At 43.2% G+C, this 279,516-nt stretch overlaps 8 protein-coding genes, 1 non-coding gene and 3 pseudogenes across 20 annotated transcripts in view; 7 read left to right on the forward strand and 5 right to left on the reverse strand.

Annotated features, from left to right (window-relative positions):
* Positions 1-55,631, forward strand: part of C2CD3 (C2 calcium dependent domain containing 3) — a 130,666-nt gene extending 75,035 nt beyond the window's left edge. For 3 of the 6 annotated variants that reach the window (XM_029209643.1, XM_029209647.1, XM_029209649.1), the window contains 12 exons: positions 520-1,122; positions 3,173-3,511; positions 15,444-15,582; positions 17,916-17,980; positions 18,063-18,110; positions 19,050-19,255; positions 20,698-20,831; positions 26,071-26,232; positions 29,673-29,893; positions 31,841-32,759; positions 37,249-37,360; positions 51,942-55,631. In XM_029209643.1, the coding sequence (XP_029065476.1) occupies positions 520-1,122; positions 3,173-3,511; positions 15,444-15,582; positions 17,916-17,980; positions 18,063-18,110; positions 19,050-19,255; positions 20,698-20,831; positions 26,071-26,232; positions 29,673-29,893; positions 31,841-32,759; positions 37,249-37,360; positions 51,942-52,082 (3,089 nt within the window). In that variant the 3' untranslated portion in view covers positions 52,083-55,631. Of the gene's footprint in view, positions 1-519; positions 1,123-3,172; positions 3,512-15,443; positions 15,583-17,915; positions 17,981-18,062; positions 18,111-19,049; positions 19,256-20,697; positions 20,832-26,070; positions 26,233-29,672; positions 29,894-31,500; positions 31,796-31,840; positions 32,760-37,248; positions 37,361-51,941 lie in introns of those variants that run through there. The other 3 variants (XM_029209645.1, XM_029209644.1, XM_029209648.1) reach the window with 3 other exon arrangements.
* Positions 55,632-60,841: 5,210 nt separating this feature from the next.
* Positions 60,842-67,639, forward strand: UCP3 (uncoupling protein 3). Of its 2 annotated transcripts, XM_029209651.1 has the most exons (6): positions 60,842-61,767; positions 62,291-62,492; positions 62,754-62,954; positions 64,099-64,200; positions 64,697-64,877; positions 67,289-67,639. In XM_029209651.1, the coding sequence occupies exons 1-6, from the start codon at positions 61,642-61,644 to the stop codon at positions 67,401-67,403; spliced, it is 927 nt and encodes a 308-aa protein (XP_029065484.1). In that variant the 5' UTR covers positions 60,842-61,641; the 3' UTR covers positions 67,404-67,639. The 2 variants fall into 2 exon arrangements, with proteins under 2 accessions (XP_029065484.1, XP_029065483.1); XM_029209650.1 differs by having other exon boundaries at positions 61,717-62,492; positions 67,289-67,584.
* Positions 67,640-71,264: 3,625 nt separating this feature from the next.
* Positions 71,265-80,502, forward strand: LOC114887554 (annotated as a pseudogene).
* On the reverse strand, positions 74,092-74,164 carry TRNAR-UCU. The gene has a single exon. It is a non-coding gene; the product is annotated as a tRNA-Arg (tRNA).
* Positions 80,503-90,059: 9,557 nt separating the features above from the next.
* Positions 90,060-98,708, forward strand: UCP2 (uncoupling protein 2). Its single transcript, XM_029209593.1, has 8 exons — positions 90,060-90,473; positions 91,292-91,448; positions 93,844-94,063; positions 94,221-94,431; positions 95,422-95,620; positions 95,699-95,799; positions 96,138-96,318; positions 96,667-98,708. The coding sequence occupies exons 3-8, from the start codon at positions 93,938-93,940 to the stop codon at positions 96,779-96,781; spliced, it is 933 nt and encodes a 310-aa protein (XP_029065426.1). The 5' UTR covers positions 90,060-90,473; positions 91,292-91,448; positions 93,844-93,937; the 3' UTR covers positions 96,782-98,708.
* A 1,460-nt stretch (positions 98,709-100,168) lies between these two features.
* DNAJB13 (DnaJ heat shock protein family (Hsp40) member B13) lies at positions 100,169-114,344 on the reverse strand. Its single transcript, XM_029208663.1, has 8 exons — positions 114,262-114,344; positions 109,138-109,241; positions 107,896-108,057; positions 104,516-104,673; positions 103,365-103,478; positions 102,154-102,267; positions 101,091-101,167; positions 100,169-100,497 (listed from the first exon to the last, which is right to left on the reverse strand). Exons 1-8 carry the CDS (start codon positions 114,327-114,329, stop codon positions 100,344-100,346), a joined length of 951 nt encoding a protein of 316 aa, XP_029064496.1. The 5' UTR covers positions 114,330-114,344; the 3' UTR covers positions 100,169-100,343.
* PAAF1 (proteasomal ATPase associated factor 1) lies at positions 104,647-171,479 on the reverse strand. Of its 3 annotated transcripts, XR_003791500.1 has the most exons (16): positions 171,386-171,451; positions 169,942-169,982; positions 166,914-167,017; positions 162,498-162,587; positions 154,466-154,564; positions 153,690-153,840; positions 146,244-146,438; positions 141,272-141,363; positions 139,819-139,934; positions 138,199-138,281; positions 132,355-132,437; positions 130,682-130,948; positions 122,755-122,853; positions 109,138-109,241; positions 107,896-108,074; positions 104,647-104,673 (listed from the first exon to the last, which is right to left on the reverse strand). XR_003791500.1 is itself a non-coding variant. In XM_029208662.1 (12 exons), exons 1-12 carry the CDS (start codon positions 171,430-171,432, stop codon positions 130,871-130,873), a joined length of 1,179 nt encoding a protein of 392 aa, XP_029064495.1. In that variant the 5' UTR covers positions 171,433-171,479; the 3' UTR covers positions 130,491-130,870. The 3 variants fall into 3 exon arrangements, 1 of the variants encoding a protein (XP_029064495.1); XR_003791499.1 differs by lacking the exon at positions 104,647-104,673 and having other exon boundaries at positions 108,000-108,116; XM_029208662.1 differs by lacking the exons at positions 104,647-104,673; positions 107,896-108,074; positions 109,138-109,241; positions 122,755-122,853 and having other exon boundaries at positions 130,491-130,948; positions 171,386-171,479.
* Positions 171,480-171,631: 152 nt separating this feature from the next.
* Positions 171,632-175,719, forward strand: LOC114887109 (cytochrome c oxidase assembly factor 4 homolog, mitochondrial). Its single transcript, XM_029208504.1, has 2 exons — positions 171,632-171,706; positions 173,930-175,719. Exon 2 carries the CDS (start codon positions 173,940-173,942, stop codon positions 174,192-174,194), a length of 255 nt encoding a protein of 84 aa, XP_029064337.1. The 5' UTR covers positions 171,632-171,706; positions 173,930-173,939; the 3' UTR covers positions 174,195-175,719.
* A 7,071-nt stretch (positions 175,720-182,790) lies between these two features.
* Positions 182,791-232,143, reverse strand: MRPL48 (mitochondrial ribosomal protein L48). 2 transcript variants are annotated; one of them, XM_029209652.1, is made up of 8 exons: positions 232,024-232,143; positions 221,941-221,993; positions 220,899-220,936; positions 208,594-208,682; positions 194,766-194,935; positions 185,235-185,337; positions 183,656-183,745; positions 182,791-183,109 (listed from the first exon to the last, which is right to left on the reverse strand). In XM_029209652.1, the coding sequence occupies exons 1-8, from the start codon at positions 232,042-232,044 to the stop codon at positions 183,035-183,037; spliced, it is 639 nt and encodes a 212-aa protein (XP_029065485.1). In that variant the 5' UTR covers positions 232,045-232,143; the 3' UTR covers positions 182,791-183,034. The 2 variants fall into 2 exon arrangements, with proteins under 2 accessions (XP_029065485.1, XP_029065486.1); XM_029209653.1 differs by lacking the exon at positions 221,941-221,993 and having other exon boundaries at positions 232,024-232,113.
* LOC114887787 lies at positions 219,229-219,582 on the forward strand (annotated as a pseudogene).
* A 16,206-nt stretch (positions 232,144-248,349) lies between the features above and the next one.
* LOC114886541 lies at positions 248,350-248,543 on the reverse strand (annotated as a pseudogene).
* Positions 248,544-265,984: 17,441 nt separating this feature from the next.
* Positions 265,985-279,516, forward strand: part of RAB6A (RAB6A, member RAS oncogene family) — a 76,791-nt gene continuing 63,259 nt past the window's right edge. Inside the window, exon 1 of one of the 3 annotated variants that reach the window (XM_029207447.1) lies at positions 265,985-266,543. In XM_029207447.1, the coding sequence (XP_029063280.1) occupies positions 266,474-266,543 (70 nt within the window). In that variant the 5' untranslated portion in view covers positions 265,985-266,473. The remainder of the gene's footprint in view (positions 266,544-279,516) is intronic. The other 2 variants (XM_029207446.1, XM_029207445.1) reach the window with 2 other exon arrangements.

The raw sequence follows: 279,516 nt of genomic DNA on the forward strand, positions 1-279,516 counted from the left end.
AGTGCCTGGTCCTTGGTATGTGTTCACTAAGTGGCAGTTCCCTTGGTGAAAGACCCGGGGCTAGACCCCAGATCTCCTGACCTTGTCCCATGCCTTCTCCATTGTACTCATAGTACCATAATAATATTTCACATTTTTTATTTTCTTTCAAAGCTCTTCCAAAATCATTATCTCATTTGACAATTATAATAAGGTTGTCTGGTAGGCAAGATCAGCACTATTTTTCCCATTTGTCAGGTAAGGAAATAGGACTGAGAGAAATTAATGGCTTACCCAGACTGAACCACTAGTTTTGGGCTGAGCCAAGAAGAAAAATGCAGGTCTTCCAGCTCCAAGCCTTTGTTCTTCCACCTGATCTCATTGTCTTTCAGTGGTCATATGAAACAAACTTCAGTGCACTGTGGGTATATGTTTTCTCTTCTGTCTTGGGCCAGGGTGATAGTGGCTATGGGGTGGAAAGTGGCTAAGTCTTTTTATTTTTAAAACAATAATTGAAGAATCTTCCTTTTCTTTCATAAGGGATCACAGGATGGTATCCTATCATTTTACCAGAAGAGGGGGCCCTGCCTCATGGCTTGGAGCTCATGCAGAAGATTGTGGGTGGTCTGGAGCTTTCCATTTCCTTCACCCATCCTGGAGACAGAGAGCGGGTGTTGGAAGCTGCTGAGCTATTGGGCTGGAGCTTTGAGAATAATCTGAAGGATTTTGTCAAGATCGATGAAGAGGAGCCAGCCACTGTTACCATCTCCACCCCGAGGCTCTGGCTGCCTATCCATTGCGTGCTGCTTGCTGGCCAGAAGCACATTCATAAGAATACATATTGCTACCTCCGCTACAAACTGTACGATCATGAAGGCTTTTGGACCCCTCTCAAGAAGCCTAAGGAATCTGCAAACAAAAAGCAGGTCATGGTTACTTTCAAGGCATCCAAAAGAGCAGAAGTCTCTAGGAGCCCATCACTGCTTTGGTACTTCAGAGAGGAGAGGTTAGAGATCCAAGTTTGGCGGGCTTATGGCAATGATAGTGTGGAGAGGCCCCATCAGACAGACAGCTGGATTGGCTCAGCCTATGTGGACCTGGCCAGACTTGGGGAGAGGTCAGCAAGGACACTAACTGTCAGTGGTAAGTGAGGAACCAGCCTTAGCACTTGTGGTTTGAGCAACTGCTGCTCCATGACAAGCACTGTGTGAGACACCCTCTCAGACATTATTTTATTTGATCCTCCCAGCAATCCTGTGAGGTAGGTATGAAACCTGTTTTTCAGTCATGAAAATGGAGGCTCAGGTAGTTTGGGTAACTGCCCAGGGTCACATGTTAGTAAGTGTTCTTTCCATTATTGCATGTTGAAAGATTAATAGTAATTTAGTGATACTTCTTAAAACTACAGAGATTTCAGAAAGAGGTTTGCTGGATGCTTTAAGAAGGGCATTATCTAGTGACAGTATACCTTAGTGGAGTCTAAGGTATACTGTCTGAGATCTAAGAACTGGTGCTGAACTTTGTAGCCTTAGACTACATCCAAATTCATAAGGTGTTGCACCTAACATAGTGTCTAGAACATTGTAAGCCCTCAGTTAATACATGTAAAATAAAAATGAGTGAATTTAGGAGACTACCTTTAACCACCTGTATAAGAGCCTATATTATAATCTAGAATGTTGGTTTTAAAATACACTGAAAAGCATACCTGCTAATGAGATTAGGATATCCTCTCTCTGGTCAGCACATCTTGGAATCATAAAATCTACATGGTAATAAACTGGTTTGAAAGGAGGAAGGTAACATTTTGCAAGTGGCACTATGGGTGCTTTTCTTTCAAACGTTTGTTCAGTATTTGCTACATGTACTTGGCCCTGGGAATTCAAAGATGAGTCAGAAATAGTTAATGAGCTTATAGTCTAATGGGAGAGTAGAGTAGTAAACAATTACAGCGAAGTATAAGAACTGTGAAAAAGGTATTCTCAGTGGCACTGTGGGAGCACAGGGACACAACATCTCTTTGGTTCAAGGACAGCATCCCAGTGGAAGTGATGATGCTTGACCTGAGTTACAGAGGATTTAGGAGTAAGTCACGAAAAGGAGGAAAGAAGGGTTTTCTAAACGAAACAGCGTGGGTGGAGGCACAGAGGCAGGAAGCAGTTTGATACGTTTTAGGTGCCATGAGTAATTTGGTACTGCTGGATCACAGGATATATAGGTTGGGAAATGATGGGAGATGAAGCTAGACAGCTGGGCAGGAGTACTATGTTGAAGGCCTCTTCTAAGCAGGAAAGTTTAGACTTTTTTGTGAGAGCTATGGAAAGCTATTTTAACGGCTTCTGAAGAGAAGAGTGACACAGCTTTGCTTTCTAGATAGATAAGGCTGGCAACTATAGTACAGATTGGATTGGAGACGGCCAGACTAGACTCTTTACAAACGTCATATTTATTCATCTTAACATTCCTGTAAGGTTAGTTATTTCCCCCACTATACGGTTGAAGAAACTGAGTCACAACCCTATTTTAGCTCTGTTAGCCTTGTGTTCTGACCCTGTTGTTGAGCAGGTGGTCCAAGCTAAAGAAGGAGAACTGAGCAGCTGGGTGATCATCCCAGATTCTCTGGTTCTCTCTGGACCCAGCAGGTATAATTCTGGCTCTGTTGAGCACCTCATCAAATGCTGTGTGCCCTGTTTTATCTGGGCTGGCCTAGAGTCACTTCAAAGAGACTACAGAAAAAGTCCCCGAAGTGTGGAAGGCTCACTTGAACTAAAGTTCTTAAAGACAGGCTTTTAACTTCACTCTGCTGGAGCAAGTAGGTTTGGGAAACTGAATATAGATTTAGGGATCAGAACTCAAACACAAATACCTCTTTTTATTGAGGGATACCAAAGGCAGTATTCAACTTTTCAGATTGTCCATTCCCTCTTACTTTTCCACTCCCACCAGCTTTTTATCCTCTTGCCTTGAAATCAGACCTCTCACCACTTTCCATTGTTGCAGGTAGTGATGGGGTGGGGGGAGGCAGTAAAAACTCTCACAGTGTGTGTTAACTTCACAGTTTCTTTGCAAATTGGTATATTAGGGCCTGTAGCCCTGCCAAAGGAGAGAGGGCCACAAGCACCCTCAGAGAGCATCTCCAGGTTTAGAGAGTGTCCCTGCTTGCCTAGGCTTATCCTCCTTCATCCTCTTGCAGGTGTGTATCCTCTATTTGGACGAAATGCTTCCAACCTCTCAGGAGCTGCCTTGAGAGTTCATGTGGTTCTCTCCTCTCTTTCTTCACACCCTGGGCCCACTAATGAGCTGGACTCCATGGACTGCAGCAGCCCCAGTGAGTCTGAGCAGCTCCCCAGAGGAAATGATGAGCTCCAGCTCTCTCCACCACATGACCACCAGAAGTCTCCGGCCTCCACCCAGGTCCCCTGCAGCAGCACCACAGCTGAAGTCTGCCTGGCCCAGGAGGGCCCTACTGCACTGGATGGAACTTTTGCAGTCAGTATCCTGGTAGAAAGAGCAATGCACTTGAGCTTGAAAGGTATGTTCTGCTCACTTATCCATAAACAGGTATCTGACTCCACAGGCTATGGTCCTGTCTTCACAAACCTTTCTAATCATGACAGGGTCTGGAAGAATTGTTAATCATCTTAATCATAATTATATATCTCAAGCCTAAAGGTTTAAGCCAAGTGAAAGCCTTTCTGAGGTCCTAAGTGGGCCTTGTCAGTTATCCTAATTTTGCATATCATAAATTCCCCAGTCCAGAAACCTGAGTATCAGCTTAGATACTTCTCTTTTCCTTCTCCACCATCAAATCATCAGATCCATTAAAATTGCTGTATCTCTTAAATTTCTCTTAGATCTCTACCTTCTTCTCCATTCCTTCCAACTCAGGCCCTCTTCATTATGTACCTAGGGCCAAGGGTTCTTAGCATTGGATCCATAAGCCCACAGGGATCCAAGGATTAAAGTCAAGGTAGGTGAACTTGGATAGGAAAATAATTACATCTTTTTTTTTTTTTTTTTTGCGGTACGCGGGCCTCTCACTGTTGTGGTCTCTCCCGTTGTGGAGCACAGGCTCCGGATGCGCAGGCTCATCGGCCATGGCTCACGGGCCCAGCCGCTCCACGACATGTGGGATCTTCCCGGACCGGGGCACGAACCCGTGTCCCCTGCATCGGCAGGCGGACTCTCAATCACTGCGCCACCAGGGAATCCCATACATCTTTATTTTTATTAATCTCTAACTAAAACTGAACATTTCCTCCAGTTGTGAGTGTAGGCAATAGACCCTAGTAATATTAACAGTACCTGTGATGTTGTCAACAATAGAAATCACAGGTATTTTCATATCACATTTTAGTTACTGCAGATATCTTGGAATATCATCTATACCTGTCATTACTTCAAAATTACAGTAGTTATTAAACCTACAGTTAGATCTTGTTATGCATTAATAAAACTATAGTGATTACTATGTCACTTTTTTAATGTCTTGATAACTTACGCCAATATAATTTCATTTCTTTGTAATCTTATGTATTTTACAATTAGCATTAAAAAAATATATATGGGCTTTCCCTAGTGGCGCAGTGGTTGAGAGTCTGCCTGCCGATGCAGGGGACATGGGTTCGTGCCCCAGTCCGGGAAGATCCCACATGCCGCGGAGTGGCTGGGCCTGTGAGCCATGGCTGCTGAGCCTGTGCGTCTGGAGCCTGTGCTCCGCGATGGGAGAGGCCACAACAGTGAGAGGCCCGCGTACAGCGGAAAAAAAAAAAAAAAAAAAAATATATATATATATATATATATATATTAGAAGAGGCCCATAGACTTCACCAGACAGCCAAAGTAGTCCATGGCACAAGGAACCCCTGCCCTACTTTTTATTCAGCCTTGTAATCTCTCCTAAAATTTTCCCTTTTGCCATCACCCTTCTCTTTTGCCTGCTTAATTCCCACTCCTCTCTCAAGACTCAGCTCAAACATCACCATTTACCAGAGTTTCTCTGACATAAAGGCTGCCTCCTGTTTGCTCTCCTAGCCCTTTTGCCCTTTTTATCATAACATATATCACATGTACTAACATTGTTTGCATGATTTTCTTCTCCACTAGGTAGGGGCTGTTTAAGAACAAAGACCTTATCTCATTCATTTATTCATTTATTATTCATTCATTCAGCAACAAAACTTATGTCATATTTGCTATATGTGAGCACTGTCCATGGTGCTGGGGATAAAGCAATGAACAAAACAGACAAAATAGTGCCCTTGTGGAGCTTACATTCTAGTAGGAATGTATTCAGCCCTGTATTTCCAGTAAGTTGTGTGTGTTTGTGACTTTGAGCAAGTTACTGTCTCTCTGTGTCTTGAATTTCTCATCTGTAAACGGCTGTGATTAACAGTTCTGAGGTGTGTGATGGTTCTGAGAGCCAGAAAACCATAGCCTTATGAGTCCAGAAGGTTTAAATATACATCTTCTGGTTTGGCCTCCCTACTCGGTTCCTGTCAATTCTGTGTTGCTTCAGTTTTTCTGTGTATCCTTATTGCTTTGGAACAGAAACAGAATTCATGCTCCTAGTAACTGTTGTCTGTCTTTCATTTCTATTTCTCCATATACACACTACAAACAGACATTACTTCCAGGATTATAAGCTTCTACAAAGACTCTGAGGTTCTCATCCTTCTCATAACCTTTGTGTGTCAGAGACCCTGAAACATTCTATCTCAGGACAAAGTCTTCTCCACATAGCCTTGCTGTGCTGTATTAGAGATACTGAGGTCCATACTGTATGAGTCACAAAGTTGGGAAACAGTTTTTGCTTTTTTACTGCCCTACCAAAGCAGCCCATTTGTGACAAGTCTGATTTGTAAAAACTGAATTTTTTAAAAAGAGAAAAATCAATACATGAATGAATTTAAGGAAAGCACAAAAAAAGCTTTGAGTTTTTGCAAGAACTGTTTTGGTTTTTTGTTTTTGCATTGAAAATAAAATTTAACGTGCAAAAATATGGTTATGTTCCATTTTAGGGGTTGCCCCCATATTGCAAAAAGCAAATATACTTGTAACTTCTCAATTAGACAGAGTTACATTCTTTAAATACAGCTTGACAATTGACAGTAGTTCATTGAGCATCTCCTTTTGCCAAATTTTATTCTCTTTTTTGTACATTAATTATCTCATTTAATCCTTACCACAGTGGGGTTATTTTATGAACAGATTACAGTACATACCCATTTTATGAATGAGGAAACTGAAGCTCAGAAAGGTAAAATGACTTGAGTTACACAGTTAATAAGCTCTACAGAGCTGCAATTTGAATCCAGCTATGTCTGGACCTAAAACCTGTGCTCTTCCCTCTATACCATCCTGACTCTTAGGTATGAGATAAACCGTGTTTACCAGTTGGTCTTGTTTACTCTCTGTATTTAAAAGGGTGCTTATGTACTATACACCCAGTCCTGTGCTTATATTGCAAGAATGGTGGTTCAGTTCATCAAGTAGTAAATCTGTGCCAGGCCAGTGCCAGGTACAGAAAGTGCAGAGCAAATGACACATGGTTTCAGTCCTCCAAGAGCTGATAACCCAGATAAGGGGATTAGCAGCTACATGATTATTGATGTATAAAGGAGAATGCTCTAAGGACCAGAAGGATAGGTAATACAATATCTAGTGTCTAGACATGCAGATGGCCAAGAAGCACATGAAAAGCTGCTGAACATCACTAATTATTAGAGAAATGCAAGTCAAAACTACAATGAGGTATCATCTCACACCAGTTAGAATGGGCATCATCAGAAAATCTACAAACAAGAAATGCTGGAGAGGGTGTGGAGAAAAGGGAACCCTCTTGCACTGTTGGTGGGAATGTAAATTGATACAGCCACTATGGAGAACAGTATGGAGGTTCCTTAAAAAGCTAAAAATAGAATTACCATATGACCCAGCAATCCCACTACTGGGCATATACCCAGAGAAAACCATAATTCAAAAAGACACATGCACCCCAGTGTTCATTGCAGCTCTATTTACAATAGCCAGGTCATGGAAGCAACCTAAATGCCCATCGACAGATGAATGGATAAAGAAGATGTGGTACATATATACCATGGAATATTACTTAGCCATGAAAAGGAATGAAATTGGGTAATTTGTAGAGACATGGATGGACCTAGAGACTGTCATACAGAGTGAAGTAAGTCAGAAGGAGAAAAACAAATATCGTATATTAGCGCATGTATATGGAACCTGGAAAAATGGTACAGATGAACCGGTTTGCAGGGCAGAAATAGAGACACAGATGTAGAGAACAAACATATGGACACCAAGCGGGGAAAGTGGTGGAGGGATGGTGGTGGTGGGATGAATTGGGCGATTGGGATTGACATATATACACTAATATGTATAAAATAGATAACTAATAAGAACCTGCTGTATAAAAAATAAAGTTCAAAAAAAAGCACAAAAATTATATATCTAGTGTCTAGAGAGTTTAGAAACAGAGAAATCAGACATGTCTAAGAAATCAGAACTTTTTAGAATGAATATGATTTCAGAAAGGTGGGAATGAAATTCTAGGTGGTTATCTCAACTTGAACGAAGATACTGAAGTGGGAAAGTGTGTGTTCTAGGCCTACTTGGAGCAAACATGGGGAATTGTGGTGGCAGTTGATCTTCTTTGGCTGAAGTTCTTGGTCATTACAAGGGATCTATAGAGAATCATGAAGATATAAATAAGAAAATTGCTGAACTGCAGCAAGGGCTCAACTAAGACTAATTGACATGATTTTAGAGTGGCAGTGGACATACTGGTGGCACAATGCTGACTTTTTCCAGCAGTGCTTGGCTTCCTTTCCCTTCCAATTGTAACATATGGCAAGCCATTCCCTGGGCCTTTGCTCATGCACCTTTCTTAGCCAGGATTCCTTTCTCCCTTCCCCAGTTACCAAATTCTCCCCAACATCCTGCTCTTCCTCTTAGGCACCCTGTTCCAGCCACACTGGCCTCTTTGCTTTTTCTTAAATGTATAGGCAGACTCCTGCTTGGGGCCTTTGAATCTGGTGTTCTCTCTGTGCCTGGAATATTCTTCACTCCTGGCCTGTCTTTACTGAAATCACTGGCTCAGCACGACCTTCCTTGGTCACCCATCTAAAATTACAGCCTTTCCCCAACAATACCTGTCCCTCTTTCCTGCTTTATTTTTTCCTATGGCCTTTAAATAGTGTATATTGTTTATTTTCTGTCTTTCTAGAAAAAGAAAAGTCCTACAGAGACAGAAAGGCTTTGTTTTATTTACTGCTAAATCCCCAACACCTAGAACTGTGTCTGACACATAATAAGCAGTAAATATCTGTTAAATGAGGAAGCAGATGAATATGAGACCTTGCTCAAATGCCCTTTTTCTCCTTTTAATACGTTCTCTGATTTTATGCTTTGCCTTTACTGCAGGAAAGTTGCTTATGTGGAAATTTAGCAGAGGAGAAGTTACAGGGATTAATGGATTCATTCAACAAATAGTTATTAAGCTTCCACTGTGTCTAATACAGGGTATAGGATCATGTCCTCTTACACAGAAGGTTTTTGTCACCTTTTCTCTATTCTCACTGCTTCCTTGCTTGTTCAGCCTTCAGAAACTGGATTAATGGGGTAGCCCTTTCAATGATTGCTGTGAATGATATTCTCTTTCAATATCTTTTTCATTATACTACTGAGGTTATACTTATTACTTTGTACTGAAAATGTTTCTTAATGTGTCTCTCCACTAGGCTGCCTGTTCCTTGGGGACAGGGACTGTGAGTTTATTTCTGTATCTCAACACCTGGGTCTTCCTGATGCAACTAAGCAAGCATAATGTCTTCTTATTTGTGAATATGATGCTCAACACCTCTCATATTTCTGGTATGAGTTACAAATCTGTAAATCACTTGTTATTTGGCCTCTTTCCATTTAGCCAGGGTAGATCAAGCTTCAGAGTGGACACTTTCAGAGGTCTCTTGTCTCCCAAGTCCTACCCTCGCAGTGATAGGCCCATATAGTCCTTCGCCCTGCAAATATTTATGCTTTAGTCAGACCCTGTGCTGGGCCCTGAGTGTACAGACCTGCCCATCATCTCTCTGAAATTGCCTTCCAAATGATGATATAATAGAAAGACTTCTGGAATGGGAGTCAGAAGACTGACTTCTGGCCCTAGCTAAGCCATTAACTTGCTTAGTGACTTTGGGCAAACCCAGTTCTCTTTTCTCAGCTGTGAAATGTGATGGTCATACAAGATCATCTCTAAGATTCTCTTCACCTCTCATCTTCTAAGAATATGGAGCTGAGGGCAGCATATCCCACACTCTGTGAGCCAGCTATAAATGGCCAAACTTCTGTGAAAACCATGTAGATGCTTCCTTAATATCCATGTTGGCTGTCCTCCTGCCTTCAACAGTGTTCTCTGTGTGTCTGTCCCTCTCATACCTTAGAAGCTTCTTGCTTGAGGAAGGAAACGAATGATTCCTAGTGCAAAGCTGCATGCAGAGGATTCACTAACAGCCCTGAATTATGCCTTAAACCTGAGGCAGCATAGTCCCCACTGTGGTCCTGGTTCTGAAATACAAGAGTTTCTTAGATACTTTTGTTAGAAAAAGCTCTAAGGAACCTTCAAGAACCAGCTTCAGTACTTATAAGACTTGTGTACTTATACTCAACATGACCGGTATCTCTAGCCCTGTCTTACAGATGAGGCAATCAAGGAACAGAAAGGTAAAGTGATTTGAGGTAATCTAAATTACACTCAGTGAAAATCAAAACCATCTTCAGTATCATCATCCTTTAGAGGCTCTCTTTCAACTACCCAGGCAGGGTTATGGGTCCTTCTCTGTTCCCACAGTCCCCTGTGCTTTTGGCATAGTCTTTATCTTATTGTATTATAATTATCTGTGTGTCTGCCTGCAGGTCAAGAATCAGATCTGACTCATCTGTGCAGGTGTGCCACAGAGCAGCTGTCAGTTAATGTTAGCTTAACAAAACTGAACTAGGTTTTTATTAACATAAAAATTTGGGCATTGCTTGAGGGAAAGTTTCCATATGTTCACTCCAGGCCAGAGGGAGAGCTTTTCTCTTAACCAGGTAGAATTAATTAGAAGTATTGCAGTGGAATATCCCTGGAATAGGAGTTAGGAAACCTGGCTGGATCTTCCAAATGCTAGTTTACCAGATGTGTGACGAGCAAGCCACTTTACCCCTCTGTTCCTTGGTTGCCTTATTTGTAAAATAGAGATAGATACACCCATCTTGTGTGATTATCAGGGATGTCATCAGCACAAGTTTAGTACTGATAAGAAACTGTAAGCTGTAAAGTGTTAAAAATAAGGGGTTGTTATTTTAATCTCATTGAAGCAATTGTACCATTTTTTGATGCATAAAACTACTACTTTTCATACTTATGTAAAACATAGGAAATCCAGTGAAAACTCTTAAAATGGTAAAGCTGGTTCATCTCAAGTCCTCTTAACTGCTCTCAATGTGCGTCCCAACCCAGTAGGAAGTATAGCAGTTTTCATCTCGGCTGCCTCCAAAAGTATATCAGAACTTGACCTTTTCCAGGAAGGTAAACAGGCCCAGCTAAATTTCCAACCACAAGGGGAGAGCCAGGGAAACCTGATAGACCCAAGCAGATTTCTTTATCACCTGCCTCTTTGGCTGAAAGGAGTATTTCTGTTCAAGACTGAATAAGGACACTTTTTTTCCAAAGTAAAAATAGTACTTCTCTTTCAGGGACTTTAGCAAATAGCAGCCTCAAAAATAACGAACCTTAAAAGGGGGGTTGAGGTATGAGAGAGAGATCTGAGCAGTATTGGTGTATATCTAGAATCATAGAATTTTATCGCAGGAAGTAATGTGAGAGCACATGTTTCTGATGAAGAAACTTGATGCCCAGAGAGCCAGAATGAAGTACCCAATATGTCACAGTAAATCAGTGGCAGGGTACACCAGAACCGAGGGGTCCTATCTCAGAACTACAGTTGGTCCTCTCTGCTGATTTCTCTCAGAGCTTTCCTGAGCAGATGCTGTTGTCCTCTGCTGGCGCATACGGCACGCACACAAGGCAGCTTCTCTCTCTTCTCCAACCCTGGCAGTCGTCTGTAGACAAAGGGCAGCAGGGAGTCTGCAAACCTTTAATAAGGGCCGTGGGCCTACTTTGTGCATTAGTTTAGTGAGGGAAACACAGACACACACAGATTATTGTAGAATACTATGGAAGCTGTCAGTATAGAGGCAGATTATCTCTCCCTAGCTGTGAGGATTTATGACGTTCTGTTGGAAGAAATCAGTTGAGAAGCTTGAGACCTATTAATACTAAGGAAAATGGGAGACAGAGAGAGAGAGGTGAGGTTGAGAGAGAGATGGAAGCTGTGTCAGGGAGAGTACAGTTACAGGAAACAACTCCCTCCAGCCATTTTATTTACCTATTTTTATTTATTTATTTATTTATTTATTTATTTTTGGCTGTGTTCGGTCTTCATTGCTGCGCGCAGGCTTTCTCTCATTGCGGCAAGCAGGGGCTATTCTTCGTTGGCGGTGTGCGGGCTTCTCATTGCAGTGGCTTCTTTTGTTGTGGAGCACGGGCTCTAGGCGCGCGGGCTTCAGTAGTTGTGGCACATGGGCTCAGTAGTTGGGGCTCACGGGCTCTAGAGCGCAGGCTCAGTAGTTGTGGTGCACGGGCTTAGTTGCTCTGCGGCATGTGGGATCCTCCCAGACCAGGGCTTGAGCGCATGTCCCCTGCATTGGCAGTCAGATTCTTAACTACTGCGCCACCAGGGAAGTCCCACTCCAGCCATTTTAAACAGAGAGCAGTTTAATATAGATTATTAAGGTACTTCAAGTTATTGGAAGGGCTCAGGGAGTGGGCTCTAGGCTAAGCTTTCAGGAGAGAACCAGTAGATCTTTTAAATTTGAAATACAGTGCCAACACTGCAGCCCAGTGATCGGAAACTCTCATCAGCACTATTGACATCAGGCCTCTGGGGCCTCAGGGACCAAACCCTGGAGCAGAAAACTCAGTGTCATCCTTGCTAGTAGTAAAAGCAAAAGGGAAAGGAACATGTCCTCTGCCTCACGTCTGCCTTCCAGATCTGTTGTAATGGCATATAACAGATAGAGACCAATTTGTATCCATACTCTAGCACAAAAGAGTCTGTGACCCTTTCAATCTCTACAATAAAGGAATACAATACAGTAAAAGTTAGTGGGGGTGGATGCTGAGCAAGTCAGTCCATGTAATACTGTTGAGTTTCACAAAAATAAAACTTTTTTAAGAAGATAGCTCACTAGATAAAGGTACCATTAGTGCTATTCTGTACATTTTACATTAGTAACCACGGGTGCTATATTATTGATTTCCATTAACTATTCTTTGCTTACTACCATTTTATTAGAATCATTTTTTCCTGCTCTTTCAAGAATATGCTTGTAAACTGGTTTTGCCAGGTTGTAGCCAGTGGTTTTTTGTTTTATTTTGTTCCTCCTGTAGTTCTTCTGTGTATCTTAGTGTTTCTCTGCCTGCTGGTTAAGCCTTTCTCCGGGTCCTGCTTTGTTGGCAGCTCTTGCACACACCTCAGCTCCCTCCTGCCTCGAAGCCACTACCAGCTCTCACTTCTAAGGCTAGCATTCCTCTTCCTCCTCTTCAGTTCTCTTTCCCAAGGCCTCCTTGCAAAATCTCCACTCCTTTGTCTCTGTTCATCACCCATTTTCTTTCTTTATTAATTATCCCCAGTAAGAGGGACTTAAAAAGTAATGCCATCTGGTCTGGTTGTTAGAAGTCACGATATTAAATAACATGACGTAAATTTTTTACCAAGATTTGGGGGGAAAATATCATTTTTAGTTTAAACAAATAGGGCTATAGTAAGGAAGATAATGTAAAATCCTCATGAAATTTTAGATAAAATACAAGCCTGTTAATAGATGTCATGTGTGTTGTTGCTCTTTCAAGGCAACAAGAACCCCAATGCTCCAGATTTTAGTATTTACTTGTCTCTAAAAGTTGTTACTTTGGTGGGAAAATTTGAAAAGAATTGGTCTACTCTAATGCAAATTAGAGAACAGACTTGTGGCTGCCAAGGGGAAGGGGGGTGGGGGAGGGAAGGACTAGGAATGTGGGATTAGCAGATGTAAACTATTATATGTAGGATGGATAAACAAAGTTCTACTGTAGAGCACAGGGGACCATATTCAATATCCTGTGATAAACCATCATGGAAAAAATATTTTTTAAAATGTCTGTGTGTGTATAACTGAGTCACTTTGCTATACAGCAGAGATTCCCACAACATTGTAAATCAGCTATACTTTAATAAAAAATAAAATAAATTTTTTTTAAAAAAAGCACTTAATACTACAAAAAAAAATTGTTCTACTCTAATGGAAATTCTTTTGGTTGAGGAAAACATAGCAAAGCAAAATTGCAGGCACTTCTGTTTCCCTAAAGAATGTTGAAGTTGGAGAGATCTAATGATGGGGGTATAACGTTCAGAGATTCTGCCTAGAGAGTCAAGAGAGGCTTCTCAGAGTAGAAGGTACTAGAGTCTGTCTTGCGTTACGCGGGCCTGTCACTGTTGTGGCCCCTCTCCTGTTGCGGAGCACAGGCTCCGGACGCGCAGGCTCAGCAGCCATGGCTCACGGGCCTAGCCGCTCCGCGGCATGTGGGATCTTCCCGGACCGGGGCACGAACCCGTGTCCCCTGCATCGGCAGGCGGACTCTCAACCACTGCGCCACCAGGGAAGCCCTAGAGTCTGTCTTTTAAAGGCTACTTATTAAATGTTACACTGCTTGTGGAGGGGAGTAAAATCAGCATTCCTGAGTATAAATGTGTTCATCAGATTTTCTGTCCACAGGGACAGCCTGGGGTCTTTGGAAGAGTAGTTACTGAAAGGAGCAATCAGAGAAGGAGCAGGGTGGAGCCTCAAAGATTAACTTTATCAGGCTTCCCTGGTGGCGCAGTGGTTGGGAGTCCGCCTGCCGATGCAGGGGACACGGGTTCGTGCCCCGGTCTGGGAAGATCCCACATGCCGCGGAGCAGCTGGGCACGTGAGCCATGGCCGCTGAGCCTGCGCATCCCGAGCCTGTGCTCCGCAATGGGGGAGGCCACAACAGTGAGAGGACCGCGTACTGCAAAAAAAAAAAAGATTAACTTCACCTACAAAGTAAAGTGGGAGTATGCATTTGGGGAAGCCTTGAGCTAGTCAGGTAGAAAGGAGACAAACCATTTAGAGTCCACATACAGAATTTGTTCCTCTGGATCACATAAATAATATTTAAGACATACTTATTTTCTTCTTTTCTCTTTCCTTCGTCTGTAATCCTGAGTCATATCATTTTAGAGCTGAAAGGGATCTTATGGAATGTATAGAGTCTACTACATTATGTAGAGTCTGTGTTATTCATCACTGTCAAAAAGAACTTTGTACTATGATGGAAATGTTCTATATTTTTACTGTCCAGTATGGTAGCCACTAGCCACATGTAGCTATTCAGTGCTTGAAATATAGCTAGTGTAACTAAGAAACAGAATTTTTAATCTTATTTAATTTTCACTAATTTAAAGTAAAATAGCCACCTGTGGTTAGTGGTTATCTTGTTGGACAGCTGAGTTAGACTATCTAGTATTGTCATCCGTCTTCATTTTACATTGTTTTAAGAGAAAATAAATGACTGAGTCTCCCACATTGGAAACCTGATCTTGTAAAATTAGCATCAGCACAGTACTCAGTGTTTTATGTTCATTTAACTCTTGTGGAGGCAATACAGGCAATGGCTGACAGCTTGGACTCTAGAGCCAGAATGCTTGAATTTGACTCTCAGTTTACCGTTTAGTAAATGTGTGACCACTTAATAAGTGTTTGATCTCTCTGTACCCCAGTTTTTTCATCTATATAATGGGAATAATAATAATATCTTCCTCATAGGTTTGTTGTAATGATTAAATGAGTTAATACATGTATAGTTCTTAGAATAGTGCCTGGCACATAGTAAGTGTTATATAAGTGTTACCTACTATTATTATTTATTTTTAATCTACAACATCTGAGGAGGTGTATCATATGCCCCATTTGAGGAAGTGGTGGCCTAGATAGGCCTTGCCCAAGGTTACACAGAATGTGTATGGCAGAGCTAATCATTGATCATCTGACTTGTAAGTCCAGGCTCTTTGCAGTTCTGTCTTTTGCCTCTTAATCCAATATTTTCCATCATCCCACAGAGTACAAGGAGATGGAAGAAGTTGTTTCTTGCTGGGTAGTATTTATGAACTGAACCTTGAAATGACAGTTTCAGTAGCAGAAACATTTCAGACACAGGGAATAGCTCAAAGAAAGACCCAAAGGTAGGAGAGAGCTAAGAATGGTTCTTCTTGTACTTGTATAATGAGAGGCTTCCAACACATTCTTTTTGGTACCCTAAAGTATAGTCACTCCACTCTTTTCTATTTCAGGGAGCCCCTTGACACAGAGGAAAGTATCAATACCCAGTTGTTGTGTATCCTTCACAACAGCTGATGAGCCATCTCCTATCTACACCCCAGTGGTTGAAAACACAGATTCCCCCATCTGGAATTTTCAACAGCAATCAAGGTTTGTATTTTATGATGTTCCATCAGCCTTCCAAAATCTGCTTTTTGTTCCAAGAGACAAATTCAGAGTGAGGAATGTAAAAGACACAACAATATTGAGCAGAGTTGGAGAATGCTTTCCTTATCAAACAGTTATTTAATCCTAGTGCTTATGAATTCACAGCTAGTGGTGGTTTAAAGGTTTTGTTGTGGTGGTTTTTAACTCTGCTCAGTACAACTCAAAAATTATTCAGTGAAGACCTCTTATATGCCCTGCTCTGTTCTGGGCAGTGGGAATTAAAGGTAATCGATTAAGACAGTCCCTGAAGACCCCTCAGCTAAGTGTGGAAGAATGTATGCAAGCTATCTAGGTGAAGAAGGCAGAGAGGACTGACCTCAGGAAAGGCTGTGGCTTATACATTCTTGGGAAAGATTTCTGGTGCAGTGGAAAGAACCAGGGCTTGGAACTAGAGAGACTTGGCCTCATACCCCATCTCTGTCATTTACTAGCTGTGTGAACAAGTTACATAACATCTCTGAGCCTCAGATTCCTCATCTGTAAAGTGGAGGTAATTTTGACAGGGTTATTAGGAGGTCCAAATTACATGACATTTAGGGAAATTACCTCCTGGTACGTGGTAGGTACATAACAAATGACAGATCTCCTTTGGAAGCTCAAAAAAAGGGGGAGATGGAGTCCTGTCAACCATGTGGCAGTGCAGCTCGGAGGTCAGGGGCTGGTACAGAGGCCCACTGCTGTGGTACCAGGCTCTCCTCCCTTTTCTTCTGTTACCTGTTGCATTATCATTAAAAGTGGGATTCTATTACTAATTATTGTTACTATTATCTTTACACTGAATCACCTTTTGCAAAGTTTAATTCTTGTCCACCAACACCAGCCATGCCACATGGTATCTGATCTGCTGTTTTCTCACAGTGTTTATGTACCTAATCGAGTCTCAGCAGTTGCTCACATGTTCAGTGTTGTGAAATCTGAGTGGTTGACTTGAGTCAGGAGCTATAACTGCAGTGACAGCTCAGTACTGTCTATGGTGAGCTACTGGAAATTATAGATATTCTGGCCATAGTGGCCAGTACTGAAATATCAAATCTGCCTCAAAAGATAGGTGACCAGAGGGCTGAGCTTCTAAGTGAGGGTGATTTGTTCATTCAGAACCTAACTTTACTAACTTGTTAAAGCAACATGAACAATCACCTCATTTCATCCCCTTACTATACAGTTGAGGAGACTGTGGCCCAAGGAGGTTACATAGTCTGTTGGTAACAGAGACAAGATTAGAAGAAAAATGAATGATGGTGCTGTTGGCAATTTCTTTATCACAAAATTGTTTCATTTGATCCTCCTAGAAACCTTGTAGGTAGATAATAATATCCCGTTTAACAGGTAGGAAAATCAGGGCTCAAAGAGACTGAGTGCTCAGGGTCACTCAGGTGATACTAGGAGAGCTAGAATTCAGAGGTGGATATTTTGACCCCCGGCTAGAATTCAAATCTCTGACACAGTATTTGTTCCAAGTTAGCACAGTGCCTCTCACTGGTCTTGAAGTCGGCTCTCTTCAGTTCCCCAGTGGAGTTTGGAGAAGGAAATAAAGTCTCTTAGTTTTCTCTGGTTCTCCATCTTGCTCACCTGGAGCAAGGGTACCTGCTTTGTAGTTTAAAACTATACATTTCACTTCATATAAAATATATTAGAGGTGCTTAGTGAATTCCACATTGACTTCTTTAACCTGGTAAGAAAGTTGGGTACTTTCTTATTTTGGTGCCTTGCCTCTGCACAGTGTGGCTCTGGAGTCAGGCAAACTGGGGTTCAAATCACAGCTCTGCCACTTACTGACTCTTATGTGACCTTGAAAAACTGACTTCACATCTCTGAGCCCAGCTTCATCATCTGTAAAACAAGGATAATAATGTCCATGTCATAGGTTTTTGTGCAGATTACATGTATAAGAAACACTTGGCACCATGGCTGGCCCAAGGTAGGTACTCAATAAACACTCTTTTTCCTCTCTTCTCACCATCTCCATGCACCACCACAAGGCATAAGAAGAATCCTTACCTGCTCCAATAAAACGGGGTAGGGGGGTAGGGGGAAGAATACTACATCACGGTGGCTTGTTTTTAGGTCTTGACAAGTTCCTAGTTACTTCACCTCTCTGAGCTTCTATTCCCTCCTTTTAACTGTGAAGATAAAAATATATCCTAGAAGATGATCATAAGCATGAAATGAAAATGTTAGAAAAGTGTTTTGCAACTATAAGGTGTTCTTCAAGTCTAAGTTTCATACTAGAGGAGCTACCTACACAATTAATCTGTGGTGGTTGTTTTTCTTAATAGGCTATCAAAGGAACTTCTTTTGGACCCACAACAAACTCTGGTCTTCAGAGTTTGGCATAAAGGAGGTATGAACTCTGTCTTACTTGGTTGTAAAAATAAGTTCACATCATGTTGACAATTTGCCAATCCTTTTCTTTTTCTAACCAGGTAAAACCATGGCACTGATGGTTCTGGGAACACACATGTATGTTAGAGGTAATCCCACAGATTACCCGCTCTCTGTCATTAAGAGCGGCCTGAGGGAATTCCCTCACGGTCCAGTGGTTAGGACTCGTAGCTTTCACTGCTGTGGCCCAGGTTCAATTGCTGGTCAGGGAACTAAGATCCCACAAGCCGTGCAATGTGGCCAAAAAAAAAAAAAAAAAAAAATGAGCGGCCGGGCTTCCCTGGTGGCTCAGTGGTTGAGAGTCCGCCTGCCGATGCAGGGGACACGGGGTCGTGCCCCGGTCCAGGAAGATCCCACATGCCGCAGAGCGGCTGGGCCCGTGAGCCATGGCCCGCAGAGCCTGCGGGTCCAGAGCCTATGCTCCGCAACGGGAGAGGCCACAACAGTGAGAGGCCCGCGTACCGCAAAAAAAAAAAAAAAAAAAAATGAGCGGCCATAGCCCAAGCTCATTTTGCACACTGTACTGGTTTTCTAGGGGGTTATTTGTCCTTTTTTTTGTGAATTATGTCTTTTGTTCTTAATTAAATATAATACATATGTATGTTATAGAAAATTTGGAAAATGCAGACAAGTAAAAATAAAATGCAAATCCCTCATAATTCCAAGGGTGATGGTCTTTCAAATGATTTCTTTCAAGAGCCACTGCCCTAAGGAAAATCAGTGAGACGTGATAACATAGGGAAAAGAACAAGTGTTTCTTATGTTTAAGGGGTGTTTTCTAGTTGCCTATATCAAGAGGACAGAACTCAACCCTGCCAGCTTTTCCCTACCATACAAAAAGAGAACTTACAGTAGTTAGAAAGCAGGCTGTGGTTGCCAGTCTCTCATCCTCATTATCTGTCTTTTCTGTTGATTGTGGAATCACTGAACCTTTCCATCCTCTAAATCAGTTTCTCTGTGTGCCACCTCGAATCTCAGTGGCAGGACATGCCCAGCCACATTGCCCAGCTCTTCTCTTTCCCCCACAGATGAGGAGAGGGTGATTGGCTTTGCCTCAGTGGACCTCTCCCCGCTTCTCTCTGGCTTCCAGTTTGTCTGTGGCTGGTACAACATCACAGACTTCAGTGGAGAGTGCCAAGGGCAGATAAAAGTTGCCATCTCCCCTTTGGAGAGTTTGATGCACTTCAGAGAAGAAAGGCAAGCAAGACGTGGGATGGAGACCTCAGGATCACTGGTATGTATCCTGATTCACTTCCTTAACCAGTAAGGGTTCTACTGGTTTGCTCTTATAGAGCAAAACCTATAAGAAGATAATTTACATGTGTTTGGTACTTTCCAGCATACAGAATACATTTGTGTCTCATAATGACCTCATGACCTTTTTGGGGTGAAAATGTTCTGGAATTACATGGTGGTGATGGATGCACAATTCTGAATATACTGAAAACCACTGAATTGAACACTTTCAAAGGGTGAATTTTATAATACGTGAATTAAATCTCAATTTTTAAATAAAGTAAGATTAGTTGCAGTGTGGAATCTGAAATCACATTGGATGAACTTTTTAAAAAAAAACTGTTACATTAAAATCATTGGTCTATTAAAAAAAATTAAAAGAGAATGGGATTCAAGATTAATTATAAAAAAAAAAAGAGAGAGAATGGGAGGAGGGGAATTGATGATAGTAAGTACAGACAACTCTTTCAGGGAGTTTAACTGTAAAGGAAAGGAGACTTTTCCAGGCTGTCCCAGATAGGAGAGCTCTATCAAGGCAAAGACTGTGTTTTACTCATCTGTCTGTCACGCATGCCTGGCCCAGGGTTTGGTAAAGTGGGCATCAGTAAATATCAAATGAATGAATGAGTGAATAAATGCATGCGTGAGAAAAATGACAAAGAGTTTAAATAGTCCCTATATAGGAGGGTCTTTTCTTTACATCAACGCTGGTAATCATGAGACAAGAAATATCACAGCCAGATTATCCTCACATGTAAGGAAAATGTAAGATGTCCAGCCAGGAGTTCACAAACTAGTGGAGGAAACAAGAGCATAAATAAAAATAAAGCAGCCTTTAAAAAGCAGTCTGAGGGCTTCCTCGTGGCACAGCAGTTGGGAATCCGCCTGCCAATGCAGGGGACACGGGTTTGATCCCTAGTCCGGGAAGATCCCACATGCCATGGAGCAGCTAAGCCTGTGCACCACAACTACTGAGCATGAGCTGTAGAGCCCACGAGCCACAACTACTGAGCCCACGAGCCACAGCTACTGAGGCCTGCGTGCCTAGATCCCGCGCTCGGCAACAAGAGAAGCCACGACGATGAGAAGTCCACGCACTGAAACGAAGAGTAGCCCCCGCTCGCCGCAACTGGAGAAAGCCCACACGCAGCAACGAAAACCCAATGCAGGCAAAAATTAATTAATTAATTAAATGTTTTTTTAAAATTAAAAAAAGCAGTCTGATAATGTAGTCTGTAAAATGGGGATAATAATAGTACCTACCTCATAAGATTGTGATGTTTAAATGAGAAAATGCATGTACCTTGCTTAGTACAGTGTTCAATACATAGAAAATAATAAATTATATGCATACAATAAATTTTACAAATTTATTTATACTGCTTTTTTCCAAAAGGATTTGTGGCAACAAGTGTGCTATTTTTCTCTTTGCTTCTACAGATCCCAATATATAGTACCTTTTCCTTCCCTGCCTCTGATATGTATGGTGCATTCCCTGGCTGCATTGCAGGACAGACTCCAGAACAACTTGTTCACACCTCATCAAAGGAGGTTGATTTCTCCTCTCCTGGGAGGTGAGTGATTTCTTTATGATAGAAGGAAATGGGGTCAAGAGTGGAAGTGTGCAAATTAGCTTGTCATTTCTCTCTCCTTTATTAGAGGAAGAAATGAGAGACAGGGAAAGACAATTGACCTTCTTTCATAACCCCTGGGAACCCCAAGATCCTATGAAAAGAGTTTTTATAAGATAGAAACTAGGGACTTCCCTGATGGTCCAGTGGTTAAGAATCTGCCTTCCAATGCAGGGGACACAGGCTCGATCCGTGGTCGGGGAACTAAGATCCCACGTGCTGCAGAGCAACTGAGCCCGCACGCCACAACTAGAGAGCCTGCGTGCCTCAATGAAAGATCCCGCATGCTGCAAATAAGACCCATTGCAGCCAAAAATAAATTTTTTTTTTTTTTAAAAAAAGGGAAGTTTTACTGCTATCAAAAGGGTAGCTTCGGGCTTCCCTGGTGGCACAGTGGTTGAGAGTCCGCCTGCCGATGCAGGGAACACGGGTTCGTGCCCCGGTCCGGGAAGATCCCACATGCCGCAGAGCGGCTGGACCTGTGAGCCATGGCCACTGAGCCTGTGCATCCGGAGCCTGTGCTCTGCAACGGGAGAGGCCACAGCAGTGAGACGCCCGCGTACCGCAAAAAAAAAAAAAAAGTGTAGCTTCAGTGCAAGGGACTCTTTTCTCTTTTCCTCAGAGACCTTTAACCTTCATCCCTAAAATCAGTCATCAGCTGTGTGAGAAGCATATCATGACCTTTCCCCTCCCAAACCTACATGCCAGGTTATTTTGTGAAAAGCAGTTGGCCCACCCTTTTCACCTAGCCAACTGCGGATATGCATATGGATATCAGGACTAGAGCATATTCCATCCTGTCAAAGGGTAGAATCTAAGACTAAGATTGCTTCTTTCCACCCCATTCCCCTCAGGCCCTAGTGTCATTTGGCATCCCCCTGCCTCCATCAGTCTTTTCCTTGTCTCTCTCTCCACCTCAGGGAGAAGGCAAGGGATCTTATACGAGCCACTCCTACAGCAGCAGTTACTGAGTAGACCCTTTATTCCAAGAAAGATACTCTAATACTGCTTAGCCACTCAAAGACCCATTTCAGTGCTATGTAGCTTTCCTACCACTTGAAGAGAGCCTCTGCCCTCTGCATGAAGGGAGCCCATGTGTATGTGAAATCCTAGATCCCAATATCTATTTTATTGACCATAGCCAATCAGTGAGACAATCAAAGGAATCTCAGAATAATTATGCTGAGAGAGAGAATAATTATGCTGAGAGAGACAAGCTAGACAAAGAGTACATTGTATATGATTCCATTTATATAAAATTCTAGAAAATGTGTACTAATCTATAGTGACAGAAAGAAAATCAGTGGTTGCCTAGGGATAAGGCAGGATGAATGGAGCGGGAAAGAGGGAGGAATTACAAAGGACAGGAGGAAACTTTTAGGGGTGATGGATATGTTCATTATCTTAATGTGTGTGGTAATGGTTTCCTTAGAGGTACATATATGTCAAAATACATATTGTACACTTTAAATATGTGAAGTTTATTATATACCGGTTATACTTTAATAAAGCAGTGGTTCTCAAACATTTCCACTTCAGAACCACCTTATACTCCTAAAAATTATTGATGACCTCAAAGAGGTTTGTTTCTGTAGGTTATAGCTATCAGTTTTTACCATATTAGAAATTTAAGTGGTGACACTTTTTAATTTCTTACAATTTTTTTTAATTTTTATTTTTATTGAAGTATAGTTGATTTACAGTATCATGTTAGTTTCAGGTGTACAGCACAGTAATTCAGTGATTTTATATATATATATATATATATATATATTACTTTTCAGATTCTTTTCCCTTATAGGTTATTACAAAATATTGAGTATAGTTCCCTGTGCTATACAGTAGGTCCTTGTTGGTTATCTTTTTTTTTTTAATTTTTTAATTTTTTTGGCTGTGCTGTGCAGCATGCAAGATCTTAGTCTCCCAACCAGGGATCAAACCTGTACCCCCTGCATTGGAAGCACAGAGTCCTAGTCCAGAGTCCTAACTGCTGGACCACCAGGGAATTCCCGGTTATCTGTTTTATATATAGTAGTGTGTATATGTTAATCCCAACCTTCTAACTTATCCCTCCCTGCAACCCCCCCCCAAACTGAGAAACTTTTAAAATATAATATACAAAATCAGTTGTGTTTCTGTACATCAGCAATGAATAATCCAAAAAGAAATTGAAAAGATGATTCCACTTACAATAGCATCAAAAAGAATAAAATACTTAAGAATAAATTTAACCAAAAAAGTACAGAACTTGTTCTCTGAAAACTATAAACCATTGTTGAAATAAATTAAAGAAGTTATAAATAAGTGGAAAGATATCCCATGTTCATGGATTTGGAAGACTTAATATTGTTATCAGTTCCCCAAATTGATCTGTAGATTCAACATACTCCCTATATCACAGTCCCTGCTGGATTCCTTATGGAAATGGGCAAGCTAGTCCTAAAATTCATATGGAAATTTAAGGGACACAGAATAGGCAAAACAATCTTGAAAAGGAAGAAAAACATTCCCAACTTCAAAACTTACTACAAAGCTACAGTAAACAATACAGTACTGGTATAAGGATAGAAATAAAGATCAATAGAATAGAATTGAGAGTCCAGAAATAAACCCATGTGCCAAGGATGCCAAGATGTCAAAGGTGCCAAGATGGTTTAATAATAAGTATAGTCTTTTTTCAAGAAATGTGTTGGAATAACTGGATATCCACAAGCAGAAGACTGAAGTGGGACCCCTTTCCTCAGACCATATACAAAACTAACTCCAAATGGGTCATATATCTAAATATAAGAGCTAAAACTGTAAAAACTCTTAGAAGAAAACATATTAAATTTTTCTAACCTTCGATTAGGCAATGATTCCTTAGATATGACACCAGAAGTAGAAGCAACAAAGGAAAAAATAAATTGGATTCATCAAAATTTAAAACTTTCCTTCTACAAACGATACCAAGAAAGTGAAAAGACAACCCACAGAATGTGAGAAAATATTTGCAAATCATAGATCTGATAAGAGACTTGTATCCAGAATATATAAAGAGTTCTTACAACTTAATAATATAAAGCAAATAACTCAATTAAAAATAAGCAAACGGGCTTCCCTGGTGGCGCAGTGGTTGAGAGTCCACCTGCCGATGCAGGGGACACGGGTTCGTGCCCCGTTCCGGGAAGATCCCACATGCTGTAGAGCCGCTAGGCCTGTGAGCCATGGCCGCTGAGCCTGCGCGTCCGGAGCCTGTGCTCCGCAACGGGAGAGGCCACAGCGGGGAGAGGCCCGCGTACCACACACACAAAAAAAAGCAAATGGGGCTTCCCTGGTGGCACAGTGGTTGAGAGTCCGCCTGCCGATGCAGGGGACGCGGGTTTGTGCCCCAGTCCGGGAAGATCCACATGCCGCAGAGTGGCTGGACCCGTGAGCCATAGCCACGGAGCCTGCGCGTCCAGAGCCTGTGCTCCACAACGGGTGAGGCCACAACAGTGAGAGGCCCGTGTACCGCAAAAAAAATAAATAAATAAATAAAATAAAATAATCTGAATAGATATATCTCTAAAGAAGATATACAAATGGCCAATAAGCACATGAAAGGTGTTTGATGTCATTAGCCATCAGGGAAATATAAATGAAAACTATAATGATATACCACTTCACATCCACTAGGACGGCTGTAATCAAAAAGACAAATATCACAGGTGTTGGGGAGGATATGGAGAAATTGGAATCCTCATACGTGGCTTGTGGGAATGTAGAATGGTGCAGCTGTTTTGGAAAACAGTCTGGCAGTTCCTTAAAAGGTTATACATAGGGTAACCATATGATCCAGTACTTTCACTCCTATGTATATACCCAAGAGAAATGAAAACATATGTCCACACAAAAACTTGTACATGATTGTTTGTAGCAGCATTATTCCTAATAACCAAAAAATAGAAACAACCCAAATGTCTATCAACTGATAAGTAGATAAACAAAATGTGATATATCTATACAATAGAAAATTATTCAGCCATGAAAAGGAATGAAGTACTGATATATGCTACCACATAGATTAAGCTTGAAAACATTATGCTAAATGGAAGAAGCTAGTCACAAAACATCACATATGTATGATTCCATTAATATAAAATATCTGGATTAGGCAAATCTATAGAGACAGGAAGTGGATTAGCAGTTGCGTAGGGCTGGGAGGTTTGGGTGGAGGGTCAGGGGAGAGGAGGAAGTATGGAGTAATGGCTGTTAGGTGTAGGATTTCTTTTTAGAGTGATGAAAATATTCTAAAATTGATTGTGCTGATGGTTGCACAGCTCTGAATATATTAAAATCCATTGAATTGTACACTTTAAATGGGTGAATTCTTTGGTATGTGAATTATATCTCAATGAAGCTGTTATTTAAAAAGAAGAAGGGACTTTCCTGGTGGTCCAGTGGTTAAGAATCTGCCTTGCAATGCAGGGGACGCAGGTTTGATCCCTGGTTGGAGAACTAAGATCCCACATGCTGCGGGACAATTGAGCCCACGCACCACAACTAGAGAACCCATGTGCCACAACTACAGAGCCCATGCACTCTGGAGCCCACACGTGCCACAGCTAGAGAGAAGCCTGTGCACCGCAATGAAGAGCCCATGTGCCACAACGAAAGATCCCACGTGCCACAACTAAGACCCAACTAAGCCAAAAATAAATTAATTTTTAAATAAATAAATAATAATTAATAAATTAATTAATTAAAAAACAAAAAGAAGATGATTATTGCTGGGATCAAGTTCTTGAATACCATGCCAAGGAACTTGAAATTTGTTCTAAAGATAAAAAAAGAGAAGCCAAAGCTAGAAAGGAATGATAGTAATTGAATAGGTTAGTATATGTTGAATGCTTAGAACAGTGCTTGGCACATAATAAGGACTCCATAAATGTTGTTGTTATTGTTATTTCAGTTCTGTGTTTTTAAAAAATTACTGAGGCTATAATGTAGAGAATTTATAAAAGGGGAATGAGTAAGACTGAAGACAGAATTTTCAGGAGATGATTATAATCCAAGCAATTGAGTCGATGAAGCCAAAACTGTGGTAGTGGGGATGGATTTGTAGTACCATGTCAGGAGGGTGATTTGTTTGTTGTCACAAATTTATTGTTTGTTTTCTCATTGGTTGAGAATTTATTTTGCCCCCATTTATTCCTGATAGAAGCAGTACCACAAGAAGCAAGGCATCACGCCATGAAGAGCATGTGCAGAACATCCGCCGATTCCATGAATCCCTGCAGCAGGGAGAGGCAATCTTGCCAAGTGATGACAAACTGACCACATCACCCTTGTCCTCCCATACTTCCATTCTGACTTCTCTCAGGTGAGGCTCTCTGCTGAGTAAAGACACAGGGAACCATAGTGGAGCACAAGGTGAAGGGGCAAAGGCAACCTGCAGTACTGCTTTCTATCAGCTACCACCGCTCCGGGATGTTTAGCAAGGACTTTCGTGTATGTTAGCTTCGAAGTGGACCCGGAGCCTCACAGGATTCCTCACAGATGAATCTGTCTCAGTTTGGGGCCTTCCAGTCCTTCAGGGGGCTATATTTCTAGTCCACCTATAAATATAGAAACTTTAGATTGGTCATCAAACTTAATAATAACCACCCTCACATCTACTGTACAATTTACAAAGCCTGATCCTGCCTGCTGTCTCACTGTCTTTATCCTCACAACCACTGGATTCTTCCAGACCAGCATCTGTCCTGTTAATGCTTCCCTATCTCTTTCTTAGTGTAGTCATCATCTGAGCCAGAAAAGCACTGTGAGAATTGAAAGGACCATTAGAGATCATTTGGATCAGCCCCTGGATTACCTAGTAAGAAGTGTGGTGCAGTGGAAAGGACTTGGCTCCAGAGTCAGATAGACTTGATTTCCAATCCTGGCTCTGCCATTCCCAGCAGAGGAGACAGCCATGTTGCCATTATAATTATAACCATGTATGATAAGAGTTCCAGGTTTCCTGGCCAAGGGTACATGGAGGAATGAGTAAGATAAGGTACATGGAAAGATATAAAGAAGTCACATTTGAACTGGTCTTTAAAGGAACAAGTCAACAAATATGAAGGGTATTCTGTGCAGAAAAAAAATGTGCTAAGGCCCAGGAGCATGAAACAATAAGCCCAGTTTGGGGAGATACCAGCACTGCAGTTAGGGTGAGGCTGAGCATAAGATGTAGGGAGCAGGGCAAGCTGTGTGGGAGTCAGTTCTTGAAGGGCCTTGGATGTCAGGCCAAGAGTTTGCACTTTTACAACAGTGATTCTCAAATGGAAAGTGATGGGGTCGGGAGGAAGAGAATGTGTAAAGTTGGAGGAAACAAATATAAAAAAGGATTTTATTTTTTGAAAAAGCTAATCTATTATTTGATTTCATAAAACAAGCTCAGAATGAAAGATTGGCAAAATCTTTTTTGGTGGGACATGGGTTAGAAAGGACTGAGCAGTCATGCTATAGACTGGGAAATTGCTCAAACTTATAAGGAAGTAATATGTTCAGATTCTCATTCTAGGAAGATGCTGGAGATTGGAGGCTAAGTAAAACCATCAACAGTGTGGCTGCATTTTATTGGTCCATTCAATTGACATACTTTAGCACCCACTGAGGAAGGAGAGAAAGAAACTCTCCTTCACCCTAGAGCAGTTTCTCTCAACCTCAGCACTGTTGACATTTGGGCCAGATATTTTGCCTGTGGGGGCCTGTCCTGTGCATCGTAGGATATTTAGCAGCATCCCTGGTCTCTATCCACTAAATATTAGTAGCACCCCTCTCCCAGCTGTGACAGCCAAAAATGTCTCCATACATTGCCGAATATCCCCTTGGAGCTAAAACCATCAGGCTAAAAACCACTGCCCTGGAGGAGTGGTTCTCAAAATTTAGTGTCAGAATCACATGAAGAGCTTATTAAAACAGTTATTGCTGGGACCCACCCATACAGTTCTTGATTCAGTAGGTCTAGGATAGGTCCTGAGAATTTGCATTTCTGACAACTCAGGTGATGCTGATGCTGCCAGTCCTAGAGCCAGGTTTTGAGAACAACTGTCGTAGACAAATTCTCTACGAAACAGAGATGAAACAAGATACTGTCAATTTTGCATTACTTCCTTGGGTTCATAGAGCCCTAAAGCAGTGTTTCATTTGAGTCACAGCAATCCTGTGAGGCCTGCAGGGCAAGTATTACCAAACTTTTCCCACAAATGAGGAATTTGCAGCTAGGTGTTTATAGGTTCTATACCCAGAACCTCTGACAAGGCCAGTTGGGTTTGCATATTTTCTAAAGTTTCACCAAGTTGACATTTGTCTGCACGTTCCTGCTACAGGTATTTATCTATGTGGCATAAACCCAGATATAGACACCTAAGTAAATCCACTACGATTTGATAGAGTTGTGGCTTCTAGTGATAGAATAAGGATCAGCTTTGTCCTGTCATTTAATTTACGTTTGGCTCTAAGATATGCAGACTGTTCTTAACAAAAGGATAGAAAGACTTTCTGTTTACTTCACAGTTATTTAGTGTCTGCATTGTGCAAGTTGTGCCAGGCACACTGAGTATACTAGAGAAATAGAGAAGTTTGAGATGTTATCTTCTATTACCAGACACGCATGGCCTAGTTAGGGAAACTAAACTAACACATAATGAGAAAACTAAGGGAAAATCTAAGGCAGAAGGTTAGATGCCAAGAGTGAAGAAGTTTAAGGGAGAGGTGGCCTAATGACTTGGGGCAATGGACTTTGAAAAGGAGAAATACGAGCTGCACCTTAAAAAGTGAATAGGACAGGGACAGAGCAGGGAGCAGCTTGAACTCTGGTTCTGGCCTGCAGGGGTGTGAGGCAGAAATGAACCCAGTTGGGACAGAGCCCATCTACTATAATGGAAAAAGCATAAGTCTTGGAGTTCCAATTTCTGAGTAGCTGCATGCTACTACTTACCCTAGACAAATCACTTAAATTCTCTGACCCTCACATTCCTTATTTGCAAAACAGTAATTACTGATCTCATCTGGTTGGATGAGAATTAAACAAGGTAATGTGTTTGAAAGCATAAAACATAAAATCCTATGCAAGTGAAGGTGGTAATAGTTGGTGTGATTTATCCTCGGAGTAGTAAGAATGAATGGGCCCCAATTAAAGGTTTTTGCATAGAAGATTTTTTTAAAGCTCATTTATTCATGTCTATTTATCCATTCAGCATTCATTTATTTTGTGCCAAGCACTGTGCTGGGTGCAGTAGATATAAAGGAATCAGCACAGAGTGCACATCACATCAGGGGAAATAGATGTGAAACAAACAAATGATATGGTTGAAGAGTACAGAAAGACTAGAGCACAGAGGAGCAGCCCTTAAACCAACTTAGAGTCAGGGAAGGCTTGCTGGAAGAGGTCACTTGCTTGAAGGTCACTTGCTTGAACCATTCCATCAGGAATGGTTAAAAGGTAGCAGAGGTCAGTGCTAGCCCAGAGTAAGGGGAAGTGAGGACTGGAATGATGATAAGAATGGTTCCCTATAAGGAGGTAGAATACTTGCTGGACATCAGAAGAGGAATCCCATTAGCCAGATAGAGGGGGAAAATGTTGTCCCCGGCAGTGGGATTGTAGTCAGAGAGGTGAAGGATGAATTGGTGGATTGGAGAGAGAGGGGCCCTGCTGTTAATAGACCAAGTGAGAGATGCTAAGGTCCTAGCTCAAGCAATGGAAGGTCAGGGGAACATAAAAGATGCTCATAATCCCAGTGAATGACCCTTTTTTCTTCTCCCCTTCTTTTGCAGGAGGAATCTGAGTGAGCTAGATCAGATCCAGCAGTACTTTAGCCAGAAGCTCACCAAGCCTTTATTTCCCCTCAGTCCTCAGACCCATACTGCCATCTCGCAGTGCCAAGAGAGTCAGAGGGACCATCTTCGGCCAGGAGCCAGCAGCCTAGACCCCGAAAGCCATTGCATCCTGGAGAAATCCAATAACCTGGTGTTGCAAGTCAGCTCCTTAATCACAGGTATGGCTCAGGGCCGCTCTTGTTGAGGAGTTATGGTCATGGGTGCTTATTCAAAACGCATTTGAATGTGTGCCTTTAGACAAGTCTTTATGGCTAATAGAGACCAACAGCTTTCACCATCTTTCTTACTTACTTATTTACTGCCTTCTTTTTGAAAGGAGAGACGTAGTAGCGTGGCACTGGGACATGTGCAATGGAAAGAACATGGGACTGAGAGGCAGGGGACCCAAGTCGAATCCTTGGTGGGTTTGTGGCACAGACTTAACTGTTTGACTCTGAGCATACCCTTTCCCTTCTTGAGCTTCAGTTTCCCCAACCAGAAAAAGAGGGAAATGGATTAGATGAGTTCTTCAGTGGCAGTTCGTGAACTCCTGCCGCTCTATTTTCAGAAAAACTCAGCTATAAACATATTTCAGATTTTAATTCTCAGAGGCCAGAAGACTGCATTTTTAGCAAGCACCCCAGATGATTCTAGGTGTTGGTGGTCCATAGTCTACCCTTTGAAAAGCCCCCTTAAGTGGTGGTTCTCACTTTGACTGTATTGATATCATTCAGGGAGATTTTTTTTTTTCTTGGCCACACCGCGATCTTAGCTCCCCGACCAGGGATTGAACCCGGGCCCTCAGCCGTGAAAGCACAGAGTCCTAACCACTGGACTGCCAGGGAATTCCCGGGATCATTTTTCTCAAGCAGAATGTGTAGATTCTACACAGGGATGAATAAGTTCAGTTTTTTCTCTTTAAAGGGAAAGCAAGCCACCATGGTTGATATTAGACACAAACCTTCCTGCCCTCTTCTCCCAGATACCTAACCTTTTGGTAGCCAGGACCACAGAAGTGTACTCTGTGTTTGGCTTCCACTTACTGTTTATTGAGCACCAACTGTGCCAGGCATTATTGTGTCACTAGTTCTGGCAGGATACAGTGGTGGACAAGACAGGCATTGTCTGTGCTTTCATCAAGCATGCATTCTATAGTCAACCAAAGAAGCTGCCCCCCAGAAAGAAAGCATAAGAGCAAAACAGAGGGAGGCTTGTTTGGGGTGGAGGTGAGAGTGGATAAGGAGAATCCCTTTAAAGGTCATATTAAAAGAGGAGAGTGAGGAGAATCAAAGGCTTGAAGCCGAAGGGCCTTGAAGGCAAGCTTAGTAGTTTAATCTTTATCCTGGAAGAAAAAGGGGAGTTGTAAGCAAGGGGATGACGGAAGGAGAACTGATTTTCACAAGGAGAGGATGAATTTTGAAAGGAGTTACTGAATGCCTATATATGTGCTACACAATGTATGCCCGTTTATCTCATATATTTTTCACCATAACGCTGTGAAAAAGGTGGTGTTTTATCACATTTTAAAGATAAACAGACTCAGGATAGTTTGCTCATAACCACAAAATTGACAAGTGACAGTAGAGATTTGAATCCAAGCCTGACTGGCTCCAAAGCCTGTGCTCTTTCCAGCACACCATGCCGCCTCCATTTTCTTCACAAATCTCCACAGCCTTATCATTTGGGTGATGGGTATTTCTTTGCTCTTATTTTCCAAATAAAATAGTTCTAATAGCTGTCATCAAATAGGTAAATAAGTGGATTCTCATTTTGGTTTTTAATATAGGTAATTACTGAAGTAAATGGAAGCATGAACATTCCTACCAGGACTCCCAGCTCCCAAGAATTCCTGAGCGTGAGCAGATAGTCTCTGAAAGTGTTTCCACAGACGTAACCACAGCTATAAATGGATTAGATTTTGGTCCTCTGATATTAGAATAAAATGCTAGAAATTGTACCGCCTTGAATATAGTTTCACTCACTCTTGGGGGCAAATTAACTATTATCTTTAAGGTTTGTTCAAAGGTCTGATTGCAAGACTACATCTGAAACTAGAAGCTAATGTGGGAAAGTTGAGTGGTCTGGGGCCCTACCTTGTAGTAAGAGTGATATCTGTTACTGTTTAGATCTGCAGACTATCACCCGGAACTCCCAAGGATCTTTGCGTTCTCACCAAGCGAAGAGTAGAAGCAGAGAAGTCACCACCTTCCCAGATGCTCAGGACATAGCCACGCAAGAACGAAGCACAACTCCAGACCTGCCATTGGCAAGAGCTCCAGATGAGGGCAGAAACTCCCCACCTCCCTCTACTCTTGAAGAGACTTCAGGTGGAAGAGGAATGCTTCACGAGGCCCTGGGGCACACGGTACCCACCACAAGAATGCAGAGCAGTGAGGACACCAGGGCAGGCCTGGCCTACAGTGATGAGGACTATGAAGAAGACATCATTGAGCCCAGGGCCCTCAATGAGGTCACCACCGTGACAGACAAAACTAGCCCTTGGTCCAGTTTCATGTCAGATGCAAGTGAGATCATCAGCCCTCAGCCTGATGAGGGGCAGGGGGAAGGCCCCTCTTGTCCTTCAGAGCCTTTCCCCAGAGAGGAGCTCAAGGTCAGAAGTAGCTTTCTGTCCAGCCTGGAAAGGACTGTTAACCCCCACTTGCATAGGCAGGGCTCTCCTAGCCAAAGTATTGTTCCTTGTGAGGGCATGGCATGTAAGGCCAGGATTGGAGAGCCTGCCTCAGCAGGCCCTCAGCTAAGCTCCCATGTGACACTCTCAGGAGCCCAACAGAGCAAAACCTGTGTTGGGTGGCACTCACCAAAGGCAGGCCAGGACCAGGAGCCCAAGCCAGAGGCCCAGGCTGAGAAGGAAGTGGCCTCCGATGAGCTAAGTGACTCTGCTGATAGCTCTGAGAAGCTCCCTCTACACCCAGCCTCCCAGAGCAGAAGGGAAAACCATAAGCAGCCACCCATCAACTGCCCTGACATCAGGCAGAAGCAGCAGACATCTGGGTCAGAGGTGTCCACGAAGCAGAGCATCCTTCTGTATCCTTTGGTGTTTCCCCCAGGTAGCCCCTTAAGCCATCTCTAGGCATTTTGGGTGCCGGTGCTTAGGCCAGCCGCATGAGCGTGAGCAGTGTCCCCCCTTATAGAATGCACTCAGGGGCATGGGGAGCCCCTTCCTGCTGAAGACTCACCTGTACTGATCAGGTGCTACGATTCTACCATTATCATCAGGCCTCTGAAGTATAATGCTTCGTACTGGGTTTAGATGTTGGTAGTACATTCATTAGCCTATCCTAGCCTGATTTATCTGATTAATCTCTGGGTATTTTACACCTGAAGGCAAAGTTCTGCATCTAAGGAATGAGACCATTAATCTCAGTTGAAATTTCAGGGGAGGGTATAGAGAAAGAAGAGTCCTACCACGGATTGAGCATTTACCGTGTGCCAGGCACTTTATGTACATTTTGCATTCGGCCACACAAGTCTTTAAAGTTGGTATCATTTCTATTTTGCATGTAATGAAATGGAGACTCAGAGTTTTAGTGACTTGCCTAATTAACTTTTTTTAAAGGCAAGTGATGGGTCCAAGGGGAGGGGAAAGTGGGCACTGTTGAAATGGTCTTACCCAAGCCCCCCCAGGATGGCAGTGTTGATGGGGAGAGGGGCATCTGACATTCCCCCTCTTCCTCCTTTGAAATGCAGATGGGCATGTTATGGGGAAAGGAAACCACTTGGGACCATCAGTAGCCCTCACATCTGTAGCCTAACCAGCTGATCACATCAGCTCACCTGATATCCCAACAATAAGCAGGGGCTGTTGCAGGGCTGGTGGGTGAAGCAGCTGCCTTTGTAGTGCTTTGCAGTCCTTTCTCCACTAGAAATCAGGGGGCCTGACTTCGACCATTCGGACCCAGCTCTTACTACTTGTGTAACATCAAGTGTATAGTTTAACCTTTCTGAGCCTCGATTTCTTCACCTATAAGATGGAGGTAATAATCCCTTACCCACCAGACTGTACATTCCCAAGTAGGTCAAGGACCTTGTCTTTCTCCATGTCCCCAGACATGACACACAGAAAGGATCAGTAAATATAGATTGAGATGAGCTATCAGTTTCACAGGATTCTTGAAAAAATCAAATGAGTGGGAACATTTGTATGTACCACACAGATGTGATTCTTGATGCAAGGCAGAGAGAAACCTGAGGGTAGAGGGTATGGGCTCAGGAGAGGCTTAAAGCGTGAAATGGCTAGAGGCTGAGCGCTGAAAGCAGAGTGCCTCGGTGTTCTTTCCTGGCCTCATTCTTCCTGGCTTCTGATGTTTCTGCCTCTGCAGTCAATTTAGTGGTGCTCAGAATTTATGGTCAGTGGAGGAGCAGTCACATGTGCTAGGTCCTAAGGGCACTGCTTTAATTCGGGCCTTCCCGACCGCTCATTCTTTCAAAAAGTGAGTATTGCCAGGCCCGGTGCTGTGTAATGACGACAGAGATTTGAATCAGACCTTACCTTGAGAAGTTCCCGTTATGAGGTAGGAGACAGGTAATGACAGTAACAGTAAATAGGCAGTGATAAATAGCCTTTATTGTTCTAAGGCATGGACAAAATGCTAGGGAACAAGAGGTGGAAGCTGCCATAACTCTGTTTGGAGGTACCCCAGAAAGAGAGACAGTAGAGCTGGACCTCAAAGATGAATAGCCATTCTGTAGGCAGGGACAAGAACATTCTAGTCACAGCGAACTGTGTGCGCAGAGGCGTAGCCACTTGAAGGAGCCTAGCCTGTGGGCAGAAGTCACTGCGGTTAGAGCCCCCAGATAAGAGGGATGGTGAGGGGTGAAGCTGGGCTGGATCTGAAGGGGCCTTTTATATCTGGCTAAGGTACTTGGACTCTGTCTTGTTAGCAAATTAAACTTCAGTTTCCTTATCTTTAAATAAATAGGTAATAACAGTAGTTTTCTCGTGGGGTCGTTGTGAAAATTGAATTAACAATGTAAACTACCTAGCATAGTGCCTGGTGCGTAAATAGTGTTCAGTAAATGTTAAGCAAGCGTATGATTGGTCAGATTTACATATTAGAAAATTCTCCCAGTGCCTTGTAGAGGGTGGATTAGGTCAGTGGAGACCAGAAGCAAGGAGACCAGGTAGGAAACTTGCAGTAATAATGAAAGATGAAGAAAGTCTGACCTAAAGCATAGACTGTTTTATGATGAGGAAAAGGAGGAGGGATCTGAGAGGATTAGATAGGGGCAGGGTGAGAAAGAGGAAAATAGAAGTATGACTGAGAGATTTCTGTCACAAGTTAGGTCATTTACGAGGTAGGAAATAGCAAATAAAGGCAGACAGTTTGGAGTGAAGAGGCAGATTTCTATTTTGCACATGTGCCTGTGAGACGTCCAGGAGGAAATGCAGGCCCGGAGTTCAGGATGAGATCAGCTATAAAGGTAGATATCTCTGGAAACAGACAAGAACAGCAAGGAGACAGGGAAAGGGAGAGCCACACAAGACAGAGCCCTGAGGATCACCAGTACACGAGGGCAGGGGGAGCAGACGCGCCCATGGCGGAAGTGGAGGAGGGCCGGCGAGAGAGATGGGAGCGGCAGGGTTTCGGGGAGTGGTGGTCAGCACCCTGATGCTTAAGACAAGTCCAGCACAATGTGGACTGACATGTGTTCGCTGGCTTTAGCATTAGGAGGACAGTGCAGAGGTGGGGATGGAAAGCAGATTTCAGTAGGTGTGAGGGAACCAGTGGTGACATTTCCCCCTCAACTGGGGAGACAGGAAGGGCTGACATTTACTGAGTACATGCTATGTGTCAGGCACCATTCTAAGCACTTCGTATATATAATGTCATTTAATTCTCAAAACAAAAGGTACAATGATTATATCCATCTTACAGGTGAAGGAACAGGCACAAAGTGTGAACTTTTGTGAAGGTACCATCTAATAAGTGACAGAGGTTACTGTTGGAGCAAGACCCTTAGAAAGACAGGTGGTGCTGGGCTGAGCAGGGGAGCTTGGTGTTTCAGCACACCCTGGGCACCTCACAGCCAAGCTGACTGTCAGGCTGAGTCCTCAGCAGTCAGAGCGTGACAGCAAATAGGTCCTACCTCACCGGGGCCTCTGAGGAAGGCTGAGGTCAAAGGGCTCTTTCCCTTCAGGATCTCCAACTCTGTCCCCACCTCTCTGTAGAAAAATCAGGGACTTGAGCCAAAGCAGGAAATGATGTATTTCATTCATTCAGTAGATATTTATTGAACATTTATTGTGTCTCGGGTACTATGCTAGGTGACAGGAATATAGTATGAAAGAGAGCTCATCTTTGCCCTCCTCGAGTTCGAAGTCTAGCATGGAAGAACAGTGATAGACCAATTTGCATCAGAACCATACTTAGCTTATTGAACAGAAACAAATAGACCATCAAAATAGTCCCCTCCTGCCCCTCCTAAACTGAATCATTGCTTTGACTGAACAAATTTGTGGAACACTGTGTTCTCAACACAGTACTGGGTACCTCCAGAGGATATGGAGAAGTGCAAGATACAGCACCCGACTTCTAGGGCTCATGTCCAGGTGGTGGATCAGCTGTGCCTACTTATACAGAGCCCTCATTTCTGGATGTGAGCACAGAACACCCAGGAGGACAGGCCCTCCTTCAATGCCAGGCAGCACCTTCCAGCCTAAGATGCTGCCCTGGAGCCACCTTCCCACCCCTACCCTGTCAGGTTTTGGCCAGCAGGCCCTCGGCAAGTATCACCCAGTGCTTGCTACCTGCCAGCCTCATGGGGCTCTAGGGAAGTAGTGAGGTGACTGAAGGAAATACACCACCTCTGCCTTTGAGAAGCTTAGGGAATATTGGGGGAAACAAATTGAGAGTCATATCAGACTAAATAAGCATTAGCCGGGCTTCCCTGTGGTTAAGAATCAGTGGTTAAGAATCCACCTGCCAATGCAGGGGACACAGGTTCGAGCCCTGGTCCGGGAAGATCCCACATGCTGCGGAGCAACTAAGCTGGTGCACCACAACTACTGAGCCTGCGCTCTAGAGCCCGTGAGCCACAACTACTGAGCCTGCCTACCACAACTACTGAAGCCCGTGTGCCTAGAGCCTGTGCTCCACGCCAGAGAAGCCACCACAATGAGAAGCCCGCTCACCGCAATGAAGAGTAGCTCTCGCTCTCCGCAACTAGAGAAAGCCCATGCGCAGCAACGAAAACCCAACGTAGCCAAAAAAAAAAATTAAAAAAAAAAAAGCATTAGCCTGTGTTTCAGACTGGGCACTAGACTAGGAAAGGAGGGGTCACTGTGGCTGAGATTTAGAGGAGGGTTCCGGGAGGAGGCGGGATCTGAAGTGACCCATAAAGTATAGACCAATTTGTTAGGAGTTGCAGAGCCTTCCAGGCAGAGGGAACCACTTGAGCAAAGGATTCATGGGCAGGAATAAGTTGGAGGGAAACAAAGGGGTGGTAGAGGTCAGAGGAGATGCTTGTCTGGGGAAGATTTCTAGGTATTTGTGTCCCTTAACTACCTTTATAGCCCAGAGCCCATTGTGGTGCCCAACTTCTTTTTACCTCCCCAGCAGTTGGAGGCCTCCCTGCGGATGCTCTCTCTCTCTACAGCTTTGCCACCACCAGCCACAGCAGATCAGGTAAGAGGACACCTGGCCGACCTCCTGTTTCCTATAGAGTCATCATCTCTTTCATGAAAGCATACAGAATGCAGAGTGGCCCCGGCCATGCTCATGGAAAGGCAGCAGCAGTGGTCACTCTCCAAGCTTGTGCTGAGCTTATCCTGTGGGCCCAGCAGTGGGAGGAGCTCGGGAAAAGTGAGGAAGAGCCAATGTGTTAAGAGCAAGGGCATCATCAGCTGAGATGACAGGTAGAAGAAATAGCACAGAAGTGTAAAAACAGGACTCAGCTAAGAAACACATACTGAGTGCTGTGGGAGCTCCAACTAAGCAAAGATGGGTTTGAATGGAGGAAGCTTCAAACAGGAGATCCCACCTCGGGAGACCGTGGCAGATGAGTAAGGTCTGGATGAAGAGAGTAACAGAGTGTTAGACCTATTTGTTGTTTACAGAATACCTCATAACTATTCGTCACGCAGCTGAGTTAGGTGGTTGGAACCTTGGTGCAAATCCTAGCTGTGCTCTCTTCTGCCTTGACACAGCACCGGACCTTTCTCGCAGGTGGCACGGAAGTAATATCTGCTTCTCTAATCATTCAGCATATATTTACTGAGTACCTGTGCTGTATCAGGCATTGTGCTAGGTGCTGAGCATGCAGTAGTAAATAAGGCAAATTCCCTGTCTTAACGGAGTACAAACAGTAAACAAAAAATATTTACAAATTGTGATGAGTCCTAGATGCTCTGAGAAAGAACAGGCTTTCCCTGAGGAGGCAGTGTTTAAGCTGAAAACGATGATCATGGTGGTGCTTGCCAGGTACCCAGCACTGTTTGAAGCACTTTAGGTTAACTCCTTTAATTCAGCAACCTGATGAAGTACATACTTTTATCCCTATTTTAAGATGAGAAACCTGAGGCACAAAGCGATTAAGTAACTTGCCTCACACAGGTAGTTAAGTGGTAGAACCAGAATTAGAACCCAAGCAGTCTGGTTTCAAAATCTGTGTTTCTAACTACTGTGCTGTACTGAGGAGGAGACACAAAGCCCCTGCCTCATGGAGCTTTTATTTTATTTTTAATTCTCCTTTTTATTATTTGGGCACGCAGTTTATAAGAGTAAATGAAATCTTGGAGTAAATTTCTATTGGTTGTACAGTTGCGATGGTTAGGCTCATCTCATCTCACCAACAGTCCAATGAAGACTTTTTTCTTTTTATTTAATTTTTATCTTATATTGAAGTATTATTGATTTAAAATGTTAGTTTCAGGTGTACAGCAAACTGATTCAGTAATACATATACACATATCCATATTTTTTCAGATTCTTTTCCCGTATAGGTTATTATAGAATATTGAGTAGGGTTCCCTGTGCTATACAGTAGATCCTTATTGATTATCCATTTTGGGTTTTTTTTTTAATATTTATTTATTTGGCTGTGCCTGGTCTTAGTTGCAGCACACAGGATCTTCGTTGCTGCGTGCAGGATCTTTTAGTTGAGGCATGTGGGATCTTTAGTTGCGGCACGTGAGATCTTTAGTTGCGGCATGTGAACTCTTAGTTGTGGCACGTGGGATCTAGTTCCCTGACCAGGGATTGAATCTGGGACCCCTGCATTGGGAGCACAGAGTCTTAGCCACTGGATCACCAGGGAAGTCCCGATTATCCATTTTATATATAGTAGTGTGTGTATGTTAATCCCAAACTCCTAATTTACCCCTCCACCTGCCACCTTTCCTCTTTGGGAACCATAAATTTGTTTTTGAAGTCTGTGAATCTAATTCTGTTTTATAAATAACTTCATTTGTATTGGGTTTTTTTAGATTCCACATGTAAGTGAAATCATATGATATTTGTCTTTGTCTGAGTTACTTCACTCAGTATGATAATCTCTAGGTCCATCCATGTTGCTGCAAATGGCATTATTTCACTCTTCTTTATGGCTGAGTAATATTCCATTGTATATATGTGCCACATCTTTATCCATTCATCTGTCAGTGGACACTTAGGTTGCTTCCATGTCCTGGCTGTTGTAAATAGAGCTGCAGTGAACACTGTGGTACATGACTCTTTTTGAATTATGGTTTTCTCAGGGTATATGCCCAGTAGTGGGATTACTGGATCATATGGTAGTTCTATTTTTACTTTTTTAAGGAGCCTCCATACTGTTCTCCATAGTGGTTATACCAATTTACATTCCCACCAAGATACATTCCCACCAACAGTGTAGGAGTGTTCCCTTTTCTCTACACCCTCGCCAGCATTTGTTGTTTGTAGTCTTTTTGATGATGGCCATCCTGACTGCTGTAAGGCTGATATCTCATTGTGGCTTTGATTTGCATTTCTCTAATAATTAGCCATGTTGAGCATCTTTTCATGTGCTTTTTGGCCATCTGTATGTGTTCTTTGGAGAAATGTCTATTTAGATCTTCTGCCCATTTTTTGATTGGGTTGTTTGGTTTTTTTGATGTTGAGCTGCATGAGCTGTTTGTATATTTTGGATATTAATCCCTTGTCGGTCACTTCATTTGCAAATATTTTCTCCCATTTTGTGGGTTGTCTTTTTGTTTTGTTTATGGTTTCCTTTGCTGTGCAAAAGCTTTTAAGTTTAATTAGGTCCCATTTGTTTATTTTTGTTTTTATTTTCATTACTCTAGGAGGTGGATTGTGGAGCTTTGAAAAAAACAATTTCAGAGAATAATACATGCTATGAGCAAAATGTATTAGCTTATTTGTTAATTATAATAGCCAACCCCTATGTAACGCTTACCGTGCACTAGACATTATTCTAAGCATTTTACATGTGTAAACTGATTTAATTCTCCCAAGAACCCAATAAGAGGGGTACTATTGTCATCCCCATTTAATAGATGAGAAAACTGAGGTTCCCATACAGACTTACAAGGTATTATAGTTTCTATTCTGTAGAAACTGAGACACATAAAGGTTAAGTAGGTTGTCACCTACCCAGGGTCTCCCAACCAGTATGACTCCAAACTCTGTGCTTTCCGTTGCACCACTTTAAAATCATGACACTTGGCTTACGGTATATTTTTCTAGCTAATTTGCCTTCTTTATATAGGTTTCATTTTGCAGTTAACGTTTCAACATTTTTTAATGCTCTTCCAGGGCCTACTTTGATTACAGATGGGGTCAGCCCAGAAGTATCCTGGGAGCCTAGGGATATAGTCCTGAAGAGAAGCCATAAGATGTCTAGTTCTTTTACTGGTTTCCTTCCCCACTTCTCCCCCAGCTTCCCCAGCATCATTTTGAGGACACCTCATTTCTTTGGCACATTGATAAGTGTAAATTCCCACACATCTCAGTTTTTATCACATTTGTATTCCTGTCCTAGAGGAGGAGAGGTGCCAGTCCCCATCAGAAGCTCTGCATTTCCGTGGCCTTATTTCTACTCTGGTTCAGGTCACCAGTTCATCTCCTTCTACTCTGCATCTTCCCTTGCATGCCCCATGTATTCACGTCAGCACTTATGCTAGGGTAGCAGGGCTGTGTCCAGCACCAAGCACAAGCTTTTGAACAAGACATCTATGATATGAAATACTGAATCTGCGACGTGGCTAAGTGATCTTGGGCAAGTGACTTGACCTTTCTGAGTCTTGGTTTTTTTTAAAGTAACATCAGGCTAAGAGAATTCTTACCTAGTAAGAGGATGACAAGAATTACCCTAGAGGAAAAACGCAGACACTGTTAGTTTCCTTTCCCTCTTCCCCTCCCAGCCAAGTGGGTGAAATGTGAGTGAGATGTGCCTTGTAGGAAGGGAGGTCTGTGAGTCACTGTGTCTGAGCTGTCAGCTCTCAACTGCCAAATGGAACTGCTGTTCCTGCTTTTGTGCTGTTCCTGCTTTTGTGTTTCTGCCTTCATGATGTGCCAGCTCCTGGGGGGACTTATTATCTTTGATCTATTAAACATAAGACACAAAGGGTGGGAGAGGGATGTAATAATGTTTACTTCAGTTAAAGGGCAAGTCTAGTTTTGAGAAGATAAAGTCTCATACACTTTGTATCCTTTTCTCTTTCTTGCCCACAGCAAAACTCCATTGTTTGTCTGCTGCTCTCAGGAACCTTATTCGGGGTCCTAGTTAGGGTAGCCAGTCATCACAGTTCACCGGAGCTGTCTCATTTTCAGCATTGAAAGTCCCACGATCCAGGAAACATCAGGGTGTTCGTCGTCCTCACTGTTGATGAGCCTTTCTCACTACTTGATGTGTTTGTAGCAGCACGTTTTCTGCAACTTATGCTCTTGGCTTCATTCCTTCTTCACACCCTGGTCTCAGTTTATTACCATTTCCCTTCAGCATGAAGAACTTCCTTTAGAATTTCATGTAGTGCAGACCTACTGGGAACTGATGCTCTCAGCTTCAATTGGCTGAAATGTATTTTGCCTTCATTTTTCAAAGATACTTTTTAATTGGATATAGAATTCTAACTTGAATTGTGTTTGTTTTAGCATTTTATTTATTCATTCATTCATTCATTTTTAATTTTGGGCACGCCATGGAGCTTGTGGGATCTTAGTTCCCCAACCAGGGATTGAACCCTGGCCCTCAGCCGTGAAAGCTCCACATCCTAACTACTGGACGGCCAGGGTATTACCTGTTTTAGCATTTTAGAACTATCACTTCACATTCTACTGACCTCCATTGTTTCTGATGAGAAGCAGCTATCATCCTTATTGTTGTTGCCCGGAATGTTATGTGACCTTTGTTCTTTGGCTACTTTTAAGATTATTTTCTTTGGTTTTCAACAGTTTGACTGCGATGTTCACAGTTGCAGAGGCTGGGAATAGGATGGGGGAGGAAGAGCACATAGGTCTATTCAACAGTATTAACAATGCTTTAGTTCTTAGGTTGGGTTGTGGGTTTATTGATGTTCATTTTTATCATGCTTCATAATTTAAATATGTTAGTATTTTTTGGTATATTACACCATGAAATCACAAAATCGTATGTAATTTAAATTGTAAGAATGATTGAATGGTGACAAAATGGAGACACCAAGCCCTTCCATAGATTTGGCTGTGAATATGGATCAGAAGTATAGGATAGCGGGTGGGGTAGCATCTGAGATAAGGTTAAGTTTTTTGGTTTTTTGTTTTGTTTTTTTTTATTTGGGAAAGGCTTCAGCTTTTTCTGTACAGCAGTGCAGTGACCAGTAGAGAAAAGAAGAAGGGGAAGATGCAGGAGAGGGAGAGAATAGAAAGACTAGTCCCTGGATCCAGAGCACATGTGGAGATATTAGCCTGTTGAGAAGAAAAAGAAAACTCACCCTATAGCACACAAGCATACAGGCAGACAGAGAAGATGGGTGCTAAAGCAGATAGGATTAGATTTGGTGATAGAGTTTCCCATTTGATGGAAGCTTCTATTTTCTCTTATGTCCATTTATTTTGGCCATGCCATTTGGCATTCGATATCCTAGTTGCCCGACCAGGGATCGAACCCACACCCCTGGCATTGGAAGCACAGAGTCCTAACCACTGGACTGCCAGGGAAGTCCCTGTTTTCTCTTCTTTCTTCTATTTGTGGTTATGTTTCAGGCACAGTTAACAGCTCAAAGTGAGAGGTGGGCAGGGGAGGGCAGGAGCCTTGTCCTGTACCCCCAACTTCAGAATTCCATCTATTTTGCCTCTTCCTAAGGCTCTGAAGGCTGAAGAGGAGCATTTTGAGAGGCTGACTCTTCTCACCCAGTGTCCTGGGACAGATATACTTAGCTCACCTGGCTCCACCACAAGATCTAAGGGAAGGCCTAATCCTTCAACCACACTGAAAAATGCACCTGAACCCAGGAACCTCCCAGACAGTCTCCATTTCTAGCATTTGTGAAACAGGTGTTTTCCCCTTTTCCCCACAGTACAGTGGATACAGTTCTCTGTGTGAACTTCGTCAAGTCTTCTGATTTTTCTGAGTTTGTGTCATCTGTCAGATGGGGTGATCAGGCCTCAAAGCATGGTTGCACTGAAGAGCACCAGGTGTCACACAGATAGGGTATAGAGGCCAGCTCTCAGCCCCCCTTCCTCATGACTGTTTCATCTTCTGGTTGTCACCTCTTCAAGAAGCAAAGGAGGGAGGAGGATGGCGCGTCTAGCAGGACCATCGAACAGCCATCCAGTGGCACCTTTGAAATTCCTTATGAATCAGTCAGGTTCTGCTGCCTCTGCTTTCTCTTTCCTCTTTGTGATAAAGTAACTCTTCAATGGGACAGCTCCCTGGTTTTATGTATGGTTACTTCTGATTCTGTTTGCTTAGCTGCCAGGGGCAAACTAGTTTTATCAACTTCTCTAAAAGGGGAGGTCGAGGATGAGATAGCACTAATGTACATGTTGTTTTCCCCAGACTTATGTCTTCTGCTCTTGTAGATGTTTCTTTGGGGAAATTTCAACCACTTCAGTTATTTCAGTTATTATTACAGTTCGATGACTCTCAAATCCTTATCTTCAGTCCAGACTTCTCTGCCATGCTGCAGACACACATGGATCCACCTACATCCTAGAAGTCTTTACTTGATGTTACAAACAATTCAGCACATCCAGACCTTGAGCTTGTCATCTTCCTTTGCACACCCCCTCTACCGCCGGCATTCCTTATCTCAGTAAACACGACCACGGTCATGTAGTTACCCCTGCCAGAGCATGTGTGTCGTCTTCCCCTCCTCCTACACCTTTATCCCCCACAACCCACCATCACCAAGGCCTGTGAATTCTGTCCCCTAAATATCTTTGAATCCACTCACTTCTCACCATTTCATTATCTAGCCCCAGTTGTTTCCCCCAGAGCTGTTTCTAACTACTCTTACTCACAGCCACACTTTCCCACCACCACGCGTCTCCATACTGAAGCCAGTGTGATTGGCCACTGTAATCTCTTACCCCACTCTACCACCGGAGGAGGGAGGGACTCTTCAAGGTTGTCAAAATCCAAAAAAAACCCCTCCATATTCCTAAACTAGTTATTAAATCTGAGTGCCCAGTTTCTTTGATCTCTCAGCGGCATGAGACACAGTTGATCTCTCTCCTGTAAACATTTTCTTCACTTGTTTCTAAGGCATCAGTGCTTCTTGGTTCTCTTCTTCCCTTGTTGGCAGCTCCTGCTCAGCCGCCTTTGCTGGTTCTCCTTCATTTCCCCTACTTGTTAATAGGGGTGACCAAGGTGTGGTCTTTAGACTTCTCTATTTACACTTACTTTCTAGATGATCCTGTATGATCTCAAGGCTTTAAATCCCCTCTATATGCCGAAGACTCATAATGATTATCTTAGCCCAGACCTCTCCTCTAACTCTAGGCCCCTATGTCCAGCTGCCTACTCAACACATCCAGACTCAACTCCAGATTTTATTCCTCAGCTCTGTTCCTTGGTCTTCCCCATCTCAGTTAATAGATATTCTATCCTTCTAGTTTAGTTGTTCCTGCCAAAACCCTTGGAATCCTCTCTGATGCCTTGATTTCCAATCCACCAGGAAATTCTGGCAGCTCTACCTCTAAATTCAGATCCATCCACTGCTCACCACTCCCACCACTACCTGGTCTAAACTGTCATCATCTCTCGCCTAGATTGTTGCAGGAGCCTCCTAACTTGCCTTTCTGCTTCTACCCTTGCCCCCATTCCCCATACAGTATCCTGTTAAGTTTTTAAGACGTTAAGTAAATCATCAAATAAATCATGTGACTTCTCCACTCAGAACCCTCCAGTAACTTACCATCGATGACTAGGAGAGCCTGAGGTGGGTCTGAGGACAGGCAGGCCAGAGAGTAGGAAAGTAGTTTGGGCCTCAAACTTGAAATGTACATCTTTCAGCAAATTACAAAGCCAATAGTCCTGAGCTAGGTGCAGAAGTAGACAGAGGAGCTGTGGTCCCTTCCCCCGCCAAAGCTTACGGCTCCCCTGGGGACTAAGCTTTATATGTAAGTTCCACCAACTCCACCAAGCGCCTGTAGTGCTTAAAGTGCTAGACGTGGTGCCATGGACCCTCTTCAGGGAGGTCACAGTTCTCAAATGACATTAGCCTATTATTAGTACTTAAGTAAAACAAAACAAAGAGAATGCGTACAGGGAAAGGAAGACAGAGCCATGTAGGGTGGCATGAGTAGAATTCAGCAAAGATGAAGGAAAGGCTTTGAAGGCTGTGGATTTGGAGAAAAGAAACCTCTCAGAGAATCAACAGAATGTGGTAACTGGGAAGTACAAACAGGATGTGCTAGAGGGGAGGTCAGAGCTGGGGAGAGATCAGCCTGGACCAAAGCAGTCAGGATAGGAATCAGAAGTAAAGAGCAAGAATCAACCTGTCATCTGAGCTCCTGGACTAACCACAGGCCTGGGGCCAGATGCTATTGTTCATGAGGAGTGTGTGTAGGAGGCAGGAGGTCGGCAACAAGGCCAGGCACGAGTGTCCCCTTGAAAGCCTTGAGTTGTCCAACTCCCACCCCTCCTTAGAGTTCTCACCTCCACTTGGCCAGACCACAGTGTTTCAGACATCATCGGGATCGAGGTGCTCCAGGCAGCTGGGGAGCTGAGTCAGCAAACCTGGTTTCTTTCTTTCTTTCTTTCTTTCTTTTTTTTTATGGCTGCGTTCGGTCTTCATTGCAGTGCGCGGGCTTTCTCTGGTTGCGGTGAGCGGGGGCCCTTCTCGTTGCGGTGCGCAGGCTTCTCATTGCAGTGGCTTCTCTCATTGCAGAGCACGGGATCTAGGCGCACGGGCTTCAGTAGTTGTGGCGCACAGGCTTAGTTGCTCCGTGGCATGTGGGATCTTCCCGGACCAGGGCTCGAACCTGTGTCCCCTGCATTGGCAGGCGGATTCTTAACCACTGCGCCACCAGGGAAGCCCAAACCTGGTTTCTTGCCCTGGCTCTGCTTCTGGCCTTCTGAGGTGCTGAACAAGGTCTGAGGAGGCAACACGGATGTAATTTGTGGCTATACGTCCCTCTTCTCTCCTACCAGGCAGTTTTGTATAGCGGTTAGGCACATGGCCTCTGAATCCAGACAGCCTAAGTTCAGAGCTCAGTTTTGCCACTTTCTAGCTGTGTAACCTGGTGCAAGTTACCTACCTTTTCTGTGCTTCAGTTCCTTTATCTGAAAAATGGGTGAAACAGTACCTGCCTACTAGAGTGTAGGGTTAACCGAGTAAGATGTTAAGTACTTAGAGCAGTTTTTAGCACATGACATAGTAGGAACTATATGAATGTTAACTATTGTTATTTTTATCATCATTATTATTGAGACAACTTCCCCTCTTGTGCTGTTACATTCTGGGGGGACTAGTAGGAAAAAAATGCTAAGGGATAGGGACATCATCAAAAGCTTAGCACCAGGTGCAGGGAGCTGCAGGGACCTGGGAAGTTAGACCCCACAGGGCAGCCCCAGAAGGATGGAGAGCATTGCTCAGGGCCCTAGCAGTTGATTGTGTGCTCAGTTCAGACCCTGAGTTAGAGGCCCAGGATGACCCACTGCCCCCACCTAAGGGTGGTAGAGCCCTAGCCTCAGAAGTCCGTGGCCTGCCTGCCTTTGAGTCCTGAGGCTGCTTCTTTTCTCCCAGGAGCCCAAAGAATTCTTCTGTCCCTTGGTTTCCCTTCCCCAAGCCCAGAGCCATCTAAGAGAAACACAGTCTTGGTAGAGGAGCCCAGTCCTCCATAAAATCACCAGACCAGATGGTTGGAGTCCAAGAGAAGTTCCTGAGCCTGGTGTCCTCTTCTCACCCTGTGGTCCAGGCCTGATGGCTGAGCTGCCCATCTTGGGGCAAGAAGCCCTGACCTGGCCTCACCTCTTTTAGCTACCAAGTCCCTAGCCCTCTGCAGAGACCCAGGAGGAGTCCCAAAGGTCAAAGAGCCTCTGATTCAGGCCACACAAAGCTTTGAGGAGGAGATGAGCTCTCTGGCCAAGGGTGTACAGAAGTCAGGGGAAGCAGCCAGAATTGGCTAGTGCCCACCTTGGCCCAGATGCAGTTTGGCCGGCACCGCGAGGGAAAGGGCCTACAGGTCTGCTGGGCAGGTGCTAGGCTCAAGTTGCCTGAGCACTGAGGCCAGAGTCTGGGAGGAGCCAGGAGTTCCAAGAGTGTCACTTTAACCCTTCCCTCTCACTGGCAGGGAGTGGGTTCAGAAGGTTGAAGAGTCTTGATCTAGTCTGGCGTCTTCATGGTGCAGGCTGGGAGACTGAGGCCCGGGCTGAGGGGTGACACAGGCCCTGCGGAATAGGCCGGTTGTCAGGGAAGCCTTCTCGGAGGAAGGCAAGGGAGGCATCGGGGGGTGGGGAGGAACAGAGGCAGCATGTAGGTAGTGAGAACCACATGACCAGAACTCTGAGGCAGGAATGGAGGGTGAGCTCAGAGCGTGGAGCCCAGCCACATTGCAGCTGGGCTAGGTGGTCAGATTTAGGATTGGCCTCTCAAGGCTGGGCACCTGGTCTGCGAGTATTATCCTCGCTTCCCCCCTGCTCTTAGTTGCAGCTGCTCAGTTTGCTACTCTCTTTAGCACAGGGAAGTCCTAGTCCCAGCCTTTGGAGAGGACTCTGGGAGCCACCACAGGGGAAGGCAGCCAGCCAAGTAGGTGAAAGTTGAACAAGGCAGGCGGCTCTACTGAGCCTCACTCACCTCTGAAGCAGCAATCTGTTGGCAGCCCTATCCTAGCCAGCCAGAACCAGCTGGCTGTTTACTTTCTGTTTTCAGCTCTTTGGAAAGTTTTGCTTCCAGCCCCTGAGGCAGTGTTTATGTCATTGTAAGGGATCTGCTCTGGGGAAGAAAACAAAACTTCAAACCTGATGCCAGGCCCAGGGGCTCAACGGGTGGGGGGCAATGGTAGGGGGAGAGTATGGCCAGTCCTGGCCTAGCCCTGGGCATCCCTTTGGGGGTGCTGTACCCCACTTCTGCTCCGGCTGAAGTGAGGTCTCAGAACAGTAGGGCTTCATTTTGCTCTCCACAGCTGGTGTCTCCAGCTTATTTAGCCCCTGTGCTTTTATATCTGGCCAGAGCCTTGGTCACATCTGAATTGTATTTCAGCTTCTCGGTAGACCTGGGGCAAAGAGGCAAACAAGTTCCCAGCTCCACTTGGTAATGAAGATACTGAGACCCAGAGAGACAAAGTGTCTTGGCCTCAAGCAAGTGGGGCAGTTGGGCTGGGCCACAGACCAGTGTTCCTTCCACTCCACCCCACTGCCTCCCCTCTGAGAAAGTCCTAGGGACACCCAGAAGCACGGGTAAATGGGGGTGCCTGCACCTCCCACCCTCCTGGAAACGTGTGGTCTATGTAGGGATATCCATCTGGGGACTAGATGGATGGAACCCAGAACACAGTGGCTTGAATCAGCTCACATTTCAAGGCCAAAGAAGAGGGCTGGAGCCTCCTGAGAGAGCGTTTGGAGGAGATGCTATCACAGGGAGCTGGCCAAAGAGGGAGCCACGGGCCGGGGTAAGTCCCTGGGTTACAGGGTGCCTTCTCCTGTATTACCTGCCCATCCTGATCTGTTTTCAGATGAGGAAACCAAGGCCCAGAGAGGAAGTGACTTGCCCAAAGCCACTTGGCTAAGAAGTGGTAGAGCCAGGACTAGAGCCACTCCCCCACCAGGGTTAGCCTCTTGGTGTGAGGAACCCCTGGAAGCCCCATATTTTCCTGCCACCACTGCTCCTTACTCCTCCCCTGATGCTTTATTTTCTCCGTGCTGGAGTTCTGCCTTTGACATTGAAGGCTCCTTTGAGACGTCTGTCTCAAACAATAGGCCGAGAAGCCTGGGTGTCCAGGTGCCCAGAAAAGAGCAGGCCCCCATATTTGGAAGTGGGAGAATAGGAGAGCTGGATGGATTTAATGGGACAATCAGAGCCCCTCATATACTGCCAGGCTTAACACCCAGACCACAGTAAAGCCTGTTCTGTCCTTCACCCCAGGACAGGGGTCAGCCCCGTGCCCCCTGATCATTGGAAAGTCCAAGAGGAATATGGTCAGTTCCTCCCCAGACATTCAGGAACTTGAGCCCCTCCCTTGCTGGGTTTGTCTTCTGCTCTCCATACCTGCAGTCAACCAGTCCCATCCCCCTGGCTTTCCCAGCAAATAAATTCCTTCTTCGCACCTTTGCTCAATCTAAGACTCTACCTGGAATATCCTCTCTCATACTCTTTGTTCAGATTCCACCTTCATGTTTCAAGTCCGTCTTCTTGAAAGTACCCTTCCAGGGACTTCACCCCACGTATGACACCCACTGTCCAGACTCCAAGGCCGCTGCAGCCCCTCAGTCTGATGGTCATGCTTCCATGTGGGCTCCTCCTGCCTCCCCAGGGAGGCTGAGGCTCCTCAAACCATAAGCTATGGTGACAGTTTGCTGGTGCCCCCAGAGCTCCAGCAGGAACATGGGAGTATTTTCAAAGGAGTGGTGGGTACGTGGAGGGGTGTCCCTGCGTGGGCAGCTACACCTCTGCCCAGCCCCGCCAAGGCTGTATGTCTCGGGATAGCAACCCTGACGAAGAAAGAGACTTTACTACTAGTCAAGATGTTTTTAGACCCTTTTGAGGTCAACAAAAGCCACATGCTGCTGGCCTTCCACAGCTCTGCCCTGCCCAGTACACAGAGCCAAACCCCGTCCTGTCCCCGGGCCTGGACCGTGCAGGTAAGGCCCCCTAGGTGGCTGGGCCCAGGTGTGGGTACTGCGAGGTTGGCTGTGGCTGGTTCACAGATGTCAGCCCAGCTAGCAGGTGCAGGCCTGTGCTCATGCTGCCCCTCCAGTGCAGTGACCTCACCCCACACACAGCTCTGCTGAAACCCTGCGCGTCTCAGATTCCACCTCTGCATGAAGCCACCCTGTCCTTCCCAGCTGTCATGAATTGCTCTTTCTCTGTGCTCCCGGGCTCTAAGCTTCCTCTTTGTGATTGCTGGGTAGGTCAGCATTCGTCTCCCCTCTAGCTTGAACAATCACTCGTTCTGGAATGAATGAAAGAATGACTGAATGAGATATTTGCTGCAAGAGGCAGTCTCCTCCCCAATTAATTTAAGCCTCTGGTCACCGTGGCTTGACCCATTCACTGGTCTATCAGCTACCAAGCTCCCATCTTGGACCTGTCTCAGTGGGAGTCACAAGCATCAGAGACAGGCCATGCCCTGCAGGAGCATCCAGTCTGGAGGGAGAGGGCCTCAGGCAGTGGCTGGGTGGCTTGCCTCCCCAGCCTGAGGCATTATGGGGTGCAGGTGCCTCCCGTGTTTTGAAAGGAAGAACTACAAACACCAGCACAGGGTGGGTTTCCTTTCTCCCCTTTTAGCCTAGGCCTGTCTGGAAGATGGGGAGCTGTATGTACTCACCTCTGCTGGGCATGTCCAGCCCCTAGCTCCGCTTTGCTCTTGGTTCTCCAGCAAAGAGAACCTGCCTGTGGGCTGTCCGTGCTGAGAGCTTGTCAGGTTGTATGCACTCCCTTGGCATTTAGAATTCCAGATTGACAGGGACCCTCAAGATTGCCTGACTTCCATTCCCCCTGTCACTTCCTGGCTGCTATTCTAATTCTTTGAATAGCTCTCTCTGTCTCCCCAGTTTAACTCTGAGCTATGGAGATCGAGAACTGTTCATCTCTATCTCCCTCTCACAGTAGGCAGTAAGAAGGTTAAAGAAGTGAAGGAAAGAAGGAATTACTGAATATTACTGATCCCACAAGCAACTCTACTCCCACAAGCAATGGGCCTCAGTTTCCCATTAGCAGAATTACTAAGGGGCAGGGAAGTAGTCTTAATCTCTAGGGTCTCCACCAAGCTGATTCTTGGGGCGTAGGGAGTGGTGCGTGTGCTTTCAGTATTTGGGGACAAGGCTGCACGCTGTGGGGTCAGCCACGTTTGCCTGTCGGGGCAACTCCCATGTCCTTTCAGCACTGCCTCTTCCTCTACCAGGCCTCCACCTCTTCCCTGGGGCCTTGCGGTCAGCCACCTGCCTGGGGTGGCTTTCCTGTATCCTTTGAGCTCCTTCAGGGCAGGAACCTGGCACAGAGTAAGCACAGAAACAAGCAAACAAAAGGGTTAGAGGAGCAAATGGGTGAGTCATAGAGGAGTCCAGAGGACCACGACGTCATAACCCAAATGCACGCACCTTAAAGGGGAAATTCGTGATACCCAGTCAGCCCAAGACAGGGAGATGTTTGGTAGCAGGGCTGTGGGTATGTGCTTCATGACACCTGGCAGCTCCAGGAACTCCCCAGGGCCATACAGATAGTGTATTTTTCACCAGCATCTTCTCCCTGGCAGGGTCACACTTGGGACAGTCACGCTTCGAGGACAAATGACTTGTCTAGACACATGCAGCAAGAGAAGGGATGTCCTGGAGGAGACTGCCCCTCCTTCTCTAGAGGCATAGAAGGAGTCTGAACAGGGGTTTACATCTTAGGTCTGCAACTCCGAGCTGTGGGACCTTGAGTTTATTTCACCTGAACTTTAGTTGCCTCATCCATGACATGGGAACCATGTACCAACCTGTGGGGTCGAGGTGAGGGTTAAACACACTCAGGTATGTAAAGTGCTTTGTAAATCAGTCAGCTCTATACCAGTATTAGCCAAAGGACCAAAAGACGAGAAGAGTCAAAGTCATCTTTAGGCAGTGCCATGTGCGCAGTGCTAACCTAGCTGACCTCCTCCTCTCCAGGGCAAGAGCGAGACCACCAGGGGAGCCCTGTCCCAAAGGCCTTGTCGTCCCAGACCTAACTCGCTGCCTCCCAGCCTGTCTGAGGAAGAAACTCGCAGGATTGCACGGATATTTTCTTCTCGATACTCCCAGAAAGACTAATGCAGCCCAAGAGACTGAGGGAAGGACCACCCACCCACTCACCCTCAGCCTTGTCTGGCCTCCCTCAGGGCTGTGAAAGCCCTGAAACCACCACCAGCCTTGTCCCTGGACACCAGTCAGCCCAGACTAGAGGAGCGTCACAGACCAGCCCAGTGTCCACCTGCCAGGACTTCAGCTTCCTCCCCGGATGGTGAGGCAAAGGCTAGAAATGGTGGATTCCAGTGCCCAAGTGGCCCACCCGTCTTTTGACCAGGGGACCCAAGCGGGCATCTTTCGGCTGGGAAACTCCTCCCAGTGTCCTTGACCAGAGCTTCCTGCTGACAGGAGCCTACCCTCTGCCTGAATATGATAGGCCATTTTGCCTTAAAGGGGTTGGGGAGGGTGGGTGGAGATTTTGTGCATCGTGCATAGCCAGGGAAATCCTGGGGCCGACCTCCAGTTCATTTGCTTGGGAATAAGGGTATTTTATAGATAAAATTATTTTTAATGCTGTGTTGAAATAATCAGTAGGAGAGGAGGGGGAAATTATCTCCTTCAAACTTTTTATCGGATTGTCTGAAACTCTAACCATGCTTTTAACTTACTGTTTTTACCAAGCTCTGAAGGTCATTGTTCCTGCCTGTGTTTGTTTGAATAAAATCATATTGGTATTTGTATTCTGTGCACAAGTGTTTCCCGGGTTGGCCACTGGACTGCAGTGTCAGAAATTTGCTTGTGCTCTGACAGCCAGAGAGAAAGCTTTGCAACCATGCAATCCCTTGGAGAAGCTCATCTGGAGCGGGGGGGTCCAGGGTCACCATGAGACTTCTGACTCCTCCAAAGATTAGGTTGATGCCGATTAGGGTGACGCCTAGTGTTTCCTTTGCTGGTACCTCAGATCTATCAGCACAGTAATGGGGCTCATGGCACAGGCCCGCTCAGAATGCCCCATCTCTCTGGGATGAGTACATAGCTCTGGCTTAGACTGTCAGACTCCAAACATTCGAGCAGCTACCATAGAAAGGGCCTGTGGGGAGCATTAGAAGGGGGCAGAAATGTGCAGAGTGGCTGGGAGGGAACTACCTGGAGGGCCCTGCTTTCCACCCCCAAGCATAGGTCATCTCAGTCCTCAGAACAACTCTATAACCCACTCTTACGATTCCCGTCTTATAGTTAAACAACTGAAGCCCAACGAAGTTAAGTGACTTGCCTCTGTTCATGTACTTAGGAAGCAGATCCCACAAGACACCTCCAGACATGTCACAAGGCTTCTGTGCCCAGGATACAGCCAGTTAAGTGCTTTGAATTCGGGGAGTTCATGGAGGAAACCATGTGGGCTGGAGCAGTCAGAGAAGGCTTCCTTGAAGAGCTAAGTCTGGGGGTGAGACCAGGGAGGAACCAGCAGGGCATGCGGGCCACGGTCCAGCTGGGAAGAGAGCAGAGACGGGTCCGGCTCTGCCACTTCCCGATAGGTCCCCTCCGGCTTGACTGCGCGAGCCTCTATCTGTCTGAGCCTCTGTTGCCTCATCTGTAAAGCAAGATAACAAGCCCAGCTTCACTGGGTTGTTGAGAAGATTAAATGAGATGACGTTAGTGAAAGTGCTTTGCCAGCAATTGGCACTTAATGGAAGCAGAGGAAATGTCAGCCCCACCCACCCCTCCCCCACTGACCCAGAGCAAGTCAGTAGATAGGCAGGCTCACCACTAACTGTGAGGCAGGACATGCCCCAGAGGGTACAGGGTGATGCAGGGTGCCCCCCTCATCGGTCAAGTGCACTCAGACCAGCATGTTCCCCTTCATCTGTTTGTCTCGGCCCCCTAACCTTCGGCCTGCCAGCTCACCTCCTCCCCAGTGTCTCCCTCTCAGCTCACCAGCCGCCTGTCTGCCAGGAGCTTTCAAGGCCCAGGTCTCCACCTCCCTTGAGGCCACAGAGAAGCTAGGGGCCCAGGCCTGAGGGGTTACGCCTCAGGTGAAGAATTTTTCTTCCCAGTCCTGCTCCAGCTCCTGTAAATAACTTGATGGGGTCGAGTTAGGATAAGGACATGCATGACTCCTACCCAGGCTGAGGGCGGCCTCTGATAACACAGAGGCACCCTGAGGGTCTGAAAACCTCCCCCTACACTTACAGAGTGTGTTATTTACCAGTGTCTTCTCCCCAGAAGTTGGATCTATTTTGCAGTAACAGCTCAGACGAGAAACGCCCTGCCAAGCATGCAGCACCCGCTAAGGGCATGAGGTACATGTTTGTTCCACCACCACCAACAGAACTAGCCAGCGTCTCCCTACTTCCCTTTCAGCACTCCCTCCACAGAGCCCTGAAAATGGGTGCTTCTGATCACCCAGAGGTTGGCTGATCTCAGCCCATGGCAGCCAGCTTTGGAACTTCTAGCACAGGCTGGATTCTGGGGACATGGAGCCAAAGCAGACAGACCTGGCCCTGCCCTCGAAGAGCTCCCAGGCCCACATGAGCTAAGCTGCCCTCCCTCTGGGTCTCTCCAGGGCCCACCGCCCCCTTGTTTGGGTTCCGACTATTTACCCCTCCCCACCTCCTGGCTGCAATTCACCCACCACCTCCAGACTGCCATTTTCAGCTGGAGCCAAGAACCTACTTCCAGAACGCTCCCCACCTCAGCAGCCCTAGCAGCCCCTTCCCTTCATAGGACTAACCCAACTGCCTGTTCTGCTGACACTGGGGCAGGGACTGCTCCAAGGAGGACCTTTGCACTTGAGTGTCTGGACTTGTGACCATGGCCATGCGCCCAAGTCTAGCAGTGGCCTCTGCCTGCTCCTCTGCCCCACCCAGTCACCTCCCTTCCCTTCCCACCTCTCTTCTCTCCTCCCCTGCCCCCTGCCCCTCCCTCCTCTCTACTCAGTCACCTGGATCCCAGGTTCAGATTCGCCCACCCCTTACCCTCCGTGCCTACCAACGGGGCCTCCGCGGCTGCTGCGAGGAACCCTTCCCGCCCCACCCCTCACACCCTCCCCAGAGCCCTTTGGCTTCAGGCGTGTCCATGCTGAAGCCCCCAAGTGTCATATCATAGAGAACAGTGTCATATCCTGGAGAACAGATGGATCCAAAGTACATTACAGTTTGCAGGCTGGAGGTCAGGCCCTGCCAAGTATTGCGACCTGGGTGAGTCACTGTCCCTCCCTAAGACTCTGTTTTCCCCTCTGCAACCTAAGCACTAAGATGCATGGATCCTCAGCCATAGAAAGGAATGAAGTGCTGACACATGCTCCAACATGGATGAACTTGGAAAACACTGCTAAGTCAGAGGCCAGTCACAAAAGGTCACATATTGTGTGGTTCTATTGATACAAAATGTTCAGAATCAGCAAATCTGTAGAGACAAAGTAGATTAGTGATTGCCTGGGGTTGTGGGGAGGGGAGAAACGAAGTGACACTGTTGATGTGTACGGGGATATTGGGGAGAGTAATGAAAGTGTTCTAAAACTGATGGTTGCATAACTGTGAATACGCTAAAAACCGTTGAATCGTACCAGTTATATAGGTAAATTGTATGGTATGGGAATTATATCTCAATAAAGCTATTTAAAAAAAAAAACAACTTAGACTCCTAATTGTACCTACCTCATAGTGTTGTGAGAGATAGAAATGATGTATGTAAAGTTTCTAGCACGTGGTAGGCACCAAGAAGTGAGTTATCATCGTTGTTACTATTAAGAGGAGGCCCAGGAGAGCCCTGCCCAGACTCTCATGGAAGCCTTGACCTTTGGACTCTCAAAAGTGACAAGTCCAAACCCCCCACCCCATATATACCCTCATCACCCGAGGAAGCACTTCTTTAATCAGCTGGAAAGGGCTAGTTTAAAGAACCCCAAGTCAAGGGAGCTGAAGCAGATCTGGAACTCCAAGCTTCCCCCTCACCTCCCTGCCCCTCACCAGCCGCCTCTGGTCAAGTGACCAGGCTGTCAACTAGCTTCTCCAGGATAAGGTTTCAGGTCAGCCAGAGTGTATAAAGACAGGTGCCAAGCCAGAGGCTGCAGGGACGACAGCAAATGACAGAGGGGTGATCAGGTCCCTGCTGCCACCTCCTGGGATGGAGCCCTGAGGAGCCTTCAAGAGACCCTATGCTTCCCCCACTTTGGCTGGACTCACAGGTAAGACCCCACTCTCTACCCCACCTTCCTCCTCCAAGCTCTCCCCTCGCAGCAGCCTACGGAGAGCAGCCAGGAGCTGTCAGGGGTCGCTAACCGTAGCAGGACAGAGCCGGGAGAGGTTGAGTCAAGATGAGGGAACGGCAGCCCTGATGAGGGCACTATGGCGGGGCTGGGACTCCACCCCAGCTCCTGTGTCACTCACCCAGGACCCACTTCCCCCTTGCCCTGCTGGCTGCCTCTGCTGTGATTTTGCAAATCCCCATAGATAAAGAGGTGGCTTTCTCCTTAGTCTGACCCAGAGTCCCCAGGATTCCCCCAGAGCATAAAGCCCTTTCCCCATGAGGCCCCCTCTCCTGAGTAGGGGGGCCACCCCAGCTCTGCTCAGACAGCTTCCTCAGTGGGGATGCAGTAGAGGCTTTGCCAGGAGGGTGGAGTCAGGCAGCGTATCTCAGAAAAGGGGCTTCTGATCCCTGCTTCAGAGCCACCACAGAGAACTTGTTTCTAATGCAGATTCCCAGACCCCAGCTCAGACCTGAATCTCCGGGGCTGAGGGCCAAGAATCCACTCTGTAAACAAGCAGCTCAGGGATCCTGAGCTCTCCCTGAAGTCTCAGACTGGGTGGTGGAACAGGAACAGGTGCTAGACAGACCTGGGCTCTAATTCCAGCTGCATCCCATTAGCCTTACGATTAGCTGAAGCCCTGGAAGCCCCAGGGCCCTTGTTTATGAGGACAATCATAGCAGCTACCTTGTATGCCGTATAAAGGGGTTGAACTAGTCAATGCCTGTAAAGCCCTTAGCACGGTGCCTGGTGCAGGAAGCACTCGGCAGATGTTAATGGGGCACCACGACTCTGCGCGTGCAGGCTGAAATGTCCCATCCCTCACGTGCCCCAGCAGAGCACAGGAAGGAGGGTCTGCTCTACGCTTCACCTTTGCCAGTGGGAAAGTTCTGCTGGCTGCTAGGGCTCCCTGGGTACCAATTCAGGAGGCTGGAGTAAAGGGGGAAGGAGGTTAAGGAGCACTGGCCTCAGGGCCCCTGCCTGTGCCCACCATTGTGGCCTCCCCCCTGCCCTGCCCCCACTTGACCAGTGAAAGTCTAGAGCCCACCGCACCTGAGTCCACTCCACCCTCCCGTGGGGGGCTTGGGACAGCCTCTGGAATAGGCTCCAGCTTCACCCTTGGCCGCTGCTCTTGACCAAGTTCAGGCTCCAACACCTCTTGCTGCACCATCCCTTCAGCCTCACTTGTCTCTGAGCCTCCAGTCCATCCTTGACACCTGCACCAGCCTGATCCAAACACAGGTCTGATGGTGTCATTTCTCACCTTGAAAACACCAACCAGTCCCCATTCTCGCTAAGTACAGCTGTGGCATTTGAGGCCCTCCACCAAAGAACACTGTGGACATCTCAGACCTTGTTGCCCATTTCCTCACCTCAGCAAGTGGGGTCCCTTGGTCAACTGGTCCTCCCTGGACCCCGCTGGCCCTGGGCCGTCCCTGTACCAGGCTGCACAGAGAACCAAGATAAGTAGCCCCAGTCCCTGCTTTGGGACACCCCCCCATCTAGGCAGGAAACCATTGCAGTTAATGAGTTAATTCTAGGGACTTCCCTGCGGTCCAGTGGTTAAGACTCCACGCTTCCACTGCAGGCGGCACAGGTTCGATCCCTGGTTGGGCAACTAAGATCCCGCATGCCGCGCAGCGTGGCCAAAAAAAACCAAAAAACCAGAGCTAATCCTAAAGAAGGTGTGGGACAGAGGCAGTTGAGGACAAAGGAGGTTCAGAAGGGAAGCCGTGCCTGATGGTTCAGCCCCTCTGGCCAGAGGACACAGGCGGCCCCTGGGAGACGGACCCAGCCCATGAGGCAAAGCCCACCAAGTGCTCCCTGCAGGGCCTGGCCCATCGCAAACACTCCACGCCAGGGGCCAATGGCAGGGAATGCACTGAGTCACACAGCCCTGGGCGGGATCCCACCTCTGCTCCTCAGTTCCTAACTCTGAAAGTGGAATTAAAATACCTAACTTGCAGGATTCTTCTATTAGAGCCTGGGTGGCCACCAAGGTTTTGAAAAAGGGACACTTGTACAACCAGCAGGAGACACTAGAGAACACACCTCCCAAGGGCCTCCCTGCCCTGAGAGTCGGGCCCTCACATTCCTGAAGCCGAGGTTCCCAGCAGCACAGCTTCTGTCAGAGGAGGGGAAAGGCCAGGGCTTTAGGGAAGAGAGGCTGACAGGATGCAGGCACTGGCAGCTGTTCCCACACACAACCAGGCACTTTCATTCCAACCCCAGACGGAGGAGCCAGAGCCTCCCTGCCGGGGACTGAGCCTGCCTGGCAGCTGCTGGGCTTCTGCAGGGCGAAGGGGAAGGAGGACAGTGTTCCCCCCGCACGCCTGCAGTGCTGTCCCCTCAGCCAGGCTCAGCTCCACGCCAGCCTCCCAAGGGGCCAGATCCTCCTTGGACCTTCTCAGGGAGGCAACACAGAAAGGCAGGCAGACGGGCTGTGGGAGGAGCACTGCAGGGGGAGCCTGAGGCCTGACTGCGTGCCGTGCGCTGGTCTCAGCCTCTCTGGGCACATTTTCTTCCTCTGCCAAACTGGACACCGATGCCCACCCACCCAGCCCTCCTCCCCAAGCTCTTGTTCTATGTGCTTAGCACTTGATTCCCCAGAGAGGTGTTTTGTATGCAATTTAAAGGGCTTTGAATGCCCTCAACAAAAAAGCAAGATGGTGGATATCCACACTACCATATCCACTGGGGCCCCTGAGTGGAATGAACGGTGAAGGGGGCCTTATTGCCACCACAAGAACCTGGTTGGAGCTCTGTGAATTTGAGGAAGTCTCTTTCCATCTTAAGCCTCTCTTTTCTCACCTGTAAAATGGATTTAAATGCTGTCCTGCCCTCTTTCCAGGGCTGTTTCAAGCCTAGTAGGCTCTGACACTGGTGGCTGGTAACACTGAGCAAGCCAACATCTCTGAGCCTCCATTTGCTCAAACGCAGGGAGAGGAAGGGGGAGGCTACCTCTCAGGAAAGTTGTGAGAATTCAGTGAAATTGTGTGTAAAGCTCCACCGCAAGAGCCTCATGCCCCATAGCCATTCCCTCCTCCTACCCTAAGCGGTGCCCTGGACTCTCGCACAAGCGCACGCCCTTCCCTGCACCTGGAACCCCCCTCCCACTTCTCCAGCTGCTGAAATTTTGCCCACCTTTCAAGGCCCTCCTCCCACCCCCCACCATGAAACTGTCCTAATTCTACCTCACAAACAAGAGAGAGGGTTTCTCCCTCCTTGGGGTCCCTTCTTGATGGTTCCTTCCTTCCAACATTGATCCAGCCCATCTTGCACTGCAGTTACGCCCCCACAAGACTCCTTGAGAGTTCCCCACGGGCAGGTCACACAGACTGTTTTTACTCATCTCCAGATTTCCTGGAGCGCCAAGCACAGAACTTAGCATGAGCTGGGTCTTAGGGAGGTCCATAGGCCACGACAAGGACTTTGGACTTTGTTCTGAATAACCAGGCGGGGCGGGGGCGGTTGGAGAGCTTTAAAACAGGGGAGTGACATGATCTGAATTATGCTTGGACACTAGGTTAGGTCCCCATCCAGAAAATCTCCTCCTGCATTTGCTGTCCAGGCCTAACATTCCAGAATCGGTGCACAATTCCCTTTATGACTCAGTAACTTCAAAATGCATACAATCCTTATATGTAAGCTATATCTCAATTTTTAAAGTTTTAAAAATAAAAGTAAAATGTTAAGTGCAACTTCATGCCGGGAGAGATCAAAATAAAAGCACCCCCTTCCCCGGGGCAGGATTCAAAAGTTGTCCCTCCACACTATGACCCAGGCTTCCAGACTGGGATCCAGTGGCTGGTGAGCTCCCATCTCAACCCATCCTCCATCTCACCTCCTTCGTTCCCTTTGGATAATTCTACACCTATCTGTGTTCCTGAATGTAAGCTCCTTGGGGGCAAGGGCCAAACATGATTCATTCCATATCTTTCCTCCCCTAGTACCTGCCATAGTGTTCAAGAAATAGCTGATCATTAAGATAGTCACTTACACCTTAGCATGAATTAGAAACATCAGCTCCTTCTTAAGAACAGAATTTTCTAGGGAAAGGCGACAGCAAGCATAAGAGTCTAGGGAGCCATGTGGGTTGAAGAGACAGGACAGGGAGAACCAGAGTTGTAGACCACAGTCCTGAAAAAAGCCTCAAGTGGTCACCCCTATCTTTTGGAATCCATTTCACCACTGGTGAATAGGTAATATATCATTCCCATTTACCCAAGAGAGGTTAAATAATGTATCTAATGTCCCTCACCCATTAGTAAGCCATGAAGACAGGGCAGGAACTCAGGTTTCCTCACCACAGGACCAGAGTTTTTCTATTACCATAGAGAAGGGGGCACACAGTCAGCCCACTTAACAGCTAACTCTATGGGACTGGCCCTGGCTCCAGGGGTGACAATGCTGAAGGGTCCAGGATCCCAGCACACTGGGGGGCGCCGAGTGTGTGAGTTGGGGTGCCCATGGGCATGAACTGCCAAGAGATGGCATCAGCACCAAAGGCCTGTGCCCGCTTCCCAAGGTAACCAAGGCTAAACCAGGACCCTCATGTACACATGCCCCTGGTCCACCAGCAGTAAGATGGGTGCAGGCACAAGTGCACCCCTGGGGGCAGGGAGGGGGCACAGTCCCCCTCAGAGCCCTGGGGAGGCCGAGCAGCAGAGGGGCCCAGGGTCAGTCACCGCCCCCCCACCCCGTCCCTCCACAGCAGAACACCAGCCCGGGAGTCCTGCAGTGTTGGGAGGAAACATCTCTAGTCACAGGCTAAATATCTTTGGTGACAGAGAAGCAATCACAGGCTGAGAAGGACTGTGTTTGTTTTAAGTAAAGAAGAGTACATTCAGGCAGGCTTGGAGGAAACAACAACTACAACCCCTCATCCAAGATGGCTAGCAGTTTAACTGAGCCATGAGGCACATTTATTTTGTTGATTTGGGATGGCAGGGCCTAAAGCGATGAGACTTGGCAGGCTCTCTCTCCATACACCTCAGGGAGCAGGCCTTTCGCAGGAAGCAGCCTGAGGCTGGGGAAGGAGAACGGGGTTGGGGGTTGCCTGTCCCTGCCTGAGCCTTTATACAGTGAAGACCCACCTCCAACCGGGAGGGGAGAGGGGTCAGGGTGAAGATGGCAAGACATAAGGGAGGAAAGCGACCTGTTCTTTTAAGTCAAATCCACACAGCTAAGCACAGCCATGCACAGGCTTTTCCCTTATAAACACCCTCCTGATGCTGAGGGGGGCCTGGGGACGGACCCAGAGGGCATGGGCTCTATCCCCTCCTCTGGCCTGTCTCCTGCAGCCTCCTGCATGCACTGAAGCCCAGGGCTGTGCAGCAGCCTCTCTCCTTGGACGTCCGCTGGGCCCTGGAGGGACCGGGCAGAGCCCCTGGGACCATGGTTGGACTGAAGCCTTCAGAGGTGCCTCCCACAACGGCTGTGAAGTTCCTGGGGGCGGGCACAGCAGCCTGCTTCGCTGACCTCCTCACCTTTCCACTGGACACGGCCAAGGTCCGCCTGCAGGTAGGCGCCCTTTGGCCGAGGGTCATTACTCCCATCAGCGGAGGGGCTGAGTTCTCCACCGGGGCACCTGCAGTGTCTGCCCGCTCGCTCTTCCTCACAGCGGACCCTGAGCAGGCCACTCACCCCACTGCCCACAACCCTGCCTCGCCACCTCCCCATCACCATCACCCAAGACCAAAAGATCTTAATTCCTTGGCAGGACATGCCAGGGCCCTTCATGGCCTTGCCCTACTTTGTAAGCCAAAAAGTGAGAAGTAGAAGTAAGGAATTACTGGGTGAGCTTGGGCAAGCCACTGACAATTTGTACCAAGAAAAACAATCCACGCTGTTCTCCCTGAGGATCCAACACCACACTGTGTACAACAGTTTGTGGGCTGGAAACTGCTACACAAAACTGTCATTTTTACCGGGATGTGATGCTGTGATCATGCTTTTCCAAGGTCCAGCCCCAAGCAGGCCCCCCTGCACACAGCCCCATCCACCCCCCACCCAGCCCCTCACACCGCTGTGGGGTGTCCCTCAGATCCAGGGGGAGAACCAGGCGGCCCGGAGCGCGCAGTACCGCGGGGTGCTGGGCACCATCCTGACCATGGTGCGCACCGAGGGCCCCCGCAGCCCCTACAAAGGGCTGGTCGCCGGCCTGCAGCGCCAGATGAGCTTCGCCTCCGTCCGCATCGGCCTCTATGACTCCGTCAAGCAGTTCTACACCCCCAAGGGATCGGACCGTGAGTGCTGAGGGGGTGGGCGGAAGCAGAATCTAGGCTGTGGGTCAGAAGACCAGGGCAGTGCAGACTCAGAGGCAGAGCTGGGGCGTGAGAAGTTGGTAACATGCTCATGAGAAGACTCTGAGCCTCCGTTAAGGAGGCTCTGGAACCTTGGCCCAAGAGAGGAAGGCATCGAGCAGGGGAAGCCCCCAGAGATCAGCATCAGGCCCAGAGAGGTGCTGGGTGGCAGAACACTGGCCCACTCACTCTCCTCCTCTCCAGACTGCAGCATCACTACCCGGATTTTGGCGGGCTGCACCACCGGGGCCATGGCAGTGACCTGTGCCCAGCCCACGGATGTGGTGAAGATCCGATTTCAGGCCAGCGTGCACGCTGGGCCCGGGAGCAATAGGAAGTACAGCGGGACAATGGATGCCTACAGGACCATCGCCAGGGAGGAAGGGGTTCGGGGCCTGTGGAAAGGTAGGTCTGGACTCCAGGTTCAGGGGGTCTTGGGCAGTGATTTCCCTACCCTAGGGCTGGAGCAGGGAACTGGGCAAGGGGGCAGCCCAGCAAGTGTATTTCAGCGACTCTAAAGAAACATCCCAACCATTGCAACATCCCAGCTGACCCGCCACCCTGCCCCAAATTCAGTTCAGTTTGCCAACTCTTCACCACGTGCAGGACTGTGAGGGAGAGAGAAATGAATAGAAGACATCCTCGTGGCTCTCACAGTCACACAGAGGAGAGGGGACATGTCAAGGAGCAGCTACTCCACAGGGCAGGATGTGCTGGGTTCACGCGCAGGGGCAGGGCCGGAGGCAGGAGAGGCCATGCGGGCTGGGGGTTGGGGGGGGGAGGTGACGCACAATCTAGGCCTCACAGGCTGAGCCGGCTCAGCAGAGAGTGAGGGAAGGGCCTCCGAAGCAGAGGCCGACGAGGACGACTGCAGGGCATGGAGAGGAAACAGAGGCCACTGGGGGAAGCAGCCATGAGGAGGGGGCTTCCTTGGGAACAAGGCTTTAGGGTTCCCTACGTGTCTGAGTGGTGGCCACCTTGACAAATGCTGTTGTCTCTCCCACGTGTGGCTGGGGCTCACGTGAATCTTGCAGAGGAAACAGTGACCCAGTGAAGGTTAAAGGCATGACACCTGGGTCACAGCCTCACTTGCTGTGTGCCTTCCTGGAGCCCAGCCCTCATCTGTGAAACCGGGGCGGTGGGGAGGGGGGGGGGGTCTTGACGCTCTCCAAGGGCCCTTCCAGGGCTACATCCTGTCACTGTTCCAAGAGCCTAGCCTCCCGCTTCCAAAGAAAGGCTTCCTTTTCTGCCTCTAGCCAGGTCTCAGGGAGGCATATTTTAATTTTGATAGATATTGCAGATTATCCTCTGAACTGTGGCCCAAACAAATACAAGAGGGCCTCTGTTTTTTGTCTCTAAGATGGACATGGATAATGTGAGAGTTTTTAAACATCAGAAAGGAAAGTATGGAATCTGCCCACCTGAGGTGGGCTCCTCTGAGACCCCTGGAATGGGGCACCATGTCCCCCCAACTGGGGCCTGTGGCCTTGCAGCCAGGGGTTCCATTTCTCCTCTTCCCCACTCATCAGCCCCACCCCCTCCCTGACAGGAACTCTGCCCAACATCACGAGGAATGCCATCATCAACTGTGCTGAGATGGTGACCTACGACATCATCAAGGAGAAGCTGCTAAACTACCACCTGCTCACCGGTGAGGCCCTGGGCTCCAGGCAGACGGCCCTCCCATAGCAGAGAGGGAACCCGGGACACCAGAGAGTGGGCACCACCCACAGGCAACTGGGCTTCAGAAGGAGTAGAGGGAGGCGCAGTGCCCAGCAAAAAGTGCCCAGCACATCATCATGATGAGTAGGAAAGAACCCTGGACAGGAGGCCCGAGACCTGGCTTCCAGCCCCGTGCCACCTCTCCCCGTGCACCTTTAAGCAAGGGTCACATTCTCTGACTACAGTTTCCTCCAACTAGGTGGTTGGACTGGATTACCTTCCAACCCTGGGACAGCCCAGTTCTGTTTTACGAGTCCTTACCAAGAGCTCCGCCCTGGGCACTGTGAGAGATTTGGAAAACACTATCCTTACACTCAGGGAGTTCACAGTTTCATGAGGGACAAACAGTGGACACATATGAAACAGAAAGCAAGGGCACACCTCGTCTCACAGCCCAACATTTGCTCTTCCCTAACCTGCGACAGACAACTTCCCCTGCCACTTCGTCTCTGCCTTTGGAGCTGGCTTCTGTGCCACAGTGGTGGCCTCCCCAGTGGATGTGGTGAAGACCCGGTATATGAACTCACCCCCAGGCCAGTACCGCAGCCCCTTCGACTGTATGCTGAAGATGGTGACCCAGGAGGGCCCCACAGCCTTCTATAAGGGGTGAGCCTCCCCTCCTGCTGCCAGTACTCCCTCCTAGAGAAGCAGGCCTCCCTCCCCAGCTCCCTTCCTTCCCGCCATGTGGATTGTGTCTACCATGGGTCCACCTGGAAACACACTGGTGAACAGCACAGGTGTAAATGCCACAAAGGACAAGTATAAAGACCTACGGAAATGATTTTTAGAAAGAGTGGACCAGGTCTGATTTGGAGAGTCAGGGAGGCTTATCTGAGAAAAAGGTTTCTAGGCATAGGTCAAAGTGCCATCCGCAAACGTCCTGGGCAGGGGAGGAGGAGGGAAAGGTGGTTGGTAATCCTGAGACTTTTCCCTGACCCACCGCCATCACTGTGGATCACCACAGTCGGCAGCCCTAGTGCCCAATGTGCTTCATGTTTTCTTGCTTCTCTGCCTTGGCATTTACTGTTCCCTCTGCGTGGAATGCCTTTCCTGAGCCATCCACATGCTCTACATCTTAGCTGTCCTTCAAGACTAGTTCAAATGCCACCTCCTCCCTAACACTCTCAGGTGTAAACTTTCCCCCTCTGTGAACTTCAGTGATACTTCCTCCACACCACTTTCATGGGATCTACCACTTCCTACTTTGTATCAATATTATAGTATTTGTAAGTTTAAATTATCCCCCATGCTAGAGTGCAGGCTCCTTGCAGCCAAGGACTGTGGCTTATACAGTTGACCCTTGAACAATGCAAGGGTTAGGGGCATGGACCCCATGCAGTTGAAAATACGTGGACAATTTATAGTCGGCCCTCCATACATGAGGTTCCTCCATTGCCATGGTTCCTCCAAATCCCTGGTTCCACATCCACAGATTCAACCAACCACGGATCCAACCAACCGCAGATCATACAGTACTGTAGTATTTAATATTGCAAAAAGATCTGTGTATAAGTGTACCCTCACGGTTCAAACCTGTGTTGTTCAAGGGTCAACTGTATACATCTTCCATATCCCAGAGTCCCCAGCACCAAGGCAGCACTCTATAGTCATTAACAATCATCATGACTGCTAAGTCCCTAAGTATGAGGCCTTTTGCTAAGCACTTCACAAATACTATCTCACCCCCCTGAACTGGGCCATGTTCTCCACATTTACTGGGGAAGAGACCGAGGCTCAGAAAGGTCATGGAACTTGTCCCAGCTCACAAAGTTTGAACGGCAGAGCCACGGCTCAAACACTGACCATCAGATACCACCCACATCGTCCATCCCACGCTAAGCTCTTTGCTTGGCCCTCTTACCTCCACCACTGAGGATAGTTTTCTGGCACCCAGCGTTAGATTGGGCCCAACAAGCAACCATGTTCTCGACCCTGGGATGACGTCACAAAACTGAGTTCCAGCTGACAGTTCTTTTCCTGTAAGTGCCGCCATCATTTCACTCTTCAGCTGTAGCCACTTGTCTCGGTTTGTACTTTCACTTGGCAAACATTCACTGAGCATCTTGCGGTTGCTGGGCCCTGTGCTATGCGCTGTACCTTAACTCATTTAATCCTTTCGACAACTCCGTGCGGTAGGTGTTGCTGTCCTCATGTTACAGATAAGTAAGCTGAGGCTGAGAAAGATTAAGTTCAAGAAGCTGTTCAAGCTAGGATGTGAATCCAGGTCTAACGCCAGAGTTCACATTCGTTGTCCCCGTGCTATACGCCCTGTGAGGGGCCCAGGCTGAGGGTTCAGGAGAGACCTTGGTGGGAGGTTCTGGTGCCCAAGCTGAGTCCCACGGAGCCAAGAGCGAACAGCCCGGCAAGGAGAGAAGGAGATATTCCAAGCAGAAGGAGCAACACGGGCAAAGGTGTGGGAGGAAGCGTCTGGCAGGAGCTGAGAGGACCAGGAGGGGATTAGCAGAGAGAGAGGCTGAAGAAGAGGCAGGGGCCGGGCCGCTCCCTGAGTCTGCGAAGCACAGCCGAGGGGGGCTATCGCCCAGCCGCGCTACCTACCGCAGGACTGGCAGGCTCTCCGGAGAGTAACTAAATTTGGTGTCACGTTGTTTTTGCCCCTCCAGCTGGAGGCCGAGGTCTCCGCAGGGGTGGCCACTCAGGTTGTAAATGAGCCCAGAAATACCCAGCAGCAGAATGGAGTCAGGTGGTTTTAACTGAGCTACTTAACCTCGGTTTCTGAAGAGAAAGAACTGGCAACAATCATAGCTACCTGATAGAACCGTGAGAATTAACTGCCTGACACAGTAACACGGCTCAAAATGTTAGTTTTCTTTCCTTTCCCAACTCCAGCTTCTGCCTAAATTCCTTCAGTAGAGAAGAAACTGACTGAACAATCTCAGAAAATGCTCGTGACTAACAGAAGGCTAGTCCTTTGGCACCAGCACCGAGTGGGGAGAGCACATAGATCCATGTGGGACTCCAGTCCACCCACCTGACCATGTGGTTGTTTCTCTCGTCAGATTTACACCCTCATTTTTGCGTTTGGGAGCCTGGAATGTGGTGATGTTCGTCACCTACGAGCAACTGAAACGGGCCTTGATGAAAGTCCAGATGCTACGGGAATCTCCATTTTGACTAAGACAAGGCCACTTGGTACTTAACTAGGACAAAACCAGTTAAGGGTGGAATAAAGCAGCGGGTCCACACACACAAGGACATAGACCCACACATGTTTACAGAACTGTTTACTTGCTGCTGACTCAAGAAACAGAAGAGGAGGAAGGACTGTGGTCTTCAGTGCTTTGTCTTAAGAACACCTTTGTTTTGCACTGACAACATGGAAAATAAATTACATTAATTTGTGAAACCCATCAGGTTGGATGCCTAACATTTAGGCAAGGAAAAACAAAACAGATCCATTTGGATAAAACGGAAGTTTGCAAACTTACATCCCCTGAAAAATCTGATTAGACGATGAATTATAAACAGGAAAGGGACAGGAGTGGCATGCGATTCACTTGGAAATCAGCCGAGTCTACAGGGGCACCGCCAAAGCAACACAAAGCTTTTGACTGCAGCCTTCGGTTAGCCAGGCATCATCAGCTATATTTGTAGCGTGCCTGCTGTGTAAAACCCACCGGGATTCCAGGAAACGTGAGAAGAAAAGAAAACCTAGAACCTGTGCCAAAGGAGCACTGCTGAGCCAGTGTGAGGCTTAGACCCATAAATGTTTGCTGATGACACTGGAGAATCAAGAGGGCAGCCTCAGTCTCTTTCCTGTAAAATGGAAGCAATAATCCCTTTCCTCCTACCTCACTTGGGGTGTTTATGAGGATCAAGTGAGAAGGTAGGCAAGAAAGCACATTATAAAAGCAAAAGCTCTGTAAAAATGTAAATAGAAGGACCATGCCTTGGGAAAGATTTTGTAGGTCAGTGAGGAAGTGCCAGGGAAGAAGTTTTTGAAGGACACAGTTGTCTAGAGGTGAGACCAAAGGAACCAGGGGTTTGGGGGCCAGGGGTGACAGAGAATGATGTGCAGCTGTGGGAGGCCCCCACTCCGTGCTGGACTGTGAGGCACCTTGAAGGGTGTGGAGTTTGGGGACAAAGAGATAAATACTGAGCTGAGAGCCTAAAGTACCAGGAATCAGAATTTTTGGAAAATTACTATGACTCAATAAAGGAATTCACACCTTGAGTGTGGGAATGAGAATAGCCACTTTTCTGCCTTCTCTTTCTTGGATGGAATCACCCTTTCTCGCTTCAGGCTTCCTGTGTGTCAGCGCTGGGCCACACCTGGCCCACACACATACACTGCCTTCTGCCCTTCTGCAGGCTGGCTGCTCTGTCGTTTAGGGGTTCGGCACCTCCATATGTAAAAGGCAGGCTTGAACCAGATAACCTCCTTCTGAACTTAACTGGCCGTATTTCACATTGATAATTGGGACCCAGAATGCCAGACTTTCTGCTTCTTAGCAGCCTGTGTGGCTCTGATGACAGAACTGGGTTCAAACCACAGACACACACACATACACACACACACAACTATTAGCAACCTAACCATGGGGAATCCTTGCACCTCAGAGTCCTACAGAGAAGTGGGAATGACAATCCTCACTTTGCAGGAGGTGTTCAGTGATGTCATCCTTCCTTCCCTACTCTGACTCCTCTGCACCCTGGGGAAAAACGAACATCCACTTTCCGAAATCAGCACTTTCCTAAATCTAAATCATAATTTTTGAGCATCTACATATACGAAGTGGAAAGTCCAAGCAAAAGCAAAAAAATAAAAATTATTTTGATTTAATGTCTGGTTCAGCTTTCAAATAAAAGCTATATTTAAAACTTTCTCTTTCTTTTGACTTGACGGCATGTGCAAATCATTTTTAAACACTTGGTCTTGATTTGTAAGTTCCTAGAGGCCAAGGACTATGCCTTCCATGAGTTTCTATGTAGCAATATTAACCCATCATCTATCCAGAGCATACTATTCAGATGATGCTGCTGAAAGAGAGGGGATAAATGCTTCTGAGAGATATTTTGATTGAGATCAGAAGCCTAGTGACCTCCAACTTCAGGCTTTTGGGAGAGGGAAAACAAGATTGGTGGGAGGTCTTCTGAGGTTTTTCTGGGCAAAATACTAGATCTCTTTCCCCACTTCTTAAAGGCAAAGGTTGAACCAAATGACCTAAGACTAAAGTTCTGTGATTCTAAGAACTAAGAGCTTCCTCCAAGCCACAGGCATTCCCTTCCTAGTCCTGCCTCCCACTTTCTGCCACCAGGAAGCCAGGGATGCAAACTCCTGAGGTCAGATCACCAGCTGAGGCCAATACTCATTCCCCCACTGCACCCTCACAGACACCTACCTCCATCAAGTCACTCAAAATGTTACTGAACCAGGCTTACCTGGTGGCGCAGTGGTTGAGAGTCCGCCTGCCAATGCAGGGGACGCAGGTTCGTGCCCCGGTCCGGGAAGATCCCACATGCCGTGGAGCGGCTGGGCCCGTGAGCCATGGCCGCTGAGCCTGCGCGTCCGGAGCCTGTGCTCCGCAACAGGAGAGGCCACAACAGTGAGAGGCCTGCGTACTGCAAAAAAAAAAAAAAAAAAAGTCATGTACCACAATGTTCACTGCAGCTCTATTTACAATAGCCAGGACATGGAAGCAACCTAAGTGTCCATCGACAGATAAATGGATAAAGAAGATGTGGCACATATACACAATGGAATATTACTCAGCCATAAAAAGAAACAAAATTGAGTTATTTGTAGTGAGGTGGATGGAACCAAACTTGAATCCTCTTGCCCACACATAGTAAAGCTGATCTACTGACACTGGGTTGTGGTGAAGGAAGGTACAGCACCTATTGCAGGGCACCAAGCAAGGAGTTCAGGAAAGCTAGTACTCAAAACATGTGAACTCCCTGTTTGTTTTGTTTTGTTTGTTTGTTTTTGGCTGGGTCGAGTCTTAGTTGCGAAACGCTGGATCTTTCGTCACAGCGCACAATCTTCTCTCTAGTTGTGGTGCACAGGCTTGTCTTTAGTTGTGGCACACAGGCTTAGTAGTTGCAGTGCATGGGCTCTCTAGATGCAGCGCGTGGGCTTAGTTTCCCTGTGGCATGTGGGATCTTAGTTCCCCGACCAAGGATCGAACCCGCATCCCCTGCATTAGAAGGCGGATTCTTAACCACCAGGGACCACTAGGGAAGTCCCCCACACACACCAGGGATTGAACCAGTGCCCCCTGCAGTGGAAGCACAGAGTCTTACTCACTAGACCACCAGGGAAGTCCCAGCAAAGCATTTTTAAAGGCAAAGTGAGGGAGGGGCATCCCAGGGTCTGTGAACAGCTTGTGCACAATTCTCTGATTGGTTGATGGTAAGGTAACAGGATGATGTCACAGGGGTAACATTATCAATCCTCAGGCGCCAGCAGGTCTGGGGGCTATGGGCTCATCATCATCAAGTAGTTAATTTCTTCCATTTGGTGGAAGTTTTAGCATCTGTAAAACTACTCAGGAAATGAGCATCAGATATGATTATCTAGGTAATTCACAGAGGAGCTAAAGCAGAGACTATAGGAGAGGGGTCTGTCCCAGGAAGGCCCCATCGGGCCCTGCTGGGTTATAGAAAGAAATCTGCTTTTTCACAAGCTCTTCTAGTATACCAGGAAAAATGAGATAGTTTGACCCCTGACTCAGTCACATTAGTGACATAGTGGATTATTGACTTCACAGAAATCTTGTTAGTAAAAGTAATATTTTTAAAGGAAAATTTTATTCAGGAGGAATGAATGTTAAGTAAGGAAATATAATTATACCTCTATAGATGAGTTAATTTGTGTCGGGACACTCTGAAAAGTACAGAGCGCCATACAAACCAAAGTATTCATTGTGCATACATCGTTAACCACACATTGTACTAGGCGCTGAGGTGAACGAGGCCCGTCCTGCCTTCAGGGAGTTCACTGGGGTGGTGGATGGTGGGGCAGGAGAGACGACGATGCAGTGTGATGAGAGCCACCGTAGGGAAATGCACAAGGCACTCAAGAGCAGAAACCCAGATGAAGGACACCTGACCTGGTTTGGGGCCCAGGAAGCTTCTTTGCAGAGGACACCTAAAGGACAGATAGGAGTTATCCTAGCAAAAGAGGGGAAAGTCATTCTAGGTAGAGGGAATGGCTTGTACAAAGGCCTAGAAAGAAGCAAGAACAAGGGGCATTCAAATATTGCCAGCAACTAAAGGGAAGCAGTGAGAGAGATGGGGATAAAGAGGAAAACAGGGGCCCTGAAAGGCTGGAGAAGCCACATATTATGGACTGAATATTTCTGCCCCCAAAATTCATATGTTGAAGCCCCAACACCCAATGTGATGGTATTTGGAGTTTGGGCCTTTGAGAGGTAATTAGGTTTAGATGAGGTCATGAGGGTAGCACCCCCATGGTGGGATTAGGGTCCTTATAAGAAGAGGAAGAAAGACCAAAGTGCTCTCTCTCCACCATGTGAGGACACAGTGAGAAGGCTGTCTGCAAGTCAGGAAGAGGGCCCCCACCAGGGAACCTAATGGATGGGCACCTTGATCTTACTTCCCAGCTTCCAGACCTTAATGAGAAATAAACTCCTGTTGCGAAAGCCACCAGGTCTGTGATATATTGTTATGGCAGCCTGAGCTAAGACACCACCCTAAGGAGTCTGGGGTATTCTGAGGGTAATGTGGAGCCACTGAAGTGTTTCAGGTAGGGATGACTGACTGCAGTGCAGAGAATGAATTAGTGGGGTGGACTCTGGTCACAGGAAGATGAAGCTGTTGTCATAACCCAGACAAGAGTATTGGAAGTGGGAGCTGAGTGAATAGAATAGTAATAAAATCAACAGAAGATTCCATCTGGAAGGAGTAGTGAGAAAAAAGGACAATGCTCACATGTTCTAAGTAACTTAGAAATACCCTCAGTAATATTCCCAGCAAATCATTTTTTGGCCTCTGAACCAAACCACTTGGGTAGTAGCAGACTCACCATCTCCAGCTCTGCCTAGTAGAGAGTTTTCTGATAATGAATCAAAGGCACAGATCTTGTAGCATTTATTGCTTTGCCGACTTCTGTTATTTGTTAAACATATGCTGGGTCTGACATACATAGGGGACTAAGATGCCCCTCTGACAGGCTCCCACAACCCTGGTCACACTGTGCCCACCTGTCTGATGGTCACACTAGCCTATAAGTTCCTTGCAGGCATGAACAGGGTATTGTTTACACTTGTATCCCTCGCCCTTAGTAGAGTGCCTGGAATATTGCAAACTTAATGAGTGAATGAATTAATGTTTTAATTTTTAAAAATTGTAATAAAAGTCACAACATAAAATTTACCATCTTAACTATTTTTGTGTTCAGTGACATCAAGTTCGTTTATAATGTTGTGCAGTCATCCATCCCGAGAACTTGTTTCATCTTGCAAAACCGAAATTCCATACCCATGAAACAATAACTCCCCATTTCCCTCTCCCAGGAAGCCCTGGCAACCACCATTATACATTCTGTCTCTCAATTTTACTGTTCTAGGTACCTCATATAAGTGGAATCATATAGAATTTATCTTTTTGTGACTGGCTTATTTCACTTAGCATAATGTCCTCAAGGTTCATCCTATAGCATGTGTCAGAATTTCCCTCTTTTAAAAGGATGAAAAATATTCCATTTTATATATATATATGTATGTATGCCACAATTCGCTTATCCATTCTTCCATCAATGGATATACTTAGGTTGCGTCTACCTTGTGGCTATTGTGAAAAATGCTGCTATGAACATCGGTGTACAAATATCTCTCCAAGACGCTGCTTTCCATTATTTTGGGTATATACCAAGAAGTGGAATTGCTGGATCAATTGCTGGATCATTCTGTTTTTCAGTTTTTGAGGGACTGCCATACTGTTTTCCATGGCAGCTGTACCACTCTGCATTCCCACCAAGAGTGCACAGTGTTCCAATTTCTCCACATCCTCACCAACACTTATTTTCCATTAAAAAAAATAATAACCATCCTAATGAGTGTGAAGTGGTATCTCGTGGTTTTGATTTGCATTTCCCTGATGATTAGTGATATTGAGCATCTTTTCATTTGCTTATTGGCCATCTGTGTATCTTCCTTGGAGAAATGTCAATTCGAGTCCTTTGCCCAACTTTGAATTGGGTTTTTGTTGTTGTTTTTGAGTTTTAGTAGTCCTCTATATATTCTGGATATTAACCTCTTATGAGATATGTGATTTGCAAATATTTTCTACCATTCTGTAGGTTGTCTTTTTACTCTGTCGATTGTATTCTTTGATGCACAAAAGTTTTTAATTTTCATGAGCTCCAATTTGTCTATGTTTTCTTTTTTTTTAATCAATTTATTTATTTATTTATTTTTGGCTGCGTTGGGTCTTCATTGCTGCGTACGGGTTTTCTCTAGTTGTGGCGAGTGGGGGCTACTCTTCGTTTTGGTGCACGGGCTTCTCACTGTGGTGGCTTCTCTTGTTGCAGAGCACAGGCTCTAGGCACACGGGCTTCAGTAGTTGTGGCGCACGGACTTAATTGCTCTGTGGCCTGTGGGATCTTCCTGGACCAGGGCTCGAACCCGTGTCCCCTGCATTGGCAGGTGGATTCTTAACCACCGCGCCACCAGGGAAGTCCCTGTCTATGTTTTCTTTTGTTGCCTGTGCCTTCGGTATCACATTTAAGAAATCATTGCCAAATATAATGGTATGAAGCTTTTATCCTGTGTTTTCTTCTAAGAGTTTTATAGGTTTTTTGGGTTTGTGGGGTTTTTTTTGGTCACGAGGCATGAGGAATTTCCCCAACCAGGGATCAAACCTGTGCCCCCTGCATTAGAAGTGCAGAGTCTTAACCACTGGACCACCAGGGAAGTCCATATAGTTCTCTAGATCTTATATTTAGGTCTTTGATCCATTTTGAGTTAATTTGTGTGTATGATGTTAGGTAAGGATCCAAGTTCTCTCTAAAATAAATAAATTTTTAAGAGCTAAAGAAAACCCCTTCCTAAAATAGAGCTTTGCCTTTGAGAGCAAAAAACAATGAATAATCTATTTTTGCAGAGGGGGTGGGGAATCTCTTGAGTATTCAAGTATACATCTCAATTCATGTCAATGGAATGAGTATGAACCTCGTAACAAAAACCAAAGTTAGAATCCCCGTTCTGATACTTATTAGCTATGTGACATGGGTCAGATTCTTGGTCTCCTTAAGCTTCAGTTTATTTACCTATAAAACATGGGTAATAATTTGACAGACAGCAAAAATCCACAGCTTTGTCAACTAAAAGTGGTAAACTTTGTAGGAAACAAACTGGATTCCTCATGCATTCTTGGTGGAAATGTAAGATGGTAGAGCCACTTTGGAAATTTTTGAATTTTTTAAAATATTAAATATATATTTACCATCTGATCCAGCCATCCTACTTTTAGGTATTTACCTAAGAGAAATGAAATCATATATCCACACAAAGATTTGTACATGAATGTCAATAACAGCATTATTCATAATAGCCCCAAACTGGAAATATGTAATCCAAATGCCCATCAACTGGTGAGTACACAAACAAAATGTTCTATGTCACTGTGATGGAACACTACTCAGCAATAAAAAAGGACCAGACTGCTGACTCATGCATCAACATGGATGGGCCTCAAAAAACATTATGTTCAGTGAAAGAAGCCAGACACCAAAGACTACATTGCACTTATATGAAAATTTTAGAAAATGCAAAGCTGTAGAGACAGAAAGTAGATCAGTGGTCATCCAGGGCTGAGGTGAGAGAAGGAAATGACTGCAAACAGACACAACACAACTTTTGGGGGTGATGGAAGTATTTTAAAACTGGATTGTGGTCATTATTGCACAACTGTATAAATTTACTAAGAATTAATTAAATCATACACTTAGCAATGAGTGAATTGTATGGTATTTAAGTTGTACCTCAATAAGGCTATTAAGAGTGCAAAAGGTTATGACAGTTCATGGCAGTACTACTGTAATAGACAAAAAGTGGACACAACTGAAATGTCCCATCAACAGTAGAGTGAATACGCTGGATATACTCATACAGTAGAGACTATACAGCAACGATAATTAAAGATCTACAACTTCATGTAACTTGGCTGAATCTCACAAATTTAATGTTGAGTGAAAGACAGAAAATAGTACAATTCCATGTATATGATGTTTAAGAACAGGCAAAACAAATATTTGATGTTAAAAATCAGTAGAGGGGGGCTTCCCTGGTGGCGCAGTGGTTGGGAGTCCACCTGCCGACGCAGGGGACGCGGGTTCGTGTCCCGGTCCGGGAGGATCCCGCGTGCCGCGGAGCGGCTGGGCCCGTGAGCCATGGCCGCTGAGCCTGTGCGTCCGGAGCCTGTGCTCCACAACGGGAGAGGTCACAACAGTGAGAGGCCCGCATACCGCAAAAAAAAAAAAAAAAAAAAGATCCTGCATGCCACAACTAAAATCTGATGCAGCCAAATAAATAAATAAATATATTTTTAAAAATCAGTACAGTAGTTATTCTCTGGGAAAATAGTGACTGAGAAGGGACATGAGAGGTTGTTTCTGCGGTGTTAATGTTTCTTTTTAAAATTTTTTAGCTTTATTGAAGAATAATTCACAAATAATATTAATGTTTCTTGATGAGTGCAAATTATATAGAGGCATTCACTATATGAAAGTTTATCAAGCTGTACACTTATGATTTGTGCACTGTTTAATATGTATGTTATACTTCTATAAAAATTTTACTTAAAAGTGCACTCAGGGCTTCCCTGGTGGCGCAGTGGTTAAGAATCCACTTGCCAATGCAGGGGACCGGGTTCGAGCCCTGGTCGGGGAAGATCCCACATGCCCGGAGCAACTAAGCCCGTGCGCCACAACTACTGAGCCTGTGCTCTAGAGCCCATGAGCCACAACTAATGAAGCCTGCACGCTTAGAGCCCGTGCTCTGCAACAAAGAGTAGCCCCCGCTCACTGCAACTAGAGAAAGCATGTGCGCAGTAACAAAGACACAACTCAGCCACAAATAAATAAAAGAAAATTGATAAATAAAAAAAAAGTGCACTCAACTTGAAGAAGGGACCACTGGTGATCTCCAAGAAGTGTGTGTGTGTGTGTGTCTGTAGGGATGATGAGAGGTGCTAGCCACGTAAAGATCTGAGGAAAAGTGTTCCAGGAAAAGGGAACAAGCAGTCCACAGGTCCTATGGGAAGGAGCTTGGCATGTTCAAAGAACAGAAAAAAAGACCTGTGTGGCTGGCGTAAAGTGAATGAAGAGATGAATGTGAGATCATTCATTTATTCATTCATCAGACATGTAAGAGTTGTGCCAGAAGCTGACATGTCAGAGGACAGCCAACTGTCCAGAAAGTTTGGCAGAGAAAGAAAGGAGAAAAAATAGCCACTGTAAAAGGAGTAGGAAAGTCCTGAGGTTATCTTTTAATTTATACACATACACACACACACACACACACACACACACACACACACACACACAGAGTAGAAGAAAGGAAAGATTGAAGATAGGAGGAAAGGTCCTAGAGAAAACAGAAGAGCATAGAATAATGCATGCAGGTAGGAGGGATCACTCTGGAAAGGATATGGTAAACCTAGAAATAAGAGTCACATAGGCAAGAATTTTGAAATGGAGAGAAGCAAAATGAAGGCATTCTCCAATCCTTTCATTGAAATTTGAGGAACAGTCACATATGAGAGTAGATGAGTGAACCTGCATAATTATTTACAAGAATGATGATTTTAATTTTAAAAGCTCTTTTTTCCTTAAAGTATAATTTAATGAAGAAACTGAGATTCTCTGATGCACCCCTGACACTGTTCTCTGCCGTGCTGAGCTGTATGGAGCCCTCACCGGGCAGCCGGGCATTCCAAAGTGTAAGGCACCAGGCCTCCTGCAGGCTCCCCACCAGCTGTCCCAGGGCCCTTGCACCATGGATAGGAAGTTCCACATCAGGCACAGCCACTCACGGAACAGGCTGCCCACCAACACGTGATAGGGTCTTGGAAATTCACAGAGGAAATATGCAAAGCAGATTGTCCTCTACATACCCACAGTCAGTTATGATACAGAAATATAACTTAAACACGTCAAGAAAGATTGAATGCAAATACTCTGAGGAACTATTACAGTCGAGATTATTTCACGCTGTATATTTACCATTTATTGGGTATTGTGGTAAAGGGTCTGAGGATAACACCATTATCATATTACACTGAGATTATAGAGGACATTATGAACAATGAAAAAAGTTATGCTTTAGGAGTTCCCTGATGGCCTAGTGGTTAGGATTGCGGGCTTTCACTGCCGTGGCCCAGGTTCAGTCCCTGGTCTGGGAACTAAAATCCCACAAGTCGCCTGGCGTGGCCAAAAAAAAGTTATGCTTCATTGCCCAATTTTATTAGGGCTGACTATCTAAGTTTTCTTGGCAATAAAAAGATAGCAGTACATTGATATTATGAATCAGTGTAGATCATCAAACTTTTTCTTTTTGAAATTTGAGGAATGGTCACATCTTCTACCAATAAAGCCAGTGGAAACTGCCAAAGAGGCATGGTGAGTGGTGTAGGCTGGTCAGAACTCAAAAATGACATAAAAAGATGTGCATTTTGCCTGAGAAATATACTCAACTCTCTGAATCCCTATATTACAATATGCTACATAGTTTATACAACAAAGGATTTATTTGAATTATTTATTATTTATCTGAATTTTATTCTCCTGAAGGTTTTGTAATGAATTGAGTTCAAGATGACTAGGTGATTACTTTGAAACTTTATATTTCTTTCAATAGATGAGCATACTAATGTTGCAGAGCTTGCAAATGTCCTTGAGATAGACATGTCACTGGCTAAGAATGTTTCCATGTATTGGTGCTTGGGCTCTGCCCCTAAGAAGAGGCATAAGTAATAAATGTGCAGCAAGTACATTCGTCAAGGTGCAATGTTCCATCTGCAAAAAGATTTAAAAGGACTTTCCATCCACAAAAGATACTCTTTTTATTCGATATAAGATGGCAATGAAAGGGACTCCCCTCGTGGTCCAGTGGTAAAGAATCCACCTTCCAATGCAGGGGATGTGGGTTCAATCCCTGGTCGGGGAACTAAGATCCCACGTGCTGCAAGGCAACTAAACCCGCGCACCGCAACTACTGAGCTCACGCGCTTCAACGAGAGAGCCCACGTGCCGCAAACTACAGAGCCCACGTGCCCTGGAGCCCGCGGGCCACAACTGGAGAGAGAAAACCTGCACGCCACAACTAGAGAGAAGCCTGTGCGCTGCAACGGAAGATCCCATGTGCCGCAACTAAGACCCGATGCAACCAAAATAAACCAAAATTAATTAATTAATTAAATTTAATTTAAAAAAAAAGATGGCAAGGAAAGTAGGAGTCCTGAAAAGAAGTTTTGTCAGCTCTGGTACTGATAGAAATAGTCAAGGTCCAGCTGACACAGCCAGTATAAGCAATTTGGATCTGTCTACAGGACTCACAAAGCATATTGCTTGCCTATTTGACTCAACACTTTACTTTGTAATGATGAGAAATCCTGTACCAAAAGTTGGCAGACTTTCACATAAGTCTCTGGACAGCTTCCTTACAGAACTAGAAAAGGTTCAAAACACTGATGAAGAAAAAGTGCAGACTGCAGAGATATTTTGATCAGGCACTCACTCTGAGAAACACCATACTGTCTCTGTATAATAATGATACAGTCACACAACTACATAGCCAGAACAATCAATTATGGTTTTCTTCTGGATCTTTTAAAATGTGTGAGAGCCTTCTTGATTCGGACCCTGTGACTTGCAGCAGAGTTCTAAACAAAATTACACATGGCTTGTTTCCATGGCTCCTCTCATTTATGAATACAGCCCATCAGCAATAGTACTCCTCAGAATATTAGACCAGTTATCCAGAAGCCACTGCTCAGAAGTCAGATCCCTGTTTCTTTTACTGGACAAAGGTAGAAGACTTCAAAAACCATCAGATATATTTCAGAGCTAATACTGAGTATTAATAATGTTTTGGAGTCATAATCCTGAAGTAATTCCTACTTCAGATTAGCTCAGATGTTAAATGATGGGATGAGAAAAACCTTTTCCATTTGATTAAAACAGAACTATAAGGAAAGTTTGCTGTATCAATATGGATGTTCATAAAACATTGCAAATATTAAGGAATAAAGTGGGCTTGCAGGGATTTCTGTGAATGTGTCACCTTATCTAAGCTTCTAGTCAACGTGTAAACAGAAAACCTGGTGATGCTTCTGATGAGAAAGGAGAACCTGATTTACCGTATTTAACTTCTGGCTCAGAGCAAATGAAGAATCCTGTGAAATGGTCATTGAGGAAGCAACAACGGACTCAACAACAAAACACAACTCTGATGTTGCCACAGCAGAAGTGACTGGCTTTCTCTTAAGCTGTGCTTTGAAATTCCACTATTTAGCTCTGAATTAAATGAGAAGTTTGTAGGGAAACTGCTACATACACCTTTTGCAGAGAAGAAAGCCATCAAAGACTCTGACATTGCAGCATAAAATTCTCTCTACATGTCCTTAACTTTGCTCACTCATTCAGGGAAGGTGCTTCAACACTGGATATACACACTGAGGCCAACTTTTTCAAGTCCACTTTACCATCTTATGCTGATACGGGAGTTCTGCTTCTTGTAAATTAGAGATGCCATCGTATCAGAATGGTTTAGAGTGTCACCTTCCTCACTTCTCACTGCTAATCTTCATTTGCAGTAATTTAGTTACACCATTTGTTATTCACACTTGGTGTCTTTTTTTCTTTCTTAAAGTTAGCTTTATAGTGCCAGTCAAAAAAACTATTCTGCTGGTGCAATATAACTTACACTTAATGATGTTAAAAGTGTGTTGTATTGATGTTTGGCAAACATTTAATTTTGTCTGGAGTCTTGCTCATTACAGCACATCCTAATGCAACAAAAAGCTCCTTTTTTTTTTTTTAATTGATCCCTAGGTTGTTTGTTTCTTTTTAACAAAGAACTTTTTAGCAATCAGCACTGTACTTTTATTTTAAGGCAAAATTTTTTGTTTTGTTTTCGTTTTTTAGGGGGTTTTTGGCCATAGCAAGCAGCATGCGGTATCTTAGTTCCCTGACCAGGGATTGAACCCAAGCTCCCAGCATTGGAAGCACAGTCTTTTTTTTTTTTTTAATTGGGGTATAATTGTTTTACAATGTTGTGTTAGTTTCTACTGTACAGCGAAATGGAGTTCCCTATGATATACAGCAGGTTCTCATTAGTTACTTATTTTATACATATTAGGTAGTGTATATAAGTCAATCCCAATCTCCCAATTCAGCCCACCTTCCCTTTCCCCCACTTGGTGTCCATATACTTGTTCTCTACATCTGTTGTCTCTATTTCTGCCTTGCAAACCGGTTCATCTGTACCATTTTTCTAGATTCCACATATATGCATTAATATACAACATTTGTTTTTCTCTTTCTGACTTACTTCACTCTGTATGACAGTCTCCAGGTCCATCCATGTCTCTACAAATGACCCAATTTTGTTCCTTTCTATGGCTGAGTAATATTCCATTATATATACGTACCACATCTTCTTTATCCGTTCGTCTGTCGATGGTCATTTAGGTTGCTTCCATGACCAGGCTATTGTAAATAGTGCTGCAATGAACATTGAGATGCATGTGTCTTTTTTTTCTTTAATTAATTAATTTTATTTATTATTTATCTTTGCCTGCATTGGGTCTTCATTGCTGCGCGCAGGCTTTCTCTAGTTGTGGCAAGTGGGAGCTACTCTTCCTTGTGGTGCGTGGGCTTCTCATTGCAGTGGCTTCTCTTGATGTGGAGCACGGGCTCTAGGCACGTGGGCTTCAGTAGTTGTGGCACTTGGGCTCAGTAGTTGTGGCTCACGGGCTCTAGAGCGCAGGCTCAGTAGTTGTGGCACACGGGCTTAGTTGCTCTGCAGCATGTGGGATCTTCCCAGACCAAGACTCGAACCTGTGTCCCCTGCACTGGCAGGTGGATTCTTAACCACTGCACCACCAGGGAAGTCCACATGTGTCTTTTTGAGTTATGGTTTTCTCTGGGTATATGCCCAGTAGTGGAATTGCCAGGTCATATGGTAATTCTATTTTTAGTTTTTTAAGGAACCTCCATACTGTTCTCCATAGTGGCTGTATCAATTTATATTCCCACCAACAGTGCAAGAGGGTTCCCTTTTCTCCACACCCTCTCCAGCATTTATTGTTTGTAGAGTTTTTAATGATGCCCATTCTGACCAGTGTGAGGTGATACCTCATTGTACTTTTGATTTGCACTTCTCTAATAATTAGTGATGTTGAGCATCTTTTCATGCATCTCTTGGCCATCTGTATGTCTTCTTTGGAGAAATGTCTATTTAGGTCTTCTGCCCTTTTTTTCCTTTTTTTCCATTTATTTATTTATTTTTAGCTGCATTGGGTCTTCGTTGCTGGGCATGGTCTTTCTCTAGTGGTGGCAAGCAGGGGCTACTGTTCATTGTGGCACACAGGCTTCTCATTGTGGTGGCTTCTCTTGTGGCAGAGCACAGGCTCTAGGTGCTTGGGCTTCAGTAGTTGTGGCACATGGGCTCAGCAGTTTTGGCTCACGGGCTCTAGAGTGCAGGCTCAGTAGTTGTGGCACACCAGCTTAGTTGCTCTGCAGCATGTGGGATCTTCCTGGGCCAGGGCTCGAACCCATGTCCCCTGCATTGGCAGGCGGATTCTTAACCACTGTGCCACCAGGGAAGTCTTCTTCTGCCCATTTTTTGATTGGGTTGTTTGTTTTTTTGATATTGCGCTGCATAAGCTGTTTGTATATTTTGGAGATTAATCCTTTGTCAGTTGCTTCATTTGCAATTATTTTCTCCCATTCTAAGGGCTGTCTTTTCATCTTGTTTATGGTTTCCTTTGCTGTGCAGAAGCTTTTAAGTTTCATTAGGTCCCATTTGTTTATCTTTGTTTTTATTTCCATTACTCTAGAAGGTGGGTCAAAAAAGACCTTGCTGTGATTTATGTCAAAGAGTGTTCTTCCTATGTTTTCCTCTAAGAGTTCTATAGTGTCCAGCCTTACATTTAGGTCTTTAATCCATTTTGAGTTTACTAGAAGTGCAGAGTCTTAACCACTGGACCGCCAGGGAAGTCCCTACATTTCTTTTTATTAATCTAAGGATAAACTTTATAGACTTTATGATAACTGGTAACATTTATAAGCAGTCACTGAATATTGTTATGGAGATTTTATGTTACTTTAACAAATCTTATTTAATTTTATATTTTGTTACCTACACTTTTGGGGATAATGGAAAGTGATTTAACTCTCCCTGTGAAAAGACTTCTTGGTATTTAGAATAAAAAGAGTATAAAACAATAAACAACAATTACTGAGAGAAGATATGATGGGACATTAAGAATTACTATGGAGGGAATTCCCTGGCAGTCCAGGGGTTAGGACTCCGTGCTTTCACTTCTCCCTGATCAGGGAACTAAGATCACACAAGCCGAGCAGCTGCACAGCATAGCCAAAAAAATAAATAAAGTTAAAAGAAAAAAAAAGAATTCCTGTAGATACCTATAAATTATGTATATCAGCTGAACCTTGTTGAAGGTATGCAAATCAGTACAATTTAACCTTGTTTTATATGTGGAAGATAATGCAAATCAGCAAAATTATGTACAATTTAACCTTGTTTTATAAGGTCTTAATTCAGACTATAAAGTTTCACTGACATTTCGCGAGAAATTTTGGAAAACATTCTTTTTTTTTTTTTAACCCATTTAGAATTTATTCAGAGTGCAAGAGCAGTCCTTGAAAGGATGTTAACATGGTCTGATTTGCATTTTGTTTTGTTTCTCTCTCTCTTGTTTTTTTTGGTAGCAGCATTATTGAAATATAATTCACATATCACACAATTCACCCATTTAAAGAGTAAAATTCAATGCTTTTTAGTAAATCAGAGTTGTGCAACTATCACCACAATCAATTTTAGAACATTTTCCTCATCCCCAAAACAACCACACCCCCTTACCTGTTATCTGTCATGCCCAAGTTCCCCCATCCTCCCTAGCTCTACTTTCTGTCTCTATAGATTTGCCTATATAAATGGGAACATACACTATGTGGTCTTCTGTGACTGGTTTCCTTCACTTAGCATAATGTTTTCAAGGCTTATCCATATTGTAGCATGTATCAGTACTTCATTCCTTTTTATTGCTTTTTATACTGTTGAATAGTATCCCATTATTTGGGTATACTACATTTTATTTATCCATTCAACAATTGGTGGACATTTGGATTATTTTCTATTTTTGGCAAATATCCTATTTTTAAACAATGTTTATGTGTAGACTTTGTCACTCACTGTGGGTTTTCTTTTCATAGAATCTCTAAGGAAAAATAGAATTTTTCCATTTTGGTAGCAATGGTTGCTGCATGCTATCACCTTGATTTAAGAATTTTTTGTTTCGTTTCTATATCAACTAACATAAAATTGAATTTGATGTTTGCAAACCGAGGATTATGATTTCAGGTTAAAGCTACACATCAGAAGCACTGAGGCTAGACTTCCCTAGTGGCGCAGTGGTTAATAATCCTCCTGCCAATGCAGGGGACACAGGTTCGTATCCCTGGTCCAGGAAGATCCCACATACCACAGAGCAACTAAGCCCATGCACCACAACTACTGAGCCTGCGTTCTAGAGCCCACGAGCCACAACTACTGAGCCCGTGCACTGCAACTACTGAGCCCGCATGCTACAACTACTGAGCCCACATGCTGTAACTACCGAAGCCTGCACACCTAGAGCCCGTGCTTCACAATAAGAGAAGCCACCACAGTGAGAAGCGGGAGCACCACAACGAAGAGTTGCCTCCACTCGCCACAACTAGAGAAAGCCTGCGCACAGCAACGAAGACCCAATGCAGCCAAAAAAAAAAAAAAGAAGCACTGAGGCTTTCAAGATCAAAATACTCTAGTGATAAATCTACTATGAAAACATTATTTTAGGCATTCTAGATATTAAATTATACCAGTATAACTTTAAAGATAATTGAATAATTTCAAAGGCTTTCTTAATTAATTTGCTCTTGTAGTATCTCAAATGTTACTTAGAAAAATTGGAATCACTTTTTATGTTTTTCAAGTTACCTTCCTTAGGAAGTTTATGTCATGTTATAGTTTAGTTCCTCTAAAGGGTAATTTTTTACAGTTTAAAATTGTGACCAAATTAACCAAACAAGAATGTGGAAAATAGACTCTGGGAATATTATAACCTAAATATTTTTACTGATGGTTTTTTGTTCTTTATAAAACTACATGTGCATTTAACTTACTTCTAGAAATATATGTCTTTCTTTGAACTGTTAACACAACCATGTGTTCAATACTATGGCCTATTTATAGGATTAAAAATTTTAGACCAAGTTACCTGTGGCTCAGTCAGTGCTGTAATTGGAGTAAATGTAATAATGTTTAGTTTTCTAATTTGTCTTACATGAACTGGAAACTAAATATATGCTATGCTTATCTATATAAGGAAAACTAATACATACTGTGATGGTTAATTTTGTGTCAACTTGGCTGGGTCACAGTGCCCAGAAACTTGGCCAAACATTCTGGATGTTTCTGTGAAGGTGTTTTTTGGATGAGGTTAACATTAAATCAGTGGACTTTGAGTAAAGCAGGTTACCCCCGCCCCCATACCTAAGTGGGCCTCATCCAATCAGTTGAAGGCTTGAACAGAACAGACTGACCTCCCCCAAACAAAAAGGAATTCTACCAGAGGACTGCATTTGGACTTGAACTGCAACTCTTCCTTGGGTCTCTAACTACATATGCAGGTCTATGCTATATATTTTGGGCTTGTCAATTCTCCATAATTGCACAAGCCAACTCCTTTTAAAAAAATCTCTCTTTATGGGGACTTCCCTGGCGATCCAATGGTTAGTACTTGGTGCTTTCACTGCCATGGCCAGGGGTCAATCCCTGGTCGGGGAACTAACATCCTGAAAGCCACGCAGCATGCCCCTCCCAACCACCCAAAAATCTCTCTTTACATATACACACATATCCTGTTGGCTCTGTTTCTCTGGAGAACCCCCTAATATACATAGTAATATGAAAATAATTTCTAATCACTGTGATTCTTTCACTTATTCCCTCAATAATTGTTACGAATTATTGTATATTCCTAGTGCTTTTCAATATATAATTTCTACAGTGTTTCAGTTGAAAGTTGTAAGTATTTCATTTGATCAAGGCTCTTTAATTTTCTTTTCATTTGCTTTGTTTTACTAGCTATAGTTATTTTGTTATCTATATATTAGCACTCTAAGCCTACTGTAATGTTATGTACCTTAATAAAGGACTGAATATTTGTAATGGTTGGCAGTGAATGAATTTGCTGCTATATTTCCTTTGAGAAATAATGGAGGAAAAAATAGAATCTATTAACAATCATGGATTTTAGGGAAGGCACTGAAAAACCATGTGATCAAGTTGTTTCTTATATAAAAATGGAAATGTTAGCCATCTGATCACCAGCTGAAGGCCTATCATCCTGTAAAAAAACTGGGGGAGGGCTTCCCTGGTGGCGCAGTGGTTGAGAGTCCGCCTGCCGATGCAGGGGACGCGGGTTCGTGCCCCGGTCCAGGAAGATCCCACATGCTGCGGAGCGGCTGGGCCTCTGAGCCTGCGCATCCGGAGCCTGTGCTCCGCAACGGGAGAGGACACAACAGTGAGAGGCCGGCGTACCAAAAAAAAAAAAAAGAAAGAAACTGGGGGAGAACTTGCATTTTCAGAGCTATGAGCAAAATGTGAACAACTGCTATGTTCGTGCTCTGCTTTATGAACTGAGCTTTATTTCAATCACACATTAATTCACACAAAGAAGCATCTTTTAACTCTTAACAGTGTTTTCCCAACATAATTTTGTTTTTTGTTTTTTTGTTTTGTTTTTGTTTGTTTTTTGCGGTACGCGGACACGCAGGCTCAGCGGCCATGGCTCACAGGCCCAGCCGCTCCGCAGCATGTGGGATCTTCCCGGACCGGGGCACGAACCCGCGTCCCCTGCATCAGCAGGCGGACTCTCAACCACTGCTCCACCAGGGAAGCCCCCAATTTAATACTTAAAATGCAGGGTTTCTTACTTGACAACAAAGATTCATTAAAGAATTTAATCCAGTTTTGTTGTTGCAAATGTTCAAAGTAATTCTACCTCCTTTTGGGTGGCCATTTCCCCCACCTTTTTTTTTTTTTTTTTTTAAGAAATCAAGAAAGAGAAGAACAAACAACAAAAAGACATGGACTGGGGTGGGGGGGGGGTCGGGGAGGTGCGGGTGGGTGTGGGGCTTCCCTGGTGGCGCAGTGGTTAAGAATCCGCCTGCCATTGCAGGGGACATAGGTTCCAGCCCTGGTCCGGGAAGAGCCACATACCGCGGAGCAACTAAGCCCGTGCGCCACAACTACTGAGCCTGGCTCTAGAGTCCGCGAGCCACAACTACTGAAGTCCCCGTGCCTAGAGCTTGTGCTCCGCAACAAGAGAAGCCACCAAATGAGAAGCCCAGGAACTGCAATGAAGAGTAGCCCCCACTCGCTACAACTAGAGAAAGCCTGCGCACAGCAACGAAGACCCAACACAGCCAAAAACAAAATAAATAAATTTACAAAAAAAAAATCAGTGTCTTTCTTGTGTCTTTTTCATTTTCAGTGTTTCAAACAACGTTTTTAAAATTTTAAAGTTCCAAAACTATAAGTACAGATATATATATATATTTTTTTTTTCAGTGAACTAGATGTGAAACAGGTTTGTAAAATGCACTTATCTGTACCCATTGTGGACAAAGAATGTCTGCCTGCCGTATCAGTAAACAAAGGATGTTGAGACTATCAGTCCATCAGCCACTGCAGCCATCACCAATGGTGCACCCTAAGGGGATTCATGATGGAGAAAAACAGGATATAATTTTATTTAGCCCAGACCCTTGCATCTTCCCATACATAGAAGAGTGCTAAATTCATTAACTTGAGATATCTGGTTTTTCTTTAATTAGCAGTAATCTTTTGATGGTCAGCTACCTGGTGTTTTTGCAGAAACTCCTATATACCCTGGCTCCTCCCCTACCTCTTCAGAACAGTCCTTCAGAGGTATCTGAGAGGCTGTATCCTGGGCTTAAGGCCTCAGTAATGCCCCAAATAAAATATAATTCTCAACTTTTAGGTTGTGTGGTTTTTTCAGTTGACACCAAACATTCTTCACTTTCTCCATAAGACATCTTATGATTTGGATGAGCTGTACCTCTAAAAATCCAGAGGTACAGTGTCTGTAGCAACACCCTGATCTGCCTGGCTCCATCCTAAGGAAAAGAGAATTTAACAGGACTTCTTAAGAAGTCCATGTTGAATCCTGGTGATATCTACTTCTCTTTTTAGTATCCACACATCATCCTTTTAACAGTCCCTTGAATTTTGCTAGGGACGAACAAACATCTCACAGGTATATAGTCTTTGAAATCCAGATTCTTCCCTGTTTTGGCAATCAGGGCAACACATTTATTTCCAAGCCTTTGTTTTACTCTATTTTTCATGTCTCCTCAAAGATCACCGACCAGTTCAGTAGTCTCACCACAAACTTGCTGAGTATCCTGGGAATCCGTTCATCACAGCCAAAGACAGAAGCTTATGTGCAAAAGATAGGCCAGCAGTGGATGGGAGACTCCACAGTGCCAGAAATAAATTTGTGGCTGGATTTCTCAGTTTCCACTTTGTTTCTGCCAGGATCATATGCTCAGTGTGTTTTTTCTTTTCTGCTATAATTATCCAGTCCCATTCCAGCTATAGTCTCCTGGCTGACAATTCCTTCTGCTTGTGGACAAAAAATACACACACTGAGCTGATTAACCAGGGCTTAAGTCATGGCGCACCATTCCTAACCGTGTGACATTAGGCAGATTATTTAACCTCTTTGGCACGCATCTGTAGATCAGAGGTTAATACCAGCCTCACAGGGTTATGCGAAGTATCCACACTGAACCTGAACATAGTAACTGCACTCACTAAATGTTCATCTTCCCAGATCCTCCCATTACACTTCCCAAGGGCACTTTCAACAGCAGCCCAAACAGCATGCATTGAGCCTCTACTATATGTCAACTGAAGAAAAACACACGACCTAAAAGTAGCGAGTTAAGTTTTATTTGGGGATCTTACTGAAGACAATAGCCCAGGAGACGGCCTCTCAGATAGCTTTGAGGAACTGCTCGGAAGAGGTAAGCGAGAAGCCAGGATAAATAGGAGTTTTTTGCTGGAAAAAAAATGTAGTTGAACATCAAAAGATTACTGTCAATCACAAAGAACAGACATCTCAAATTAATGATTTTAGTGCTTTTCTGTATATGGGAAGATGCAAGAATCTGGGTTCATTAAAATTATTCCTTAGGTATGCATCTTAACTACCTAGGGCCAATAGAATCCAAAGCACAGAATACTTCCTGTTTTTCCCATCCTGAATTCCTTTCAGGGCTCACCGTGGGTGGAAGGCTGCCGTGACTAATGGCCAGATCCTTATGGAACTAGAATGGTGGGCAACATTCTTTGTTTACCAGAATGGCAGGCAACGGTCCCTGTCCACATCTAAAGCGGGTCTTAGAGGATTGAGATACTAAAAATATAGGAAATAGCTTCCTGCTCTAGAAGAGCTTACAATGTAGTCAGCGATATGGCTTCCACGACCTCCACGAATTCTTACAACAGTCCCAGACAGCCGACAAGACTGAAAAGAGGTAGAGGGAGCCAGAAGGTACACAAAAGTAGGGACATAGAGTCCAAGGGCGAACACAGACTATCTGCTTCTACACTCCACGTGCACGTGTTTGTCCGGCCACAGGACACAATTACCGGTTGTTTACGTGTCTGTCACCCCCATAAGACCACCAACAACCTGAGGGCGACCCAGTCCCGGTTCACCTACCATCCCTTAGGCCGGGGCCTAGACACGCAGCAGGTCCACGCCCTGTTCGGCCTTCTCACTCGAGGGGCTCCTGACCATTGGCTCTTCTGTAAGTGGGGGCGGGAGCGTCACGCTCCGTGACCCCTCCCCGTCCTGAAGTCCCCGAGGAGCCCAGGACGGGACCCGGAGGCAGCGGGAAACCCAGCCGCACCCAACGGCTGTTGGCGGTGATCGGCCACCTGCTGCTGCAGCCCAGATTGGCTTCTTCCTCTGGCCCCACGGCTCCCTTAACCAATCGCCAGCGAGGCCGGTAGGGAGGCCCCGCCCCGCGGGGTCCCGCGCTGGCACCTGGGGAGAGCCGGCGGTCTGCGGAATCACGGGCGGCTGAGTTGGGACCAGCGGACTGCGTCCCTGAAAGGAGAGCGTGCTCTTCTACCCGAGCCTCTGGGCGCTGTTAAAAAGAGCCCTGGGCTTCCCTGGTGGCGCAGTGGTTGAGAATCTGCCTGCCAATGCAAGGGACACGGGTTCGAGCCCTGGTCTGGGGAGATCCCACATGCCGCGGAGCAACTGTGCCCGTGAGCCACAATTACTGAGCCTGCGCATCTGGAGCCTGTGCTCCGCAACAACAGAGGCCGCGATAGTGAGAGGCTTGCGCACCACGATGAAGAGTGACCCCCGCTTGCCACAACTAGAGAAAGCCCATGCACAGAAACGAAGACCCAACACAGCCATAAATAAATAAATACATTAAAAAAAAAAAAAAAGAGCCATGGCTAGGGGCCAGAGGCGTGTACGACCCTGGGCAGCCTCTGCTTCTTTCCGGGAGTCAGTCTTGCCATCTTCACGATGCAGTTGGCGCGGCGAGGGGTAACCCTATGGGGGAACGAAGGGGCAGACTCTGGGATCGGCTCCCGAAAATGGAAGTGGAGGAAGGCGCGGAGAAAACCCTGGGCGTGGCAGTCTCTGCGGAAATGCTGCAACTAAAGGGCCGCCTCCCAGCCCTCGGAGACCGCAGGTCCCGCCCCCGCCCAGCCGGCCGCTCCCCGTAGATCGAAGTCGCGCCGCACCCTCTGCCTACCTCTCTGCAAGCCCGGCCGGCTGCGCTTTTGGGTCGAGTACAGTCTGCTCTCCGTGGATGCGCGCTCCGCCCGCCGACTGACATATCTGCCAGCACTTGATTGTTCTCCCTGCGGCCCGGTGAGCCCGGCCCTGGCCCGCCCCAGCCCTGCGCCCGCTATATCTGCCCTACTCCCGCTACCCCGGCGGAAGGGACCCGCGCGCCACCTTTAATTTCACTCCTCACCTCCCACCCTATTTTGTATTTTACCTTTTGTTGTTTTTCTTTATCTCTCTTTTTTCACTCTTTTCATGTCTTGCTTTTGCTCTTTACCTCTCGCGTTCAAATGGCTGTAATATAAGCCTTCACCCTTCCACTTCCTCTCCTCGGCCGGGGTGGGGGACCTTCAGCGAAGACCAGAATGACCTCTGCCACTCCAGGCGGCCCCAGGCCATTCCTGGGGCTCTTTCTGCTGGCAGGAGGCTTTGAGCTGCTTGATGCAGCCTCAGCAGGGCCCGCTCCAGCCCCTCTAACCTCCTCGCAGCCCCACTCTGGTTCCTAGTTGACTCAGCGAGTCTCTGACCCATCATGACTCCCCCACCACCGCCCCACTCCTGCTCACCAGAGTCTGCTGTGTTGCGGGACGCTTCTCCAGAATACTGAGTTCCACTAAAGGAGAAATCTGCAACAGAGCAATGTGTGATACTAAGAGTAGACGAGGGAGGGAGGACTCCTGGGTTCATCCTCTCTTCCAGTGTGTTCCCCTCCTCCAGTGTGTGCACTTAATTAGTCCCCAGATGCTCTGTGGGAAATGGACCCTGTGCCCTACCCTCACACCCCCCTGATAAGGATTGAGTGGGCTTATGTGCCTTGAACAGATGGCCCTTTCCTTGCTGGGGTGTGGTCCTTTAAGGTCCATTTCCCTTTCTAAACTCTCCTCCTTTGCCCTCACCTGCAGGACACATAGTATGACCATTAGGTGTTTCATCTCCCAGCCATTTTCTATGGAAAACCAAAGGGATCAGGCCATGATAGCCACTGGCAGCTTTGAAGAATGGGATGCCTTTAGAGAAGCTTGATCTTGAAGGCCTCAGCGTGAGATCTAACAGAGCCAGGTAAGAGTCCATTCTAAGGGAGGGGTCTTCTACTGCCTCAGCCCTGTGGTCTGGGGGCAGGTTTAGCAGGACATTAACACAAATAACTAGCACCACCGTCCCAGTAAAGTCACTCTTAGCGTTCACAAAGCACTTAAGGGCCAGAGCCCTTAAGCTGACCTGACAATCCAAGGATGGTAATCCCCATTTTACAAAGGAGGCTATTGAGGCCCAGGTGGGACAGTGATTAGCCCCAGGTCACCTAGGAGTCAGCAGCAGAGTTAGGACAGGACCCTGTTGTTCTAACTACATATTGTTGACTCAAACTTTTGACTATCCTTAAGATTGCAGTTAGTAATCAGGTGAAACTGGTTATTTGCTGGGGATTGTAATATATTATTAACTCTTTCTCGTTAGGCCTGTGTTTAATCTTCTTAGTATGGTCTTTAGCACGGAGACCTTTGCCTTCATACCCATGCCTCTGAAGGACCTGACTTATGGCAACCCCAAGGCAACATTCAAAATGGCAACTTAGCCTTTGCACTTGTCTCTGAGGTGGGCAGGGCCTGGGCCTTATTCTTCTCTGGCCCTCACAACACGTTGCAACCCAGATCAAGGTCAGGACATGATTGACTCATGTCATCATGTCTCTGATGCCCAGAGAAGGGAATGCCGTTTGCCTGAACCTTCTCAGAACTGTCACATTGTCATGAGAGAACTTCGGTGTTGGACCTCCTCGTGAAAGGCCTGGGGCTGAGAAAACAGCAGGAAAGAAATGAGCTGGGCGCAGTGCAAAGCAAATAGCATAAGCTTTGGAGCCCGCAGACAGGACGCTTACTAAGTTCCCTGTTCTGAAACATGGAAGTAAGGGCAGCCACCTCACAGGGCTGCACTGACAAGTAAGTGAGCTAGTAGAATGTGCCAGGCAGAGGGGGGAGGAAAGGTGTGGAGCACTTCCTGGGGAACGAGGGTGTCAGGGCAGGGACGCTGGGGGTTCTGGAACACCTTCACCTACCCCTTCTGCTGCTTGAGTGCCAGTCTTCACTGAGCCTCATGTGGGCCAGGCTCCAGGGAAGCATGAGTAAGGCCAGGAACTGAGTGGTGAGTCGCCTTTAGACTTCCCTGTTGGCCCAGCCACCTGGGATGAGAAGCCCAGGAGGAAGAAGCCTGGTGAGCATCTTGTTTTCATGGGTCTGTGTGTTCACAACTGACTGCCACCACGTCATTCCTCTGCTGGCCAGCGCTTTCCTCCCGGCCCCAGCAATGGGGGCAGCCCATTAGGTGAGGCTCAGAGCAGCCACTCCTATGTAGTGAAAGAAAGAAACTCAGGGGAGAGAAGCAGGTCACCCTCCTCCACTGGGGTGCTGGGCTCACTTCCTCCCAAGGCAGGGGAGGAAGGTGTTGTTGCAATTCTGAGAACAAAATGGAGGTTTTGGTTTCCTTTGTCACTATAGCTCTGACCTGCACTTCCGCATCCCCACCTCTCATGAAGATGTGGATCCCTCTATGTTATAGGAGGAGAGGAAACTGGCCAGAGAGGGAATAGTTTTCCCACCCCCCGGGGTGGGGGTGGGGGTGGGGGTGGGTAGAGCACCTTATGCACTTACTCTCAGCCCTGAGAATTGCTCAGTATCCTTCAAGGCCCAGCTAAATGCTACCTTTTCTAAGTCTTTTCTGATTACCCACCCTTTCTTCTCTCCCAGTGGAGTTGGATGTTCCCTCCTTTGCACTTTGAGACTATGTTCTGCAAGCCCCAAATGCAGCTTGAATCACCTGTCCATCCCATGCCAGACAATAAGGCCCCCTCTAGGGTAGATATTGTCTCCTGCGCCTCAGTGAGCCAGTGCCCAGCAAAGCAGACTCCTTGAAAGAGTGCCTCTAGAGAGCCCAAGCTGTGTGCGGGCTGGTGGGGAAGAGAATTAGACTGAATTGAAGGAGCTGAATAGGTCTTGTTCACTCCTTTTCTTCTAGACTTAGTTCAAGACCCATAGGAACCTCTCCTGCTTAAGACATCCAGGGCATAAGCCTGTGGGTTTGTGCCTGTCAGGTCTTGGTCTAGCTGAAACCTTTTCCCCACTTCTGTCTGCCCTTTAAACAGATTTGCAGCATCAGGAATGTGGGCATCAGTGAAATTTCTGCACCCAGCAGACACAGGGCTGGGCCAGTGCCTGTGAGGTAGCACTAGGATAGCTGTGATCCAGACACTCCCTGTGGTGAAAGGGAGGACTTCTCAGGAATGAATTGCTTCTCCAGCCCCTGCTTGAGTGCCTGTGGAGCTCACTCCTATTTGCCCTCCAGGGGCAGCTCTGGGTCCTTGCTTAGGGAGGTGGTGCTATCAGGGAAAGTGAGGTGGGGTAGTGAGAAGGGGGGGTCTGGAGCTTCGGCTTCTGATGGACCTTCTCTCTCCTTGGCTTAGATTCCAGCAGAGTTCCTCTGTCTCATCTTGTTGCTGATTGAAGGTGCCCCCTTCTTTTTTCTTCATCTCCTGGGAGGTAGCAGGAATTGGCATTATGGTTGGGTTCAAGGCCACAGATGTGCCCCCTACTGCCACTGTGAAGTTCCTGGGGGCTGGCACAGCTACCTGCATTGCAGATCTCATCACCTTTCCCCTGGATACTGCTAAAGTCCGGCTACAGGTGAGGAGATGAAGCCTGGGGTTCTGATGGTGGCTAGTCTGCTCCCTCTCCAAGACACAGACTCCTCAAGGGCCAGTGGGGTTTTTCGGCGCTGTAAATTTTAGAGCATAGGGATGGAAGGAGATGGGGAGGGCAACCACCTGCCTTGGCCTTGCAGATCCAAGGAGAAAGGCAGGGGCCAGTGCAGGCTGTGGCCAGTGCCCAGTACCGCGGGGTGCTGGGCACCATCCTGACCATGGTGCGCACCGAGGGCCCCCGCAGCCTCTACAAAGGGCTGGTCGCCGGCCTGCAGCGCCAGATGAGCTTTGCCTCCATCCGCATCGGCCTCTACGACTCTGTCAAGCAGTTCTACACCAAGGGCTCTGAGCGTGAGTGTGGAGCTGGGCCATAGGCCTCTTGGCCTCTTCTCAGTGATGGTTGATCCTCGTTCTTTTAGCTGCACAGTTCCTTTAGGCCCCAAGACCTCTAGGAGGAATTTCAGATCAGAGGAACTGAGAACTAGAAGGGTCCCTGATTCTTCTAATGATTCCTGAACACCTGGGCTGTGCCAGGCTCCAAGTAGGGCATCGTCTCATAACAGTCCTCACAACCACCTCGGGAGCAGGTGGTATCATCCCCGTGTTACAGATGAAGAGGCTGAGGCTTGCTTGGGCGGGAGGGACTTGGCCAAGGGCACATAATGGGGAGCCAGAAAGAAAACACACTGAGGACTTGTGCCTCCAAGGCCAGCACTCTTCCATTTCACCTTCTCAGCATGCCATGCCCACCCTCCATTTTACATGTGAGGAAAATGAGAACCCAGATCAAAAGGTTGACTTTTCCCAAGATCACACGGCAGGGAGAAGTAGATCAGGGATGAGAACCCAAGTCCTATGAATCCCAGTCCTTGAGAAAAGCCACTTCTCTCGGAGCCTTTCATATTTGTCAAATGGAAATGATACTTGGGAATTCCCTGGCAGTCCAGTGGTTAGGACTTTCACTGCCAGGGCCCAGGTTTGATCCCTGGTCAGGAACTAAGATCCCAGAAGCCACACAGCGCTGCCAAAAAAAAAAGAAAAGTTTCTGATTTCTCGGGGCTGCTGAGTAGGTAAAATGAAGTGAATGAAAATGCTTTATGAAAGAAAGTATTAAGTCTCATTTTGTCCTGCTCCTCGCTCTGTCCCAGTGCCCAGCACGTAGTAGACACTCCCAGTGATATACTGTATGATGCAAAAAGTTCTTAGAGCAGAGCTAGTCTGTGTCTTATTACTGAAAGGTTACAGTGAAGACAGGAAATGACAGTGACGTGGTTTTGGTGAGGAGAGGTGGGAAATGAGTGTAAACCCAGCTGGCCACTGACCCCCATGGTTCTCCCACAGATGCCGGCATCGGGAGCCACCTCCTGGCAGGCAGCACCACAGGTGCCTTGGCTGTGGCCGTGGCCCAGCCAACGGATGTGGTAAAGGTCCGATTCCAAGCGCACGCCCAGGCTGGAGGTGGCCGGAGGTACCAAAGCACCATTGAGGCCTACAAGACCATTGCCCGAGAGGAAGGGTTTCGGGGACTCTGGAAAGGTGTGTACCAGGTGTTTTCCCTTCCGCATCCTCCTCTTCCCCTATTCCTTGGTCTCACATAGGCACCCTTTCTTTCTGCAAGGACCTCTCCCAATGTCGCTCGTAATGCTGTTGTCAACTGTGCTGAGCTTGTGACCTACGACCTCATCAAGGACACTCTCCTGAAGGCCAACCTAATGACAGGTGAGTTAGGGTAGATGATGCTGGGTCTCACCTTCCCCCAAACCAGGAGCCAGTGTGGGTCTGCCTGGAGACCACATCTTTTCATCCCATTTCCCCTTTGCTTATGGAATGAGTTTCTCTTTCACTGAACTGAAGCCAACTGGGGTGAAGTTTCCACTCTGCACGTTGAGGCGCTGAGGCTAGATTGGCAAAGTGACTCTCAGAGACACTGGGAGAGGTCCCAGCTGCAGCCTCTGTCTCTAAAACCACGAGACCTTAGCTACTTAAATCATCTCTTTCCTTCTGGAATTATGGGGTGAGGAGTCCTGACTGCTTCCCCTGCTCCTCCTTCTTGGCAGATGACCTCCCTTGCCACTTCACTTCCGCTTTCGCGGCGGGCTTCTGCACCACCATCATCGCCTCCCCTGTCGACGTGGTCAAGACGAGATACATGAACTCTGCCCTAGGCCAGTACCGCAGTGCTGGCCACTGCGCCCTCACCATGCTCCAGAAGGAGGGTCCCCAAGCCTTCTACAAAGGGTGAGCCTCTGATCCACCCCACCCAATTCTAGGCCTCCTGGCCACCTGTACCTATCACACATGTGGGAGAGAACCACCCAGAACTGAGTGGTTGCTGTGGCAACCACGTGTCAAACTATTTCTGATCCTGGTCCTGGCATTCTCGTGCTCTTAACTCCTTCCTCTCAGAGTTGCTATCATGCCTACTTTGTGGGTGTTAAAATGGAGACTCACAGGGGACTCTTGCTCACAGGCCACAGCTCCATTCCCTGGGCCCTCCCAGCTTCCTTTGGGACAGAGTATCTGGGTTGGATTGGATGCCGGGGCCCAGCAGGGTGAAAGAGATGACGTGTGTTTTCTCCCCTCTAGGTTCATGCCCTCCTTTCTCCGATTGGGTTCCTGGAACGTGGTGATGTTCGTCACCTATGAACAGCTAAAACGGGCCCTCGTGGCTGCCTGTGCTTCCCAGGATGCTCCCTTTTGAGCCTCCCCTGCTGATCACCTCTGGCTTTGGCTGCAGCCTGGACCTGCTTCCCTTTTCCTCCTCCCCTCATTCCCTTCCCTCTCTCCCCACCCCTTCCCTCTCTCCCCACCCCTTCCCTCTGCTCCCTTTCCCACCACCTCCCTTCCCTCTCCCCACATTTTCACCCCTCAGCTCCCCGTTGCCTCTCACAGTCCTGATGGAGTTGACCCCAGCTGACACTGTGGGAAGCCTGGGCAAGCCAGCATCTCAAGCCCTCAGTCCCTTGAGAAGTTCAGCCTGACTCTTCGTCCTGCCTCCTGCCCCTGAGCCCGACTAGCACGTCACCCATAAAACAAGCTCAACCTTGGCGTCTCCTCCCTCTCTGTTACCAGAGGTCTTGGTCTAATGGGCCCTTTTGGCACCTGGTAGGCAGGGGAGGAGCCACCTGACTTGGAAAGGGGCGTGTGACCCATCTTCCTCCAGCAATCTGGGTGGAGGTCATCCGGTCTGCTTCTCTTTCCAGACCAGGCCAGGGCTGAGGTGGCAAGTAAAGGAGCAGCCTGGAGTCAGCAGTGGCCTTGCTCTCTCGCCACACCACTTGAGCTTTCACTCACCAGTGTCTGGTACTCCAGTACCTGCCTTTCCAACCCCCCCAGCCGGCCCCGGGCCTGTTAATCTGCAGAATGAGTGTTCCTGTTTGCCCTGCTTCTCCTGTGCTGCTTGGGAGATTTAGAGGAACTTAGGGACCTTAGATGCTGTAGGCTTATTTTATTCCATTTTACAAATGGGAAATCCACCTCCCCCAAGTCCCAGGCTTAGTGAGGGCAAGTCAGGTTGCTTCCCATCCTCCAGTCATACCCTTAGGAGGCGGTATAACTGCATTGGGTGGGACAGGCTGTAGAGCAGACACCCAGCCTCAACCGGAGTCTTTCCATTTAGAGTCTCACCCTCACCCCAGGCTAGAGATCCCAGGGAGGTGGTGACAAACCAGGGGTGTCAGCCTCCCTGTCCCTGTTCCTACCATCTGTCTCCAGTCAGGAAATCAGGTGGGCAGGGCTACTTCTGTTTCAAGGGTTAGGGGACTCTGTGAGGTTCCAGAATCCCAAGGCATCTCGTGAAGGGCTGGGCCCTTAGAATTAAGCCATCCAGGCCCGTTTTATAGATGTCTGAAGAAGCTGAAGGCTGAGACAGGTCATGCAGGCAAGGACACATAGGAAATCAGCCGCTGAACTGGGACTAGGACTCAGATTCCGCCCTCCCCCTGTGCACTTTTCCCCTAGGGGCTGGGGTCCTTCAGGAATCCTGTTGGGCAGCTGTGGAGCCAAGCCCAGAGAACATGACCTTCCTGTTGAAGTCAGCTGGTGCTACTGTGCCTTCCCCACTGGTCAGAGCAGGAGGCTGGGCCCTTCAGTGCTTGGGCAAGGGGTCCAGGATATTAGGGTTGTAGAGAAGGAAAGAGGGTCCAGGATTCCTCACCTTACTTTTTATTTTTATTGAAGTATAGTTGATTTACAACCTCACCTTACTTTTGAGCTGAGGTCTCATAGTCCCCAAGAGGGACAGGGTTGGGTGCAGGAGTCAAGCCAGGGTGAAGGTGGCAGGGAGTTGGCATAAGTGGAGGACCCGGTCAGTGTACTTAATGCACCTTAATTCTCACGTTAATCCTCTGAGGCAGGATTTGTTTTGCACCAGAGGAAACTGAGGGGCAATTTGTTGCCTTAGGCATTGTCAGCTGGCTCATTCACCAGCCTTGTGTTTCAGACACTGGCATGGACATGAGGCCACCAGACTTCATCACGGTTCTAGGCATGACCCTGAGACAATGAGGGGCTGGGAAAGGTGAGAGGAACCACTGGACAGCATACCAGGAGGCCTCAGTAACTCCTCAACCCTTAATGCCTATAAAATACCTGACACAAGGTAGCACTGAAGGCCACACTGAGGTAATAACAACAATCTCATAAATGGCTTTCACAGGCCTGAGAGTCTCACCATGAGGGAAAGGTTAAGAGCAGGCCTTGCTGCTGCCCTAGAGGACAGCTGGAGCACCAGAGTTTCACAAGGCAGGCCCTCACCCACTTGCTTGCTCTCAGAACAGGGCACCTACCGCCACCTCTCCACCTGGGTCCTACCTCAGGGCAGAGTCTGCTTCACTCCTCTGGTTTCCACAGCCCTGCAAGATAGGGATTGTAAATAGCTCAGAGGTGAAGCGATTTGCCCAAGGGTACACAGCTGGTTAAGTAGAACACCTGAGGTGCATCTAACTCCAAAGCCCCCATTCTTTAGTGAACCCTGGGTCAGACTGTCTCAAGGTCTGCTGCTTTCTCCCTGATGGTTTAAAAGTGGCTGACTGGTGCTACTGAGCCCCCATTTAAGAAAAAAAACCTTAAGCTAATATGATGCTTTGAATGGTGGAATCCAAGCAATATGGATATTATGGGGCCCTTTTCTGGCACCTCTTTTTTTTTTCTTTTGAGGGCTGTTCCGCGCAGCTTGCAGGATCTTAGTTCCCTGACCAGAGATTGAATCCGGGCCCTCAGCAGGGAAAGTACGGAATCCTAACCAGTGGACCACCAGGGAAGTCCCTCTGGCACCTCTTAAGTCACTTCACAAAAGTGGCCACCCTCTCTGTCATAAGCTTGGATCTCTCCTAGCCCAAGTCCAGACTCAAGTGAAGGGCACCTCCCCTGGCACAGAAGAGGTGCATGCTGCACTGTCAATGGAAGGCAGGCTGGGGAAGCAGGTGTGGTCTGCAAAGGCCCAGCTGGGCTTGGAGGCAGGCACTCCCCCAGGCCACACTGGTAGCCATGCTGTAACCCTGATAATCTAAGCAGTGAGTTCACTAAGCACTTTCACACCAGTGAGCTGCCTGAGGAGGGTTATGGGTTCTGCTTCACTAACAAGATGGAGAGTAACATCCAAAGGGTGAGCGGCAGGACTGGGAGCAGAGCCCAGTTCTAACACCTGCCTAGAGGCAGCCCAGGCCAGGCAGAAACCAAAGCCATTTCTAGCACTTGTGTCCCTCGTGCTGCCTCTAATCGAAGCAGAGTGAGGCTGTGAGAAGTGGCCTTCAAGATTCTGATGACAGCTTTGCCACTGAGCCCTGTGTGACCTGCTTTGTGCTTTGCCTTCCTGAGTACAATGTGACTATATCACACTAGAGACTGCCCTTCCAAAGATCGTGTGTCATGAGAAATAGAGCTGGGGACCCTCAGAGACGATGCAGCTTGCCCCACGCTATCAAGGTGGGAGCACAGAGGCTCTGAACCCTCAGGGACCTGGCCAGGCTCACACAGCCAGGACAGGGTCCCAGGTCCTCAGCTTCTTGAGCCCTGCCCTTCCCTCTGCTCCACAAGAACGGCTGTATGAAGCTCTTCTCCCTCCAACACACACTCTCTTGGGTGTAGCTGGAGGATAGGAAATAACACTTTATTGTATCAGTTTAAAATCCCATGCCATCCGGTCCTCACGTCATGCCTGTGCAGTGGGCTGGCTCCCGTGCACACCCCGTGCTGGGGGTAGGGGTGGGGTCAGGCCCAGCTAGCCTTCTCTTCCCCCTGCTCCAGTCCCCAGCCCACCAGAGTTATGTCAGCAACGCCTGGCGCAGCATCTGCTTCTTCTGGGGTGTGAGGCAGGTGGGGAACTGGATGTCAAAGAAAATGAAGAGGTCCCCCTTCTTGGTGGGGTCCTCTGGCAACGGCATCCCCTCACCTGGCACCTTCTTGAAGTACCTGGGGCTGAGACGGGAAGATGAAAGAAGGGGGCTCAGAGGGCACCCCAGAGCAGCACACCCGCCCCTGCCCAGAAAACCTCAGGCGTGGGGCAGTCAGCAGCTTCTAGAACCAGTGGGAGGGGAGAGGAGACTGGCTTGTTCCAGACAACTTGCTCCCTGAAAACCGTTTACACTGAGGCTCTGATGGTGGATTCCAGGAATCCCATTTTAGATAGGAAACAGGACAAGCAGCAGACCCTGGGTTGGGGTGGGGGAGTGCTGGGCTGCTGAGCTTCCCATGCAGAGGGCCTTGCTTGGAAAAGGGCTTAGGAGATGCAACTCAGAACTCTAGAACTTCTAGAGGATGAAGACAACAAGGATTTCCCAACACAGGGGGCCTCTGGCCTCCACAATGGCTTCATGCAAGTTAGAAAAAGGCACTTCATTTGCCAAGTGAATGCGGCCCCCAGCTTGGCCAGAGAGGGGGCTGGATTTCAGTCTCTCTCACCCCTTTGTGCTGGATACAACCTGAACAACTATACCAGGCCAGCCTGTGAACACACCCTCTAAGGACCAGGCAGCCCTTCTGCGTATTGGGGCCCAAGCAGATGGACTCACTGGACGATGTCATTGATGGGGATGTTGAGCAGACGGTCATCTAGGGTCTTCACCTCCACGGTGCAGCAGGTCAGAGCCTAGGGGACATTAAGGCCAAAGGTGGGAGTGGGGGAGGTCCCCATGTCCATCCTCTTTAGAAGGCACTTTATGAGACTATTCAGTGCCAGGCCCTACACACTGGAGACAGAAGGATGTTCGAGGACTAATAGGTGAGTGAGCCGGGCTACCACCTGCCCTCAAGGAGTTCACAGTCTGGGAGATAAGAGTGATGTTGATACATGTTATGACAGAGGGAAGTAAAGGGGTCGGTGGGAGCCAAGGTGGCGGGTCCACTGAACCATTCTGGGCTGGGCAGGAGGGCTCCATAGTGGTGGTAGTGGCTGATGAGGGCCCTAAAGGGTGAGGAGGAGCCTGCCAGTCAGACAGGGTGGGCAGACAGCACTCCAGGCAGAGGGCCCAGCATAAGCAAGAGAATGAGGGTGTGAAAAAGAATGCACCCAGTGGGCAGGACCTCTAAGTGGCAGTGGCTGGAGTGCAGGGGATGAGATCAGCAGGGGCCAGACAGCAGAGGGCCTTGAATGCCATGCAAAGATGTTTAGACAGGAGTGTGGCAGGGTCAGATGACTTTGTGGAAAGACCCTGGTGGGGAAGTGCCTGAAGGAGATGAGAAGAAAGGCAGGAAGGCCACTGAGAGGGCTGCTACATACACCCAGGTGCACAGACCTGGACAGTGGGGCTGAACAGAAGTGGACCAAGTGGAAAGAGATTTGGAGGTGGAATTAACAGGACTTAGTGCCTGACCGCAGGTGGGGTCGGGGAGGGGCGGCAAAGTCTAGGCCGGTGCCCAATTTCTTGCTTGGGTTGTGAGGGCGCAGAGGGGCCACTCACACTCAGGAGTGAAGACAGCCACAAAGGTTTTGTGTGGCACTTATCACGTTCTGAAGGCCTGCGCCATGCACCAGGGGGAGAGGGGAGTGAAGCCTGCTTGCCTCGGGGCCTCCCAGGGGTGGGGGGGCCTTGCTCTGATCTGCCCACCCCTTGTTCCTCCACTTTGCCCACTCACCTTGCCCAAGGGGATGGAGTTCACAAAAAAGAGGTTGTCGTTCTCCCTGCGGAAGCGAGGGTGTAGCTTCTCCTTTATGATGAAGATGACATCGGCTGGGATGATGTTGGGACCCTGGGCAGGGTGAGCCAAGGGATGACAAGGCCTAATTGGCTGTGTGACTTTGGCCAAGTTTCTGCCTCTATTGTCCCCACGTCTTCCTCTGAACAATGAGGAGATTAGACCAGGTTTTCTGGAAGGGCCTTTCCAGTCTGGCTTCATAGCCCCTCCTCTGAGAAGCCTACCGCAAAGAATCCTGCTCTACCCACATTACTATCCTCTACTGAGCAGCCCAAGTAGATGCACGCAGCTGGAGGGCAGAACACTGTTCTGGGGACAGAGAACTGCCTGCAAGTCTATCCTGCCAAGCTTCATTAAGTTCCAGAACTCTGCTGGGTCTCTTCTGGGCACTGGGGACAAAGGGATCAGACTGGCCACCCCCCCCCCGCCAAGGGCTTCCAGTCTGGTAGAGGCAACAGGCACACAGTGAATCCTCAGCAGGCTCAAGAATGTGATAAAGGGAACACAGAGGCGGGAGCTCAGAGAGGCGCTGACCCAGAGGGGAGGTCAGGGGAGGATGCCCAGAGCATTGGAGCTGGGTCTTGAAGTGGGCTTTTCAAAAGTAGGTGTTTCATAAGTGAGAAAGGGGGCAAGAAGTACAGGCAGAGGAATTCATTACTCTGGCTCTAAAGACACCATCATCCTGCCTCTTCTCAGGACTTGAGGATTCAGCATGCCTTGGACAATAATTTTACATTTTTATTTAAGTATTTAATTTAAAATTATTATAAATAAATGGTTTCTGTGTAGCTCCTATAGTTGGGCTTTACTCAGAGAAACACTAAAGAAAATCAGGAAGAACACTGATGTTAGGACTGGATTCTCCTTTCAGCTCCAGTGCTCTTGCCCAGGGAAAGTCCCTTCCCTATCTAGGCCTCAGTTTCTCACTCTGCAAAATGGGGAGAAACCCTGGGCTACCCAATCCCCGAGGCATTGTGCAAGGCTTTGTCCCTCGGAAGGGACATTAGGGATCAGCTCACCCACGCTGCAGACCGGTCTCCCTTCCAGACCAGGGCTCATAGGGGCAAGAAAAAGCATTGCCTCCTTCCCCCTCAGTCTTTCCACCAAATGAACCCATGTGACTGTCCCTAGGCAGCTTCCCTTCTTCTCACCTGGTCCCCTTCCTTCTCGAAGGTGATACGTGTGCCCTGCCTCCAACCAGGCTTCACGTCAATCGTGAGGATCTTGTCCTTGATGGTAGAAGAGTACCCATTCTCATTCAGCACCTGTAGTGAGATGACAGGGGAGGGAGATTTGCTCAGGATTTCCCAGCTGGCCTTTACACACGTGAGGGATGCTCCATGGGATCTGTGCTCAGCTCAGTTCTCTAGCAATGGGGAGAACTTGCCCTGAGCCATCCCCACTCCCACCCTATTCCACTGGAACCGAGAGCTTATGATTCCAGGATGGCAGGCATGTCATGGGGTTAGGGCCTGAGGTGCCAAGCAGTCACCATGAGTCGATCAAGGCCACAACTCCAGCCCTAGAAATTACAAGGCCCTGGCTTCTAACAGACACGGTGAACACGCACTCACTTCCTCTCCCACCCCAGAGGCTTTGGCCCTGAGCCTCTAGCAGGTCTTTTAATCCCGAAGGGAGAAAGACCACAGAGGGCAACATATCTCAGCCTCACCCAAAGCATTCCTCTGTTATGTCATCCATCTATTCTCCAATCACGTACCCAGATGGGTGCCATCTGTGGAAAGCATGGCTACAGCTGGCATCTCCTCTGTTGGGCAAAGGTGTGAGGTGGCCTTGCTCATGTGCCTAGCACAGGGCTGGACCATGGGACAGGGCCAATGCAGGGTCTGGACCCTGGGGCACTGAGGGTCTTCTTCAACCAGTCCCCTTGGGAACTGTCCCCCAGCCCACCCCCCATGCCCACACAGCTCCTTCTTACTCATGAGGCAGACACCCAGATGAAACCCAGAGGGTATGGTCTGGTAATGTCCAGAGAGCAGAATTCACAGGAGACTCCTCCCACCCACAGCCCTCCCTCTTCCCTCAGGGATGGGGCTGAACTGAGAAGAACGGAAAGAGCTTGTCCCAGTTAGAAGCACACAGAGGGGATTCCTGCACTAGGAAAGAACCAGGCTAATACCCTCAATTGTCCCTTCCAAACTTCAGATTTTAGAATTCTACCATCTCCAAATCTAAGATTCCATGATTCTGTGAGAGACCATACCTGAGGTCTCCAGTTAGGGTCAGGGAGGAGGTAACCAGTAGGGTTGGAGGGGATAGAAGGTGGCTCCCAAGTACTCACCCTTCGGGAGATCTTAATTTTCTTGGTGCAGCCAAAGAATAAGTCCTCCAGGGATAGGTAGAGGTCTCGTTCGATTGGGGGGTCCTGTTTCTTGACCCCTCGGCCCCGGAGTCCCCCAAAATTCAAGTCCACCTCATTTCCTTCTGTATCAAAAAACTCTGCAGAAGGTGGGGAGAAGCGAGGAGTAGGAGAAATTGTGTCCAGAAACTCGGATTCATAGCCAATCCCCCCACCTCTTCAGTCCCCAAGTGTAATACCCAGACTCCCATTCCCACCTCGCAGACTCAGACTGTTTGGCCGGGCCAACGAGCTGCCCTTGTAATAGGGAAGAACCTTTGTATTCTATTACAAGTTAATCACTAAACAGATGTTACCTATAAGCTTAAATTATACGTAATGGCCCATCTCTGGGAACCCTACCTCCCAGGTAATGAGCATTAAGCTAAAATACCCTTGTTTAGCTCACAGAAAACATCCTGACCAGGCTCACCTGTGAATGACTGCAGGGAGGAGGAAATTAACACCTCCCCTCCCGAGGCTGACGGGAGCTAGGAAACGTGACTTTACCCCCTCCCCTTTTGGTATAAAGGAAGCCTGAATTCTAACTCAGGCAAGATGGTTCTTTGGGACATGAGTCCACATCTTCTTGGTTTGCTGCCTTTTCAAATATAGTCGCTATTCCTTGCCCCCAACAACTCATCTCTCAATTTATTGGCATGTCCTGCAGCGAGCAGTAGAAGCTTGGACTCAGTAACATCCTCAACTGTAGATCCAAGGATTACCATCTCTTAATGCCCTCTACTACTGCTTCATCCCCCACTTTGGACTCCCTTCACCCACACTTCCCTACCTCCCTCCCCCACCCCACCCCTACCTCTGGGGAAGTGCTCCTCAACTCAGGCTGCCTCAGAGGAGACAGGAGTGTCCTCTGGTGGCAGTGGCTGGTAGTGCCAGAAATGATGTGCTGTTAGCTTTTGTGGAGGGTCACAGCATGCCAGTCCTCCCTACCCTTCCCCAGGCTCCATTGTCCTCCCTGTTCAGCCCAGCCCAAGACCACTAGAGACCCCAGGCTCAAACTTCTATGAAGTCAGCAGCTGAGATGGGGAGAGACAGGGTTAATCCCTAACAAATTAGAGATGTCACCAACATGTTTCCAAACTCCTCTTTCCTCAACTTCTTCTGGCCCTTCCCAGCTCTACACCCATAACCCCTCTTGCTGCCCCACCTTCCATCCTAGTACAAAGAGCCCCTGCCCTTGAGGTGCACTGCAATCGTCCGGGCTTCAGTTTCTCAGTCTGTGGGATGGGGTAACATGCTTGACCTGCCTTCCACCATTAGGATCAGATAACAAGATGATGATGAACTAAAACTAGCTCAGAGGGACCTCCCTGGTGGTTCAGTGGCTAAGACTTTGCCTTGCAATGCAGGGGGTGCCAGTTCGATCTCTGGTCGGGGAGCTAAGATCCCACGTGCCTCGCAACCAAAAAAACCAAAACATAAAACAGAAGCAATATTGTAACAAATTCAATAAAGACTTTAAAAATGGTCCACATCAAAAAAAAATCTTTAAAAAAAATAACTAAAAACAAAACTTGTTGAGAGCTTACTACGTGTCAGGTGCTGTTCTCAACTCTTTGCGATATTATCTTATTGGCCCAGAGAGGTCAAACAAAATGCTCACAGTGCCACAGCTAGTGGTAGTAGAGTTGGGATGTGAACCCAGGAGGATTTGACTACAGAACCTGTGCCCTTAACCACTAAGCTTAATGAAGCCCTTTGTAAACTGCAGGCGTCACTATCATAATTAAGATTTCCTGTACTCTGCCCCTCCTGGTTAGTGTCACAGAAAGAACTTTGCAGGCTAGATTGACCTTAGGCTAGGGAGGGCAAGGTGGTGTCACACTCTGTCCCCTTAAGATGTGATGAGTCATAACACAGATGTAGAGAACAAACGTATGGACACCAAGGGGGGAAAGTGGTGGGTGGTGGTGGTGTGATGAATTGGGAGATTGGGATTGACATATATACACTAATATGTATAAAACAGATAACTAATAAGAACCTGCTGTATAAAAAATAAAATAAAATTCAAAAAAAAAAGATGTGATGGGTCATCAAGAGGCCTGTGAATTACCGGGTCCCCTCTTGCATGGTTGAATTCATTTGTTCTCCCAGCACCTATGGTGTGCCAGGTCTCAGACACCCCAAAAGCCAGGTCACAGGAAGCCAAGCCCCTCAATTCTGCAGGGAGATGGGACACACGAACCCCTAGGGTGAAGCACTACAGCAGTATAACTCCTGGGCACTGCCTGAGGGACCCCCATACCATGAATTTGACCTTCCCTAATGAGCAATACCCCTGTAAGCTCTGGTTTCGCTCCCCTGAACAGCTTCTTCTCCATGCACCTGTCCCTGGGAGAGAGAGGCCCATTGTATGGCATTTTTCTGACTCCAAAGCCCATTTTCATAAAGATCATCTCATTTGATAATGACCTGTGAGGAACTGGCTGTTTAACAATGAGGAAGCTGAGGTTTCAGAGAGGTGAAGAGGTTTGTCCAGGATCACACGGCTCATAAGCGGTGGTGCATATGGATTTGAAACAGGCCCTCTGACTCAAGTCCCTTGCTTTTCCAGTTTCACCTGGAGTTTATAAACTCAGCTTCCTCTGGCAGACAGGGGAAGGCAATGCACAGTCGGAGGGGCCTCTGAGCAGGCTGTAGCCCACTTAACATATCAATGTGGAGAAGAGGAAGAGGTAAGCTTTGAAATGCAGACAAGCTGTAGTATAGCCAGGGAGAAGGGGCTGGGGCAGCCAGGCAATGAAAATCTAGACTCTGTGAGTTGCTTAACTGGAGCCAGGAAGGAAGACAGGTCTGAAGGTGAACTGTCCTTGCATGATGATTTGGAGCCTTGGAAATCAACTCTTTGTCAGTTTGCCTCAAACCTGGGATCATTCACACATCCATCCCTGTATTCATCTCACTAACACACACTTGTACGTTGAAATCTTATGCAGCCATTAAAATGAATAAAGTAGATCTGTTTATAATATAATGTATAATAAGATAATCTCCAAGATATAAGTGAAAAAAAATCAGTGTATATAATGTGGTCCCATTTCCTTCACAAAATAAAAGGCTATGTAAAAATAAATATAAGCTCATAAATCCACAGAGTATTTCTAGAAGGATACAAACACTGTTAACAGTGAGTGGCTGCTTCTGGGGAAGGAATGGAGGACTGGAATTTCTTTTACAATAATTTTTTTTTTACCATGGACTATATATATTTCTTAAAGTAAACAAAACTACTCAGAGAAAAGCATCTTCTATAGCTATGTCCTTCCCAGTAAGGCAAAGGGGCAGGCAGGACCTCTTACCATTAAAGGGGTTATCTCCCCCGAAGAACTCATGGAAAACCTTTTCCGGGTTGCCGTGGAAGACGTAACCAGTTGTCCACGGGGTCTGCGATCCAAACTCCACAGGAATTCCACCCTTCAGGCCTTCCTCTCCGAACTTGTCATAGATGCCTCTTTTCACAGCTGTGGATATGTGTCACCTTGAGGAGGGATCCAGCATAGGGGCTAAGAGAGCTGGAGGGCTGGGAAGCAGAAGGATATGGGGCAGAGAGGAAGGGGCGGGGCGAAAAGAGCCTTATTTCTAAGATGCCTGCTGTCTGGCCGACTCTAGAAGTTAGGGATTTCATTTCATCTTGGGTGGACCTAGGTATGACCCCATAGCCCAGAGGAGAGATGACAAAGACTGAAACTTGCTGGGAGAGGGGTGGGGATTGGAGAAGACAGTGAGAGACTGAGGGTCGGGCTATCAGCCTGGGGTTTGGCTTAACTCAGTCATCACAGCTACTGTCTTTTGTGGGGTAAATAGAATCCTAGAGCCTTGAGATTGTAGGATGTAAGAATTCTAGAGCTTCCAAATTCTAGAGCTTTGAAATCTTAGAGTCCAAAGTCCTGAAAACTTGGGGCTGGAGAAACATTAGTGATCTTCTGGCCATTCTTCTGCACAGTATCCATGATTACAGTCTCCAGGGCAAGCCCTTAGGGAACCCATGTGGGCACTGCTTCGGGCAGGGGCGGGGGATCTCTTTCCCTAGGCTTCAGTTTTCCATAGGAGAGAGATTTCCTAATCACAGACCCCTCTCTGTCCCTTTGTACATATGCTGTCCTTGAGGAGATGGAGATGTAGCTTCTTGGTAATCAGGGAATAACCGGGCGTGTCTGCCTCAGCCTTAGCCTTCTTTCCTGGGCAGCAAGCATCTCACTTTGCAGTCCTGCAGGGGATGGGTGGGGCATGGGGCATGTGGGGCATGTGGGGCGGGGAGGGGGGGGGCCCTGCCCCAGGTCCTGCACTGCTGAGACTAGCAGAGCACGTCAGCCTAATCTGGGGGCTCTCCACACCACGTCCTCCACCTTAGCTTGTGTCTACTGAGAAAGGCAGTTCATTATGTTTTCTTTCTCAATTTGTTTAGATTCTGGGCAGGGAAGAGGAATGCTTACTCTCTGCTGGGCCCCCTCAGAAAGCCCAACGCTCAGAGACGTGAGGATGATGTTAACAGAGACGCGGGACAGAGAAGCCGCCCTCCATGCTCAGTCGCAATCACTCACGGTCGCTCAGCACATCGTAGGCCTCCGCTATTTGCCTGAATGCCTCCGCTGCGGATGGCTCAGTGGACCTCAACGGGTGGTTCTTAAGGGCAAGTTTCCGGTACCTAGAGCGAGGAGGGTTAATATCCTGAGGCACAGACCAAGGTTCAGAGCTGGCTCTGCTGTCTGCTGCCTGGTGGTCTCTCGGAGCTTTGATGTTCCAGCTATAAATCAGGGCTGTGGTGGCCAGGGAGGCACAACACTCAGATCCCCTGGAAGAGAACCCAGTGTCGGGAGCATGGTTGACTGACAGTCCCAGGAGCTGCCCCACTGGCCATTTGTGCTGAGGCTGCACTGGCCCCAAGCTGCTCCCAACCTATGCCTATGCTTGTTGGGGTATCAGTGCTGGGCCAGCCCTACAGGACCCAGGCCTCCTCCAATGCCCAACCTCTGCTTGAGGCCTCCCCATCAGCCTGGCTGAGATTTTCTCTGGATGACACCACAGCCCTCCCTACCCAGCCCTTCCTTCCCTCTTGCCTTTCACAAGCATCAGACCTGCACTATGGTGTGAAGGCTCCCCGGCACATTCCTAGTCCCGCTTCATCCTCACAGTTGTTTCCCTCAAACACTTCTTGCACATCTAATTCTGTCTTGGTGTCTGAACTGACACAGGCTTCTTGGGAAGATTAGATAAAATAAGGTGTCAGTGGGCCTGGTACAGAGAGGCACTCAGCACAGATCAGGTCGTCTTGCTGTCTGCCCCTCTGTGCTCATTCTTTCCCCTATTTCTTTTTTATTTATTTATTTGTTTGTTTGTTTATTTGCCTGTGTCAGGCAGGTCTTAGTTGTGGCATGTGGGATCTTCGCTGCGGCATGCAGGATCTTTTGTTGCGGCGCTCAGGCTTCTCTCTAGTTGTGGTGTGCGGGTTCCAGAGTGCGCGGGCTCAGCAGTTGCAGCACGTGGGCTTAATTGCCTCGCAGCATGTGGGATCTTAGTTCCCCGACCAGGGATCGAACCCGCATCCCCTGCATTGGAAGGTGGATTCTTAACCACTGGACGCCCAGGGAAGTCCCTCTTTCCCCCATTTATGTGTCTGCCCAATCCCACCACACAGTGATGCCACACCTGCAGCATCTGGGGATCTGTATCATTACATCTCAGGAGGAAAGACGTGGCACAAGCTGGAGATTTGTGGAGAGCTTAATAATGGACCACACACCAAGGTGTGACAGGTGGGGCAGGAAACCACAAGGGACAGCACAGTCCCTTGAGGCTACGAGTCCTGAGGTGCCCTGACCACCCATGAGCCTGTAGCAGTGAGGGGAGGGAGAGGTTACTGAAATCCCACAGGAGAGAGTGTGTGGACAGGGCCTTGGTAAAAGCTGTGATCTTTGATTCAGGGCCATAGCCAACCTGAAGAGATCCCATAAGAAGGGAGGTGGGAATAAATACCCCTGCCCCACTCTCCTCCCTCCCAATCTCCTGCCTTGTGCTCCTTTTGCAGGATGCATCTGGAAGCCTGAGGGCCAGGAGGTCTACTGATGCAGTTCATATGGGCCAGTCTCCCAGAGCAGAGAGCAGGGTGCAGAAAGGTGGGGCAGGGGTCTGCAGGAGCAAAAGGAGGGCATCCGCACAGCCTCCTCAGTCACTCAGTACACATGTGGTCCCACCTTCCATGCCGGTGACCCCAGAGCTCTGCCGTGCTTCTTACTCCACTCCACACACACTCCGTGGACAAGCTCAGCTGGCCGACGGCTTTGAGCACCAGCTACACGCTGATGATTCCCAAATCTCTATCTCAAACCAGTTCGCTCCCTTGGCTCCAGATGTCTGTACCTAGCTGCCTACTCGGTACCTCCTCTCCAGTGTCTCACGGGCCCCACAACCTCAATGAACCCAAACGTGCAAACATTTTCATTCCCTAAACTTTTCCCCATTGGTCCAGACCCTGAAGCGGAAAAGCTGAGTATCTTCCACTCCAAGTTTTCCTTCGTCCCCTCCACCCCCATCCCATCAGTCCACCAAGGCACATCAGCTTTTCCTTCTAAATAATGTTTTCTTGCTGCTTCTTCATCCCTACAACCACTGCAGAACCATGTCTTCCTGTTTCCAGTTTCCCCCTCTCCAGTCTATTCTGTGTGCTGCCACCACTTTGATCTCTCTCTTTTGTTAATTTGATGTTTTTAAAATGCTCCCTGACCAAGTCACTCTCCTGCCTGAACCCTTTACTGGTTCCCCCTTTGTCTTCAGCATAAAATTCAAATGTCTCTGAGATTCAACTTCCGCTTCTCTCTCTGCCCTTCTCACTCACAGCTCTCCCTCCCTGCTCCCACGACCTCTCCTGTCCTTCTCTCCAGGCTCCAAGCTCCACACTCTGCACTGCTCATGGCTTTGACATTCTCCTCCCTTTACCTGGAATGCTCACCCCTCCCCAGCTCCTTTCATCTCCTCCTGGCAAATATTTATTCATCTTTCCGCATTCAACTCAGGGGTCAATTCCTCCAGGATGTCTTCCCTGACTGCAGTTTCCAGGCTAGATTAGATACTCTTTCCCACATCCCCAAGTGCCTTTGATCCTCATACTTAGCACATGGTGCTTCAGTTGTTTGATGGATCTGTCTCTCCGACCAGCCTGTGAGTGAGTCCCTCCAGTTGCCGTGTCCAGTTCTCTGTGTCCTCAGTGCCTAGCAACAAGTGCAGTGAGTAAATGTTGTGAAATCACTGTCCCACAAGGCAGCCCATTTCACTATGGGGCCAGTCTGACTTTTAGGCAAAGCTTTCTCTTACTGAGCTGGGTCTGCTGTCCTGCGACTCTGCCTCCATCCACGAGGGTCCTGGTCCTGGCTCTGCCCTGGGGGGCCTTACAGACAGAATCTGCTCTGTCTACCTTGACAGACTTGAAGGCAATTTTCACACCCTCCCTGAGACTTCTAAACCAGCCCTTCTCAATTACAAAGGTTGTAGTCAGGTGTGAGAATTGCAGGAAAACTCTAACAGTGAGTAAAAGTAAGGAGGTTTGAGAAGAGTTCAGTTTTCCATATAAACTTGAGTGGTTTTAAGCTCTGCAGTAACATCACTCTCATTCACCTGCTTTCCTGAGTGGGAGAGAAAGTGGCGAAGTCACAGCCCAGATGTGGCAGCCTCGGATGAATGAGTAAGAAGTTAATAGCTGGGCGATCATGAATCATCGTGGTGCTTGTCTTCATTATGTAAGTTTAGCCTTTTTGAGGGGGAGGGGTCAAAATCTAGGTACTCCCATGGGACAGTGTGTCAAACATGTGACTCATGCCTTAAGAGTTGTTTCAGGGGGACTTCCCTGGTGGCGCAGTGGTTAAGAATCCGCCTGCCAACGCAGGGGACATGGGTTCGAGCCCTGGTCCAGGAAGATTCCACATGCCGTGGAGCAACTAAGCCCGTGCGCCACAACTACTGAGCCTGCGCTCTAGAGCCCGCGAGCCAAACTAGTGAGTCTGCATGCCACAACTACTGAAGTCCACGTGCCTAGAGCCCGTGCTCTGCAACAAGAGAAGCCACGGCAATGAGAAGCCTGCGTACTGCAATGAAGAGTAGCCCCCGCTCGCCACAACTAAAGAAAGCCCGTGTTCAGCAATGAAGAACCAACGCAGCCAAAAATAAATAAATAAATAAATAATTTTTTAAAAAAGAGTTGTTTCAGGGGAGAAAGGTTAAGGACTGTTGTTTGGAACATATATGGTTCTTTTAATCACTCTTTATAAGACACAGTTTCAGACGCAAATGATTGCTGGGCATTTTCATGCTCATTATCTCATATAATTCTATTTCAATACCACAACAATTCTTATTTTTCATTTTTTTTTTAAGAGATGGGAAAACTGAGGCTCAGAAAGGTTAAGCAATTTTCCCAGGTCACACAGCTAGCAGATAGGAGAACCTAGGTTCAGACCTGGCTCTTTCCAGTGCTTAAGTTGGGCTTATCTTTCTGCATTCCAACTGCCCTCCCTCCTTGTGACCTTTCCCTAGACAGGTCTCACTGGCCAATGAAATGCTATGAACAGTGGGTGACATCACACACTGTCCCAAATTGTTCTCTAATTGATTAACGAGTTTGTGTCTTGTTTCGCCAGCCACACTGTAGACTCTCTCCACTTACCCCACTGAGATCCCCTATGGGACTTGGCCCGTGGTAGGCAATTAGAGCAGGCAAGGTGTCTGAATACTGGCTTTGCCGGTTACTAGGCACATAGCCTTGGGATAATAATGGTACCTACCTCTCAGGGCTGTTGTGAGGATTAAATGAAATAATGATGGAAGGTTCTCAGAACAGCATCTGCACAATTCAGTAAGTGTAGCTATTATCATACAACCTTAATTAAATTGTCCTAGATTCCTCCCTTTTTTCTTTACCCTACAATGATCCAATTTATAGCTAAGTCCATTCTCTCTTCTCTCTCCAGCCCACTGCCCTGCTTCAAGCCTCATCTTTTGCCTTGATTATCATGACAGCTCCTGAAGGGGTCTCTCTCCTTCCAAGATAGCTTCCACATGCCCTGTATGTCCCCTTTTGTAACACTCATCAAGCTTGCTGTGACTTATTCAACATCTGTATCCACCAACAAAGTTAAGCTGCACATGTCTAATTCACGATATCTGTAGCTGCTGAGACTGCACCGAACCCATGTAAGTAGGCGCTCAATAAATATTCGTCAAAAAATTTTTTTCAGAAAAATGTGCTGATTCCTGTCTTAGACACACCACAAAGTCCCCAAGACTTGATGGAACTATTCAGAGATGTAATTTATTCAATGCCAAAACCCCACGTGGACGGCCAGAATAAAATATGTAATACATCCATCTGGTCAGGTCACTCTCCTGTTCACAATACTTTGGGTCTCCATAATATTAAGCATAAAGTCTCCTTTGTTCCCATTTTATTGCTAGGAAAACCAGGGTACCCAGGAGAGCAGACAGGGCATAGAGAGTAAAGAATGATGGATTGGGAACCCTGACCCAGCCCAAAGCCAGGAAGTAGGTGTGCAAGAAGCAAGAAAAGGAACAAGGTCTACCTTGCCTGCCCTAAGCTGTGCAGGAAAGCTCAGTTTGGAAGAGATGAGGGCGGGCCTGTCCCAGCACAACCCAAAAGCCTCGCTCCTGCCCCCACTCACGCATTCTTGATCTGGGCATCTTCTGAATTGCGAGTGATCTGGAGCACAGAGTAATAATCCTGGCCCATGGCTGGCTGGTTGTCAGTCGGTGGATAGTCCTGACTCCAGAGGCTCTGTTAGTCTGCATTCCGTGGTTGCTCCTGACAACCGCACAGGGGCACTCTGGGAGTTGTAATCCTTCCTGCCTAAACAAACTGCCTTCTCAGTTGTGCCCGTAGAAGAGGGATTGAGAAAACCGGGACTGATTCTGTGAGCCTAAGGATCACTCAACTCAGAAAACAGAGTTTTTCGTATGGACACCAAGGGGGGAAAGTGGCGGGGTGGTGGTGGTGGGATGAATTGGCAGATGGGGATTGACATACACACTAATATGCATAAAATAGATAATAAGAACCTGCTGTATAAAAAAATAAAATTCAGAAAAAATAATAAGTAAAATTTAAAAAAGAAAACAGTTTTTAAGGAGAGTAGCAATTGGTTTTAATTAAGTTTTCAGACAAATAGATTTGGCTATTTTTAAAAAATAAATCTTTATTTTAGAATGCTTTCAGATTTTCAGAAAAGGTGTGAAGATAGTAGAGCTCTCATATGCCCCACACCAGGTTTCCCCTATCATTAACACGTTACATGAGTATGGTACCTTTATCACAAATAATAACCAATATCGGTACATCATTTATAACATAACTCCATCCTTTATTCAGATTTCCTAGTTTTTACCCTAATGCCTTTTGTTTGTTTTGGTTTTTTAAATAAATTTATTTACTTATTTTTGGCTGTGTTGGGTCTTTGCTGCTCCACGTGGGCTTTCTCTAGTTGTAGCGAGCAAGGGGGAGCTACCCTTCGCTGCGGTGCGCGGGCTTCTCATTGCGGTGGCTTCTCTTGTTGTGCAGCATGGGCTCTAGGTGTGCGGGCTTCAGTTGTTATGGCACGCAGGCCTCAGTAGTAGTGGCTCATGGGCTTAGATGCTCTGCGGCATGTGGGATCTTCCCGGACCAGGGCTCGAACCCGTGTCCCTTGCAAGCCTGTGTCCCCTGCACTGGCAGGCAGATTCTTAACCACCGCGCCACCAGGGAAGCCCCTAATGCCGTTTTTTGTTTTTTGTTTTGTTTTTTCCTCTTCCAGGATCCGATCCAGGATATCACACTAAACTTAGTTGTTGAGATTTCCCTGGCGGTCCAGTGGTTAAGACTCCACACTCCCAAAGCAGGGGGTGTGGGTTCGATCCCTGGTCAGGGAACTAAGACCCCACACGCCGCATGGCGCGGCCAAAAAAATAAATAAATAAATATAAATAAACTTAGTTGTCATGTCTCCTGAGGCTCCTCTTGGCTACAGCTGTTTCTGAAACTTTCCATGTTTTTGATGACTTTGACAGTTTAAGGAGTACTGGTCAGGTATTTTGTAGACTGTCTCTCAGTTGGGATTTGTTTGATGTTTTTCTTATGATTTAGATTGGGGTTGGGGTGCTTTGGAAGGAAGACCACAGAGGTAAAGTGTCATCCTCATGCCATCAGGTCAAAGGTACCATCACCATGACTTATCACTGCCAAGGCTGACCTTGATCACCTGCTGAGGTAGTGTTTGTCAGATTTCTCCCCTGTAAAGCTACTTTAATTTCCCCATTTCTGGATTGTACTCTTTCGAAGGAAGTCATTTCACAGTCCACCCTTAAAGAGTGGGGAGTTCCACTCCACCTCCTTGAGGGCAGCAGCGTGGTTTCCACTCACATCCTGCACCCAGTCACCAAGCTCAGACCATTTAACCTCCTAGACGTCTCTCGAGCTCCTCCTCTGCTCATCCTCCTCCTAGCCATGGCCTTGCTTGGGCTTTCATCTTTCAGCAAGGTCACCACGACTTCCTCACTGTCCTGCCACCTTGTCTCTACCCTGCCGAGACCTCACTCCACTTGTAATAAGGGCGGGGCAGGCGCGACCAATAGCAGTCCCGCTCAACCATTGGTAGGCATCGCAGTGGGCCCCCACTCTCCCCTTCCTCTGTGTAAAAGGAGCCCAAATTTGTACTGAGGAAGATGGTTTTTTGAGACACTAGTCTGCCATCTTCTCGGTCTGCTGGCTTTCCAATTAAAGTCGTTATTCCTGCCCCAACAACTGGTCTCCCCATTTATTGGCCTGTGTGGTGAGCAGAGTGAGCTTGGGCTCCATAACACTGCCCAGAGTTAATGCAAGCCGTTTATCCTGGCACACAGGTGCTCAGTGATCTGCTCCCTCCTGTCTGCTCTCACTTCTCACACTTCACCCGCTCGTCAGAATTCACTACAGCACTTGCAGATGCCCAGCTAACCATTCTCTCCCATTCACCTATGCTGCCACCTCTACCCAGACCCTTCCCACCAAACCCACCACCAACCCTTGCTTGGCCCAGCTAACTCCTACTCATTCTTTTTTTTCTTATGAAATAGTTTACATGCAAGAAAGAGCAGCATTAGAACATTTGTTATTGAAGGACTGCTGCCCCTGTGTGCCCCTCCCTACCTGTTTATTATTCTCTTGCGTTTCTTTATCATTTTACTACTACGCATGTATCTGATGGTGTACTGCTAAATGTTTAACAGGCTCACCAGAAGGAAAAAAATAGCTCTGATTTGTAGCATTTGCCAATTTCTCCCAAGTTGGCACAGCCAGCTCCACATACCACTGCATGTATCCAAGACAACATATTTACCTTTTCATATTTTTAAACTTTATATAAATGGTATCATTTATGCAAACGGTATGTGTTTGTGCATGTGTGTGTGTGGGTGTGTGGGTGTGACTTGTCTTCACAGAGGTTGTATCGCATTCTCTGCTGATCCTGAACATTTGGGCATGTGTGTCAACTCCGCAAGGTAATATCAGACAGTTTTCTGATGTGGTGATTCTAATTTACAATGGCAAAATAGCGGTGTGTGAGAGTTCCTTTTTGATCCACATTCTCACCAATTCTTGTTGTCAAATTTTTAAATGGTTGCCAATATAGGTGTTAAATAGCATCCCACTGTGGATTTTAATTTGCATTTCTTGGTGGAGGTCTTTTCATTTTTATTTGCAATTATTTTTCCTCATTGTGAAATGCCTATTTACATCTTTTGTCCATTTTTCTATTGGGCTATTCTTTTTTTACAAATTGATTTGTGACTCTTTATGTTTCTTTGTTGATAATATAAAATACAAACCCCTTCCATCTTGGAGCTTGTCTTTTTACCATTCTTTTAAATGGGGTCAAATTTATCAATCTGTTCCTTTTTGGTTATCTTTTTGTGTCTAGTTTAAGAAATATTCCCTATACAAGGTCATAAAGATCTTCACCTACATATTCTTCCATCCATTTTACTTTAAAACCTTTAATCCACCTAGAACTTATTTTTCTGTTTATGGTGCCAGGTAGGTGTTGTTTTTTTCTTTTAGACATTCCACTATCCCAGAACCATTTATTCAACAGTCCATTTTTTCCCCACAAATCTGTATGACTGCTGTGTTATATACAAATGTTACATATATGCATGGGTTTGTATCTGGATTATTGTTCCACTGGTCGATCCCTGGGCCAGCGCCACACTACAGCCCTTCCTCTCCTCCTCCTTCTTCCTCAGGAGTATCTTCTCTAAGTACTTAGCTTCTTACTCCTCTCAAATGGAAACGTATTCTTAAGAAAGGATCAAATATCAGTCATACAGGGAAAAGAGGGGTACTACATTTTAAACCTCATCTCTAATTGTGGATGGAAAATCTTGATAGTTCCCTGATGGCACTTCAGATACTAATGACTGAGATATTTAAGAACTTCCCTGGGTCCTCTGAAGCCACACTATTACAGAGGAGGGCCTGCCTTAAAGTAGATCTTTCATATTACTTGAGGCAAAAGATCTATTTTAGGTATATTTGGGTATATCTGGAAGTGGTAAAACACACTTTTGGAGTTGGGCCAAAGGACAGAGAAATCAATTAAAAAGCTAAGAAGTAAAGTGTAGGTTTTGGGTGAGTTGACTGGTCAAAGTGACCCTACCTTTTATTTTTTTATACGTCAGGTTATTAGTTATCCATTTTATATACATCAGTGTATGCATGTCAATCCCAGTCTCCCAATTCATCACACCACCACCACCACCGCCCTGCCACTTTCCCCCCTTGGTGTCCATACATTTGTTCTCTACATCTGTGTCTCTATTTCTGCCCTGCAAACTGGGCAGAAACCATTTTTCTAGATTACACATATATGCGATATTTGTTTTTCTCTTTCTGACTTACTTCACTCTGTATGACAGTCTCTAGATCCATCCACATCTCTACAAATGACCCAATTTCATTCCTTTTTATGGCTGAGTAATATTCCATTGTATATATGTACCACATCTTCTTTATCCATTCCAGAGTGACCATATCTTGATGTTGCTGTATTTGCATGCCATTTGTGCGACCTGAAGCAAGTTTACTTAATGGCCCCAAGTCTAAGTTTCCTTGAATAAATGGGATTATTAACATGAATTCCACCACAGGGTTGGTGTGAAAATATTAAATAAAACTATACAAAAGCACACATCACATAGAAGATGCTCCCTCAGCATTGAGGCAGTAGGCTCAGAGCCAAATCCTATCTGTTAGCTACTAGTTTTATGACCTTAAAACAGTTATTTCTTAGCTACAATTGCCTAGTTATAAAGTGAAAATATGGAATTACTCTTTATATTTTTTTGCATTTTTGAGCTTTCTTATGTATTTAATTTGCATTTTTATTTAATTACTTAAATTGAACATTTTTTCTTGTGTATTGGCCATTTGTTTTACTCTCTGTTTTTTTTTTTTTTTAGCCACACAGCTTGCAGGATCTTACTTCCCCAACCGGGGATCGAACCTGGGCCCCCCGCAGTGAAAGTACTGAATCCTAACCACTGGACTGCCAGAGAATTACCTGTTTTACTCTTATTGCCAGAAAAAAGTGTTGTTAAAAATTAAACTCAGAGGGTTGGGGGAAGGCCTTGCTTAGTCTGGGACTGGCTGAGGTGAATGGAGAGGAAGGAGGCGACTCTATCTGAGGGACACCAGGTGTGCAAAGGCCATAGTAAAAGGGGAGGAGATGGCCTATGTGGCCTGTGTGGCTGGAAGATTGGTTACTCACAGCGGTATTGAGCAAATAAGTGAATATACTAAGAATTATGAGAGTGAAGCTTCTCATTGTTGGAGAAAGGAGGTAAATACGTAAAAGGTGGAGCTGGACTGGAATTGGTGACATCAGTGTGAATGCATGATTTTTAATATATATATAGAATGATGGATGCAGAAAGAGAGATGTGTATATGTACTATCTACTGATAGGGCCAAGAAGCAATAATACCCCACTAGTAAAGAGCATGTTATTGCCCAGGTTTTGGTTTCTGAATACTATTCTCCACTAAAAGGAACCAGGGCTATTTAGACAAACAACTGATTCCAGGGCTGGGATTGGAAAGTATAAGTTGAGGCTTGAATATCTTGTGGTACCAGAGAATATGGAAGTGCTCAAAGAATGATGGAAACATGTCAAAAGGACACAGGATCCAGCTTGAAGGAGCTCCCATTGACCCAAATGGGACACTCTAAATAGCAAAATAAATAATAGTAATAACGGATTATAATCTATAGAATAAAAGATGAATCCATGAGTAATCTATAATAATATATCTGATGAATGAATGAGTGAATGAATGTATAAATGAGGGAGAAGGGAAAGTTCTTCCTTACAGTATAATGCTGATTATAAATGTAAAAAGAATAATGGAATTAGAAAATCACCATTTGGCAATTATCATAGGAATAACTGATTCAGACAGAAATTATTAAAGAATGCTAAAACTAGTTCATAGAAGATTGATGAGGAAGGAATAGGATATTTATATACTCTCAAAGTAGCTCCCCCCAAAATACTTATTAACTTTGCTGTGGAGAAACCTGGTAGATACCATTTTAACTGAGTTAACATTGGCTGACTAAAATAAAAAGGATGGACAAAAACAAGCATTGGCAAGGACATGGAGAAAGCAGAACACTTATACATTGCTGGTGGGAATGTAAAATGGTGCAGCCGCTTTGGAAAATAGTTGGCAGTCTCTCAAAACATTAAACATAGAGTTACCATATGACCAAGCAGTTCCACTGTTAAGTATATACCCAATAGAACTAAAAATATATGTTCACAAAAAAACCTGTACACGAATGTTCACAGCAGCATTATCCATAATAGCTAAAAAGTGAAAACAATCTAAATGTCTATCATCTAATGAATGGATTAAAAAACTGTAGTATATCCATACAATGGTGTATTAGGGTTCTCCAGGGAAACAGAGACAATAAGATGTGTGTGCGTGTGTGCGTGTGTGTGTGTGTGTGTGTTGTGTGTGTGAGTGTGTAGAGATTTATTTTAAGGAATTGGCTCATGCAATTATGGAGACTTGAAGAGTCCGAAATCTGCAGGGTAGGCCTGTGGTACAGCAGGAGACCCAGGGAACAGTTGCAGTTTGAGTCCAAAGGCAATCCTTTGGTAGAATTCCTTCTTGCTTGGGGGAGGTCAGTCTTTCTCTATTAAGGCCTTCAACTGATTGGATGAGGCCTTACATTATAGAAGGTAATCTGCTTTACTCAAAGTCCACTGATTTAAATGTCAGTGTCATCCAAAAAACACAGAAACATCCAGAATGTTTGACCAAATATCTGGGCAACATGGCTCAGTCACGCTGACAAATAAATTTTTTTTAAAATAAATTTATTTATATTTATTTTTGGCTGCATTGGGTCTTCGTTGCTGCACGTGGGCTTTCCCTAGTTTCAGCGAGTGGGGGCTACTCTTGTTTGCGGTACGCTGGCTTCTCATTGCAGTGTCTTCCCCTGCTGTGGAGCACGGGCTCTAGGCACGCGAGCTTCAGTAGTTGTGGCACACAGGCTCAGTAGTTGTGGCTTGCGGGCTCTAGAGCGCAGGCTCAGTAGTTGTGGCACACGGGCTTAGTTGCTCTGCGGCATGTGGGATCCTCCTAGACCAGGGCTCGAACCCATGTTTCCTGCACTGGCAGGCAGATTCTGAACCACTGAGCCACCAGGGAAGCCCGACAAATAAAATTAACCGTCACAAGTGGGCTATTACTTGACAACAAAAAAGAATGACGTACTGATGCATGCTACAACATGGATGAACCTTGAAAACTTTATGCTAAGTGAAAGAAGCCAGACACAAAAGGCCACATATAATATGATTCCATTTATATAAAACATCCAGAATAGGCAAATCCACAGAGACAGAGAGTCATCTGATTAGTGGTTGCCAGGGCTGGGGCATGGGGAGTGACTGTTGAAGTATATGGGGTTTCTTTCTGGGGTGATGAAATATTCTGGCATCGGTGGTGATGGCTGCATGACCTTGTGAATATACTAAAAACCACCAAATTGCATACTTTAAAAGGGTGAATTTTATGGTTTGTGAATTATATCTCAAAAAACAAAACAAAAGGTTAACATCACCAGTAATGAGACAAATCGACATTGTGTGGCTCCCAATACCATGCTCTTAGGATGGAGAATCACATCGGGAGTATTCTTGCCCAAATACATAACCTAAATCTAATCATGAGGAAACATCAGACAAACCCAAAGTGGCCTACATTTCAAAAATATCAGGGTTATAAAAGGAAATACTGAGGAAGTACTCCAGACAGAAGGCAAACAAATGCAACGTATGATCCTGGATTAGACCCTGGACCACAAAGGAAAGAGTGATTATAAAGGACATTGTTGGGACAACCAGCAAAACTTGAATGGGGCTGGCAAACTGGATGATAGTATAGTATCAATGCAGGTTTCCTTGTTTTGACAGATGTACTGTGGTTATGCAGGAGTGTCCTTGATTTCAGCAAATGCATACTGAAGTATTTAAAGGTAAGTGGACATAAAATTTGTGTATTACTCACAAGTGATTCAGAAAAACTATATACAGCATATATAACCTGTGTAAAAAATATATCTATATATATAAAGAAAGAGGGAGAGAGAGGATGACAAAGCAAACATAAGAAGTTAACAACAGCGAGATCTGGGTGGGAATATACTGGAATCCTCTGAACTATTCTTACAGCTTTTCTGCAAGTTTGAAATTATTTCAAAATAAAAAGTAAATTAGAAAAATATATAAAATATATCCACAAAGAGACTTGTTCAAGAAAAATAAACCTTTGCTTTGCAACGCTATTGTGAGGACTGTGCCTGGCACACAGTATATGCTCAATAGCTGCTGCCACTGCCAACTTCTCAGGACTGAGAAATAGAGGCACTTCTCACAAGAAGTCACAAGGGGGCATCTGAAAGCCAAGAAACAAGGTCTAGCACAGAGCTCCCCTGGGCCTGCAGTGCTGCAGATGGGGGTTGTCAACCCTTCCTTACCCAGAATGCATTCCTCAACCCAAAAGGAAAAAAAAGCTTTGCCTGCTGCAAACTGGGGATTATTCCATTCACAGTAGATAAGGTTTTGGGGTACCTGAGAGCTAGCCTCTGCTCCTTCTGTTTGGGTCTGGACTTCAGGACAGCTGTCAAGGGTTACTGCATCTATCACAATCAGGATGTCAACTCTGGAGACCTGTGAAAAGGGGCTTGTAAATATGATAGCAATGGAGAAGAACGAGTCCTGGAATGGGAACTCAGAGGCATACTTGTGTGAACTTAGCTATATTCTTCCTCATCCTTTTTTGTTAGTCTGACTTCTTAGAGGTTCCACCTGGACCTCCTAGGATTCAATGTTTCTGAGCTCTGGAATATGTCCGTTTGGGTCTACCTGACCCTATCACAAATCACTCCTTGAATGAAATTGCTCTAGTCCCAGAGGTCTTGTGACCACATGGTATAGTGGAAGGAGCATGGGCCTTGGAGACAGACTGAGCAAGGTCCAAATCAAGGCTCTGGTACTTAATTCCTTGAGTCTCAGTTTTTAATTTAGTTGTGGAGAGCGGGGGCTACTCTTCATTGTGGCGCACAGGCTTCTCACTGCGGTGGCTTCTCTTGTTGTGGAGCACGGGCTCTAGGCACGCAGCCTTCAGTAGTTGTGGCACACGGGCTCAGCAGTGTGGCCCGCGGGCTCTAGAGTGCAGGTTCAGTAGTTGTGGTGCATAGGCTTCGTTGCTCCGCAGCATGTGGGATCTTCCCAGACCAGGGCTCGAACCCGTGTCCCCTGCATTGGCAGGTGGATTCTTAACCACTGTGCCACCAGGAAAGTCCCTCTTTATCCTTTAGACAGGAATAATACCATTTCCTTTTTAAGAGTGTTATGAGGATTAAATATTTACATACAGTACCTAGAACAGAGTAGATACCCAGTAGATACTCAATGAATTATACTATTTTATTTTCGATTTGGTTTAGGCAAAAGCAACTGGAAGGAAAATATGGGATTTAAAGTTAAGATAAACTGTGTTCAAGTTCCTACTCTCTATGACCCTTGGCAAATCACTAGATCTCGTTGAGTCTCACCACTAGCATTTTTTTTTTTGTGGCTGCGCTGTGTGGCTTAGAGGATCTCAGTTCCCTGACCAGGGACTGAACCTGGGCCACAGCACCAAAGGCCCGGAATCCCAACACTAGGCCACCAGGGAACTCCCTACCACCAGCCTTTAAGAACTCTGTAAACCATAATATTACCCCAGCTAGGAATTACCTTCTTCTTTTAAATAAATCCTGATCTTAGCCTACATGGCCAGCACAAGGGTTGCTTTTCTCTAATAATGTAATTGATATGGTATTCATACTCTGGAAATGAATGACCATGCCGCACAGCATGCGGGATCTTAATTCCCCGACCAGGGATTGAACCCATGCCCCCTGCAGTGGAAGTGCACAGTCCTGACCACTGGACCACGAGGAAGTCCAAACTTTGGAAATTATTAAAAAGAATGAGGGATTGAGCTCTGCCCACCAGAGCAACAGCCAGCTCTACCCACCACCAGTCCCTCCCACCAGGAAACTGGCACAAGCCTCTCAGATAGCCTCATCCACCAGAGGGCAGACAGCAGAAGCAAGAAGAACTACAATCCTGCAGCCTATGGAACAAAAACCACATTCACAGAAAGATAGACAAGATGAAAAGGCAGAGGGCTATGTACCACATGAAGGAACAAGATAAAACCCCAGAAAAACAACTAAATGAAGTGGAGATAGGCAACCTTCCAGAAAAAGAATTCAGAATAATGATAGTGAAGATGATCCAGGACCTCGGAAAAAGGATGGAGGCAAAGGTCGAGAAGATGCAAGAAATGTTTAACAAACACCTAGAAGAATTAAAGAACAAACAAACAGAGATGACCAATACAATAACTGAAATGAAAACTACACTAGAAGGAATCAATAGCAGAATAACTGAGGCAGAAGAACAGATAAGTGACCTGGAAGACAGAAGGGTGGAATTCACTGCTGCGGAACAGAATAAAGAAAACAGAATGAAAAGAAACGAAGACAGCCTAAGAGACCTATGGGACAACATTAAACGCAACAACATTCGCATTATAGGGGTCCCAGAAGGAGAAGAGAGAGAGAAAGGACCCGAGAAAATATTTGAAGAGATTATAGTCGAAAACTTCCCTAACATGGGAAAGGAAATAGCCACCCAAGTCCAGGAAGCGCAGCGAGTCCCATACAGCATAAACCCAAGGAGAAACACGCCAAGACTCGTAGTAATCAAACTGGCAAAAATTAAAGACAAAGAAAAATTATTGAAAGCAGACAGGGAAAAACAACAAATAACATACAAGGTAACTCCCATAAGGTCAACAGCTGATTCCTCAGCAGAAACTCTACAAGCCAGAAGGGAGTGGAATGATATACTTAAAATGATGAAAGGGAAGAACCTACAACCACGATTACTCTACCCCGCAAGGATCTTATTCAGATTCGATGGAGAAATCAAAAGCTTTACAGACAAGCAAAAGCTAAGAGAATTCAGCACCGCCAAACCAGCTCTACAACAAATGCTAAAGGAACTTCCCTAAGTGGGAAACACAAGAGAAGAAAAGGACCTACAAAAACAAACCCAAAACAATTAAGAAAATGGTCATAGGAACATACATATCGATAATTACCTTAAACGTGAATGGTTTAAATGCTCCAACCAAAAGACACAGGCTTGCTGAATGGATACAAAAATAAGACTCATATATATGCTGTCTACAAGAGACCCACTTCAGACCTAGGGACACATACAGACTGAAAATGAGGAGATGGAAAAAGATATTCCACGCAAATGGAAATCAAAAGAAAGGTGGAGTAGCAATACTCACATCAGATAAGATAGACTTTAAAATAAAGAATATTACAAGAGACAAGGAAGGACCCTACATAATGATCAAGGGATCAATCCAAGAAGAAGATATAACAACTATAAATATATATGAACCCAACATAGGAGCACCTCAATACATAAGGCAACTGCTAACAGCTATAAAAGAGGAAATCGACAGTAACACAATAACAGTGGGGACTTTAACACCACACTTACACCAATGGACAGATCATCCAAAAAGTAAATAAATATGGAAACAGAAGCTTTAAATGACACAATAGACCAGATAGATTTACTTGATATTTATAGGACATTCCATCCTACAACAGCAGATTACACTTTCTTCTCAAGTGCACACAGAACATTCTCCAGGATAGATCACATCTTGGGTCACAAATGAAGCCTCAGTAAATTTAAGAAAACTGAAATCATATTAAGCATCTTTTCTGACCACAAAGCTATGAGATTAGAAATGAATTACAGGGAAAAAAACGTAAAAAACACAAACACATGGAGGCTAAACAATATGTTACTAAATAACTAAGAGATCACTGAAGAAATCAAAGAGGAAATCAAAAAACACCTAAAGACAAATGACAATGAAACCACAATGATCCAAAACCTGTGGGATGCAGCAAAAGTAGTTCTAAGAGGGAAGTTTATAGCTATACAAGCCTACCTCAAGAAATAAGAAAAATCTCAAATAAACAATCTAACCTTACACCTAAAGGAACTAGAGAAAGAAGAACAAACAAAACCCAAAGTTAGCACAAGGAAAGAAATCATAAAAATCAGAGCAGAAATAAATGCAACAGAAACAAAGAAAACAATAGCAAAGATCAATAAAGCTAAAAGCTGGTTCTTTGAAAAGACAAACAAAATTGATAAACCATTAGCCTGACTCATGAAGAAAAAGGGGGAGAGGACTCCAATCAATAAAATCAGAAATGAAAAAGGAGAAGTTACAACAGACATCGCAGAAATACAAAGCATCCTAAGAGACTACTACAAGCAACTCTATGCCAATAAAATGGACAACCTGGAAGAAATGGACAAATTCTTAGAAAGGTATAAACTTCCAAGAGTGAACCAGAAAGAAATAGAAAATATGAACAGATCAATCACAAGTAATGAAATTGAAACTGTGATTAGAAATCTTTCAACAAACAAGAGTCCAGGACCAGATGGCTTCACAGGTGAATTCTATCAAACATTTAGAGAAGAGCTAACACCCATCAGTCTCAAACTCTACCAAAAATTGCAGAGGAAGGAACACTCCCAAACTCATTCTATGAGGCCACCATCACCCTGATACCAAAACCAGACAAAGATAGTAGAAAAAAAGAAAATTACAGACCAATATCACTGATGAATATAGATGCAAAAATCCTCAACAAAATATGAGCAAACAGAATCCAACAACACATTAAAAGGATCATACACCATGATCAAGTGGGGTTTATCCCAGGGATGCAAGGACTCTTCAATATACGAAAATCAATCAATGTGATACACCGTATTAACAAATCGAAGAATAAAAACCATATGATCATCTCAATAGATGCAGAAAAAGCTTTTGACAAAATTCAACACCCATTTATGATAAAAACTCTCCAGAAAGTGGGCATAGAGGGAACCTACCTCAACATAATAAAGGCCATATATGGCAAACCCACAGCAAACATCATTCTCAATGGTGAAAAACTTAAAGCATTTCCTCTAAGATCAGGAACAAGACAACGATGTCCACTTTCACCACTATTATTCAACATACTTTTGGAAGTCCTAGCCACGGCAATCAGAGAAGAAAAAGAAATAAAAGGAATACAAATTGGAAAAGAAGAAGTAAAACTGTCACTGTTTGCAGATGACATGATACTATACACAGAGAATCCTACAAGATGCCAACAGAAAACTACTAGAGCTAATCAACAAATTGGTAAAGTTGCAGGATACAAAATGAATGCACAGAAATCTCTTGCATTCCTATATACTAATGATGAAAACTCTGAAAGAGAAATTAGGGAAACATTCCCATTTACCACTGCAACAAAAAGAATAAAATATCTAGGAATAAACCTACCTAGGGAGACAAAAGACCTGTATGCAGAAAACTATAAGACACTGATGAAAGAAATTAAAGATGATACCAACAGATGGAGAGATATACCATGTTCTTGGATTGGAAGAATCAATATTGTGAAAATGACTATACTACCCAAAGCAATCTACAGATTCAATGCAATCCCTATCAAATTACCAATGGCATTTTTTACAGAACCAGAACAAAAAATCTTAAAATTTGTATGGAGACACAAAAGACCTCGAATAGCCAAAGCATTCTTGAGGGAAAAAAGCAGAGCTGGAGGAATCAGACTCCCTGACTTCAGAGTATACTACAAAGCTACAGTAATCAAGACAATATGGTACTGGCACAAAAACAGAAATACAGATCAATGGAACAAGATAGAAAGCCCAGAGATAAACCCATGCACCTATGGTCAACTAATCTATGACAAAGGAGGCAAGGATATACAATGGAGAAAAGACAGTCTCTTCAATAACTGCTGGGAAAACTGGACAGCTACATGTAAAAGAATGAAATTAGAACACTCCCTAACACCATACACAAAAATAAACTCAAAATGGATTTGAGACCTAAATGTAAGACCGGACACTATAAAACTCTTAGAGGAAAACATAGGAAGAACACTCTTTGACATAAAACACAGCAAGATCTTTTTTGATCCACCTCCTAGAGTAATGGAAATAAAAACAAAAATAAACAAATGGCACTTAATGAAACTTCAAAGTTTTTGCACAGCAAAGGAAACCATAAACAAGATGAAAAGACAACCCTCAGAATGGGAGAAAATATTTGCAAACGAATCAATGGACAAAGGATTAATCTCCAAAATATATAAACAGCTCATGCAGCTCAATATTAAAAAAACAAACAACCCAATCCAAAAATGGGAAGAAGACCTAAATAGACATTTCTCCAAAGAAGACATACAGATGGCCAAGAGATGCATGAAAAGATGCTCAACATCACTAATTATTAGAGAAGTGCAAATCAAGAGTACAATGAGGTATCACCCCACACTGGTCAGAATGGGCATCATTAAAAACTCTACAAACAATAAATGCTGGAGAGGGTGTGGAGAAAAGGGAACCCTCTTGCACTGTTGGTGGGAATATAAATTGATACAGCCACTATGGAGAACAGTATGGAGGTTCCTTAACAAACTAAAAATAGAATTACCATATGATCCAGCAATCCCACTACTGGGCATATACCCAGAGAAAACCATAATTCAAAAATACACATGCACCCAATGTTCATTGCAGCACTATTTAGAATAGCCAGGTCCTGGAAGCAACCTAAATGCCCACTAACAGACAAATGGATAAAGAAGATGTGGTACATATATATAATGGAATATTACTCAGCCATAAAAAGCAACGAAGTTGGGTCATTTGTTGAGACGTGGATGGATCTAGAGACTGCCATACAGAGTGAAGTAAGTCAGAAAGAGAAAAACAAATACCGTATATTAACGCATATATGTGGAACCTAGAAAAATGGTTTCTGCCCAGTTTGCAGGGCAGAAATTGAGACACAGATGTAGAGAACAAACATATGGACACCAAGGGGGGAAAGCGGTGGGGGGTGGGCGTGGTGGTCTGCTGAATTGGGCGATTGGGATTGACATGTATTCACTGATGTGTATAAAATTGATGACTAATAAGAACCTGCTGTATAAAAAAATAAATAAAATAAAATTCAAAATGAAAAAGAATGAGGAAGGTCTGGACTTCCCTGGTGGTGCAGTGGTTAAGAATCCGCCTGCCAATTTAGGGCACACGGGTTCGAGCCCTGGTCCAGGAAGATCCCACATGCCACAGAGCAACTAAGCCCATGTGCCACAAGTATGGAGCCTGTGCTCTAGAGCCCGTGTTCCACAACTACCGAAGCCCACGTGCCTAGAGCCTGTGCTCTGCAATAAGAGAAGCCACTGCAATGAGAAGTACACACACCGCAACGAAGAGTAGCCCCCGCTCGCCACAACTAGAGAGAGCCCATGCACAGCGGCAAGGACTCAGCGCAGCCAAAAATAAATAAATAAAAAAAATTGAGGAACGTCTAAATGTACTAAGATGGAAAGAACTCAGAGATACTAAGTGAAAATAAGCCATGGAATACATACATTATGATTCCATTTTTATGTTTAAGGAAAAAAAAGAGGTGACCATGTTGTATCCTTGCTTAAAACCCTTCTGTGGTTCCCCATAGCCAATCAAGTGAAGTTCAAGCTCCTTACCTGGCATTCAAGGCCGTTCACTATTTGGACCCTGTCAACCTCTCCAGCCTCATCTCCTATAGACCAGCCTGGCCATCCCTTGAGCCCTGAGTTCCATCTATGATGAAATTGCCCTTCACCATTTTTTTCTCTAGGTCTCAAGAATCAGAATCACCTGGGAGTCTTGTTAAAATACTGATTGTGGGCCCCATCCATAGAATTTCTGATTTAAGTCTGAAAGGGTCGGGGGGGGGGGGGCGGTGGTTTCCAAGAATTTCTATTTCTAACAAGTTCCCAGGTGATCGGATACAGCTGTTATGTGGTCCAAAGGGACCACACTTTGACAGCCACTGCCTTTACAATTATATGATTCAACTTCATCACCTGTATTAAGGGTGACCAATCATACCAGTTTGCCTGGGACAGAAGGCATGTAGCAGAAAACCCCTCAGTCCAAGGAAAACTGGGAAGGTTGGTTACCCTACCTGTCTAAGAATCTTTCCCAGGTTGCGTATGGGATATTTACTGCTACTGTCAAGTAGTCCTACCCTACAGCCAGGATAACAGGAAGTGCCTGAGAAGGGAATCCCATCACCAGTGACTGACATTTTGCTAGAGCAGGAGTATTTAACGAAGATTCTCAAATTCAGACTCCTCCAAACATATTTTCTTTATTTCCTCCAGAGAACAGGGTTCAGTCCTCCGGTCCTTGTAAACATTTAACACAATCAGTGTGACAAACTATAAGCATCCATATCCTTGTCCTATGTTGCTGGGGTGAGTTTAAGGGAGAAGTTGGGACAAATGCAGCGAGCAAATGTGAGCTTCTTACTCACTTCAAAGTGGGTCCTGTCATGGAATGATAGCACAACATGGGCCAATGCAGCTGACTTTTTGTTTCTTCCAAAGGGTACCCAATACAATAAAGGGCACCCATGGTCCTTCCATGGTCCTTGATGATGTTTCTGCTCACTGCTGGTCAGAGTCAATCTTTTTCATTAACTGGGACTCCTCTTCCCAAGGGGTCAGAGGTCAGAGAGCTGATAGCGTCGCACAAGACCATCTCGACAACACGTGTAGATCTGCTTCTCCCATGTGGCTACCTGAAACACAAGAGTTCATAGCTCAAAGGAAGCCTGGGATTCTTCCATTTCAAAAAAATAGAGCCTTGTCATTGACCCCTACTAGTACAAATGAGTCTGAGAAGCTTTATTGACTCCAAAGACAAGACTTACATCCATGATATATATAAAAAAAAATAGCTGGCCAGAATCAAGGGGGCTCATGACTACAGAACAGAGAAACTAAGTGGCCAAGTGGAGAACAAACCCACTAGCACTGTGCATGGTTTAGCGCAGACAGTGTGTACTGGGGGAGCAGATGGTCCATAGAAAGGCCTGGGTATCCTTGAACCTCATAAAATTATATGCAAAGGAGTTCTCAAAATGTGCCTTTTTTTTTTTTCTGAAGAGGATTTCATCAAATTCTCAAAGTAGTCTGAGACTCAAAGAAGGCTAAGCACCACTAATTTAATGGAAATGGCATGATTTCTGGAGTTAGCTTAATCACAGGTTTGCTAATATGTAGCTGCATGACCCAGAGCAACTTTCTCAACCCCTCTGGGCCCATTTTTTCATTTGTAAAATGAAAATGATATGTTAATCCACAAGACAGAACAATATGCAGGAATTTTAAAAAATGAAATGTATCTATTATATATTCATTTGTCTGGAAAGAGCTCCAAAATGTCATGTAAAATAACCCAAGTCATAGAGCAATACATATAGAATGATCCCAATTATGTACAAAGTAAAGACAAAACTATATTATTTACATAAATACACAAAGATGTAAGTGCAAATTCTCCAAAAACAGTCTTAAAAGATACATGTCAAACTATTAATGCTAGTTACTTCAGGAAAGAGTGGAACCAAAAAAGTCTTAAAGCAGACTTTGAAGTCTGTACCAGTCTGTATTATTTGAATTTTTATAAGTATGCATTAATTATAAAATTTTTTTAAATTATAAGAAAAAATAGGAATAATAATATTATATCTCAAGGGATGATAACAACTATTAAATAAGATAACATATGTAAAAACATCTAGAACAATGTCTGGTCAACAAATATTCTTTCCCCTTTCATTTTTCTCTTTTCACTCTAACCAAATCAGTCTTGAACTTAAATAATAATAATAACAACAACAATAGTAATAATAGCTAATGTTTACAGAATATTTAAAATATACAAAGAAATTTCATATGCATTATCTCACTGTTATCCTCATTTTACAGACAAATTGACAGACTGAGAAGGTAAAGTGATTTTTTTAAGTTTCCAGAGCCAGTAAGTGATGAAGTCACTTCTGACTCAAAATTATTTCTTCCTATCCCACCCCTTAGTATTGTATTACCCCTAATAACCACAAAGTATCTGGATTCAGTCCCCTCAAAAGCCCTAGGTCCCAGGTGAGAATCACCCAGGCCTGGTCTCCTCTCAGGTCTGTACCTTGTACACAGGGTCACAGTCAGCCCCAGTGAGCTCAATGACATAGTCTAAGTCTTGCTGGACAATGAAACAGCTTCCATCACCTAAAAGGCAGAAAGAAAACTTAAGATAACTGAAGAGAAAGCTGCATGCAAAGTTAAAAAAAAACCAAACCCCTCAACATTTTAGTTTATTTCTGTGCGTCACTAGCCTAAAGAAGATTGTCCTAAGACACAGAATGGTAGACAGGACTCATTATGTGGGCCAAATATGAGGACCTACAGTGACTGCCTAAAATGCTGGCCTTGAGAGGATCTGAAGGCCAAGTGCAAGCTCAGAGTTATCTTTGATTAGCAATAACTGCTAAGGGCACAGAGCAAGCAACTGTAGGCTTATACATATATTTGCAAACTTACCCTAGACAATGATTTTTAACAGGGAATTTGCCTGTATAAATGTTTTCTTTAAGAAAACTATGCTCCCGGGACTTCCCTGGTGGCTCAGTGGTTAAGAAACCGCCTGCCAATGCAAGGGACACGGGTTTGAGCCCTGGTCCGCAAAGATCCCACACGCTGTGGAGCAACTAAGCCCACGCACCACAACTACTGAGCCTGCGCTCTAGAGCCCACAAGCCACAGTTACTGAGCCCGCATGCCATAACTACTGAAGCCTGTGCGCCTAGAGCCCGTGCTTTGCAACAAGAGAAGCCACTGCAATGAGAAGCCCGTGCACCGCAACAAAGAGTAGGCCCCGCTCGCCACAACTAGAGAAAGCCCACGTAGAGCAACAAAGACCCAACACAGCCATACATACATACATACATACATACATACATAAATAAATAAATATAAAACAACTATGCTCCCAAATTATTCTTCAATCTATAAACTTGACCACATAAATCAGGCAAAGGAGAAAAGTTATACCAAGAAAATAAAAGTATATCTAATTTTTAAACTTAATTTTCTCAGAATAGTATGCTCAAATGAAACTTGGAATGATCTATAAACTGCTGAATGGGTGACATTTTTGTTCCTGTTTTATTTAATATAAAAGTAGCACGTGCTCACTGAAGAAAACTTTAAAAATAAAGAAACAGGGACATCCCTGGTGGTCCAGTGGTTAAGACTCCACACTCCCAATGCAGGGGGCACAGGTTCAATACCTGTTTGGGGAACTAATATCCCATATGCTGAACGGTGCAGCCAAAAAGAAAAAAAATTAAAAATAAAAGTAAAGAAACAGAAGCAAAAAAATCACCCATATCTACCACTAAATATAATTACTGTTCACATTTTAATGTATTTTTCCAACCTTTTCTGTGTAAATTTTTATTTTACATGGTTGAGAACATACTGCATAAAAGAATATCTTTACGCATAAGGTTTTTTTCTATATTAAGATTATGACTTTGTATAGAACCCTGGAAAAGAATCAAAAGATATTAATTAACCATTTGAAACTTTTTGGAAATCTGAAAAACTGCTTTCCAAATTACCTGTTAATCAATTTTAATTTATCTGTTAATCTATACTGCAACCAGCAGCATACAGGAGGAATTTATCATTTCTTGCATTATTATTATTAAAAATAATCTTTTCCAAAAAAGGATTCATATATATTTTAGAGATACATATAGAAATGTTGACAAGGGAGATAAGAAAGTCTGATTACCATAGCTCTTATTCTGCACTCAGGTTTCTATACACAAATCTACTTGATAAGCCCCAGCTCTATTCCCATTCCCTCTAGGAAGCCATTTCTAACCACCCCATATAGTAAACCCTTCCTCCCATCAACCTCTTGTAACGCTTATTATTCCTTTGATACTTCCACATATCTTTCCCTATAGCATAATTCTACTTTTTGTGAGTGTGTGCTTTTTCACTGGATCATGATGAGAAGAAACACTTTTTAGGAGGGCTTATAGGGCAAGGGGTAGTTACAGGAGTAAGAAGAAACTGTCACTTATAGAATGTCTACTTTATGTCGAGTACCTATTTTATCTCTAAGTAAACTGAGAGTTAGAAAAGTGAAGTGGTTTACAAAGGTCATAGGACTATTAGATTAAACCATATACAACCGCCATTTTTATAAATCAAAAATGGCCATATAGGGCTTCCCTGGTGGTGCAGTGGTTGAGAGTCCGCCTGCCGATGCAGAGGACATGGGTTCGTGCCCCGGTCCGGGAGGATCCCACATGCCGCCGCGCGGCTGGGCCCATGAGCCATGGCCGTTGAGCCTGCGCTCCACACCGGGAGAGGCCACAACAGTGAGAGGCCCACATATCGCAAAAAAAAAAAAAAAAAAGGCCATATATTAGGAATTTCATAGAGCTGAATCTAATAGTAAGTGATGGAGTGAGGATATAAATTCATTGATTAGGTTGTCAGTTTACATCCAAAATCTATGCTTTTTCTATATCATGCAACTGCCCAATAAAATAAAGGCTAAGTAGGAGATCAGGGCTGGAGCTATGGATTCCAATCATTAACAGCTAACACCATGAGAACAGTTGGTCCTTGAGGAAGCAAGAAGAAAAGGTAGAAGGACAAAGGCTGAACTCAGGAAGTATCTCTGGTTTAGGGACGGCAACAATACTAGGAAGGGCAAAAGGATTCAACGTCAACAAAAAATTAAGAGAACCTACAGTAAGCCATGAATCATGCTAGGCACAATACCAGAGAAATCAGGGAAAGGAGCAGTAACTGGAGAAAGAGAATGATCAGGAGATTAATTAGTATCACCAAAGTCAAAAGACCTCATAGTTTTCAGAAAGAAATAACATAACAGAATCCATTACCAATAAGAATCATGAAAGATGAAACATATGTACTCACTCATTCAACAAACATTTGCTGAGATTCTTCAGTCCTGTGCAAGAGCTGGGGTTACATAGACGAAGAAGACATGCCACCTGTCCTCAAGGAAGCTTAGGGACTAGTGGACAAGAGAGGACTGTACACATAAAAGGCCACTGGATCTAGCAAGGGGCTCATGATTGGTGGCCTTCAAGAGGGCAGTTTGAACAGAAGGATGGGGATGGAGGGCACACTGCAGAGATTTCAAGGGAAGAGTGTGGTATGGCAGCAAAAGGAATAAAATAAAATAGGATCTTGAGTGCTGGCAGCAGCATCAAGGGAAGCTGTCACAAGCTTATGCCAGCTGTATTCTTTTTAAGGTTTTATATAGAGTACCACTGCATCACTAACTGATGCCCAGACACGTGGGAGAAAGAGATTGAGAGAGGGGGAGCGCAGACAGCTAGAAAACTTAGGTGTACAGATTCCTGATTACTTTTTTTTTTTAACATCTTTATTGGAGTATAATTGTTTTACAATGGTGTGTCAGTTTCTGCTTTATAACAAAGTGAATCAGTTATACATATACATATGTTCCCATATCTCTTCCTGATTACTCTTTGCTATGGTCTGGACATCAAAGGGCTAGGGAAATAAGGCACCATTTTTGACAGGGACGAAAGGGACCTATATCAGAGAGATGACTATGGAAATCTGGATACTGTCGGTTGCCTATTGTTGTTTTCAATGTCTGTGAGTCTGTTTCTGTTTTGTATATAGATTCATTTGTATTATTTTTTAGATTTCACATATGAGTGATGTCATATATTTGTCTTTCTCTGACTTACTTCACTTAGTATAATATTCTCTAGGTCCATCCATGTTGCTGCAAATGGCAATATTTCATTCTTCTTAATGACTGAGCAATATTCCATTGTACATATATACACACCACATCTTCTTAAGCCAATCGTCTGTTGATGGGCACTTGGGTTGTTTCTACGTCTTGGCTATTGTAAATAGTGCTGCTATGAACACTGGGGTGCATGTATCTTTTTGAACTAGAGTTTTTGTCTTTTCTAGATACATCCCCAGGAGTGGGATTGCTGGATAATACAGCAACTCTATTTTCAGTTGTTTTTTTTTTCGGTACGCGGTCCTCGCACTGTTGTGGCCTCTCCTGTTGCGGAGCACAGGCTCTGGACGTGCAGGCTCAGTGGCCACGGCTCACGGGCCTATCCATTCCGCGGCATGTGGGATCTTCCCAGGCCGGGGCACGAACCCGTGTCCCCTGCATCGGCAGGCGGACTCTCAACCACTGTACCACCAGGGAAGCCCTATTTTCAGTTTTTTAAGGAACCTCCATACTGTTCTCCATAGTGGCTGTACCAATTTACATTCCCACCAACAGTGTAGGAGGGTTCCCTTTTCTCCACACCCTCTCCAGCATTTATTATTTGTAGACTTTCTGATGATGGCCATTCTGACTGGTGTGAGGTGATACCTCACTGTGGGTTTGATCTGCATCTCTCTGATAATTAGTGATGCGGAGCATCTTTCCATGTGCCTGTAGGCCATCTGTAGGTCTTCTTTGGAGAAATGTCTATTTAGGTCTTCTGGGCACGTCATATATTATATAATTCTGGCCAATGACACAGGAGAGTAAGTCTGCTGGGCTGCTCCTGAGGAAATGTTCCTCATTCTTAAAAAGGGTAACAATTTGTATGTTATGGGAAGATAAGACTTGCAGCAGCTATCCTGCGCTGTAACCTGAGGGAAAAAGTCAGCATGCTAGGGAGGAGTGCCAAAAGATGAAGCAAAGCTGGGTTCTTGATATTATTTCTTTTTTCCTTGTTAAAGCTTTTATTCATTTTTTAAATTTAAAATATTAAAAAAATATTTTTAGAATCATTTTACATTTACAGAAAAGTTACAAAGATAGTTCAAAAAGTTCTCATATGCCCCTCGGCCAGTAATTTTTTGGATTTCACCAGTCTTTAACGTCCTGGATGCAATCCAGGATACCATACTGAGTTAACTTTTCTTAGTCTCTCTGTTGACTTTGTTTTCAAATCACTAAATTAATCTAATGTGGAGCCATCATAAACCCGAATGTCTTCTTAAGTGAAGTAGTACATTTTCCTAATTACTGAAGCCATTTTCAGTTGGGTGTTCTGTTACTAACAACCAAAAACATCCTAACTGATACACCAAAATACTCACATAAGGTGGTCCCTTCAGGCCTATAGACCAGTCCTCCTCACCTACACATTCCTATGAGGATTTAGTGTCCCTTAATGGACACCTTCTTCCATGTATTTTCCCCAACCCCACTCCCAAACTCCATTCTAAATATTTTGTACTGGCTACACCAAGGTACTCACTTTACCCAGATTATGCATATAAAACATCAAACACAGTACCTACTGCATGCTAGGCACCTAATAAATGATAGATCCCTCCTTTCTGCCCCGCTTCACTTATTTATGACTTTGTACACACTATAGCCTTGGCCTTCAATGTGCATCTTTACATCTCCAGTTGGTAAAATATTTATTGGATTACACATCACCCAGTCCATGAAGACATCCCAGCAGCGTTCCTACCACTCGAGTTAGCTGTTCCCCATGTTCCCATATAGTCTTCTGCTGCAGTACTTATCAAATGGTATTCAATCACATGTCCACATGTCTGTCTGTCTTACTAACTGTGAGCTCCTTTAGAGCAGAGGCTGTAACTGATTCGTTATTGAATTCTCAATGATTTGCAATAAGGGCCAGTACGTTTACTCTGACAATGTTTATTGAGCACCAACTACATAGTGGGCACTGAACTAAATGCTGGGGATAACACGATGAATAAAGCGCAGTCATTACTCTCAAGGAGCTCAAATTGGAGGGGGCAGAGACAATTACAAGTTGGGTATTAAACACTATATAAAAAGTACAGTACGCCAAAGAATCGTGTAGGACTATGAGCCTAGCCCTGCCACAGACCAGGAACTTAAACCTATGTTTAGTTGAACTATATAAAATCACCTCCCTCAATTGGCCCCTGGACCCACCTTGACTAGCAATGAATCCATCTCTGAAACTCAGCAGGGACATAACTGGTGCTCCTGATCTGTGGATGACTTGTACTGGAGCCCTAGGATTCAGAATAAATGGGGCAATTTTACAATTTTTTTCCTTCAGAAGCAATGTTTGACTATATTCAACATACAGCACTAACTGCATAACAGCACAAAGGACAAATGTGGACAGAAATTAAACATTCATATGGTTTCTTTCCTGGCAAAATCCTTGAATGGTAGATCAAGGTAGTCTGTTCAAAACCACCTTGGAGTGAATCTAAACATGTTATTGAGCTGAATTAACTAAGTCACCACTGATATTTCCAGTTTTTAGGGGACGCCTGACAAGGGTTTAAGATAACAATGTTAACAATATGTTAATCGTTTTACTTATAGACAGAATTAAGACAATTGTGAAATATTAAAATTGTCAGGACTCTGTAAAATGAAAAAGGAAGGTGAGAATCAATTATATATATGTGACTTTATAACAATAATCAGGTTCCCTATCTCCATGGAGGCAAAAACAAGTACAAAACTAAAATAACTTAAATTATGGGAGAAAAGGTATAAGCTAGTCATTCTTCAGCTGAAATTTTTTCACTGCTCTTGGAATAAAGTCCAAACTCCTTGGGAGGGTATGTAAGTCCTTTCTAAGCAAATTCCTGTTTTCCTGTCTGGCATCACTTCTCATCATTGCTCCATCGGCAGGGTACATACTTGTCATATTAAACTACACAGAGGTCCCTTAAAGTGCCATACTTTTACATGCCTTCATGCTTCTCTATATGCTATTCTACCTAAGGCAGGTCCTTCTCTTCTTTACTTGGTAACTTTCTACTAGACCAGATCCAATTAAAGCCTCATTTCCTTGGAGAAGCAGTCTCACCTTCTTCCCTCTCCTTCTCGATGGTTCCTCAAATTCTTGTGTATAGCCTTGTCAGACCACTGATCACACTGCGTCATAGCAGTCTTTTACTTGTTCATCTTTACTATTAGACTCCAAATGCCTCAAAGGCAGAGTTTTTATTTTTTACTCCTGTTTTTCACTGCCCTGCACAAAGCCCAATGCCTACAGAAGCCATTCAATAAATATCAGTTGAACAAAGGAAGGAAACAGGAGGAGGAAGGGACAGAATTGTAGAAACTATTAAATCCTGGGACAAATAGGTTGTGGATTCCCTTTGGATATCTTTAAGACCACGATAAAGCCTATTTTAGATAGGTTATGATCACAGCCAAATAAAGAATCAGAGCTGGCTTACCTGAACTAAAAATGATCAATCTTAGGCCAACCCAGATCTAATACCATGAAGAAAATTACTAAGCTCCTTAAAATGAAGTTTTACACAATTATTGTAAGTGAAATGTTAGTTAATTATTTAAGCTTAATTTCCAAAGCAATCATGACAGTATGAATCAAATTACCTTTTAATGTGATTCCAGGAATAATAAGAACAATCAGACAATTCACACTGGAAAACCTTTATAAACGGAAAAACATACTCTTGATTCAATAGCCATCTGTATGCCAGACTAAATCACTGTGAAAGCCAATAAAAATTTCCACTCTGCAGAAGACCTGCATCATGCAAACAAATGGTGACTCACCTTGGACTCCTCACATCCAGCTGATAAATGTTTCCATCCTGTGTCCCAGCCAACAGCAAGAAGCCAGAAAGAAAACTACAGCAGTTGAAGGCATCTGAGCCAATAAAGAGGAACACCTGGAACAAGTAGGAGACAAAGATGCAGGTTTCATACGATTTCCCCTTAACACATTGACTCATGGGATCCTTGAAACTAAAAAGTCTCCTTTACCCTCTTTCCAGCACAACCCTCCATTTGACAAACACTTGCAATTCACACATTTAAGTTTTGCTTCAAGGCACTTGTGACAACCTTTTGAAGGGAAAGAAACAAAGTGGCAATTTAAAGAATCACAAGTCGGGCTTCCCTGGTGGCGCAGTGGTTGAGAGTCCGCCTGCCGATGCAGGGGACGCAGGTTCGTGCCCCGGTCTGGGAAGGTCCCACATACTGCGGAGCGTCTGGGCCCGTGAGCCATGGCCACTGAGCCTGTGCTCCGCAGCGGGAGAGGCCACAACAGTGAGAGGCCCGCGTACCGAAAAAAAAAAAAAAAAAAAAAAAAAAAAAATCACAAGTCACCCATGTACCTGAAAAAAAAAACCCCAAACTATTAGACTTTTATTTATTCCTTAGTGTTAGTTCAAACAGTAAAGTTTGAAAGTTCTAAAAAAAGAAAACAAAACAAAAACCCCTAATTTCCCTTTGGAAGTAAAAGCCAGCATGGAAATTCAGAGTATAAAGGCAATATGATCAAAAATAGTGATGTTCCCAGAACAAACTTTGAAAATGGAAACATCACCAGCACACTGAAGTCATGAGATGAAATGAAAATACAAAGCCTGTGGTCAAACCAAATCATTCAAGCTGTCTGGGTGATGATGACAGGAGCTGGAAAGAAATTTAGAAAATCTCAAGAAACTCAGAGTTTAATTAAGAGCAGAGTCTGCTTGGCAAAACCTCAGCGAATGAAGGAAGAAAATTCAATTCTTCTACGAAAGATATTCTGGTCATTAATTAATCTAGAGCCCTGAATGCATGAGTCCTTTACTCAGAAAATCTTCACATTACCTTAGAGGAAGAAGGGAATCTATAGAACCTTATCATTTTACATACAGCACACTAAGGCCCAGAGGGAAAGTGACTTGATAAAGGTCACAAAGCAGTAGGACATTTAATCTCATCACATAACCCTATGTGGTAAATCCTACTATGACAAGTTTAGTGATGAGGAAACTGAGGCTCAGAGAGGTTAAGTAACCTGTCCAATGTCACAGCCATTAGGAAGAACCAGGATTTAAATGTTGCCCTTATTCCATATCCCATGCTCTTAATCACTATACTGTACTGCCTCTCACTCATGCAGCTTCTTCAAAAGGTGAACATACAGAGAAATCAGAAATGTTTTCAAAACAGCTTTCCAAGAATCAGAGTGACCCAGGTTGCCCCAGAGTTCAAAGGTCTTAGAGGAACCACTTACCGGCTGCCTGCTCTGCAGTCCCAAGCACTGAAGTTTCTTATCTTCTCGGGCCAACAGCAGCATTTTTGACTCTGTTCCAACCTCCCGTTCACCTGCATGACAGATGAGCTATGTCAATAATGGGCTAGGCTGATCAGCTGGCAGTACCCAGAAAGCACAACTATTGATGGCTGTTTACTGAGTTATTCTGTTAGTGATTCACTTATTAACATTAAAAAAACATTATGTTCTATATCTTGACTGTGGTATTGTTTATATGACTGTACATATTTGTCAAAACTCACAGAACTGTGCAATTAAAAAGGATGACTTTTACTACATGTAAAATATATCTCAATAAACCCAACTTTAAAATATTATTATTAAATCATCTCTAATATGGAAAGATACCATACTTGGAGCAGGAGTACAAGGCTGAACAAAGTAGACAGTCTCTGCCATCAAGGCTCTTATGGTCTGAAGGAAATGAGATCTACCCATTCACTAAACAAATATTTACTGAGAGACAAGGTACCTACTCTCAAGGAGTAGTAGATTCTAGATTCTAGATTCTAGTAGAAATAGGAAATAGTAAAATAAGCAAATAAACAAGTAGGATATCTTCAGACAGTGATGAGTTCCACAAAGGAAATAAAACAGGAAAATATGACCAAAAGGGAGTAGATGGTGGGAAAATGAGTGGGGGAAGGTAACTTTAAACTTCAATTTTATTTATTTATTTTTAAATTTATTTTTTATTTTATTTTTGGCTGCGTTGGGTCTTCGTTGCTGCACGTGGGCTTTCTCTAGCTGTGGTGAGCGGGGGCTACTCTTCGTTGCAGCGCATGGGCTTCTCATTGTCGTGGCTTCTCTTGTTGCAAAACACGGGCTCTAGGCGGGCAGGCTTCAGTAGTTGTGGCACGCAGGCTCAGTAGTTGTGGCTCGCGGGCTCTAGAGCGCAGGCTCAGTAGTTGTGGCGCACGGGCTTAGTTGCTCCGCAGCATGTGGGATCTTTCCGGACCAGGGCTCAAACCTGTGTCCCCTACATTGGCAGGCGGATTCTTAACCATTGCACCACCAGGGAAGCCCTAAACTTCAATTTTAAAAAGGTTTCATGGAGGTTATTTTCCAACTGAGACATGAATGGTAAACAGAAGCCAGCCATGTGAAAAGTTTTGGGAGGTACGTTCTAGGCTAAGGGAAGAACAAGGCAAAAGCCGGGAGGCTGGCAGTCTGTTGTGCTCAAAGAACAGAGACCTATGGCTGGGACACAGTGGAACTGGCAGAGGGTGGTGTGACTTGAGGCTGGAGAGGACTGCAGGGGTTAGAAAGTGTAAGCATTTGTAATAAGCCATGGTAAGGGGTTAGGATTTTAATACATAGTTGTCCCTCGGTATTTACAGAAGGTTGCTTCCAGGACCCGCCGCAGACACCAAGATTCGCAGATGCTCAAGTCCCCAGAGTTGGCCCTCCATATCGAAAGGTTCCACATCCGCAGATTCAACCAACTGTAGATTGTGTTCTGAATGAGGAACCCATGGATACGGAGGGCCAAACATATGTATAAAAGGAGGCCACTATGGACTTCCCTGGCGGTCCAGTGGTTAAGACTCCATGCTTCCAGGGCAGGGGATGCAGGTTCAATCTCTGGTTGGGGAATTAAGATCCCACATGGCCAAAAAAACCCAACCAAACAAAAAAATACAAAAAGGAGGCTGCTAGAGGACAGTAGAGACAAAGGAGAGTGATATGACTTATGTTTTTTATTTATTTACTTTTTTTTAATTTTAATTTTTTTATTTTGGCTGCACTGGATCATTGTGGTGGCATGTGGACTCTTAGTTGCGGCATGCGGACTCTTAGTTGTGGCATGCGTGTGGAATCTAGTTCCCTGACCAGGGATCAAACCCGGGCCCCCTGCATTGAGAGCACGGAGTCTTACCCACTGGACCACCAGGGAAGTCCCTTGATTTATGTTTTTTAAATGACCACGATGGTTCCTCTGAGGAGAATAGATTATAGAATAGTGCAGGCAACAGATGATGGTAGAATGGATGAGGATGCTGGCAGGAGGAAGGGAGAGCTGGAGGAAGAACGTGAGGTGGAAAAATGAGCAACATTCTGAAGGTAGAGATGACAGACTTTGCTGATGCGGGACATGAGGAACGGTGGGGGTGGATCTTGAATGAATCTCAGGCTTTGGGCTAGAGCAAGAAGATGGTGGTGCCATTTACTGAGATGGGGAAAAACAGATTTGGGGTGGGAGGAAATCAAACACTCCATGTTATAAGTTCAAGATGTCTATTAGACATCTAAATAGAGTCTGAAATGCAAGTGAAAGATCTATGCTTTAGATATACTTTTGGAAATCACCAGCTTAAATACAATGTTTAAAGTCATGGAAATGATGAGATCACCTAAGAGAGAAATTGTAGAGCTGAGGGCCCTCCAATATTTAAAGGTAGAATAAAGGAGACATGTAAAAGGAGATTGGGACTTCCCTGGTGGTCCAGTGGCTAAGGCTCCACACTCCCCATGCAGGGGGCCCGGGCTCAAACCCTGGTCAGGGAACTAGATCCCACATGCTGCAACTAAAACAGATCCCACGTGCCGCAACTAAGACCCAACGCAGCCAAATAAATAAAGTTTTTTTTAAAAAAGGAGACTAAGAAGCAGCAGCCAATGAGATAGAGAGAAAAGCAGTGTAGTGTGGTATTACAGAAGCCAAGAAAGAAAAGTGTCCTGAAGAGAAGAGTTTACTATGTTGTATCCTGTTGAGAATTTGGAAGGATAAGCACAGAGAAGTAACACTGGATTATGCAACATGGAGTCACTGGTGACCTCAACAAGAGCTGCTGCTGGTTAAGTAGCTGGGGCACAAACCATCCTAGGGCGGGTTGAACAGTAAGTGGGAAGTGAGGAAATAGAGGAAACAAGAATATTTTCATTTAAATTACTTTAAACCAACTAATTTTAAAAAACTCAACCTTATTTTAAGTAGTATCTGTGAAATCTTAGGTTTGAAGTGAGATATGTGTGCATTAATATATAACTATTAAAAATGTGTACTGCCTGAAATGATCTTGTTTACTACTCACTGCACATGTGTCACACTTTGGGAAATACTCTTCCTATTAATCAATTAATTCCCAAAGAGGGGCCAGGCAACATGTGGTAGTCACAACCATTTTAATTCTTGGACGACAGTTTATCTATATGGGAAGTTTAAGAGAGTGAGGAGAGTACCTGCAGTGTGTCCACAGTGAGGGGCAAAATTCACCCAACTGAGCTGAAAACATATATCCACACAAAAACCTACACAGGGATATTTATAGCAGCTTTATTCATAATTGTCCAAACTTGGAAACAACCAAGATGTCCTCCAGTAGATGAATGAATAGATAAACTGAGGTACATTAAAACAATGGAATATTGTTCAGTGCTTAAAACAATGAGGTATCAAGGACTTCCCTGGTGGCACAGTGGATAAGAATCCACCTGCCAATGCAGGGACATGGGTTCAAGCCCTGGTCCGGGAAGATCCCACATGCTGCGGAGCAACTAAGCCCGTGCACCACAACTACTGAGCTCGCACGCCACAACTACTGAAGCCTGCGCACCTAGAGCCCGTGCTCTGCAACAAGAGAAGCCACCGCAATGAGAAGGCCATGCACCGCAATGAGAAGGCCATGCACCGCAACGAAGAGTAGCCCCCACTCGCCACAACTAGAGAAAGCCCCCCTGAAAAACATTTTTTAAATAAATAAATAAATAAATGGAAAAAAAGAAATGAGGTATCAATGCATGAAAAGACATGCAGGAACCTTAAATGCATATTACTAAGTGAAAGAAGCCAATCTGAAAAGGCTACATAGTTTATGATTTCAACTGCAACATTCTGGAAAAGGCAAAGCCATGAAGACAGTAAAAATATCAGTTGCAAAAGGTTATAGGGGATGAAAGGACGAATTGGTGCAGCAAAAGGGATTTTTCAGGCAGTGAAAAATCTGCATGATACTAGAATGATAAATACATGTCATTATACATTTGTCCAAACCCACAGAATATACAACATCAAGAATGAATCCTAATTTAAACCTTGAACTTTGAGTGATAATGATGTGTCAGTTTAGGTCTATCAATTGTAACAAAAGTACCACTCTGGTGGGGGATGGTGATAACAGGGGAGGGTGTGCAGGTATGTGGACAAAGGGTATACAAGAACTCTATCTGCTCAATTTCATGTGGACCAAACTGCTCTAAAAAATAAAGCCTCTTAAAAAAAAAAATACGAGAAGCAGAGATGATGGTAGAAAAATAGTCCTATGGAAACAGAGAAGCAAGTATGTTATAATCATAGGAAAATAAGAAAAGAATGCAAGCTGCCTTATTAGGACCTTTATCATTCTGACTCAACCAGAGCTATCGCTCTACTCACCTATTTCCCCCTACTATGCTTACGCCAACTTCTGGCCCAAAGAAGCATATCTCTACCCAACAGTCAATTTTACCTCCACACTATTTTAATGTGAACTGCCCCTACCTCTATCTCTGCCCTAGTTCCCATTCTCCCATCCTTCCCATTCTTGTCTGTTCAACTTGAATCTATCCTTCAAGGTTCAACTTCTTTTGTGACATCTCTCATCTATACTAACCTAAAACATGCTCTTCTTCCCAAAAAACATTATATTTGCATTAAGTGAATCACTAAGTTACTTCAGCCAAAATTTTATTGTTCTCTGTTTTACAGGCATTAGTCTCATCTGCTAAATTAAACTGTACCTACTCAAATGCAATAACTGTGACATATACTTCCTTTGTAGATTCCAAACCAACAGGAACATAGTAGATATGCAACAAATATTAATCTTATGGTAAAAATGGAAATACCAGCTACAGAGCAGGAGAGAACAAGGAAGAAAAGGAGAAACTAAGGCAAACACTGAAGGAATATAAGGAAACAAAATAAATTCATATACTGTTATCAACTCACTGGGCATCTGCTCAGGGGAGCCGAGGTTTATAGAGTTGTCAGCAGTACCCACAGCCACTCCGTTGATGGAAGACCCACAGTCTGCAATGACTCCCAAGCAGGCTGAGCGCCCACAGTCCCAAAGTCGTGCTGTCCCATCTCGAGAACCAGATACCACATTCTTCCCCCGATCAACAATGGCTGTATCCAGGATACCTGGCAAGAGAAAAAAAAAAGACCCTAAAATGGAGTAGGTAGTAAAGGAACTACAAGGGCAGAGAAGACATATCTGCATAAATGACTCTATTCCTTCACCAACAAGTACTGGATATGTACTACAGGCTGGTGCCAGAAAAACAGAAATAAACAGAACAGGGTCCCTGTTTCCCAATAACTAGCTGCAAGAGACAGACATGGAAAAGAAGCTTTGGATTTCATTTTTAGTGGCATGTGGTTTTCTAGAGCAGTGGTTTTCAAGTTATTATTTTGGCTTTAGAACCTGTTTTTTTTTTATTAATTTATTTTTTTAAAAAATCGTTACTGGAGTATAATTGCTTTACAACGTGTGTTAGTTTCTGCTGTATAACAAAGTGAGTCAGCTATACGTATACATACATATATCCCCATATCTCCTCCCACTTGCGTCTCCCTCCCATCATCCCTATCCCACCCCTCTAGGTGGTCACAAAGCACCGAGCTGATCTCTCTATGCTATGTGGCTGCTTTCCACTAGTTATCTATTTTACATTTGGTAGTGTATATATGACCATGCCACTCTCTCACTTCATCCCGGCTTACCCTTCCCCCTCCCCATGTCCTCAAGTCCATTCTCCACGTCTATATCTTTATTCCTGTCCTGCCCCTAGGTTCTTCAGAACCATGTTTTTTTTTTTAGATTCCATATATGTTACCATACGCTATTTGTTTTTCTCTTTCTGATTTACTTCACTCTGTATGACAGACTCTAGGTCCATCCACCTCATTACAAATAACTCAATTTCACTTCTTTTTTATGGCTGAGTAATATTCCATTGTATATATGTGCCACATCTTCTTTGTCCATTCATCTGTCAATGGACACTTAGGTTGCTTCCATGTCCTGGCTATTGTAAATAGTGCTGCAATGAACATTGTGGTACATGACTCTTTTTTTTTTTAATTTATGGCTGCATTGGGTCTTCATTGCTGCGCGAGGGCTTTTCTCTAGTTGCAGTGCGCTAGGACTTTTCTCTAGTTGCGGCGAGCAGGGGCTACTCTTCGTTGTGGTACACGGGCTTCTCATTGCAGTGGCTTCTCTTGTTGCAGAGCACGGGCTCTAGGCACATGGACTTCAGTAGTTGTAGCATGCAGACTCATTAGTTTGGCTCCCAGGCTCTAGAGCGCAGGCTCAGTAGTTGTGGCGCATGGGCTTAGTTGCTCCGCAGCATGTGGGATCTTCCCAGACCAGGGCTTGAACCCGTGTCCCCTGAATTGGCAGGCGGATTCTTAACCACTGCGCCACCAGGGAAGCCCAACATGACTCTTCGTGAATTATCAGTTTCTCAGGGTACATGCCCAGTAGTGGGATTGCTGGGTCGTATAAAAACTGTTTTTTAAACAAAAATTAAGTAGACATCCTAGACAGTTCAGTGTGAAAATCAATGTCTTAAAAGATCCTGCTGCTTCCATTGGGAACTAATCGTAAAAAAGGAGTGACTTCTCATCTGGCCAAGATGGAGTAGTCCCATTGCTCCCAGGTCCTCTCCTTACAATTAAAAAAACCTGGACATAAGACAACAAACAAGCACAAGAAGGTTGAAAGATGTAAAGAAGAAAGCAGTCCACCTAGGGACCTCAGGACTTGAAGAACAACAGGGCAATGAATTCCCTGGATTTCCTTACTGCCTTCCATATATCCTAGACAGGACACTGCAGAAGCCTCTAACATAGAACTAATTAAAAAAAAAAGGCACAAATTAAAAACAAAAAACAACAACCAAACAACTCCAAGAAAAGTCTGTTGCCTCTAGGCAGAAGACTGAGAAAAGGGTGGCCTAACAGTACAGAAAAGCTTTTTGGCAATATCCATCTTACTCAAACAGCAACAGAAAAACTGCTACCTCCCCTCTCCCAAAGATTCAGTGGGGCTGAACAGGGAGTGATTTCTACCTCAACCCCCATGGAAGCAGGAGACAGCTCTCCAATTCCCCCCACCCAGCGATGCTGACCAGGCCCAGCAGGGCACTGTCAGCGGGGAGCTGGGCCTCTACTCTCACCCAGCACCAACAGGGGAAAGAGGTAAAACATAAGGGACAGGGAAGTAGCACTCCACTTTCCCCAACCCATCCCCTGGTGTCAGTCAGCAGGAAACAGAGCTTACAAGCCCACTTTGGAGGAAAGGAAGTGGTGCAAGTTGAGGTGATGCAAGATGGTGCCCCACTTCTACCAGGAAGGCGTCAGCAAGGTCAAGGGGAAGCTGAGCTTCTACCTCACCTGTTTGCAGACAGGTAGCGTGAGCCAGTGCTCCAGTTTTGCCAAAGCAGTGTTAGAGGAGCCCAGCAGGAAGCTGAGTATACACATCTCCTGGGCCCCTGTACCATACCTCGACAGGGGACCACCTGCTAAAAAAAAATCAAGTAAGATGCAGAGTGTTATAATATCCAAAATGTCCACAGATTTTATGACTTTTGAAGCCCTTTGTCATCCCTTATCTTACTATTTGCTATGATCCCTGGCTTCAGGAGCACCCAGTGTAAAAAGAGACAGTCAAGGACATAAAGAGTTTCAGGGGCATACATGTGACAACATAGGACTGTAGAGTAGAAAGGGAGTCTGGCCCTATGGTGATACAGGCAGGGCTAGTACTTGCTTTATTAAAACCCATTTAATTATCCTATTATAGGTGCCCAATAAACACTTGCAGGCTGAGTAATAAGAGTACCTGACCAAAGGTTACTTAGTAAACTAGTGCCCTGGCTTGCTCCTATTCTGCTCAAGATGAGATGACTTCAGATATATAAACCTTGACAAAAACTCTACAAAAACTCAATATAAGGTACAAGTGATGGATGAGCCATGCAGTTAACCACATGCCTCAACTCTCAGTGGAAATTTCACTTTGAAAGCCTTTTTCAGAAAAAAGATGAATTCATAAAAATGCCACAAATTTAAAAAGTAGCCAATTTAGGGCCTGTTTGATAAAATATGATTTTCTCAGGTGGGACCTAATTCACAGGGTAAGTTTCCAAATATATCCAATTTAAAATAAAAACTAAATACAATTTATATAGCTGGTTACAGTGGTTGGAAAAATAAAATGTAATCCTTGTACTTATATATCTACTGGATAAAGGCCATATAGATAAGCTTTTATTTATTTATTTTTGGTTATATGTTGTTTTTTTAAATTCATTTTTATTGGAATGTGGTTGCTTTACAATGTTGTGTTAGCCTAGATAAGCTTTTAAAAGTAGGCTTTCCCTCAGAAGCAGATCTAAGGAGGCAACATATCTTGTTGCTATTTTATGTTTCTTATTTACAACATATTTTGTAATCATAAAGTACCCTGAGTTTAGAAAATCCACCTTTCCACTCTATCTCCATAACACACTCAGCATTCTAGCTAGAAAAGGATCTTAGATCTTTCAAGAATCTTAAGGAATCACCAATAGGAACATAAGGAAGGGGCTTCAACTCTTACTAAGCCATCAAAGATCTGTTTATGTCTTTATTGGGAATTTCCAACCACTATTTAAAAATGCTGAGTTCCATGGAAGTGATGCAAACTTAAAAAAAAAAAAAAGGTTCTGAAAAATATGTATCCAAGACAGGATGCTACAGCTGTGGCTAGGGAGCTATGAATGGTATTAACTGTGTACAAATTTCAACTAATACTCAGCAAAGAGCTGCCATCTAGGAAGTTTTCCTTTTTTATCAAAGTAGAGTGGAAAACTATCACTCCCTCTCTAATAAAATGTCACTTACAACATAGTGGCATCTAGTGTGGGTCTCTTTACTCTTAGGTGACAAGAATAAAAGAAAGAGGAGCCTTACAGGAGCAGGAATCTGTGAGGAATTACCTTAAGAAGAAGCTATAAAGGAGCAGGAATGCCTTTGTAAGAGAAGTAGCCACAGCTAAGACCTAGCAGAGCTGCAAAGGCTTTAGATATCAAATCAAACAGACAGAAGTCCTCAACATATAAACCAAGATGAAAAAAAATCTGCATTCAAGAAAAGATTCAGCTGACTTACAGATAAACATCGTAGCCAAAGTCTGGGAAATAAGAATAATGTTAGATGAAACTATGACTGAAATAAGTATTAGTAAGAAACAGCAAATTTCATATTTCTAGGCAGGTTTTTTAACAAGTTTACTCTATTCAGATCTCAGAAAATAATGAGCCTTGAAGCACCTATTACTTGGAGGCAGCATATCCTATTTCAGAGAAAGTATATAAGAGTTTGAAAAGAATGCAACCTGGTTTCTCAAATGTAAGCATCTTTCCTACCTTGGTGAGCAAAAAACCTCAACCAATCAACTGAAATGGTGTTTCATTTGGTCTCAATGTTTTCACAGATTATGAAAGACCTGGTGCTTATTACAAAGAATTAAGATTATGAATATATATCTCCAAATGCACCAACCTTAATTAAATGGCCTGGTCAATTAAAAATTTTCAAACTGATTAAAGTACACTTTAGAGCTACTTAGTAAACTCATATATTACAAATAGAACACTGCTTTATCTTTTCATTAGACAGATTTACAAAAATCTTATCTCTGCTTAAGAACACACTAATCCTTTAAATAAGTATAAAATATATATCTAAAAGTATTAGAAAAGACCAATTACATATCAACTAAGATCAAAAATGTCTACTGTATTAGAAATAACAATTTCTGCTTTTCACATTTGACAAGTAGGTTAAAACATCACAAGGTTCAACTTCCCTGGCAGGGTTTAAAATATAGTGTCATATTTTTTATGAACAATAATAGCATTCAATGTGCACTTATTACATACCGGGGATTATACTAAATCTCTCATATGCACCATTTCATTTAATACTATTATCCCCATTTTACATATGAGGAAATTAAGGCTCAGAAAAGTTAAGCAACTTTCCAAGGCTTCCCAGACTTTAAATGGAAGAATTAAGATTTAAACTAAGATTTGTATGTCTCCAAATCCTATGTTTTGCCACTCTACTGTACTGGCTCCCTTACTATCATGGTTCCATATACTAGAAGCAGTAAGCAAGCCAGGGACTTAATTAAGCTAACGAAAGGTTATTCTTTATAACAGATCTTTATACAGAGCTGCTCTATTAGTGTCCAGATGATTCTTTGCAATAAGCATCAGGTAATGTTCAATCCAGTCTTCCTTTTATGTCTTGCTTGCCAAGACTTACCTAGGCAATAAAAGACCATGTTCACTTCAACACTATCTTCTGCTTCTCTTATTTAGTCACCACTTGTGAAAACACTAAAGATCACAAATGCAAATAATAATTCTTTATTGTTTTTTATGTGGTTCATGACTTTTATTAAAATGCTTCAAAATCTCAGAACTAAAGAGATTGTAAAAAAGGAGCCACACAAAGCAACTTGGAAGTCAACTAGGTAAAGACAGTGACCCATATATGCCGCTGTTATTGGAGATTAATCTTGATTTTGGCTCCATACTTTTGAAGAATGGGCAACCCCAAACCCAGGGCTCCTTTATAGAATTAACTGGAGAGAAGCATTTAAGACCTGACAGACATTAACCTGGATCTGACTTCATGCAATTTCCCCTAAAGCTTATCATTTCTGTTCAATCTAATTTAAAAAAAAAACAACAAACCCTCTCAAGGAAAAAAAAGTAAGGGTGTTATACTCTGGAGAAGCGCCTACCCCCACCCCAGAACTTTCTCACAAGGCCAAAAGAATGGAACAATTATATGAATAAAAGCTTAAACCAGATCAACAAACACTCTAGAGTTCAACCTAAGCTAAGGGACACACATGCATTCTTAAGGAGAACTGAAGAACACTGGGAGACTTAGGATTCATGTGGAGGGCACAGTCAATAACTATAGTAATCCAAAGGTATTCTGAAGTTAAGTGTGCACGGATGTTAAATATGCATCTTCTTAAGTTCAACATGCAGAGCTATGCCTTGTTCACTGGAAAGGTCCCCCATGCCTTGCATCTTCAAGGTGGCCAGATCTAAGGTGAATCCCTCAGTGTTCTTCTAGACTCCTTTGGCTCCTGGATTCCCCAACAGTGCAGACTGCTTTGACTCCTCAGACCTGTCAGTTCTTTGGACTGAACGTGAAGAAGGCTCTATATATCCCTTCTACTCCCTTTCAATGCACCCATGTACTTAAGTTTCAGAAGAAAACCCATTTATTTGCTAAGGTTAACATGTGTGTTTGCTAGATGATCTGTATGTAATCTGACAAACCATTATAAAGAAATACTAAAACTTAAAAAAATCAACTCTACACACAAGCTATTTATAATATAGTCAGGTAGACAAGGCAAAAACACTGGATTAAATACCGTAAGTATAGGGCAAATACATAATAAATTCCCAAATGAGTGGTGTAGATGATGTGTATTATGGTCCCAAAGGAGTGATCAAGGTAAGAAATTATTTGAGGATGTTATTACATTTTCAAAAATATCCAAACTTGGGGCTTCCCTGGTGGCGCAGTGGTTGAGAGTCCGCCTGCCGGGGAGGCGGGTTCGTGCCCAGGTCCAGGAGGATCCCACATGCCGTGGAGCAGCTGGGCCCGTGAGCCATGGCCACTGAGCCTGCGCGTCTGGAGCCTGTGCTCCGCAAGGAGAGGCCACAACAGTGAGAGGCCCGCGTACCCGAAAAAAAAAAAAAATCCAAACTTGTAAAAATAAGAATGACATATTTACCAGTTTTTTAAAACATTCCAAATTAAGGATAAAACATCTCTAAATTAACTTTTTTCCCAACAAACCAACCAATCAGTTACAGAGGGAAGATGTTCTCACTCTGTCTCTACAATCCATTATCAACAGGTTATGTGGTTAATCCATTTTAAAAAACTGAACTGTGATTTAAATCCACAGGAATCGACCATCAATACCAAGGTCTATCTGATGTCTGGTGATGCAGCTGTTTGCAACACAGCTTTTACTATCACCTCAGCCAAAGGACTAATGTGAAATAGTGGGCTCACCTCTCTCTCTTTTTTCCCAGCACACAAGTAGATGATCTCCTATGGAGCCTTTTTTCCCCTTATCAATTGTGGAAAACAATGATCTATGTAAGTTAGTGAATTCTAGATAGCAATAATAAGACTGAGTAGGAAAGGAATTTCTAATCCTTGGGGAAATACCAGTTCATTTAAATGGCCAGTTGGATGAATTACTTGTGTTTTTGTGGATAACTAGATTGTTTCTGTCTTTTTGGTGATTCATTTCTGGGGATCATTACAGAAACCTTTAGGAGAAATCCCTCTTCATACCTCCTTTGTGACCTTTGAAGGTCACCACACAGCTAGCATCTTCAGCTGACCAGATCTTCAGCTGGGCATCCATTCCCCCACTCAGAACCACAAGGCCTGATGGGAAAAACCTGCAACAATTCACATCAAATACATGTCCTTCCAATACTCTCTGGAAAAACAAAAGAAAATTCCATGCTAGTTCTCTTGTCCATCCCTTGATGTTCTCTTACCTCCCATATCCTTAGTTCTGTAAATGATATATCTACATGCTGCATTTTAAATCAAAAGAGGTCCAAAGAATCTCTTTAGTTCATCTGTATACCAGGTAATGTTCTTAGAGCTGTTGGCTCCCCTTCCTGGGCTTTGGCTGCAAATGTTGTGAATTTGAATTCCATAGCTCTCATAGCCATCCCTAAGTCTAGTTCTACATATAAGGAGCTGAGGAGGCTTGAGGGCTCTTTTACTTGTCTTTTCTTAAAATCCTCTGTACAGGTTGGGGGGCTCAGCCATACAGTCAGTGTAACAGCCTAGCTACTCCATCTTAGAAATGGGTCACTGAAGGCAGTTCATACCATCCACTCACAGACATTCACTAGCCTGGCTCTTCCACTGTTCCAGCCCCAATTTGTTCTGGCAAATCACCAAACTTGAGCATGGTTCTCAGATTAACAAATGGAAGAACAAAGATCAATTGAAGTGCAGTGTTCCTACATTTTCAGAATGGGCCACTCTTCTTTCCATGGCCCAGTCTAAGGTTTCTCAGACCACCCTAAAAGTGTACCCAAAGCCTTTACTCTGAGCTCTCCATTGGAAGCCTGCCAGATCTTCATGCTCCCATCGGTACTAGAAGACACACCAAGGCCTCCTCCACTGGAAATGTCCAGGCATGTTATCTGTTTAAACGACAAAACAACCAGTGTTACAAATAACGAAATGCTCTTCTTCCCTTGAAATATGTTATAAACCTCTCTCATTTCACACTCCTCTAAGACTTCTTCAAGCCTGTGCTTCCCAACACAAAGGACATGTGTTTCATATGAAGGCTGAGTTATCATCACCGATCTCCCAACAAGGCTGGAGCCAAAACCCTTTATTTCTCGAAACAAAAAACTATTCTTGTAGTCATCTATAATCTCCTGCTTCAGCTATAAAGTTACTTATTCCCATATCATTTCCATAGTTTCTATCTTTTGCTATTTTATTTTAAAATTAAGATACCTCTCCTAATTCTTAGGAACCCACTTACACAAAAAGACAGATTTCCAAGATGCACCAGGATTCAAGGAAAAGTAAAGATGCTTCCAATTTACTACTTTACATTCCCTCTGTAAAATCGTAACTGTCTGTGTATTTCAGAATAAGTAATAGAAAATTTCTCAAATTCACTTATGCAATTTCAATATTAGGAATCACTTCATGAATAAGCCATGATCAGAATGTCAAGTCTCTTTCATAAATCAATACATGCATACATAATATCCCCTTTTTATTAAAAAACACCCAGTTACAAATATTCCAGAAATGTAAGACTGAGATATATAATCACAGTCATATTCCCAGCAACTATGATTCCAATATGACCTAAATTATTTTTAAAAACTAGAAACTTTCAACAAAAAAAAATAGGAACTTTGCCTTTAATTATTCAACCTTCCACTTTACATCTCTATGCCAATTAAGCCACAATGAATAGGTCTGGCAAAAACTAAAGGGATATATGGGTCAACTCTAACACTTTCTAAGACTTTTTCTTCTTTATTTTGGTTCCTCAATAAAAGGACCATTAACTTAATTGCAGTTCTTTTAATTTTAAGGATTATGACAACAATTAACATTTATATCATGTTTTATCATTTATAAAACATTTTTAAATACACTGAATCATTTGATCCTCATAATAATCCCATTCTGCTCCTAGCTTCTCATCGGTGGATACTGCTTTCACATTCTAGTGTAGGAGGCATTTCTCAGATCTATCTTTCTTTTCCAACACCACTGCTACCACCCTAATCCTGGGCCTTAAATCTGACTACCAGTACTGTCAAGTTCAACTCTATTCTGGCTCCCCAACTACATGATGAGCTTTATAAGTGTCAGAACCATGTCCAGCACTTTCTCACACAAATCACAGGCTATGTACACAGTAACTATTTAACAAATACCTAATAACAGTTTGGGAAGAGGGATGAAGCAGCTCATCAACACTAGATAAGAAAGTAAAGCCATCTGACCTATATCAATGAGACCAGCTACTGTCCCCATTCAAGGGCCCCAGAAACAAAACATATTTAAACACTTTCCTACTCACTCTGAAATCAATTTAATCCCTAAAGCAATACAGCCCAACCTCTTTCCTGACTCAGGCGCCATCTATCCAACTGCCTGCTAGGCATCTATCTTTGGCTTTATAGTGGACACCTGAAACTTAACATGTCCTGAAACTTAACATGTCCAAAATAGAATCCTTATTTCCCCTGCTCCCGACCAATGCAACTACTTGTCCCCCAAGTAAATGACACCAGAATTTACCCAATTCTCAGGCCAAAATTTTTGGAATTATCCCAACTCCTCATTTACTCACATCTTATATCCAAGTCATTGGCAAATCCTGTCTGGACCCACACCCTAGAATACAGGCTCTATACCACACTTCTATCCATTACTATATAGCCCCAGTGCCCAGAAGAGTATCTGGAATATAGTAGGTGATTAATAAATGGGTGAATCACCTAATAATGAGCTCAAATAAGAGAAAGGGAGGATAAGAAATAGAATAAATGAACAATTAATGATTTTTTTAAAAAATGACCCACTCCTCAAAAGGTAAATGGTTTTCCCAACTCCCCAAGGAGTTCACCACTTCCTCCCCCAGTGGTCTTCAGCTTCTATGTTTATATTGGGTTGGCCAAAAAGTTCGTTTGGATTTTTCTATAACATCTTACAGCAAAACCCAAATGAACTTTTTGGCCAACTCAATATATCATAGTGGTTGTCAACCAGCGGCAATTTGTTTCTGGGGGGACATCTGGTGATGTCTGTAAACATTTTTAGTTGTCACAACTGGGGGCGGTGTCCAATGGACAACTTGTAGCTAGAGGCCAGGGATGCAGCTAAACATCCTACAGTGCATAGAACAGCCCCCTACAAAAAAGAATTATCTAGCTTAAAATGTCAATACTGCCAAGGTTGAGAAACTCTGATATATGATTTGGTACCCTCTCAGTTAATATACTCTTCCTGGAAAGGATAGGGATATTGTGTTATTTATCTCAGTTACATATCTTTGGGGCCCTAGTTCCTAGACCTAAAAAGTAATTAAGTCTGAACTATCTATTCTTCCAAAGTGATAGAACACTGAAAAGTAGATTATACATCATACCAGTTGTCTCCTTCCTCCAGATTTTTATTAAAGAGAAAGACGAAAGAGAACTAACATTTATTGAATAGCTAGCTATTATGTGCCAGACATGTAACAGACACTACTCTCATATAATCCACTCAAAAATCTTTAAGTATTGGTGAGAAATCTGAGGTTTAAGAGGTAGTTTAATTTCTCCAAGGTGAAAGAGCAGAGCCAGGATACAAACCTAGGTCAGAGCCTAAAGCTAAAGATCTATTCCTTAGTTACAGCAAAAGAACAGACAGATCAATGGAGCATTCCTAAATATTGGATAAAGATGACAATTCAGAGACCTTCAAAATGGTGGAGTAAGATGTGGAGATCACCATCCTCCCCACAAATACATCAGAAATACATCTACATGTGGAACAACTCCTACAGAACACCTACTGAACACTGGCAGAAGATCTCAGACTTCCCAAAAGATATATATATTTTTTTCCTTTCTCTCTTTTTGTGAGTGTGTATGTGTATGCTTCTTTGTGTGATTTTGTCTGTATAGCTTTGCTTTTACCATTTGTCCTAGGGTTCTGTCTGTCTGGTTTTTTTTTGTTTGTTTTTTAGTATAGTTTTTAGTGCTTGTTATCATTGGTTGATTTGTTTTTCGGTTTGCTTGCTCTATTCTTTCTTTCTTTTTCCCCCTTTTTTATTACTTTTTAATCTTTTTATTTTTAATAATTTTTTTATTTTTTATTTTAATAACTTTATTTTATTTTTTCTTTCTTTCTTTCTTTTTTTCCTTCCTTTTCTTCTAAGCCATGTGGCTTGACAGGGTTTTGGTGCTCCGGCCGGGTGTCAGGCCTGTACCTCTGAGGTGGGAGAGCCGAGTTCAGGACATTGGTCAACCAGAGACCTCCCAGCTCCACATAATATCAAATGGTGAAAGCTCTCCCAGAGACCTCCATCTCAACGCTAAGACCCAGCTCCACTCAACGAACAGCAAGCTACAGTGCTGGACACCCTATGCCAAACAACTAGCAAGACAGGAACACAACCCCACCCATTAGCAGAGAGGCTGCCTATAATCAGAATAAGGCCACAGGCACCCTAAAACACACCACCGGATACGGTCTTGCCCACCAGAAAGACAAGATCTAGCCTCTTCCACCAGAACACAGGCACCAGTCCCCTCCACCAGGAAGCCTACACAATCCACTGAACCAACCTTAGCCACTGGGGGCAGACACCAAAATCAACGGGAACTACGAACCTGCAGCCTGTGAAAAGGAGACCCCAAACACAGTAAGTTAAGCAAAATGAGAAGACAGAGGAACGCACAGCAGATGAAGGAGCAAGGTAAAAATCCACCAGACCAAACAAATGAAAAGGAAATAGGCAGTCTACCTGAAAAAGAATTCAGAGTGGTGATAGTAAAGATGATCCAAAATCTTGGAAATAGAATGGAGAAAATACAAGAAATGTTTAACAAGGACCTAGAAGAACTACAGAGCAAACAAACAATGATGAACAACACAATAAATGAAATAAAAAATTCTCTAGAAGGGGGCTTCCCTGGTGGCGCAGTGGTTAAGAATCTGCCTGCCAATGCAGGGGACATCGGTTCGAGCCCTGGTCCGGAGAAGATCCCACATGCCATGGAGCTACCAAGTCCATGTGCCACAACTACCGAGTCTGTGCTCTATAGCTCATGAATCACAACTACTGAAGCCTGCAAGCCACAACTACTGAAGCCCACACACCTAGAGCCCGTGCTCTGCAACAAGAGAAGCCACCACAATGAGAAGCCAGTGCACCACAATGAAAAGTAGCCCCCACTTGACACAACTAGAGAAAGCCGCGAGCAGCAACAAAGAGCCAACACAGTCAAAAAATAAAAATAAGTAAAATAAATAAATTAAAAAAAAATTCTCTAGAAGGAATCAACAGCAGAATAACTGAAGCAGAAGAACGGATAAGTGACCTGGAAGATAAAATAGTGGAAATAACTACTGCAGAGCAAAATAAAGAAAAATGAAAAGAACTGAGGACAGTCTCAGAGACCTCTGGGACAACATTAAATGCACCAACATTCGAATTACAGGGGTCTCAGAAGAAGAAGAGAAAAAGAAAGGGACTGAGAAAATATTTGAAGAGATTATAGTTGAAAACTTCCCTAATATGGGAAAGGAAATAGTCAATCAGGTCCAGGAAGTGCAGAGAGTCCCATACAGGATAAATCCAAGGAGAAACATGCCAAGACACATATTAACTAAACTATCAAAAATTAAATACAAAGAAAACATATTAAAAGGAGCAAGGGAAAAACAACAAATAACATACAAGGGAATACCCATAAGGTGAACAGCTGATCTTTCAGCAGAAACTCTGCAAGCCAGAAGGAAATGGCAGGACATATTTAAAGTGATGAAAGGGAAAGACCTACAACCAAGATTACTCTACCCAGCAAGGATCTCATTCAGATTCGACAGAGAAATTAAAACCTTTAGAGACAAGCAAAGGCTAAGAGAATTCAGCACCACCAAACCAGCTTTACAACAAATGCTAAAGGAACTTCTCTAGGCAGGAAACACAAGAGAAGGAAAAGACCTACAATAACAAACCCAAAACAATTAAGAAAATAGTAATAGGAACATACATATTGATATCTACCTTAAATGTAAATGGATTAAATGCTCCAACCAAAAGACAGACTGGCTTAATAGATACAAAAACAAGACCTGTATACATGCTGTCTACAAGAGACCCACTTCAGACCTAGGGACACAGCCTGAAAGTGAGGGGATGGAAAAAGATATCCCATGCAAATGGAAATCAGAAGAAAGCTGGAGTAGCAATTCTCATATCAGACAAAATGACGTTAAAGACTATTACAAGAGACAAAGAAGGACGCTACATAATGATGAAGGGATCAATCCAAGAAGAAGATATAACAATTGTAAATATTTATGCACCCGACATAGGAGCACCTCAATACATAAGGCAAAAGCTAACAGCCATAAAAGGGGAAATCAACAGTAACACAATCATAGTATGGGACTTTAACATCCCACTTTCACCAATGGACAGATCATCCAAAATGAAAATAAATAAGGAAACACAAGCTTTAAATGATACATTAAATAAGATGGACTTAATTGATATTTATAGGACATCCTATCCAAAAACAACAGAATACACATTTTTCTCAAGTGCTCATGGAATATTCTCCAGGATAGATCATATCTGGGGTCACAAATCAAGCCTTGGTAAATTTAAGAAAATTGAAATCGTATCAAGTATCTTTTCTGACTGCAACGCTATGAAACTAGATATCAATTACAGGAAAAAAAATCTGTAAAAAATACAAACACATGGAGGCTAAACAATACACTACTTAATAACCAAGAGATCACTGAAGAAATCAAAGAGGAAATCAAAAAATACCTAGAGACAAATGACAATGAAAACATGACGACCCAAAACCTATGGGATGCAGCAAAAGCAGTTCTTAAGATGGAATTTTATAGCAATACAATCCTGCCTCAAGAAACAAGAAACATCTCAAATAAACAGCCTAACCTTACACCTAAAGCAATTAGAGAAAGAAGAATAAAAAACCCCCAAAGTTAGCAGAAGGAAAGAAATCATAAAGATCAGATCAGAAACAAATGAAAAAGAAATGAAGGAAACAATAGCAAAGATCAATAAAACTAAAAGCTGGTTCTTTGAGAAGATAAACAAAATTCATAAACCATTAGCCAGACTCATCAAGAAAAAAAGGGGGAAGACTCAAATCAATACAATTAGAAATGAAAAAAGGAGAAGAGAAGTAACAACTGACACTGCAGAAGTACTAAGGATCATGAGAGACTACTACAAGCAACTATGCCAATAAAATGGACAACCTGGAAGAAATGGACAAATTCTTAGAAAAGCACAACCTTCTGAGACTGAACCAGGAAGAAAGAGAAAATATAAACAGACCAATCACAAGCACTGAAATTCAGACTGTGATTAAAAATCTTCCTACAGGGCTTCCTTGGTGGCGCAGTGGTTGAGAGTCCGCCTGCCTATGCAGAGGACACGGGTTCGTGCCCCGGTCTGGGAAGATCCCACATGCCGCGGAGCGGCTGGGCCCGTGAGCCATGGCTGCTGAGCCTGCGCGTCCGGAGCCTGTGCTCCGCAACGGGAGAGGCCACAACAGTGAGAGGCCCGCGTACAGCAAAAAAAAAAAAAAAAAAGAATTAAAAAGTAACTTGTAAAACAACATGTACTGTAAAAACCTATTGTGGTAAAATATTTAAAGAAAAAAGACTGGATCAAGTAAAATAATGATATGTAAAGCTTACCATGTGCTGGCACATAGCAGGTGATCAATAAATGTCAGCTATTACTACTATGATTATTATTTTTTAACTTTTTAAAATCGAGATACATTAATATACAATATTATATAAGTTACAGGTGTACAAAATAGTGATTCACAATTTTTTAAAGGTTATATTCCATTTATAGTTATTATAAAATATTGGCTATATTACCTGTGTTGTACAATATATCCTTGTATCCTTATTTATTTTATACATAACAGTTTGTACCTCTTAATCCCCTACCCCTATTTTGCCCCTCCTTATTTCCCTCCCCACACTGGTAACCACTACTTTATTCTCTATATCTGTGAGTCTGTTTTTGTTATGTTCACTAGTTTGTTTTATTTTTCAGATTCCACATATAAGTGACATCATACAGTATTTGTCTTTCTCTGACTTATTTCACTTAGCATAATGCCTTCCAAGTCCACCTATGCTGCTGCAAATGGCAAGATTACTATGATTATTATTAAGTGTTACATAACAAAAGCTTACAATAGTTATCTTTAGATTATGGAAATGAGTGATTTTCACTTTTACATTTCCTAAATTTTCATCACTAAATATATATTTGTTTTGCAATAAGGATAAAAACAGCTATTTTTGAAAATGTACCAAACACTAAGAAGCAGTAGGCTTTAATACAATCAGTTTATTCACCTATTTCTCATTTCTGCTTCTAAAAAGCTTATGGTAGTAGAAAGGGCTTTATCACAAAGACCTTTGAAAATTATCCCTCAACATGCTGTACTTGGAATTTTGAGAAAATGCCCCTTGCGTTAGGCAAAGGGACAGAAATATGAGCAGTGGCAAATTACTCAAACATCAACTACTATCATCATTATCTAAAAGCTGGTAAGTAGCTCTGGTAAAACATATATAAGGAAATTTCATACAATTCCTTTATTTGAGATTACCAGTGAGTGGATTTGTATATTTATTCTAAGTGGACCCAAGTACCAGTTTTGCCAAACCTATCACGCTTTACCAGCTGTGTCATCTTATAATGCAAAGTAAATGAAAAACACATTAATTATGAATATGTTTATAGCACTAGACAAGCATGAAAAATTAACATGTTATTATATTTTCTCCTCATTTTATCAGAATACTTACACTCTTTGTATGAATTCTGGAAAAAGTAGTATATGGTGCCAAAAACTTCGAAGATGCATTTTCCTTTGGACATGAAATATGAATGCTTTTCTAAACAGAGAAGGAAAAATGAAATCCATCAGTAAAGCTATTCCAATGGAATTAAAGCTTCTTAAAGAAAACATTAGGACGAAAGAACACTCTTACCTTTTAAGTGTACCCTAATCCTCCTTCCCCAACCCAAGACACTATCACTCCCCTACAGATCAGCAGTCCTAGCAGAGGGCTACAATGTAATTTGGTACTGCTGAGCCATTATGCTTTTATGTTGAAGAAAACTGTTCCATAGAAGACAAACCAACAATAAGATACAAATGACAAACACGAGAACATTAATTTTCATAAGAAAATCTAATACCAGTACTCTCAGTCAGCAGTGTGGCACGGAACAGTACCAAGAGTTGTGAAAAAACAGCACCAGCTCCCGGGCCTAGGGCTGAAAAGACTAGTCTAAAAGTAAACTTGCTGCCTATAAAAGAACTTTCAGAAAAAATGTTAGACTACTGACATGTATAGTTACCAGAGTAAGAAAGTAGGTAAAGTAAATTACGGTACACTCACACAATGTGTAGGCCCTGGTCAGGCTTGTGGTGCTCATTCCCAACTAGGACTTAAACTGACTATACATGTTCATAGACTGGTCATCACCAAATAGCTGTCTTATGATTTCCCACATGTTTTGACTAGTCATTACCCCATATATTTCAGCTACTATAGCAAGATAACACTAGTGACGTAGTAGTAAATTACACCTAGAACCAGATGTTAGATTCAAGTGACATGACTTGCTGACGGCAGACTGCAACCATTTAGGGTAAGTATGTTGGTGTTTCAAGGCAGAGGTATAAAAGGCTTGGTAAACATCGCCTCAAGGATTCTTGCAGTACAACAATCCCTTACTCTAATTTGCAGAATACTAACACCATCCCCTAAGTGTATATCTCCTACACAGAGCTGAGGAGCTGCTCTCACAAAATGGCCCCTAACCTGTTATCTCTTCTGCAGTAGTACTTGAAAGTTTCTGGAAATTCTGCTGGACAATGAAAATGCCTTCAATAATCAGATTTTCTGAACCTCTTTATAAGGCTAATCTATATACAACAAGCACAGTCCTCATAGTTCATTAGAAAGAACAGTTTCAAAGTTATTCTCATCACTGAAAATCAATATAGTCTTATTACAGGTCTTCTCCTTTAAAAAGAGAATTAGATTATCTATACAAACAGTACTTTCTTAGCCAGTGTATCTATGCCTGGCTGCCTGCAGGCCTTTCATTAAATGAGTTTTTGTTTCTAACCACATGACAAAGCCCATACAGCTGCAAGAGAGCTGACCCGGATTTGGAATTGTCTCCTGTACCCGAAACTAAAGTATAAGCTAAACTTTCCTGGCTAAATATTCATACCAAGCAAGGATATGAGGAGCTCTGAAAGCTTAGTGTTCGAGCCTCTGTAAGAACTGTGTGTGCTCTCAGAAGACTATTTCTTTGGGGCTAATTATGTAAAAGATTTCAAGAATCAGTGGTTTTCTCCTGCTTATCGATCTTGCAAATCACCCTTTAACCGTAAACAGACTATGAAGGAAGATAAAAGTTGAGTTACCTTCTAGCAGTAGAGAATCATGCTGTTAATGAAAAGATATTAAAGAAAAGCTGCAGGAGATATCAAAACAGACAAAATTCAGTGTGAGGGGGAAGTGTGAATATTCCACATTAAGATAAAATTAAAAGTCAAACTTTTTATCTTTCCAAGTTAGGTTTTTAAGCATAATGACAGATCTGTATAATAGAACACTGTAGCAACATCAAACAGCAAAGTGACTCATGGCAGTTAGGAAACAAATGAACGTTCAACCATAAGCATTTACTGTCTGACTTAGCAAGTACACTGCAGAAATTAGTAATGATATTGGAAAAGGTAAGGTTTGTATCACAGCCTGAGTACAAAGGGAAGAAAGGAAGTCAGTGCCCAGGCTGTGGATGGATACTGGCAAACACCTGGAAAAAATGCAGGCTTGCAAGGTGGTGTCATACTTGAAGTTAATAGAACTGGGTTTCAATTCTGACATAGTCTAACCAGCTTTGATTATTAGGGGTTAATTAACCTCTCTGAATCTGTTTGCTTATCTGCAAAATGTAAATTTAAAATGCCAATCCCACAGGATTGTTATGATAAACAATAACTCACTTTTAATATCTTAGTTTCTTTCATATGCAATTTCACTCCCCACTAATCAGCCTATGAGGTAGAATACTGTCTCTGTTTTATAGATGAGGAAACTGAGGCTCAGGTAACTAAGTTATTTGTCCAAAACCATATTACTAGTAAGTGTCACAGTAACTAAGACTTGGACTCAGATCTTCTGGTACTTTCTACAATACTGTTCATGAAAAACAAATATAAAATATATAATAACATGTAGCTTATTATTTTGCACAGAGGGTAATGAATGAACATCTGCTAAAGGTCTTATGTAAAAAACAAAGTATTCTCTACTCTTGTCAGTACACCTGAAATATTTTACAACTAAAAAAGCTTAATTATACACACACCAAAAAAGGCCGTTTCACCCTTTGGGAATCATCTCACCAGAGCACACTGACTGCTGCCATCAGAAAGAGGAAGGAGGGCTTCCCTGGTGGCGCAGTGGTTAAGAATCCGCCTGCCAGTGCAGGGGACATGGGTGCAAGCCCTGGTCCAGGAAGATCCCACATGCCACGGAGCAACTAAGCCCATGTGCCACAACTACTGAGCATGCGTTCTAGAGCCCACGAGCCACAACTACTGAAGCCTGCATGCCTAGAGCCCTGTGCTCCGCAACAAGAGAGGCCACCACTATGAGAAGCCTGCGCACTGCAACAGAGAGTAGCCCCCGCTCTCTGCAACTAGAGAAAGCCCGCGCACAGCAACAAAGACCCAACGCAGCCAAAAATAAATAAAAATAAAATAAATAATTAATTTTAAAAAAAAAAGAAAGAGGAAGGAAAGTCAGATCATGAGTTCTGCAACTTACATGGCCACCTACTCACCTCAAAGACCAATGAGAAAAACAATTAAGTACTACCAATACAGGTCTTCACCAAGGTGTGCCCAGACACATTATAAAACTACGCTGTACAATATGGTGGGTACTAGCCACATAAAGCTACTGAGCACTTAAAATGTGGCTAATGCAAACGAGTAAATGAATTTTTAATTTTATTTAAAGTTTAGTTTAAAAACATACTTGATTCAGTTACTGGAAAACTTTTTAAGTACATTTGGAACTACTTAGATATGTGAATCTGTTTTCAACTGTAAATTTTTTAAAACCTAAATACATATCAAGTATTTCCAATAAAAATTTAGAGTCTGGGAGTTCCCTCGTGGCACAGTGGTTAAGAATCCGCCTGCCAATGCAGGGGACACGGGTTCAAGCCCTGGTCTGGGAAGATCCAACATGCTGCGGAGCAACTCAGCCCATGCACCACAACTACTGGCCCTGCGCTCTAGAGCCCACGAGCCACACCTACTGAGCCCGCGTGCCACAACTACTGAAGCCCGCGCACCTAGAGCCCGTGCTCTGCAACAAGAGAAGCCACCGCAATGAGAAACCCTCACACCACAACGAAGAGTAGCCCCTGCTCACCGCAACCAGAGAAAGCCTGTGCATGGCAACGAAGACCCAACACAGCCAAAAATAAATAAATAAATTTTATATTAAAAAAAATTAGAGTCTGAATTGAGATGTGCTCTAAGTGTAAAATATACAGAGGATCTCAAAGACTTAATAAAAAAAAACTATTTCTAATAATTTTTTATATTAATTACAGGTTAAAATAATACTTTAGATATACTGGGTTAAATAAAATACATTATTAAAATTAATTTCACCTGTTTCTTTTTACCTTTTTTAGGTGGCTACTAGAAAATTTTAAATTACACATGTGGATACACACTACTACATATAAAATAGATAAACAAGGACCTACTATATAGCACACGGAACTATATTCAATATCTTGTAATAACTTATAATGGAAAGAAATCTGAAAAAGAAAATAAATATGTACATACATAACTGAATCACTTTGCTGTACACCTGAAACACTGTAAATCAACTATACTTCAATAAAAAAAATTACATATGTGGCTCACATTCATCTATTGGACAGCACTGGTATAAGGGAAGTAAGAGGAAGTTTGCATCTAAAAGCACATGTATATATAAAAGAAAAAGAAAACTCTTGACATTCAAAGGCAGTAAAAACTATGATTATTATACAAATGAAATGGAGACGACACTGATACGCAGGTAACAGTATAAATCTTTAAAGTACGTATATAGGTACTACCATAGTTTTGGACACAGTGCTACCTAGAAGACATAAAAACCTACCTTGTTTATTTCGTTCACAATAAATCCTTCCGAAGCTGTGACCTCTGGGATGCCATCGAGGCCAATTCCTTGACAAGTCAGGCTGCCATACAAAGTTGGTTTCCCTATATAGCACAAAAAAGCATGTCTCAAAAAAATAAGAAGAATTAAACATTTTTCTCCTTGAAGACCCAATTCAGGCATCTGTATAAATGTGAGGAAATTGGCTCATGAAAGAAAAGCAGGCACTTGTGTTAAAAGTGAGGTGAAGTAGAAAGAGCACTAGTCTAGGCAAACCTAATTTGGAAGAAATATATTCAAGGGCTAAAAGCCAGGAACAAAGATTTTGAGATACAATATAGTATTTGTAGAGAAAACTACTAGAGTAATCTCAACCTCAGTTTTACTGGCTGTGAAATGGAATTCTACCAGGACGAAAGGTGAAGATGAACATGAACATATGCATTTATCCACAGTATATACACATAATACAGAGTAAAGAGTTAAGCTTCAATAACTGGAAAATTTGCTTAAGTAGGACACCACTTTTGCAGTGATATGGGCTAAATAAGATATTATCCTACACATAAACATATGTAGAAGGTAGAATGGAGTTAAAAACATTCTATTCTTCTTCTGCACTTTATATATATACTTCCGCAACAGCCCATAACACACTGTTTACATTTCTGGCCTCCCCACCAGACTGTGAAGTCCTTGAGCTCAGAAACTAGCAAGGTGCTACAAATTATTCAGTTAAGTAACTTGCACCAAACTGAAATTCTAGGAGTAAGAGGGAAGTAAAAACCATCATGGATTCATGCAGAGTGGGAGAGCTTCTTAGAGAAGGTGGGACTTAAGTAGGATCTTGAAAAAAGATAGGACTAGGCCAAAGATAAGGGAAAGGAAACCCCAAGTCAGGGAGGGGTGTGTCAAGAATAAGAAAAAGTCACAAAGAACAAGGGGGAAGGAGGCATCAATTAATATACCAGTTTGGTAGTTGAAAGATACTAATGGAGTAACTCACAATCTAGGGTAGAAGTATGGACTAGAGAAGATCTAGTGAAGTAGGTTTTGCAGAGAAATGGCATGAAATTCTAGTTCAGAAGATGCCACAAAAATAGGATTGAGTGAACTCTGCTTTTTGTCACATTTCATGATTCCCTCCTGACTTCACCAACCATCCTATGAAGTTTAGCCCTTTTGGTACATTATTTCAACCAATCCCCTGTCATCACCCTCAATGACCTCTCTACATTTGTAAGGTCTCTGAAATGATCTCAGTCTCAGTATTTTGTCTATACAACAAAAGTGTGAATGATCCAACTACTCACCTTCTACATTTCTACATGTAGGCTGCTGAGTGCAGATACAGAAAAGGACACAACTGTGCAGACTGGCATCACTACAATTTACCAGTTTCCAAACTCTGCACAGTTTTGCAGTCCTTTTGCCCCTTTTGTTCCCCAGAGCAGCCAATTCTTATAACACCTAGCCCACCATCAAAATCTTCTTCCTTCGTAACAGCCAAAAATTGGAAACAATTCAAATGTCCATCAACTGATGAATGGACAAAAAATGTGATATATCCTTACAACAGAACATTACTTGGCCGCAAAAACAAATGAATGCTACAAAATGGATGAACCTTGAAAATGTTATGTTAAATGAAAGACATAAAAGGCCACATATTATGATTCTATTTATATGAAGTGTCCAGAACAGGCAAATCCATAGAGACAGAAAGTCAATTAGTGGTTGGTAGGAGCTAGGAGGAGGGCAAAATGTGGAGTGACTGCTAAAGAGCACAGGGTTTCTTTTGGGGGTGATGAAAACATATGGAATTAATGGTGACAGACATACAACTCTATGAATATACTAAAATCCATGGCATTGTACACTTTAAAAAGATAAACCTTATCATATGTGAATTATATTTCAATACAGCTATTATCTAAAAAAAATTAGAATGCTAATAGTACCTACCTGATACGGTTGTGAGGAACAGAAATAATGCATGTAAAGCATCTAGAACATAGATAGCGCATATTTTATTTCAAAGAAAAAGCTGACCCTACCTCCAACATCACAAAGAAAACTGAGGCTATAAGATACTCTCACATTTCCATATTCATGTATTTGCATTTATCTACCTCTACACTTACCCTCACCTTCTTTCAACTTAGGCTTTTAGACTTAATTCAATCTCCTTCTCTCTCCTCTAAGACAATGGTTTTTCCATTAGTCCTTCTCTTCTCTACCTACAACCTATATTTTAATTGCTCTCCAATTAGTTCCCATCTTTAAAAATAAAACAAAAACCCTTGATTTGTAAACCTTCTAGCTACCCTGTCTTCTTCGATGCAGCATCAATTTCCTCAAAAGAAAATTCTGTTTAAAACTCTAGTTCTCATAGAAATAAAATATCTTATTATAAAAAGATATCAAAGGTCTCTGAAATGACAAATAATCAGTAAAACAAAGGAAAATTTATAAACCTTGGGAATGATAAATGGCAGGGTGAGGTGACCAGGTGTTTTACTCTGATGCCTAGAATGGTGGTAACTTAAGAACTGAGAAAATCAAGGAGAACCTGTTTGACAACAGAAGTGCTCAGCTTCAGGTTTTGGATTTGATAAACTCAAGATGACAGTGAGAGCTTTAAGCAGAAATGCATAGCAGACAACTACTCAATGTCTGCTTGAAACTGAAGAGAGGTCAGAACTAGAGCTATAGATCTAGGAATCATAATCAGGAAGGTCACAACTGAAGCTATAGAACTGCTTAGAATACAATAATATATGGCTAAGAGACTGATTAAGAAGCATCAGCAATGTCTCCATGAAAGTCTGTGGCTTCCAAATGGAAAACCAATCTGAAGGTCTTCCCCTAGAATGGAGTTGCAGAATCATTACAGCAGAGTGGTCAAGAACATTTGAAGACTCTTAGCACTATGCAAGAACTTTGGGCTAGGAGAAAGGAAGCTCTCTCCTAGGGGTAGTAAATCCTCTTTCTCTAAAGAGAAGGCATATAGATTTAAGGACATTACCTGGGGGGTGACAGCTCAGCCAGGCCTCCCCTTCGTCCTTCCTATGAAGAGAGACAAAAACCTAATTAGGCTCACTCAATGTCAAAAAAGGATGGTACTGATGCAAGGGAGAAAGATCATATAATTTCTAGTTTGGCCACAGCACTTAGACATGATCTAGTCTAACATCTCATCCAGGCACAGACAAATTTTGTTTATTTGTTGAAGAAATATTTGTGGATTAAGTGTTTAATGAATAGATCTGCTGGTTAAATGAAGCTCAAGTATTTCATCAAACATTTCATGAAGGGGCTTCCCTGGTGGCACAGTGGTTGAGAGTCCGCCTACCGATGCAGGGGACACGGGTTCATGCCCCGGTTCGGGAAGATCCCACATGCCGCGGAGCGGCTGGGCCGGGCCCGTGAGCCACGGCCGCTGAGCCTGCGCGTCGGGAGCCTGTGCTCCGCAACGGGAGAGGCCACAACAGTGAGAGGCCTGCCTACCGCAAAAAAAACCCCCAAAAAACAAAAAAAACACATTTAATGAAATACTTATTAGTTGCACAACCTTGGTCAAAGTTACTTCTTGATTCTGGTCTTGCATTCTCTCAAAGGCACTTGGTGGCCCTCAATAAATGTCACTGGTCTTCCTTTTACACATTCTGTGTTGTAGTAAGCAATGTGTATTTTATTTCAGCCCACTTAGAAAAGTGTAAGTTTCTTAAATGCAGGAGACTATGTTTTATTCATCGTCACCATTGTTTCAATTTGAAAAACGTATTAGTATAATAGTTGCCATTCATGGCACTGCTGTACTCATTCTAGTGCCTAGCATAATAACTTGCACAGTATATGATTAATATATGTTAAATAAATGAATGGTTTGCTGTGCATTCCAATTAAGCTGTTTCCTTTTGGAGGGCAGGAACCACCCCTTAACTTTAGAGTACACATCTGAACTCCGTCGAGCATCTATCTAGGTCAGAGACTGGACATGGTAGGCGTTACACTGTTTCCTGAAAAGAACTGTACAATATGACTAATATACCACTAGGGGTCGAGGAGCATACAAAGACTCCATCACACAGTCAAAGACAATGTGGTGGTGGAGAGTACTGGGACTTTTGCAAATAACTGAGGACCAATAAATATTTGCTAAATGACCATGACTACTTGGCCAAAAGTCTTCCTGCCTCCCAGTTTTTCTGTCTTTCTCCAACTCATTGATCCTATTCTGTCTCTGAAATCACACGGCGCATATGTGTTTCCTCGGCCTCAGCCCAGCTCTTCCGAGAACGAAAAACAATGACCATGTGGGTTTCAGACTTCTTTTTCTAGACCCAGGGTTCCCTCAACAATTGATGAGGTAACCCCTACGGATATCTTGGATCGGGCATGGCTCTCCTTAACATAAAGACAACATCCGCTACCCGCCTCTTCCGTCCCGGTTCTGGACCTAGATTCACCTGAGAGCCTGGGCCCAGTCGCTCTGAATCCTCAAAGGAACCGCCATCTTGATCCCGCCTCCACCAGCCCGCGTCTTCCGTTCTTTCACGGAAGTGGGTCCGCGCTTAGGCGCTGCGTCGAGAACGAAGGGCGGGATCTACACCGAGAGGCCACCAATGAAAATGCGCGGTGGATCCTCTTCCCCTCCCCGCCCCTTTGTGCGCCCGCGCTTCCTACAGGAAGCTGGTTCCTGACAGGAGTGTCGGAAGAGTTCCAAGTGCCTGCAAAACAGACGCAGCTGTGCAGGAGCGCGCGTTCGGGTCCTTTTGTCCGCGTGTTCGGTGAGCACTGTGTGCCGCGATCTTGCGCCGTGAAGCCTAGCTGGCACAACTGGGGGTGTGCCAAGCGGCCGCGCACGCGCATGCCTCCTCTTCTGAAGGTGGGAGAGGAGCCAGAGGAGCCATAGGTGACTTAGCCACCTGGGTTTCTCTGCTTTCCCGTCCTTTCCGTGCCCTCCTCTGCCCGGCCCGTTTCCGCGAACCAGCTACCGACCATTTATCCTGTCTTGATCTCTGAGCGAGGGTCTTCCTTTTTTTATTCTAGGGAAGACTGAAGCTAGGTTGTAGTGGGGAAAGAATACGGCAGCATTTACTTGAGTCCTGTTGTAGCCCATGCACTCACTTGTGACTTATTAGGATATTAATCCTTACAGTAATTCTAAGAGTTAAATATTACCTTAAGAAGGAAACTAAAAAAGATTGCACGCTAAGGTGTGTGCATAGTAAAGTGAGTAAAGTACTTGAACCCAGATTTCTTGGCTTAGGATCCAAGGCACTGTTCTTTCCACCGCACTGTTCCAAGAGGTTTGCCCTTGTCTTTATTTATTTATTTATTAGATTTTTTTTTTTGATGTGGACCATTTTTAAAGTCTTTATTGAATTTGTTACAGTATTGTTTCTGTTTCCTGTTTTAGTTTTTTGGCCACTAGGCATGTGGGATCTTAGCTCCTGGACCAGGGATCGAACCCACACCCCCTGCATTGGTAGGCAAAGTCTTAACCACTGGACCGCCAGGGAAGTCCCTCCCCTTGTCTTTAAAGAGCTCACAGTGTATTTAGGAAGAGAAAAACATAGGAGCTATTACTTATCCAACTCTTTGGACGTGCCAGGCTCCTTATGCATTATCTTATTTAGTCTTCAACAATCCTGTGAGGTAGATTTGATCTCTATTTTTCAAGAGAGATTATGAAGTGCTTTGCTCAAAGTCACCCAGTGAGTCAGTGACAAAGCTAAGTTTCCAATCCAAGGCTATTGTCAAAGCCCAGTTTCCCCCTCCTCCCTTAGGTTATACTGCCTCTAAAGCAAATGAGTTTTGTGTAGGTCTATAGAGTTCTTAAATCCTTCTTGTGACTTCCCCATTACCCTCTGGATGCCTTAATATGAGGCCTTCCTATGATCAGATACTTTCTCAACTCATCAATTTCATTAATTTTCCTGTTCTCATACTCCGTTCTCCAGTCATGTAGAACTTTCAGTTCCTCTCATGCCAAATTCTGTCTCAAACCCCCACCTTGCTGTTCCATTGATCAGGAATATTCTTTACATCTCTGGCTTACTCCTTTTCATCCTTTAAGCCTCAGTTTAGAAATCACTTTCTCCAAGAAGCCTTCCCTGCCTGTTCCTGCCCTTGTCTGGATTAGGTATTCCTCCACTGTGTTCCCAATCTTAGCTGTCTGTACACACTGTACACAAGTAAACAGCCTATTTACTTATCTAAATTGTAAACTCTGTGAAGGCAGAAAATGTGTCTGTCTAGGTCACTCCTGTATCTTCAAATCTAGCATAGTGCTTGGTACATGATAGGTACTCAGTGATCATTTGTTGAATGAATCAGAGACCCAGGAAAAGCATTAAGTAGTCTTAGCGCATTTACAGTCTGTCATGGTAAAATTTGTACAAAGGCTGAGGTCATTTATCTTCAAACCTTGTGCTGGGTTTACTGAAGCAGATGATTGTAGGAAGGCAGTATGGGCAGATACACCTCATGTTAAATACTCTCACACCTCACAGACTCATTTCTTGCCCTGGACCCTGTATGCTCTATGTTACAGCCACACAACTCTCTTCATTCTCTCATATGTCAAACTCTACACGTATCTGGATACTCTCCCAAGTGGTAAACTTTGTTCTTCTCCAGCCATAGAATAAGGCTAATTGGAGAAAAGAACATAGCTTCTCCAGAAAGGAAACATTTCACTTAATTCAGATTCCATTTGTAGAATCCATTCGAGCTTATTAGTGCTGTGCTAAGCATTCTCATATACTTTATCTCATTCTGTTCAGTTCAGACCATTTTGCAGGCCTGTTCTCTGCCAGGCCTAGTGCTAGGGGTACCAAGGTGAATCAGGCCCAGTATCTGTCCTCAAATAGCTTACAACCTTCAAGGGGAGACATTTGCTTCAATAGGCTATAACAGTGCAGTGGTCAATGTTATTTATAACAGAGGAACAGTGTCATATATAATCATGTCCCTACTCTAACCTTGCCTCCGTTGATGTTCTAGAGACTCCTAAAGATGTCAGCTCAAGGCCATATCTGGTCCCGACAGGTGAAGAAAGAAGATGAAGAAGAGGACCCACTGGACCAGCTGATCTCCCGCTCTGGCTGTGCTGCTTCCCACTATGCAGTGCAGGAGTGCATGGCCCAGCACCAGGACTGGCGACAGTGCCAGCCACAGGTGCAGGCCTTTAGGGACTGCATGAGTGAACAGCAGGCAAGGCGACGGGAGGAGCTGCAGAGGAAGAAAGAGCAAAGCAGTGCCCACCGCTGAGACCCCACACCACCTGTCCCCAGAGGATGGCCCTGCAGAAACTAGCACCCAGAGAGATCATGGGAGAAAGAAATCCTTCCACAGTGGAAGTGTGGGCCGAGAAGTGTAAGACTTGGGGATAGTATTTGGGCCTGGGGTTGAGAGCCAGGCAGCCATGGGTTTGGACATGACTGCCATAAAGAGCAGTCATATTGTCATGTTGAGATCCCACACATCCTCACCCATCTTATGTCACCGATATTAAATATTGACCAGTATTTGCCATGTAAAACAAAGAAATGGGTTAAGGGATGCTCTCCTACGCTACATCTTGGGTCAGTGCACCAAGTACTACGCTGATTACATGGACATTTAATTTTAAAGTAAATTTACAATCTAAAGGTAAATTGGTTACCTAGTCAGTTCTTCATTTATTCAGGCATTGGTTCAAAAATATCAGGTTTTTCTGAGACCTTCTCATATGCCAGGCACTGTGTAGGAAATTGATATGATGAAAATATGATCTCTGCCTTTATGTTGCTTTAGTCTGGTTTAAGAGAGAAACAAAACAACACTAGAGCAACTAATTAATTCCTGAAAATGATGTAAATGACTTTCTTTTTCATCAATTGTTCTGGATGTTTCAGTCAGTCTAATGGAAGGAAGAAGGCAAATGGGAAAACAAATACTGAGTGCCTCTCATATGCCAGACTCTGTTGCATTAACAGATAAAGATTCTGACCTCAACATGTTCCCAAACAAAAAAACACACAATGTTGGCTTGACATTTCAAAAGTACATTTAACATTACAGATTTTCAGCTTTTGAAAAGTGGAGAAGCTGTCAACATGGAGCTTATATTCTTACTTAACAATTTGCTGGAGCTGAATTAACAATTTCTCTTTTAGGTGGATGTGTTTTCCAGTTCACAACAGTTGCCACCACTTTTCATTTTTCTTCCATGGAACTGCATTACCCAGTCTATTTCTGTCTGACATTTGGGAGTGGGAAGGGAGTTGGATGGGTGACCCCTGCTATAGAACTGGAATGCAAAGGGGCATATGTTCCCATCATCATCAGTAACATTTCTTAAGCATATATATATATTAGAAGCACAAGTCTGAAATATAGTAGGCCTTAAAACTACTTTGAGCCTTTGTGTTGGTATTCGGGAAGGAGAGAATGGGAGAAGATATGAGGAATGTGAGTTCAAAGAACAATAAAATCCAATTTCAGCCTTCAGGCAGAAGGGGATGATTGTGTGTGTGTGTGTGTGTGTATATATATATATATAAAAGGATGAGTGAATCTCTGTTGGGCCATGTGTACCCAATGCTGTGGGTCATCAGAGGTAGCAGTGTGGACTGCAGCTGTCAGCAAGAATCTCAAAGAGAAGGGAGGTAGTTGAGTTGACACCATTAAAGATGAAGTAGACACTACATATTTGTAACATATATAGCAGAAAGGATTACCATCTGCAACAAATAAAAAGTCCCTAGAGGGATTTCTTTGGTGGTCCAGTGGTTAAGACACTGCTTCCATTGCAGGGGGCACGGGTTTGATCCCTGGTCGGGGAACTAAGATCCTGCATGCCGCATGGTGTGGCAAAACAAACAAACAAAAAAACTAGAAATCAGTAAGAAAAAGCAAATAGCCCAACTGAAAAGTGAACAAAGTTAAATATGCCCCCAAAACATAGGAAAATGTAAATATATTCTACATCACTTAGAGAAATACAGATCTTAAAAACAAAAGTAGGGCTTCCCTGGTGGCGCAGTGGTTGAGAGTCCGCCTGCCGATGCAGGGGACACGGGTTCGTGCCCCGGTCCGGGAAGATCCCACATGCTGCAGAGCAGCTGGGCCCGTGAGCCATGGCCGCTGAGCCTGTGCGTCTGGAGCCTGTGCTCTGCAACGGGAGGCCACAACAGTGAGAGGCCCGCGTACCGCAAAACAAAACAAAACAACAGTACTATTAGATGATCCTGTTGACAAAAATTAAAAGTATTTATAATGACCAGTGTTGGTGGGGATGGAGAGAAAAGACACATTCACACTATTGAAGGGATCATAAATTAGTAAAGCTTTTCAGGGCAATTTGGTGAGATCTACAAATGTTTTAAATATTTAAACAGCAATTCCTCTTCTAGGAATCCGCTTAAACATCTATTATGTTCATGGCAGCATTGTTTATAATAGTGAATAAGTGGTCATAGTGTGAAGTTCCATCAGTAAGGACTGTATTCTTATATATTCAAATATGTTACAACAGAAATGTACCTATATATTAATTTGTATAATTAAAATAGAAATAATAGGTCATGGGGGGCAGGGTATTCTAGCAAAGGGAAAGGGTGGAAGGACCTCAGCAGGAGGAATGGCTTTCAAACCAGCTGAGTGGAGGGAGCAGGATTGGAAGGACTCCAGTTGACAGGAAGCTAACACTGGGACGGTCACAGAACATGTTTGGGCAAAGAGGGCTCTATTGCCACCCAAGCCTGTTTCCTCAAGTATCAATAAATGGGGATAATTCCTATTTAATAGGCACACTAAAAGAATTAAATGAGAGGTAATATATAAATACCTGGTAATAAAAGTTGTATTTATTGAACTACTATAACTAATATGTATGAAGCATTTAACTCAGGCTATCTGGTTCCAGAGTCTGTGCTCTCAATCCCTATGATATGCTGCTTTCAAATTCCACTATGCCACTTATTAGCCATGTGGTTTTGGGCAAACTACTTAACATCTCAGGATCTGTTTTTTCTTCTGTAAAAATGCAGTTATAATACCTTCCTCAAAGGCATCAAAGCTAATAAATGTAGATCTTCCTCACAGGGTTGCCGAAAGAATGAGTCAATACTGGTAAAGAGCTTAGAAATAGCATCTGGCACATAGTAAGCATTCACTAAATGTTAGCTATTATTATTATTGTGTGCTAGTCATTGTCCTGAGTTACATTATCTCATTTAATCCTCATAACACTACTAACTCTCCTTTACAGAGGAGGAAATAAAGGACAGATTGGGCATCAGACTCCAAGTGTATGTTCTAAAGCCTATGCTATTCTCAGCTCTGTTCTCTCTCACAAGCATCCAGTGCCTAGTACGGTGCTTAACACACAGTAAGTAACCATACTTACTGTGTAAATACATATTATTTTACTTTTTTTTAGTGCTTTATAAAAAAGGAAACTAACCAGTGCAAGTTCCCCACAGTGTTCTAGATTAGTATGCTTTTTTAGTCTCTCGGCTCTGTAGCCCACAGCCATGGACCTGGAGTTTAGGGTGGTCCATGCCTATCCCTATACACTCTACATCTACCTCTGCAGAGAGGCCTGGTGCCAGGGATGAGTGGAGAGATCTGTTGGCTGGGTGCCACCGTTGGCTAGGCCTAGGGCAGACTCATGATTTGGCTCTTCTCTGCAAGTTCCTTGGCTGGAGATATGGCCAGTGCTCAGTACAAAGGTGCACTGTAAAGTGTTTTACTAGATGAGTAATGAGATACTCCTCCCACTCTTCCTCCCTCGGGTAAAGTTGCCAGACCAAATCCTGGGCTGCTGACTTTAGAAATCTGAGGAGAACTGGAGGAAGTCCAAGTTGAAACCTTATATACTTTTCCACTGTATGGAATGCTAGGGCTCCGTGCTCTGCTCCAGCAGGGACTTAAAACAGGCAGAGGATGCAGGAGGGATTCTTCCCTTCTCTAGCAGTTATCTTCTGAAGAGTTGTCATTCCTCAGAGCCCGGACATCTTTCAGAGCCTGGCTATTCTGTCTAAACATGGAGCTGTTCTCTAAATCTGAAATGTCTGAGAATAAAAGTTATTCCAGGGGGAGTATAAGAACTAAATGAATCATTTCAAATTCTCCAGGGAGATCAGACATTTGAAGACAAAAATGGCACGAAGATTAAAGTACAGATTAAACAAGCACAAGACACATTGGCTGCTTCTGTCTGTAGTGCCTTGTCAGCAGGTCTAGTTCCAGACATAACCCAATGCATGCTCAGAGAGCTTTCCTTCCCTAAATATACTTTACATCCTAGAACAGTGGGGACTGGGGTCTCTGAGTGTTGCTACATTGTCTGAATGGCCAGAATATCCAGATTCCATTTCTTTCTCTCCAACTAAAAAATACTCTTTCAGAATCCACAGCTGGCAATTTTTAGGCTCGATGGTGGAGGAACAAGGCATCCCCAGCCAGAAGAAAGGGACTAACAAGCTGAGAAATCCACTGGCCTTCACTAGGAAAACTGCCCATTTAACCTGGACATTTGGTCCTTCTTGAAAGTTACTGATCCACATAAAAATCCATTTCTAAAAATCTCAGTAATGTGTACTCAACCAGGAATCGAGTGACCTGGAGCTATCCCTGTGAGTGACCTTGGACAAGTTTCTTTCCCTCCTGGGCCAGTTAAGTCATCTGTAAAATGAAGATCAAAACAGATTATTTCAAAGGTTATGCATTGATAGAGCCAAAACTAGAACCCAGCTACCCTGATTCCTAATCCATTGACCTTCCTTTTCTTCTCTCTTGCCTAGCTCTCATGTTTTTGCAGCGGTACTAGGCATAATTTAACCCTAACTGGGTTCAAAACTAAAAGTATGCTGAAGGAATGAACTATGGCTACATGCAACAATGTGGGTAAAACATCAGGGTAAGTGAATGAAGTCAGACACAAAAGGTTATAACTCTATGATATTTATACGTTGTTCTAGAGAGGTGAAACTAACCTATGGCAATAGGAATAAGATTAGTGGTTGTTTCTGGGAAGAATGACTATGAAAGAATGTAGGGGAACTTTCTGGGGAGATGGAAATGTTCTTTAACTTGATATAAGTGTAGGTTTCATAGGTGACTGCATTTTCAAAACTGATCAAATATACACTTAAGATCTGTGTGTTTCACTATAGATAAATTATACCTCAATGAAAAAATAGTCTTTTACAAAAGTATAGTGAGGGACTTCGCTGGTGGTCTAGTGATTAAGAATCCACCTTCCAATGCAGGGGACGCGGGTTCTATCCCTGGTCGGGGAACTAAGATCCCACATGCCACAGGGCAACTAAGCCTGCGTGCTCCAGAGTCTGCATGCCCTGGAGCCTGCGCACCACAACTAGAGAGAAGCCCGCACACCGCGACCAAAGATCCCACATGCTGCAAGGAAGATCCCGTGTGCTGCAAGTAAGACCCGACGCAGCCTAAATAAATAAACAAACTTTTTTTAAAAAAAACGTATAGTGAAGTTTAGATGGGAAGGCAATCTAACATTTACTGAGCACATGCTTGCCCATTGTGTACATCATCTCCATCTCAAGCTCCTACAAGGGATTATCCTCACTTTACAGATCAGAAAACTGAGGCTTAATGATGTTAAAATAACTCACCTGAGGCCTCAAAACTAATAAATGCAGAAATTAGGAATAGCTCAGGTTTGTCTGCCTCTTTTCTTTATAATATTGTAGGTTGTCTCAGGAAGGGAGGGGACGGTATTTTCAACCTAGAGCCCAGAGATTTGCATTCCATTTGATTTCACTGCCATGTGATCCTAGGGAAGTTCATTTCCCTCTGGAAAATCAAATGAAGCTTATAATTGTTTTGTAACTCTGAGGTTCTAGCAATCAGAATATCTGTCCCTCTTACCAGGATAAGGCATTATGAGCAATTTCCATTTGTTTCAGGTCAGACTAATCATGAGCACCAAAAGCCCTTTGGCTCTGGTCAGAGGATAAATCAACTAGGTCAGTGACACAAGAGCTCCAAGGTGACAGAACCCAGCAGCCTCCAGTTTAAGAGATAAGCCTGACTCATCCCTCAGTGATGTAATGGAAAGTGATGCACTGGGAATCAAGAGATCTGAATCCTGCTCCCAGCTCTGCCAACGAGGTGCCCTGTCACCTTGAGTAAAGCACTGCCCTTCCTGGGCCCCTAACCTGCACTTGCTTTAGGCTGGCTGGGTTCCAAGGTCCCTTAGCTCTAATATCTTGTCAATTTATGAAACCTTACATCTTGCTTTCACAAATTAATAACAAGGAAAGGTGGGCAACTGGAAAATACCACTGTATTCCAGACTCCTAAATGGGGTCCACATGACATTGCCCATTGCCCACATGATATGGAGGCAGCGTGTATCTGTGTGTATACATGCGTTTATTCACCTTTTTATCTTCAAGTCACTACACATCCTCCAACTTTACACTCATCCATTAGCTGCTGCTCTTTCATCTTCCCTAAAGGAGACTCAGCAATGAGCAATTCTGCAACCAAAATATCAGTCCTCACCTGGCAAATTCTGCCCACACTCCCAGTGGGGTTCACTTGTAAGTCCTGGCCTGCTGAGCTTTCAATTTGAATTCAGAAAAGCATTTTAATTGAAGGCACCTGCTATCTTGACAGCCCTCCCTTAGTGTTACACCTTGAGAGGAAATCTGAGTTTCCTCTTGTTGCCTTTGGAAACCAACTCGAAAAAAAACAAAATAACTTCAGGACTGAAACTGATGAGTTTCAGAAAAGTACACACAATGCTAAGAATGCTCTAAGGTCCCACAGACCTCTATGCAGGGGTATCCCAGAAAAGTAGGGGGGGACAGGGTCTGCCACTTAATAACTGTGTGACCCTAGGAAGTCGCTTCATCTCTCCAAACCTCAGTTTCTCCACCTGTAAGACTGAGATAATACCATCAATCTCAAGGATAATCTGTATAAAGTACATAGCAAATTAGGGCTCAATAAATTTGAGTGTGATACACTCACACTCAGATACCACGCACACTCATATATACACCCTAAAAAACTGGTGTGAGGATTAGAGCTAATGTAGTACCTAGCATAGGGTCTAGCTCAATAAATTATAGCTATTCTGTACAAAAGTATGAATGCACTAATGCTCAGAATAGGAAAAACATTAGAGGTCAACTTAGACTAGTGGTTCTGAAAGAGGTAACTCTGGACCAGCAGCAGCATCACCCTTGCTCAAGATCTCCTAAGTCAGAAAATCTGGGGATGGAGCCTAGTAAGTTGTGTTTTAAAAAGCCGTGCAGGGGCTTCCCTGGTGGCACAGCGGTTAAGAATCCGCCTGGGGTTTCCCTGGTGGCGCAGTGGTTGAGAGTCCACCTGCCGATGCAAGGGACACGGGTTCGTGCCCCGGTCTGGGAAGATCCCACATGCCGCGGAGCGGCCGGGGCCATGCGCCATGACCGCTGAGCCTGTGCGTCTGGAACCTGTGCTCCGCAACTGGAGAGGCCACAACAGTGAGAGGCCCGCATACCGCAAAAAAAAAAAAAAAAAAGAATCCGCCTGCCAATGCAGGGGACACGGGTTCCAGCCCTGGTCTGGGAAGATCCCACATGCCACGGAGCAACTGAGCCCGTGTGCCACAACTACTGAGCCTGCACTCTAAAGCCTGCAAGCCGTAACTACTGAAGCCCACGTGCCACAGCTAGTGAAACCCGTGCACCTACAGCCCATGCTCCGCAACAAGAGAAGCCACCGCAATGAGAAGCCTGCACACCACAATGAAGAGTAGTCCCCACTCAGCACAACTAGAGAAAGCCCGCGCAGCAACGAAGACCCAACACAGCCATAAATAAATAAATAAATAAATTTTTAAAAAAGCCTTGCAGGTGATTCTAATGTATGCTTAAGTTTGAGAACCAATGACTTGGATCAGGGTTTGACAAACTATTTTTATAAGGGACCATGTAAAAATGTTTTTGCATAACAGTCTCTGTCACAGCTACTCAACTCTGCCATTGTAGCATAAAAGCAGCCACAGACAGTGTGTAAATGAATAAGCAGGGCTCTATTCCAATAAGCCTTTATTTACAAAAACAGGCAATGGGGTTTTGGAACTGGATAGAGGTTGCACAACACTGCAAATGCATTAAATACCACTGAATTATTCACTTTAAAATGGTTCGTTTTGTGACATGTGAATTTCGCCTCAATAAATTATTTTTAAAAAGCAAATAGGCGGGCTTCCCTGGTGGCGCAGTGGTTGAGAGTCCGCCTGCTGATGCAGGGGACACGGGTTTGTGCCCCAGTCTGGGAAGATCCCACATGCCGCGAAGCGGCTAGGCCCGTGAGCCATGGCCGCTGAGCCTGCGCATCCGGATCCTGTGCTCCACAACGGGAGAGGCCACAAAAGTGAGAGGCCCGCGTACCGCAAAAAAAAAAAAAAAAAATGCAAATAGGCAGTTGTTGGGATTTGGCTCACAAGTAGTAGTTTTCTGACACGTGACCAAGATCAACCTTTAATTCTTTGCTTAAACTCCTTCCAGGCAACCCTAATTTGCAGTTATGTAAGATCTACCTGCATACTTATGACAGGTCACTCACTACCCCACAAAGTACTTTTTTTTCACTTATGGACAGACCCTGATCCTATCTGGAGGGTTTTTTCATATACAAAATCTCCCTCCCTATGTCTCCTATCCACAGAGAGTTTACTTATGATTGTCTGCTTCACTAAAGGGACTCCATGCCAGGTTGATTTAAAGGATGAGTTCACTCTAATTGGAGAAATACTGAAGGGGGACATGCTTATGTGCTAAAGCACCAGGCAAAGAGAAATTGAATCCCTTAGTTAAATATACTCGACAGGATGGACTGACTTCTCACATACACACACATCCATCATTAGCAGATTTTTATTAGATGGAAGATACCTAGGGTTGGCTCAAAGGAAAGTGGTGACAATCGGCAAGCACTCCTTCACAGAGGAGAGGAGGCACTCCTGGCTGTGGAGATGGGTACTTATGATATTGAGGGTCAGGGTCTCCTTCTTAACTTTGGCCACCCAGGAAGCTCTTTCCATTGCCACTCAGTATCACCAGTGCTGGCATGAAAGGGTCTACAGTGAGCTAGTTCAACTTGGCTAGCAGTTCTTCCAGTTCTGGCCGAGCTTTGAACCTTCCTTTGAAGTCTTCTTCAGTGTGCTGAGGAGAAGAAAAAGAAGATAAGAGGGAATTACTACAGAGTTACTCAAATATGCCCAGCATCAGAAAAGGATCCATCAGCCAGCTCTGCAGAAAATGATTTAGATTCAACTAACTTTTACTGAGTAGCTACTATGTACCAGACTTATATTAGGTATCAAGGATTCAAAGTTGAATTGGACTTTCTCCCTGCCTTAAGTACATTTCCCTATTTGTGTTCTGTTTAATTACACTATATGTGATCGTAAATCATGTTCTTTCTGCTATACAACTGCCTCAAGGGAGGGAATTTGTGGGTGTAATGGGCTCACGCCTAATGTCAGGATGCTGTGATGGAGTTCAACTTCCATGGTCTATAAAGCATCATCCCTGATGCACTGCGAAAGCCAGAAAAATGATCACGGTAAAGCAGCCTGCACACCTTTCCTTATTATTTTTATCTGGGCTAAATTATTCATATGTCTTTGTTTCTAAAGCCAGCCAGTTCAGATTTTCTATTCCATATTTTGAGCCCACCAGCAGGCCTCTTCTCATATTAGCACATACCTCCTTCACTGACAGTTTGACTCCTTCAGGAAGATTGCTTTGGATTATTTCCAAGAAAATCTCTGCAAATGTAGCACTCAAACCGCTGATCTGCAAAAGGAAAGAAGATGCTCTAAGAGAGGCACTGAAACCTAGGTGATTGGGCAGACATGGCAAGGGCTCAAATGTCAGCTCCAGCAGAGCTAGAGGGCCTTTGGGTGAAGGATTAACATCCAGAGCTGTTTTTGGAGCCCAGACTTTCCAGGATTTCTCTTGCTGATCTGCCAAGTTGTCTGGTTACTAAGATGGTCATGGCCAATATCTGCTCTTGTAGGCAATGAATGTCATAACTGGATCAAGAGGTCAAGTCCAGGATGACTTTCTGAATCAACTCAGGTTTACCCACATAGACTGGGACCTGTTGTTGTCAGACCCTGTGCTGAGAATCCAGAGTTAAATCAGATGTGTGGTAGAAGGGCATGCAGTGGGCTGTGGGAACCCACAAGAGAAACACCTATCTAACAATCAGGAGGGTCAGAAAAAGCTTCCAAAAGAGGTAACATCTGGTTAGAGTCTTGAAATACAGGACTAAATTGGGAGAATTCAGCAGTAGTGTGGAGTTTTTTTTAAGGCAGAGGAAGCAGTATTCAGTAAAATGTGGAGGAAAATTACAGTACTAGGGAATTGAAACTAGTGACATGTGTGGCTGGAATGAAAGGGGGTGTGAAGAAGAAAAGCAGGAGGAGTAACATGAAGGCACTTAGGTGCTAATCAAAGAGTTCAAACTTTATCCTGTGAGCCTCAGTGGCAAGTTAGAGCTGTCATAAAATGTAGCTCAAATAATTTATTCCTGATAATATTTAAAGAACCAAGATTGTAAGTACTTTAATTATTAAAAATTTTAACACAAATTTAGGGTTTTACTACCTTAACATACCTCTGGTTACCTTCCTGATATGTTTCTTGAGTGGATCAAAAAGGGGTGATGTCCATTTGTTGGAATATTACTTGGCAGTAAAAAGGAATGAAATACTGATACATGCTACAACATGGATGAACCTTGAAAACATTATGCTAAGTGAAATAAGCTAGATATAAAAGGCCATATTTTATATAATTCCACTTGAAGAAATGCCTAGAAGAGATAAAACCATAGAAGTGGAAAGCAGATTAGTGGTTGCCAGGACCTGGGGGGATGGGGAAAGAGGAGTGACTGCTAATGGGTACAGAGCGAAAGGGAAGCCACTGAGGTGTTCTAGGCAGGACAATGACACGATCACATTGATATGATAGTACAGCAAAGTGAATGGATCTGAAAGATTTTTAGGGGTAGAAGCCACTGAATTTGGAGAATGAATGGATACCCAAGGGCAAAGAAGGGTCAAGCATTAAGCTCAAAGGTGAGGAGGATTACAGGAAAAAAACATCAGTCCCTCTACAATTAGTTTTGTATACACTGAGTGAGGGCACCTGTGGACCATTTTAACGGAGAAACCCAGTAGACAACTGGATAGCAGGTTTGAAGCTCAACCAAGAGATCAGGATAGAGAAAAGAACCAGGAGAGGCAAATACATTTCAAATTTCTCCCAGAGTACCTACCTGAACCACTCGCTCATGGGTGGTAAGAACTGAGTCCAGGAGCATTTTCCTGCTTTGGTCCTGCAACTGCAACACCTCCACGGTTTTGGTGGGCATCGCATAACTGTGGGAAGGAAGAGTCAGCTATTGGGAGGGTTCTCTTAAGCCAGCAGCACCACTTCAGTCAAGGTAGTCCCTGAGTACAGCCACTACTGCATGCAGTAGCTCCTGCAATCTAGGGCTGTTTATCTTCATCCAGGAGCAAAGTAACCAGATCCTCTTATGCCTCCTCCAGAAATCTCTAAACTCCGTGAGGGGACAGACCATGTCTAATACTTTTCTGCATCCCCAGTCATGCCTAATATAACACTCTGAATAAAACCTGGTGATTACTAAGTATTTACTGCTACTAAAGAATAGCCAGTTCTAAAAGAATCAAGCTCATCACTAGGTACACTTTGGAGGCTAACCTTGGGTATTTCACCTCTTCTGAAGAAATGAGGCACAAAACCCAATCCTGCTCCAGTTCTATTTTTATTTTATTTTATTTTATTTTTAAATTTTTTGGCCGTGTCGTGCGGCATGTGGGATCTTAGTTCCCAACCAGGGATCAAACCTGTGCCGCCTGCGATGGAAGCGCGGAGTCTTAACCACTGGACCGCCGGCGAAGTCCCCTGCTCCAGTTCCAGAGCAGGATTTCTCAACATCAGCACTACTGACCCTTTAGAACAGATAATTCTTGTTGTGGGGGCTGGAGTATGCATCCCTAACCTCTACACCGAGAAAGTGCCAGTAGTACACCCGAAGTGATAACAATCAAAATTATCACCATTGTTAAACGTCCCCAAGTTGAGAACCATTGTTGTAGCGTCTCTGCTCACTACAGTCGGCTTCAGCAGATCTACATGCCACAATAAAGAGTACTGGACTTGGGGTCAAGTCTTGGTCCTGTCACTTATTAGCGATATTTAGTTAGGCAAGTCCCTTCCCACTCTGGGCCTCAGTTTCTCCATGTATAAAGGGGATTACAATCTAGGCTTATATCAATAGACTATTGTGAGAATCAGATATGGTGATGAGATAGGACTGATGGCTACACAGAAATATGGTATTAGTGTTGTGTTCATCTTATCAAAAATTCCTTAAACTGAAGAGAAATGGAATAATAACAGTAGGATTGCTGAATTTTCATGCCACACAAAGCTTCATCAATTAAGAGTAAGGAATATGGCCCTCTACAGATGGACTGCTACGAAAAGAAGTTTGGCGCGTAACGGAAAATGGATTAGAAACATGAGAGTCAGTACTGGATTTAAATGTTGGCTTTGCCACTTACTACCTATTTGACCTTGGACAAACTAATTCAGCTCTCTGAGTCTTAGTTTCTTCAGCTATTAAATGAAGATAATACTACCTAGTTCATAGGGTTGTAGCAATAATTAAATAAGATTACATAAGTAATTTGCCAGGTATACTGTGCCTACAAATGCCAATTCCCTTGCCCTTATAAACAGTGAGTAAATGCTAGGTGTTGCAAACTTCCAGATAGCCTCCCTAAATAACATCCCCTTCCATTTTATAGCACAATCTCTGATCTCTTCAAATTTACCTTTGGTAATAACTTCCTTATATAAAAAAATTGGGGGGCTTCCCTGGTGGCGCAGTGGTTGAGAGTCCGCCTGCCGATGCAGGGGACACGGGTTCGTGCCCCAGTCTGGGAAGATCCCACATGCCGCGGAGCGGCTGGGCCCGTGAGCCATGGCCGCTGAGCCTGCGCGTCCGGAGCCTGTGCTCCGCAACAGGAGAGGCCACAACAGTGAGAGGCCCGCGTACCGTAAAAAACAAACAAACAAACAAACAACAACAAAAAAAATTGGAGACTTCCCTGGCGGTCCGGTGGTTAAAACTCCACGCTTCCACTGCAGGGAGCATGGGTTCGATCCCTGGTCAGGGAGCTAAGATCCCAAATGCTACGTGGTGCAGCCAAAACAAAAAAAAAATTGGGATGCATTCTTAGACTTGTTATGGAAAATCAAATAAAGTAATTATGTAAAAGCTTTCAGAAAAGTAAACAGTACTCTAAAATGCTCTTTTTCCTTTTTGACATTCCACAGATAAGACTGAATAAAGTGAGAATTGTTCATTCTTGCCACTAAACAAGCATTTTATTCCTCAACACTTACAAGATTCCATTGATTTGTTTATTCATTCATTCACTCTTTCAACAAACATTTACTGAGATCCTGTCTGTCCTAGGCAGTCTGGTGGGCACTATGCAGTCTATGCTTTCAAGGAGCTTGCTAAGAGTATTTTGGAGAGACAGGTATGTACACAAACATCCGCACCACAGGAAGACAAAGGCAATATAGGTATGTACCAAACGTTACAGGGGCAAGAGGGAGAGAAGGGGGAGAGCTTGGGGAAGGCTTCATAGGTGAGGTAGGGCTTTATCAAGATGTAAAGAATGAGCATAGATGTTTGCCATTCCAAAAAACGGCATTCTACAAAAGCAAGGAGGCATGAGACCCTCGAAGAGAACCAACAGAAAAACCAGACATAGTTCGATAAAAAAAATACTGAGAACTCTAGTCATTTCAAAGTATAATAGGCCTTTGAGTAGTAAGAGTATAGGTATCTTTTTCTTTAGTATCTACTCTTTTCTGTACTTCCCAAATTTTCTGCAATAAACATTACTTGGATGATCAGATAGTAAAAACAGAAGGGAAGGGACTTCCCTGGTGGTCCAGTGGGTAAGACTCCACGCTCCCAATGCAGGGGGCCCGGGTTTGATCCCTGGTCAGGGAACTAGATCCTGCACGTGTACTGCAACTAAGAGTTCGCATGCTGCAACTAAGAAGTCCACACGCTGCAACTAAAAAAAGATCCCACAGGCCGCAATGAAGATCCCACATGCCGCAACTAAGACCCAGCACAGCCTAAATAAATAAATAAATAAATATTTAAAAAAAAAAAAAACAGAAGGGAAGAAATGAAGTAGTTGAATTTCAAAAGTCAACCTAACATGACAAAATAGTGCTAGCTTTTAAGAGTACTGCTGGGATAGGACCCAAGGGACCCTGCTGGGATGGTAGGGAACTTAGAATCTGTGGACTCTACTATATATAAGTTATACCTCCATTTTAAAAAATGTAAGTAGACTAAAAAAAAAAAAAGGAAAGAGCGGCCTTACTGAGAATGATGATGAATGATGCTTTTACTCTCCACAGAGAACAGGAGCTGGGTCAGCTTCAGGCTTGGAAACTGCTCCCAGATGAGTAAGATTTCCATCTCTCCAGACACCTGCTCAGCAAGGGATGTAGGCAAATTAAAGGACCCACAGGAGAGGCCCCTTCCTCTCATCTTCTGGGTGAGCTGCAGCTGCAGCAAGGCAGACCATTTATAGAACAAAAGCTAGCACACAGCTCCCCTGCTCAATTCCATCTCAAGGTCAGAGCCCTACCCCCAACTACTAAAGGAAAAATGGATCAAGATAAAATGAAAATCAGAAGAAAAGAAAATCATTTTATCTCTGAAAAGCTGGGCAGTAAGAATGCCTGATATGATGGTCTGAAAACCTCAATCAGTGCAGAGAAGTGAATTGCTAAAAATGAACATCTCTTTATGCTCCACTATTTGGAGCAAAGAACCAGGAAAGAGGCAAAAAGCAGCACATTATTCATTTTGTTATCCTAGAATTCATGTTCATGCCTACTGGAACTCAATCCAAGTCAACAAATATTCATTCAGTGCCTACTATGTGTCAGGTACTGGGCAAGGTCTTAGCGTGACTGCTGATGAAGACAGAAACCATCCCTGCCTTACATATCTTAGAGTCTAATAATAGTCAAGTAATTATGAGAGTAAGGAATGAGCATTTTGAAAGGGAAGTTATATACCCTTTTTTAAAAAAAATAAATTTATTTATTTTTGGCTGTGTTGGGTCTTCATTGCTGCGTGCGGGCTTTCTCTAGTTGCAGCGAGCAGGGGCTACTCTTCGTTGTGGTGCACGGGCTTCTCATTGCGGTGGCTTCTCTTGTTGCAGAGCACAGGCTCTAGGTGCACGGGCTTGAGTAGCTGTGGCACGCAGGCTAAATAGTTGTGGCTCAAGGGCTCTAGAGCGCAGGCTCAGTAGTTGTGGCGCATGGGCTCAGTTGCTCTGCGGCATGTGGGATCTTCCAGGATCAGGGCTTGAACCCATGTTGCCTGCATTGGCAGGCGGATTCTTAACCACTGCACCACCAGGGAAGAATATACCCTTTACTTCTCCTAAATATATAACATACAGACCTAACTTAATGAGGTTCTCTGAAGAAGTGACATTTAAAATAAAGCCTAAGAAAAAAATAGGGGCTGATTAGCTGAAGGGGAAAGAGTATTCTAGGCTTCAGAGAGCATATGCAAAGGTCCTGAGGTGGGAAAGGACAAAAAACAAAGTCAGTGTAACTGGAGATAGAAGGAGAGGGAGAGAGAAGTGTGAGTTAAGGTGAGAGAGGCAAGCCCAGGCCATGGGGCACCTAGCAAGGTATGTGAGAAACTTTTATTTTGATCCTAAAGGAATGGGAGGCCATGGAAGGAATTTAAGCATGAGAGTGACATGATCATATTTCCATTCTAGAAAGATTACACTAAAAGCAGTGTGGAGAATCAGTTAGAGGGAATTACGAATTTGGAGGAAAAGAAGTGAGTTCAAATCCAGACCTTGCCATTTACGACTATAGGCAAGCTTTTATTATATTATTAATAATAATAACAACAATAATAATAGCAGCCAAAGTTTCTGGACTTAGTTGTAAGCATTTTAAATATATTAACTCCCTTTATTTTCACAATAGCTTTATTAGATAGGTACTTTTATTAACCTCATTTTACAAATGAGGAAACCAAGACACAAAGAGGTTAAGGAAACTGCCCAATGTCACACAGTAAGAATGTAGCAGAACAAGAGCAAAACCTAAGCAGTCTGGCTGCAGAATCAATGCTTTGATACACTATGGCAAGGTGCTTGTCTGAATTAAGTAAAGTAATATACAAAAAAAGTATTTAGCAGAGTGGTTGGCTGTTATGATAGTAGGTGCTCAACAAATGTTACTGCCTGCCTGCCTTTACTCAAATGCAGCCAGGGCTTTTCACAGTAGGGTATTAAAAACAAAATATTTTAAAAAGTCCTTCTGAAAATTTAAAACACTATTCCAAGGAGCTGATCCACTGTAGGTATGATAACATTCTGTAAATGGCATTTAATGCCTCTTTGCCACCACCACGTCTGAGATGCTGCCCCTAATCCCTGCCAGCTGAAAAACATCTCATTAATTACTAATAATAATATTATTTATAGAGTGTTTACAATGTCCTGTTAAGTGCTATTATATATTTTTAATATATAATATTATTTATAGAGTGTTTACAATGTCCTGTTAAGTGCTATTATATATTTTCTTATTTAATTTTCAGAACTCAAAGAAATAGGAAAATTACCATCCCCATTATGAAGACAAAGAAACTGAGGTTCAGAATTTCTCAAGGTCATATTGCTAATAACTGGTAGAACTAGGATTTAAATGCAGACAGTTTGATTCCAGAGCTTTTACTCTTAACCACTTGTTACTCAAAGTGTGATCCAAAGACAAGCTGCTGGTAAGCAAACTGCTTGTTATCAGTTCAAGACAAGATAAGAAGCATGAACCAGTCAGTAAACACACTTTAATTCAATCAACATTTTGTTTTCAATAGCAAGAGTTTCTTGATGAAGGAAGCAAAGTGTTAATGTACATTTTGGCATAAGCTCCTAATATCTTCGCAGAGTGGTACTTTGAGAAGCATTGCTCTAAATTATTATGCTACTCTGCCTTCTTGAACTGATATTAAACTTTATCTTTCACTTATCACTTCCACATTATGTTATAATTATTTTTTTGGTGTGTGTATGTGTGCACACACACATATACACACACTCTCCTTGAAATCGGGCATTTACCTTTGTATCCTCCAGTCAGAATGTCTAGTCCAATGCCTACCACAAGAAGAGGCTCAACCAGCAGTTCTTTAATTAAGTACTTAAAAGCACTTTCATTAAACTTTAGGAAATGTATACTACACAACTGGATTGTGTAGTCATATTCAAGAACCTGTCATTCTTTCAAGAATGGCTTAATGTTCCCCATGTGGCAGGCTTTATGCTAGGTACTGAAGAAATGAAGAAGAACACAAGTCAGGGGGGAAGGGAGCTGGCAAATGAATAGATGATTACAGCCCAGAGCACTAAGTGACATGACAGAGGTATGTCAAGTGCTGAAAGAGCAACCAACTCTCTGGGGCATCAGAAAAAGATAAAGTACATCTTTAGGCCTAAAACAATTGAAGTACTATCAGCTGTGAGAGCTAAAGTCACAGCTGATTATCCAATCTTCTAAGAAGCACATTTAGCACAGTTATACTCTAAGTAATAAAGGTTTAAAAGTTCAAATTTGGCTTAAAGACTTAAAATACTATATAATTAAAAATACTGGAGTCAGGGAGAACTGGGTTAAATCCAGGCAACTTACTGGTTCTGTGAATTTTGGCCTTTCAGAGCCTTGGTTTACTCATCTATAAAACTGGAATATACTAATATCTAGTGAGTAAGAAAGTATAATTTTTGCCATATCCACATATGATGCCACGTATTACCTTGATACAGTGGCAAACCAACCACCCAAACTATTATTTATTAAATATTTTTCTTTAAATCAACTCACTTAAAAATTAATTTTAAAAAGAAACTTGAGATGTGGAACAACTGGAACTCATGTTGCTGGTTAGAGTGAAAAGCGGTATGGCCACTGTGGAAAGCAGCTTGGCAGTTTCTTACAAATTTAAAAGTACAGGACTTCCCTGGTGGTGCAGTGGTTAGGAATCTGTCAATGCAGGGGACATGGGTTCAAGCCCTGGTCCGGGAAGATCCCAAATGCTGCAGAGCAACTGAGCCTGAGCACCACAACTACTGAACTTGCACACCACAACTACTGAAGCCCGCACACCTACAGCCCATGTTCCGCAGCAAGAGAAGCCACCACAAGGAGAAGCCCACTCACCACAACAAAGAGTAGTCCCCGCTCACTGCAACTAGAGAAAGCCCGCATGCAGCGACAAAGACCCAACGTGGCCAATAAATAAATATATTTTAAAACTAAATAAAAATAAAAATACACCACTCTTACCATTTGACCCAGCAATCACACTCCTAGAGAAATGAAAACTTCTGTTCTCACAAACACCTGTACATGTTTATAGTAGCTCTATTTGTAACTGCCCGAAACTGGAAACAACACAAATGTCCTTCAAATGAATAAACAAACTGTGGTACATCCACTCAATGAAATCCTACTCAGCAACAAAAAGGAACAAACTACTTTACACAGGCAACAACATGGATGAATCTCAAATACATTATCCTAAGTGAAAGAAGCCAGACTCAAATGGAAAAATACTGTATGATTCCATTTATATGACATTTTGGAAAAAGGCAAAACTACAAGGACATAAAATAAATCAATAGTTGCAGGGACTGGGGGTGGGACAAGGGATTGACTACAAAGGGAGGAGGGGACTTCTTGGGATGATGAAGATGTTCTATATCCTGATTATGATGGTATTTATTCTACTGCATGCATTTGTCAAAACTCACAGAAACTGTTCACTAAAAGGGTGAATTTTACTAACGTAAGTTATACCTCAATAAGCCTGACTTTATATCACTATAGTAAATAGAAAAAGGAGTATCAGTTGACATATAAAGAAGTTAAGGGCTTCCCTGGTGGCGCAGTGGTTGAGAGTCCGCCTGCTGAGGCAGGGGACACGGGTTCGTGCCCGGTCTGGGAAGATCCCACATGCCGCGGAGCAGCTGGGCCCGTGAGCCATGGCCGCTGAGCCTGCGCTCCGCAACGGGAGAGGCCACAACAGTGAGAGGCCCGAATACCGCAAAAAAAAAAAAAAAAAAAAAAAGAAGTTAAGCTAAAAATAAATACAGTGAAAACAAAACAATGTTATAAAATTCTAGCTAGATGGTGGTGTTTGCCAAAGACTCTGAGCCTGAGGTCCCCTCTTTCTTATAAAGATTAGGAAGTACTTCAGCGGTGTTAAGGACATACCAGCACAACACTAAGAATTTCTCCTTCACATAATTAGGTTTAAAAAGAATTAAAAAGGGAAGAAATTTCTCACCATGTGATTTAATGTTATTTAAGGCAAACCACAGGGCATCCCACACTTACCCAAACATTGAGATAAGATATGTAAAGTGCCTGACCTGGCATGGATAGTCAGTAAATGTTAGTTCTCCTCCCCTACAGTTTTCCAGCAAACCCAAAGAGTATATAAAAAGCAGAGGAGGCGAAGAATATCTATATAAATGGGGAGATATACCATGTTAATGGATCAGAGGACTCAAAATAGATGTCAATTCTCCTCAAATTGATCCTCAGATTCAACACACCCCACCAAAATTCCATCAGGCTCTTTTCTGTAGAAATCAACAAGCTAATTCTAAAATTTTAATGAAAAAGCCAGGGACCTAAAATAGCCAAAATAATTTTGAATAAAGAACAAAGTTGCTTTTTCAGTAATCAAGCTACTGTAATCAAGATAGTGTGGTATGGGGAATTCCCTGGCGGTCCAGTGGTTAGGACTCGGCGCTTTCACTGCCGTGGCAGTGGTTTGATCCCTGGTCAGGTAACTAAGATCCCACAATCCGCGCAGTGCAGCCAAAAAAAAAAAAAAGAAGAAGAAGAAGAAAATAAAGCCACTATGAAATACCACCATATATCTCCTAGAATAACTTTAAAAAAATGTGACAAACCAAGTGCTGACCAGGGTAAGGAGTTATTGAAACTCTCATATACTGATGGTGGGAATACAAAATAGGACAGCCACTCTGGAAAAAGTTTGACAGTTTCTTATAAAGTTAAACACACATTCACCATAAAACCCAACAATCCCAGGCTTAGGTAGTTATTGAAGAGGAAGGAAGACACATGCCCCTACAAAACTGGTATGAGAAAGCTTATGGCAGCTTTATTCATAATTACCAATAAACTAGAAACAATCCAAATGTATATCAACTGGTGAATGCATAAACCAATTAAGGTTCACCATTTAATGCAATACTATTCAGCAACAGAATACTTGCAAAACCCCAGATGAATCTTAAACCCATTATGCTAAGTGAAAGAGGCCAGAAACAAACAGCTACATACTGTATGATTCCATTTATATGATATGCTGGAGACCTTAAAACAATAGGGACAGAAAATCAATCAGTGGTTGCCAGGGACTTGAGAGGAAAGAGAGAGGAAATTGACTACACCTTGGGCACCCAGGAACTTTTTGTTTTAAGAACTTAATGGACTTGTTCTATATTTTGATGGTGGCAAACTATATATGTAAAAAGAGTGAATTTTACTACATGTAAATTATATCTCAAAACTTCATTTAACAATAACAAAGCAGAGCATACTACCCACACCAAGAGCATACTACCCACACCAAGAACATCCCATGCAAAGGCATCTTTCATACCTTTCCTCGACTTTAATGGAGAGATGGTTGCAGAGGTTGTGAACATACTGGGCATAACTCTCTGCCAGGGCCATATCATATGCAGTCAGGTGAATGTTTAAAACCCCATATTCATAATCTGTCCCCAAATTAATGGATCTCACTTCCACTTTTCCCCTCTTCTTCCTGGGCTAAACAGGAAACAAAAGAGAAAGAAACTAAATCAAAGTATTGTACAAGAAATTCTAACCATACCATCTTGATATATATATACATTAAAAAAATCAATCTTTCAGTTAAACTTGTTTACCATTTTTCTCTCAGGTTACCCTACCTATAAATTGAACTTTTCCTCGGAAGGAATGGGCAGCCTCCCTTGACACTGGGCTGTAGCATCAGTCAATGAAAGGAGAGGGAATATTGCTGGCATTATTTAACATAAATACATGTGACTGTCTTCTGCCATTAACTAGTTTTGAGACTCACCTTCCAAATCTGGCCCTCAGTTTCCCAATTTTTATATTAATGGGGTTATGCTAGATAACAGATTCTTGAGGATTTTTTTTGGGGGGGCCATGCCGCACAGCTTGTGGGATCTTTTTTTTTTTTTTACAGGAAATAAAGAATCCTTTTTTTGTGTGTGTGTGTGTTAGTTTCTGCTTTATAACAAAGTGAATCAGTTATACATATACATATGTTCCCATATCTCTTCCCTCTTGCGTCTCTCTCCCACCCACCCTCCCTATCCCACCCCTCTAGGTAGTCATAAAGCACCGAGCTGATCTCCCTGTGCTATGCAGCTGCTTCAGCTTGTGGGATCTTAGTTCCCTGACCAGGGAGTGAACCTGGGCCCTTGGCAGTGAGAGCACACAGTCCTAACCACTGGACCACCAGGGAATTCCCAACAGATTCTTTTTTTTTTTAAAATAAATTTATTTATTTACTCATTTATTTTTGGCTGCATTGGGTCTTTGTTGCTGCGCACGGGCTTTCTCTAGCTCCGGTGATGGGGGGCTACTCTTTGTTGCGGTGCCCGGGCTCCTTCTCATTGCAGTGGCTTCTCATGTTGCCTAGCACCGGCTCTATGCGCGCAGGCGGGCTCAGTAGTTGCCGCTCACAGGCTCTAGAGTGCAGGCTCAGTAGATATGGCGCTTGGGCTTAGTTGCTCCGTGGTATGTGGGATCTTCCCGGACCAGGGCTTGAACCCGTGTCCCCTGCATTGGCAGGCGGATTCTTAACCTCTGTGCCACTAGGGAAGCCCTCCCAACAGATTCTTAATCTAGAATCCATAAAGGAATTTCAAGGGGTGTGTCAACCCCAAAACTTATATGCAAAATTTTACATGGGTGCACACTTTTTCTAAGGAGAGAATCTTAACTTTCATCGGAATCTTAAAGAAATTAATCACAAGAAAGTGCAGAATTACTTCTCTTCCAGCCCTCCTAGCTTTGAAATTCTGCAGTCCAATTATTTAGACAGCCTTCCTTTTAAAAACTTAGAGGCAGACAAATTATTTTATTTCTACCCTTCTCTTTCATATAAAGTATTGCTTCACTACATATCAACCTGTGCAAACTGCTGTAAAAAGTATGAGCCCTGGGAAAACAGATATGTAACACGACATAGAACAGGATCAAGAAAGCTTCTCAACCAGAAATAATTTAACCTAAATGCCCATCAGGAGGGGAACTTGTTAAATAAAACATGGCACATCCATTCAATAGTACATTATGCAGCTGTAAGAAGACATAAGGAACTTCCTTATGTACTGATACAGAAAGGTTTTTAAGATAAATTAAATGATAAAAGCAGACTGTAGAATAATGTTTTCAGAATATTGCCATACATATACAAAGGGTGGGTAGGGGAGAATAGATGTGTGTGTTTAATTACTTACATATTTATTTGTTTGCATATCAAAAACTAACTCTGGAAGGATACACAAAAATACTAATACCATTGGCTGCCTATGAGGGAGGGAACTGTATGGCTGGGGCACAGGGATGGGAAGGAGACTTTTTAACTACTTCCCTTCTATATTTTTTGAATTTTTAATAATATGAATCTTTTATCAATTCAAAGTTAGAATCTTAAAATCTACCTTGCTTTTTAAAATTTTTTAGTAAAAATGTTTTTACAATGTTCATACTAAAAATGCATAAATAAGTACACAGCTCAATGAATTTTCAATGTGAAAATACCTGTATAAACAGTATCTTGAACAAGAAACAGACCACTACCAGCACCCCCAAAAGTCTCCTGCCTCCCAAATTGGTGACCACTAGTATGACTTCTAGAACCATATGCTCATTTTGCCTTTTTTCTAAATTCGTGAAAATGGAATAATATACTATGTTCTCTTTTTTGTCCAGCTTCTTTAACTCATTATGTTTGTAAGATTCATCATGTTTTAGGTGAAACAGGAATTCTTTCCTTCTCATTGCCCTAGTAAGTCTATTATATGAACATGTTATAGTTTATTTATCCTTTTTACTGTAGGTGGAAATTAGAGTTGTTTCCGGTGTGGAGCCATTATAAACAGTATTGCTACCAATGTTTTTGCATGTATCTTTCAGTGAACATATGTATGTATTTCTGTTGGGGATATACCCAGAACTTGAACTACTGAGTTACAGACAATGTAGAGGTTCATCTTTAATAAGTTCTGTTTTTCAAAGTGGTTTCCAATTTAGACTCCCACCAGCAGTACACGAACGTTCTAGTTGCTCTACATTCTTGCCAATACTTACAAAACTTAGTATAGTCAGGTTTTCTGGTCGGTTTCTTTTAGCCATTCTGGTTGGTATGAGGTGGTAATGCATTGAGACTTTAACTTGCATTTCCTTTAAGTCTACTGAACCTGAGCATGTTCCCATATGTCCACTGGCCATTTGGATATTCTCTTTTATAACCTGCCTATTCAAGTATTTTGCCCATTTTTTAGATTGGGTTGCCTTCCTTTCTCTTACTGATTTGCAGAAGTTCCTTCTATATTCTAGACATGATCCTTTGTTAAACGTACATGTTGCAAATATCTTCTTCCTCCCTGTGTCTTCCTTTTTCACTTTTTAATGGTACATTTTGATGAGCAAAAATTCTTATTTTTAATGTAGTCCAATTTACTCATTTTTTTCTTTTATATTTATAGTGACTTTTGTGTCCTGTTTAAGAAATCTTTGCTTACCTTAAGATCATGAGGATATTCTTGTATGTTATCTTCTAAAGTTTGATTATTTTAATATTTACATTTAGATCTACAATCATTTTAAGTGCTTTTTGTGTACAGTGTGAAATAGGAGTCAAGTCAGTTTTTTTCACATGACTATTCAATCCAATTGACCCAAGTACCCCAGCACCATTGCAATTCAGTGTCACTTATGTCATATAATAAATGTTCAGAGATACTTGGATCTGTTTCTATATTCTTTATCCTGCTCCATTGGGCTATTTGTCTATTCTTGAGCTAATACCACACTGTCCTAATTATTGGAGATTTAGAATAAATCTTGCTATTTGGTAGAAATTTTTTTTAAAGAAAAAAATGAGGTGGGGATCTATTTACATGTCTTAAGTCACCCTTATCTAACAGCCAACAGCCTAGTTACTGCCATAGCAGAGGTGTTCCTGGCAGAGCACCTAGAGTGGTTCTCTCACATCAATGCTCTCCAGGTCAGTCTAAGAGAGCAGGGGCCCAATCTGGGGAAACAGGGGGAGGACCAAGAAACGGTCCTTTCACAAGGCCGGTAAAACTGATACAAACCTGATCTCACAGGGATATTCTGAGAACTGAACAAAACACTGTATATACTTAATTCAATCTGTGGCACATATTTAAACACTCAATAAACATTAACTTTTATTATTATTTTTTCATTTTCATATTCTTCACATCTAGCACAGGGCCCAGCAGAGAGACAACATGCAGTGAATCACTATTTTAGAATTTTAGAATAGGATGGCATTTAGAGATAACTTTTTCCCAGTTCTTCATCCTTGCAGGGGAAGAATATGAAGCCCAGAGAGATTAAATATGTCCCCCAGAGTCACACAGCCACACCAGACAGATCCTAGGAACTAACCCAGACCTCCTGACTCCCAATGCAGAAATTTTTTCACTGAACCCTCTGCATTATTAAAGTTCTTAACAGTGGTAGTCACCCCAGGGTCCTAGACTTTGCTATGAGTGAGAAGCCAACTTCTATAACCAACCATCAAGGTGCAGGGGTTTGGCTCTCCTGCAGAGCCCACCATACCCGAGGCCAAATGCAGCAATCCAGACTTCTCATCATGACAGCACTGCAGTCAGAGCTGTGAAGAATGCTAAAGTCAGAATGCAAAGGGGAGTGGCTGAAATTTTCCAGCAGGGAAGGGAGGAGCTTCTTTGAAGCCTGCAGGAGGCTTTTCTTAACCAGGGAAAATGCCAGGGCTCTTCAAAGGTGTCGCTTTAGGAGAACAAAAAGAAGAAAGCTGATTCTAGTATCCCTCTTGGCATCTCACTTGCTTTTCCATGTTGGCCTAGATCTGTCTAGACCAATCCACACCATCAGGAGTCCACTGTGATATTATATTTCAGTTCTGAGCCAGGGCACAGCATAGCTAGCAAGAGCTTGAGTGCATGAGATTTCAGACACCAGTTCCTATAATTTTACCTGCTCAATCTTTCTCATCCCCTCCTTTTTATTCCTACTGCCTAAGTTCAGACCTTCATGACTGCCATGGGGAGCTATTAAAGATATCTGTGCAAGAGATGTACATGACTAGGGCTCTGTTTCTGGAAGGCCACCCTGACTGCCCATGAAGGAGAGCTAGGCAGGAAAGGAATGGAGGCTACGAGAAAGATGGCAGGGAAGATGGACTACTGTCCACCATCAAACTTTGGTACTCCTGTGACTGACCTGGATTCACCGTGAGTTGGCCCAGGGCGGCCATCCTTGGATCCCTGTAGAAGTACAATATGATGCCCAAAATGGGCCATGGGATAAATCACTAAACCATTTTTGTACAGAAATATCCATATTACTCCTATTTTACAGACAGAAAACTGAGGTCCTCTGAAGGATGTTATTTGGCCAAGGCTACTGGGGAACTTTGCTGGCAAAGAACAAATAGAGAAAGGACTCAGATTAGAATCACAGACTGTTATAGCTGGAAGGTAACTTAGAGATAACTTAGTTTCTCCTTCCTTCCTCCCCTAATTTTATATAAGGGGGAAGTCGAGGTCCAGAAAGGTTAAAATAAAGGTTACAATAGTAAGGAAGTGGAAAAGGCAACCACTTTGGGTCTAGCCATGGCTAGAAGCTGAGTCTGTGGCCCCAGACCCAGGCTGTCTCCTCTAGATTCTGCAAAAGTAATGATAGTAGCTGCCTATCACTATAGGTGGCATTCTCTAGGGTGGGAAAGTTGGGAAGAAATTGTATCATCTGAATCCTGAAATGAAAAGCTGACAGGCCTGCAGCATATACAGCTTCCAGAAATTCTGCTGATGGAAATTTTAAAAGCTACACCTGGGGACTTAAATGATTTGGTGATGGTACTCTGAACAGTCCATAATGAGCAGTAGGGTGCACAGAAATCAAGTGGTTATGTTTATAACTCAGTGTAGCACACTCAAGAAATGTACACCAGACAGAAGGCCTGACCCTGACTGGGATGGCAGAGAGGCTCAGCCTGGTGCTGCATAAAGAGCCCTAGACTAAGATGGAAGCCAAAGAATATCTGGGGGACTTCCCTGGCAGTCCAGTGGTTAAGAGTCCGCGGTTCCACTGCAGGGAGCACGGGTTTGATCCCTGGTTGGGGAACTAAGATCCTGCATGCTGCACAGCATGGCTGGAAAAAAAAAAAAAGAAAATCTGGGCTCAAGTACTGTCTTAGTCACTACATGACATTGAGTGACCTCTCTAGGTGTCAGTGTCTTCATCTGTAACACCTAAGGTTCTTGTGAAGCTCAAAATAGTGAATTTCTGTGAAATGGAAATAGCATGGACATTAGATGGATTCTGACCACTGTCAGTTCAAATAATGGCTCTAGAAATTACTAGCCACTTGGGAAAGTCATTTAATGAGTCTTAGATTCCTTAAACAGGGTCCTTAATAACCACAGCATATCTGAGGATTAAATAAAATATACCATTTATAATACTGTAAAATGAAATAATGCTTTTAAAGCCTGGCACACAGTGGTTACACGTCTGGTATATAGTAGTTGCTCAATAAGTGGTATCTTTAAAGAAAGATTGGGTAATGTACACAGATAGGACATTATTTTTACTACAAATTGGAGGTAAGCATGCTCCTAGTATCCTATCGGTATGCTTTACAGAATGAGACATTTATTAAGCACCTGCTGTGTGCAAAGTGCTGATTCAACCACTCTAAAGAAAGAGACCAAAGAAAGAGAAAACACAGTCCCAGTTCTAAAGAGGCTTACAGTTCAGAGAAAGAGAGAGAGAGAAGACACACATGAAAGAACCAGTCCTCTCAGGACTTCCCTGGTGGCACAGTGGTGAAGAATCCACCTGCCCATGCCGGGGACACGGGTTCGAGCCCTGGTCCGGGAAGATCCCACATACCGCGGAACAACTAAGCCTGTGCGCCACAACTACTGAGCCCACGCTCCGCAACTACTGAAGACCGCCCGCCTAGAGCCTGTGCTCCGCAACAAGAGAAGCCACTGCAATGAGAAGCCCGCGCACCACAACGAATAGTAGGCCCCACTCGCCACAACCAGAGAAAGCCCGTGCACAGTAACAAAGACCCAATGCAGCCAAAAATAAATAAATTAATTAATTTTTAAAAAAAAAAGAAGAAAAAGAACCAATCCTCTCAATTTAATCATAACAAGCAGCCCACCTCCCATGGCAAGTTCAACACAAGCTACCTTGCTGCACCATGTCAATTAAAACCCAAGAGCAATGACCTCAGCTGGTCGCAGCTGAAAGTGCAACGAGCAGGTCAGTACTCCTAGGTGTTTTGCATGACATATAAGGGTATATAGTAGTTCCTCAATAAATGGCAACTATAAAAAAGGTAATCTAGACCTGTCTACTTCTCAAGTCTCGTGTACCATCATCCTCTAGTGCCCACTTGAGATTCCAGGATTAACAAACTGCTAAAAGTTTCCCAACTGCATCTCCAGGATCAATGACTTTACACCTTTGCCCAGAATGTTTCCCCTCCCTGCAGAGTCTGACTCTTCACCCAACATCCTCAATGTAACTCCTAGTAATTTTTTGTTGCTGTTGTTGTTGCTTTTTGCGGCACCCACGCGGCGTGCGGGATCTTAGTTCCCCGATCGGGGTGGAACTCGTGCCCCCTGCAGTGGAAGCGCGGCATCTTACCACTGGACCGCAAGGGAAGTCCCTCCTAGTCATTTTTTTTTTTTGCGTACATGGGCCTCTCACTGCTGCGGCCTCTCCCGTTGCAGAGCATAGGCTCCGGACGCGCAGGTTCAGCGGCCACGGCTCACGGGCCCAGCCGCTCCGCGGCATGCGGGATCTTCCCGGACCGGGGCACGAACCCGCGTCCCCCGCATCGGCAGGCGGACCCCCAACCACTGCACCACCAGGGGAGCTCCCCTCCTAGTCATTTTTTAAGACTCTGTTCATGCTCTTCCAGGAAGACTTCCCTCATTCCTCATGCTGAGTTAGGTACGACGCCTATGTGTTCCCATAGCAACCCCCTCCCCATTATACACCACTATCACTTATCACATGTATCCATTTATTCAACAAATATTTTCTGACCAATAGTGATAAGCCAGACCAGGGTTAGCACTGGGGATATGATAGTATATAAGACAGCCATAGTCTCTGCTTGCTGAAACTTGCAATCTATTGGGAAAGGCATACAGAGAACAATTATAAGAAGATGCATGTTTTGAGGGAGGAAAATAGAGTGCTATGGGATTGTAAAGAAGAGGGACTAATGCCATCATCAGCATCATCATTATCACCACCAGTAACTACTCATGGGCTCCATGCTTCAGACATTGTGCTAAGTACTTAAAACTTTCTTTTTTAACTTACTTCTCACAAACCATTTAAATAACATGGTTATTTAAAGGCAAGAAAATTGTGGCTTGTAAAAGTTAAGTAACTTACCCAAGGACATACACTAGTAAGCATAAGAACTGAATCTTTAACTTGGGTCTGCCTAATTCTAAAACATTTCTCTTAATCTCCGTCTTTCTCTTTAAGGAAGGTATGCAGAGCCTGTCAGTTTCCTCAATATCTATTCTCTCTTTTCTCTTTAATCACGGACCTGCTGAATTTTACCTGGGCATATGACCATTTATAATAAAAATTACACTTCCCAACCAATCTTGCAGCTGGGTATGGTTATGTGACCAAGTTTTGGCCAGTGGGATACAAGCTCACACATACTGCTTTCCCTTTCCCCTTCCTGCTGGTTGGAATGTGGACATGAAGGCTTAAGGGAGGCAGCCATCTCAGACTATGAGATAGAAGCAGTATGATAAGTGTTGCAAAACAAAAGGCGGGAATATCTACCTATACTTTATATGACAGAAAAATAAACTCTATCTTGTTTAAGCCCCTTGACTGAGTGGATCTCCCTCTTATGGCAGCCAAACCACTACCTCAATAAGAAAGTATTATGTCTCATTCATTTCTCTATTCCTAGAGCCCAGCAATATTCAATGTTGAGTTGAGCTGAATTAAATTCTGGTTCTAATTCTGTTATTTACTAGCCATATGGTCATAGAGAAATCACTTATGCTCCTCAGTTTCCTTTTCTGCCCAGTCTACCTCACAGGATAGTTGGTGAAGCAAAAAGCATGGTTTTCAAATCTGTTGGTTACAAAGGGCCTAAGAAAAAATCACGTTTCCCTTTGTGAAGCACATGAAATACTCATCAGTGTGCTTTCACTGTATAAAACAAGAATGACTTAACTAGCAGAACATATGGTTAGATTATATAAATGGAGTTCTCTGCATTTCAAAAAATATGAAAACATATGAGTTTCTCTGTTAACATTTATTTTCATCAAGTAAAACTGATGGGAGAAAAACTTGTAATTTAGAAAATTCTATCCATTAACTTAATTGTCTTTCTAAAATGTGGAAGATTGCCATTATTAAACCTGAGGAGAGGTTCCATTCTAGGATCACCAGTGTTCCAAGGGCCTATGGTTTGACAGGCACTGAGATAATGGATGGAAAAACACTTTGAAAATGGAAAGAGATCATTACTTTTACTCATATCAAAAATGAATCTCTCTAAAGCTCTGACACTGTTGTAATTTAGCAGAACAGGCAAGGCAGGATGAGAGCCCAGTGGGTTGGAGACCAGGGTGCTCTAATGGCACAGGCTAAAAGTCAGGTCTTCACAGGAATTGTTCTGTGCCTGGAAAAGCTCTGGGAAACACTTTTATAGTTTTTACAGCCCCAGTGTTTCCAGCTACGCTAAGCAACTGCATACTCCTAGATGAGTGTCAGTTCACTTTACATACTCAGTGTAAGAACACAGGTAGTGTTTAATAAATGTTTGTTGAGCTGAACTCTATAACACCTCCACTGACACTTTCAGGGAGAACTGCATCTTTAACTTTGCTCTCTTGATATTTAGTTCATTTCCCAAGCAAAGCACTTCCCACGTGTACTTTAGTTACATTTTTGAACACTATCCTTCCCAGGCCACTTCATACTTTTTGTAGTTAAGAGACTGTGTCCCACTCACCACAGTGTCATCTGTGCAAAGCACAGTGCCTGGCACATAGCAGACACTCAATAACGGTTGTTCTTTTCAATAAGTTACAAGAGGCAGACTTGAGGGAAAACATGGATGCTAGTTTAAAACAACTCTCTATAAGCCAGTCCTATAATCCATGTCTAGCCCTACAGTCACCAGGCCAGCAAAACCAATCTTTCTGTTTCCAGGAAGCTAGGACTATCACCACAAAGTGATTCTGATCTGCAGATTTTTCTGGGAATGATGTCACAGTCTCCTCACAGACTTGTGGCTGTTAGAGCTGATCAATCTATGAGTGCTACAACAAAATAAGTAGGTGTCAGAAATGACAAACACCTCCTCTATGTCAACAGTCAGAACAGCATGAAGTTTCCAAGAGAAAAGGTATCTTGACTCCTAGTGCCCTTCTACAAAGAGGAAATAAATTGTCTAAGTTCAAAAACCTTACTCTCTTGCCCCAGAGCCTGAAAAATAGAACATATAACAGCTAAAACTGACAGCAATTTATGTTGTCTCCATTTCATCCTCCCAATCTTCCTCTTGGCAATGCTTTTATTCTTGGGCTGCTATTACCCTAAAATTGGAGGCTGAACAACAGCTGAGGGCAAGTAAGTAAGTGGTCTTGGGAGATATGACCTAGCACTATACAAATGTGAAGGACTATATTCTTTTTATTTTTATCAAATAAAAATCACTCCAAACAATCTGAAGCCTTTTAAATTTAACAGAATGATGCAGGGCCCTTGAAGGAATAATGAGATTACACACTGAGACACAGTGCTATGGCTGCAGATATGCTCTGAAGTGTGATCCCCCACTGCCATGAGTCAAGGTGGGTCTTACATGATGAGAGAAGAAAAAGGAAGATATCATGTCTTAAAGAAGAAAGAGCATGTACAAAGAACAGAAGCATGAGACAGAATGGGTGTATGAGAAAATGTGCCTGAAGTATAGTGTGCAAAATGGGAAATCACTGAGAAGGAGATTGGGTCTGTGCTGAGAGACCCGAAATCCCACTGAGGATACAGAAAAAATGGTTTGCTATCATCCCCCATGCTGCCACCCAAGAGGAAGCTTTGTTTTCACCTCTCTTCTCACTAAACTCCTCAGAGAAGCATCAAGGACAAGGGCACAGGACGGAGGGATGGAAACCAACCTATAAACCAACCTATAAACCAGGCCATGCAAGATAGAGATAAAACCAGTATTGACAAGGAAAGCTGAGGTGAGGTAGATGTGCCTTTTCCTTCCCAAGGTTCAGGAGTCATAAGGCTGAGTGTGGAACCTTTGGAAGGAGGAGTGAAGAGATTATACCAGCAGAAAAGGGACAAGGGTTGGCCACTTTGTGCATGAGAATTAACTCTTGTCTCAGGGATGTAGGGCTCAAGAGAGTAGAGGAGCCAGCCTGAGAGTCAGAGAAGAAAAAATGGGAAAATGGCTGTTTATTGTTTTTTCTAGGTTCTAAGTTCAGGGAAGAAAGGAAGCCAAAAGATGACTTTTCCAGTCCAGTACCCCAAGGGTACAAAAGAGACAGGGACTTGGGACAGAGCCTCTGTAAGCTGGCGGATGAAAGTTTTCATTGTGCTGTTCCGTGCAGGAAGTGAGGAGCCTCTAGCAGCTTCCATCACCATCCAGCCCTATTGTGCTAGCCACCCTGGAACAATGAATGACATCAGAGAAAAGCCTACAGCCCTAACAAAAGGGAGCATCACTCCCTTCAAGCAACCAAGGTCATCTGGAGGCAGCTGTTTGCAGAGAATGGGTTGTTTGCCAGCTCTGATTTACAAAACCTCGGGGCAGCTCCAATAACCACATTTAGGTTCAGCTCAGTCAATATTTATTGTCCTCTACTTGATGCCAGGCTTTGTGCTGGACACTGGGGATACAGAAAAAATATGAGACATGGCCTCTACCCTGAGTATGCTCATCATCTAGGAGGAGAAACAGTCATCAAAACAGGTGGTTAAAACAGAGCAGCAAGTCCTAGGATAGAGGAAGCACAAGGAACTCCAGCAGCTCATGGTAGGACAAGTAACCCAGTGCAGGGAATCAGAGGTTTCTCAGAAGGAGAGATCTGTTCTTCCCCTCCTCATCCTGCTTCCTCAATGGGATTTAGATGTTCAGAATGTATTGGCCAAGTGAAGAAGGAGAGCAGGTCTTCCAAGTAGACAGAAGAGCAGGTGAGAGGTCTCAAAACAGTATGATGGGGCTTCCCTGGTGGCGCAGTGGTTGAGAGTCCGCCTGCCGATGCAGGGGACACGGGTTCGTGCCCCGGCCTGGGAAGATCCCACATGCCGCAGAGCAGCTGGGCCCGTGAGCCATGGCCGCTGAGCCTGCGCATCCGGAGCCTGTGCTCCGCAACGGGAAGAGGCCACAGCAGTGAGAGGCCCGCGTACTGCAAAAAAAAAAAACCCAGTATGATGATTTGAGTATGGTATCCATGAGATGGGAGAGGAGGCTGGAGAGAAATATGGGACAGATGGCATTAGACATGCCATTAAGCTTCCTTTTATAACAAGCCAAGGAGTGGGCCAGAGCATGGTATATACAGAAAATTATCTATGAGGGAGGATCCCAAGAAATTTAAAAAAAACAAAAAACTCACACCCAAACAAAACTAATTTTATTTTCTGCTAATTTATGTGAGACTTTTAGAAGGGGGATATAGCAAAATAAAACAACTCCAAGAACTTACTCTGAGGTGTCACAACTCGGAAAGGGTGTAAATCACTCCTTCTTCTGAATTTTAAATAGCACTTTGTATCTTCCTTTCAGCACTTGTCACTTTCTGCTTGGGAGCATAATTATTTGTGTCTTATCTCTAGTGGTTTATCAGCTCCCTGTGAGCATGAACCAGGTCTTGTTCATTCATACTACAAAATTTTATTGCAACTCAGTCTGAAAAGGCAAGGCACCCCCAACAGTACCTAGCACATAATAGATGTTTGAAAAATGTATCATAGCATTATGGAGTTACATGATATCAGAGCTGAAAGACTCTTGAAGATATTCTAATCCAGAGTTTCTCAAACTTTGTGAGGAGTCTGACAAGAGCTATGGACTCTCTTCCCAGAAAAAGTCACACATAGAAAACATTTTACATATAATTTCAGGACCTGCCATGCCCAAAGAGGTTAGGTTAACTTACCCCAAATCACAAAACTAATAACTGGCAGAACCAAGCCTAGAACACAAGTTTCCTGGTTCCCAATTCAGTACTCTTCTCATCACAAAGGAACAATTTTAGTAGGGCTGTTTCCTGCTGGGAAGGTGCCTGATACAAGCCTCAGGTGTGGCAACATTCCTGTCCTGAAATTCCTTGATATAAGGATGTTGCTCAGGAGAACTTGGCAAGTTTAGTGGCTTCTGAGGCCCAAATGCAGTGGTACTGGACTTCTGCCAAGGTGAGAGAGGCAATGGGAGATGTGCGGGGTTGCATGGGAGCATCGAACTAAGCCAAAGAACCAAAAGCGATGTTGAAATCTCCCCAAGTAGAACAGCAAAATCTTCCTAACTATACTGTTTACAGGAAGTGATAGAATCGTGACTCAAAGCTAGACTGTCTGACTTTCAAGCCAGTTTTGTGTCCATCCCACTACAAAATCCTCTGCAAATGCACAAAAAATCCAACCACCACAGAAGCAATCCTTCAGCTGGAGCCAAAGAAATAGGCTAAATAATCTTACAATGCTTAGAAATAACTCCCAGTTATCTGTGATAATGGATTAAAGAAACACATACATATTTTAAATCTGTAAATACTGTAAAAATCAGCTACTTGGCTGAAAATGTGAATCCACCTCTATGTGCCACAAACCATTCATTCAACTGAACTGAACATATTTCCATTGTGAGGTCCCTATTAAACTAAGTACTAAGAAGATATTTTCTTTACGTGTCACAAATAATAAAACCAAAGAATTTGCTTTTCACTGTGATAACCTGGCCTAGGGACAAGATTAGGAACCGGCAAAAACATCTCCACTCTGGATCATATCCAAACTAATTAACTGGAGAGGACTGAGGGACAACCCTCTATCCTTTCTAGCTCCAGTATAATCCAACCTATGCACATCTGACCTTCAGGGTCTTTGTAAAAGCTGCACACTATCCCTTTCTAAAGGACCCCTGCCCCTCTTACCTCTTGTGCTTTAACTAGGTGCTTGTATCTTCCAATGCCATGCGTGGGCTGTGCCCTGTAGTGCCGACTGATGCTCAGCAGAATGCCACCTAAAAGAGAGAAAATAAGACAAACCTGTTTCAAAGCTCCTCCAGGGACAGATAGATCATACATGAGGAGACAAATTCTCCATCGTGAAATGGAATATTTGGGGATAGTGAGCCTCTTGCTGGTTTAAAGAACCAGAGCTATTTCTTGATCCTGAGCTGACACTCGGTTTACCCAATTTTTCTCTCCGTTTGGCCCCTGGACTATATCTAATCCCCACCACCCATCTTTCTTTGAGAAATTCTCTCCTGCTAGAGCCACTGCTGGTAGGGGGACAAAATACATTCTCACAGGGCTCTCATTTTCTCCGTTCCTCAACAGGCAATAATCCTTTTGAAGTTTTCCAATGAAGATTGTTCAGAGAAAGAGACAGGTGGCAAATACAACCAGGAAAAAGGACAATCACAGATTTCCACAGTTTTTTAAACTATCTAATTTGCTTTATTTGTGTTGATATGTAATAATCTCCAACAGACTTTGTTAAGTGAATAACAATAAAAACTAAAAACCTAAGGTACAGAACAGTGTGTATGTGAAAAATAGGATCTGTATACACATATTCACTGTGGCAGACCCAGAGATATGCCACCCACATTCCCTTCAAAGAAGGACTTGCTGATATATACATATTCTCCTTTAATCCTCATTATTTTTATCTTCATTTACAAATAAAGAAATTGCAGCTCAAAAAACTAGGAATTGGCCAAGGTCAACCAGCAAGTAAAAGGCAGAACTGCAATTTAAACCCAGGTCTATGTGACTGAACAGCCTGTTCTCAGATGTGTTATAACATTTGAATTTCTGGAATACAAAATCTAGCTAGGGACTTCCCTGGTGGTCCAGTGGTTAAGAAACCACCTTCCAATGCAGGGGATGTGGCCTTGATCCCTGGTTGGGGAACTAAGATCCCACATGCCGCGGGGCAACTAAGCCCAAGCGCCACAACTACTGAGCCCGTGCACTCTGAAGCCCATGAGCCACAACTAGGGAGCCTGCGTGCCGCAACTAGACAGCCCACACACCACAACTAGAGAGAAGCCCACGCAACGCAACGAAAGATCTCACATGCCACAGCAAAGATCCCGCGTGCCGCAACTAAGATCCGAGGCAGCCAAATTGAAAAAAAAGAAAATCTAGCTAGACTTGATCGTTTCCATATCTGATATCAGCTCCTTATCTCTACCCTTCACTGGAACCAGCCCTACACAGCTCTGTTATGTCTGTCTGTCTCTCTTGCTTGTTCCCTACCTTCTGGAAAAGTACTAGTCCTAGGTTCTGCTCCCTTCCCTCCCAGCTCCTGTGGTCCTGCATCTCCCCAGGGCCACCACTTTGTGGGGGGCTAAACACAAAATGGTGTGGAAAAGTCTAATGACATCAAGTGAAATGTTTCTTAAGCTTCTCTTTTCTAAAATGTGCTTCCAAGCAGGTCTGCTCTGTGCCAGGCCAATCAAGAATCGTGGCTTCGGAGACTTTCCCTATGTTTACAATCCACAGTACTTCATCAAGACAACCCTGGTATATCATGGTTCCCTTCCATGATGTGCATTAGTCCACATTTACTATTATATGCCAACAACTGAATAGATACTGGGACAGTTACAAAGATGACTAAAATATACTACTTTCCCTAGAGACACTCAATGTGTACTGGGGAAGGATGATGGGAAAGCAGATAATTACCGTATAGTGTACAAAATACTTTAATGGAGATGAGAGCAAGGAACTTAGAGGAAAGAACCACTAACTCCACCTTAGGGGTGAGCGGGGAGAAGTGGAAGATGGTACAGAGGAATAGGTTCAGGGAGGTAACAGCTGAATTCTTTTTTTTTTTTTTAAGTCAGTTTTCTCATCTTTATTATTTATTTGGCTGCATCAGGTCTTAGTTGCGACACGCAGGATTTTCGCTGCAGCACGCAGGATCTTTCGTTGCAGCGCATGGGCTTCTCTCTAGTTGTGGCGCACAGGCTTATTTGCCCCGAGGCATGTGGGATCTTAGTTCCCTGACCAGGGATCGAACCCACGTCCCCTGCATTGGAAGGCGGATTCTTAACCACTGGACCACCAGGGAAGTCCCAACAGCTGCATTCTTGAAAGAGGAGTAAGAGTTTAACACGCATGGAAGAAGGAGGCATTTTTGGCAGAGGCTTCCAAAGAGCACTGAACATAACTGAGCTATCTTCTTGGCCACAGTCCCAGCTGACTCTTTGAGGCTTTAGGTTCCAGACTCTGCAACCTGGGGCCCCGCCCAAACAGCTGATATCCAAATCCCCTTGATTGGGTACACAGCCATCCTCAGATCAGAGCCTTGAAAATTAATCCATCCCAAAAGATTTTATTATGACTTTAAAACATGACCTCCTAAAAAGCACTGAACTCTCCAAAGCATGTTTACTCATTCAACAAATATTTATTACTACCCACTGGGGTAGCCAGAAACAATTATAGCCTCACAACCATGTGAATGGCACACACTAGAGTTGTGCAATGTACAAACAACCCAATATCCATGGCAGGCCCAGGTTGGTACCAACCACTGCCCTAGATGCTGGAGCTGTAACAATGGGCAAAGACAAAGTCCCTGCAATACAGAATCTATGATCTAGTGGCGAGACAGTAATATCAATGCAGGTGATAAGGGCTACCTACAATAAGGGCTATATACATGAGAGAGGCACTAAGGCTGGACTTGTGGTGTCAGGAAAGGATTCTTAGAGCAGGTGGCTTTTAAGTAAAACCTGACAGATGACTAGGAGTTAGAGAGAACACAGTATGGGGAGGGGAAGACCCAGAGAGAGAATTTCAAGGCAGAGTATAAGCAGCAGGGTGGCAAGAGATGAGCTTACAGAAACAGGCAAAAAATTTAGGAAGGGCTTAATTATTCAGTACTTATGATGTGCCAGACACTGTGCAATGAGGTGAAGATATAACAGGGGACAAGGCCAACAAAACTCAGCTTATGGAGCTTATAGTCTAGTAGGAGGAGGGAATCATTAATGGAGGAGGGAATAGTCACAAAATAAACATGAGGGCTTCCCTGGTGGCACAGTGGTTGAGAGTCCGCCTGCCAATGCAGGGGACACGGGTTTGTGCCCCGGTCCGGGAAGATCCCACATGCCGCGGAGCGGCTGGGCCCGTGAGCCATGGCCGCTGAGCCTGCGCGTCCGGAGCCTGTGCTCCGCAACGGGAGAGGCCACAACAGTGAGAGGCCCGCGTACCGCAAAAAATAAATAATAAATAAATAAATAAATATGAAATTACAAATTGTGATGAATGATAAAAAGCGCTATGGCAATACAATCAGTGGATCTATTTTAGATTGGAATACCTGGAAAGGCCTCTAAAAAAAAATGACATGTGAACTGAAACCAGATTTCAGAGGAAAATAGTAATAGTGGTTATCCCCAGGGAGAAGTGGCTAGACGGCAGGAGAGAGAGACTTACTGTTGACTTTATACTCATGTATCTTTTAAAACTTGTTCCATGTACATGCATTATCTACTCAAATAAATAAATAAAATAAATTGAGACCTGAAAGGCAGATAGGAGTTTATTAGGTAAAAAGATAGAGAATGAATATTCCAGGCAGTGGGAATAGCGTGTGCAAGGGCCCCAGAGGGGGACGCAGATTGGCACATTCAAGGAACAAAAAGACTGTCCATGTGGCTGAAGCAAAGTGAGAGGGGCTGAGTGCACCAGAGATTAGGGCAGTGGATTGGAACCCACCACTCTGAGCCATGTTAAGGGTTTGGATTTCATGCTGAACAGCGGAGAAATTATGTCTAATGTGTTTTTAAAAGATCACTTTGGTTGTTGTGGGTGGAAGGTGGTTGGAGGGGGAGTGTGGATGGAAGTTCAAGCAAAGATTCAAGTAGTATCCTTGGCTGAGTTGTTGTTGTTAGTCTTCCTGTATCCACACCCCCCCCTCTATTCCATCCTTTAAAGCTGACAAATTAATCCTTCTAAAACACAAACCTAATCATGTTATTCTCTTTCATTAATTCAACAATTTATTCACTGCACACACACAATTTTTAAAAAGGACTTACTCTGTGCCAGGCACTGTATCAGGCACTACAGTAACACCAATAAATGAGACAAGGAAGGTCCTTGCTATATTTCAAAATGTTTGATGATTTTCCACTGCCTGAAGTTCATACTCCTTAGGCAAGCATTTAAGAGTCTCAATTTTATAATCTAGTTCCAACCACTTCACGTCCTCACTCTCCATCCTCCAGGCTTTTAAAACCTTGCTTCTCAGCCACAGAGCTACACTTGCCATTCTGTATAAACCATGCAGTTCTCATGCCTCTGTGTGGTGCTGGGCTGTCCCCCATGCTGGGACTGCACCTCTCTGACTGGTGATATCCTTCACAGCCTCCATGGCCAGCTTAAATGTCGTCTCTGTGCTGCCCTAAACATACAAACATCATCAAGAGTTTACAGTTGCAGCTCTCCCATGCCTCCATTATATAGTAAAATATTTTGTGTAAATTAAAAAACAACAACAACCCAGGCACTCATCACCATCTTTAAGTACACAGAAATTCAATCACCCACCAGTGGTTTCAAGTAGCAGAACCAAAAGTGATCTTTGAGATGATGACACATCTTAGGTGAAAATGCCACAAATGCTTGCCTCAGCCTCTAATCTACTGGAATTCCTTGGCACGGAGGCATTTTCAAATTTAGTTTGGGGCAATTTCTATAATTAGAGCAGTTGGTTAATTAAGAAGCTGGTTCAAACTACTGTTAAATTAACCCTTTTCTCTCTTAAATGAAAGGTTTTTGGTCAAATTACCAGTGGTTAAACTGCTTAATTAGTTGTTTTAATTATAAAATTTACAAGTTTGAAAGCTTCTGATTTCCATTAAGTTCAACTGAATTTTTTCCCCTGCTTGTGTCATTAAGCTGGTTTCCTGCTGTCATATTAACATTGCAGCCTCCTGAGAGAAAAGGCAACTCTTTTTGTTGAAGAAGATACAAAACCCCATGATTTCAAAAGGAGGCTTTGAAAATCTTTGTTAGTACAATTATAGAATGTAATCATGTATTGACTTCTCCCACAACACATCCCTTCCCTTTATATATGCCAGAGCCAACTGTCCTTCAATGTCCTTGTTTACTAAACTGGGAACTAAACCCATCAATCCAGGATGGGGATAAACAACTTCATTTTAATTATTTCTCCTTCAAAATTAGAACAAGCATTTTGGCAGGGCTATGCAGGAGGGAAAGAGGAAAAAGCTGGGGTAACCCCAGCCAAGAGTCTAATTACAGGATATTTTCTCCATCCAATACACATCCCTGAAGGGCAGATACACCCCAGCACGTGGCAAATGGTATGTGCTCAGTAAGCATTGGAGTGTTTTTGTTTGCTTGTTTTGTTTTGAAATTCTAGAGATATTTTACCAAGACAATCTGCAATGATTTGGCTCTGGCGGCTACCCACTTTTTTCAAAATCTCTTTTCAAACTTCTTTCAATTTAGAATTTCTAATTACACTGAACTATTTGGACTTGAATGTACCATGTTTTTTTAAAAAAATAAATTTATTTATTTTTGGCTGTGTTGGGTTTGCATTGCTGCGTGTGGGCTTTCTCTAGTTGCAGCGAGCGGGAGCTACTCTTCGTTTTGTGATGCGCGGGCTTCATTGCGGTGGCTTCTCTTGTTGCGGAGCATGAGCTCTAGGCACGCGGGCTTCAACAGTTGTAGCATGCAGGCTCAGTAGTTGTGGCTCGCGGGCTCTAGAGCGCAGGCTCAGTAGTTGTGGTGCACGGGCGTAATTGCTCTGCGGCATGTGGGATCTTCCCAGACCAGGGCTCGAACCGCATCCCCTGCATTGGCAGGCAGATTCTTAACCACTGAGCCACCAGGGAAGTCCTGAATGTACCATGTTTTGATGACTCCACCTTTTTGCTCATGCTATAATAAGAAGAGTCTGAGTTCCCTTCATTTAACCTCTTTAGACCTCTTTATATATTTACTTCTACCTCTCCATGTATGTTTAAATCAGTAAGAAAAAGATGGTTACTACAATGAGGCCCATCCCTTAGAGAGAGCAGCTGGGATGGTACCCAGGGCCCACAGAGAGTATGATGTGTAAAGGTAGGAACAGGACACTGCTTCCTACTCTTCTTTTCCGAACACCATTATAATTCAATTTTGAAATTTCTGACTTTAAAGAAATCTCAAAGACACATGAAAAATGCCAACAAAGCTGTGTCCTTTCAAAGAGAATTACTTTGGCATGCTGATATTGGTGAGTTACCCTGGGTCTTGGAGCCTTCTAGGCACTGAGATTCCACAATTGAAATGGGCAAAGGAAAGGATAAATGGCCAGTAAATGTATGAAAATATGTTCAACCAGCTAGTAATCAAAGACATGCAAATTACAAATACAAGGGATGGCATTTTTTAACTTATTAATATTAACAAATATTAAAAAAATAACAATGTTGATGAGTGTATAGAAAGGGATTCTTAAATACCAAAAAACTATAAAATGGTACAATCTTTCCAAAGAGCAATTTGGCAATACACATCAATAGCTTTAAAAATGTGCATTTTGGGACTTCCCTGGTGGCACAGTGGTTAAGAATCCGCCTGCCAATGCAGGGGACATGGGCTCGATCCCTGGTCCGGGAAGATCCCACATGCTGTGGAGCAACTAAGCCCGCACGCTGCAACTACTGAGCCCACGTGCCACAACTACTGAGCCTGTGTGCTGCAACTACTGAAGCTTGCATACCTAGAGCCCGTGCTCGGCAACAAGAGAAGCCACCACAATCAGAAGCTCACGCACCGCAACAAAGAGTAGCCCCCGCTCGCCACAACTAGAGAAAGCCTACGTGCAGCAACAAAGACCCAGTGCAGCCAAAAAAAAAAATTAAAATGTGCATTTCCTTTGACCCAACAATTAGACTTTTAGAAATATATCCTATGTAAATAATCATAGAAGGGCAGAAATACTAATGTACAGGGATGTTTATCGTAGTGTTGTTTACATTGCAAGATTTTGGAGACAACTTAAATTTCTCCAAATAGGAAGCTGTTTGAGTAAATTGTTACTGTCCCTACCTCTCTTTTCAAAAGGATCTTTTATTCAATTGGACTTTTTCAACAGCATTTAACATGCCCCATTTAATCCAGTTTCAAAAGCAAAATAAAACAAAAAACTACCTCGGAATCAGAAACTAAAATATACCTCAAAACTACAGTAACCAGTAGTATTAAAACAGCTTGGTACTGGTATCAAATATACAGACAGATCTATAAAACAATACTAAGTTACAATACAGTAGTTCTAGATCCATATGGAAACTTAGTATATGATAAGGTGACATTCTCAAATCTATGGGGAAAAGATGGATGTTCCAATAAATGTTAAAACAACTGGCTATGGGAGTTCCCTGGCGGTGCAGTGGTTAAGAATCCGCCTGCTAATCCAGGGGACATGGGTTCGAGCCCTGGTTGGGGAAGATCCCACATGCCGCAGAGCACCTAAGCCCATGCGCCACAACTACTGAACCTGCGCTCTACAGCCCGCGAGCCACAACTACTGAGCCCACATGCCACAACTACTAAAGCCCACGTGCCTAGTGCCCGTGCTCCACAACAAAGAGAAGCCACGGCAATGAGAAGCCCACGCACTGCAACGAAGAGTAGCCCCCACATGCCGCAACTAGAGAAAACCCACGCACAGCAACAAAGACCCAATGCAGCCAAAAATAAATTAATTAATTAAATAAATTTTAAAAAAGAACTTTCATTAAAAAAAGGAACTATATAAAAAGTTCTTACAAATCAAAAATGAAAAAGCAAACAATTCAAAAGAAAAATGGGCAAAAAATATGTGCAGGCAGTTCACAAGAAATACAAATGGCCAAAAAAATATGAAAAGATGACAAACTTTCTCAAAAAATGCAAATTAAAATGAGACATAATTTTCACCAGGAAAAAAGTAAGATGTTTTGTAAAACCCAGTTTGGGCCAGAAAATAGAAATGTAAATTAATACAACTTCTCTGAAGGGCAATCTGACAATACTTACCAAAATTTTCAACTGACAACCCATTGACTCAGCAATTTCAATTCCAGGAATTTAACAAATGTACAGAACAAGTTTATAAAGATGTATAGAAACAGTTGTTGCAGCATTTTTTGAAATAACAAAAACTAAAAACAAGCTAAATGTCCAGCATTAGAACATATATGTTAATATACGCATAAAACTTTCCTGAAAAATATACAAGAAACTGCTATCGACACATACCACTGAGGATTGAGACTAGGTGGGTAATAGAAAAAAATTCAATCTTTCATCATACATCCTTTTGTCAATTTATATTTATTTTTACCATTTGCATACTTTTATAAATTTTAACAGTTGATAATTTTAATATATTTTTAAAACCTTCCTCGGAATACATATCAGTTCAAAATGAACTTTTTCTCTGGTTATGGGATAAGGGATGATACCAAGAGTAGGGAATAAATGGGTCTTGACCATAATCCTTATTTTTAATATACAAGAAAAAAAATGAAAGTCTAACAAAATGTTAATAATTGCCAAATCCGGGTTTATTTGACATATCACCCTTTTCACTTTTTTATAACTTTTTATATCTTTCAAAATTAAAAGTATAATTAAGAGAAAAATAACCATCAAAAAAAGTCTTTCCTTAATCCCACATCCCTCTCCAGCTCCTGCCAATTCTCTCTCCTCCCATTCAAAGACAAACTTCTTAAAGGTACTGTCTGTAATAGCTTTCTCTAACTCCTGAACTCCCATTCACCTGTCAATGCAGTTGATTTCCACAACAGACCTCACCACACCTACACAGATACTACTCTCCCTAAGGTCACCTCTATGTTGTCGAAACCAAGGAACATCGTTAGTTCATGTCTTTTGCGATCCCCTCTCAGCAGCACACAGCTGAAACTGTAACGTGATTAACCACTCTTTCCTTCCTGAAACACTCTCCTTTTGGCTGCCATGAAACTATACTAACCTGGTCTTCTCCTACCACGTTGGCCTCCCTTTTCAAGCTCATTAGCCATATCTTGCACCCTCTACCCAATTTTTTAATGTTGGAGTTCCTCAGGGCCTGATCCTTGGGCCTCTTCTCTACTTGTTCTCCTCAGGTAGTCTCATTCATTCCCAAGACTTCAATTAAAATCAACAATATGATGACTTCCAAATTCACAGTTTCATCCCAGACCTATATTCTGAGCTCAAGATCAGTGCCTCCAATGGACTACTTAGTATATCTTCCTCACAAGTACTCCAACTCAACATGTTCAAAACCAGACTCAGATTCTTACCCTACAAGTTGTTCCATTTAAGGCAGTATATTCAAAATTATTATGTAGATATTTGTTTATTTATTATAGTAGAAACATGTTCACCATAGATTAAGTAGAAAAAAAAGATTATGAAGCATTATATATAATTTGTTCCCATTACTGCAAGACAAAAAAATACACACACACACACACACGCACATGCACACGCACACACAGAAAGAGAGAAAGAAATGCCTAGAAAAAGACCTGGTAGGATATACTCCAGAATGTTAAGCAATAATCTCTGGATGGTAGGATTACAAGTGATTTTTATTTTCTTCAGCTTCTTCATGTGTGTATTGTGTGTGTGTTTATTTTCCATATTCTCTAAAATGGCTGCTTTTCACTTTTATGATCAGATTTTCTTAGGTTTTTTTTTTCCTCTCCTGATAGGATGCAATATGAAGTACAGAGCATCAGTTATTAAGTTTTCTTGCTAAAATTGTGTAACTTGAATCTAGAAAAGCTTTTAGATGTAACTTCTAGTTTGTAGGAAAGGAATAGAACATATTATAAAATACCGCACAGAAACAATCAAATTAAAAAGGGAGGAAATTTTATGTCAAATGGTCTAGCCTAATCAAAAAGCAACTGTTGTAGAAATAAAATAGTGAAAGCTCTGTTCTGCATTAAAGGTGACATCATAGCAAAATGCAAAGCATGAACCATCATTGGCTCTTGGTCATAAACAACCCCATAAAAGACTTTTGGGGGACAACTGGGGAAATGGATAGAGTATTAGATGACATTGGGGCATTATTATTAATTTTCTTCAGGGAGATAATGCTATTGTGGTTCTTTAATAGAATGTAGAGAATATCCTTGTTTCTAGAAATGCATGCTTAAGTATTCAGGGGTGAAGTATCATAACATCTGATCAAGAAAACTAACGTGGGGGCTTCCCTGGTGGCACAGTGGTTGGGAGTCCGCCTGCCAATGCAGGGGACGCGGGTTCGTGCCCCGGTACGGGAGGATCCCACATGCCGCGGAGCGGCTGGGCCTGTGAGCCATGGCCGCTGAGCCTGCGCGTCCGGAGCCTTTTCTCCGCAATGGGAGAGGCCACGACAGTGAGAGGCCCACGTACCGCAAAAAAAAAAAAAAAAAGAAAGAAAGCTAACGTGGGTGCGTGCGCCCTCGGGCCACTGCGCCCGGGCCCTAACTCCCTCTCCGTCCTCCCTGCTCCCCAGGCCAGTCGGCCGCAGCCATGGCGCCCAGCCGTAATGATATGATCCTGAAGCCCCACTTCCACAAGAACTGGCAGCGGCGCGTAGCCACGTGGTTCAACCAGCCGGCGCGCAAGATCCGCAGGAAGACCTCAGCCCCCAAGAAGGGAGACAGCTCTGCTGCAAAGCTCAAATTGGCCACCCAGCTGACCGGACCAGTCATTCCCATACGGAACATCTACAAGAAGGAGAAGGCCGGAGTTATCACAGAGGAGGAGAAGAACTTCAAGGCCTTCGCCAGTCTCTGCATGGCCCGCGCCAATGCCCGGCACTTTGGCATCTGGGCAAAAAGGGCCAAGGAAGCTGCAGAACAGGATGTTGAAAAGAAAAAATAAAGTGCTGTTGGCAACTTGTTATTAAAAAAAAAAAAAAAAGAAAGCTAACATGACAAAATGTTAACAACAGTTGAACCTAAGTAATGGGTACAGAAGTGTTCATTATATTACTCTTTTGGGAAAAAATTATTTCTTATAACACTGTAAGGTTCCAAATGGCAAGGATTATATCATCTTAATTTTGTATCCCCAGCACCTAAAACACAGCCTGGTCCTATAAATGTTTGTTGAGAGAATGAATAAATAAAAAGAAGCACATATTTTGAGAAGCTGGGCTTTAGGCCTGGTAGAAGTGGTGATTCTCTACACATTGACACCATCTTCTGAAATAATTAATGGATGTAAAACTTCTTATGCACTGCATGGCACATACTAGGCACTCAGTAAATGTTAGTTCCCTTCCTTGCTCCCATTCCTTTGTTTCTGTTACTTTTTTTTTTTTTTGGCCACACCACGCGGCTTGCAGGATCTTAGTTCCCTGACCAGGGATCAAACCCGTGCCCCCTACAGTGGAAGTGCGGAGTCCTAACCACTGGACCACCAGGGAATTCCCTGTTTCTGATACTCTTCAGTCAAAAAACAGATGTCATTACTATCCAATGGCTGCTTTGAAATGTGTCACATAATAGACAAAGAAAAATTGGCAAATAATAGGGTTGAAACAGATTGAAATTCATTGAGTTGACCAGATTGAATGAACATTCATTTTGGATAAAATACTGGAAGAAAAGCCTTAGCCTGGTAGATAATGGACATGAAAGACAGGTCTGAAATAGTAGCAATAATAATAATAATAATAACTTTTTTTTTAATATTTATTTGGCTGTGTTGGGTCTTAGTTGTGGCATGTGGGATCACTTTTTAGTTGTGGCATGTGGGATCTAGTTCCCTGACCAGGGATCGAACGTGGGCCCGCTGCATTGGGAGTGTGGAGTCTTAGCCGCTGGACCATCAGGGAAGTCCCAATACTAACTTTTTTTGAGCACTTCATATGTTTTAGCTCACTGAATCTTCAAATAATTCACTGTAGTTTGTACTATAATTCTCATTTTTTAAAGTGAGGAAACCAAGCTATGAGAGGTACTTAAAAGTCACAGAATAGTATGTGGTAGAGTTGGAATCCAAACTTACTACAGAACTCTTGCTCTTAAACCACTACTTTATGTTCTTGCCCTTTGTCCTGTTCCACGTGAGGGGTAGGATTTGGTCCCAGGCACTCTTCTCAAAGATATGTTAGGCATCTTTTTAGACAAAATTATTAGAGTGTTAGAGGGTCACTTAAAGCAGGAAGACTACATCAGGAAATAACTGTTTACCTGCAGAACAGATGGGATTCTCTCCTGAGGTTCTGAACCTAAAAAGAGGAAGAAAGTATGTTGAATACAATTAGATACCCACATCTATTTGCAAAGCTACCAAAACTTGTATGCTCCTCATTAAGGATATATCAATGCTACATATTTCCTTATTTCCTCCTTCTCTTCTTTCCATAAACATTATTAAGTACTTACTATGGGTCAATCTGTTAGGTCCTGAGGATGCAAAAGTAAGTAAAATGTCTCTATCTATGGTCTAGTTGGGAGAGAGATATGTAAACAGATGCGAGCCACAATACAGTGCTGATCCAGAACAAAATCATGTACAAGATTTCGTGGAATACAAAGGAAAGCACGCTCATGAGGGGTGAAACTATTTGAAATGAGGTTTTAAAAATTAAGAACTATTCTCAATTATTTAACCCCACAGGAAAAGCATTCTAGGCAGAGGTATGAAAGTAGTATATCTGGGGAACAGCAAGCAGGTGGATGTGAGTGGCACTTAGGCAGCAAGGAAGGGGACAGGGTAAAAGAGGTAATCAGGGGTCAGGTTATGAAAACCTCAAACACTGTGCTAAGGAGTTTTGTCTGTACTTTGTGTGGGCAGTGGGAAGCTCCTGGCAGTTTAATCACAAAAGTGATTTGATCAAGTTTAAGTTTTAGAAAGTTAACCCTGGCAATAGGTGAGCAATGAATAGGAAGACATGAAACTGAGGGAAGAGGACCAGTGAAGTCGTTCTTGCAATAGCCTTGCATTATTCGAACATATTTCAAAAGCAAGGCTGACAGGATTTATTTAAGAATTAGATGTAGAGTGAGATAAACAACAGTGTCAAGGATGATTCCAAGGATTTTGTCCTGAGCAACTAGATGAATGGAGTTGTCATTTACTGAGAATGGGGAAGGAGTAAGTTTGCAGGGGAGTTAATGCTTGAGATGCTTAGTAAACATGTAAGTGGAGATGATGAAAGAAGAATGCTGTGTGAACCACCTAGTGGAATGCAAATATTAACTATATTTTTACTGTTATTAATATCCTTACCTCAAGAGGGAAAAGGCTTGCTTAAAAATGGTGTCATTCCTCAGACACAGCGCCTACAGCAAAATAGCCATGTTAGAACAATTGTAAGCATTCACAGATCTCCAAGTACCTCTTCACAAAGAGGCTAGAAACCCACAGTACACAAAACAAAATGGAACCAAAGTCTCTTGTCTAGCAAAGAAACTGCCCTACAGTTAATACCAAACATGCAGGCAAACCAAGGCCATCTTCTTTCCTATTCTACCCACTAGAGAAAATGCTCGAAAAACAGAAGCCCAACCCCCCCGCACTACTTGGATTGCTTATTTTTCACCCTATTTCCCCTTTCTAATTTGATTTTTTTTACTTTTTTTTAATACTTATTTATTTATTCATTTTCTTGGCTGCGTCAAGTCTTAGTTACAGCATGTGGGATCTTTCGTTGCAGCATGCGGACTTCTCTTTAGTTGTGGCATGCAGGTTTTCTCTCTCTAGTTGTGGCACACAGGCTTGGGCTCTGTAGTTTGTGGCACATGAGCTCAGTAGTTGTGGCGCGTGGGCTTAGTTGCCCCACAGCACGTGGGATCTTAGTTCCCCGACAAGGGATCGAACCTGCGTCCCCTACATTGGAAGGTGGATTCTTTACCACTGGACAACAGGGAAGTCCCTAATTTATATTTTCTAATATCAATCAACAACTATTATGTATGTGTCAAGCACAGTTGCCATGCAAGGGACTTTCTGAACTCTTCCCTAATTCTCAAAACACTGCAAGGCAATTTTACAGGTGAGGCAACTGAGGCCCATAGAATTTATATTCCAAGAAATTATAGCTAATAAGTGGCTAAGAGGGCTGTTTTACTCCAAAGACTATGCCTCTATTACACCACACTCTCTTAATAATAATAATAATAATAATATAGCAACATGAACAAAACAATAATAATGAGAGGAGGCAGTTTCAGTGGCAGCTTCCCCCACTCTTCACAATCTTACCCCCAACAACCCAGTTATTTTAATCTCACTCTGCCCTGCTGGCACCCACTCAAAAGATCACTGCTATAGGTTTACTAAGAGAGTGCTTAACATAGAGGAGTTCTTTTTATAAAGTAACTAGATAATAAATAATAAATGCCCTTAGGGTCCCATAACACAAAGAGAAAATCCTGTCCACTATGAGGAACAATTTCAGTTCCTTCAACATTTATGTCTTAAAAGCCTATTATGTGTAAAAGCCTTCAGAAACAAAGGAAAGTCTGAGAAACTGTCATAGACAAGAGGAGCCTAAGCAGACATGATGACTAAATATAATATACTGGATGGGATCCTACCTAGACCAGAAAAAGGACACTGGATTTTAAAAAATGAAAGAAATATGAATAAAGTATGGACTTAATAATAATATGTCAATATCAGTTCATTAATTATGAAAAATGTACCATACTAATGTAAGATAATAACAGGGAAAACTGGATATGAAGTATATGGGAATTCTTTGTACTATCTTTGCAACTTTTCTGTAATTCTAAAACTGTTCTAAATTTTATTTTTTTAAAGCCTATCATGGGGACTTCCCTGGTGGTCCAGTGGGTAGGACTCTGCGCTCCCAGTGCAGGGGGCCTGGGTCGATCCCTGGCTCGGGAACTAGATCCTGCATGCATGCCGCATCTAAGAGTTCGCATGGCGCAACTAAGAGTCCACATAACACAACTAGGAAGGCTGCATGCCACAACTAAGAAGCCTGCATGCCACAACTAAGAGCCCGCATGCTGCAACTAAGACCCGGCGCAGCCAAAATAAGTAAATAAATAAATAAATATTTTTTTAAATTAAGAAAAAAAAGCCTGGGCTTCCCTGGTGGCGCAGTGGTTAAGAATCCGCCTGCCAATGCACGGGACACGGGTTCGATCCCAGGTCCAGGAAGATCCCACATGCCGCGGAGCAACTAAGCCCGTGCACCACAACTACCGAGCCTGCGCTCTACAGTCTGCGAGCTACAACCACTAAGCCCGCACACCACAACTACTGAAGCCCGCGTGCTCTAGAGCCCATGCGCTGCAACTACTGAGCCCATGTGCTTAGAGCCTGTGCTCCACAACAAGAGAAGTCACCACAACGAGAAGCACGCGCACTGCAACAAAGAGTAGCCCCCACTCGCCGCAACTAGAGAAAGCCCACGCGCAGCAACGAAGACCCAACGACGCCAAAAATAAAGTTTTAAGAAATAAAAATAAAATTTTTAAAAAGCCTATTATGTGTCAACTACTGTGATGAATATGAAAGGGACTGTAAAAACAAAATATAACAACATGAATGAACTTGGAAACATTATGCTAAATAAAAGAAGCTAGTCACAAAGGGCCAATATTGTATGACTCCATTTATATGAAATAGCCAGAACAGGAAAATCTATAGAGAAAGAAAGACTAGTGGTTGCCTAGGGCTGGGGGGGTCTGGGGAGCTGGGGATGACAACTCAGGGATATGGGTTTTTTTTCTGGGGTGATGAAAATGTTCTAAAATTGATCGTAGTGATGGTTGCACAACTCTATAGATATTAAAAACCATTGAATTGTATACTTTAAATGGACAAATTGTATGATATATGACTTATACCTCAATAAAGCTGTTTAAAAAATGTAAGCACAACCCCTGTCTTATAGGAATTTGAATGGCTGAAGATATGAATACACATTTGTATTAAACAGCTAAGCAATACCACAGTATTATATGATTACGTCAAAATAGGTGGCACAAACAACAAGCACCTCTGGCAGGGAATCCAGGTGTTGATGGCCAGGAGAAGTTCTTAGCTTTTGGGGTGTTACAGATCAGATATTGCTGATAATCTGCCCCAAATCATGAACCTTCTCCCCAGACAAATAAATGTAGACACGAATATACAAAAGTTTGCATACTTAGCACAGGGAACTATATTCTTATAATAACCTATAATGGAAAAGAATATGAAAAAGAATCTATATATATAATATGTGTATATATACATATATATATAACTGAATCACTTTGCTGTACACCTGAAACACTGTAAGTCAACTCTACTTCAATTTTTTTAAATGTAGCAGGTGGGGACTTCCCTGGTGGTCCAGTGGTTAAGACTCCACGCTCCCAATGCAAGGGGCACGGGTTCGATCCCTGGTCAGGGAACTAAGATCCCGCATGCCGCATGGCGTGGCCCCCCCCCCAAAAAAATTAAAATGTAGTATGTAGAATCAAATAAATTAAGTAAGTAAGGGGGGAAAAAGTTTGCATACTACTTCAAGAGATTCACTGAAACTCTTAACATCACCCATAGGCCACTATGCTAAACCAAGAGATCCTCAAGGGCAAGAGTCATATCATCTTCCTGTTGTTTTAGTAAATAAATAAATGATTAGGAAGAAGTGAATGAGTGACAATCATTGCTACCATTTATTACCACCCACATCTAGTTTGTTGAGCACCTACCATGTGTCTAAATCATAATTCCATTACAGGATAAATATTATTATCCCATTTTACAGTTGGGGAAACTGAGATTAAGTAATTTACCCAAAGTCAAACAGCTACTATCAGAACTAGCATAGGATCTTAGGTTTCTCTGACTCCAAAGCCTATAATTTTTCCACTATTCTACACCCTCTCTCCCATAAATGAATGTGTTAGTGTTTAGGAATTTAGGGGGGAAAATGATCAAATTTAGGAAAAGTCTCCCAGAGAATGTGAGGTCATGAAGATTGGGAAGGATAGAAGGACAAAGTATGTAGACAATCCTAAAAATGACAATTAAATCAGATACTAAAAGACTTTGTAAACATGTGTACAATATGCTTAACCTTTTACTGGCCAGCATAAAAGACAGAGCAGGCAACTGGGAGCCCCAGGACACAGGAGCTCTGGCTGGCTCTGCCCCCACTGGTCACCATACTAGTGATTGGCTAGTAATTTTCCCCTCTCTGGACTTAGAACAGATGACTCTAACGTCCCTCCAGGTGCAAGATCTATCAACCACGACAAACAGAATAGAAATCAGAGTGAACAGAATGTATTCTTAAATGGGTCACTTCATACAGAAGAGGTATTGGATGGGAAGAAAGATCTAGATGAGACTGATTTTTCCTCACTTTAATTGTTCAGATTTCTCAGTCTCCACAATAGCTATGGATTTAATTATCTAAAAGCCAAACCTTTTTAAGGGTTGACAACTGTCTGGAAGACATTCAAACTGTGGTGTGAAATCTCCCTTTCAGCTCTGAGAAATGTGCTTCCTCTCCCCTGCAATGTTTGGCATCATTTATCAGGACAAAAGTAATCTATTTTGGGACTGTATCCACAAATACTCTCTCCCCGCAGTCAGCTAATGAAGAGCAGCTCCAGCTCCGGACCAAATGGAAGAGAAGGCCAGTGACTCTACTGAATGAATGAATGAGGACAGAGCTGTTGCAGTGGGTTACAAAAATACTTGTCCCATGAGCTCGGGAGTCAGGAACCAGAAAAGGACTACACAGCTACTTAAGAACTGAAGTCACGGGGCAAAATCTATGGTGTGTGAGTAACTTCAGACACCAGAGCCCTGGGGTGGATGGTGACAGAAGTGGGTAAGAGGCCCATGAGGCAAGCAACTGTCTTATGAATATTAACAGAATATATTTGTATATTAACAAATATTATTTAAAATAGCATTGTTACTATCACTTATTGAGTACATCCTTTGTACTAAGCACTTTGCTCAATCTTTACACTAATCCTCTAATAGAGGCATTGAAATAATTGCCTCTATTTATAAAGGAAAAAACAGAGGCTTAGGTAAATTGCCTAAAGTTATAGGTTTGGTAAGAGGTGCCAAGAATTCAAACCAAATCTAACTCTAAAACCCATGTTTTCCATTCTGCCATACTACCTCTCAAAAGAACAATACCAATTTAATAGAAGTGAAATTCATATAATAATGATAATAATAATAGCCTAAATAATCCTACCATTTGTTGAGAACCTGCTTTATGCCAAATATCATTTCCATTAACCCTCACAACCATTCTGTGAAGTAGATATTTCTACCCCCATTTTACTGTAAGGAAACCAAAGCTCAGAAATGTTAATTAATATGTCTGATGCACACAGCTAATAAGTGGTATTCAAGCTGACCTTTTCCTAAATTCTTGCGAAATTGATTGTTTGTAATTTTTTCTTTGGCCATTCTCTTCTGAATGTGTTTAATATGGTGACTATCAAAGCCCGTCTTTGCACTGAGTCTTTACGGCAGTTAGAAACACAGGTTATAGATTCACACAGACCTGGGTTTGAATATCAGCTCCTCCATGTTACTAGCTGTATGATCTTTCGCAAGTCACTTAAGAAATACTTGGGGCTTCCCTGGTGGCGCAGAGGTTGAGAGTCCGCCTGCCGATACAGGAGATACGGGTTCGTGCCGCGGTCCGGGAAGATCCCACATGCCGCGGAGCGGCTGGGCCCGTGAGCCATGGCCGCTGAGCCTGCGCGACCGGAGCCTGTGCTCCGCAACAGGAGAGGCCACAACGTACCTTTTCGCGTACCGCGAAAAAAAAAAAAAAAAGAAATACTTGGCCTCACATACTATATCATTTCATTTATATGAAATGACCAGAACAGACAAATCCATAGAGACATAAAGTAGATGAGTGGTTACCAGGCGGTGGGCAGAGGGGGGAATTGAGGAGTAAATGCTTATGGGTACAACGTTTCTTTTTAGAGTGATGAAAATGTTCTGAAATTAGTGATGATGGCTGAACAACTTTATGAATATACTAAAAACCACTAAATTATCCACTTTAAAAGGGTAAATATCATGGTACGTGAATTATATCTCGATTTTAAAAAGAAAGAGAGAGAGATTGAGAGGAAGGGAGGAAGAAAGGAATATCTGGCCTCACACCATATTGCTGGATGGCACTTCTAGGCCACAGCTGAGCTCTGTTAAGCCCAATTCCCTACCTTCCTCCAGGACTAAAATGTTTCAAAACAACTGTGGTCACTGAAATGTAAGCCCAATCCCCTACCATCTCCCCAACTCTCATCCCCATACTTCTCACACTCTCCCTTGATACAAGCTCCCTTGCTTCTCTCCCTTCCAATTTCCTCTGGGCCCTCTGGAACTCCAAACGTGTTCTCATTTCAGGGCCTTCGCACATGCTCTCCCAGTCTAAATTCTATTATTCTTTAAGTCTTAGTCGTGTAACATCGCCAAGAAAACTTTCTTGACTGCTCAGACTTACTTGAATTCTGCTGTTATACACACCATATAGCACACAGAATCTTTTTTTTTTTGAGGCATTTATCACAATTAGTTAATTATACTGTTTTTATTGAAGTATAGTTGATTTACAATATTGTGCTAGTTTCAGGTATACAGCAAAAGGTAGTTATATGTTTAATTAGTCTATTTTGCTGGAAATATAAGCTCCTTGAAGACAGGAACTACTACATCCCAGCATCTAGCATACTCTCTGGCACATAGCAAGTGCTCAATAAATATTTGCTGATCAAATTAGTAAATCTCTCCAAACCTCACTTCCTTATCTCTAAACAGGTTATAAAGCAACTCATATAGTAAGAACCTGCTGTATAAAAAAATAAGTTAAATAAATAAAAAAAAACAACTCATAGAGTTGTTGATACTATTAAATTAGATATTATATGAAAAGGACTTAGCAAGTGCAAGGCACATTGTTAACGGTCAAATTGGGAGCAGTGGTGATTGTTCATTTCCTCATTTATTAAACAATATGTACTTTAGTATGTGACAAGTGCTGAAGATAAAACCATGAACAAAATAGAGAAATGTCCCTGTCCTCCAGAACTTACAGTCTAGTAGTGACCAGGAAATAGCCAACTTCTTGACCATTTTGCTGGGCTTTTGGACTCCCTGCCCTGCTAGGCCCTCTGAAATTTCTGCCCTCCTGTTTCATATCTTCTTATGTCCTCCTAATTCATGTCTGTTGATTTGTCATTTTTTTCAATCCTCACTGCTATTTGTTCATATGAACTCTGCTCCATGTTAGCCTTCAGTGTTTCATTTGAAAACATCTTACTATGTGATCAGTCCCCAAGGTTGCTCCCTCTGGGCTGGTAAGGCTAGCATATCTTTTGTGATCACCACCCCTCCCCTAATCATATCCTTGTGGTTCAAGGGTATGGTAATCCCCGAAAAGAATGGTAATCTGAGGGTGAGTGACATCCAGACCTGAGCTTGACACTCCAACACCATCCATTTTCTCTGCAAAGTAACTCAGCAGGTGAGTCACTACCAATTCCCTGTGCATGTTGACTTCCACAGGCACCATCCTTCCATCTTGATCAAATAATATGTTTTCTGAAGTCTGATGACTATCAGCATTAGTGTGTTAATTGGATCAACGCTGCTTTACTACTTCTGTTAACCTAAAGAGGTATGTGATCCCACCCAGTTTTATTCCAGTAAAGCTGAGCTTCTCACTCATCTAAAATTTGAGATGATTTCTTAGGGTCCCAGGCACTGAGCTAAGAGTTTGAAGTTCTAGTCCCAGCTCTACTGTGTACTTACCACATAATGTCAACATTTTTTCATTCATTTATTCATTCAATATTTATCAGGTCAAGTACACTGTAGGCTGCATATATACAGACATGAAGAAAATACAGTTGCCTACCCTCAATCTTTCTTTTTTCTTTAATTTTTTATTTTATTTTATTTTTATTTATTTATTTTTGGTTGCATTGGGTCTTCGTTGCTGCATGCAGGCTTTCTCTAGTTGCGGCAAGTGGGGGCTATTCTTTGTTGTGGTGCGTGGGTTTCTCATTGCGGTGGCTTCTCTTGTTGCAACGCATGGGCTCTAGGAGCACAGGCTTCAGTAGTTGTGGCATGTGGGCTCAGTAGTTGTGGCTCGCAGGCTCTAGAGCGCAGGCTCAGTAGTTGTGGCGCACGGGCTTAGCTGATCCACAGCATGTGGGATCTTCCTGGAGCAGGGCTCGAACCCGTGTCCCCTGGATTGGCAGGCGGATTCTAACTACTGGGCCACCAGGGAAGTCCCTACCTTCAATCTTGCTAATGAGGAAAGTAGATGTGAAAATTATTTATTACACTGAAATGAGATCAGTATAATGGGCTGCACAGGTCACAAAGAAGGGAAGGACTGACAACTGGGAAGGTCAAGGAAGGTTTTCATTCCTCATTTCACAGATGAGAGAAACCAAGATTATTATCAAATTAGGGAGATGCAAAATACTCAGCAGAGGAAAGGCAGTGGGGTTTTAGGAGGGGTAGAAAATCTAGGCTCCAGTTCAGCACTACCACAAAAGAGACTGTTGACCTATAAGCAAGGCATTCGTTCATTCAGGCATTTGGTAAAGCATTTGAGAAACTATTATCAGACACTGCACCAGTAGCTTCCACCTCCTTATCTCTTGTGTCTGCCAGGATTATCTCATATCATGAAGCTCAAATAAAATTATGGAAATGAAAGCAGTTTATTAACTATAGAATAATATCAATATTCCTATTTGTATAGTCCTTCACACTTAGAAAATACTCTTACATTATCTTCTATAATCTTTACAACAATTCCATATGATAGGCACCATTATCTGCATTTACAGATAAGAAACTGAAGCACAGCGAGGTCAAAAACCTGCCTAAGGTCACACAGCTAGCAAGAGATAGAACACAGGTCTGATGCAAATGCCATGTGTTTTCCTTATAAATGTAAAGCATTAACTAACACTTCCAGACAGGCTGAGACAAGGATGGTCACAGGACTGCATATGATTAGATGCCAAAAGATAATACCAGCTAAGAGTTCAAAAAATAAACAAGCACTTTGGCTGGAATGGTCTGAAAGCTTTTAAGGAAAAGATGAGGCCTGAGCTGGGCCTTGAACCATGGAGCATTTGGATAGGTGGTGAAAAAGGTGAGGGCATTCCAAGTGAGAAAGCTCCACAAGAACAAAGATTAGGAATTCAGCATTTGGTAAATAAAGAAGAGACTACCTGGCCAAAGCAATAGGGCAGAACGGAAGAGTGAAGTCAGTAACAAAGGAGTCTGGAAGGGAACAGTGGCATCAGACCCAGACGGCCCTATATGCCCTTGTATCTTTAGGTGATAGCCTATGACAGATTTCCATGGGCTCTTCAGGAGTACAGAATGGCCAAAAACAGTATTCCCTGAACAATGATCCCTCCCTTTCAGCATTCCTCAGAATCAAGGCTCTTAGAGCAGGAGCATGGAGCCACCAATCTGACCATCTTTAACAGTTAAATTTTAAAACTTTGATTTTTTTCTATTATCTTTTCACCAGATCTAGTTAAATTCTCACAATTTGGCTAAAGTGAACAACAGAGAGTTACTTCATTAAGGATGAAGTGAGGTTTGGGACCTTAAGGAAACAAACCTAGAGACATTCAGGGGCTGCCCCAAAGTTAGGACCAGTAGATCCATGAGCAGCAATGATCATGCTGTGTATCATGGAGTACAGTCTCCAAATTAATGCCTTGAATAAAATTTTAACATGAATTGCTAAAAAAAAAAAAGTCATTATTCTAAGCAGCATGGTACAACTGAAAAAGCACAGCTGAAATCTGTTAAGAGAACAAGGGAAAGTCAAGGAATGCTTTACGTGGTTCACACGGTTTTACTGCAGTCACGTAACTAAGATTTTGTAAGTAAAAATGTTTTTTTATTATTACCCTTCCCTTGTCACCAAGTAGCCTCACATCCCAATCTGTTCAGCGAGTCAAAACGGTATTCTTAGAAAAAAATCTGGAAGCTGATGACCTAAAGCAAAAATAAAATGACCTGCTCAAGGTCGTACATATTATTTGGATCTATTCCGCTGTGATTCCCATTGCGGGGCTCCGGCCAATGCGAGGCGAGGGTAGCGCGAAGTGGGGCGTGGCGCGCGGGTTAACGCCCCGGGAGCAGACGACTAAGCGCAACCCTTTGACAAGGCGCCGCACGTGCTTCTGGGAAGAGCCTTGTTCTCTCCCAAGTCTCTTACCCGGATGTCTGCAGCAGCGTAAAAGCCCCGCGGCCACCTCGCAGCTCAGCTCTCTTCACCACCTCCCCCGCGCCCAGCGTGCGTGGAACCTACGTTACCTTTCCCAGAGCTCCATTCATCCTTTGCTTCTGCGCGGCCTGTAACTGTGCCAGCTGAAGATCGGCCCAAGAAGCCGCGACCGCTGGGCGTCCGAAAACACTGACGGAACGGCCTCGATCCGGTCCGGTAACAATATCCGACCGAGACTCACTCAACTCCCGCAGCACCTTGGTTCCGGCAGCTTCTGAGAGTGTCTAGAAATCGCCCACTACAGCTCAAGTGTCACCATCACTGCGAATTCTCCGGGCAGAATTAATTGCCATCTCTGTGTTGCCCCAATACTTTACACACAATTCTGCTATTTCATCTGCCATACTATATATTAATTATTTGTTACTTTCTCTTTCCCGTGTTTGATTGCGAGTTCCTCAGGGACTGAAATTCTGCCTGATTAATTCATTCCAGCGTCTAGCACTGGACGTGGAGATCTGACTTCTAACCTCTATTTAAAAGCTGAGTGACCCTAAGTGAGCCTTTCTGACATTCAGTTGCCTCATAATAATTGATAATAACTATTTTTTATTGAGTGACCACTATGTACAGTGCATTATGCTCAGAGCATCACTTTACTCCCCATAACAAGCCTGTTAGTGAGATATTATCACTGGATTTTACATGTAAGTATATTGCAGGAGGTTAAGAGACTTGTCTAGGGCCAACCGACCGAGACAGAGCTGAGTTTCAAACTGTCTCATTTATACAAAGTGCTTTCCCTCTGACATACCCCTTCTCACATGAGATAATGTCACAGCACACATTCATTTACTTATTTTACACACATCAACCATTTACTTAGCATGACTTTGTGCCAATCCTTTGAACCTTGGGAAGACAGAGATGAATATTTACATGGTCCCTGCCCTTAAGTGGCTCATAGAGGATTGCATCGAACTAAAAGTTTTTCTGTGCAGCAAAGGAAACAATCAGCGAGTGAAGGGACAACCTATGGAATGGTAGAAAATGTTTGCAAATCATTCATCTGATAAGGAGTTAATATCTAAAATATATAAGGAACTCAACTTGATAGCAAGAAAACAACCTGATTTAAAATTTGGCAAAGGATCTAAACAGACATTTCTCAGAAGACATACAAATGGTCAATAGGTATATGAAGAGACGCTCAACATCACCAATCATCAGGGAAATGCAAATCATAACCACAAAATATCATCTCACACCTGTTAGAATGGCGATTATCAAAAAGACAGAAGATAACAAGTGCTGGTGAGGATGTGGAGAAAAGGGAATCCTTGCACACTGCTGGTGGGAATGTAAATTTATACAGCCACTATCAAAAACAGTATAAACAGTATATGTATAATGGAATATTACAACAGCATTTAAAAAGAAGGAAATCCTACCATTTGTGACAACATGGATGAACGTGGAGGACATGATGCTAAATGAAACAGGCACAGAAGGACAAATACTCCACGATCTCACCTATGTGGAACGTAAAATAGTCACTCATAGAAGCAGAGTACGGAATGGTGGTTACCAGGGGTTGGGGCAGTGGGGGTGAAGGGGAGAGATGAGGAGATGTTAGTCAAAGGTACAAATGTCCAGTTATGCAGGATAAATAAATCTAGAGATCTAATGTACTGCATGATTATAGTTAATAACACCATACTGAATACTGAAAATAGGCTAAGAGAGTAGATTTCAGGTGCTCTCATCACGCAAAAAGCTAACTATGTGAGGAAATGGTATATTAACTAGCTTGACTGTAGTAATCATTTCACTAGGTATATGTATATCAAATCATCATATTTTACACTTTAAATATATACAATTTTTAAGTGGCTCATAGAGATTAGTAAGGAGGCCAAGTTGTAAACAATTATAAAGCAATGAGGAATTCCAGTTACAGAGATATATATATAAACTCTGTATGAAGGGAGTGCGTGGTTACAAAGTCAACATCAAGTGAAATAACAAATATGCAGTTATTTTTATTGTTGCTGTTATTATTGCTGCTGCTACTGTTTTTGTTATTAGTTTTGTACTTAGCAAGGAAAAAGGTGTAAAAACTGGTAAATATGAATAGGTCTTCAGTAACAGGGAGTTTCCTTTGTTGTCAGAAACCCTGCCAAGGTACCTTGTCCTATTGCTTTATCAATCCTTCCTATGATGAAATTCCAAGGATCTACAAAGGGCTGTGTAGGTAAATCTACGTCCCCCAAAGGTAGCCCTTAACCCCTGTGGAGAAGAGTTGCTAAGAGACCACCTAAAGGGACAAATTCACAGTTAAATGATGGACTGAGCATAATGCATTGCACATAGCGGCCACTCAAATAAAAAATAGTTATTATCGGGCTTCCCTGGTGGCGCAGTGGTTGAGAGTCTGCCTGCCGATGCAGGGAACACGAGTTCGTGCCCCGGTCCGGGAAGATCCCACATGCCGCGGAGCGGCTAGGCCCGTGAGCCATAGCTGCTGAGCCTGCGCGTCCAGAGCCTGTGCTCCGCAACAGAGAGGCCACAACAGTGAGAGACCCGCATACCGCAAAAAAAAAAAAAAGTTATTATAAAACATTGGCTATATTCCATGTGCTGTACAATATATCCTTGAAGCTTATTTATTTTACACATAGTAGTTTGTACCTCTTAATCCCCTGCTTCTATTTTGTCTCTCCTCCCTTTCCTCTCCCCATAGTTTTTTCTCTATATCTGTGAGTCTGTTTCTGTTTTGTTATATTCATTAGTTTGTTTTATTTTTTGTATTCCACATATAAGTGATTACATACAGTATTTGTCTTTCTCTGTCTGACTTACTTCACTAAGCACAGTACCCTCCAGGTCCATCCATGTTGTTGCAAATGGCAAATTTTCATTATTTTGGGGACTTTCCTAGTGCAGGAAAGTTAAGAATCTGCCTGCCAATGCAGGGAACATGGGTTCGTGCCCCAGTCCGGGAAGATCCCACATGCCGCGGAGGGGCTGGGCCCGTGAGCCATGGCCGCTGAGCCTGCGCGTCCGGAGCCTGTGCTCCGCAACGGGAGAGGCCACAGCAGTGAGAGGCCCGCGTACTGCAAAAAAATAAAAAAATTTTTTAAAATAGTTATTATCAATTTTTATGAGGCAATTGAATGTTGGAAAATTCACTTAGGGTCAATCAGCTTTTACATCGAGGTTAGAAGTCGGATCTACACATCTTGTGCCAGATGCTGGAATGAATTAATCAGACAGGATGTCAGTCCTTGAGGAACTCACAATCAAACATGGGAAAGAGAAAGTAACAAATAATTAATACATAGTATGGCAGATGAAATAGCAGAATTGTGTGTAAAGTATTGGGGGCAGCACAGAGATGGCAATTCATTCTTCCTGGGGAAATAGCAGACAAGTCATAGCTCCACCACAGGTTATTGTCTGCATGGGTATCTAAAAGCTGTTGGGATTTTTAGAAGTGAATTTTTTTAAAAAATTAATTAATTTATTTATTTTTGGCTGCGTTGGGTCTTCATTGCTTGCTGTGCGCGGGCTTTCTCTAGTTGCGGCGAGCGGGGGCTACTCTTCGCTGCGGTGTGCAGACTTCTCATTGTGGCGGCTTCTCATTGCGGAGCATGGGCTCTAGGCGCACGGGCTTCAGTAGTTGTGGCACGTGGGCTCAGTAGTTGTGGCGCACGGGCTTTGTTGCTCCGCGGTATGTGGGGTCTTCCCGGACCAGGGATCAAACCAGTGTCCCCTGCATTGGCAGGCGGATTCTTAACCACTGTGCCACCAGGGAAGTCCCAGAAGTGAATTTTTAAATCGAAAAAACAAAACACTTCAAGTTCTTAGTGTGTCAGGTCAGATCTTTTCAGGTTATTCTCCCAATAACCCTGTGAAGCTGGGGATCATTATACTTATTTCATAGATGAGGAACAGAGGCACAAAGAAGTTACCTAGTTAACGTAAGGCACACTGTAAGCGATGAGCTGGCTAATTTCAACACCTGTGCTCCTTCGGCTCCATAGGACTGCAAATACAGGTTTCCAAAAGGGCAGGTTGGCTAAGCCAGAGAGTTTTTTCCTTGTCTAGTCCAGGTAAATGCTATCTGGTAAGATACAAATCCATCTTTGTGTTGTTCCTACACTCTGAGGAGGGAGGAAGCTGAAGGGAAGAGGTAAAAAGAAGGGGACAATTAGTTCTATGTATCGAAGTAAAAGGCTTCCCTTTTACACTAGAATACTTTAAAAGGTCAGAAATCAAGGACCCAAAAGGGAGGTGAAATCAGCATACATGGATGTAAAGATACCTTAGCAATATCTATTAATGTATTGGAATCTATATTTTTGTTGCCAAGCTTTGTTGATTATGTCATGAGTTATGAAGATATATGAGCTTACTGAACTTCCCAGAAGGACACTTTCATACAGATATCAGATATCCTTCCCTATCCATTATTTTGTAGCTTCTCTGACTTATTTTGTCTCCAGACTCTAAAAACTAAAACTCTCTTGGGGATACCAAGACGTACCTCAACACAGGCTACTTTCCAGGTACTAAGGCTCCTACCTTCTTGCTTCATTCTTCTATAGACTTGTCTTTGTATCTCCAGTATCTACTCCAGGGCCTGAACCATGGTAATATGCATCTGGTGAACTGATTGAAATCTTCCTCTTCTTCTAGCTCTTTTTTCTCCTACCTCTAACCCACCTCTACAATGGCATTTCTGTCTGCACTTTCACAAGTGGCATAGTAGAGACATAAGCAGACATAAGGATGGGAGAATATGTATTGAATCCAATCCTGCTTCAGCCATTTACTCACTATGTGGTTTTGAAAAAGAGGGAGTGATGAATGTCTGGGGAACTTCAAGTTTGGCTGAAATGTAGACATAGAGAAAAAATGGTGAGAGGAAGATCAGAGGAGACTAGAGAGGAAGAACAGAGTCACATCATTAAATCCTAGGCCAAAGGGTTGGGGGAGCTTTGACCAGTCAGGAGCCAGTCAAGAGTGGAATAGTGGAGGAGAGAATGGAGCTAGCGAGTCCAGCCAGAAGACTAAGGGAGGAATTTTTTAAACTGGATTCCCAGTTTATTATAAAAGGATATGATAAAGACTATAGATGAACACCCAGATGGAAGAGATGCATAGGGCAAAGTATGGGGAAAGGAGGAGGAGCTTCCATACTTTCTCTGAGCATACCACTCTCCCCAAATCTTCAGGTGCTCATCAACCTGCAAGCTCCCTAAGGGAGTAATATAAGAGAGAAGAAGGAAGGCCTAAATTAAGGCACTGATAGAGATGGAGAGGAATTAATATAAGTGATGTTAAGGAGGTATAATGACCAGGAACGGTGCCTGATTAGATGTGGGCAGTAAGGGACATTCTGAGTTATATCCTGGGATGAGTACTGAGTACCCGTCTACAAATAGGTGGCAGAGAAGCCAGTTTCCCATTCTCCCAGGCATATGATATGCTGCTTCCCCTCTCTTTATTTTCTAAAAGCCTCTTGGGCCATCAGCCTAGAGTAGGAAATAGATTGAGGCTCAACAAATCCCTTGTGACCTCCCCATTGGGAGAAATAGAAGAAAAGGGATGAAACATTTGAATGCCACCTGTAAGGGCTGCCTGAAGTAAATCCTTTAGGCCTAAATTCTGGATAGTTTTGCCTTCATGATGCGGGGATACTGGAGGGGAGGCAGCTAAGACAGTAGGGCTAAGGAAGAGGTAACCAAATAGTAAATTATGATCACTTCACTTTTAAAATGATTTGACAAATCCCTCTCTCCCTCTCCTCCAAGCCATTCTTGATGCTGCCATCAGAGTGATATTTCTAATCACAAATATAACAAATATGACCATGTCACTTCCCTGCCCAAGGACGTTTAATGCTCCCCACACACTACCTGTAGCAGTGCTGCCCAACAGAACTTTCTGCAAATATGTAAATGTTCTATTATCTGCTCTGTCCAGTATGGTAGCTACCAACCACCTATGGCAATTGAGTACTTGAAATGTGACTAGTGCAACCTAGAAATTGGATTTTAATTTAATTAAAATGTAAATAGCAACATATGGCTAGTGGCTCCCTAGAGTAGCCTATAGTATTAAGTCCAAACTCCTGGATACAACATACCAAGTCCTTCACTCTCTAGAACTTGTCTACCTATCTAGCCTCATTTGCCACCCTTTTCAACACAAACATTACTCCCCAGTCAACATAAATTCCTGTAATTCTGCAACCATGATATACTCTCTCACACCTCCCTGCCTTTGTACCTGCAATTTTCTCTGCTGAAGTGACCTTTCTTTACTCATCCACCTGGAAAACTCCTACTTCTCTTTAAAAGACACAAGTTGAATGTTACCTTTCCTATTTAGCCTCTTGCACGCATTTCACAGGAAGGTATGGTCCCTCCACTATACTTCTCTGGCCTATTTTTCATGTCCTCAACACAGCATATTGTAACTATTTGCTCACTTGTATATCTTTCCCACTAGATTGTGGGCATTATTTATTTATTTATTTATTTATTTATTTATTTATTTATTTATTTATTTGGCTGTGCTGGGTCTTAGTTGCGGCATGCAGGATCTTCATTGCTGAGTGTGGGATCTTCAGTTGCGGCGTGTGGGTTCTTAGTTGTGGCATGTGGAATCTAGTTCCCTGACCTGGTATCAAACCTGGGCCCCCTGTATTGGGAGCTCAGAATCTTAGCCACTGGACCACCAGGGAAGTCCCAATTGTGAGCATTTTTTAAAGAGTATTCTTTTTTATTCCACCTCAAAGATTAACACAGATAATCAAACCACCTACATGAACATTATGCAGTTTTATCAAAGGCAGGATGATAGGTATGTTTTCTCACTTTGTAGATGACAAAACTAAGGGAAGAAGATAGGTGGCTTGCCTAAGCTTAAACACCTTGTACATGACAAAAACTGGGTAATGACAATAGATTTTATTAGCTCTGGAAGTCCATTCTTATGGTCAACAACAGCAAAAAGCAAACTGGAGGCTCTGAGATCCTTCCATTGCCAATCCTAAATCTCAAACCAACACTTGGTGAATTGGCATTTACACAACACACATGAATTTGGGCCCCAAGCAACTTAACTGAGGAACTAACAATGAGGTCAGTCTTTTCCCAGATAAGAATGGAGGCTAAATGCACTGAGGCACCAACTTCTTCAGCTTTGTAAATTTCTCCTCCCCCTCAAGACAGATGTCTCCCAGTCTTTTTTTTTTTTTTTGCAGTACGCGGGCCTCTCACTGCTGTGGCCTCTCCGTTGCGGAGCACAGGCTCCGGACGCGCAGGCTCAGCGGCCATGGCTCACGGGCCCAGCCGCTCCGTGGCATGTGGGATCTTCCCGGACCGGGGCACGAACCCGTGTCCCCTGCATCAGCAGGCGGACTCTCAACCACTGTGCCACCAGGGAAGCCCATGTCTCCCAATCTTTGTCCACTTAATGTTATACTTAGTCCTGTGTAGCACATTCTTAAAGGAATATTCTTCATTTTTCTTTGTAACCCCAGCATTTGGCACAGTTTGTAGAACACAATGAGGTTCCTAAAATGGTAAAAGGAATAATGAATGAGTGAATATTTATAGGTTCCTAGATATAATTATGGATTTTAGATTTTTTTTCCAGATCTTGCACCACACACACACACACACAAAAGCATGGAGAAACTTTTGCCTTTCTGGCTTTATTTTTACAAGCCAGTTGTCTTTAAAAGCTTTTAAAAATATCTGTTCCAGCCCACAGCACAACCACATGTGAGAAAGCTTTAGGGAACAAGAGAGAATAAAGGGAGACCCTTTAAAAGAATATGTTTGATCTCAGGTTAAACTTCCTTTAAAGTAATAATTCTGTGGTACCTATTATAAAAAGTTTCCCAAGGGTGTCAAATAGCTCTAATTTTTGGCTTAAGTGAAAATATATGCATTAAGCTACCTCCAACTGAAAACTATTTTAGCTTCAAGTAGGACTCTTCTGCTTCTATTTTTTGGTATAGTTTTGGTACAAAGAAAATCATACTTGAACGGGAAAAAAAAAAAAAAAAGAAGGCCAGAGGCGGAAGAGAGCTGGCTACCTAAAAAAAGCCAGAAAGAAATGGTGCTGACTCCCCAGCCTGTACTTTACCAGGAATTTTCTGCTTGTGCAGGGCTGGGCCGAGTGAGTGGGGATTACCTAACTCTGGAAAGAGGGAGAAAGGATGATGGAAGAGGCTGCAAGAGGGAAGCTCAAGTGGTTAATGAGATCTTAGAAGCCCATAAGAAGAGAGGGAGAGGGTGCAAAGAACCTCTCAGCAAGCAAGCTACATGTTCAACTCAGTTGAGAATCTTTCTAGAAGCCCAGAACCTGTGTTCAGGTTGGTCCAGCCTGGGCTCCAGCACAGGGATACCTGCAGCACGAAGCTCCTCCAGCATAGGGATACTGGGGTACTTGGATACCTGAGAGGCCATCCTCTCCCACCTCCTCCCATCCCTTTCAGGTTGGCCTGCACTAGACCACCTTTTTAATGTACACCATTACTCAGCATATGAAAAACTCTTCTTATGGACTAGGAAGAATCCTTTGTGCTGCTGCTGCTCAAGCCCCAGATATCACATGTGTACTAAAAAACAGAAACAGAAAAGCCGTAATTTCACTCTAGCAACCTACTCATAGTTGCTAGTGTAATTTTCCTCCCTGGCAGCTTGGCATAGGAGACACAAGTGCAGATTTTACAAAAACATGATGTGGAGGCTGATTTTGAAATAAATTCCTCAGAAGATGGGAATACTTTCTTGACCTACTGAGATAGGAGCTTCTAACCTTCATCTCCAATTATCCTATCCTCCAATTATCTGACTTTATTTGAATGCCTCCTCCTCTTTACCTCCACATCTACTTCCCAAGATCCACTTTCACTGTCTCTCACCTGAACTATTGTGCTGGCTTCTAATTGATCTACAGCCTTCAGTCTCATCCCCACTCCAGTTTATTTCCAAAAGCTGCCTTCCTGAAGTATATATCGTGGAGATCATCTTTTAAAAAACAACATTAAAAAACAAACCAAAACCTTCAATAGCTACTTATAGCCTTCCAATTTAACAACATACTCCTTTCCTTGGAATTCATAACTCTCATAATCTATCTCCAATTTACCATTCCAACCACTCCTATTTATATACCCATTGCTTCTATTACACTGATAACTCCGTTCAACCTATTTTCCTATACCTCCCTTTTGGACTTTGCCACTTGTATTATAGTTCTTTACAGATGTGTTTGTCTGACCCCCAGATGATGCTCTTTGATTTTAGAATCCCTGTGTGATTCAGCATTGTGTTTCTCTCAGCATCTTTATTGCATGTACATATTGGAGGCACCAGAAAATATCTGTGGACAAACACTGGGCTTGCTGATGAATACTAACATCTTTGCCCCCAAGTTTCCTAATCAAAATATAAATAGTTCTCATGATATGCTACGCCTATTTGAGTCTCTGAGGACTGTTTCTTAAAAATGGGGGGGAGGGCATACTTACTGCAAAACATTTGGAGAAGATAGAAAATTATAAAAAAATAGGGCTTCCCTGGTGGCGCAGTGGTTAAGAATCCGCCTGCCAATGCAAGGGACATGGGTGCAAGCCCTGGTCGAGGAAGATCCCACATGCTGCGGAGCAACTAAGCCCGTGCGCCACAACTACAGAGCCTACACTCTAGAGCCCGCAAGCCACAGCTACTGGAGCCCACGCTCCTAGAGCCTGTGCTCCGCAGCAAGAGAAGCTGCTGCAATGAGAAGCCCACGCGCTGCAATGAAGAGTAGCCCCTGCTCGCCGCAACTAGAGAAAGTCCGCGCACAGCAACGAAGACCCAACGCAGCCAAAAATAAATATAAATAAAATAAATAAATTTATTTTAAAAAATAAACAAAATCAACACTACCCAAAGACAGCCAGTATGGTAACATTTCATTATATTTCTCTTTTATCCATGTATTTAAAAAATAATTTTAATATGGTCTGCATCCAAGGTAGTTTTGTTTCCAGTATATTATATCATAATCTATACCCTAGTTTACTAAAAAAACTCATTGCAAATATCATATTGTAGCTGAATAATATTCTATTACAAAAATGTATCATTGGATCCTAAATTGTCTACTTTTAATATTATAGATTATACTAAATTTTCATGTTAAAATTACTTCCTAATGATAGCTATCATGAGAAGCAGAATTACTTCCAGATAGATTCATTTTGAGGCTTTTGATATAGTTTGTCAAATTCCTATCACTTCGGGCTTCCCTGGTGGCGCAGTGGTTGAGAGTCCGCCTGCCGATGTAGAGGACACAGGTTCGTGCCCCGGTCTGGGAAGACCCCACATGCCGCGGAGCGGCTGGGCCCGTGAGGCATGGCTGCTGAGCCTACGCGTCTGGAGCTTCTGCTCTGCAACGGGAGAGGCCACAACAGTGGGAGGCCCGCGTACCACAAAAAAAAAAAAAAAAAAATTGCTATCACTTTATTTCTCTGTATTTCCTGTTTTACCACACCTCCAGAAACACTGAATATTAATATATTTGAAAACTTTCCAAATTTTGTTAAGTAAAAAATTTCATATCAAAAATCTTTTCAAATTTGATAGAGTATAAATTGCATAGTTTTCATTTTCTGTTGTTAGTATGATTGAACCTTTCCCGTGCTTTGTTATACAATTTTATTTCCTTTGTGAATTGCTGGTTACCCATTTATCCTTTGGAGTCTTAATACTTTTATTCCTGTCAATCTCAGCCTTTTATACATACTCTTATCATGTTTTAGGAAGCAGCTTATATTCAGGGAAAGAAAATCATGCTGGGGTTCAAGAAACCTGTTTTCAAGTCCCAGCACTACCATTATGTGACCCCGAGCAAGTCACTTCTCTCCAGACTTCAATATCCAAAACTGTACAATAAGGATGATACCCTAGAAGCTCTAAGATCAAGGGAAAGGCCAAGTAGATAGGGCCACCCTCCAAAACTCCTGCCTTCTTCTTTAATTAGAACAGCTCCCTTTTAATCCATTATATGTATATACAATTCTGAAGGCCCTCCATCTCTAATGGTCTTGGATTCCATTATTCTGCCATACATAGGCAGTTCGTTATTCTTTCCACTTTATAGATGAGGAAACTAAAACTCAATCCAAGTGAACAGATTATTCTTCAAGTCTGGCTAAGAGGACCTTCCAACTCTACTGTGGGCCCTAGCCCCTTCTCAAATCTAGAACCACCCTCTCTTCCTGAATTCCAACTCTTCCTGAGACTGGACTGATCAGCATTTCAGGGTCCTCCAGCAAGTGTATCCCTACCATGAAATGCTCAACAAATCTCCACCCTAAATCACTTGAGGTAACCCTGTTCCTTCCAAGCCAGAGAGGTAAATTCTTCTGAGTAAAACAGAAGTCACCCTTTGTTGATAATGCTGTCATGAAGTAAGAAGTGGTCAGTGACCTCATGAAGGACTCCCCTACATGCACAGTCATATAGGCCTAGGGGAGTTACTATGCCACTTGACCTTTGCCATATCTTCTCCCCCAATTTTTCTGGATTATGATTCTTCAAAAGTTTCAAAACTTTCTTTAAAAAATGTTTATGCCATCTAATAATAACAGCAACACAGTGTTTTCTTTTTCCTGAAACACCTTCACAGACATTTTCTCAAATATTCTTCACCACAATCTTATAGAGAAAGTAAAGAGGGACTTACATCCTCATCGCAAGATGAGGAAATTAAGACTCAGAGGATTGAAGTGACTTGCTCAACATCACACAGCTAGAAAGGGGACTCAGGTTTTAGCCTCCTAGCCCAATGCTCTTTTCATCCAGCCTCTACCTCTCAACATTATCTCATTTGATCATTGTTACTTGGAGACCCACATTCAGGCCAATTTATCATTATTACAGGCCCCCTGAGCAGTCAGTCCCTTTACTCCCATGGAAAGTCCCATGGGAGGGAACAAAAGAGATCAAAACATTTTTCTCTCCTGTCAAGTACATAAATAAGTGAATAAAATCATGGAAAACTCCCCCTTCTCTATCCTGCTTATCTGCCTAATTAGAAACTGTAGGGCAAGACAACATTTAGATAACTAGGAAAGCTCCTACCAGAAGTTGGGGCTGGAAGACCTAACATATTTCTTGACCAGGCTGTGAAGGGTTGTTACAGCCATTTTAACACAGGAGAAAGATTGAGTACATCTAGTAAGAGGTGACATCTTAAATGTAAAGGACCCAACTTTTTTTTTTTAAATGTATGTATTTATTTATTTGGCTGCATTGGGTCTTCGTTGCTGCATGCAGGCTTTCTCTAGTTGTGGCAAGTGGGGGCTACTCTTCGATGCAGTACAAGGGCTTCTCATTGCAGTGGCTTCTGTTGTTGTGGAGCCCGGGCTCTAGACATGAGGACTTCAGTAGTTGTGGCTCGCAGGTTCTAGAGCACAGGCTCAGTAGTTGTGGCGCAGGGGTTTGGTTGCTCTGCAACATGTGGGATCTTCCCGGACCAGGGATCGAATCCGTGTTCCCTGCATTGGCAGGCGGATTCTTAACTACTGCGCCACAAGGGAAGTCCGAAAAGACCCAACTTCTGAGAAGGCTCTGATTATTAGATACTCCTACGTTTGGTGAAAGTTTGGTTTTGTTTCTTCAGAGATCCTTACCACCCCAAGATATTATGATTCTGAGTTTCTCAAGAGTGTAATACTCTAGAATCCTAAGACTGTAAAGTGTCTAAAGGCTCTAAAATCTTGTAATTCTTGTGGAACAACTTTACAAAGGGAAGATCAAGTTGTGGAGTAGCCAGTTCTTAGCTATCTCTCCTTCTCTACCTGCCCCACCCCTAACCTGCTATTCACTTAAATCTCCAAGTATTTAATTGCCCATTGGAGAAATACAAAAATTATGGCACGTTCATCCATGGAATACTTTATACTATATATTCAATTAAAATGACGAAGAAAAATACTTACTTTGTAACAAAGAATACATGACTTTATATAGCATTACCCCAATTGTGTTAAAATAGATACACAGAAAAAAAAAAGGAAGAATGACAAAAATCAGCCATGATTATTTCTGGCCGGTGGGATATCAGCATTTTTCTTTTCATTATGCCTTCCCAAATTTCCTAAATTATGCATATATTTTTATAATCAGAAAAAAAATGTTTTAAGTTCAAACATGTTAGGCCACACCTGGCGCCGCCGATTTATTGTTGGGATACAGAGATGAGTCATCTCAAAGGCGAGGGAGGGGCCAGCTGGGCATTGACAAGGGCTGGCTTTGAAGGGGAGGGACAAGCACTGGATAGGGTGAGGGCTGATCAGCTCAGTTCGAGTTCAACCCGGAAGCGCTGACGGTAGCACATGACAGGGCAAAATCCAGCCACAAGAACTGGGAATAACGTGGCAACCACAATATGCGAGCAAGGCCCGTCTCACCCAAGACGCGCCGGCGGCCCTCTGGCCCACGCCCCTGGCGAGTTCCCGCCCCTTGCCTTTCCCCATTGGTCCGCTGAAGTTCATTTGGCTCCTAGTGCCCGCCCCTCTGGGGCGTACGAGAGGTGGTGCATCCCTCCTCCACTTCCGACAGGAGCAGCCATACTGAGTGTGGCGGGACCGAGACGGGTTGGGGGAGCACTTTGCTCTTTGGCCTCCGCTTTTATCCTCCCAGTATTTCTCTTTAGTCTCGGGTTATCAGGACCCAGAGGAAAGGGCTGTTTGCCAGTTGGTAGCAGGGCGTTCGTGTGAAGTGCAGAGGTTTCCTTCACTGCCTCCAGTTCCCAGGAGGCCTGCGGGTTTTAGTTTTCAAAAGGAGATGTCATCACAAAATCTTTCCAAGGTCCTAATGCCCTGTGGTTAGGATCTCAGAACCACTTAAAATCAGATCCTTAGAGGTAGAGTGACCATATAATTTATTGTTAAAACTGGCACAGATTTGAAAGTCTAAGGTGATACTATTAATTACCATTGGCCCAACAGTCATATATGTGGACTGTTCTGGAATTTAGAGCCACCCTACTCCAGATCAAGTCTTAGGCCCAGGTTTTTGTTTGTGTGTGCGTGTGTGCACGTGCGCGCGCGCGCTGAAGTGTATGTACGGAACACTTCCATTTTAATCATTTTTATTTTTTTATTTTACTGTAGTTGATTTACAGGGTTATATTGGTTTCAGGTTTACAATGTAGTAATTCTATATTTTTATAGATTATTCTCCGTTTAAAGTTATAACATTGGCTCTACATTAGATGCTTGGATCTTATTCATTTTATATCTTCTACTTCGTGTCTCTTAATCCCCTTAACCTATCTTGTCCCTCCCCCACCCCTCTCCACAACGGTGACCACTAGTTTGTTCTCTATATCTGTGTCTGTTTCTGTTTCTTGTTATATTCATTTGCTTATGTTTTAGTTTCCACATATAAGTGAAAACACAGTATTTGATTTATTTCACTAAGCATAATACCCTCTAGCTCCAGCCATGTTGTTGCAAATCCTTCTTAATCATTTTTAAGTGGCATTAATGACATTCAGAGTGTAGTGCAACTGTCACCATTATCTGTTTCCAAAATTTTTTATCACCTAAAATAGAAACTCTACCATTTGGCAATAACTCCCCATTACCCCATTTCACCAGCCCCTGGTAGTCTCTTTGAATTTGCCTTTACTAGATAATTCACATAAGCGGAATCATGCAATATTTGTCCTTTTATGTCTGACTTACTTCCTCAGTATAATGTTTTCAAGTTTCATCCATATTGTAGCATGTATCAGTACTTCATTCCATTTTATGGCTGAATAAAATTCCACTGTATGGTTATATCACAATTTGTTTTTGCATTTATTAGCTAGCTGATGGACACTTGGGGTGTTTCTACCTTTTGGCTATTGCAAATAATGCTGCTATGAAAACTCCCGTACAAGTATTTTGTTTGATTCCGTTTTCAACTCTTTTGAGTATATACTTAGGAGTAGGATTGTTGGGTCATATGGTAATTCTATGTTTTAACTTTTTGTTTTAACTTTTAACCTGTCATACTGTTTTCCACAGCAGCTGTACCATTTTACACTCCCATCAAAAACAGATAAGGGGGGACTTCCATGGTGGTGCAGTAGTTAAGAATCCGCCTGCCAATGCACGGGCATGAGTTCAATCCCTGGTCCAGGAAGATCCCACATGCTTCTGAGCAACTAAGCCCCTGCGCCACAAGTAGTGAGCCCGCGTGCCACAACTACTGAAGCCCGAGCACCTAGAGCCCTGCTCTGCAACAAGAGAAGCCACTGCAACGAGAAGCCCGCTTACCACAATGAAGAATGGCTCCCACTCGCTGCAACTAGAGAAAGCCTGCACACAGCAACAAAGACCTAATGCAGCCAAAAAATAAATAAAATTTTTAAAAAAAATGGATAAGGGTTCCAATTTCTCTACATCCTCACAAAAACTTGTTATTTTCCATTTTTTATTTTATTTATTTATTTAACATAAATAAGCAGGATCAACAAGCAGGCCCCTGGCTTACTTCAGGACATAAAGTTTATAGAACGGGTCTTTAATTCATGGCCTGGTATACCAAGATTTTAGAAATCTAAATCTTTACTGGCTGAGTTACATGAAGGGCTCCCTGTTCAGGCTAAGAGCCAAAATGTCAATTTCACTTAAATTTTTTTTCTACCAGTGTACATTAATAGAAATGCCATTGCAAAATTTGACTTTAAAAAAAATTGGGCACATATGTCTGAAGTTTAAAATCATTTTATTCAACAAATATCTACAGAGAAGTTTAGGCCTGTTACCATCTTTATTCTTATTTTGTTCATTAATTTGTAAAGTAAATATTATGAATTTCTCTTTCTCTGAGATTTACATGGTGCTCTCTATTAAGGCTTGAACGAGGCTAGTCCTTCCAGCATGTGTCCAAGTCAAGATGAAATGTGGCGTATATGTAGTGCCAATGCTTCCCCATCACATTCATTTCTGGATATCTTTAAGTAGCATATTTTTTTCCTTCAAGACTATAAGGTTTGGGATAGAGAGCAATTAGAAATCACAAGGATAGGAGGGATTTTTAGACCCTGTGCTAATTGGAGTAGGTGGTAATGTTGGTGGGGTCATATTATGTTTTTTTTTCTTCAAATCATTTTAATAACCTGGCAGTGATTCAAAGTATAAGAAGATTCAAACGTCTTCCCTTTAAAGGGGATGCTACCATGATTGCCTCACAACAAGCATGATCCAAGGCAATCATGAGACTGGATTCCAAAGAGCAAGGGTCGTAGGAAAGCTTCAAGGCTCACAGATTGAAGAGCTTGGTTTCAGAAAGTCTCTTGAGGGCGAGCAGACAGCAGAAGAGACCTGAAATTTTAAGAGATCCTCAGAGGACGGGGTGCAATTGCTGGGTCATGAGCACCTTAAAGCATGCCTTGATGGTAATATGGTGTCAAGAGTATTTGTCGCCTGGGAGAACTGAGCAGGATGGGCCATGCAGGTCTGTTGTCTCATAGGGTCAAGCTTCTTCAGCGAATAGATCCGGTCTCCCTGCTCATTGAGATAATACTGGAGAAACATGACCACACCAAAGCCAGAGGGTCCAATTCCGTCTGCCCATATTATGTTGTGCTTTAAAAAAAATATGGAAGTTTTTACTTTTGGAAATTAAAAAAAAAGAATCTGTCCAAAATAGAAGCTGCATTCACTAAGCAGTCAATTCTATAAGTGAAGAAATTGCCAATTAAAAACATTTTATTGGGCTTCCCTGGTGGCGCAGTGGTTGAGAGTCCGCCTGCCGATGCAGGGGACATGGGTTCGTGCCCCGGTCCGGGAAGATCCCACATGCCGCGGAGCGGCTGGGCCCGTGGGCCTTGGCCACTGAGCCTGCGCGTCCGGAGCCTGTGCTCCGCAATGGGAGAGGCCACAACAGTGAGAGGCTCGCGTACCGCAAAAAAAAAAAATATTTATTTATTTATTTTGGCTGCACCATGTCTTAGCTGCAACATGCGGGATCTTCCTTGCAGCATGCAGGATCTTTAGTTGTGGCATACAGGCTATTAGTTCTGGCCTGCGGGCTTCTTTGGTTGCAGCATGAGGACACTTAATTGCAGCATGCATGTGGAATCTAGTTTCCCGACAAGGGATCGAACCCAGGTCCCCTGTATTGGGAGCATGGAGTCTTACCCACTTGACCACCAGGGAAGTCCCAGAAATTGCCAATTATAATGTTCTCTCTTTCAAACCTTTCCACAAACCTTCCCATCCCTTGAGCCAATCTTCTATCAGAATTGCCTTTAAAAATAAACAGACCTGGGCTTCCCTGGTGGCGCAATGGTTGAGAGTCCGCCTGCCAATGCAGGGGACACGGGTTCGTGCCCCAGTCCTGGAAGATCCCACATGCCGCGGAGCGGCTGGGCCCGTGAGCCATGGCCGCTGAGCCTGCGCGTCCGGAGCCTGCGCTCCGCAACGGGAGAGGCCACAACAGTGAGAGGCCTGCGTACCGCAAAAAATAAAATAAAATAAAAAAATAAACAGACCTGAAAGAAAAGTGTATCTAAATATGATTTTTGTACCTGCAGAGCATATCTCTTCTCAAGAACATATAAGAGGCATAATAATCTCCTTTGCTCCTTCCCAAATTTTCTGCAACTAGGAATTATAGTGAGTATTTTACTCTATCCTCTATAAAAATCAGAAAATTATAGTATGTGTTTTCTAGTTCAGTCTCTCTGTTGAGCATGTGAGATTGCTTGGTTCTAAACTTTGGATTAGGGCAGTCTCACTGCTAAAGAAAGAAACCCTTAGCCAGTCTGTGGGGCTGCAAGATCTGATTTCTTACTAGAGGTTACTCATAATTAGAGTTGCAAGATTTAGCAAACAAAAATAAGGATGCCCAGTTAAATTTGAATATAGAATTTAAAATTCTAATTTAATTTGGTATCCAGTATTTTATCTGGCAACCCAACCTAATTAATACACCAATATTATGCATTCATTATTTCAACTTACTATGCTTTTATTGAACACCCCTAGAGTAAAACACTGGGCTAGGCTTTGTAGGTCAAACCGAAGGTAAAATGTGTGTCCTCAAAGAATTTATAATATTGGAAGATATAAGGCAGAACACTGAAATTACATGTAAACAAACGAAAACTACATGTATAATAATGTTACTATATAGAGCTGCCTGTCAGTCTCTCTGTAGTTTGTTTCTTTGAATGTTGAGTATTGGTCCCTTTCAGGTATTTGTATTTGGAAGAACAGAGTCCTTCCCCTGTAGTAAAGCTCTGTCTTGGAATTAGCATGACTTTTGCCTGTTCATTACTACCAAAGCATAAATACCTGGTATTGAACAGGACTGTTCAATATTTTAACTGTCTATACAGCAAAGTGAAAAATTAGAAACCTAGACACTTAAATGCTCTTTTTTCATTATAATTTCAAGCTTGCTTTATCTTAATTTGTGATTGATATTTAATCAGTAGTAGTTTGTTATACTTTGAACTTTTGGGTTTGCCTTCTGTTAAGAATTTAATGGAATTTAATGACTCTAAACAAACACTTAAGAAGATGGTACTTAAAGGAAGCCTATGACCCCTTTGCAATGGATGAATTGTTTTGCAATGTGAGTAATTTCATTCTCTAATTTATGAGTTTATAAGTAAAATGGGTTAATAGTTCAGATACTAATGTTAAGTTTTCTATCAAATAATACAAAAAGGATGTTATCCCAAGGGGAAAAGAGTAACATCTCTATATAAACATTTTTTTTGCATCTTTCCCTCCAAATGATAACTATTTATTGAGTTCTTTCTCTGTGCAGGCACTATGCTACATGCTTTACAGACATCATTTAATTTAATTCTGATGGAGAAACCAAGGCTAGAGAGGTTGGAGATGTGACCCAATATTTTTTTAGGATATCTGGTGATCTTGTAAACACTAACAACAGAAAGCACAACTGCATGCAACATTTTTCTTAAATGAAGAGTTTTAAAGCACTCAATTTTTAAAAGAGAGATCCGAGTTAAATACAAGGAAAAACTTCCTGATAATGAAGAACTGGAATGGAGAGAGTGGAGAGATTTTCTTCACTATATAGTATACTAAAGGATCAGTTGATGTTTATATGCCTAGAAGCCGATAGAGATAAATAAGCACTACAGATCTTCTCTGAGCTCAGTAATTATGGGAAAAGGACTTTGCCTGGAGACCAGAGAGGGGACTTGTATCGGAGGTGTATTGTTCCCTTTCCAGCTTCAATCCTATGTCCACCTACTGTGGAAACTTGCATGGCAATTGCTACTTCTAAAACAATAAATAATAATTATCTACCTCTAGCTATTGGATTCTTACTTCAATGAAATATGTGTAAAACTAAACTCACTATCTTCCTGCCTTTCTTGACCTTGTATGCCCCACTTCTTTATTTGCTACCTTCTTTTTTCTTTCCTTCTCTTCAGAACGAAATTCCTTAGATGAAAGAGTCTTCACTTCTTGCCTCCATTTCTTTTTTTTCCCCTCCATTTCTTAGTCTCCCATTTCCTCTTAAACCCAAGCGTGGCTTCTCTCCTCCTCTCTCCATTGAAACTTCTTTGACTCAGGACAGTGACATTTTAAAAAAGGAAAATTTTATTGAAATATAATTTACAAATGATAAAGTCACTCATTTTAAGTGGCTTAACTATAATTCAGTGATTTTTATTAAATTTACAACATTGTACAATCATCACCACAATCAAATCTGAAAACATTTCTATTGCCTTGAAAAGAGCCCTGTGCCCATTTGCAGGCACTCACCTTTTGAGAACAGATTCAATGAATGATTTTCAGTCCACAACTTACCTAACTGCTCTGAATACATTTGGCCCTACTGACCATACCTTTCCTTTTGAAACTTTCTCTTCCCTTCTTTCTGGCCATCACTTTCTCCTGGTTTCTCTCTTAACTTTTTTTTTTCTCTCCTAACTTTTTGATAATTCTTCACAGATTACTTTCTCTGCCAGGCTTTATTATTTTTAAAAATATTTATTTATTTATTTATGTATTTGGTTGCACCGGGTCTTAGTTGCGGCACGCGGGATCTTCCTTGCCGCGTGAGGGATCTTTGTCACGGTATGAGGGATCTGTTTCCCCGACCAGGAATTGAACCCCAACCCCCTGCATTGAGAGCATGGAGTCTTAGGCACTGGACGACGTGGGAAGTCCCTGCCTTACTTTAAATTTATTTATTTATTTATTTATTTACTTATTTATTTATATCTGCATTGGGTCTTTGTTGCTGCGTGCGGGCTTTCTCTAGTTGTGGTGAGTGGGGGCTACTCTTCGCTGCGGTGTGCGGGCTTCTCATCACGGTGGCTTCTCTTGCTGCGGAGCACCAGCTCTAGGCACGCGGGCTTCAGTAGTTGTGGCATGCGGGCTCAGTAGTTGTGGCTCCTGGGCTCTAGAGCGCAGGCTCAGTAGTTGCGGCACACGGGCTTAGCTGCTCCATGACATGTGGGATCTTCCCGGACCAGGGATCGAACCCGTGTCCCCTGCATTGGCAGGTGGATTCTTAACCACTGCGCCACCAGGGAAGTCCCCGTGCCTTACTTTAACTATTGCTGTTCCATTGAGTTCTGTCCTGGCCTTTCAGCCTACACCTACTTAAGTGATTACATTCATCTTCATGGCTACAACTGCCATCTGTAAGCCGATGACTCAAAAATTTCTATTTCCAGCTCAGACTTGTGCCCTGAGCTCCAGTCTGGTATAGTATAGTATAGTAAAACTACTTATCATCAACAGTGGTTCTTCTCTTGTGCTCTCGCTATAATAAAATGCAAACAGAAAACTCATCAAATTAGCAGTTAAATCCTGTTCCTCTTTGAGGAGGAAATTAAGATTCACCTATATTGTATTAAGTATCAAAGTGCTAGATGAAATATGAAATATACATATGATCGCTGAAGTCTATAGACAATAATATACTCTTCTTCTCAGATCTTGTAAGTAAAATAGAATTTTAATGTACCTGCAACTCTATTACTTCATTCTAGCTTAAATTTTTACATATGTGTCTCACCAGGAGATTGATATAAACTCAAGAGCAGGGACCAAATCTTTTTCTGCTTTGTCTTTCCAGTAAGAAAGCACAGTCCTTGGTATAAAGTAGGTAAAAGTATTGTAGAAGGAATAAATGAATGTATCAGGGCAGAACATACTTGAAACTGAACTGGTGTGTTAGTGTAGTGTACATTGGTGGTGGACTACCAAATGTCATTTTCCATCTTTTCTTCCTTATTAAAAAATTGTAATTTTTTTGTAATAACCCATCTCCCTCCACATAGCAATACACTTTTGTATTTATCATAGAAATCCTATTTCTCATGCCAGTGACAGATATAGGATGGCTATATGAAGAAATTCTTGCCAGTGAGATGTAATGGGCAAAGAAGATATACAGATTGCCAACAAACTCCTGAAAGAGTGTTCAACACCATTAATCATTAGAGAAATGCAAATCAGAACTACAATGAGATATCATCTCACACCAGTCAGAATGACCATCATCAAAAAATCTACAAACAGGGCTTCCCTGGTGGCACAGTGGTTGAGAGTCCGCCTGCTGATGCAGGGGACGCGGGTTCGTGCCCCGGTCCGGGAAGATCCCACATGCCGCGGAGCGGCTAGGCCCGTGAGCCATGGCCGCTGGGCCTGCGCATCCGGAGGCTGTGCTCCGCAATGGGAGAGGCCACAACAGTGAGAGGCCCACGACCCCAAAAAAAAAAAAAAAAAAAAATCAGTTTCCTAGGCCATACCTTCAGAGATTTTGGCTCAGTAGTTGCAGCTTGAGGTTCCATAATCTTTATTTTTTATTTTTATTTATTTATTTTTTGGTACGTGGGCCTCTCACTGTTGTGGCCTCTCCTGTTGTGGAGCACAGGCTCCAGACACGCAGGCTCAGCGACCATGGCTCACGGGCCCAGCCCCTCTGCGGCATGTGGGATCTTGCCGGACCGGGGCACAAACCCATGTCCCCTGCATTGGCAGGCGGACTCTCAACCACTGAGCCACCAGGGAAGCCCCATAATCTTTATTTTTGACAAATTCCTCAGATTGATTTTGACTGTAGGTGTAATGAGACTCTCTATTGGAGAACATTGTGGAGTGGAGAGAGTGACAATTTTGTGTTTCTTTGGACTGTGGTGCCATGCTGAAATGGGCCTGTGGTAGGAGTATAAAGGCATATATTCATTCAGATTATCTTAATAGTGGTAACGGTGAAAATGGAGCTAATTGTAACAGAGAGATTTTAAAGAGATAGCTTTCACAGGGTTTGGTGACTGATTACATATGAATGATGTGGAAGAAGAAAAGGTCAAGGATAACAGTAAATATCCTGATTTAAGTGATTCCCATCTCTTGTTGGTTCTATGATTGATTCCCTTATTCCCTATACTTTAAATGAAGATAATAATATCTACTTCATAGCATTATTATGAAGTATAAATAAATTAGGGTGTTTAATAAATACTCAAAAATATTTAGTTTTCTAAAAGAAGTTTAATAACAATAGAAGGTAGCATATGGTTAAAGCTTAATGAAGGACTGGTGCAAACTATAAGAATTAAAGGAGTCATGGAGGAGGAAAGATCATTGTGGTCTGGCATGAAGCATCTCAGTACTTTAAAAAATTCAATTACATTTTTAAATTTTGAGGGTTTTTTAAATTCAATTACATTTTTAAATTTTGAGGGTTTTTTAGATTTTTTTTAAAATTTTATTTATTTATTTATTTTTGGCTGTGTTGGGTCTTTGTTGCTGCACGGGCTTTTCTAGTTGTGGCGAGCGGGGGCTACTCTTCATTGTGGTGCACAGGTTTCTCATTGTGTTGGCTTCTCTTGCTGCGGAGCATGGGCTCTAGGCATGCAGGCTTCAGTAGCTGTGGCACACGGGCTCAGTAGTTGTGGTTCGCGGGCTCTGGGGCGCAGGTTCAGTAGTTGTGGTGCACGGGCTTAGGTGCTCTGCGGCATGTGGGATCTTCCCCCACCAGGGCTCGAACCTTTGTCCGCTGCATTGGCAGGTGGATTCTTAACCACTGCGCTACCAGGCCTAGATTTATTTTTTATTGAGGGAACATTGGTTTATAACATTATATAAATTTCAAATCCAAAAAAGAAGGAACGAGGAAATCCAAAAAAGAGGGGATATATGTATACATGTAGCTGATTCACCTTGCTGTACAGTAGAAACTAACACAACGGTTGTAAAGCAACTATACTCCAATAAAAATTTAAAAATAAATAAATAAATTTCAAGTGTACAGCATTACATTTCTATTTCTGTATACCTCACAGCATGCTCAGAGCACTTCCTTCTGTCACCATAGAAGGTGATTCCCTTTATCCATTTTGCCCTCTGCCCCTTCCCCTTTGGTAACCCCTACTCTGTTCTCTATATCTATGACTTTGTTTTTGTCTGCTTTGGTTTGTTCATTTATTTTGTTTTGAGTTTTTAAAAAATATTCTATATATGAATGAAATCATACAGTATTTGTCTTTCTCCATGTGACTTATATCACTTAGCATAATACCCTCAAGGTCCATCCATGTTGTCACAAATGGCAAGATTTCATCTTTTTTATGGTTGAGTAGTATTCATATATATACATATATATGAATATATATATCTATCTTACATCTTCTTTATCCATTCATCCATTGATGGGCACTTAGCTTGTTTCCATACCTTGGCTATTGTAAATAATGCCACAATGAACAAAGAGGTGCATATATCTTTTTGAATTAGTGTTTTCATGTTCTTTGGATAAATACCCAGAGGTGGGATAGTTGGATCATATGGTAGTTGTATTCTTAATTTTTTGAGGAATCTCCATACTCTTTTCCACAGTAGCTGCACCAATTTACATTACCCCCAACTGTGCACAAGGGTTCCCATTTCTCCACATCCTCACCAACACTTGCTATATCTTGCCTTTTTGATAATAGTCATTCTAACAGTTGTGAGGTGATATCTCATTGTAGTTTTCATTTGCATTTCCCTAATAATTAGTACTGTTGAACATCTTTTCCTGTGCCAGTTGGCCATCTGTTTGTCTTCTCTGGAAAAATGTCTATTCAGCTCCTCTGCCCATTTTTAAATTGGGTTGCTTGTTTTTTTGTTGTTGAATTGTATAAGTTCTTTATATATTTTGGGTATAAACCCCTTATCGAATATTTCATTTGCAAATATCTTCTCCTATTCAGTAGGTTGTCATTTTGTGTTTGTTTTGTTTTGTTTTGGCGGAGTTGTGTCTTCGTTGCTGCATGCAGGCTTTCTCTAGTTGCAGCGAGCGGGGACTACTCTTTGTTGCGGTGCGTGGGCTTCTCATTGTGGAGGCTTCTCTTGTTGCGGAACACAGGCTCTGGGTGTGCAGATTTCAGTAGTTGCAGCATGCGGGATCAGTAGTTGCAGCACATGGGCACTAGAGTGCGTGGGCTTCTGTAGTTGCAGCACACGGGCTCAGTAGTTGTGGCTCGCGAGCTCTAGAGCACAGGCTTAGTAGTTGTGGCGCACGGGCTTAGTTGCTCTGCAGCATGTGGGATCTTCGTAGACCAGGGATTGAACCTGTGTCCCCTGCATTAGCAGGCAGATTCTTAACCACTGCGCCACCAGGGAAGTCCCTGTCATTTTGTTTTGTTGACAGTTTCTTTTGCTGTGCAGAAGCTTTTTAGTTTGATGTAGTCCCGTTTGTTTATTTTTTTGTTTCCCTTGCCTGAGTAGACTCATCTAGAAAGATATTGCTAAGACAAATGTCAAAGAAAGTACTACCTATGTTTTCTTCTAGGATTTTTATTGTTTCAGGCCTTACATTCAAGTCTTTAATCCATTTTGAGTTGATTTTTGTGTATGGTGTGGGATAGTGGTCTAGTTTCATTTTTTTTCATGTGACTGTCCAGTTTTCCCAACACCATTTATAAAATTCAATTACGTTTAATTCAAGTGTATATATGCATAGTTTTAAAAAGTCTAATAGTGCTAAAATGCTATTTTTCATGTGCCTAGTTTTTTTGCACTTGTTGGCAAGTTTTCCTTCAACTCAATTTTCTGTATGGTTAAATTTAACTACATTCTTCTGCTCTGTCTGGGTTGGTTACTCTCTAGACTTTTATTGCTTTTCCTAGGAATACCTTTTACTTCTTTCCTGTGTAAGATCTACTATTTCTAGATCTATAACTTCCTTCTCTTTGGTTTAACTCCTTGTTTGGCTTCTTCAATAGCTTTTTGGAAAAGAGTGAATTTTTGAGACCTTTTATATCTGGAAATATTTTACTCTACCTGCACATTTAAATGATAGTTTGCCTGGGAATAGAATTCTAGTTTGAAAATCTTTTCACTTAGAAGTTTCTTTGTTTTTTTCCCCAATTTCCAATGTTATTATTGAGAACATTGATGCCATTTAATTTATTTTATATTTTTGACCGTGCCACGTGTTAGTTGCATCATGTGGGATCTTCGTTGAGGCATGCAGTTTTCTCTCTCTAGTTGTGTTGCAAGGACTCCAGAGCACGTGGGCTCTGTAGTTTGCAGCACGTGGGCTCTCTACTTGAGGTGCCCAAGCTCAGCAGTTGTGACATGCAGGTTTAGTTACCCCGAGGCATGGGGGATCCCAGTTCCCCAACCAGGGATCTAACCCTCATCCCCTGCATCAGAAGACGGACTCTTCACCACTGGACCACCAGGGAAGTCTCCCTTTTCTGTTTTTTAATCCTTTTGATATGTCCTGTTTTAATTTCTGGGAACTTTTAAGATCTTCTTTTGTCTCTGATGTGGAATTTCATGATGATGTGAACTGAAAGGATTTTCTTTTATTTTTGCTGGGCGTTTGATATACACTTTCTTCTCTTTTTTTTTTTTTACAATGGAATCTATGATTTTTTTAAATTAATTAATTTAATTTATTTATGTTTGGCTGCACAAGGTCTTTGTTGCTGCACGTGGGCTTTCTCTAGTTGTAGCGAGTGGGGGCTACTCTTCATTGAGGTGCGTGGGCTTCCCACTGTGGTGGCTTCTTTTGTTGCGGAGCATGGGCTCTAGATGCGCGGGCTTCAGTAGTTGTGGCTCGCAGGCTCAGTAGGTGTGCCTCGCGGGCTCTAGCGCACAGGCTCAGTAGTTGTGGCGCACGAGCTTAGTTGTTCTGCGTCATGTGGCATCTCCCCGGATCAGGGCTTGAACCCGTGTCCCCTGCATTGGCAGGTGGATTCTTAACCACTGAGCCACCAGGGAAGTCCTGACATACACTTTCAATTTGGAAACTCATGTCTCCTAGGTGTGAGAACTTATTTTATATAATTTATTTTATAATAATCTCTGCATTAAAGTTTTCTTCGTTCTCGCTCCATATAATTTCTATTATTTGCATGCTGAGTCTCCTGGATTAATCTTAGATACTCCTCAAATTATCTAGTGTTCATCTCTTAGCTTTATGCTATGCTTTCTGGAATATTTCCTTAATGTTGTCTTTCAATTATTTTATTTTATTTTTAAACTTTGGCTATCATAATTTTAATTTCCAAGAAAACCTGTTTTGAAACAGTGTTCCTTTTTTAAAAATAGGATCTTGCTCTTCCTTCAAAAATGCAATAGTGGGACTTCCCTGGTGGCACAGTGGTTAAGAATCCGCCTGCCAATGCAAGGGACATGGGTGCAAGCCCTGGTCCAGGAAGATGCCACATTCTGTGGAGCAACTAAGCCCATGTGCCACAACTACTGAGCCTGTGCACTAGAGCCTGCAAGCCACAACTACTGAAGCCCACATGCCTAGAACCCATGCTCCACAACAAGAGAAGCCACTGTAATGAGAAGCCCACACACCACAACAAAGAGTAGCCCCTGCTCTCCCCAACTAGAGAAAGCCTGCATGCATCATCAAAGATCTAATGCAGCCAAAAATAAATAAATAAATAAATAAAATGAAAAATGCAATAGCTTTTATCATAGACTTTCTTTCCTTTCTATCTATCTATCTTTCTTTCTTTTTGCTGGCTTATTTGTTTTATTTTTCTTTATTTCATATTGGAGATTTTATCAAATATATGGTAAACTTTTACAGTTTGTTCAGATTTAAGAGAAGCATCAAAGTAATTGGAAGCTCAACGTGAGGGGTAGAATTTCTTGATTAGAAGGGTTCAGTATAGATGATTTGGTGGTGAACTGGCTTTTTTATTGAAGTTACCTCTATATTCAGAACTTACAGGTCCTTTCTCTGCGATGTTTCAGCTTATATACAGAAGGATCTTTCCATCTCTTTTTCAGTCTTATAAGATGCTGCCAGTGTTATGAAAGGTGCTTGGAGAGAGACCATTGGTTATCAATCCCCATATCTTCTGACAGCACCTCACCCTAGTAGTCTACTATGCCTGGTTTATGAGCCTAGAGCCTCTTATGTGCCATTCTTCCATAGATGGGGATAGGTTTATGACTACTGTTTATATCGTCTTTGATACAATTCCCTTGTTTTGGGCCCCGTTTCTCTTCCCTACCTTCTGTGGTACCTGGTATTTCACATTCCTGATCCTTTCTGTGGTTCAGCTTGGCTGATTGACTTGCTTCTTGTTGCTTTCCCCTTCAGTAAGCACTTTCTATCCTGTTTAGTCAGTTACCATTGCTCTTTCTTTGTCTCCCAACTTAAAATATTATGTGTCTGGGTTAGAGATGTCACAGCCAGAGTTTGCGTTTTTACTTTTTCTTCTTGTTTTGGAACAATTTCAGAAAAGGAAGGAGGCAGAAACTCCTTTAATCTACCATCCTAAAACTGGAAGTTTGTTCAATTTTTCTGAATGGTGTTGCAGCTTATTATCTCACTGGTTAGTTTCAGCTATAAGCTACCATAATGATTTCGATACCTTTTGATTTTTATTTAAAATTCAAAAATCTGTAGAAATGTTCACTAATAGATGGTTTCTCTTAGCATCTTAGGCAAGTTACAATTTGGCTGTACAGTCTGTTGGCATTTCAGTGCAAACAGTATTGGTCTCATTTTTCTTTCCTAAGATGCTCTGTTCTTTACATAAACAGCAGTAGAAGCAGTTGTTCTCTTCTATTGTGAGAGAGATTATCTCTTAGTAGCAAGTGGAGTGATTCATTCTCCGGCACATCTTAGAGGAGACTTTATTATTTGTGGGGGTTAGAGTGTGGGGAGAGGAGAGTTCCAGCAATGTGTCAGATATTACACATTCTGGACCTACATAAAAAGAAGCAACCTCGGGGCTTCCGTGGGGCTTCCCTGGTGGCGCAGTGGTTGAGAGTCCACCTGCCGATGCAGGGGACACGGGTTTGTGCCCTGGTCCGGGAAGATACCGCGTGCTGCGGAGCGGCTAGGCCCGTGAGCCATGGCCACTGAGCCTGCGCGTCCGGAGCCTGTGCTCCGCAACGGGAGAGGCCACAACAGTGAGAGGCCCGCGTACTGAAAAAAAAAAAAAAAAAAAGATAAAAAAAGAAGCAACCTCTTCTCCCACTGCAATTTCAAAACCTAGAAGTAACACCTTACATCTAAGGCTCTGAGAAATCACATTATTCATAAGGACCATGATTCACACGAATGGAACAAAATGGAATTATCAAAAATAGATTTTGTAGATCACTCTGCAGCAAAAATATCTTGTAACATAGCTTATAAATTGGCCATAATCATAGGTAGAACAATTCCATTGAAGTTCTAACTGCCTTCTCCTCCACCTTGACTGAATAACATTTATACTTCTACCATGGCACATCCTTGAAGGTCAAGGTATTTGGAAAACAGGTTTTGACATGAGGCCTCCTATGTCTTTTTTTTTTAATTGTAGTCCTTTTGAAATGAGACTTGCTTAAACATACCTTGTGTTAATTGTGCTTATTTAACTGGTCACCTTGAATTATTGGGCATTTGTCATTTTTATGCTTTGTATATTGACCCACTATTATTTTTAGTAGCAATGATTCTAATAACTTGTGGAGTAGGTTAGAAGGGCTTCACATTTGATGGAATTTGAATTCCTGCCAGATCTATTATTTGTTTCAAATATGAGCAATATGATTTCAGTCCTTTTACCTGCGCAGTTTTTCTCCTTTTATTGATTTCCTGCCTCTCCAAGAGTAATAAATCCTTTTTAGGGGGTAGTAAACAGAAAAAGACATTACAGTTTGGTAACCACTACTGTATTTTATATATATATACACATATATATATATACACACATACACACATGTATGTATACATACACACACACACACACACAAGCACACACACACAGTATTGAGTGCCTAATGTTCAAGGAGTTGTGTGAGGTGTTTTAAGGGATCTAAAGATGAGAATGTCAGATGCTTTCAGCTGCAAGTAACAATGACAAAGACATATTATGAAGACATTAATACATATAAAGACATTTATTATTTTGCTAAAAAAAAATCCAGAGGAAGTCCAGTTCCAAGGTTGGTACAGAGGCCCAATGATGCCTTTTAGCTTTTTGCTTAGCCATCATCAGTGGTTGGCTTTTTTCTTCAGGATTATATATTAATGTTCACAAGATGTCTTTGCCCTAGATATCATGTCCTTATATAACCATATCCAATGGAAGAAAAATGGCAGTTTTTCCTCATCTATCTGTTCTCATCAAGGAAGAAAATTTATCTCAGAAGTCTCTGGCACATTTCCTTTGTATCTCACTGGCTCAGATCAAGTTAGGTGCCTATAGCTTAGCTGAAGGGAAGCTGGAAAAGTATCTGTCATTTCCAATATCTATTGTGGAAATGTGTGTGTGCGTGTGTTTGTTGTTGGATAGGCAACAAATACTGTCTGTCATCAGGGAGTAAGATGAAATCTCAGTCCTCCCTCAAGAAGTTTTTTGTCTCTGGGGCAGAAAGTCAAGCTGTAATTATATTACAATTTCTGTGTGCTAGATTCCTGCTCATACTCATGGGCTTCAAATTAACAATCCCTTTTTTTTTTTTTTTTTTTTGAGGTATGCGGGCCTCTCACTGTTGTGGCCTCTCCCGTTGCGGAGCACAGGCTCCGGACGCACAGGCTCAGCGGCCATGGCTCATGGGCCCAGCCGCTCCGCGGCATGTGGGATCTTCCCGGACTGGGGCACGAACCCATGTCCCCTGCATCGGCAGGCGGACTCTTAACCACTGCGCCACCAGGGAAGCCCCAACAATCCCTTTTAAACTGATCAGAAAAACAGCTCTAGGTACTTTCCCTTTGGAGCTGCCAAAGCTGTCCTCTCCCATTGTCCCCAGTTTTTGGTTATGAGATCTGATCTGGGCATCTTTTTCATAAGTGTCGTAAAGGAATGCAGTATCAATTTACATCACATGATTTTAAGTGATGTTCTCTTTCTCCAAAACGCTCTTGCCCTTCCATCTCCACATGCCCAAATCCCATTCACCTTTTGAAGAAAACTAAAAATAATCTCTCTCATTTATTTCATTTATTCAGCAAATATCTGTTGCATGCTTGCTGTGGAGCAAGCACTCTGCAAGTGCTGGGAATACAAGACATGAGTTTTGACCTCATGAAGCTTATAGTCAGGTGGGGAAGACTGACAATTAACAAAAACAATTAAGTGATGGGGAAGAATAGGGTACAATGGGAGGATAGGCAGGAGTAGTTACACTCTGTTGGAATTCGAGCAGACAGAGAGGTCTTTTTGAGGACTTTTAAAAGATGATACCTAAAGAATGAGTAGGAATGGGGACGAGGGAGGGAGGTGCACGTGTTCAAGATTAAGAGAAATCATTCAAGTGGAAGTGCTGGTGAAAGCACCCTTGAAAAAGGCCTCTTTAATTCCTCCTTCTCCCAAGTAATTTCTCCGTTTGATGAACCCCATAGCACATATGTAACTTTTGACCATAAGATCTCTAAAGATAAAACATATGACTTACACAGAGCACTTGATAAATATGATTTTGGCTTCAGAGGAGAATAAGGCATTATATGTGTCAACGCAAAATGCTAAGTTAAAACATTAAAAACGTCTGAGGTAAGAGGTGGATTATATCATATCGCTCTTCAAAATGATAGGAATAGCCTCAGCTACCTAGGTGATTACAGAGACCAAAGCAGCAGGGAAGAATTGGTTCATAAAGTTCTGGAGGAAGTACAAAGTAATTATAGTTCCAATCCTCAGATGTTACTTTAAAGGCTATTTCAGGAAACATAATGAAAACCTGGTACCCATCAGAAAGAAAAAATAGCCACTCATTTTTGTTTGCAGAGCTTTTCTTCTTAAATATTGCCTTGGTATTGGCTGCTTTTTGTGTGTACTAGGGTTTTGTGTTACTGGTGGGGTGAGCCTTATCAGACCTGACAAGCTACTTTTAAAATCAAGTATTAAAAAAGAAAAAATCAAACATCCATGTCACAACTCAGGTTTCTACTGTTTCATTTTAGATGCATGATCTAAAATCTTTCTGCTGCTTGGCTGAGAGGAACTAGAAGTTAGTAAATTTTAATAGAGAAGTAGATTTGGGGGTATAGCTGTTGTCTTGATAGGCCAGAATAAATGAAAATTTAAGAATCTCTTTTCCTCCCCTTAATTTATTCTAGTTCATTCAGCAATTCATCCTTGGGTTTGAGAAGGCACTTGTTTGATCCTGCCATTTCTACAGCTAAGTAAACAATAACCCTCAAATAATGAGAAAATGTACATAAGTGTGTTTTGTGAATGGTAAGGCTCTATACACAATTTTAAGGACTTATTTTTTATTATTAACTTGGAACTATTTTTGATACCAGTTTTTAAAAGTGTCCTTTTCAAGGCCAAGGATTACTTTTTCGAATGCTGTCCTATCGTATGGTGAGTTGTGGCTGAAGTATGGTAAGGTGTGGGTTACAAATTCTCTAATTTGATAATTCTTAACCTTTATTTATCTTTTATTAATAGATCTTATTTTTTAAAAGTTTTAGATTTACAGAAAAATTGAGCAGACAGTACAGAAAGTCCACATATACTTCTCCCCATCCCCAGTTTCCTCTATTAATATCTTACATTAGTACGATACATTTGTTACAATTAATGTACCAATATTGATACATTGTAATTAACTAAAGTCCATATTTATTCAGATTTCCTTAGTTTTTGCCTAATGTCCTTTTTCTGTTCCAGGATCCCATTCACCTTTAAACTTACCAGTTTAGTTATGTTAGTTATATCCACATTACACCTAGTTGTCATGTATTCCTGAGCTCCTCTTGAGTGTGACATTAACCTTCATTTTTTGGGTCATGAACTGGGTTGAAAATCTGATGAAAGCTATGGATTCTCTCCACAGAAAGATACACATGCTGCAGATGTCTGATTTAAGGGAGGCTCACCCACAGTAGATTCAGAAGCCCTGCTTTAGAAGGAATGGGTGATCTTTTTTTTAAATTAGTTTTTATTGGAGTATAGTTGAGTTACAATGTTGTGTTAGTTTCTGCTGTACAGCAAAGTGAATCAGTTATACATATACATATATCCACTTTTTTAGATTCTTTTCTCATATAGGTCATTACAGAGTATTGAGTTCCCTGTGCTATATAATAGGTTCTTATTAGTTATCTATTTTATACATAGTAGTCTGTGTATGCCAATCCCAATCTAACCATTTAATCCTCCCCTCCCATAAACCATGTTTGTTTTCTACATCTGTAGAAAGGTGATCTTTTTATTTTATTTTAAAATATATTTATTTATTTATTTTTGGCTGCATTGGGTCTTCGTTGCTGCACGTGGGCTTTCTCTAATTGTGGCGAGCAGGGGATACTCTTCGTTGCAGTGCGTGGGCTTCTCATTTTGGTGGCTTCTCTTTGTTGTGGAGCACGGGCTCCAGGTGCGCAGGCTTCAGTAGTTATGGCACATGGGCTTCAGTAGTTGTGGCTCACAGGCTCTAGAGCACAGGCTCAGTAGTTGTGGCACATGAGCTTAGTTGCTCTGCGGCATGTGGGATCTTCCCAGACCAGGGCTCGAACCCGTGTCCCCTACATTGGCAGGCAGATTCTTAACCACTACACCACCAGGGAAGTCCCCAGGTGATCTTTCAATGTCCACTTCCCCACATCAGGGCCATGCTCTACCTCTAATTTGTTGTGTGACCTTTTTGCAACCCCATTTTCCTACCTGGGCCTCAGTTTCACCACCTGTGAAATGAAGGGTTTAGTTTACCTGACGTCTAACTCCTTTTCTATCACAGTAGAAGGTGGGGGTCACTTAGAACTGTCCATATCTGAGGAACAAATGTTGGTAAGAGAAGACCAAAGCAGGTCAAGCTAGGGAAGTGGATGGGCTTATCAACGAGGAGGTTGTGGAGGTTCAATTGGGGGAAAAGACAAAACCTGGGTTCCACTTTATGGCTCTGCGGATTTTGTAAATCATTTCCTTCCTGTGACCTTCAGCTTTCTTGTCTACAAAAATGTGGAGGCCCTGCTTCTGTTACGAAACTCCTGGGAGCAACAGTACCTAGTAGGGTATCGTCTGAGGAATTATAAGAAAGAAGATGGAGAAGGTGGGTGCAGAGGTGAAGGGCGTATCTGAGGACTGTGAGGCAGAGCTGAGGGCTCAGGAAAGAGGAACCTTCTGTACACCTTAGGGTTTTCCGACTTCACCCACACTTGGGGTCAATTCCGCCTCCATTCTGGCCCCGTCTCCGCCCCAACGCCCTCCCTTCCCCTCAGGTTGCGACGCGTCACACTTCGCATGGCCGCCACGGTGAGACGCTTTCCACCGCAGGAGGGCAGCGCGCGCGCTCTGGCGCTGCCACCTCACTCGACATCTCTGCCCGCCCTTAACCTCTTCCAATTGGCTCAGCCCGTAAGTGACATAAGTGCTCCTTATTCTACCCCGTCAGCTCCCCCAGGCTCCACCCCACCATCTCCCGGCTTCTTCCGACGCGAGGGGAAACCTAACCTCCCCACGTCTCCTCTGCCTGGGCGGAGCCGGGAAAGCAGGCTAAACCAGGAAGGCGCTGGCTGTGGCGCGCACGCGCGCGCGCGCACGCACGCACGCACGCACGCCGTGTCTGGCTGGGCGGCAGGCTCGCGCCCGGGCTCGCCCCGCGCCGCGCCGCGCCACAGGCTCGCGCACTCAGCAGGTTGGGCTGCGGTGGCGGCAGCTGTGGAGCTGGAACGCTGCGTGTGAGAGGTCCCAGACGCGTCTGCGGCTCCGGCTCCGCCACCCTCGCCTCAGTCTCGGTGCCCGGTGCTGAGAGGGGAACAGCTCTAGCCTCGGGACCCCCGAGCACACCCCTGGCTGCTTCCGACACCGCCCTCCTTCCTTTCCCAGCCGCGGGCCTCGCTCGGTGCTAGGCGACTCCGAGGAGAGGCGGCGGCGACGGCTGCCTGTCTGTGAGAGGAGCCTTGTTCTCCAGCCTTGCTCCGCTGCCGGGCCCTGCAGGGGCCGAGAGAGCTCGGCGCCGACCCTTCCTCTAGCCTCCCCGTGAACCGGTTGGAGCGGCGTCGGTCTGGGAGGTCTCTGGGCAGAGGCGGCGGCAGCTCCTCCGGCTCCATCATGTCCGCGGGCGGAGACTTCGGGAATCCGCTGAGGAAATTCAAGCTGGTGTTCCTCGGGGAGCAGAGCGGTGAGTGCGCGGCTCCCCCACTTCTGGCAGCTGGCAGTGGCTTCCCCGCACCGCCCCCAGTGCGGCCCTTCCGTCCGCGGAGGCTCCCTGCGGACCTCGCGGTCGCGCTTCCTTCCACCCCCTAGGCCTTGAGCCTGTTTGCCGACCCCTGTTAGCCACGCATTCCTCTTCGCCATGATCCGTCGATCGGATTCTGACCCTTCCGCCCCCCACTCCGCCCTCTCCTTTCCCCGCCTCCCGGCCCTCTCCCGTGGATCTGCCCTCCCCACTCCTCACCCCGCCCAGCCCCAGCCTCCTGTCCATCCCTTTCTTCCTCCGGTCTTCGTCGTCTCACCGACGCCAGCTCCCTTCCTTGAGCCCCACCCTTGTTCCTTGCTCTGATCCCAGTTGCTCAGCTCGATGAGGCCCACCTGGGAAGCCCCACTCCGGGGAACCGGCCCTCTTCAACCTTGCGCCGGGAGGGTGGGATCTGGGCGTTGTTTTCCCCAGAGGCTTGGCCCCGAGAAGCGCGGATCTTATGGAAGTGGGGGGGGGGGAGTCCTAGGAAATTCTTGGATTGTTTTCACCTAGGTGGGGAATGGGTCTGGGTTATAGAGGATACATATCTGAATTGGAGGCGACTTGATGGAATGGTTGGGGAGTGAGGGAGTGGCTGCGGCAGTAGCGGTTTTTGCCCCTTGGGTTAGGCTGTGGCCTGTTGGAAAACCTCGTTTTCTTCTCTTGACTTTCATCCCTGGCGATTCTTTTGGCTGTGTTCATGCTTTTCCAATCTCTGCCAGATGCTATGTCATGATCGTTTTACTTGGAATTTTTCACATCTCACCTCTCCTTTTTCTGCTTCAACACGAAGCGCAGTGTCTGATTCTCCTCACGGCGGTGCAAACAGGAATTACTGGAGAAATGTTAATTCCATTTCTCCTTGAGTATTTTCCGATTATATATTCAGGATTCCTTAGGGAGAGAAGGCTTTAGAATAACGAACATCTTTGTTTTGTAGGGTTTCCTTTGGGGATAGGGAGTAACAGAGTAGAGAAGGGATAGATTCATCATCCAGTTATCTAAATTCGATTCGAATATGTAATACCATTTTGGCTAAATGATTCTTTTATGGTTAATATTCCATAGTATCTGATGAGTGAAATTATTATCTCATTTACTTGGTCAGGCTCCTGCTGTCATTGTACTTTGTGTTGGGTATAAGGTTCTAATTTTCTGACGGTTGTCTCTAAAAATTACTTCTTGTGGTAATTCCGATTTTATGCTGTATTATGCAAACTTCACACTCTGTAGTTTAGAGATTATCATCCTCCATTATTTTTTTCACACTTTTCCTATCTTTAAAATTGAGACATTGAGAGATTAGTTCCTCCCGAGTCATCAGACATTGAGTTACATGATAGGTGTTTTAGGTTAGGCTATAGAAGACATTTATTGCTTTTGATTGGAAAGAAGATAACTGATATAAATTCAGAGCTCTTATTACTGCTCTGAACTATTTATACTAATTTGTGTGGCGTTAAAGTAGGTTAATAATAGTTGCAAAATTGCTTCCAGTTAGACCTGATAAATTGTTTTTCTCCTTTCATACATAATCTTTTCTCCCTGCCCTCTTACCAAGTCTCCTCTTTGCTTTTTTTTGCTATACAGATATAAACTTGTTTCTTCAAGTGACTTAGTAACACCTATGAGATTGATCCCTGCCCAGGTATTTTATGACAATTTCAGGACAGTGACATACATAAAATACAGCCTATTAGTCATTATTGATAAATAGGATCTAAAGTGCTTATTGTGCACTCAGGGATGTTAATGCCTGCCTTACATTGTGATGCAGAGCTATTTAGTTTGCATGAAAAATCCATTAATCTCTGTCCTAGGAAGTTTTTAGTATGAATAGAAATCATAATTTAAGTATCTGCAGGTTTCCTTTGAATTTCTTGGGTATTTATATTCTAATTCACATTGCAGAGTTTTATGGCTTCTCATTTCTTAGTTTCTTCAAGTCTTTACTAACTCCCTTCCTTCCACCATAATTCCTGAAGCCATCTTAGATTTTTTTTTAAGTAGACTTGATTTTTTAGAACAGTTTTAGATTTACAGAAAAATTAAGAAGATCATTCAGAGGTTTCCCATATAGCCCCACCCAATATCCCATATTATTAACATATTAGTAAGGTACATTTGTTACCATTAATGAAATAATATTGATACATTATTAACTAAAGTCTATAGTTTATCCAGATTTCCGTAAGTTTTATCTTTTTCTGTTTCAGCATTCAATTCAGGATACCACACTACATTTGGTTGTCCCGTCTCCTTAGGCTCCTCAGTTTTTTTTAGTATTGTGTTTACATGCTTTTTAACTCTGGAACTGTAAGCTTAATTATCTTTTGAGGCTACTGCATTGCTAAGTAATACCATCCAGTAGCTTTGGAAAGACGGATCTCTGTTTTCACAGGCAGTGTCTGTAGTTTTCTTATGCATTAGCAAAGGTCTGTAGAGTCAATGTCATCTTTTTTTCTTTTTTTATTTATTTTTGGCTGAGTTGGGTCTTTGTTGCTGTGCGCGGGCTTTCTCTAGTTGCGGCGAGCAGGGGCTACTCTTCATTGCGGTGTGCAGGCTTCTCATTGCAGTGTCTTCTCTTGATGCGGAGCACCGGCTCTAGGCACGCGGGCTTCAGTAGTTGTGGCTCATGGGCTGTAGAGCACAGGCTCAGTAGTTGTGGCGCATGGGCTTTGTTGCCCTTTGGCATGTGGGATCTTCCCGGACCAGGGCTTGAACCCGTGTGCCTTGCATTGGCAGGCGGATTCTTAACCACTGTGCCACCAGGGAAGCCCAGTCCATGTCATCTTGATTTAACTCTTAATGAATTTTTTATTTTTAGGTTTTAGAATTCTACAATTCAGCTTCCAAAGACTAATCTGTGGCAAAGCCTTGTTTGTTTCCTTAATGGCATTGACCACATTTCTAATTCTTACTTGTGTTTATTTTTGTCTGTTTCCCACAGCAGAATGCAGGTCCCATGAAGATTAAAAATTATTAATTTTTTTGTTCATTGTATCCCCAGTGTCTAGAATAGGGCCAGGCTTGTAGTGGATACTCAGAATGAATGATGGTTGAATCTAATAGTAACCAAAGCTAGTAGTCATCTTTGTTACGGTGAAGTCTACATTTTTTCCTTGCACATTTAATAGTTTAACAATAACTCTTTTTATTGGCCCCACATGCAGCTTTTGGGATCTTAGTTCCCCCACTAGGGATCGAACCTGGGCCCCGGCAGTGAAAGCACTGAGTACTAACCACTGGACTGCCAGGGAATTCCCAACAATAACATTTTATACTTACATTATTTGATTGTATATAGGGATACTCCAGATGCTCGAGAGCAGGGATTCCAATAATTTATATATAACCTTTACGGTGTAACTAAAAAAAACCAAAAAAACAACTGACCAGAATTTTACACTTTTTTTTTTGAGTTGAACAAAATTAGTTTTGTTAAAGTTGTTGTTAAATTATTTGCTATTAGTATAACACCTAAAAGTATGTCAAATGATTATTAAAGACATGTTCATGGAACAGATTTCAAGTTAGGTAGACTTTTTTATTTAGCTTTTCAAAAACAAGGTTCTGGGACCTCCCTGGCGGCCCAGTGGTTATGACTCCACGGTTCCACTGCAGTGGGTACCGGTTCGATCCCTGGTTGGGGAAATAAGATCCTGCATGCTGCATGACACAGCCAAAAAAAATAAGGTTCTGTATTCTATAATGAAGATGAAGTGTTTCAGTATATGAAGCTTCATATTGAATTAATGATATCAGTCTTGGTAATCTTCGTGTAAATTCTTAACAGTTTCTTTATATTTTAGTAGTATACATGGTTTAATAAAGAAATGTTGAAATACACAGCTTGAACCTGAAGTTTCTTTGAGCAACCTCTTTTGTTACCACCTTTGGCTATTGTCTTGAAATACAGAGGCAGTTTTAGGAATGGTTTAGAGTAGAAGGTAATACTTACAAACAAATGTTATGAGTACAAATTAGGAAATGTAATTTCAAAAAGAAACACATACCTGGCCTGGTACTACTTATTTTTTCACTTTTTATTACCTTTTTTACATCAGTTCTTTTGAATTATAACATGCTGTGTTGGGAAAAAGTGTCTTAATGTCAGAGACTAGGAACACTGAACAGTTTAGATTGGCTAGATCAGTGATCTTAAACTTTTTCTTCTCAAGAGCCTCTCAAGATGCTCTTACAAATTGTTGAGGCTTCTAAAGAGCTGTTTATGTGGTTTATATCACTATTTACTGTGTTAAAAGTTAACTGAGAAAATTGTTTAATATTTAATTCATTTAAAAAGAGTAGTGTTAAATCCATTACATGTTGACATAATTTTAGTGAAAGAGAACTATTTTTCAAACAATAATTTAGTGAGGGAGTGGCATTGTTTTACATATTTGCAAATCTCTGTAATGTCTGATGTATTAAAAGTCATCTGCTTCTCACAGCTGCTTCTGCATTCAGTCTCTTGTAATATCACACATCACATAGACTCTGGAAACTCCACTATACACTCATGAGAGAACAAAAGTGGAAAAAGCCAAATAACATCTTGATATTATGAAAGTGGTTTTGACCCTCAGGAGAGTAGTGGCCCAGCCAAAGGGTCCTGGGGATCCTGGGAGTTGGTGGGCTGCATTTTGAGATCTGCTAGTTTCTAGATGATATTAAGCCATTTGTATCTTGTAGCTTCATATTGCATTTATTTATTTTTTTAACATTTATTTATTATTTTTGGCTGCGTTGGGTTAGTTGCGGTGCTTGGGCTCTTCATTGTGGTGCATGGGCTTAGTTGCCGCTGGTATCTTAGTTCCCCAACCGGGGTTCGAACCCACGTCCCCGGCATTGGAAGGTGGATTCTTAACCACTGGACCGCCAGGGAAGTCGCCATATTGCATTTAGAACAGTCAAAAGGAGTTTTCTCCATATCTTGTTTTGAAGTCTTAAAACTAATCAGTACAGCTAGTGATTACGAGCACAGAGTCTGGGTTTTATATTTTAGCCCTGCTCACTGACCTTGGGCAGATTATTAACTTCTTTATGCTTTAACTTCCTTATCTATAAAATAAAGATAATAGGACCTATCATATAGCGTTATTGTGAAGATTAAATTAGTTAATAAATGTAAAGCATTTAGAAGAATGCCTGGCACATGTTTACTGAAAACTGCTCCTCTGTCAATTATCAACAGTTTGATAGAGACTACTCTTAAGAAATACACATTTCATCATGGAAGAAACATATAATACCTAATACAGTATAGTGCAATGAGTGCAGCTGCTTTGAAAAGTACAGTTAAAAGATACAGAGAAGTGACAGGGGAGCATGGAGTTTCAGGGAAGGTATTGATACATTATAAATATGACTGACTAAAAGTTTAAGGATCTTCTAGTTGAAATTCTTGAATTAGAGCATTCCAAAGTTGGAGGAGACTTGAAGAAGTCACCCAATCCATTTCTCTTAGGGCTTTAAACTGGATTGCTATTTTTTCCCTCTAACTTTATTTTTAACAGTTAACACAATCACATAGTTCACAAATCAAAATTATGTAAAAAGATATACTTTCAGAAAACTTACTGCTACCCCTGTTCCTGTGACCTCGTTCCCCACCCCCTCCTCTATTAGTAATTATATATATATACTATTATGTATATTCTGGGATTTCTTTATGCAGACACAAGCAAATATGAATACAATTTTTATTCTTCCTTACGTACGAGGTATCAGATTTTATTCTGCATCTTGCTTTTTTTCACTTAACAATAATTCCTAGAGATGTTTTCACATTAGTACTTAGAGCACTTTCCCATTCTGTTGTTTTGTTTCTAAATACAATTTTTTTCATTTAGAATAGTTTTAGATATACAGAAAAATTGCAGAGATAATACGGAATTCCTGTATACTCTACACCAGTTTCCTCTGTAATTAACAGCTCGTGTACATTTTTCACAACTAATGTACCATTATTGATACATTATTATTAACCAAAGTCCATATTTTATTTCGATTTCTTTAGTTTTTTTCCTAATGTCTTTTTTCTGTTCCAGGATCCCATCTAGGATACTACATTTGATTTAGTTGTTAGATCTCCTTAGGCTGTTCTTGTCTGTGACAGTTAAACTGGACCACTCTTTTTTGTTTGTTTGTTTTTTGCGATACGAAGGCCTCTCACTGTAGTGTGGCCTCTCCCGTTGCGGAGCACAGGCTCCAGGACGCGCAGGCTCAGCGTCCATGGCTCACGGGCCCAGCCGCTCTGCGGCATGTGGGATCTTCCTGGACCGGGGCACGAACCCGTGTCGCCTGCATCGGCAGGCGGACTCTCAACCGCTGCGCCACCAGGGAAGCCCTGGACCACTCTTAAGTTACTTCATTCTAAGAGATCTCCAGGAGAACATGTTTTGTAATTTTTAGTATTAAACTTCCCTGTTCTGAAATTCTCAAATCTATTCCCTTACTATTGTAGTTAAGTTTTTTCTTCTTAGGGAGGTAATATATACTGATAAAGACAGCTCTAGAGACAGTTATACTTTGGTTCTAATCTTGAACCCCGTGTTTACAGTGTGATCTTGGACAGTTTATTTAACCTTTCTAAATTCTCTTCATTTCTGATATGCAGTACTAACCTAGCAGTGTTGTTTTCCCCATCCTCTAAATATAGATATTATACATTTTGGTTAGATCAGTATTTAATCTTCACATTATTGTTATTAGGCAATGGTATTCACAGCTGAGCTGTGTAGTATACTGATTTATTGTACTATATTCCATATATTTTTTTTGTTTTCCTTTGTGTCACTATTTGACTTGCTTTTTTCTTAATTATCCCCAAACTCTTTACCAGTAGTGTAGATCTCAGTTATTTGAATGCATCAGGTTTGCCTGGGACATCTCTCCCAGAACCTTCTGACCTTGAGGGTAGCTATTGTATAATAGTTACCCTCCAGAATTGATGTACAACTGTCAATGTGTGATCTCCTTTACTTTCATTTTGAGGGTTTCCTTCTCTCTTGTGTTGGATGGATCCCTTGTTTCTCAGATTACTTTTTTCTTCTTTGTTTTACTCATTACGTTGAATGTATCCACCAGTAAGTAGCTTCCTAATAAAGGGAACATGGGAGGAAGTTTTTTGAGACCTTGTATGTCTGAAAATGTGTTTGTACAACCTTTACACTGAAGTTTGGTGGAGTTTAGAAATTTGGGTTGGATGTATTCTTCCTTCAGAAATTTGAAGACATATATTACCTTGTAGAGTCTAGTATTGCCATTTATGACTCTTGGTATTTTTATCTTTCATAATGATGTGTTTATTTTCATTTTATGTGCTGAGTAATAGGTATAAATATTTTCAAACTGGAAACTTAAGTTGTTTATTTTCAGGAAATTTTCTTGACTTAACTAGTATGATATTCACCTCTCCATTTTCAATTCTCTCTGGAATTCTTATTAGACCTCCTGGATTGATCCTCTAGTTGTATCTTATCTTGCCCCTTTTTCATTTATTTGTTTCTGTTTTAATTCTTAAAACATTTTCTCAACTTTCTTTTACCCTATTACATTTTATTTCTGCTATCGTTTTAATTTCAAAGAGTTCTTTGTTTTCTGATTGTTTCTGTCTATAACATCTTTTTGATTCTAGTATCTTCTCTTGTCGTTAAAATTTTTTTTAATTGAAGTATAGTTGATTTTCAACATTGTGATAATTTCTGCTGTATCTCTTGTCATTTTGAGGATATTAAAGAGATATATGGCTTTCTTTTCAATACTCAGTTTTTTGTAAATTGCTTTTCACTTATGTTTATTCTAGTTTCTCTATTTCTTGTTTGATGTGGTCCTCAAAGAACTAGTATTCTTGACTGTCTCCTTTTGTTTAAGAGTTGAGCACTAAAAATTTGATTTTAAGCTCTTTTGTGGGTTTATTGGGCTTCTCTGTAGGACAGTCTGGCTGAGTTCTTTTTGGGGGAAGAAGTCTCTGATGTTAGCTCTTTTAAGTCTTTTTGCCAGTCACATTTCTTTTTTTTTTAATTAATTAATTTTAATTTTTGGCTGCTTTGGGTCTTCATTGCTGCACGTAGGCTTTCTCTAGTTGTGGGGAGCAGGGGCTACTCTTCGTTGCGTTGCGCAGGTTTCTCATTGCGGTGGCTTCTCTTGTTGCAGAGCACGGGCTCTAGGCGCATGGGCTTCAGTAGTTGTAGCACTCAGGCTTCAGTAGTTGTAGCTTGCAGGCTCTAGAGCTCAGGCTCAGGAGTTGTGGCGCAGGGGCTTAGTTGCTCTGCGGCATGTAGGATCTTCCCAGACCAGGGCTTGAACCCATGTCCCCTGCATTGGCAGACGGATTCTTAACCACTGCACCACCAGGGAAGTCCCACCAGTCACATTTCTTAAAGAAGAGTTGTCCAGTGTCCTGCTGGAGAGGATAATATTGGTTGCCAGCTTTCTTGGAGCTGAATGGAGACAGGGTTTGAAGATAACATTAGAGTATATGAATTTAATTTACTTTTTTTTTTTTTTTTTTTTTTTTTTTGCGGTACGCGGGCCTCTCACCGTTGTGGCCTCTCCCGCTGCGGAGCACAGGCTCAGTGGCTGTGGCTCACAGGCCCAGGCGCTCTGTGGCATGTGGGATCCTTCCGGACCGGGGCATAAACCTGTGTCCCCTGCATCGGCAGGCGGACTCTCAACCACTGCGCCACCAGGGAAGCCCTACTTTGTTTTTAATACAGTTTGTACTTCAGACTTCGCTTGAATCTTGTATTCACCATTCCAGAAACCCTCTATTTTCCTTTCTCATAGCATAATCTATAATCTTCTGATGAAGTGGGAGAGGAACCTGGCTGTGTGGAATAGAGGGGGGGATGTGAGGGTGTCAGTCTCCCTTTTAAACAGATTTTCATCCATTCCTTTCATTTTTAGCACCACCTTTATCCTTATTTCTAGATGTACTTGGTGCCTACATTGGGGGGGTTCTCTGGCACAAATCAGATTGTTTCTCAGCTTTCCCCATTGTCAGTTTAAAATTGATCTTTATAGAATCTATTAGGTCAGGTACCACGTTGCATTTGCTTTCTAGCTTCTAACTGATTTTCTGAGAATCAGCACATTTCGACATTTAGAATTGCTTAGGGTTTTCAGTTTCTGTTCTTTATTTTTCTCTTTTTTTAAAATAAATTTATTTATTTTATTTATTTTTGTCAGCACTGGGTCTCCGTTGCTGCGTGAGGGCGTTCTCTAGTTGCAGTGAGCAGGAGCTACTCATCGTTGTGGTGCACGTGCTTCTCATTGCAGGGGCTTCTCTTGTTGCAAAGCACGGGCTCTAGGTGCGTGGGCTTCAGTAGTTGTGGCACGCGGGCTCAGTAGTTGTGGCTTGCGGGCTCTAGAGCACAGGCTCAGTAGTTGTAGTGCATGGGCTGAGTTGCTCCATGGCACGTGGGATCTTCCTGGAACAGGGCTCGAACCCGTGTCCCCTGCATTGGCAGGCGGATTCTTAACCACTGCACCATCAGGGAAGTCCCTCCTCTTCTTTTTTAAAAGTACATTTTATAAAATTAAAACCAACTCATTTATATCCATGTTTATAGCAGCATTATTCACAGTAGCCAAAAGGTAGAAGCAATCCAAGTGTTCATCCGTGGATGAATGGGTAGACAAAACATGGTTCTGTGTATACATACAATGAAAACTTATTCAGCCTTAAAAAGGAAGAAAATTCTGACACATGCTTTAACATGGATGAACCTTGGACGTTATGCTAAGTGAAATAAGCCAATCACAAAAGGACAAATACTGTATGATTTTTTAAGTTAACTGATAATAAGCATTACTGTTATCTCAACCTGCCATTGTGAGATTGCATAAAACCTTGCCCAGACACCCCGCATAGACTTCTCTTTGAGATGAAGTCCAAGCTCTTCTGCCCTAGTTAGACCCTTTCAGAGTCTGGATTCTACCTTCCTATCTCTAACCTTATTGCTAGAACTCATCTTTACCTGTTACTGTTAGACAGGTTTTTGTTTTTTTTTTTTTAAGTTAAAAAAAATCATCATTAAGGTGTTACGTGCTGTACAGAACACACATCTTTGCATTTTAAGTTTCCTGTTCTAAGAATCATAGACTCTTACAGGTCATTTATCTATTTAACAGATGTCCACTGTGTGCCAAGCATAGAGCTAGGTCCCGGGAGATGTAGTTTTTAACAGATCTGGTATAATCTCTGTTCTCTTCTTGTTTATGGTCTAGCAGGGAGCAGTAAAGTAGATTTAAATCTTTATATTTGTACCTTCCAACCTCTGTTCTTGGACCTCCCCTCCAATCCATCCTCCACATTGATATCAGAGTGAACTTTATAAAAATGTAAATCAGAGTAACTTCTTACTAAAAACAAAAACATCTTGACTGTGCTTAATGCCACAGAATAGTACACTTAAAAATGGTTAAAATGGTAAATCTTATGGTATAGTTTATCACAATAAAATTTTTAAAAAATTGTAAAAACTCAAAAAAATCCCCACCTTTGTAGTTTTTTGGGTTTTTTTTTTTGCTTTTGTTTAAATCACTCTTAGAATAAGATCTTTCCAAATGATCTACATTGCTCACACTGAATTTTTTGGCTCCTCCCCATCCGTCCATTCTTGAGCATATCTCCCACCATCTCTCTCTGTTTCAGCCATACTGACCTTTTTTTTTTTTTTTTTGCTGTACGCGGGCCTTTCACTGTTGTGGCCTCTCCCGTTGCGGAGCACAGGCTCCGGACCGCGCAGGCTCAGCGGCCATGGCTCACGGGCCTAGCCGCTCCGCGGCATGTGGGATCTTCCCAGACAGGGGCACGAACCCATGTCCCCTGCATTGGCAGGCAGACTCTCAACCACTGCGCCACCAGGGAAGCCCCATACTGACCTTTTTTAAGTTATAAGTCTTAACCAATCTCCATCTTGTTATATATTCCCTCTTCCCCTTTGTCAGATTAACTCCAGCTTATCCTTTAGCTTCAAGAAACTTCTTCAAGCCTTTGCTGACTTCCTCAGAGTAGTTTAGTTTCCCATTCTTTATAGACTGTCAACACTGTCCTTCTCCTTGCTGCCTTTAATACAGTTGTAATTATTTGTCTGTTAAAATTTCTGTTTTCCATTTGTTCTGTAAGTTCCACAGAGGTAGCGTTCATGAATTTATTGTTCATTGCTGTATTCTAAGCACCATTGCATAGTGCTTGGCATATAGCGGGAGCTCACTAAATATTTTCAAATAAGTGAATAATTTCTGATTTTTACCATACTTAGTTTCAGAAAGGCTTTGAGGTAGCTTGCTACCTCAAAAATACACATAAAAGAGGATAATTAAAAGAAAAACAGAATAAGACAAAAAACCTAACGTAGGAGAAAGGTTTGATATGCCAAGTATCTGGTATGAATCTGAAGAGTCAGTGGCTCAAGATGAGGAAAATGATAACTCGGAAAAGGCTGTTGGATTTATGAAGAACTAATTGCTAATTTTTAAAAAGTGGTCTCAGTAGAGTTTTGGAGAGTCAAGAAGTCAGTCGTTGTAAATGGCATATTTGAAGAGTGAGTTTGTGATTTAACCAAATATGTTTTTGGGTTCTTAAAGTATTATTTAATCCCTTTATTATGGGAAAATTTAAACATATAAAAAGGTACAGAGAATAGTGTCATGAACCCCCATAAACTCGTACTCAGCTTCAACAATTATCCTCCCCGCCCCCACATACCAGAGTGAGTTGAAGAAAATCCCGTATATCCTATCATCGCAAATATTTTTGTATGATTGCTAAAAGATGAGAACTTTCTTATTGGTATATTCTTGACATTCATGGATATAGTTGCCCACAGAGGCCTTTATTTTTGGGATACTTTGCATTACATGGTTTGAGACTTAACATTTTAGGATGTCTAAATCTTTGCTATCAAATTGAGCTTTCTGTGATGGAGGAACTGTCCCATATTTGTGCTGTTTAATATGGTGGTGGCTACAGTGACTGAGAACTGATTTCAAAATTTTATTTCACTTTAATTTCAGTAGTTTCATGTGGCTAATTAACCCTTTATCTGTCTTTAACCATCCTCTTAAAACTGAAGAATATCCCTTTCAGAAATCTGTGCATGTGTACTTTAAATTATCTACATAATCAAGGTGAGTTAAGTTGATTATAATAGGGAAATAGAGAATGTGATGACTCATGAATTTAGACAGATTTTAGGCCACCTCTGGACTAAAGATATTTTGATCTGTAGTACTTAAGGCTGCATAAAATCCATTCTTAGATCTTTTAAATCTCTGTCCTTGGTGTCTAGCATAATGTCCTTCATACAGGCAACCATAAAATATTGAATCTGTCCAGTCATTAGGAATCTGAGTAAACAGGTCTTTCTCCTTTAAGCAGGTGACAGAAGCACTACATATTGACATTAAGTAAATAGGACAAAACTAGATGGCTATTGAAGTTACTAATTTACAAACCTTTTATGTTTGTTTATCAAGTTGTTTAATATGGAATGTTTCTTTCCTTTGGCCTGTGAAACTTCTGTAGTTAATGTGAAATGGGGGAAAGGTTATGGGGCAGGAGTTAGGGATACTGAACTGTGGTCTTTGCTCCGCCACCTTATACATTATGAGCTCTTAAAGCGTTCATTTTAACCTCTCTAGGTAAAATGAGAAGAATCTACCCATATAATATGGCCTGCATAGGGCTTCCCTGGTGGCGCAGTGGTTGGGAGTCCGCCTGCTGATGCAGGGGACACGGGTTCGTGCCCCGATCTGGGAAGATCCCACATGCTGCGGAGCGGCTGGCCCCGTGAGCCGTGGCTGCTGAACCTGTGTGTCCGGAGCCTGTGCTCCGCAACGGGAGAGGCAACAGCAGTGAGAGGCCCGCGTACTGAAAAAAAAAAAAAAAAAAAAAAAAAAAAAA

Source organism: Monodon monoceros, unplaced genomic scaffold (genome assembly GCF_005190385.1).
Source record: "Monodon monoceros isolate NGI ecotype Baffin Bay Population unplaced genomic scaffold, NGI_Narwhal_1 Super_Scaffold_7, whole genome shotgun sequence".
NCBI classification, from domain to species: Eukaryota; Metazoa; Chordata; class Mammalia; order Artiodactyla; family Monodontidae; genus Monodon; species Monodon monoceros.

Coding starts and splice junctions, on each gene's coding strand:
- MRPL48 (XM_029209652.1), bottom strand. CDS start 232,044: ATGAATGGAGCTCTGGGAAAG. Junction 208,683..220,898: donor GAATCCCATCTGTTCTGCAG/GTAAACAGTTAT, acceptor TCTCTCTTTTAG/GTGGCATTCTGCTGAGCATC. Junction 183,746..185,234: donor CCCATGAGCGAGTGGTTCAG/GTAGGTACTCTG, acceptor TTCCTTTTGCAG/ATCAGCGGTTTGAGTGCTAC.
- UCP3 (XM_029209650.1), top strand. CDS start 61,970: ATGCCAGGGCCCTTCATGGCCTTGCCCTACTTTGTAAGCCAAAAAGTG. Junction 62,493..62,753: donor CACCCCCAAGGGATCGGACC/GTGAGTGCTGAG, acceptor CCTCCTCTCCAG/ACTGCAGCATCACTACCCGG. Junction 62,955..64,098: donor GGTTCGGGGCCTGTGGAAAG/GTAGGTCTGGAC, acceptor CCTCCCTGACAG/GAACTCTGCCCAACATCACG.
- UCP2 (XM_029209593.1), top strand. CDS start 93,938: ATGGTTGGGTTCAAGGCCACAGATGTGCCCCCTACTGCCACTGTGAAG. Junction 95,621..95,698: donor CGGGGACTCTGGAAAGGTGT/GTACCAGGTGTT, acceptor TCTTTCTGCAAG/GACCTCTCCCAATGTCGCTC. Junction 95,800..96,137: donor GAAGGCCAACCTAATGACAG/GTGAGTTAGGGT, acceptor CCTTCTTGGCAG/ATGACCTCCCTTGCCACTTC.
- PAAF1 (XM_029208662.1), bottom strand. CDS start 171,432: ATGGCGGTTCCTTTGAGGATTCAGAGCGACTGGGCCCAGGCTCTCAG. Junction 153,841..154,465: donor CTTCCAATGGAGAGCTCAGA/GTAAAGGCTTTG, acceptor TTGTTTTTCCAG/AGAGTATTGGAAGGACATGT. Junction 139,935..141,271: donor GACTGCAGAGCAGGCAGCCG/GTAAGTGGTTCC, acceptor TACTTGTTCCAG/GTGTTCCTCTTTATTGGCTC.
- LOC114887109 (XM_029208504.1), top strand. CDS start 173,940: ATGTCAGCTCAAGGCCATATCTGGTCCCGACAGGTGAAGAAAGAAGAT.
- DNAJB13 (XM_029208663.1), bottom strand. CDS start 114,329: ATGGGCCAGGATTATTACTCTGTGCTCCAGATCACTCGCAATTCAGAA. Junction 109,242..114,261: donor GATGCCCAGATCAAGAATGC/GTGAGTGGGGGC, acceptor TCCTCGCTCTAG/GTACCGGAAACTTGCCCTTA. Junction 101,168..102,153: donor ACTCCATCCCCTTGGGCAAG/GTGAGTGGGCAA, acceptor AATGTCCCCTAG/GCTCTGACCTGCTGCACCGT.